The sequence below is a fragment of the Lissotriton helveticus genome, chromosome 10 (genome assembly GCF_964261635.1).
Source record: "Lissotriton helveticus chromosome 10, aLisHel1.1, whole genome shotgun sequence".
In the NCBI taxonomy this organism is placed as follows: domain Eukaryota; kingdom Metazoa; phylum Chordata; class Amphibia; order Caudata; family Salamandridae; genus Lissotriton; species Lissotriton helveticus.
In genome coordinates, this window is record NC_136071.1 from 204,062,219 (window position 1) to 204,350,576 (window position 288,358).

The following is a 288,358-nucleotide window of genomic DNA, read 5'->3' on the forward strand; positions in this document are numbered from 1 at the left end:
GCATGGCCCCTCCCAGCAGCTGCTCTGCAGGATCCCAGACCTGCTGCCACTCGCCCTATGGGCCGTCCAGCCAGGCCTCGAAGCAAGGAACCAAGGGGGTCCCGGGAGAAGGGCCCCCGACCGGAGTCAATCTCATCACTGAGGGCCATCTCTCGCAGTTTCACAGTCAACTCTGCCATTCATCCAAGGGAAGGCTTCCCCCCCATGCAAGATCTCAGTGGGATGCACCGCTTCGGACAGCACACAGATGTTGCTAGACAACACTTCACTGCAGGCCGCTGCAACTGTATATTGCCATCATCTTACCCTCTCAGCGACTGCGCAAGCCCTAGAGGCTTTCTCGTTCAGTACACCACTCGTCAATCAAAATGGCACTGACAAGCCACCTCCTTTAGAGAGCCCGCTATACACTCCAGGTGACCACCATTACCTCCCACAAGCCGCAGGAAGAGTACCTCTAGCCTTATTGTATGGGGTCGGTGCCAGTGAGACACCGCAGGATGTTGCTGGATTTCACTGTTGCCCACAGGAGTGCCAGTAGAAAAGTCTACTTGGCCATCTTAGCAGGCCATGTCACCTTTAAAGTTAATAGTATATTATACTACACATACCCAGGGCCAAAACAATGAAATACTAGTGGGCAGGCAGCTTTCCTTATGCTACTCATTACTAGTCTGAATGCTTTTGTGCCAAGCTACCAGAGGCTGAAGCACAGGGTAATTTATTGACTATTGTGGTTCACCCTGACAAAGATTGTGGTTGTTGCTTGAGAAGGTTTTTACCCCTCTCAACCAATATCCCACTTTCTTATAATGGTGTATAGCGGTGAAATCTATTACTTTTATTTGTGTAGCATCACTCAGTGATTTTGTGTGACACTAAAATCCCATAGAAATTATTTGATACCATAGTCGTCCTTAACAATTCTCGTTGATTGGCAACTTTTACGTTTTTCAAATTCAGTTCCGTTTTAACCTGACCCTTTGAACCTTTAACTCAACATGCAAGCATTGCGTTTGTACTCAACACCTCAGAGAACACCACTATGGCTGAGCTCAATAGATTCTGCAGAGAGAGGAGGCTGCCAGTAACCAAGTGCCCCAAAAAGGAGCTCCAGAAGGACCGCAGGGCCTGGGTGGACCCTCGCCACTTAGTCTACAGCACAGGGGGAGGATAAGGAGAAAAGGAGGGGGTGAAAACATCCAGACCACAGCCGAGAGGGGGTGGCCCCCCCCGACCGAAGTAAGGTCCACTACCATATCCAGGGCAGCAGCGGCAGCATCATCATCATCATCTCTTCCCGCAACCTGTCCACAGAAGAGCTGGAGGACAATAGAGCTGAAAGTGAGTGAAGGCTGATGCTGACCAAGCTTAAAATGGAAGCAACTATGGAGGAGGCTGCTGTCCAGGGAGCCTTCGAAAAGAGATAGGCTGATGCTTACAGGTCCCTGGAAAAAAGGAAAATTGCTACTTTAAAGTGACCCTTAAAGAGGTGGACACAAAAGCAAGACAAGACTTTTAGTCCAACCGTAATGGTGGCACCAATACCCTAGTGGAGAAAGGAGGGTCCTCATCCCCAAATACCTGAGTCTTAACTTTGTTGAGGAGGATGATGATGATCTTGACAAGGGGTTTGAGGCTTATGAGGTTGCCTTGGAAATGCAAAGGATCACAGAGGATTGGGGAGCCAGCCTCTGGAGGCATTTTCCCAGTGAAAGGAGGGATGCAGATAGTGGATTTTATGGATCACTTCTGCGAGGCACTGAATGGCTGGGTGAAGGCGAGTGATGTAGGCGATTACGAGGAGCTGTACAATATGATTGGCAGAAAGCACATGTTCGGAAATTATTTTACAGAGCTGTAACAACACCTAGTGGATTGTGAGGTCTCTGACCCAGGGAGCTTGCTAAGGAGGCTGACCACTGGCTCAGCCTCGGGGTCCACAAAAAGCTATCATGGGGGTGGGGGGAATGGCATCTAAAACCATTCTCAGGGATAAGGATTTTCCAGTCCCAACCTGACCGGACGAAGTTTGGGTTCTCTAAAAAGAAGTCAGGAAAATTCAACCCCCATATGCTATAGGTACTGGCAAGTCAAGGGAGATGCTAGATACCCAAAGACAGCACAGTCCCCCACTGTTGGACAGACACCAAGGATGGCTAGTATGGCACTTAAGGAAGAAGCGGTTCTAGTTAGGCATGGTGGGTAGGGGGTTGTGCAGAGGTTACCCAAGTATTCATGGGTGAAAAGGAGATGATGCCAAATGTCTTCCAATACTTCCAAGTATATACAGTGGGTCACCATAAACCTGTAGGTGGAGGCTCTGAGGACCTTACTACCCTGGGAAACCTGGCTGGTTGCCAAGCAGATGATGGGCCATCCAGGGAGATGTTCTGTAGGGATCAAAAGGAGTGACCTATTCTAGAGGGCGCAAGACGGCAAACTGAGGCCCAGGCAACTGGTGACACTTCTGGAGTTCACCCACTTACAAGTTGCCCCAGGTTCAGAAACCTTAGGCTCACTATACAGGTCACTCTCCCAATATATCAGGTGATCTCCATAAGTGTCATCAGTTGCCTGGGCTCTGATGCAGTGCTTCTGAAAACAGGCCTCTGAGAACCTGGAAGTCAGCCAGGAGGTGATGAAGTGTGGAGATGACCAGTGGAGCCCAGGACCCTACAAGACAACTGGTCTGGGACTTATGAGGTGAAGAAGAGATAGCGTGAGGTCATCTACCTGGTGGACTTAAAGACTCCAAGGAACCCTTAAGGGTCCACCATGTTAATCGCCTCAACTAGAGTCCCGAAATCACCATGCTCCTGATAAGAGATTGGGTGGAAGTGGAGAGTGAACCTCTTACCGACTTATCTGAAAAGGTGCAGTATGGGTGCATGGAAACGCTCAACCTTTTCCCTACCCTCAAAACAGCAGAGAGACTGTTGCCACTTGTTGGGGCATTGTACCCATGATCTTAACACTGTGGACAGCTTGCTTTTGAAGAATAAAATTGACATGGTGTCTGACGAGGCGAGAGCCAGCATCTACGAGGAACTGTCTAAGATGCTGCAGTTCAGGGTGAATGAGCACGGCAATAGCCCGTGGTACAGCCCAGTGGTGCCGGCACCTAAAGCCACCCTAGGACTCTGGTTTTGCTTGGAGTATAAAACGCTCCATTCGGTCAGAAACACTGCAGCGCACTACATACACTGAGCAGATGAGCTAATAGATAAGTTGGAAGCTGCCAAGTACTTTTGATTTAACATCTAGGTACTGCCCTAACAGAGGGGGCTAAGAAGAGGTCTGCATTCTCCACCCCAAATGGTCACTTCCAATGTTGATGTTGGAGGGATCTTTGAGAACGCAGATATGCAAACTAATAGATCTGCTCTAGATTGGTGTCTTTTATCAATTTAGGACAAGGTGTAGCGAAGAGACAATGCACAATGGGTGTGTGGGTAGGGTATTTTCAATGATGAAGTGATCAGTTTAAGTGGGCCTGCTAGCCCGATCTGTGTCTAAATGTGAAAATTGCGTGTGTTGTAATTCGGATTAAACTCATTTTAGTGATCGATTCAGGATAGAGGGCAGAATAGGAGTTTTACTTTTTAAAGTGAATATATAAAAGCGTCCAATTTTGAAGGTGTAGTAGAGAGAAACTGAAAACAAATATTAAGAGAGTGGTATGGATTATTGAGAGTTGGGGTTGGCAAATTAGGCTCAATATATAGTACCTTAAACTGAGAACCGGAGCACTGTAGTATTAGCATCATTTTTCATTCTGGGGCACATTTCATTTGTTGCCATTTGAACATAAACCGAAAAAGGCGAGAGCTGGCCAGCATCCTTGTTTACTAGCCTGTTCTACAAGTACCTATCCAGGCTTGAACATCAAAACGTATTGTTTCTTTAAGTTTAGGGGGGGGGGGGTCAACAAAAGAAAGTACAAGCATGTCATGAAAAAACACTACAGCATAATTATGCTAACCAAACATGATCTTAAAAAATCATTACATTTTAAGAGGCAAACAGTTTAATGAGCAGCTCCTGCTGTAGAAACATGTTTAAAAGTGTTGAGAAATTAGCAGAAACATGATCGTACCAGTAATTATTGGTTACTGGAAACCGGATCTGTGATATAAATACACATTTTCATAAATGTTACAATTTTACCGTTATTTTTATCCAATGTGTCAATGGTTTACCTCCCCCTTTTTAAAGGTGTAACATTTTGTACTTGGTGGTAAAATTCAATTACTTTATGCTCTCATCTCACATACAGTTTCCGTGTTCCAAAATGTGACCCCTCCCATGAACATATCAGTTTACTTGAGAAGCTTGGCAGCCTTATTAAAAGGTGCCAGGTTTTCGCAAGACTTCATCCACTTTTGCACATTGGCGGGAAGGGCTGTGGAGCCATTGGTCTGATGGACAGCACACCAACCAACAATATCCGCCACGGTCAGCTCATTTCCCACCAGCCATGGGGATTTTCCCAGAGTGGAGTTCATTGCCCGCAAGACGGCCGCCTTTTCTTTATTGCTCCCCTCCTTCAGCTGGAAAATGACTGTGTCCACCCAACTATCAATCTGAGTTAAAGTGACAGCGCTGGACTCTGGGGCAAGCAGCGAGAACAGAAATCTAGCAATGTTCCCTTCACCTTCAACAGGGCACATGTTCTGAATGCTGAACTTCATCTGTGGTTTAGGGACTAGAAAAAAACAAAGAACCAAAGGTCAAATAAGATTTAGTATGTTTTTCTTTATACTGCTAGCCAAAATACTTCATTTCAGTTAGTTATTATATGATTGTTAAACACTGCTTTAGATCACCATGCTTGAATGTGGTTTAGTAAGCAGTTTCCAAGATTGCTTTCAGGGACACTGCAGAAATCAGATCACAGAATGTTTACAACATATCAATATATGCAAATGTGGTAAGAACGTGTATGCAATGCAAATGTATTCTTTATATGCCCATAGGGAAAAAAGGATCTTATGAATCAGGTTTGTGCAACGTCACCTGCAATTAACTGGTTACTAAGTAAGAAAACTGCACATGGTATGTCTTTGTCTAGGTATCTGAAGGCATAATCCTGTTGATTTACAAATTGAATTTGAAAGTAAATGGTTATATGGAAATGTTTAGATGGGGTGTTGTCTACTAAAATATGTGTACATAGTCCATGTTCAACCAAAAAAGGAACGGCCAGAAGGGCAAATCCCTCAACATAGAGCATCAAGATCAGACATTTGTATCTGCCAGGATGCTGCTGAAGTTCCCATCCTCAGGAAGGCAAATACACCATTATTATCAGTGACCAAAATGAGGCTTCGGGTACATTTCAACTGGCTCCTGGAGAACTGTAATCATAAACTAAGGAATTACTGTAAATCAAAAGTCATGATCTTTGTGGAAAATATCAAGTCCAATGTCCTGCAGCTGGAGTATGCAGATATCAGCATTCTAGGATAAACCGGGATAAATCTATCAATTGGAGGGCTTGTATACACCAACACAAATTCTAAAGCAGCTAGTACAGTTGTAGAAAACTAGAGCCAGGAATGCAGTTTGTATATTTAATAATGTAGGGTGCCAAATGGTTTATTTACATTTATGATGAAGCTTTATAATTAGATGTTGAGGTAGTGTGCTAGATGTAATAGGCAAACAGAAAAACTTTGGATGTTAAAAATAAAAATGAATATTTCCTACTTTGGAGAAGCCATGCCAACCCTTCCCCGACTCCCCAAAAAAGTGCCTCCAATAGAAACATCCAAAGTTTAAGACACACTTACCATCTTTCCAAATTAAAGTAAAACCAAGTTGGTATTCTTGACGGGAACGGTTATTGAGTTGCTCCCCAAAGCATTTTAGAAGTTCTTCTGGAACATTCTTTACAGATGAATGTGTGTGGACAGCTGTTAGCACCTTATAGCGCTGGCACAGCAGGCCATGCAGTACTAACAAAGAAAATGGTGGCAATGAAGGGTTTGCATTGATGACAATGTCTCGAAGAGCTCCATAATCCTACAAAAAATGAAAACTGTGTTTACAAATAATCTGGTTAACTAAACTATGTTATTACCATATTGTAGATTGACGTTTCACGATCATCTGAAAGAACTATTCATTTTTCTATGGGTAAACCAGCTTTCACACACCAAATTATTTTTCTTGAATTAGGAGGGATGTTATGTATCGCGTTCGGTGAAATTTTTATGTAGATGTTATAACATTTGAACAAGCTTAGGCACTGATAAAAAGCAAATCTCAAACACTTCTCAAAGCTATTGAAAATCCACCAAAACGTAGACCGGTTATGCAACAACAACAAAAAAAAACAAAAAAAAAAAAAAAGGTGCCCATCTTGTATTCTGACCTCACAGAATATACTTTTGAAGCAATCTTTTGGGAGCTCAATGTGGACTTCATATTGTATTCACACAGCGGCCACTACTGTAAGCCCTACTTTCAAACAGGGAAAAAAAGACTTAACAACCCCCCCCCCCCCCCCCCCAAGTAAGACGACTTTATAAGTGGAGGCTAAATGTTAGGTGGGATTCAAAATTCTAAAAGTCTCTTCAAGAACAGCCACTTCGAAAATCCTGACATAAAATATGACAAAGAAAATAAAACGATGAACTCACCTAATACTTGGAGTATTTGTCTGGACAGTAATACGCCTGACAAACATTTTTTTTCTCCAGTACTCTGGTTTAATTTAGCGAGCAAATCCTGATAATATGTTTGATAAAACCAATTTTTTGAAAATGAAACAATCCCTCCACTAAATTTAAACACATTAAAATTGTATTATTTTCTTAATGCCGAAGAACAAGTACAAAGACGTCAGATTAACTGGAAATTCTGAAACTACTTGCAAAGAGATTTTCCACTCTTTAAATAATGAAGGTAGCAACCAAACCGTAGGCAGCGGAGAGGCAATATATTTGATGTAAGTTGCTCTTACCTTTCCAAGTAATGCATCCAGGTCTGCAACAACTGCCTGTGGGGGAGCCTGTTCTTCCACCTTGATGATGCTAGTTATATCAAGGTCTGCATCTGGGGTGTGTATCATCTTGGAGAGACCATCTACTGCTGCTTTCAACTCATATAAGCGCTTTAAGATTTCCTCCTGACGGACCTCAAGTGCTTGAAGTGATGGATCTGCCACATCCTAAACAAAGACATTTTATTGCAACCAATTCTGTAACAGGACGCACTGTACAACGCACAAATGATACAATGATCTCATCAATACAAAAAAGCTTCCTAGAACTTACTTTTAACATTGTTGCACTTTCCAAGGACATTAAAATGTCAGCTCTAATATGGATCTTTACTAATTGATGGTACATTAAGGGAGGCATTTGCCTTAACCAAGCAAGGTGGAGAGACATCTACACTGAATGTTTGGTGGCGCTGCTGCTGTGTCCCGCATGTTAGTAAACTGGATCAGAACACAAACAGGATAATGTATTTGGTCCTTATCTGGAAACCTTCTGGATCCCCCTCCATTTCAGTACTGGGTGGCATAATGTGCAAGTTTTGTACATCTTTTAATATCTTCCACCATAGCTTTCAGATTTTCCTAGGAGTTAAGAGAGGCTGCACTTGCCGCTCAGCAGCGACTGTTGCACAAATAATGGTGTAACAGAATGGTTATGTACCTTAGAGTGTCGCTGTTAGTAGTATTGGCAGTGCTTCGAAGCAGGTTAAGTAAGGAACCAGTGAAGTGGTTTCAAGGTAATGCTAGTATGTATATTTTGATTCCTGCCCATGAGAAGTCAAGATGATTTTGTGCACTGGGCAGCCTATTCAAGGTTTTGGTACAGGGATATTAGTGCCACGAACACCAAAGTGATTCATCGAGGCAGAGAGACACTCTAAAGAAGTGCTAAAATTTAGATAAACAATGGCGTTTTCCTGATGTGAGATGAAAACAGAATCTGAAAGGGTGATAACAGTGGCTGTGTATGCTGGTGTTAGGTTAGATAATCAATTCCTTTTGACCAATGTACTTCCTTGCTGGGAGCCGTCGGGCTCAAACCGAGCACAGCTGGAGTTTATTACTTTAACGGGTAAGCTAACAAATGCGCACCATGTTTTACGGTCGAGCCTGGGCAGCGCATGTGTTGCTCTGCGAGGCATGCTGTAATGGAGAATGGACTTGAAGCTCTGTCCACTCTCCGCCCATATTTTACATTGGCTGGTGTCATTGTCCTTTGTAAATGCCGGCTTCGGATTCGTTAATAGGTTTGTTAGTCCCTCCTTAGTACCACCTTGTCTTCATTTGTAACCTCCTATGAGGACTTGCCTTTTCTCTTCTGTTACACGGTATGTCTTATTTAGTCTGTAAGCACTATTTTCTTTAATGAGTTTCTCCTACTGCAGGCACGACGTGCTTTCCTGCAACATTCAGTGGGTCATGCGCGCTTTTACTTTCCAAGCAGCCCAGAACAATGGCGGCCGCTTCTTTGAAATAAAATAGGTCTCGCTTTTACAAGAGTTTGAGCTATTGCCATTATAAATGACAAAGCATTTTATTTATGTTAAATATCAAGAGAGATAAAAGGCATTGTCATTTACAATGCCAATTGCTTAAACTCTCGCAAATGCGAGTCCTACTGCATTGCAAATGCTTGTTACACAAGTTTCAGAGAGAGAAACTGAGATCTGAAAGCATTTTCGTAGGCTCAGTGATGTCAGGTACATATATCTCTCTTAGCACAAATTCATAAATCAAGAACAAAACATAATATAAACTGCAATTTTAACATCTTACAAGGATTTAGCTCTACCTATCAGAATACAATATACTAATATTTGAATAAAGAAATATTAGCTTAAGAGTTGCAAGCTTATTCTGTGCAGTTTGCATGGAGACATGTGGAATTGCTGCTTTGGTCATTAAATGTCAACACATTAACCAGAATTGTACCTTATGACCTGCAAGTAACAATGATCTTTTCAACAAGCTCAGTAACCCATTTTCCTATTTTAAATAAAGCACAAATCTGTAACCTACACTTCACATACTATGAAGTGTACACATTAACACCGATATTTAATGATACATCAAAGATTTACCAGAGATTGCACCTCTACAGCAAGTGCATTAACTTGCAGTTAACAAACCACTACTATATGAAGAAAACTGACTGATACAAATGGATCTCAATCAGTCAATCGTCGGTCTTGTATAGCACAAAACTACTCAATGATTGTCCAGGCACAAGGTAGACTTGTAGACTATCAGTACTGAAACAAATTACTTAAATGTGCTTTCAAAGAGCCAGGTCTCTGCATCAGGTGTCCTAGCCCCAGTGTTTCCGGTGGGCATGTCTTGATGGGGCTCAGCACCAGAAAAGAAAACAAGAACTAGGCTTACCCCACGATAAAAGCCACTGACCAATTGGCTTTGCTAATTTTTATATTATCCTCAGATGGCCGCTAAGATGTCACACGTATTTATTATGGTCATCTAGTAATGGATTCTCTAATATTTTATGAAAACAAATTACAAGATACCTGGTCCACATGTATGGTGGCTATTCTGAGGAGGAGGAGAATGTGGACCATTAAGAGTACAGGCGGGAGGTCGATGGAAATTTTAGGGAGTTTTAGGATGGGACAAATAGATCAGGGCAGGGCCAGGAACTGGAAGAGGACCAGGTGGGGGAAACATGGAGAAAAGCGAAAAGGAGAGTGGACAAAAAGTGATGCACCAGAAGGAATAGGAGGAACCAGAGGAGAAGAAGCAGAAGAACCAGGAGGAGGACTGGTAAAAGGGAGACCAATGTGATTCTAGGTCACATATATAAGGACATGCCCCAGGTTACAGATGGCACACCGCTAACAAATTATTATGCTCTACGCTTCTTATGTCCCAATCCTTTTTAGTGACCCCACTCCAACCATTTAGTTGAGTTAAAACCGTGCTTATTCTCCTCAACCTTCTTAAAAAGCAGCATGCATCTGACCAGGACTTTAAGTGGGATAGAAAAACGTTGGGGTCCCTCAAAGGGGCGTGGCCAATGTAATTAAGCATGTGGCTTAAAAACACTAAACCTAAAAATCTGTGCAAAGCATAGTGTGCCGCCCTTCAGGTATTTTGCTGCTTCTATCATTGAATCCAGATATACAATACAACAAGTAATATACACCAACAAACCAGGACTATTGGTTTTGTCAATGGTTAGTTGCATACGATAAATCTGCAACAACTTCATTGTAAATAATATTGATAATGCCTCAGTTCTTGTGGGCGACATTGTGACATAGGGGCTAGAGTTGCCAACTTTAGTGTGGGGGGAAACAGGTTTGAGTGTCGGCTCAATATCCTGCGTTTCACAAAATGAATATGCCCTTGTGTAATGTAACTGGTGCTCATGTAAAGCGCTCCAATGCTTTAAAAAACAGTTCTGACATGATGAGACTGAAAATTTCAAGTCTTTGAAGTTACATCAAAAGCAGTGAACGGTGGAACTGCTGCAGAGTTAAGATTTGTTTTCCACCCTGAGAGTGAAGGAGAACAATGGAGAGCCAAATAAGGACCCGTCTCAGCATCTGCTTTTTAGAGCTGCCAGTGCAGGGCAAGAACAGGACCCAGCCCACTTAAGAGCCCTGCATGTAAATCAATTTACAAAACCCCGAAAAGGTCCCCGATTACATTTATTACTCATTGCGAATTTCAAGTACACACTTAGTCAGTCCCACCCTCTACAACATCCACATGGGCTCCCTCGCAACCATTGTCAGAAACCATGGGCTCAACATAGTCTCCTACACCAAGTAACCCAACATCACCAGGCACAACTTCCAAGAAGGGATGAAAGCCATCGCCACCTGGATGACGGACAGCTGCCGGAAACTCAACTCCGAGAAAACAGAAGTCCTCATCCTTGGCTCCACCCCCTCAGCATGGGCCGACACTTGATGGCCCACGCCCTTGGAAACCCCCCTACCCCATAAGACCACGCATGAAACCTCGGCATCATACTGGTCTCATCGCTCACCATGAACCACCTGATCAACACCGTATCCTCTGCCTGCTTCAACACCCTCCGCTTACTCCAGAAATCATTCAGATGGATTCCCTCCGAATCCACAAAAACAGTCACACACGCCCTCATTATTAGCAGACTGGACTACGGCAACGCCGGAATCAACAAAAAAACTCCTCAGTAAGCTCCAGAACGCTGCAGCCAGACTGATCCTGGACCTCTCCGGCTGCAAACATATCAACCAACACCTCTGTGACCTCCACGGGCTCCCCATCGAAAGAAGAACCTTCAAGCTCCTCATGCACGCATACAAGGCCCTCCAAAACATCAGACCAGCATACCTAAACAACTGCCTCTAATTCTACGTACCCAAGAGAAACCTCCGATCAGCCGACCTCTCTCTGGCCACCATGCCATGCATCTACAAGACCAGAAGAGGGGGGAAGGTCCTTCACCTACCTCGCAACAAAAACCTCGAACGACCTCCCCCTCCACCTAAGCCCTACACTGTTCCTGTTCAGGAGAGACCTCAAGACCTGGTTCTTCAGATGACTACAGCACCCTACAGAGCCTCCCCACCCTATATCGCCTTGGGACCCTCACGGGTGAGTAGCTGCATTATATAAACCCCTGATTGATTGTTAAAAAACTACACAAATGTAGACTGGCTAGCTCCGCTCCTTATGGTACATACCCCCAACTCCCCCACCCCCATAAACCCACCCTCCTTTCTACGGAACCCAGTTTATAAGTTTCTCGAGACAAACATTTCCATTTCCACCACTAATAACACAGGGCAATATTTAGTCTTTTGAAACCAGTGGGACTCCAATTCACAATCTTTGCAGTGATAATATAGAACGAGAAATCGCTTGACAACAGTGACCTCCAATACGCCACTGCCATGGAAGGTGAATTAAGGCACAATTCTTTCTAACGGGTAGTAGTGCTCTTGCTTCTCTAGGCTTTCAATGTCAACCATGTCGTTAAGGGAGGGGCACCTCCACACACTCAGCAACGATATATGGCATGTTCAGGAACACCTTAAGGCACAGACCTCGTAAGGAAGGCATTCAAAAGCTACTGCGCAACTGCGTGCGTGGCATGCTGGGGGTTCTGAAGATTTGCTACTTAGCTGTGGAGGGGATAATGCTGACACCGTGCGAATGCGGCATTATACGTTTACTGCATCTTGTGTTTAGGGAAGGTATCGCTGCACTCCTTCGACCCACTTCTCGTCAGCACCTACCGGCGGCTGGTGCTGCGGCTCCATTGTCTGGTGCAGGTTTGGCAGTCGATACATACAGGTGGGCAGTTCCACCTGCAGCTCCCCGCAGTACGGCTTCACCTGGTACATAGCTGCTTCCCAGCACCTAAAGGGTACAAAGTATTACACACTAGCTGCCGTGACCACGCCGCACGGGAACACAATTCGGGGAAAAGGGAGGAGCAGCTACCAACCAGTCCTCTTTCGGAGTTCAGTGGCCTATGAGAAAGAGCAGAGCGTGCGTTCCAAGCCTCGCCTTCGCGTTCCCCCGTGATGAAACGAAACTGAAAATTGTAGTATTTCCGTTACGTTGGATTTACTGTCCAGTCTTGTTCATCTGTGACTGCCGCATGCCCTTGATACGAAATCGCGCTTTGCATCAATGCGCACTCACGTATTCATATTGTCACTCCTCCGCTTGCCGAAAATATGGCAATGCTCTTGAAATTTTTTATAAATATTCGGAACTGTCGTTAAAATAGCAAATTATGAGGGCGTTTTTGTGCGTCGTTTCTGATTTTGAATATTCAATGGGTGCAGAATTACGGCTACTTCCGGGGGGCGTGACTCTGTCCCTTTTTTGTGTTTATATAATTTGCTCAATTTTAACCAATCGGCGAACTGTATGCACATGATAGAACCAATCAGTGTACGAGATAAGGGTCTGCTTGCAGATGACAGGCAGTGAGCGGCGCGTTCTCAAATTTAACACTCTTACGTTTTGATTGACGTTGATGATGGCAAAGGTAGTGGTATCGTGACGTCAACAAAGAACCGTTCTATAGCTCTACTGGCGGAGGGAACATTCTAACTGGAAGAAACAAAGTAATCCCCTTCTTTTAAACCATTTTCTTACTTCGTGTGTGGTCTGGGAGAGGCCCTTATTTCTGCAAAGTGACACAATGGAAGGACCAAGGTAAGCGTTCCACCCAGCCTGTTCAGCTAAAAGAATGATGATATCAAGTGGCCCTCTACTGATCAACTAAATTGACAACTTTTTGGAGGGGCGAACATTTTTAGGATGGTTGACGACCCTTTGAAGTGGTTGGGAAGCCTTTGACATAGCTAGTTAAAGTTATTCCACAATTTGTAACACCATTCACCCGGGAGTCAGTTGTGGCCGCTTCTTGAATAACGAAGGCACGAAGTGAAAAGGTAAATTGAGCATTTACTTGAGATTAATAGGTGACCACATCCTCCAGGCAACGCTACAGTGTCAACACGTTGACATAAAACAGCATCCAACCCTACAGCACTGGCGACAACTGCAATTACACCGTTCTGGCCACTGATGTAAGTTTTCAGGGCAGGCACACTAGGTAATAACTCCTTAATACTAAATAATACATTTTCTTGTTCCGGTCCCCAATTACATTTCTCTGTTGTCCTAAGCATTTTTTTAGAGGCTCCACAAGTGTAGCATATTCCATCACAAATCTTGAATAGTAATCACCGAGACCTAGGAATAATTTCAACCCCTCCTTATTTCAAGGCGCTGGTAGGGTTCCTAAAGCCTTGATAAGTTAACTCTTAGGTTTGACTTCTTCAGACATGCTACAGTGTCTCAAATATTCTACCCCACTGATCAAGAGCCTTGCATTTGTCTCTAGATACAGTCATGCCATGCTCAGATAAAATACTCTATACACGATCTAAAATAACATTGTGTTGCTCAACAGTTTTACCAAAAATGAGGATGTTATCCTGGAATGCAAGCACGCTGGAGTTTGAATAACCTGAACTTCAGCTTCTGGAAAACGCTTGCAGCTGATGCAAGACCAAACGGCAGATATTTATACCCATAAGGCGTGATGAAAGTGGTCAGAATTTGTGATTACGTTTTCAAGGACACTTGGTGATAAGAAATGTTGCTAAACACGTTTGCTCCTTCTAAAGTGGTTAAAAGCACATTGATCTTAAGTAGGGGATGATAATCCACCACAATGTTCTTGTTTAATGAACGCGTCAACACATAAAAAATGGATTTGTCCATTTTTCTTTTTTGCAATTACTACAGCGCTGACCCATTCAGCTGCATCAACAGGCTCAATAATATTATCTTTGCACAGCTGATCCAGATGTTTTCCTAAGTCATCCCTCACAGATAAAGGAACATCCCTTACTTTTTGTTTTACAGGAATTGCCCCATCTTTTAAAATGATTTAATGTTCAAACCCCTTCAGAGTACCAATGCACCCAGAGAACACTGTGGGATACTTAGCCAGGATTTGATCAATACTTTTCTGCTTACTCTCCACCAACATCACAGGAACAGTGGTACCTGGTCTTAACACAGTACCCAGTCTACCTTAATCTATCCACCCCATGATATCGCGACCATTAACAGCCATATACATTTTCTCTACCAGAACATTTTAGAATGCCCTAAAAAAAGCCAATTGTTTCAATCTCAGATTCACCCTATGTAATGGCTCTTATATCTGTTTTTTTTAAGAATGCAGGTATTCTAATTCGACTTGAACGAAGCTTCACATAACATAGTAAATGGTGGTCCTGGATCAACCACTATTTTCACATCCACATCCCCAAATCTAAGTGCACAGAAGGGTCTGTTGCGCTTAGCAATAATACCCTTATCCTGATCGCAACCCTCTACAATAACATCAAGTTGACCCACGTCCACAGATAACGTAGTAACAGTATTTATGCATTCATGCTCATGCAATTGATTGAGTTCAACTTCGGAGACACAATTGACCACTGCAGCATTACCACTTGTTGTGTATCGAAGAAACACACGGGATATCGATGCAGGTAAGTATGGTGGTTTATTATGGTAACGCAGCAAAGACGGACCCTAGCACTTGGCCAGTACAACAGCCCGCAGCAACTGCTCTCACAAACTGCCTCCCCATCCCATTCAAAACTCCAATATTCCATTCCAATGTAGCCCACGAGAACTTGAGGCACAACGTATCCTCGAGCTCTTGTTGTGCGGGAGCGCGAGCCAGCATAACACATCCCCTTTCGTTCAACAATGAAACAAAGAGCTGGGAACAAAAGGAGAGAAAGGCAAAAGAAGGAAGAACTAAAACATCGAAAGGAACAAGAGAAAGAATGAAAGAGAAACCACAGGTCAAAGAAAACAGTGAGATATAGACACAATGAATATTACAAAAACTCGTCAAGAAACAAAGTCCTGCAGATACATGGGTGGTCTACAAATCCTCCCAACGCAAGAAGTGGTACTCTTCTCACAATTGTCAAGGGTAGTGCCTCTACCACCCAGACACATTGGGGCGACAGGTTCATCTGTCAGAGCAGAAGCAAGTCGCCCTTGACCAAGAGGATCAAACTCAATATCATCCATAAAGAGATAACCGCCACACTCTCTCTCCTCTTCTCTTTCACACACTCCTCCTCTCTGATATAGAGCAACTCTGCGCCGATTCCCAACGTTCACCATTGTCCAAAACAACATAAAAAACAAAAGCACGCACAACCTTGTAGGGTCCTTTAAACTGAGACAGGCCCATAACAATGCGACCAGACTTGATCTTGACCCAATCACCAACCTTCACAGCACTCTTAGAGACTACATCAACCCTCAACTCAGAGTTGAAAGAACCATTATTGGATCCCCACTATTTTAGCCAAGCAGGCACTAACTTACTCCCAGGAGACCTACCTCTCGTGATCTCAAAAGGTGACTTAGAAGTAGCCTCTTGAGGGGTGGTATGATAAGCCCATCCTCGTCGCCAAATTGTTGTGTATCGAAGAAACACAGGATATTGATGCAGGTAAGTATGGTGGTTTATTCTGGTAATACAGCAAAGACGGACCCCAGCACTTGGCTGGTACAACAGCCCACACCAACCGCTCTCACCAACTGCCTCCCCAGCTCATTCAAAACCCGAACATTCCATTCCATTGTAGCCCACGAGGCACAAGGCGTCCTCAAACTCTCGTGGTGCGGGGAGCGCGAGCCAGTATAACACAACTCTTAAAAAATGTCATGAAATGCCCTTCCTTCTTGCACTTATTACATCTCTTCCCTTGTGCAGGACAACCAGGGCTATTACTCAAATTATTATATTATCCACATCAGTAATATGCATTAATTCTAATAAGTCTATTAGTTTTATGACTGTCTTGAATTTTTTTAAGATCACTCTCACTCTCAAAGATTCCGGTGGCACATCAGCTGCGTTGGCCAAAACTTTAACTGACAGTGCAGAACATTCAATGCCTTTAGCAGTTTTCACGGACTCCTCTAAAGAAGGATTGGTGCAACAAAGAAGGTGCTCCTGAACTTTTTTAGAGTAACAATTAAGTACAATTTGATCTCTAATATATCGCTCCTTATCATTCTTGAACTCACAAGAGCTAACCAAAATTTTCAAGGGAGCAACATATTGCTCAATACTTTCTTCTGAAGACTGCTTCCTAGAATAACTTTTTTTCAGCTTCCACACAAACATTCCAGTTACCCGCATCCCCAGAATTCTCCGCCGGTGGTGGAATTTCTGGCAGATTATCAAACATTTTTTGACCCTCCTTGCCCAAGCAGTTATATAAAATGGCTAATTTCCTAGCCAGACTGTAAGCTACACCATCAACAGTGACTATAAACTTACTAAAAACTCATATCCAGTGCTTCCACTTATGCTTTGGTTTACCGGGGCTGTCCAAAAAATGTGGCGACTGTTGTACATTACTACACCCAGATATACTTGAAATAATGCCACACAAAAGCTTATACAAAGTCACCCCTGAGTCAGTACAAAATGTTGACCAGAGCTATAGTTGCAGCGTAGATCCAATGAAGATACTGTCTAACACACCATACGATGTGCAAACAATGCTTTACTACACATTTCAAGCAAGAAACACTGTTGAAATTATTCTTATCTGTTAAATTCCAAGATGCACAGTCTCATGAACGACTCAGTTCCTCAACGGCGTATGGACTTGTGCGTGATGATGCGACGCGCAAATAGCAGTTAAAACAAAAATGCAATGCTGCAGCGTTAGATTCTTCCAATGCTGGTAAATTCCTCAAGTGCAGCACTGCCAATACGTTGGGGACACTTCCTTATTTCTGAAAGATCGCGGAACGCAGGGCGTGTGCGTAATGACATGTATGCCGTGACAATGGCGGAATACAGACGGCAATGTGAACTGAAGCTTGTCTGACGATGACGGAGTCTGAACAGGACAATCAACAGGCAGTAGCGTCACTGGCCTTACGTACTTTACGCCAATGGCTCCAACGGTAATTAATCACACAGCACTTTGAAGAAAAAATTAAAAATTAAGGAGAGAAAAAAAATAGAGACATTTTTTAGCTGAAGAAGATCTGGAACTCCCAAGGACCTAACGCTACAAACCAAGATCAGGCTTTTTAACACAAACTTAAAATCAGTCCTTCTTTATGGAGCAAAAATTTGAAGGACAACAGTGACCACCACCAACAATCTCCAGATCTTCACCAATACCTGTCTGAGGAAAATCCTCCAAATCAGCTGGCCAAACACCATCAGCAACTACAACATATGGCAGCAGGCCTTCCAGCTCCCTGCTCATGAAGAAATCATGAAAAGATACTGGCGCACTGGATAGGTCACAGCTTCCGCAAGCCTGCATCAAACACTACTGGCAAGCCCTGACCTTGGACCCTCAAGACAAAAGCAAAAGAGGAAGGCCAAGAAACATCTGGCGCAGAGGACCCGAGGATGACCGCAATGATGGGTTACACCTGGAGTCAGATTGAAAGAAAAGCCCAGGACAGAGATTGGCTGGAGGGTCCTGGTTGATCGCCTAAACCCCAGGATTGGTATTAGGCATAAGTAGGTAAGTCAAGAACTTATATGGAAATCCACTTGTTTAAAAAATTTAGTCATCACATATGTTATCAGGCGTCCAAAAAGCGAAAGGTATTTGGGCATCGGCACCGCCAGAATCAAAGTGTGTTTCCCAATTGTGAGGATTTGGGTGTATTAAATGATATGGCTGTGGGGTCTTCTCATGGAATACACTCACAAAAACTGTCTTGGGTCCAGTCAGGCTCATTTGTATCAACTTTAGCTCATGCCTGGGTAACTGGGTTTTAGCAGCAAGGCTTTACAAAGGAACTTAGCGTAAAGCATTTAACAGCACCAAACAACTAAATAAGAAAGCGACACAGCAAGAAAGAGGCACAGCAAAAATGTATACAAATAGTGTATTTTTGTGAATTTGAGAGTACTTGATAATTAAAATTCACTGGAGAGTTCCAGGGATATGAATTTTTAAACTATTAAATAACTTTTAGTTCAACCACAAACAAGCATTGGTCATCAAAAACGTTTGTAAACTTTTGAAAAGTTTGAAATAGTTTGTTCGACAACTCTGACCCAACGTGGGTGACCAGATCCGATAGGACTGAGGTCTAGGAGGACAGTAAGGTTACTTTAGACTGTTACCTGGCCACCAGAGCCTTTTCTTGTCCTGTTCCAGCCTTTAGGAAACAACCACTATAGACTACATTGGAGTGGTTCTGATGCTGGGAATGCCGGATGAAAAGATGCTCCTGGTGCTGTGCGGTCGATGGGGGTGAGTTGCAGGTGATCCCTCAGTCCACGGGTGCAGTGGGGTGACTTTGGCCACTGAACTTGGGTTCCCACGACGTCTTCTTTGCGACAGTAGAAGGCCAACTGACTGGGCTACCGATCTCGCAACACAGTGGTCACAACAAGTGTCCTTGTTGGGGGCTAGTGCCCCTCTTTGGCGCAGAGTCCAGACTTAGACAGCACTCCTGGGTCCAGCGTACTCTGGTGCAACTTTTGGACATCAAGGATCACTCACTTTGGGTACCTGGCAGTAGGTAGGGGCAAAACGTCCGTAGTGGCTACCAGCTTGCAGTTTGAGTTTCTTCAGCTCTTTTGTACCTGGAGCTTGTTGCAGTGGATAAGCCGTCTGATCCTTGGAGTCACTGCTCTGATCTGGGGCCGGGAATCAACTATTCCCCTGAGCCAGGAGCCACGAGCCACAGGCACAGTCTAAATGACAGTAGCCCAAAGTGCAGCAGGTGTAGTCTTTCTGACAGTGCAGCCTATCTTCATGCAGTTCCAAGGCAGCAGGGCAGTTCTTATTCGGTCTTTGTCCAAATCCAATGTGTACTAAGATCAAGGGTGCCTATTTTATCCTGGGAAAGTGCCCCGAGGGGACAATGCAGTCACTAGCCAGTGGGCTAGTAGGTCCCCTCCTCTGTGGTGACACAGTTCAGGTGATGTGTGGCATTTGGTAATCCCAGAGTGCAGTATTATTGCCACTCTTAAGACGTCAGGACCTTCTTTCGACTGTGAAGCGCTTGGTAGCTCACATCAGAGCTGTGGCTACCTAAGGGCTTCATGCCCATGAGAAAACCGGTTTGGGGATGGGGTTTCCCCGTCTGTCCCTGTCTCCAACAAGTCTACATGGACAAAAGGCAGCCTATTCGGGAGTGCTATCACCACCAGCCCATCAAATGCAACTCCCCTTTGAAGCTTACCTTTTGGGCTAACACCCTAGTGTCCTTCCTGAGGGAAATCGGTCACACCTCACTCTGTGGCAACTGCCTTTGTTCCTAAACCTTGGAGTCATTCACACGTTCCCTAGGTGGGCAGAAAGCTGTTTGTATGCCAGAGCCTGTGTGAGGCCACTGGACCCGCTGGGGCACAGAGTGGCAACTTTCTAAAATGTTATTAACTTTACTAGTGACATTAATTTTGACTTGGGCATTCAGTCTGATATAATGCCACGGTTAATTTGATACCTTATAGTACACAGGTAGGTAGTCCCATTCAGAAGGAAGCCAAGCTGGGATGCCATCCGATAACCCTGTGTTAGTCAATGGGGCTAGTTAATTTTTCCTCCACAAAATGATAATTTTAAGGATTTTGCAGCTAACACATATATGTAAACCCCTTTATCAATTGATAAGGGAGAACACATATATTACTCATGTATTCCCAAGTCTGGAAATTGTAATTGTGCTGCTAGTTTAGTATTTTGTATAATAGATTTTCACCTATGTACTATAGAACTGATTTATTCGTTTTATAATTCTTTGTTTCTTTGACCTTGATTATTCAGAAACCATTTGGCAGATGGAATGCTTTAATGACATTACATAAGCTTATTTGGCATTTTGTGTTTTTATTGTTGTTGAGAGGCTAGCTTGTATTATGTCCATTGCAATTTTTGCTCCCATAAAAATTACTCTACTTGAATCTTCAACCGTATGTATTTTGATGGACCTGTTTTAATATTTGTATTATTATTGAAATTAATACTTTAATGATATGCTGTTCTACTTATACATTTCTATTCTTTCTTTGTAAATCTTTATTTTGGCACACTGGCCATAAAAGATGCATAAAAACAACACTTCATAGCACATTCATAAAAGAAGAATAGATTATTTACATGCAGGTGGATGGGGTTTAGGGAAAATACAATAAAATTCATAAATTAGATAAGAAGGCAAAATCTAAAAACATTTTTATAAAATTAGTTTATACAGTTCCAGTAATTGGTATCGTAGGAGCAATTCATTATTATACAACCATTTAATGAATCGGAGGAAGCACGTCAAATATAAATACATGAATACAAGCCTAAACAACTAGAAGTCCAGACCTAATTTTTTGCGTACAAAGCTTGCTGCCAAAAGGAATCTACTGATACAAAAGACAACCACTTGTCTGGTGTCCGTTTTGATGATCCTATATGCTTCTTTGTACGAGCGTACACTTATGACATTACACAGTGGCTTAATCCACCGCTTCCTGGCTGATACGTACGCTACGCAAAAGAAGAGAATATGAATATCATCTTCTTTGGTACTAAACTGACAACACATGCATGTCTCACTATTTGTTGGTTCCACTGACTTAACCCATCTTGCTAGGGTTACATTAGTTTTCAACATTCCATACCTAAATTTCAAATAAAGGCTTTTGGCCAAAGGTGGTCTGACCTCATCTAAGAAATCCTCAAAGTATGGAAAATCCTTGTAAGCCAAAAAACTGTTTGTAATAGAACCCCTTGCGTGACTATTGGAGAGGTTGCATGTTATATAAGCCCAACATTTCATTTTTACCAGTTTCTTACAACACTGCGTCAGACATGAGGGCTCTTCCCAAAAATGTGACAGCCCAATTCTACAAAGCCATGTTCCGCACATGTTTCAACCATGCATTGGAATTATGCGAATCCAAACTCATTATTTCTGAAAGACCATCTTTGTAATCTCCGAGCTCTGGTGTACACCAGAGTCTCACCCAATATGAAAGTGGGTGTAGGATTGCATAATGGTCTGTGCGTTTCATGTTTAGGTCAAGCATTAAAGGTAGAAGTGGGGTGCGTTTAGGTAGTCTTAAAAGACTTCTATAAAAATTATTTTCGCTTTTCTGAAAAAGATTCCCAGCTGTTGGGCCCCAAATTTCTGCGCCATAAAGCGCTGCAGACTGGGCCTTAAACTTAAACACTTCTAGTGCTGGAGATACAGATTGACTAAGACTCCCCCCATGTTTTTTTAAAATAGGCAAAGTATTCTGAATTAAAAGTGTTTTGCTCTTCTCTGCTTGGGTTTTCCATGAATTCTTTGAATCAAGAGAAACACCCAAATAGGTACAATTTGACACTATTTCTAATTTCTGGTTGTTTAAAAAGAAGTTCCCCTTAAAAGTTTTATGCGGGTTTAAGGCCATATATTTGTTTTTTTTTCGCATTTATCTCTAGGCCTTTTTTATTACAGTATAGTTGGGATGAATTTAAAAGGGCTTGCAGACCTTTGGGTGTCTGTGAAATTAGGATTGTATCATCCGCAAATAAGAGTGCAGGGACCCTTTCTCCGTTCAGCTTGGGTGAATTGTTGCACTCCTCTAGGTGGGCTGGGATGTCATTAACAAACAATGAAAAGAGCGTGGGAGTCAGCACGCACCCTTGGCGGACTCCACGCATTATTTGAACAGGTTTTGACAATTCTCCATTTGGCCCCCAACGCACTCTTGCATAATTCTTTTCATGAAGTCTTATGATCTGTTGGAGTAAGCAGACAGGCAACCCCTGCAAGTACAGACAATCCCATAAACGATCACGCAAAACTAAATCAAAAACCGCCCTTAGGTCTACAAATGCCACATAAATATGCCCTTTCCGTAAAAAAAACATACTTCCAACAAAGGCAACAAAATCTAAAAACTTGATCAATCGTGCTTATACTACTCCTGAACCCAGCTTGGAACTTTGTAAGTATGGCATTCTTGTCCATCCAAGAATTCATACGTAATAAAATATGCCTGGCAAATATCTTTTGTAAAATATCCATTAAACTGATCGGACGATAGTTTGACGAGTCATTCCTATAGCCCTTTTTCAAAAATTAAAATGATTTCCGCACCCCTCCAGCTGTCAGGAAAACCTACACCAGTAACTAGAATATTAAAAAGCAGATTAATATAAGGTGCCCTGACATTAATCTCATGTTTATAAAGGTCGCCAGGGATTTTATCTAGACCTGGTGCCTTACCATTTTTAACTAGATTAATGGCTAACTCAGTTTCTTTTAAATCAAACTCTAAAGTGCAAGTGCAAGTGCAAGCTGTATACCAGGGGCGCTCCTTATCCCTTCCCTCCAAATGTTCTGGGGCTTTGTATAAGTGGGAAAAGTGATCAACCCAAGTCTGTTCATCAATAAACACGTCTTGAGCCGGTCTACCTGCATGATTCCCATTCGCACTAGTCTCCAAAATCCCACGTTATCCTTAGTCTTTGCTGCCACTAACATATTCTCCCAACATTCCTCATCCCAGTTTGATCTTGCTTTTGCCTGGGTCCTCTTATATTCCTTTCTTGTCGCCTTGATCACTTCTGGTACCTTACTTTTTATTGCCTCTATAAGTGAAGTCTTACTTAGACTGCAGTCTTTGTTATACCACGGCTGTGTGCCTGCAGAACTATTTTTCTTTTGGCGATTTTTTTTTTTAGGCATTTTAGTAACATAGGGTATTAATGATTTTAAAAAACTCATTATGGAGATCAATAAAAACATTATCCCCTACCGGTAAACTCAAGTAACTAGAGAATGTGGCAGCTAAAAGCGAATAGATATTTGCTAACACTTCTCCGTGGTCTAATATTTGAGCCCATTTGAGTGATCGTCTGTTATTACATAACAGTGGAGCGTCATTGTTAATATTATCTAAAGCTCAGTATTCCGTTTCGAAACTGCCGCTGGGGAATATGCTTTGGTCAATTAACAATTGGAGGGGACGATGGTCACTTTCGAACCTAGGCATAACCTCCAGGTCAATCAAATAAGGCCAGATATCAAAGGATGCTAAAATATAATCTATTCTGCTTTGAAAATTGTTTTTAGTTTTAAATGTATTTTATTGGAGTTGTCAATAAAAGAAATAGCAAACATTTTGACACATTGCAAAAGTTGGCAGTATGTAATGCTGGCGGGACAGACTAGCAAGTCTTCCCTAGTTGAGATATACATAGTAAAGCACATACGCCAGAGGTGATAAGCAATATCATGAAGGTAAGTATTATGCGGTGCAAGAAAGCAAAGTAGGATAAGGAGCAACCAACAACCCTTAAACAGCCCGAACCCCCCTTTCCCCCCCCCGCCACCCCGACCACCCCAACCAGTGTGCCATGCGTCCAAACAGAGTCTGCAGATCAGCTGAGAGAAGAGAACCTCAACGGTCCGGGGGATCACCCGGAAGTAGGTGTGGGATCCGTGAGGCGAAGAAGTCGGAGGTATTTAGGGCAGGTGACCTCATTAAATTCCTTGGACAAAAGGGACAGTAGTGGCGTCCATGGTTTCTGAAAAGCAGCGGAGGATTGTGTAAGTGTAGCGTGCATGCGTTCCATCCCCAGTGTGAACCAAAGTTTATGTAACCACCCTGTGTGAGTGGGTTTAGTCATCGAACCCCAGAGGGACAGGATGTGTTGTGTGGCTGCCTGCATAGCAATTCCCATCTGACGGCCCGTAGTGATTTCAGGGGGAATGTAAGTGCATTGGGGAGTCCCAGGATGGTATAGGCTGGGAAGCGCGGGACCTCAGTTGCAAAGGAGGAGTCAATATCATCCAGCACCGCCTCCCAGTAGCCACGGACCTCTCGACACTCCCAGAGGAGATGAGTTAAAGTGCCGCGTTCCCCACAATGTCTCCAACAGTATTCGCTACGTGATGGATTTCCCACATGAAGTCGGACTGGGGTGAGGTGCCAGTACATTGCTAGCTTCACAGCGGTCTCTCTCGCTGCCGTGTTGCGCGTGGTATGTGAGGCCCTATAGTATATTTCTTTCCACTCCTTCGAAGTTTGCGCTCTACCTATTTCAGTCTCCCATCGCCTCTGGCCCGGAGTTTTATCCGGGCTGGGTGTCGGCGATAGCATTTTATAAATGTCGGAAATAAGGCGTTTGTCTGAATCTTTGGTGAGAAGCCATCTCTCAAAGGGCGTCATTGGGCGACCCACCTTGTCGACAATAGCTGGATCTGTGAGCCAATGCCTAAGTTGAAAATATTGGAAAAGGTGGGGGTTCCTCAGATCATATCCCTGGGTAATATCTGATAGAGGAAGAAAGCCTCGTGTATCGAAAAGATGACCAGCCGAGCGGCATTCAGAAGCGCGCCATTGTGGAAACGTGCTTGGGGCATTGCCCGGAGGGAAGTCCGGGTTGTCAAAAATAGGGGTGAATGGGGAGGGGAATGTCGTCAGGCCTCTAGGAAGAGCGACTTTGTCCCAGACTTGCAATACGGTGCGAGTGATAGGCGAATTTCGGAGATATCGCGTGCGATGTTGTCTAGCGAGAAACGGAACTCTCCATAGCGGAGTCTGGGCCATTGCTCTGTCTTGGAAGAGCCACCGTTTTTCCGACTCCGGCCTGTGCCATTCTACCAGATAGCGAAGTTGAGCCGCTTGAAAGTATTGTGATAGATTAGGGACGCCCAGGCCTCCGTCATCCATGCTCCTGTACGACAGTGGTTTCCGGAGGCGTACGCTCCAGATAAATCGGTGGAGAACATCCTGCAGCTCGTTCAAAGCTCCAGGCGGAGGCATAGCAGGAAGAGTTTGGAATAAATATAGGATACGAGGTAAAATAGACATTTTCACCGCCGCCACCCTCCCCAGAAGTGTGAGTGGTTGTTTAGACCAGCGAGCGGTGTCTTTCCGGATTGCAGTGGTAAGGGATTCGTAATTGGTCTTAACTGTCAAGTCCGTGGAGGAGGCGAGGGAAATGCCTAGATAGGGAACGAGGGGGGCAATCTGGAGGCCACTCCCATGTGCCAAATCATGATTTTGAAGGTGTGCGTTCTTGCCCAGTGGCAACACCAGAGACTTGCCTCTGTTGATACGAAATCCCGAGACCGCCCCAAAGGAGTCAAGCTCCACCATAAAGGCGGGGATGGAACGAGCCGTGGAGTCGAGGGCCACTATGACATCGTCCGCGTATAGACTAATTGTGTGGGGTTCGTGCCCGAAGGAGATACCTCTAGTTGCGGGGTTATCCCGGACCTTCTGCGCCAAGGGTTCTATATATAAGGCGAACAGGAGGGGGGAAAGGGGGCATCCCTGTCTCGTGCCGCGTTGGATTTCGAACGATTCGGATCGCATACCGCCCAACCGGACCCTGGCATGCGGATGATGATAACAACATGCAATCCATGTCAGGAAGCGGTCCCCCAATCCAAAGTGCCGCAGAACTCGCTGCAAGTAGGTCCAGTCGACGCGATCGAATGCCTTCTCGGCATCGATAGCCAACAGTGCAGAGTCCGAGCCCTGAAAGTGGGATTTGTCAATTAAATGGAGTATTCGTTTAGTGTTATCACTACATTGTCTGTTGGGCACGAAGCCTAATTGGTCGGGCTCCAAGATCCCGGGAAGACAGGGGCCAAGACGTGCAGCCAAAATGCCAGTGAAGAGTTTGAGGTCGAGGTTTAATAGAGAGATAGGGCGGAAAGCAGAGCAGTGCGTGGGAGGCTTACCCGGCTTAGGGAGGACCACCACCTCAGCGGCCAGCATGTCCGGGGGGATGGCGCCAGCACCCTCAAAGGAATTAAAGAGTCTCATGAGTACCGGGGCCAGCAGGTGACTAAAGGACTTGTAAAATCCCGCCGAGAATCCGTCTGGCCCTGGGGATTTGAGTGGGCGCAAACGGGTTATGGCAGATAGCACCTCATCCAAGCGAATGGGGGCATCCAACGCGTCCGCGTTGGCTTTAGAGAGCTCAGTGACAGCCACAGAATCTAAATATGTGTCAATCATCTCAGGGGATGCATCCTCCGCCTCGTACAATGAGGCGTAGTAAGACCTGAACGCCTCTGCCACCTGAGTGTCGTCCGTGAGGACCGTACCGGTGTCATCCACCATCTACTAGCCTCTTGCGTAAGGCAAGAGGCTAGTAGGCGGTCCTCCGCACTCTGAGGTGCTACATAAGGATTTCGAGGTAAGGTCAGTTAGAACCTTGCTTTCAGCGCATTAGCTGCCGCGCCTTTTACTCATTATTTTTTAAAGTGTATTGCTGTGCTTTTATCCCGCGGCGCTTAAAGCCTACTTATCAGCGCTTTAACGCTCACCTTGTCAGCGCCTAATACTCTCTTGTTAGCGCTTCTGGCTAGAATTCCCTGAATAACTCTTATCTTGTCGGCGTCCGCAGGCCGGGGAAGTTTGGGAGGCTCACCTGCATTTAAGATTCATTTCCTCGCATTCGGCGAGGCCAGACAGTTTTAGTTGGGTCCGACATCTTGGGTTGGGTTGGGAGGCGAGGCACTCCGCGGCCATCTTGCGTAAGGCAAGAGGCTAGTAGGCGGTCCTCCGCTCAGCGTAATAGTACTTTAGGATGGATGGATCGACGCGCAGCGCTCGCGCGTAGCGGGCGCGTCGTAGGCGCGCCGGAGGTGCGCCAGAGGTAAGCCCGTTTGCGCCCGTTCGCGCAACGGACGCGCTTAGGGCCGCTACCTCTGGCCCCTCTGGCTCCCACCGTATCATCTATTCCCGGCCTGAACTACTTAGGCTCAGACCCTGCCAGAACGGGGCCAGACCACCAACTACCAAGCGAATCTCCTGTGGACTGCTTAATGTTAGATCTCTCTGTAAGCACCACACGGAAATCGCCTTCCTCATTGAGTCTGAAAATCTCGATGTCCTCTTTCTTACAGAAACGTGGACTCGGGAGGACTGTGAGGTGGAGCTGGGCCTAGCCTGTCCTTCAGGCTATAAAATCAGTCACACTCCTCGTCCGGTCAATCGAGGAGGAGGAATCGGACTTATCTACAAAGATTCGCTTACTCTCTCCCAGCTAAAGATTCGTGAGGTATCAGGTTTCGAGCTGATGGGCTTTACAGTTAAACAGCAGGAGCTGAAACTGTGCTCAGGTGTTCTTTGTTATCGTCCCCCAGGACCAGCACCAACCATAGCTCTTCTTATTGACTTGATCTACGAACTATCCAGTTCCCACTCCAAGTTACTGATTCTTGGTGATTTTAATCTGTGGGCCGGCGGCTCAAGGGATAATGTATTTTTTTCCCTCAGCCAAGCCTGCATGGATATTAAGATGGAACAGCTGGTGAATGCCACCACGCATCGTAAGGGTCATATCCTGGACTTAATATTCGCGGATCCATTATGGGTCTCGATAGAGGATATTAAGTGCCAGTATTGGACAGACCACTTCTTGATCATGTTTTCTCTTTGGCTGGAGGACCACACCTCACGGGAGGCTGGACTACCCCAAGCCAAACTAGAGAGACCTTGGTCCCGAATTCTTAAAACCTCCCCTCTGCCGCACATTTTAGACAAGGACTTTAAGCTTGGCAATACAGCCGAGGAGAGCTACGCTCGCTTTTGCCATTCTATCTCGAGTTCACTGGACAAGCTGGCACCCCTTCGGAAGTCACGGGGTAGGGTGAACCGAGCTAGCCCTTGGTATACGAGCGAACTTCGTCAGCTCAAACTCGACTGCAAACGTGCAGAAAGGGCGTGGAGGAAACAATACTCAGATTCGGAGAAAATTGTGTTCCGGTCTGCCATACAAAATTACAAGGCTCAGATCAAGTTGGCTAAAGCGTCCTATCTTGAAGCCACCTTGACTCACGCCCCTAACAAGGCACAGGCCCTCTTTAAAATTGTCAGAGACCTTGCCCATCCCACGTGTGTGGCCAGTTCTGTCCCTTCATCGCAAGCTCTCTGTGATTCTATTGCCGAGGCCTTTGAGGAGAAAATCCGCAGAATCCTGGAGGGTCTGCAGGACCCAGTCAATTCTCCTACTGGTTCGGGAGCTCCGGAGGCGATGGCCAGTCGACCCCTGCAGGGGGTTTTTCACCCCTATTCAGAAGCTCCGGCCTCACCTGCCAGTCGACCCCGACCAGAGGATCAGGCTCACAACTTGGGAGCTCCGGCTACTGAGGCCAGTCGACCCCAGTTGAGTAGCTCTTCCATCTTCCCCGTGGATCAGGCCCTCAGTTTGGGTGCTCCGGCGATGGAGGCCAGTCGACCCCAGCTGAGCAGCTTCTCCTCGTCTTTCTCGGACCAGGCCCTCAGTCTGGGAGCTCCGGCAAGTGAGGCCAGTCGACCCCAGCTGAGTAGCTCTCCCCCGCCCCCCTCGGTCCGAGCCCTTAGTCTGGGAGCTCCGGCGACTAAGGCCAGTCGACCCCAGCTGAGTAGTTCTCCCCTGCCTCCTGCGGACCAGATTCTCAGTCTGGGAGCTCCGGCAAGAGAGGCCAGTCGACCCCGGCTGAGTAGTCTTCCCCTGCCCTCCTTGGACCAGGCTCTCAGCTTGGGAGCTCCGGCGACTGAGGCCAGTCGACCCCAGCTGAGTAGCTCTCCCCCGTCTTCCTTGGTCCGGGCCCTCAGTCTGGGAGCTCCGGCGCTTGAGGCCAGTCGACCCCGGCTGAGTAGTCTTCCCCTGCCCTCCTTGAACCAGGCTCTCAGCTTGGGAGCTCCGGCGACTGAGGCCAGTCGACCCCAACTGAGTAGCTTTCCTCTGCCTTCCTTGGAGGAGTTTAGCAGCCTAGCCCTTACGATCTCATCTGGTTCGCCTCTTGACCCTCTTCCGCCAAAACTTTGGAGGCTGTTTCAGGAGGAACTTTTCCAGCCTCTACACTCCATCTGTTGCCAGTCATTTGAAACAGGGACTGTACCGGGTTGTTGGAAGAAGGCAGTGGTATCTCCGCTTCTAAAAAAACCTACGCTGGACCCTGCCTGTCTCTCCAATTACCGGCCAATCTCTCTGCTTCCTTTTCCAGTTAAAATCATGGAAAAGTTGGTTACCCGCACTCTATCCGGCTTCCTGGAAGGAAACACCTGGCTGGATGAGACGCAATTTGGCTTCCGCCCAGCTCATGGGACGGAATCCGCGTTAGTGACTGTGTTAGACAATCTGCGGGCGCGAGTCGACAGTGGTCGGGCAGCCTTTTTGGTGCTGCTCGACATGTCGGCCGCGTTCGACACGGTCAGCCACCCAACCTTGATAGCGAGGCTGGAAGAGTGTGGAGTTAAAGACAAGGCTAGGGACTGGTTAATTTCCTACTTGGATAATCGTCAACAACGTGTGTCGCTCCCTCCCTTCAGCTCAGAGGAGCGGAGAGTAGGACAAGGAGTACCGCAGGGCTCAGCCATCAGCCCTATACTCTTTAATATTTACCTCCGCCCTCTAGTCCAGCTTATTAAATCTTTTGGGATCTCTGCATTTAATTATGCAGATGACACCCAGCTGGTCTTTTCTCTGGAGGGACAGGATGCGGTCCCACTGGAGACTTTCCACCGATGCATGCAGGCCACAGCGGACTGGCTCCGCTTGAACTCGTTACAGTTCAACGGTACTAAAACTGAGGTTCTGCATTGTTCCAGTGACCGTATCCCTAGGGACCTCCCTGACGACTTCTGGCCCCCGTCCTTCTCTGAGACGGTGTCAGCCACACACTCTGCGCGTAATCTGGGGGTCACTTTTGGGCCTAATTTACAGCTGGATCTGCACGTAAATAAGACCACGTCCACGTGCATGATGCTTATCCGGATGCTGCGTAAGGTCCTACCTCTTCTTCCTGAGCAAGCCAGATCCGAAGTAGTGCGGAGCACTATCTTAAGTCGACCCGATTACTGCAACGCACTACTATTGGATGCCCCTGTAACACTACTGGGCAAGCTCCAAAGGGTACAGAATTTGGCTGCCAAACTCGCTCTTTCCCGCCCCTATTACAGCTCGTCTACAGCAGCTCTACAGGAACTCCATTGGCTGCCGATTCACCTTCGCGTCCGCTACAAAGCCGCATGCATAGTGTTCAGAGCTATTCACGGCTTGGGACCAATCCCGCTGCGGAAAATGTTTTCTTGGTATCTTCCATCTCGAGCCTTACGCTCTTCGTCATCTAAGCTGTTAGTAGTTCCGCGCTTCCAGAGAGTGAGGATGGGTGGCCGATCATTTAGAGTAGCGGCGGCCAAACTCTGGAACTCTTTGCCACTATCCCTTAGGAGCCTTGAGTCTCTTCCAGCCTTTAGAAAGGCGTTGAAAACCTTCCTCTTCCCGAGGATAGGCTAGTTGCTGAAGTCGTTGTTAGATCAGGGTTCAAAGCGCCAGGATGCCCTTGGTGGTGACAGGCTGCGCTCTAGAAGTATACCACAATACAATACAATCCATGAGGCCAGAGATCTTGGTGCGTTGTGTTTTAGCTCTCAATGCGCTGGCCAATAAGCGGCCCGTCTTGTTACCGCCGATGTAGTAGGTATGCCGGAGGCGGAGCGCCGCAAATTTGGCTCGGTCCATATCCAGGCTAGCGAGTTGGGCTCTAGCTGCTTTCAGTTGCCTCCAGATGCGTGGAGCGCAGGTGCGACTGTGGACTCTCTCTAATTCTGCCACTTTCGCCGTGAGGTCTTCACGCTTGGCTTTCCGGTCCTTGGCTTCCGCAGCCGCTATGGCGATCAATGCGCCGCGGATGACGGATTTTAAGGCACCCCAGAGAGCTGTCATAGAGATCCCTGGTGTGTCGTTAGTGGCTAAGTAAGCAGTGATGCATTCCCGAATTCGTGTGGCGATTACCGGGCGCTGCAGTAGGCTCTCACGTAGGCGCCAGGAACCTCGGGGGCGGGGAGGCGCTCGAAGAAGGAGCGACACCTCCACCGCGTCGTGGTCTGAGAGAGCGGCAGGAGTTATATCAACTCCCCGAAGGGACCCGAGCAATTCCGCGGAACCCAGGAAATGGTCAATCCTAGCGTACGTGTGGTGAACATGGGAGTAAAAGGTGAAGCGTGATTCAGTCGGGTGCGTGGATCTCCACAGGTCTACCAGACCCCTTTCCCGCAGCCACCCAAGTCCTGTCGCCAAAATGGCGCCAGTATCGCCATACCTGTGTCCCGACCTGTCAGCGTGTGTGTCCATAACCAGGTTGAAGTCCCCCCCCCAGGAGTATAAGGGAGTTGGAAGAGCCCAGCGCCTCGGACGTTGCATTTTTCAGAAAAGTCTCCTGTCCAGTATTCGGGGCATAGAGCGAACCAACCGTGAGGTGTGTGTTTCCGATGCGGAAGGTGTATGCCAGCATCCGGCCCTTAATTTCCCCCGCCCTGCTCCCCACTTGGCCCCTAAAATGTTTAGAAAGGAGAATGGCTACCCCGGCGTGTTTTGTGGGTAATGAGGAGAAAAATTGTTGTGGGAAGGCATGTGAGCGCATTCTGTGCCAGTCTTTCTGCAATAGGTGAGTTTCTTGAAGCAGGCAGATATCAGCCTCAGAATTCTCCAGATAGGAAATGATCGCCCTTCTCTTAATAGGGTTGTTCAACCCTTTTACATTGAGTGTTATCACCTTTACCTTCGCATCACACATGACTGGAAAACCCCGGTAAGTAGCTTAGATACATTCTGGGTCGTCTGAAACGTACCACCGCCGCAGCACCTGGGTAACGACTCCTGAGGTGATATCGCAGGGTCCTCCACCCTCTAGAAATCCAACCCCAAACATGAGGTCCGGGTATACCGCTGAAAAGTCGATCAGCGAAACAGCAACATCGTAGTCGTGGCACACTGGTTCCCACCCTGGATCCCTCCCCGAAGTCCCCTAACCCCCCCCCCCCCCCCCCCCCCCCAACAACAACCCCAACAAACTGTGTGGAATCAACCAACATCCGACGTTCGAAGACAGGATAACATTCCCTCCGCCCCCCCCTCTGTCCCGTAGTAACCCAAAAAAGAAGAAAAGGAAAAATAGTCCCAGTCCTGTGATTCCGCACAGGGCCATGGTGACAGTTCTCGTGTGGGTCATCTCCAGTGGCGGCGTCTCCGGCCCCCCGCCCGCCCCCTCCCACCGCTGGTGCGAAGAACTGTGCTACATGCAATCTCCCCGGCCATGGGAGTACTTAATCTTCCGAGGGAGAGGTTTCCTTGGCTACCTCCGCCACTGCAGTGGCGCGTTCTTGCAGGATGATCGATGCATCAGGCTTCAGCCGGCTGGACGGTGATCGTTTGTAACTCACTGTGTGCCATTCACTCTTGGGTGACCCTTGGGAAGTTCGGGGAGTAGGCGCGTCGTCATCTTGATCCAGTCCCAATAGCGAGCAGGTGTCCTTGAGCGACCTCATTTGGTGCAACCGTCCGTTCCATTTGAATATGAGTCTGAATGGGTGGCCCCAAGAGTAGGGGGTCTCGTGTTGGCGTAGGAAGTCCGTTGCTACCTTAAATTCCTTGCGTTTTTGCAGGGTGGTGGCGGAGAGGTCCTGATACAGAGCTATGGGACGACCTCCATAATGAAGGGGCTGAGCTCGACGGGCCTCCCGAAGAATCCGTTCCTTTAATGGGAAATCTGGCAGAAAGGCCAGTATGTCTGGGGGGGGGCCGAAGCTCGTCGCGGTAGTCCAACCCGGTGTGCCCTGTCGATGCGAATGGGGAAATCCGCTGGCTCTCCCAAGATGGTTCTGAAGAGGGTTCGTAGGTACTCAGTGACGTCGGACCCTTCTTCTTTCTGAGGAACACCCCGGACCCGTATGTTATTTCTGCGGGAGCGGTTTTCAAGGTCCTCCGCGTGGGCCTGTAGGTCCAGCTGTTGGTCAGTGAGCCGCAGGAGCAGAGCTCTATAAGGGTTACCGCTACCCAGTCCCGCTCCGTGTTGAGGTGGTGGGGCTCCGGCACAAAGGCGTAGGACGTTTCAACGTCGGGGGTCTGGAGAACCAGTTGGGTACCCCCCAGGTCCAGATCTGATGCAGCGTGGGCCCAAGTCAGGGAGCGCCAGCTCTGTGTGAATTAATGAGGTGTCTCTGCCCTTTGGCCTGTCTGTAGGGGAGGGTCGGCAGGTCCCGGGAGCCCAAAATCAGCCCCCCATGCTGTTGTCCCCCCATCAGGGGCTCGATCGTGCCCCTCGAGACTCCTCACCTGTGGGCGACTGCAGGCTCCCGGCGGTGCTCTCTCACTCCGGGTCTGCTGTGGATTGTAGGGAGGCTGCAGAGGTCTGGGAGGCCACGACACCCCCAGGGGCCACTCCCGTCCGCTCTGGCGCCTGGCAGAGGTTGGTGCGGCAGGGGGTGCGCTGGAGCAGCTCGGCGCCCTCTCGAGGTCCGCCGCCTCGGTGTCCCAGAGGGCCGGTGTACAGGCCCGAAGCCGGGGCCTGTATTGCTGCGACCTCAGGTTCGGCGCCGTCCCCGCCGGCCGGGTGGCCCAGGCAACGGGCCGCAAGGAGCTCCCGTTTTCTGGCGGAGGCACCGCCCAACTGGATCCGCGGTCCGCACTTCCCTTCCGCTGTGCTTACCGCGGAGGCGCCCGCAGAGACGGCAGAAGGAGGCGCGTAGCCGTTCAGAGCTCCGGCATGGCCGCCATTACGGTGAGCAGGACGGGCGGCAGCACCGCTGTGCAATATGCGGGTGTGCGGCTCAGCCGAAGATCGGTGCCAGGTCGCTGCCTCCAGACGGCACCTCTCCCACCATCCACTCGTGTCGGCGCGGGGAGATGAGGCTGATTTCGCGGTGGTCAGGCAGGGAGCTCCGGAGACCCACGTCTGATCACGCCGCCATGTTGGACACGCCCCCCCTGAGAATTGTTTTTAACAAAAGTCGCAGCCTTTGGGGAATCAGACGGGAGACGACCATTACAAGCCCTTGGCTCATATGCGGTCACTCACCTTATTATTTGAACCGCTAAGGCAGTACAACGCACCGCCTCAGTGTTAGATAGGGATGGGATGTTATTAGCCCTATCCTCTTCATCAAAAACGTCGCCAAAACCCGCAATTGGCTCATAGTTACAGTTCAAATCCCCGCATATTAAAATACTCTGAGTCTCTCCCAGACTGTTTATGAAATTATCAATTTTTTCCAAGATCGGAGACTCCTTGGAGAGACTACAAGGTCTGTTGTATACATTAAATAGGAGGTGACATCTCCCGTCTTTCGTACTAACTTTCAACCCAAGTATGTCAGCTGAATCAATATTTAATGATGTAATACAAATTTCCAGGGATACCTTTACCCATATGGTAAGTCCCCCAGAGGGCCTGCCTCTAACTTAGGGTACTGCCTCTATATTGAAGGTCCTATATCCAACTCTATGCGGCATTTCCAAGGCCCATGTTTCCTGTAGAAAACAGATGTCACTGGAGTCTATATAGCTGCTCCATTCAGGATCACAAAGATTTTTCCACAGACCCGCTATGTTCCAGGATAATATTTTTATGTTTGATGGAATACAACCCAACCTTTCTACATTAGGTCCATCCAAATTTATCTTTTGAGAACCTTCCGTTGGAACAGTAGTTGCTCCTATTATTTCTACTGTAGCACCCAATATTAGGGGCGGATTATGTCTCACCTGAACATCAATATCTAATGCCTCCATGTTCACCAGCTGAGCAACTGTTTCAGATTGGGGATCATGTCTCGCCTGTACATCAGTATCTAGTACCTCCATGATCACCAACTGGGCAACTGTCTCGGGTTGGGAATCAGTAGGTTCATTACCCCCACATTTTACCCTACTTGCCTCATCGTCAGGAATTAAAGACATTGATGAGGTTAGTCAATCAACCATCTCCAGAGTTGGTAAATCCCAGAATCTATTGGAGATGTGAAGAGGCAATGGTGTTTCCACCCTTCTACCTACACCCTTGATAGTTGATCGATAAAAATACCCAAGTGGGAGAGCATGAATATTAGTGTTTACCTTCTGTGTTTCATCACATATTCTCAATAGGTGACGTACTGCATTAGGGCAATTAAAGTTTAAGACTATTCAGTCCCCTTCTATGTCCTTCCTTTGTTCACCAACCCAGCCTACCCTACGGACCATAATGATCTTGTTAGCTTTTTGCGGGCTAAATCCTTTAAACTTTTGTAACCAATCCACAGCTTTGTTCCTAAGTGAATGCCAGGATTCAGATTGATCTCTCTTTAGCGGGGGTACTCCTGTCAGAACTAAAACATATGGACATGCTGCTGGAGGTAATCTCAGATTGTCACTATTAGGGGTGACATTAGGATCACTAGACTAGGGTGTTCCTAGGCAAGTTGCTATTACTAGGAAAGTGCAAATTCCCAGGTACTTGATCCAACCTTCTATCACCTGAACTCGAGATGTTAGTTCGAGGTTCGTACTCATTTAAGGATCGAGTATTCACACTTGGGTCAGCCATTACAGACAAGGGAACTACCACTGGGTTTGCCAAAGCATGCATACCTATGGGCACTTCTTTATTTCTAGCTACACTCAAAGTTTTCTCCACAAAGGCTTTCGTACCTTCCTCGAAAACATCTCCAGATCCATTAGACCCAAATGTATACCTTTAATTTTATCGTCTAGGTCGTTCATTCTAGAAACCATAAGGTCATTTATTTGCTCCTGTATAGTCTTAAGGGTAGATTTAAAAATGTCAGCAACAACAGATTCCAGCAACTCAACTATATTATCGGCACCAATGGTAGGCGAGGAATAAGCCATCTCAGTTTGTGTGCCGAACGATCTACTTTTGTGTCTTAAATTGTCTCTTACTTCCGCCTGACTGGTCACTGGATTCTGTTTTACCCCCACGCCTCCCTTTTTAGGTCTCGGCTAGTAACGCGTGAAGCGCGTTCTCGCCAGAGAACTATAGTCGGCGTTTCAGCAGAAAAACGCGTCGAAGGGGAGACAAGAGCTGGCCGCGCGCCCAGCATTCCCTATGGCGGCGTCGGGTTCCGACGTGCGCCTTCGGATCGGGTCGCGCACGTGAGCTTCTACCGTAGACAGCTCACGTGACGTCGCGCGGCCCAATCCGAAGGCGCGCGTCAGAATCGGCTCTCGCAGTCCCGCCCCTTCTCGCCGGACATGTATCTATAGCGCCGAGATCTTGCGCGGGCGTCTGGGCGCTTTACGCACAGATTACGAGTTATGCTTGAGTCGCTCAGTCTATGCTTGCTCTCTCTCACCTTGCACTGCAGCTCCTCGCCTGTGTGCAGCTCCACCGCCCGGCAGACGCTCTCCCGCCCGTCCGGCTGCAGCAGCAGTTAGTTGGCGATGCGGGTGGGCCCCTGGTGGCAGCTCAGCTCGGTGCCCAGTGGGCACAGGGGGCTGGGCGGGGACGAGCCCAGGTAGCCGCTGCTGTCCGGCGAGGGGCACTCGGCGAGCTGGGGGCACTTGGCAGCGGTCTCGTCGCTCTCCAGCCTCTTGAGGCAGCGGGCACGGAGGCAGAGGCCCTGCTGCCTCCGCCGCGGGTGCTGGAGGGTCACAGACATCGAAGTGGAGGTCTTCCAGCCGCAGGGGAGGCGGGGGCTGTTAGGACGTAGTGGGCATTTACCGACACACCGACCGGCTTCAAGGCGCTGCTTCCTTCCACAAAGCAATGCCCAGGATTCACTTTTCCTAAAAGCAGGATCTGGAGAAAGCAAAGTCCTGCTCCCACAGGCAGAGCCAGCCACTCTCCGCCGCAGGGTGAGGAATCCTGTCCCACAGGCAGAGGCCAGGAGTGTGGGAATCCCTCTCCTTCACAGGCAGCGCTGCGGTCACTTGCAGTGCCAGGCTCCAGGGGGCATGGGCATTCCTCCCACCACAGCCAGAGCCCTCCTACTGCCGGCGTCAGGTGCAGGCACCAGCCCCCTCTGCACAGGATCCTGGTGCGCCCGGGGCAGAGCCGTGCTCTACTTCAAAGATTAGAGATACTAGTCTCATTGAACGTGTATCCAAGACAGATGTTTGCTTTGCAACTTGACCAGATCCTGGTTTCAATTTATAATTCCTCTAAATGCTTTTTTACTGCTCCTTGCGCGGCCAGTTCCAGGTGTTGTGCTGCTCTGGTGATGCACTCCTTTACTGCGCCGGCGTGTGTGCAGCGGAGGCTGGATCCCCTCGCTCTGCCCGTCATAGGCTTCCACACAAGCCCTCACTGGGGATTACACAGTGCTGGCTCAGCCCTCCTGTGACTCACACTACACTCCTCTTAGAACATCCACCGTGCTTTTCACAACACTCAAAGCCAAGGATTGTAGTTCATATCCACTAACAGCCTTGCCACCCCACAAAATAAGCCCCATGTAATCTTCAAGGCCAGAGTTTATACACCAGGCCAGAAGCAAACACTCCTGTACCACCCTCCAAGCCAAAGCTCCTAAAGCATCCATGCTGTCAGGGAACCTACGCCATCACAAGGCCCAGCAATCCCAGACTGTCCCAAAGACATTGCTTTTACACCATCCCAAGAGGCAGCACCCCAGACTGTCCCAAAGCCTGCGCTCTCACACTATCACAAGAGCCAGCATCCCAGACCATCCCAAAGCCTGTGCTGTCACACCATCACAAACCATGTGCTCTCACACCATCAAAAAACGTGTGGTCTTACACCATCCCAAAGCCTGCGCTCTCACACCATCACAAAACCTGTGCTCTCACACCATCACAAGAGCCAGCAATTCCAGACTGTCCCAAAGCCTGCGCTCTCACACTACCACAAGAGCCAGCATCCCAGACCATCCCAAAGCCTGTGCTGTCACACCATCACAAAACATGTGCTCTCACACCATCACAAAACGTGTGCTCTCACACATCCCAAAGCCTGCGCTCTCACACCATCACAAAACCTGTGCTCTCACACCATCACAAGAGCCATCAATCCCAGACTGTCCCAAAGCCTGCGCTCTCACACCATCACAAGAGCCACCAAACGCCTGCACACTCACACAATCCCAAAGCCTGCGCTCTCGCAACATGACAAAACCTGCACTCTCACACCATCACAAAAGCCAGCAAGGCCAGACCGCTCCAAAGCCTGCGCTCTCACACCATCACAAGAGCCAGCAATCCCAGACTGTCCCAAAGCCTGCGCTCTCACACCATCCCAAAACCTGCACTCTCACACCATCACATAACCTGCGCTCTCACACCATCACAAAATGCATATAAGTACAACCGTAACTTACAATATTATTATAGTATAATATTATTGCCAACATTGCTTAATATTTTGCAACAGCTATCTTGCAAATCATCTTTATACACCAATACACACTTTGCTAAAAATTTAAAGCAACACATTGCCATATACAATGCCAATAACTCAAACTTTAATGCTGCGAGACCTATTGCATTGCAAATGCTTGTTGTTATATGTCCTTTTTTTAGGTCTCGCCTCTCAATGTGCATGCGCATTGAGCGGCGCGAGACTATAGGGGCTTAAACAGACTTTACCTAGACTGGCGATTTGGTGCTGTGCCCGTGCGCTTTTAGGTCAATGCGCAAGCGCAAGCAAGCGCATTGACCTAAAATGCGCGTGCACAGCATCAAATCGCCAGCCATCTGTTCCCCAGCAGCTCTTCCCGCTCAGCCCCACAAGCTTCCCCCAGCGTGCGCTCTGCCTCAGCCGCGCTCCTCCCTGCTGCGGCCGTATCGCATTTCTCCTCCCCCCTCCCCACAGCAATGCCCTCCGTCTTGTAATTTGCTTTTGTAATTTGCTCACTTTCTCCTCCCTGCTGCGGCCGTATCGCATTTCTCATTCCCCCCTCCCCACAGCAATGCCCTCCGTCTTGTAATTTGCTTTTGTAATTTGCTCACTTTTAATGTTCTCATGTATCAGTTTTGTTCCTATTGTGAACAGCTCTGCCATCTTACGGTAAAGTCCCAGCTATATAAAAATGCACAAACAAATAAATAAGTAAATAAGGGTAAAACGTTCCTGCTGCGCCCACCCTTTTAATGTATTCTCTTTCCTGCGACAACTCCCCCCTTCCTCCTGTGCGCCGCTGACCTTCCCCCTCCATTCCCCTTCCTTTATCACTACCTTATTGCAATACGCCACCCCCTCACTTGTGCACTTTCTGCACCTATCCCTTTTCTATGTCCTTCTAAACAATCGAACTTCCGACCTCCCTCATCCACCCAAGTTAAAAAGCCAACTCCGCCCCATTCAAAACTTTAATCTTTTGACCCTCTGTCCTTAATTAGCCCCCAGCATATCGACTACAGCAAAAAATAACTCCACCATCACTAACTAGCACTTACTCTTCAACTTCATCAATTAGTACAGCATCCTACGCACACTGGTGGCCATACGCTAGATCCGTTCTTTACGAACTTGTCCAAGGCCACAGTTACAGCTGTTACTCCGCTCGGCTGGACGGACCATTCTTTGGTGGTCATTGAGGTCCTCGTGCCGGGAACTTCGTCACCTGCGTCGGCAAGGATGGTCTCTGCACGACATTGGAGTAAATTGAGACTCGAGGACTTTCATAGAGTCCTCGCTGCAGTGCCGCTGGGACCGCTGGAGGATGCAGATGTTGGCTATGACCGGTTCTGCTCGTGGGTTACCACGGCTCTGGATTCCCTGATTCCTATTTCTACTAGGAAAATTAGTTTGCGGGAGTCCAGCCCCTGGTACGATAGTGCACTACGTGCACTCAAGGGCAGTTGTAGGCGAGCAGAGAGGGAATGGCGGAAGGTATATGACAGTGGTAGGAAGATTATCTACCTTGCGGCCGTAAAAACTTACCATCGTGCTATATGTAAGGCCCGGGCAGCGTTCTACGCTGCGGAATTTGGCAACAGCCCTAATCCAGCTAAAACCATCTTTAAGGTGGTAAAAGATCTGGCTGTGAAGCGGGCCTCGGCAATTACTCCAAGTTCTACGGCACACTGCGAGGCTCTTTCCCTGTTCTTTCTGGAAAAGGTTCAGAACATCTACCTAACATTCCCTGAGGTCAGGCCACCGGTAGGTACCCCAGATTATATGGCTGGTGATTCCATGCTGTCTGTGGTGCCTCCGTTAACAACTAAGGGCTTTGACACTCTGGCCCAGCGGGTGAAATCCGGGTCGCCCGTTGATCCGCTTAAGCCTGCCCTTTTCAGAGACCAGCTTTTCATGGGTCGTACTTCGATCCTTTCTCTGTTGAACATCTCACTAGCCTCAGGCATGGTCCCCGCCAGCTGGAAGCGGGCTGTGGTTTCGCCTATTTTAAAGAAACCCTCTTTGGACCCGGAAAAGCCGGAAAGTTATCGGCCCATTTCCCTGCTCCCTTGGCCGACCAAAGTGTTGGAGGCCCATGTGAATAAGACTCTTTCCGACCACCTCTCCCGTCTGAACATCTTAGATCCCACCCAGAACGGTTTCCGTGCTGGACATAGCACAGAGACCGCCCTTCTCACCATGGCTGAACATCTTCGCACAGTGATGGATGGAGGACAGACGGCGGCGCTGGTATTACTCGATCTGAGCGCCGCGTTTGATACTGTCTCCCATCCAATCCTGTTGCAGCGCCTGGTGGAGATAGGAGTGTGTGGGTCTGCCCTCCAGTGGTTTCGGTCTTTCCTCGAGGATCGTTTCTTCAGCGTTGCAGTGCCACCGTTCCAGTCCAAATTCCATCCACTGAAGCAGGGAGTACCGCAGGGATCCTCGCTGAGCCCCACGTTGTTCAACCTTTACGTGAGACCGCTGGCTGAGGTTGTCAGGCAATGGGGTATGACCATGGTGTCATATGCCGATGACACTCAGCTAGCGGTTACGATCAGCGGGGATGTAGACCTGGATGCTCCCAAGTTTCAGAGTGGTCTTAGGGCGGTGGCAAGCTGGATGGAGACCAACTGCCTCCAGCTCAACGCGAAGAAAACCGAGGTTATGATCGTCGGCAGACGGGCGGACCTCTGGGGAGATAGGTGGTGGCCTCCAGAGCTTGGGCCGGCTCCCCTCCCGGTGACGGAACTAAAGAACCTGGGAGTGTGGATGGATCCCACTCTCAGCTTTGAGGGGCACACAAAGAAAACGGCGGCGTGCTGTTTTGGAATCCTCCGATCCTTGCGCCCAATTCTCAAGTTCTTTGATTCACGCACCCGACAGTTAGTTATACAGGCGACTGTTATATCATGCTTGGACTATGCCAGCTCGCTTCTGGCGGGTGCTAACCAGGCCGAACTTACCCGACTTCAGCGGGTGCAGAATGCCGCTGCAAGGGCTATCGTGGGTCTCCCCCGTTCCTGCCCTGTCTCTAGTACCTTGAAAGCTCTACACTGGCTGCCAGTTAGAGCCAGAATCCAATTTAAGGTACTCTGTTTAGCTTTTAAAATCTTAAAAGGTACGGCTCCTCAAACTCTACTGGACCTCCTGACCTGGTACGTCCCCACTCGGCACCTGAGATCTATGGGTCAAGCTCTCACCATTATCCCTAGATACAAGTTGTGCCGTGTTGGAGGCCGGTCTTTCCGGGTTAAAGCGGCCGAACTGTGGAATTCCCTTCCGGTGGGGATTCGGCTGTCGGAGGATCTTTTGTCCTTCCGTAGGGCGATTAAAACTTTCCTTTTTTAAATAAAAACCTGTCTGGATTTCTTTAGCTGTTGTGTTTCTGTGGTTGTTGCGTGGTACCTTGCCGTGCGCCGGGACGCCCCTTAGCTGGGGCAGCTGTGCGCAGTACAAATCCACGTAACATAACATAACATAACAAGCCACCCCCACCCACCATACCATTTAAAGCTCTTGCACACCACAAACAAATTACATTCACGACAAATTACCTCATAAAAATAGAAGGCCCCTGCTGCGCCCCTTAATACAATCTCAATTTTGCACCAACAACTCCTCCGTCCTCATGTGCGCCGCTGACCTCCCCCTCCTCCCATTTCCCTACCTCCATTAACAACCGCATTCCAATACGCCACCCCTTCCCCCACTTGTGCACTTCCTGCATCTATCTCCTTTCCGTCTCCTCCCAAACAATGAGATCTCCCACGTCCCTCACCAACCCAAATTACAAAGCCAACTCCGCTCCATTTAAAACTTAAAGCCCTTGACCTTATGTCCTTAATTACGGGAAAAAACTTCACATTCACCAACCATCACCTACAAGCCACCTCCACCCACCATACCATGTAAAGAGCACTAACATTACAAACAAATTAAAAGATCGCTTTTTTTATTACTTGTCACACGAGGCCGGAAACGAACAGCAGACGCTACACTCCTTTTAGAAACTACGCGGTTTACTATGTGGGAATTTCCAGCTGCGCTACGTACATACGCTACATAAGATAACGTAGCAATGGCATTGGCTGAGGGACATGTCACTCACAAAAGGAACACAAAGCTGATCTTATACAGTCATGTTCACTAAAGTGCCTCATTTCACTTTAAAGAAACACTAATGCACAGGCCACTTAAAAGTAGCTTCAGTTTCACCTTTAATACGTGTTGCACATATTTACATTTCTACTGCCCTTTCACTGTAAACAGATTTTTAGTGCTCTACTCTCTCCTGTAGGCAACTACCTCTTTACCTTTAAGCTGTAGAGGCGTGTATTAATTGCAGGTTTGTTTGGCTTTAAAATTACAAATGCTATAGGTGTCACATTCGCGAAAGTTATAACTATTGGCATTGTAAATGACAAAGCTATCAATTTAGCTATTTTAAAAACCAACACCTAAATAAAATAATTGTCATTTACAAGACCAATAGCTCCAACTTTTCTAATGCGAGACCTATTGCATTTCCAATGCTTGTTTTGCAGCAAGGGTTTTGCTTTAATTTTTTCCTGAGTCCCTTTGCGAGCCCAACTCTGCCTAGTCACCATCGGCGGTGACAAAGCTACCTCAGAATCTGACTGGGATCTATCTGAAATCCGGGTGGAGACCACTGTTGTCATATCTGGTGAAGGCACAGGAGATGAAATATGCACACATGGTAATTGTGGTGTGTTTATAGAGGCTAGTGGGCTAATGGCTTGATAAGAAGCTAAAGCTGACGGATCCAAGGAAAGCCTTTTTTCCACGAGTGCAATCTCACGGCTAATAAGCGATTCTGCATGATGGAAAAAACCATCCAAGGTTCCAGTTAAGCATTTCTGTTTGTTCATTTTAATGCCCAAATATTCAATAGCAACTCAATATTTATCTATCTAACTGTGCTAGGATAATCGCCAAATTCTACTGTGAATAGCAGGAGATAACGGAAACTAAGCCACAACAACTGGAACCCAGCTGTTATTAGGGATAATAGACAAAGAGCAACAAGAATCCCTGGTTAACCACAAGTGCTCATTCAAATCAACTCAACAGAAAAGGAACAATACAATCCCACAGGCCCGGCCACTCATAGAACAAATGTCCAAACCTAGTACTAGTACTAATAATAATATAGCAGAGTCAATAGCATATAACAGCCAGTGTTCCAAACCTAATCCTTAATATCACAGATGCCTAGGACAAGAGCCAAGGGAGGTGGCCCGGCCCAGCCTCGTCCGGCCCCAGACGGCCACAGACGGTCCCGCCCTTGTCCCGGGCTTAGCCTGGCGCGGCCCGGGTGCGCTTTCGCGACGCGGGGGCTGCCCTCTGCTTAAAGCGCCTCCGGGCGCGGAAATGGCGGTGGCGTCTTCCGCCGCTAAGGAGCTTGGGGGATGTAGTCCCCCTCCGCACTGCGGCCGCGAGGATGTGGAGTTGCGGCGGCGGGAGGGAGACCAAGACGTCTGGTGGCAAGGCAGGGAGCAAAGGTAAGTTCAAAAATGCCCCCTCGATAGGTTAGTATAGCGGATGATTATATTCACTGTTGCTATTCCGGTTCCTCCGTTCTGTCTAAAACATGTAACTGGGTGATAGGTAGACAAGAGACGAGCCACGGTGGGTACTGCTCTGATATATGGCGTCCATATCCTGATTGATGTAAACTGTTGCTGATGATTATCCATATTGATGCCCTTATGTTTTGCTGTTTGCTTCGTGGCCCGCTATGGGAACTCGGATATCCATAGACTGCAATTGATCCTGCTATACTCCTTATTATAAAATTAACCTTCTTTGATCCTGCTCGATGGCCGTACTTAACCTTTCCAGACTGAACTGATTGCTTCTATATTGTTGGCTGATTCCGTGGAACATCCTTCCGGAGTCATTGGCCACTCATACTGTGTTGTGGCCGGCCTGACTGGTTGTAGGCCCGTATTTGTATATTTCTTACTGCATAATAAAAGTTTTCACAAAAAAAAAAAAATGCCCCCTCGAGTGTCCTGAAAGCGCCCGCTCCACCGGCGCTGCGGTCTGCTTAAAGCGCCTCCGGGCGCGGAAATGGCGGTGGCGTCTTCCGCCGCTAAGGAGCCTGGGGGATGTAGTCCCCCTCCGTACTGCGACCGCGAGGATGTGGAGTTGCGGCGGTGGGAGGGAGACCAGAACGACCGGTGGCAAGGCAGGGAGCAAAGGTAAGTTCAAAAATGCCCCCTCGAGTGTCCTGAAAGCGCATTTTGCAGCTAACATATATATATATATATATAAACCCCTAAATCAATTGATAAGGGAGAACACATGTATTACTCATGTATTCCCAAGTCTGGAAATTGTAATTGTGCTGCTAGTTTAGTATTTTGTTTAATAGATTTTCACCTATGTACTATAGAACTGATTTATTCGTTTTATAATTCTTTGTTTCTTTGACCTTGATTATTCTGAAACCATTTGGCAGATGGAATGTTTTAATGACATTACATAAGCTTATTTGGCATTTTGTGTTTTTATTGTTGTTGAGAGGCTAGCTTGTATTATGTCCATTGCAATTTTTGCTCCCATAAAAATTACTCTACTTGAATCTTCAACCGTATGTATTTTTTAATCAATACTGGTAACCTTGATGGACCTGTTTTAATATTTGTATTATTATTGAAATTAATACTTTAATGCTATGCTGTTTTACTTATAAATTTCTATTCACATCTATTCACTTTTGCTTTGATGGTTGTTTGGGTCAAATAAAGTATTTTTGATGATGATGATGCTGACGACGATCGCTTAACAATATGCAGCTCTTTGCCATAGGGCTTTTTGGGCCTTCCTTAGAGGAGACTTACATATATTATAAATGGAAATGGTAACTTTGTCGTTAGCTTAAATGGCAAAGTTGAACTAGCTGTGTAAACTGTGCCCTTCCAGTCTGCAATGGCAGGCTGGGAGTCATTTTTTTTATCGCACTCTGGGTGGCACAAACAGTGCTGCAGCCGTGGATGGGTGCTCCATCTTACATGCCCTGGATACCATATACTAGGGACCTATAAGTAAGACAGCACTTTCCAATTGCTTACGTCCAATTTAACATAACTTTTGTAATGGGACAGAACACTAGCACTGAGGTCTGGACAGCAGGCCTCAGTCCAGTCTCAAAGTAAAAAAAAAACAGCAGCTAGTAGTCCAAATGGGGGCAAAAAGCTGTGGGGAAAACTGGAAAAGGCCAGTTTCCTTACACTAACTAAGGCAATCAATATATATATTACATCTCTTCGTTGCCTTATTGATGTGTGTCCAGAGGGGTTCATTGCTAGATTGGAAAATACGAGAACCGGATTGAAAAATAAGAACACCGTAGATATAGGTCTACTATGTAAAAACCTCTATTTCCCATTTTAAAGGCAGACAGGTAGTATCTGGGTCTTCTAGCAATTACGTTTACATCCAGCATTCTAGCTAAACTCCTCACCCTCATCTGTGATTGATGAGAGTGCCTGATCAGGCCCAATCAATATATATGGTAATGTCATCCATGAAAAGTGTGACTGTATTTCCGCCCTTTTCTAATCGTCTGGTAGGTGGAGAGATTTTTTGGCAGACATTGAACAATCCGAGGAAGGCTCAGGTAGATTGCACATATCACTATAGAGAGAGGGGGTATGCCAGCTCAGGTCCCTACTCATTTGGAATTGTTGGAATTGCTTCCGATTCAAATGTGTGCATAGTACTATATATAATTCCTTATAAATTCGGGAAACCCATCTTAGTCCGATGCATTATGGACATCTGAAAATATTGTTTGGCGAGTGTTGGAGCTCATCCACCAATTCTAAGAAACCTACATCTATATTGATATGAATTGCGGTGCTGTGGCCTGGAATAAAAATATGCTGCTACCTGGAAACAATCTGGTGTAGTTTAGTATTAACCAGATTTGGTATGATTTTGGCATACAGGAGTATTATTGTGCAATTAAATTGTATAAAAAAAGGAATATTTTATGATAGTTTTGAGGAATAAAACCATTCACCAGTTATGATGGATGTGTTGGTGGGCCTCTGCATTAGGTCAAATGCAACTGTGCTCAAGGTATCAGTTAGCACTTTATATAGCTCAGCTGGAATAGAATCTAGCTGGTTCGGCATTTGTGAGTGCCAGGCAACTTCTAGTTCCTCCTCCAAAGTTACTCTGAGCTCAAGAGCAGAAGCTTTGACAGCTGAGGTACCCCGTAGTTTGGTTTAGGCCAGATAGTGGTGAACTGATCTCCCAGGCTTCCCAAGCCATCTGCTGAACTGAGGTTTGTGTGATACGATGCAACCCTACTCGAGCAGCTATACCTCATAGCTTTATTTTTTAAATTCTTGTGTTTCATTTTCCACATCATATGCACCTTGTATGAGCCTTAACATTTATCAGTTGCTAAAGCACTTGTATATGATTAGGATCAACATTGTGACTTGCTCCCAAATTGCATAAGGAAGTTATACATTTATGACTTGCTTACAAGTGAATCTTGTTCCTACGTGTCACGTACCCAACAGTGCAGCCTCAAGTAAAAGCTTAGGCTGCATGCCAGGCCATGGCAATCACAGCTTTGAAGATAATTCCTTTTATTTGTTGTTATTAAACCAAAGTTATGATACAAATGAGATCAAAGCCTTTTTGAAAGTCCAATGATGGCCGCCCTGTCCACTGACCATGTCAAAGGAGCATCATCAGGAGTGACCATGGAATGTATCACATCTGACCCTACCCAATACATTTGGAGAATCGCAGTCAGATTGCGAGTAGAGTGGACTTGCAAATACAAATAACAATCGTATATTGTCAACATCTTCATTAGATGAAGAAGGAGCCTTACACACTTTTTAGAATAAATGGATCAGAGTCTATTTATGTAGTTAAGCTTATAATCCATTTAAAGGTTTAATCATCAGAAAGGTTGTAGAGCTCTTCCCAACCTGCAATTTCCTTTGTGATGTATTTGGTCCTTTATATAGAATGAATGACGTAACCTTTTTTGCCTGAGTGTAGACCTGTCACCCCAAGCATCTTGTAAGGATCAATGAAATGTCCATGAGAGGCTAATCAGTGCTATTCGACCCCAGCCAGGTTTCCGACCTGACTAGAGATGGCCCAAAGAGGACCCACCGTAGAAAATAGCCCACAATCTTTATATGAAATACAGGTCTTTGGCGGCAAAAAAGGTCTGGGCCTCATACTGGTAATGATATCTGAGATATCTAAAACTGACTGCCACTTGCCTGCAATGTTGAAACTGTTATCTGTACTTGGAAAAATTTGAAATGTTTCCAGACTAGCAATTAGCATTCTGGTATGTTTTTTGTCTCCTTTCTTACTAGTCACTCTGCTACCCCAACTGCCCCCAACCCGGCTCCTTGCAGAGGAACCGCCCCCAAACAGCTGCCACTAACAGCCCTTAGAAATCTGCCCTGGGCCCCACTCTTGACCTCTCTGTAATCCTCATTACTACCGAAAGTCTACAATTCATCTTAAAACCCATCACTCAACAAATGGGAGAACAACTAATTACAAAATTAAAGGTACCTCCACCCAACGTGCAAGATTAGGCTAGATAGCTGTAAACTCCCAGCAAGTACTGTTACTACATATTTACTAAAACTAAATGGAGACCAAAAAGAAGACCAAGTGGTGCATAAAAGACGAATGGAGTTTTCAGTCAGCACCAAAGTAGGAATGGGCCATTTGGGCCTCATTTGTCGAAACCAGGATAGCATTGTCCATTCCTTCAGAGTAGCAAAACAATAGCTATATTTTTTATAGGCAATTTCAGCTTAGATGTCTCCAGTAAAAATAAGTGGTCCAAGTTTCCAGTGGTGAGTAACTGTACCTTTTGCAAAATCACATCTTGCATAAGGAATGATCCTTGCAAACTGCCGGTCTGTTAGGTAAGTAACAAAATAAATGCCAATACTGCTCGATTATTTTCTCATAAAGTTGAGCACCACGTTCTCACCTTAATAGACCACTCTTTCAGTTTTGAAATGTATCTCAGAATTGTCTTTTATTTATTTTAAAGATTTTTTTTAGAGTTTTCTCTCTTAGTTTATAACATCCGACATTAATATATCAAAAAAAGAGGAAATAAGTCTACCTATTTATACTAATTACAATTAGGAGGAAAGACTCCAATGATTAAGATACATTTGTGAATATGTACACGGGGGTGTCAGGGAGGATGTGCACACAATGCAAAAGAAAACAAACGTTGATTCAACACTCATTCATCAGAATCGTACGACGTCTTTGTATCAGCATACATACAAAAATGAAAAACATAAGTTAAGGTTGGTGTGGGGGGGAAAAGCTTGGTGATGTGTAAGAAACAATGGGAAAGATAAAATCCCTGAATCCTAAATTATTTCCCAATCCAGGGTTTTAAGAAAAATAATGAGTACTTTTTCTTATGATCACCAAAGGTGATTAGGCCATCTTCTACTTTATATTTACAACCATGATTGCCCTAACGATATTGGGAGGGATATTATTTGAAGACACAAAACAAGATTTAACACAACAAGATCAACAACAACAAGGTCGACGCGTTTCGAATCCCTTGAATTCGTGGGATTCTCTTCAGGACCATAACAGATTTTATCTGGAAAACATAAAAATCAGAGGAACATTCAGTCAGTGACAGCAGGCAAATGACTCTCAACTTCAACATTCAAACCAGTACACACTCATGCAGTACCTGTAGGGCTTTCTTGGATTCTTGTATGTGGTTGAACTGTGGGCAAAAAATGAATGTATCTCTGTCAGAATTGGGTTCTGGAGTTATTGTTCCAATAAAAGGCATTTAAGGTGGTTTTAACTCACTTTGATGGAGCAGGTGTGCTGTATGTCCTATCGATCGATCTGATATCCAAACTCAGCTTGGTTGTACGAGGCTTCTTCTCTTCTCTTTTGTTTATTTGCTGTTGGGGGAAATGCTTATTTAGTTGTTGTGCTCAAAGATAATCTCTAGCGGCCATGGCCAAAAATCAGCAAAACACAAGAAGGTGCAGATCGAGATTTAATTTAATTGATCATAATGTCGTTTTTCGGTTTTACGGTTCTTTAAAATAAATAAAAGACAATTCTGAGATACATTTCAAGACTGAAAGAGTGGTCTATTAAGGTGAGAACGTGGTGCTCAACTTTATTGTTCTTTGAGAAAATAATCGAGCAGTATTGGCATTTGTTTCGTTACTTATGAATGTGGCGTAGCCTTACTGCGCTTAAGCCAAACCCTTCTTTGTTCAGGTCTGTTAGGTAAAGCATTATCCTGAAATTGTTCATATAGCAAAACATTTCCAGCATAGCTAGACAATGCCAGGTTTTGTCTCAAAATGTGAGAAAAGTAAAGTGATAGCGAGAAAAAAAGGCCAAGTTCCAAAATCAACTGTTTCCATGAGGAAAATCTAGATGAAACAACAATACAATGAAAGTCTTTAGGAATTTTCCCTTTACCCTTTCCTGCAGGCCGTGGCACAGAGATTATTCCTGTGTTGCTACCAACTGGTAGCTGCCTCCTGAAATTGGAAATGCCTGTTTTTAGCTGTAACTTTCTACTTGATAGAAACTACTTTGATATCAGTAATTCTAGTTTCTTTTGCGCCGAGTCTGTCAGTGCACTTTTTGGGCAATTGGTTTTGAGAGCTTTTTGTGTATTATAAGTAGCCCATTTGGTCCCAGTAAATTTAGCTGTCTCTCTTCACAATGCAATCAAAGCAAAGGAGTCCGTTGCTTTCATTGGCCCATTAATTTTGTGTAAAGGCTTGTAGCGTAGTGCAACTTTCAAGAGTAAGGTAGGCGGGGGCACATAAATTTAACTGTGTTTTTGCCCATGCTGCTTTGAATCTCAGTAATTATTAATTGAGGTGTACCTGTGCTCTGGTGCTGTCCTTTCACTCAGTGGTGTGGAGACTGACCTTTCAGCATGTGGCAGAATGACTGAAAAATATTTCCCAGTGTTGGGGATATGGTATGAAAATCAACTGGGAAGACAGGTTGACAAACAGACTTCTGTGTTCTAAAATTGCTACATTCTGTTGCTTGACACGAAGTTGCTGAGGTAACACCACATTAAAATAAAATTGGAGAAATGACAAATGCCTACACACAAATCGACTAACTCCAAGGACCTGTGCCTTCACTGATATTAGCAACAGGTATACTGAAAGCCATAGAATAAAACACATTAGGTTACCAGTTGGTCCCAGTGAAGAACATGTCTTCTGAAGACAAGGCAAATCTAGGTTAATCTAACATCATATTAAAATACGGTTTGTTTGAATTGTTTGATAAATTTGTTGAAAGACTTGGTTGTGAACAATATTTATGGAAAACCGTTTAGACTTTTTACTCAGAAACTATTAAGGGAACTAATTTATTTATCTGCTTTATTTTAGTACAGAGCTTGCTAAAGCGATTAAGCCTATTGATCGTAAATCAGTCCATCAGATCTGCTCTGGACAAGTTGTACTCAATGTTGGCACTGCAGTGAAAGAACTGGTGGAGAACAGTTTAGATGCTGGCGCCACTAGTATTGGTAAGTTTGAACCTTTCACGTATTTCCGTTTTAATCATATTCATGCTGTTCCCAAGTGCTGTGCTTTTAATATCAAATAATATATAAAATCATAAAGACGTTTATTAAAGATTGAATCAGTTAAATATATTTCTAAAGTTTTCTTGGACCCAAGATTAAGGCGTCCTGGCATAAATGTGTTAATTATTCTCAGGATAAACCGATTTAAAGACATTTGAGGAGCCAGGTTATGAGATTCTTAGGAAACAGAGTAGTATATGCCAGCCCTATAAGAAGAAGGCAGGGGCCAAGCCTTGATGGTGAGACCTGAAAAGGAATGTCTCTGCTGCTGGACAGTATGCACCTGGAGGTTTACCAGAAGGTTAACTACAGAAGAGCAGTGCCTTTGATTACCAGGGTATTGGCGGAACTGATGTTGGATAAAAACGAAAAACACTGTTAGGAATAGCCACATGATACAGAAAAAGAGAGAGCTTGTCCACAGAAAACCAGAAAAGGGAGACCAATTTGGAGGAGTTGTAGACCTCCTTTTGTTGTACTAAGGCAGACGGCTGAGTTTTGAGCGAGTTGTAATGTCAGAAGAAGATACTGAGATAGACCAAAAAATAAGTAATTGCTTAAATCCACGTAGAATACAATAATTGTGTGAACAACTCAACCGTTTTAGGACAAAAGGGAAGAAGAGGTAGACTTTCCCAAGAACTTTGAGAAGGTAAAAGCAGATAGACCTCATTTTAAGAATGAAGAATTAAAGAATTATTTCAAATGTGAAAAAATGGCAACCAAATTACAAGTTGTGTGAACTGGTTTGTTAAGTGCGGACTCTTGGCCTCCATCATCAATGCAGGGGTTATGGAGGCTACCAAAGAAAATTACATCCTTATTAGAATTCAGCTTTAATGAACTGACGTGTATCTACCTAATAATAGGTACTATGAAGTCTTTGGAGCTCTTTTGAAGATTGAACTTGTATTCATCAAGCTTAATAATAGGCTGAGCATCATTGGCATATGCAAAGAATGTCAACCACAGAAGCATGTGAGAGCAGCAAACGGGCATGGATAAATTGAACATATAGGATAAAGGGCAGATTACTGCAGACTTCACAGTTGATGGTGTTAAATTCTGATTCTCCTGGAGTAAGAGAAATAGCATAGGAGCTGTTGGTGAGGGGTGAGCCTTGCCAATCTAGTGCACAGTCTGTCATTCCAGCCCCCGCAGAAGACACCTGAGGAGGGTGGAATGGGAAACCATGTAAAAGGCCACAGAAAGAATGCAAAAGCTCCTCCTACTTGCACTGTGAGATGAGAAGATCGTTCATGCAGGTCCTAGAATGGCCTGTGTGGCATGAGATTCTCTAATACTAAACTGAGCCCCGCCCAGTATCTGATGGCCCTCGATGAAAGAAGTAAGGTAGTCATTAACAGTACTCTCAGTTATCTTAGTGGGAAAAGGTAGAAGGAAGATAGGGCTACAGTATAGTAGAATTGGTTATTTTGTTCTTTAGAATGGGTTTCCTTGCTATCTGAGCTTTCCCTTGAGGGAATGATTGGTTACAAAGTTTATTAAAAGTCAGGATAATAGTATTGTTATTAACCCTAATTTTCCATGTAGGTCGCAGACCTAAAGGGGAGTCTCGGTGGATATAACACAATTGGCCTTGATGCCAGATGGAATAGCAACATAAAAGTGCATAAGGAGAAGCTGAGCATCAGTATAAACAGGGGCTGAATTTGAAACAGTAATACAAGACTTGCCAAAATAGGCATTGGACAAAAAACTGCAGTGATCTGGAATGTTTGTAGAACAGTATCAAGTTTGTGTTGCATATAGTCCAATAAGTCAGAGCACAGATATAATGAAGGGGTATAATGTTATGTCCTGATGCAGGATTGTAGGTTAATCTCAACAACTTTGAACACTTCTTACTTAATTGGATGCCAGGCTAATGTGCTTTTGATAAAACATGGCTCTAGCTTTGTGCGTGAATGTTCTGTACAGGTTTGTGTAATGCTTTTTCATAGGATTGTTAGATTTAAAAAACAAACAATTTAATTGATTTTTTTCTAATCAAGTTTACAATTTGTACATCGTTGCCAACAGATCATAACATAACAGGTGTATTTGTAAAGCGCACGATTACCAGAATGAGTGCAGGCGCTGAATAACAGATGTTTATTGTTACCCAACTCAATGGTACTCATTTTATCGACCTCAAATGGATGAAAGGCTGAGTGGACCTGCCGGGATTTGAACCTGTGACCATGAGGTCGAACACAGGCCCCTGCAGTGGTTGCTTTAGTCCACTGAGCCATCGGACCAGGCTCATCAATATTTGCAATGTAATTTGTGGATTAACTCATTACATTGATATTTCATATTAATGTCAATGTATGCTTTCTAGTGCAGTACTCCAGATATCTGATAATCATAATTGTACCTAGCATAAACAGTGAACTAAACGGTGGTTTACACACTTAACTCCTCCCTTTTTTTTGTATTTTTAAAGTTTGTATATAGCGCAAACTAGACCAGAAGCTATCGGGTATTAGAGCACTTTACATTAGCACCAGTTTCGTTACATAAGGACACATTAATTTTTGTTAGGCATGGGGAGATTAAATGATTTGCCCAGAATCACAGGATGTTGGGCGTCGTTGCCCAGACTCGAACCTGGTTCCCCAGCTTCGAGGATGGCCGCTCTAGCCGTAAGGCTACATCCACTCCCCAACTCCCTACTTTCTTGAAGCTAATGCCAGAGGTGGGGCGTGGGGAAACTAAACCCTACCAATAAGATAAAACGAGAGGAGAGTACCTAAGGTCCTCCAACAATAATCACAGTGGCTCTGGCAAGTCTATTGTCATTCACATCAGGTGGTGACGATCATTGACCCCAGCTGTTCCCTAGCATTATTGAGGTCTTCCAAGTTCCTAAGTGACCTTCTGATTACTTCATATGTTTGGGCCAGGCCTCTCCAGTTATCTGTGTGGATGCTCTACGCGATCATTGCTTGTATCCTTCATTCAGCCTGTAAGGGTTAATAATTCTTCATCACTATTGAGACCAAAAGGCACTCATGTTCTCATCTTCATGGCAAAGAGAGGGTCCTAGAGCACACACAAACCATAACCAACAGAGATGAAATGTATCCAGTGGCACAGCATTTTGCCTCTACACTTCTTCTATATAGACCAAGTTCCAATAACAGAAAGAGGAGGAGATAAAGTGAGGGCCTTTAGAAACTTGAAATCGAAATATATCATCAGGATGAGAACACGAGTGCCTTTTGGCTCGATAGCGATGAAGAAATATGGACCCATATAGGCTGAATGTAGGATACAAGCAACAGTCGCATAGAGTGAATCATTCATCTATTGCAGTAAGGACAACTAACTTTTACAGATTAGTCCTCACAAATAGATCATAGAGCACGTAGTCACTTTCGTAGGTACACATAAGCATTGTTATGAAAATGAGAATGGATCTTTTAGTAGTACATATATCAGTATAGAGAAGCGATCTATCCAAGCACTTTCTATAATATTTTTATTATATTTGGGATAAGGCACAATAGGGTAAATTAGAGCACACAGTCTCTTTATTTGATGTTTTCTAGCACTGCCACTTTCAAGAGTCTCTAGACAGACTAGGTGTGTGGTGTAATATGTACTGGTGCAGAAATGTATCATTTTGCAACAGCAGCCTTATAACAGTCTGAATTAGCACTAGGTCACTTTCTTAAAAGCCCATTCAGGGCATTATATCGGTGCAACATGTGGATGGAGTAAGGCAACTCTACGTTGGTTTTACATATATTAACCCCTACCGCGTTTTCCCGCTGTGCGCTGAAAAAAAAAATGGCTTGTTTATGACAAAGCCAGCTCGTCATCCGCGCAGCGCAGGTAACGCTGATGACGAGCTGGCTTTGTCATCAGCGCCGAAGGGGTTAACATATTTATTCACCTCACAGCTCAGAAGGTTTTAAGAGGTTCTTTAAGAGGAAAAAGGGTTGTATAGTCTGAAGATATAACCATCACAATAAGACATAGTATTTTATCAATGACTCAATGTTTGAGGAGGAATCCATATAGGCCTATACAGGGCAAGATGACCAATATCGTGAATGTATTAATCTATATATTTTTAAATGAATATATTTTTATTACAATGTAGGATTTCTGTATAATGAATTATATTATTGTGAAGTAAATAATGCTCAATGATCATATAATACTAACCAATAGGAATCTGAAATAGTTAAAACCTTTTGAATGTAAGATGAGAAAGATATCTGGTAAAGCAAGAAAAATACTCGTTATAAAATAGCCACGCCAGTGACACACGTAGGATATTGAATAACAATGGAGTCCTTTGTTTGTGGCGATCACATCTTTGCTGTCAAGTTTGATTGGTTTGAATAAAAGCGTGCACTACAGTAAAGACGCTGACATTGACAAAGGCCTGTGAGGCTGAAATGGGTATTGTCCGTTTGCTGGTGGTTTTAGAATAAATAATTTTGCAACAAGGCTCTCGGGTACGCAACGATTCCTTTGGGAGGTTGTAAAAATTGAGCGCGGAATTGCCTCTGCGAATAGCAGCACCCGGCACACTAGAGAGTCTACTTGGTGACCTTGGAAACTGATATATATATATTTCGTTTTGGGAGAAGGGTGAGGGCGGAGGGTTTACATGGTCGCAGTAGCCACTGTATAGTTATAGTTAGGGTTAGCAGAGATAGGAATTCCTTGAATTTTTGCTCGCTAATGACTTTGCCCACGTTTGAGGACTCACCGTGAAACTGTGCAGACCTGTAACTATTTCTACATTGACAGACAATGTAACGTTTTGCATTGACTTGTAAAGGCGGAGCAAAGAAAGAAGGGGTTGGGGGTCCCAAAACGCATTTTTCCCCAATGCATTTTCAATGTATTTGTTTATGCAAAATTATGAAACTATCTCAGTACATGGAGATGGCCAGTCATTAAGGGCCATATGTATAAAGCTGTTTTGCGATCGCAAAACACTGCGAATCGCAAAAAAATGGTGTTTGAGATCGCAGAACAGAGAATCCCTATGTATAAGAGCCATCCTGAGTGCAAAATTGCTAATCGCAAAATTAGCGATTAGCAATTTTGTGAGGCATAGATTCTGAGAATATTTTTGCGGACGTGCAATCTGCGACACACCAATTGCGAAAAATCACACAATTTATAAGTACTTAAATTGCGAATTTGCAAAATGAGATGCATGAAAAAATCGCAATTTGCAATTTCACTAAATTCGCAATTTTGCTAATCTCAATTACCACCAAGTCTGAGCAGGTGGTAACCAGGTGCAACCTATTTAAAGAGGCCCACAATGCCACAGGGCCTTTCCACAATGGCTGGGCTGTATGTGATAGCCAGGAGGCTGCAAATCAGAGCTGCTGCACAGAGAAGGAGATCCCAGAAAAGGATCTTCAGAGCGCGCATTACCCTGTTCCAGCGGACTGTGGAGGAGATCCATGTGAACTACAGGCTGGACGAAGACAGCATCCTGGACCTAATAGCAGAGCTCAAACCCATACTAGAACACCCCACATGCAGGACACACACCATCCCCACCTATGTACAGCTCTAGTGCTCACTGCACTTACTGGCATCAGGGAGTTTTCAGGGGGTGATTGCCACAGCAGGTGGGGTCTCCCAGAATGCACTGTTGCGCTTTTTCCACGCTTTCCTTGATGAAGTGGTACAGAGGCTGCATCACCATATCCAATTCCCCAGCACACAACAGGCACTAGACCAGACCAAGCAGGAGTTCTACCAGATAGAAAAATTCCCCCACATAATTGGCTGCATAGACGGAACCCATTTCACTATTTTCCCCCTCACAGAATGAGTATGTGTTCAGGAATCGCAAGTCCTACCATTCCCTGAACATACAGGTAGTGTGCAATGCATCACTGACATAGTTGCGAAATACCCAGGCAGCACCCGCGACTCATTCATCTTTCGCCACATTGGTATTCACCAACGACTCACAAATGGAGAGTTTGGTGAGGGCTACCTACTAGGTAAATGCATTGGTCACAAGGACACACCAGTAAAGCACAGCAGTGGCAGGACAGTGTTTAACCTGATTCTTCTCACTCTGCAGGTGACAGTGCGTATGCTGTCCGTGACTTCATCCTGACTCCCTACCTGAATCCAGCTACCGCTGGGGAACTGAGGTACAACAGTACCCACACAGTCACCCGCTGTTCCAATGAGAAGACATTTGAATACTCAAGAGTCATTTCCGCTGCCTACATAAGAGTGGAGGGGAACTACAGTACAGTCCCGAGACATGTTGCAAAATCGTGATCCCGTGTGCCATGCTACACATCATCACCACCAGGAAAGACACCCCAGTGGAGGTCACAGATTCAGACTCATCAGATGAGGAGGGACCAGCTCCAAGTTGCAGGCCAGCCGGTGGTGTTGGTGCGGCTGCCGGCCGCCAGAGGCAAGATGAGATCAAACAGAACTATTTCTAAGTGAGTAATGATGACACAATGCTACAGATTGGTGCATAACTGTGTTTTTATTTCTTTCAGCGCAGGAAAGTTTCCGTCGCAAAGCCTGATGTGCACACTATGCAAGTAAAATGTTCTTGCACATGTTAAACACACAGTGCAAGTCTTTTTCACAAACATGAGTCAGTGTGCAATGGGTTACCTCACCCATTGCCATGTGCCACTCATGGCTCTTCAACGTGTGCGTGCACCGCTCATTGCCCCTCGCTCAGGGCGCCCACTGCCCTCCCCTGAGGCATCGGTTGCTCTCGCCAGACTCACACTATGACGTCTGTCCTGTGGGATGGGTGAAGTGATGCTGGTCCTGCTAGATTGCCCATCATCCTCCAGTGAGCTGAGGGGTCCTGTGCCACCAGTGGCTGCTACCCGCAGCTGGTCCACCGCACATGTGACTTGTACCAGGCCTTGGCTACATCCTGGCTGCAGTGTGCCATCTTTTGCTGACACTGCGACGTGCCTGCACTGATGTGGCAGTGGACAGCCGGTTTACAGCCTTTGTGTACATGTCCAGGCGAGTGTGGAGGAGCTGACTCTCCCTGCGCCTAGCTGCACGGTCTCTCCGCATCTCTGTGCACAGTGCCTCCAGGGCACCCGTCATGCCCATGAAGCCCACCCCCATTTGGCGCTATATTGATTTTATTGCCTTTGCTTGCAGGCGCTGTACCGCTAGCATGCTGCCTTCAAGCCCTGCAAAGACTGTGCCTTCGTCTACGGCAGCTGTGCTGGTGGACGGGCGTGCCCTGCGCCTGGATGACATTCCTGGAGTGGGACGGGCATGGGACTGTGCTATATGAATTGAGGGACGCTGGTCCTAGACTTGCTGATCCTCCACACTTCGGTCCAGTGGATCTACCTCCAGTGGTGGCAGTGGTGATACTACGAGGCGCCGTCTGCATGTCACCGGGATTACTTGGCTGCCTTCCTCCTGCTCCTCTTGCCCTGACTGTTCTTCGGTGTGGGATGCATCCTCTCCTTCTGCCATGGGGTCCAGTGTTTCTGGTGGTGCTCTGAATGTAAATGTACACTTTAATTTGGTGTCCTGCCTCACATTGATTATGCAATAAATGTTTCATTTTAGAGTTGCATGGGGTCCTATCTGTCTGTATTTTGCCTTTCCTGATACACACATTCTGATTGTACCATGCTGGGTGTCACTAATCCACTGTTTGGTGTGGTGCATGTGACTACATCTCCCATAATGCATTGATGTGTGTGCTTGTGTGCATGCACTGGAGTTGCATTCGTGTTTGGTGCCTAGGTCTTTCCTGGGTGTGTGGGTGAGGTAGTGATGTATCAGGGGAGTGATAGCATGCTTCTTACCTTGTCTGGTGTTTTGGGGTTCGGAGCTGTCCAGGTCAGCCACGCCACTCACACTCTCCGGCAGCAGGGTGCCCTCAACCAACACCTCCAAAGGAGTTGAATCAGTAGCAGCGGACGTCCCACCACCGGTCTTTCTTGCCTCAGCCAGCCTTGCAGCCACCTTTACTTTGTATCTCTGGCGCATATCATACCACTGTTTCCTGAGGTCTTCTACGCTGCGGTGGGTTACGCCTATGGAGTTCACGTTCTCCTGTATGTCTGCCCAGATTTTCCTTTTGCGTGCCTCTGGCACACGCAGTGATTGTTTGTCAAACAGGAGCTCATGGCTCACCACCATTTCTTGTATGAGCACCTCCTGCTCCCTTTCACTAAACCTGTTTTCTTTTCCTGGCATTCTCCACCTGCTGCTTGTCCTGTGTGTCCATGCCTCCTCACTCAGAAGCAGTGCACAAGTGTCTCAGCTCTCCTCCCAGCCTCTCACTCTGCTTCTGGCAATCAGTTGCAGCATGGACAGTCACACTTCCTGGTTGTGATGTCATCAAGCTGCACCTGAATTTACGATTAGCAGATTTGTAATTCCTTATTTGCGATTTCGCAATTAAGGAATCGCAATTTAGGTATTCACATTAATTTTCTGCTAATTTTTGGGAATCGCTAAATATTAGCAAACTTTTATTTACATCCGGTTTTGCGATTCTCAAAATGCGTTTCGCAGAAAATTGCAATTTGAGAATCGCAAATTCTGGTTTTGATACATATGACCCTATATGATTGGATAATGACTGCCTTTACAAATGTTATAGGCAGCCATGTTGTTTTATCACATTTTGGCTGTATTCTGGGTTAGGGGCCTAGATCTAAACAAGGATTAGGTTTTATATTTTTCCATACCTATTACCACTTTACCGAAGTGGTAATAGTTAGGAAAATGTATTTATGAGTTACTATGGGTTAGATGTAGGTAAACTACATTTACAGATTCTAAAATACCGAATTTTACCGATTGGGTATTTTAGAATCGGTAAATGCTATGTAGGTAATTAATCGGTAAGTATTACCGAATCGGTATTCCATAAAAGGGGGGAAACATTCAAAGGTGGCAGGGTGTCACTTTGACACCCTGTTGCACCCCTGAATAGTGCATGGGAGCACATGTGACACACATACATGCCCTAAGGGCATGTATGTCTGCCACATGGCACTGTTATTAAATGTAAAAAAATTCTTTTTTTTAGCGTTTTCGAAATGTACCACCTACTTTTAGTTGGTGGTAAATAACGAATCCTGAAATGGGAAAATCACTCATTAAAGTGCTCCCTACATTGTGGATTTGGTAATTTATCAATCGGTATTTTAAGTAATCGGTAATTTACTGATTCCTTAATTACCGATTCGGTAAATTACCGAATCCTTAAATAGAGCCCCTACATCTGAAAAGCCTAATTCCGGTCGGTAACGGACGAAATTCGCTAATTTCAGCCGTTACCGACCGCAATTAGGCTTCCTACATCTGGCCCTATATCTTTTAAAAACAATTTACGGATTACCACAGTACCATCTAGGATGTACAGCTGTACTTAAATAAATTAATAAATATGTAAAATATGAAAACCACTATAATACTCTATTTCACAAAAATAGTGTGCTGCAATGTATTTGCAATTTTTTACATATTTGATTCTTTAAGAAAACTCAATGCAGTGCCGTGGTAGTGCCTACAAATAGCGGGGCTACTTAAAAAAATAAACATTTATGAAAAAAGGGCACTTGCAAGTTACTAGCTCTGTACTCCCTAAATTGTTTAAAATATATAAATACACTGCCCTACCTATTACCACTTTAATAAAGTGGTAGTAAGTAGGGAATATCAATAAAACCTACTTACCCATATTTCATGCCCTAACCCAGAGCACAGCTAAAACTAAGAATATGGCTGCCTTTTTAATTTTGCAAAAAAATCATATACTGCTGTGTCATCTGCATGTCCTACTTTTGTAGGGAGCTGGATTCTTGTTGCAGTACACCCCCCCCCCCACACACACACACATTTTGCCTGGTATTTGATGCAACTTTGACTAAAGAGTACTGGGGTTCCAAAACTGTACAATTGTTCCCTCAATTGGTAAGACCTTTAGCATCCTCTGTAAGTCCCTAGTAAATGGTACTCCTGGAACCTAGGGCCTGAGGTACTAAAGAGGGTCCCTAAGGGCCGCAGCATGAATTGTGCCACTCTAAGGGACCCCTTACCAAGCTCATGCAATGGCTGCCATTGCAGGCTGCGTGTCTTGGTGCAGACAAATGTGAAAACACGACATGTCACACATCCCTGTGTGCCATGTACCCTAAAACTGCATGTAATATTTGTAAGTCATCCCTACAGCAAGCCTGACTGCACGAAAGCAGGGTTGCTGAGTATTCCATGTGAGGGAATACCTGCATGAGCAGATATGCCCATGTGCTGGTCAGTCCTATTACTGCCAGTACAAGTGACCAGGAAAGACATTTTAAAACCTGTGCTGGACATTGGCGAAAACAAGTTCCCCAGATACATGATGGCTTCACTAAAGATTGGGAATTTTGGTATCATACATCTCATATTAATGACCCATACTGATTCCAGTGATGGGTTTACCAATACATGCACCCAAAGGGCACCTTAGAGGTGCTTCCTGAAAACCTACCAGCCTCTGGTGTGCTCCCTGACTGGTTTCTGCCAGCCTGCCACCCGAGACACTGTTCTAACCTCCTAGGGTGAGAGCGGGTTGCTCGCAGGAGACCCAGAACAAAAGCCTGTCCGGGAAGAGGGTGTCACATCCCCTCCCACAGGATGACCTGCTGATTAGCCTTCCTAAGACGGCAAAGTTCAAAGAGCTGCCACCTTTGAAATGCAATTCTGGCTCCCTCACAGGAAAGGAAGCCGACCCCCTTTGTCCAGGGCCCCCTTGGCACATCAACAGGTGGGAAAATCAACGAGTTAGGTAGGCATGCCATCATCAGGCTAGTACTACCCCTTAGGTGAGCTAAACTGAGGTGTACAGTACTTTTCAGAAGTAGCCATCTTTGTAACGGCATGCTTAGGAGTTCTGGGACAGGGTTATGCCCACTTTCCAAAGAAATGGTCATATAGGGGACATAGTTACCCCAAGGGTCGGTAGCCCATTGGCTACTATCCTACACTCCCCTAAAACCCCTAAATTGAGTATTTAGGGGAACCCCTGGCGCCAGAAGAGCAGATCCTGAAGAAAGATGACGGATGAGAAGATTCACACGGCAAGAACAGACCCAGGTACTGACTTTGGACCAACCCTGCGGGGCAACTGCTGACTTCGCCTATTGCACCAAAAGTTGGCTTGTCCTGCAGCTGCTGAGTCCCCAAAACCCGGGAGACCTCACAGTCTTTGCCCAGGAACCAAGTCATCCTGAGGGACAGCAGAACTGTCCCCTCCATCCTGCAGACAACAAAAGAAGGATCAAGAGGACTCCGGCCCACTAAAACCCAACGCCGCCAAGCACCACTGCACCCGAGCCCCCCAGCCCGTGGCGAAGTGGACCAATGGTGTCAGTGTGGTCCTCAAGCCCTCAAGGTACCGAGTTCACTGTGGAGTGATTCCTTGTGAACTTCACGATTTCACCTGCAGCCTCTGTTAGCAGGCCCTCTCACCCCAAAGACTTTCTGTACCCGGATGCCCCGTCCCAAGGAGAAGAGGACCAAAGGTGTCCCCACGTCCCCCAGCATTACAAGAACCAAAGCCACTTGATGGTTTCACTAGGCTGGTCTATCAGTACCCTCCTGCAGCCTCTTCCTATGGCGACCGTTCTCCATAGGATAACATTGAGCACCCATGCTGTTTGCACCTTGCATCCAGCTGCCCTAGTGCCGCTGGTGGTGTTCTGCTAGTGCTGCCTTGGACCTTGCCCACCACTCACCTTAACTCCTGGAGAAGGGTCCCGTAAGTCGCTGACAGGAACTAGTAAACCGTATATGATTTTTCTCCCATAGGTTAACTTTGCAGAACTCACCAGGGTGAGACCCGGTAAAATACCGGGACCAAATGGTCTACCGGCAGAATTTTTTTAAATGGGATCAGACCTACTGACCCCACATCTCCTATCTCTTTTTAAAAGCGCGATTGAAGAGGAGACCCTCCCGCCTGATCTGCACAGAGCAATCATTGTTCCTATACATAAAACTGGGAAGCCGCCGATGGAATGTGCTTCATACCGTCCCATTTCACTCCTGAACACGGAGGCGAAGATCCTAGCAATGGTACTGTCCCTACGCATGAGAAAAGTCATTACTGACCTGATAGACAAAGACCAAACAGGTTTTATGCTCGGAAGGGTGACCCGGATGAACCTGCGCCGAACCCACAATTGGATGATGGAGGCACTATCCCGCGCACAACCCCATCTCCTACTCTCCCTAGACGCGGAAGAGGCGTTTGACGCGGTCCACTGGCCTTTTCTTGAGGCTACTCTAATTAGATTCGAATTTGGGCCATTGTATCAGATCTGGGTGCGCTTACTGTACACGGCGCCGGTGGCACGAGTGAGGGTGAACGGTCGGCTGTCCCGCGAATTCCCAATACAGAGAGGCACCCGGCAGGGGTGCCCACTCTCCCCGCTCCTACTCGCTCTCACAATAGAAATAATAGCATGTGTGGTACGACAACGTCCAGATGTACGAGGGTTTAGACTGTCAGCGGCAGAGGTAAAAATTTCCCTGTACGCTGACGACATACTATGTTACCGACCCTGAAACTACCCTCCCCATCCTTTTTGAGGCACTGAACACATACGGCACGTATTCAGGATACTCCATCAATTGGCACAAATCGGTCATATTCAGTCCCAAGACGGGGTACGATTGGCCATCCCTACCCCACACTCTGCAGGTAGCGACCCATGGTTTTTGGTACTTGGGGATCTATTTAACACCGGACAAGCAGCGGTCCTATAAGGAAAATATACACCGTATCCTCCTAGCCTTTGAAGAAGATGCCCAACGCTGGAGGACACTTCCCCTCACTATACTAGGCCGAGCGGCCATGTTCAAAATGGTCACGCTCCCAAAATTTCTGTATGCTCTCCAAAATGAGTATTTCCCCCTCGCGCAACAAGTGTTCCAAGCGATTAACGCGGAACTAAGATCTCTGCTGTGGTTAGGTAAACAGCCCAGAATTGCCCTCGCTACGCTATGCCGTAATCAGTATAATGGGGGAATATCGCTCCCAGACATTGAGGCATACTACAGAGCAACGCACCTCACCCCGATATCAGACTGGCTTCATGCGGAAGCAACTCACCCCACTTATAGGCTAGAACGCTATAAAATGGGAAATCACATTCCTCTTTATTACCTGTATGGGGGAAAGACACACACGGGATTGCCTCCGGCCACCCGGACGACTATTGCACTGTGGCACAGTGCACACAAGACCATGGGTTGGTTCCGCACACCCACGAGACAGACCACACTATGGCACTGCACATGGCTATGTGAAATACATAAGCTACAGGGCTTTCAAGCGTGGGACAACCTGGGCATATCTACTCTGGGGGATGTAATGACGGCCAACTCCTTCAAAACGTTTCAAACACTGTGAGCAGATTTCGGACTTAGCGCCACACAACACTATAGGTATCTGCAACTAAAACATGCGTGGAAGGCGAAAGGCCCCTTCCCCTCCCCACTACAAGACTATGCGTCACTAGAGAGACGGCTGTTGCAGGACCACCTACAAGAACAAGCAGTGTCCTACACCTACAGAACTTTGATTAATAATGCCCCAGACCGTCTGACAAAACTGAGGGAGACATGGGAAAGTCATCTGGGGCCCTTCGACACTATGGACTGGGAATTGGCACTTATGCATCCCCGGGAAGTGGCAATCAAGTCCAGATTAAGACTAATACAATATAAAATCCTACATAGGATCTACTACGATAGGGCCAGATTGCACAGGATGGGTAGAGCGAGCGACCCGTGTTGCCTGCGATGTGGCCATGACCTAGGAGACTTTTATCATACTATATGGGGCTGCCCCCTTATTCAGGTATATTGGGAGAAAGTGACGTTGGAATTGGGAAAGGTGCTGAACGAGACCCTACCACTAGACCCAAAATGTATCCTCCTGGGCATACCAGGAGATGTAGATCTAAGCCGTCCTCACTTCATCTTCGCAGCCCTGGCCCTGGTTGTAGTTAAAAGGGACATCGCCAGGAAGTGGGGGTCTGCACAGGGACCACAAATAGAGGAGTGGAAGACGGGGATGGACCTATACATGGCAGCGTAGAGGGTCACATATAAAGCTAGGGGTTGTCCCAAGAAATTTAAAAAAGTATGGGGAAATTGGAGAACATATTATGGCATAGATGGGGGAGGTAGATCAACGATCCCAGATAGATGGACATGCACCGTTAGGCTGAGGCACAGCGTAGAGGCACATCCCACTAACCAACGAGAGGGCTTGAGGGACCAAGACAAAACTGATGTACGAAATGAAGCGGGCTGGGGTCTTGCTGGGCAGACACTCCGTGTAATTCCTGCTGTACGAAATGGGTCTGATGGCGATGTAATGTATTCCGCGCAATTGATTGACTTTATTGCATACCTTGATTGTTTATGGTTGGTTTTACACTGTGCAGAAAAAATAAATAAAAATATTTTTGGAGAAAAAAAAACATTGCAGAACTCTGACTTTTTGAATTTAAAATAATTCATATTAAAAAACATACTTACCTGAATGATTTTCTTCTGATGCCTAAACATATATAAAGATATTTGCTATTTTTATAAATTGGTGTGGATCTCCTTTAGTCGTGTGTCCCATATTATTGACCATTGTGTGTATTTTCAGATGTCTCGCACTCCTCTGAGTTAAGCCCAAGGCTGCTCGACCACATTGCCCCCTAATACAGCACTTTGGGAGTGCCATAGCAAGCCCCAGTTCACTCATAAGGGAACCCCTGAAACTTTACACAATATATCTCATTTTAATATATCATATAAAGATCCAGCCTCCTACAGCGGTATACGGTGGCACAATGTATCACTAAGGGACAGATTTATCATACTGTTGCGTTACCCTTGCCTCACGCTTGCCTCATGCTTAGTAAATTTGGAGAAACGCAAGGCAGTGCAAGTCGCTGCCATGCATTAGTCTCCACATTATATTCTGCGTTCCTGCAAAATGTTGTGTACATCCATTTAACTATTTTCACACTGTCACTTAAAAATAGTCTGCGATACGATGCACCACCAGTCATAACTTAAATTTATAATTTACACCCCACCTTCAATTTACTATAAGTCGTGCGCCTCTTTACATAGTGTTGTCATCTCACTATCCACACTACATCAACTACAACTCGCCACTGTACCATGCACTGTCTTCTCAGAAATGATGTCATAGGTGTTGTTATAAATGCTATAATTTTACATGCTGTAAGACAAGTAATACGTATACAAAAGAGGGCAACCCAATATTCCCACGGAACTGGGTATCTTCAATAGCAAAAAACAAATAGTTCCAGTAGGACTTATTTCAAATTATTCAGTAATTTATATAACCGTCAATAGATAATGAACATAATTCAAAAACAACGGGAGATTGTAAGTTCATCTGTGTATTATTTTCTATATAATGATGTAAGATGTATACAAAAATTATATATCCTATTTGATCAGCATAGGTGAACATCCATATGACAATTCATATACGGCAACTAACACAAAGAAACTGTTGCTTTAGTTAAGTATATATCAACAGTAAAGAATGACACTTTTGCAGAATATATGGACAATATGTACAAATGATGCCATATGTACATTATTTACAACTATATACATCTTCATAATACATAGCTTGATGTTGTTTTACGCAATAGAGTGTCAATTCGTCGATGTTTCGGTCTCACACATAGTAAATCATCGAGACCATCCTCAGGACAACAGTTGCACCATGAATAATATGTCAACACCTTTAATGACCTCCTGTGTTCTTATTAACAACCAGGGGGGGGAGTTCCAGAGTATCAAGCTGTGTTTTTATCGGCAAAGTCAATTGGCCACTGTGGAATTTTCAAGGAAAACAAAGCTCCGACGTGGTCCACCACTCGCTTCAAACACTCGACTGTTTGAAGCGAGTGGTGGACCACGTCGGAGCTTTGTTGTCCTGAGGATGGTCTCGATGATTTACTATGTGTGAGACCGAAACATCGACGAATTGACACTCTATTGCGTAAAACAACATCAAGCTATGTACTATGAAGATGTATATAGTTGTAAATAATGTACATATGGCATAATTTGTACATATTGTCCATATATTCTGCAAAAGTGTCATTCTTTACTGTTGATATATACTTAACTAAAGCAACAGTTTCTTTGTGTTAGTTGCCGTATATGAATTGTCATATGGATGTTCACCTATGCTGATCAAATAGGATATATAATTTTTGTATATATCTTACATCATTATATAGAAAATAATACACAGATGAACTTACAATCTCCTGTTGTTTTTGAATTATGTTCATTATCTATTGACGGTTATATAAATTACTGAATAATTTGAAATAAGTCCTACTGGAACTATTTGTTTTTTGCTATGTAAGACAAGTAATAGGCATTGGTATAACCAGTGGATGGAGAAGATGCAAGGTATGGTTAAAGTAGTCTGGTGAGTGCCCTTTACATAACTTGAACTAGTTTGAAAAGTACTTATTCTCTGTCATCGTATGCAGGATATATGTGGTTTAGTAAATAGGCAAAGATGCTGACAGGCTTCCTTGTGGTAGGGCAGCGATATTGGAGAACAAAACATTTATAATTAATATCTGTGTACTTGTTAGTTGAATATAACATTCACCACCCTCTGCTGATGTACTAATAGAATACAACATGCATGCAACTTTGAGGCATCAGTTGAATTGTTTTTATGATCTGTATAAATAATGTCTTTTTTTCAACATATTAGAAATGCAACTTTGAGGCATCAGTTGAATTGTTTTTATGATCTGTATAAATAATGTCTTTTTTTCAACATATTAGAAATAAAGCTTAAAGAACATGGTGCTGAGCTAATCGAGGTTTCCGATAATGGCTCCGGGTTAGAAGAAGAAAATTTTGAAGGCCTAAGTAAGTGGTAATGTTACTGCCTTTGTTTCTTTTCTTCTGATTTTTGAGAATTGTATGCACAAACTACATTTAACATAGTATTCAGCACACATCAACAACCATGTTTTGGCTAGTCAGGGTGCATTAATTCAACAGTAACATCGATGGAAGAGCTACTCGGGGGGGCTGTTTGGTGTGTATCTGTGGTGAATGGTGCATTATATCTTCATTTACCATCCCCTTTGCTTGTCATGTTTCGGAGGTTATTTGTTAAATAATGACATGATCTAAGGATAATTACCACAAATTAGCACCCATACTCTCTAAGGGAACACTAACATCTTTGTAGCTGCGATTTTACATAGATTTGCTGGGGGGTTGTTTGTGGTGACCTCCAAGACCAGATATATTCTCCTTTATCCTTTGATGCAATACATATCTGCTCCCCACCGGCTTCACCAAAATGAAAATCTGTAAACACAATGATAGACTTTAGATGAAGTAACATTTCAGACTTTTAGAATGTATAGTGCTAAACACAGTCCTAAACCTATTATATGAACGTCTTCTGCTTTGCCACATTCAAAAAACATATAGTTTGTAAAATTAGATTCAGCATTAAATAGCTTTCTTACAGTTCACCAGGCAAATGAAAACCCTTAAACTGACGGTCCATTGTCCAATTGGAGTTTAGGCACATAATGTAAACCTAGGCGTCTGAGACACCTTCTGAATAAGCCACCTCTATATCCTACTGCTGTTGAAATGGTTGACTTGTTTTTGCTTTGGCACCTGGTGTTGATAAATATTTTTTGTACTCTTTCTTCCAGCCCTCAAGCATTATACTTCCAAGTTACAAGATTTTTCTGATCTAGCACACGTGGAAACATTTGGGTTTCGAGGTGAAGCACTAAGCTCGTTATGTGCTTTAAGGTACTCAATTTAACATTGATTTAGAGGAATGGCCATTAGCAGAACTGCCTGTTATTTTGAAAATGTGTCATGTGTAGGATTACCAAGATGGGAATTTGTTGTTTTATTTGTTGGCTATATTTACACAAATGGCAGATGACGTAGGTCAAGATCATGTAGCAAGGTTATCAAATGTAACAATTACACTACTCCTTCCTCCGGGGGCCAAAACCACGTCTGTCTTTAAAGCGCCAGTGATGTTAAAGCAATTAATACGGTCATCATTAGGACAAAGGTTCATGGACTCCTCAGGAGTGAGAGGGAAATAGGGTCCAAAAGAATCTAAATACATTTGAAGGCCAGTCAAAACAGAAGTGGGGTAGGTGGGGATTTGAGATCTGACTTACGGAGTACTTTGCAGTACAGTTTGGTAACTAATGGACTGCGAGAGCGATACATCACTGCATAGCGACCCAAACAATAGAAATTTGGAAAATAATGTTCTATAATTTGTCTGCTTATTTTGTTAAATCCATCATGAGTTAATCCCATTGTTGCTTAGCCATGATTTGTGCGTCCCAGACTCTGTCGGCTGCCCCCTTAAATGAGCGTTTCGCTCACGGTCTACTGTTGTCCCTGGCACTATCAATACTACAAAATTCACACACCTCAATTAATTAAACTCTGGGTTTTGTCTGTTGAAAAAGTAAAAAAGTTGAGGAAAATGGTAATATTGTAATTGGTCTATCTAAGTTCACAATCGCAGTATGAAAAAACTATTGTCCGCTTCCCTCGTTCCCCGTCAGGCTAATGAGAGCCAAGAACTGTCTGAAACCTGCTAATGAACACTGTCCTCTGGCACACCTCTTTGTATATCCCTTGGTAAACACCTATACGTTACAGACTCCCCAAGCTCTTTATAAAATACTATCTATCCTCTCAACATTCTACTCCTCGCCCTGACCTAGTATATAAGGATTTACAATGGCTGTAGTCCTTTGAAAACCAATTTCTCTAGAAACTGCCTTGAAACTCATGCATGCTTTCTTTCTTTTCCCCTGGCTTGTGCAGCCATCGGACTACCAAGTGCTATCAAAGGCTAGAGGGCTGCTTTTCACTACTAACTAGGAATCTACTTGCTTAGTATCCAATACAACGTTGGCCTCTTAAGCCTCCTTTACTTTATAGATTGACATGGAACAGCAGGTAAGAAGTAGCTCAATGAGTGGTGGAGTCAAGGTACAGTAGAACATCGTCTCAATTGTAGTAAAAATGTGAATATCCAAATGGTGTTTTGAGACCACAACACTTTAATAAAACCCTAAAATCTAAATCGGTTTACTATTGGAGTCAGAATCGACAAAAATCACACAAAACACTTTGAAATGTTAACGGAGCACAATACTGTGGAAAAACCATGACCTATTGGCTATAAATCATATACTCTGTTCACCTTAAGTAAATTATTGCAATTAACAGAACAATTCTGAAAGTTTAAATATTTACTATTCACGATCACTAATCAGTCGCGTTAACTACCCTCTAAAAGGGAGGATGTCCGTCTTGTGCCCGAACTAAGCTACTTTGCTTCTTGTTAGCAAACATTTGCTCTCTACCATCCTACAGACTGTAAACAAGTTGAAACAATAAAAATAGTGGCAATCAACAATGCAGTGTAGAAGTAACCTGAAAAGCAAAGGAACAGTGTCCCGGAGTTCAGTCAAATTAGTTAGTGTCAAAGTGAAGGGAAACCTATCTCACAGTTTACGGTTCAATTGTGTTGGCCCCTTAAAAATTGGATATTTCATGAATTGGCTGCTCCAGAAGCTTTGGGGCTCATCACTGGGCAAATATTATAATGAGGGAAGGTCACCCTTGACTGTTGTAGGACCTTCTACAAGAGGAACAACCCCACAGGCACAAGAGCTCCTTCTAAACCGCTCAAGATTCAGGAGTGCTGGAGAGTTGCCAACTCAGCAAATTCAAATGAAGAACAAAGTAATAGAAGTATGTGCAGAAAGTTACAGTGCTCAACAGGCGTCATCACTTAAATTACAATGGTATGTGTAGGTTTATCAGGCAGTTCTCGTTTCTCTGTCAAGTGGTAGAGTGCCTTAAGGCGCTTTGTCCATGTTTCTGGACTCTTGCTGCATGAGGTATATCTTTCCTGCAAAGTCGATTTCAGGACAACGCTTCCTTCAGGCTTGTTTCTAGCCAGGAAGATACAGGCAGTACTTGGCTTCATCTTCTGAAAGTGTCTACATTGGCAGGGTTATTGTGGGTCTGGTTTCACAGTGATGTTCAAACACTGATGGGATGGTACAGTGTATATATAAGTCCTGGCAGTTAGACATAGGCTCACGGTCTCAATGTCTGTGCTTTCACAAAAATTCAAAGTCCAACCAGCCAGGTAGGGGGCAGAGATTCCCCCTTCAAATTGGTTTCTGATAGGGGCTCCTTCTGCCCTCTCCCCAAATTGCATTGTGGTAGCCACTGACTACATGATTACATAAATATTTCCGATCATCTCATGGTAACCCTGCCAGCAGGTGCACCTCTAGTGCATGTGAAGCGTCCGCTGTGCCCACACGTTCTCCTGTTCAGGATCAATATTGCAAAAAATCCTGCACATAATGTCCTTACTCTTTTCTTAACACCCAAGAAGTCACATTCTTCCCAAAGCCACATGACTTCTTTTACGTGGGAAAGCCAGAAAGCATCTGCAATGGGTGCAGTTATTTCATGTCAATAACCTATAAATCTTTCCACCAGCCAGGGTCAATACAGAGCACCGTATGGTGGCTACATGGTAGGGAGGCAGGTGCCGGGTCTCCATATCGCATGGCAAACAAAAGGGTGCTAGTGAGGTACAGCACATCTGCATTTTGAAGGTTCCTACCAAAATAGGAGCCACAAACTCTTCCGGAAAGGAAAAGTGCAAGGGAATCTGGGGAGTGGGGGGTGGTAGGGTTGACACAGGAGCAGCAATGTTCTTGAACTTGTCCTTATTCATTTTCTTAATTCTTCCTACTTTTAACTGTAATGAACTGAGGCTATTGCTTCAAAAAAAACCTTTATGGCCATACTATTTAAAGCAATTCCACCTCAATGGATTTTATACATTTCTCTGTTTAGATTACAATAGTGCTACTCATTGAATTTTCATTGAATTTGAAGAATCGACTGAGCCCAACCATCCTTTCATTGTAAGTTATTTTCAGGACTACTTGAACCAGGCAACATGCAGAAAAAAATTAAAAGTCTGAATTCACACTATTTAGCTGAGACTGCTATTTTATCTATTCAGGGCTGCAGTCAGCTGGGTCTTAATCAACAGGATCCAGTAATGCTACCAATGCTAGGCCAGTTACCAGCTTGTCATACCATTGACTACTACCAGGGGTTGAGAGTAATGCATGTCATTATTTGACTTGGCTCATAAACGGAATGTACACAAAGAATAGAAGATGGTCAATTCTTTTTTGTAGGGCAGTTTGATTTTGTCACCTTCCTGCATTATTTAACTCTTGGGGACTCATTTTGCCTCATACCATTTACATTGACTGTTGCCATATTTAAAAAAAAAGATTTTAAGGATCAGGTTCGCTTACTATGCTTCATAGAACTAAAATAAAGCGTGGCTTTGGTCAAATATTGTCCTCTTCTTTTTCCTCATGCAACGCGGAATGGATCAGAGCAATCACACAAAACTTGTTTTGGGGGAAATTGGTTCTCACAGTGTTCAAGATGTGTGATCATGGACACAGATGCAACATTTGTTGGAATTGGTAGATGTTGATGGCCAGGGTCCCAACCTTGATCTGATAAGGGAGCTGATAAAGCAAGTTACACCATTAGAAAGTGCTATTACTGTAAAAAGTAGGAAAGATAATTTGAAGAAAAAGATAGACAAAATGAAATTGCCCCGATTTTATGAACAGGCTTCCCGAGGAGGGTAATGCTTTGTTCGGGGGATTAATAGAGGATAGTGCTGTGGCACAGTAAAAAAGAATAGGCTGTGTCAAGGCTGGATAGTTGTGTGAAGAAGGCAGATTTATAGACTCTATATTATAAACAAAACATAGATTATGGATTGTTCTTGAGCTACAGTAAAGTGGGAACAACTACTTGGAACTATTGGCCAGGCATTTATTTCCTAGAGTTTAAACTTCTATGATCTCTGGAGTTAAGAAGATCAAAATGTAGGCACAAAGGTCTTTAGGTAGAGTAAATAAATGCATTCAAGGCTTTTCAATTTTACAACAACTAACTTGAATCAAGAGTTAGAATTGTACTCCAAGATGTAACCCCTAATCTACAAAACAGATAATAAAATAAATTTTCCCTAAACCATCTTTTCCTAATCTGCATTTGTAAGAGAAAATCCTCTTATCCAGTCTGGAAAGGGTGCTGACAGTTGAATCTCGCCCCAGCTTCCATCATATTGGAATTTCCCACCAAGACTAATTTTTTCCAGGTCCTGTTAGCTTTCTCGTAGTTGACTTCTTCTCTACACGATCACTGCACTGTCTGAGGCAAGAACTTCGATTACCCTTGCCACTTATTTTAGCGTTGTACATGGCACTAAAATGACCCCCCAATGTAAGGAGTTTCACAAGTAATTATGATTTTATCAACCTTTAAAACAAATTATTGCCATCATCTTACTTATAGGGAATGATTGAGGGATTCTAAAAGTATATATTTCGAGAACATGTGAATTTCAGTCGGGTAATGCAGTACTTTTCGCACCAAAGTCCTGATGTTTTGCAATATTTGATTATTACAAGGTTTTAATCATAACTGCTTACAAATAATGCATTACAAAGCTGCTTTCTTCTGAACTACCAAGGACCTGTCAGGCCACTGAATCAACTTTGTCGAGGAAATTGGTAGATGTTAATAATCAAACCAATTATTTATTTTCATTCAGTGCTTTCTATAGCAGTCTTTGTCATTTTATAGTACCAGGTCACCAAAGGTAACAAAGTTCTTTATTTTTTTTCAGTGACCTTACAGTCTGCACGTGCCACAAATCTGCACAGATTGGAACACGTTTGGTTTTCGATCACAATGGGAAAATTGTCCAGAAGGTTCCTTACCCTCGCCAGCAAGGCACCACTGTCAGCGTGCAGCAACTGTTTTATACTCTGCCAGTGCGGCATCGAGAATTCTTGCGAAATATCAAAAAGGTTGTTATTTAAGACTATTGAAATTAAAGGGAAACAAAGAACTGATTGCGGGGGCATGTTGCTCCCTCTGATAACCGGGCCTACATATTGATTCTTGCCCTCACACACTGAGACTTTGACCTGTAGTCTGTGCATTACACAGTGGGCACAGTTGATATGGGGAATGAGAAACCTCTTTGTGGGTGGTCACAAGATCCTCAGAGGCTTGTCACCTTGGGAGACAGGCACTGTTTTGAAGATTTTTCCGTTTCATCTTTCACTTTCCTTTGGCTCAAGACAACTAACTGGCTTGTTGGACAGTTACCTCACAACAGTGCCCACACCTTTGTTGTCAAATGGCCATGCATAAATGGGCAAATCTCAGGCTACTGCCATTCATTTTCAAAACAGCTAGCATTTCACTTTTCCAGAAATATTGTCTCAACCTGGAACACAGTCCTTAGATCTTTTAATTGGGGGACTCCTGTTTCTTCTACTAGATATGTAAGTGGTGATACTGGTAAGCTAATCCTTTCTTCACTGAACAGCAATAAAAGAGCGACCTTTGACTCTGCTCGCAGGCAGGTCGCTCCCCACGCCACCACACGGACGCCAGCTGCCTTGTGTCCTGCTTCCTGCCACCCGCTGGATCCCGCCGTTTCCCGATCCTTTCCCGCTGCTGTGTCCCTGCGGCCCCGCCCCCTGCTCCTCATTGGCCGCCACGCTCCTGCCTCCCAGCTGCTCCTCCCTTTCTATCCCCCTCTTATGGAAGCCACGCAGCGGACGCGCCAAATGCAAGCCCTTCTGCGCCCATCCGTGCCTGGACCGCACCCAATGCCAGAACCCCTGGACCCCGCGAACACCACAACACCAGACTCCGCATTGACGCCAGCACCCTCCACGCACTCAACGCCGGCCGAAACCACACCTGCTTCCAAGCCGCCCCGAAACGGACTCTCAAACCTTTCTCCCGCCACACCTGCAGCGCCAGCTGCAACAGAACCACCAAACCCCCAAGGACTGGACCCAACCACCTCCGCTGCATACTCCTCAACACCCGCTCCGCATGCAGACATGCCGTCGAGCTCTGGGATCTGCTCGACACCTCCGCCCCAGACGTGGCCTTCCTGACTGAGACCTGGTGGAATGACTCCTCGGCACCCGACATCCCCATAGCCATAGCCATCCCGGACGGCTACAAGGTCACCTGCAGGGATCGCGCCAACGGAATCGGAGGAGGATTCGCCATCGTCCACAAGTCCACCTCAAGGTCGCCACCCACGCAGACGACACCCACAACACCGCCAAACACCTGCCCTTCCGGATCCACATCGACCCCAACACCATCCTCAGAGGAACACTTATCTACACACCACCTGGATCCCGAGCCCAATTCATCGACTCCATCGCCGACCTCACCAGCAGCCACGCACTCGCCTCCATGGACTACATCCTCCTCGGGGACCTGAATTTCCACCTGGGGAACAACGACGACGCCAACTCCACCACCCTGATCGACAACCTCGACCTCAGACAACTCATCACCGCACCCACCCACGCCGCTGGCCACACGCTGGACCCCATCTTCTCCACAGGCAACCACGTCGCCTTCAACCACACCACCGAACTCCACTGGACCGACCACCACTGCATCCATTTCACCTTTAACAAACCAACCACGAACCACCGCACCCAACAGCTACCTCGCCGCTGCTGGAGCAAAGTCACTGAACACCTCGCCCAAAGCCCACCCACCGACCCTACCAACCCAGACATCGCAGCCCGCAACCTCAGATAGTGGATCAAGGACTGTGCCAACACCCTCGCCCCACTCAAGAAACCCTCCAACAACCACGCCTGCAAGAGAGCCACCTGGTTCACCGACGAGCTGCAGGCCTCCAAACGCGCATGCCGGAAACTGCAGTAGATATGGCTCCACGAATGCACTCCGGACAACCACGCAGCCCACAAGGACGCCACCCGCAGACATCACCACCTTATCAGATTAGCCAAGAGATCCTCCTTCAAACACCGCCTGGACAACAACACACACGACAGCAAAGAGCTCTTCAGCATCGTAAAGGAACTCTCTAACCCCAGCGCCAATGCCAACGGTGTTCCGCCCTCACAAGAACTGTGTGACTCACTAGCCATTTTCTTCCACCGCAAAATCGCTGACATCCATAACAGCTTCAACACCATGACCGTCCCGACTACGCCAGACCCCACCTCCCCTGTCAACACCACCAGCACCATCCACCTGACCTCCTGGTCCAACGTCAACGACGACGAGACACGCAAGGTCATGAACTCCATCCACTCTGGATCTCCATCAGACCCGTGCCCACACCACGTATTCAACAAAGCCGACTACGGAAGGTCATCAACATCTCCTTCGAAGCAGCGACATTCCCGGAAAGCTGCAAACACGCCGAAATCAACGCCCTCCTCAAGAAGCCCAAGGCGGACCCCAAGGACCTCAAGAACTTCCGGCCCATCTCCCTGCTTCCGTTCCCGGCGAAGGTCATCGAGAAATTCGTCAACATGCAACTGGCCCGCCACCTGGAAGACAACAACATCTTAGACCCGTCCCAGTCCGGATTCAGATGCAACCACAGCACAGAGACAGTCTTCATCGGCGCCACAGATGACATCAGGCGCCAACTAGACAACGGCGAAACATCAGCCCTCATCCTCCTGGACCTGTCAGCCGCCTTCGACACGGTCTGCCATTTCACTCTAAAGACACGCCTCCTAGAAGCCGGAATCCAAGAGAAGGCCCTTGACTGGACCACGTCCTTCCTCTCCTGCAGAACCCAGAGCATCCGCCTCCCGCCCTTCCGATCCGAGGCCACCGACATCATCTGCGGCGTCCCCCAGGGCTCATCCCTCAGCCCGATGCTGTTCAACGTCTACATGGCCCCCCTCGCACAAGTGGCCCGCTAGCACGACCTCAACATCATCTCCTACGCTGACGACACCCAGCTCATCCTCTCCCTCACCAAGGACCCGCACACCGCCGAAACCAACCTCCACGAGGGAATGAAGGCCGTCGCCGAATGGATGAGGAACAGCAGTCTGAAGCTGAACTCTGACAAGACGGAGGTACTCCTCCTCGGACCCGCCTGAGACAACTCCTGGAGGCCGACCACACTGGGAACAGCACCGACACCCACCGACCATGCACGCAACCTGGGATTCATCCTAGACTCCTCCCTCTCCATGTCTAAACAGGTCGGCGCCGTCTCCTCCTCCTGCTACAACACCCTCCGCATGCTCCGCAGGATCTACAAGTGGATCCCGACCGAAACAAGAAGAACGGTGACACAGGCCCTCGTCAGCCGCAGACTGGACTACGGCAACGCACTCTACGCAGGAATCCCAGCCAAACACCCACGACGACTACGACGCATCCAAAACGCCTCCGCCCGACTGATCGTCAATGTTCCCCGCCGCAGCCACATCACCCCCACTTGTGAGACCTACACTGGCTCCCCGTCGACAAGAGGATCACCTTCAAGCTCCTCTCCCACGCACACAAAGCACTCCACAACGCCGGACCAGCCTACCTTAACGCCAACTCCGCCCCGCCAGCCTCGCCCTCGCCACTGTCCCCAGCATTCAACGAACAACCTCTGGTGGCAGATCCTTCTCCTGTCTCGCCGCCAAGACCTGGAACACCCTCCCTACCCACCTACGGCAGACCCAGGACCTGCTCACCTTCAGAAGACTCCTCAAGACAGGGCTCTTCGAGCAGTAGCGGCACCCCCTCAGCGCCTTGAGACCCTCACGGGTAAGTAGCGCGCTTTACAAGTACTTTGATTTGATTGATTGATTGATTGATAAAAGAATCCTCATGCTGCGGTAATGTGCATCCAAGAAACACAACCAGATGAGCAAACCTTGTGATGTGTTAGTATGCTGTTGGAAAGATGCGCCTAGAGTAGATAAAAATTCTGAAGTGATGTTTATGACTTTGATATACGTTACGTACAGGATATAGCTTATTTTATAGCTCCTGAATATCTTTCTGCGTGATGGGCGGTCTGTATATATCTTTGAAAACAATTCTACAGTGCCTCATGTTTTAATTATCCACTGTTTAGGCTGTTTACGTGCACATTTCTTTCTCAGAAATTCAACAATACAAAGAGCTACGATTGAAAGAAAATGTAGGTAGCTGGGTCTTGTAATGGAAAGCCGAAGATGTAATCGGCTAATTTAATAGGTTAGTATATGCCGAACCCACAATGGACTTTTGACACTCTTTGTTCTCTTTCACTCATGTTGAGGCTCACGTTTTCTCTTCCCAGTTTACACGTAAATGAGTTCTTTAATAACTCACTGCATTTTTCATCTTTCCTGTCTTCCCCATTAGCCTTGACTTTGATTATGTAGACAGCACATGATGTGTCATACTGGGTGTGGATGGTATATATTTATTTTTATAGTTCAATATAGCTCTTACTAGGATGCTGAAGGACCGGAGCGCTGAATGTGACTGGCAAGTTTTTGTCCTATACATAGCTAGAAGATTTCGATAATAAAGGTTTGAAGTAAGGGTATACAAGGGAGCTGGGATGTTTACGTAAACTATACAGGTGACCTCACAGCGATAAAATATCAAGCAAGTGTTGGAGCTGGAGGAAAGTTTGCTGAAGAGCTGAAAGGAGTTAAGGACATGGAGAGTTAATATAAAGTGGAGAGTTTGGGTGAGAGGGTTATAACACATACCAGAACCTGAAAGCCGGAGTTACAATATCACCAAGAAAGCCATGCACAGTTTTAAGTCTGTAATACCTTCAGGATTGATCATTCGAGGTGTGGCAGTATTTGAAAGTGGGGCAATCGGGCGAATGTTGTCAGTACCACCGTAAGATGGTAGAGGTAACCATACAATGTTATGGAGACCTACAATCTACAATGGCGTATATGTAAACAGCTAGCAGGGAGTTGGAAGGAGGGGAAGAAGTTTGGAGGAGATGTACCTGAGTGGCACTAGTGGTAATTGGGAGTAGGTATCCTGAGAAGGCAAAAAAAGAGGATATATGAGGATATATGTTTAGGAATCACGCTGCCGGTCTACACCATAATTGGCGGTACTGCCACCTGAATGGCTTACTTGAGACAGACTTTAAACCCATTGATTGTGATATTCTCTGTACTAGTTTCTGTTCTCCAGTGGGATAGAGTGGCTTTGTTTTTGAATATAAGGAATTGCTTGAAGAGCGGCTCATGAACTCTTTTCAGAAACTGATGCAGTAGGGGAAGCATCTTGCAATTTATAGTAGCTAAGTGGATTTCCAAATCTTTAGTGCAGCACCTAAGAAAGAATGCCTCAGTTTTGCTACGTGTTGAATTTGGGTGAGTTATGGATTGAATATCATGATACAAAAATATTGTGTACATGATATCAAACACCTAAATATCATGAAAGTAAGTATATGTTTACTATAGGTAGCTGCATATATATGTACCCAGTGATTTACATGTCTTCAAGGTATGTGGACGTGGCATTAAGAATTGTACATTTATAAATACCTACATATACTTACCTTTGCAATGTTTTGATTCCTGATATTTAGGCCACGTTGTTTTTGTATCACAATATTTCTGTCCTCAGTATTCAGTCAGCACCCGAGGGAGCTTCAGATGCTGACATTTATTAATTGAGATGTCTTGGCTGCCTTCAGGGAATATTAACTGGTCGGCTAGATATTTTGTAGAGTCATGAGGGTAGGCTTTATGAGCCAAACATAACTTCAATAATGTGGAGGCTGTTGGTTTGCATACTGCTGCTAGTTCTACAGGTTTATTGGTCTTGTCCTGTTTCTGGGAGTTAAAAGGGTCTTATTGCACAGCAATGTGGCTCTCAGTTGTATTTTCCAAGAAGAGCCTGTGATGAGGCGGGAGCAGGTCTGGTCAGAGGGATAATGGAATCATTTGGCGTTTTTTGCCAGTATGAGACTAAGCCACCTTCAGGTTTTTAAATAATTCTCCTTGCATAATTTGGAGCCAGGGTGGGCTAGACTTTGAAAAGTGATTTGGCCTGTCGCTTGTGTGCAGTGATCAGTTTTAGAGTATTCATCATAGACCCCACTCATTGAAGCACAACTCGATTTTCAATATGTCTCCAAAAAATATGAATTTGAAGTATATATATGTAATAAATTGAAGTAAAACATCTGAATTTTACCATAAACATTTTGACAAAAAAGAAAATTAGATATCTAAACCAATGGTGACGACTTTAAACGTTCTTTCTAAGCAGTTAGGAGCAGGTGATAATCATGGAAGTAATGAGCAGAGTTTTAACATCTGCAGTTTTGTAAACATGAAATTCATGGATCCTGAAGATGATCTTGGCGTGCTCCAACATAATGACAGCAGCAGAAAGACATCTCTTGTCCCGGTGCCACTGCAGCAAAACACAGATTGTTGCACTGGCATGGGTTTGAGCTTCGGTTCTATTGAAAACTTGAAAGATAACATTCCACACTTTTGATATGAGAGACCATTCATCAGGAATGATGAAGGGTCACCAAGAACAAATATATTCTGCTTGCCAAAGGCATCTAACACCATGGCAATGCATTTATTCTAATTGCTGCATTATTTTCCTCAAATGAGATTAATAGTGGTCTAATAGTCCTTTCAGTGGTAGCAGACAACTAACCTCCATTTTTATCGTTGCCTGCATGTTCTTCAGCAGCCTTCTGTTAACTGTTTCAAAGTAGTCCTTCACTTAAAGTGGCTTGTGTTTCCCTTACCGACTTTTAAGTTATTTTATTACAGTAAGACATTTCTGAGAAGTTAGACGAACCTGGTTGTGGGACGCATTATGAGTTGGAGCGATTTCTTTATGCTCTGCTACAACCATTTAATTACAAATAGTTTGGGCCTGTTTGAGTCTAGTAACCCTCAGTGCCTCTAAAAAAACATCTATATTCACTTCTCTTTGTTTCATAACGTTTTTATTACGTAATGTAGAGGATTATCATAAGTCCTGAAAACAATGTTTTGGGTGTGACTATATAACTATTAAATGAATCATTAATGTTACTTTCTTTGCATCTTTAGTATCCAGAATGATTGATCACAACAAATATTGCAACAGTCTTGGTCACACCGGCAAGCAACTGGAATACTGTAGGACAATTTGCAAAGCTGTAAACTCACAATTGTGGCAGATTTTGTATTTGTCATTTTCTTACAAATGGAGGTCAGAATTTTGACAAAGCAATAAGAAAGCAGAAGCGGTCTTGCAGTGCTACAATAGTTAGGGAGGTGGTTAGACCGGAAGGACCCAGTGACCTTTTTCTGCCTTTTACTCTACCCTAGTTTGATAAACAGGCTGTGTCTAGTGATGTCAAACTGAGTGTTCTCCCTTCTTTTCTAAACAGGAGTATGGCAGAATGGTACAAATCTTGCAAGCCTACTGCATTATTTCAGACGGTGTTCGGATAAACTGTACAAACCAAGTTGGACAAGGCAAGAGAAACCCAGTGGTGTGTTCCAGTGGAAATTCTAGTGGTATGAAGGAAAACATTGGAGCTGTATTCGGACAAAAACAGGTAACCATTTTCAACACTGAGAGATGGGACACCATAATTTAAATGTTTTTATTTTCAAATAAAGTTCCAGATGTTAATAAGTATGAATTTATATTGATATATCTTAGTGTGAGGTTGTGTTATTTATCCTACATAGACTAAATATTTTTGGACTTTTGCGATTTTTACTTTTTACCTGAACAGTCATATATTTTTATGTATTTTCTGTTATTGAATTACTTGTTTTTAACTATGTTGACTTACTCTGGCTATGTGCTGTTATCGGGTGCAGTCACCATGTGGGTGCACACTGTTTAAAATAAGACACTGCACGGACATGGTTTCAACAACGTGCTGATAACCTTGATCTGTTAAATCACCCTTGATTTACATATGTTCCCGGCTTAATAAATGTCAAATCAGATAACAGCTGCTTGTTGAGAACAACAAGTACTTTAATTGTTGAAACTCAATTTTAAAAAGTGGAAAAGAAAGAATATCTTCCTAGACATCAGACTGGATCAGAAAACATTTTCCCCAGCAGTAGATCTCCAGCTTCACCAGGTGATCCATGCAGGTTCAGACGTGACTCTGCCCTCCACACATGATGACACTGGTGTATAGTAGGCATGGTGATTTTGGTTGCTGTTTTTCCAGCCTCAATTTTGTATTCAATAGCTCTTACAGTCCTTCCTCAACAAAAGTTCTTCAGCTTTAACGTCAACTAGGTCAAATATTTACCCCGAAGGTTTCAGGGCTCAACCACTGTTGTAAGAGCCTTAATTTGATGTCTCAATTGGATCAACACAATATTCACCTGTAGTGTCTTTGCTTCATCGATGATTCTATGGAATGGAACTCATGTTCCCTGATGCACTAGAAGGGTAATAGGAAACCGGGTCCTTGGGTCCAGAGTGAGGATGTAGCCTTGCGGCTAGATCGATCGACCTCGAAGCTGGGGAACCGGGTTTGATTCTCTGCAACGACGCTCAACATCCTGTGATTCTGGGCAAATCACGTAATCTCCTTGTGCCTAACAAAAACAAATGTGTCCTCATGTAACGAAACTGGTGCTCATGTAAAGCGCTCTGATGCCCGATGTCTCGGGTCTAGTTCGCACTATATAAAATGCTAACAAAAAAGGTATTTTTCGGCAAGGCCTGCAGCTAAGTCTCCTGGTAGGAAATGATCTACCAAGAGGTCTTACCACAAAAACCCTGCAATAAGAAGGAGAAATCTTCTTCCTGTGTAAGTGATCCCACTCCGTGCACCAGACAGTCATGACACTGTTCCCTGAGACATGCCTCTCCATTGTCCTCGGAGCTGATTTCAAAGATGCAGAAGATCCAGCCTTATTACACTGCTCCGCCTGGCCATTTTGGATGTCTTTAGGTCTGTTTCAGTAGCCTGTGGCCTACTTCCCAAGAGGGAACACCCTCCTCTGGGCTTTGCAACTTCTACCTCCAATAGCTCCTGGCCCCATGCCTCAAGCCTCAGCACCTAGTCACAAATCGCAGACCATGGTGCCATTCCTGTGCATCTAGTGTTCATGACGCTCGTTCCAGGCCGAAAATAGCACCTCACTCTGTCTTAATATCGCACGCACCCTCAAAATTACTGAAATAGTCTGGGTGGCTAAAGACCAGGTCAGAACTTGCCTTAATGAACAGTCCCTTACTGGGGACCAGAAATGTGCACAGATGCAGAAGTTGGGATCTGACTCTGAAGCCATAATCTTGCCTTATTGAGATTATAATGGTAAGGAGGACGATGATTCGGAGGCTGACTATTTACCTACTCCTCCTTACTCTGATGTTGGTTTTTATCTTGACTTACAAAATACTAGTCATTTGAATACCTCTCCAGAACAAGACATCACTTACCCCTCGAAGCACCCTGCAGAGAAAGTCTCTTACTTTAGCACTCTCGTGCATAAAGGTTCGGAAACTATGGAACTGACTTTGCCCTCTGAGGAGCCAAAGCCTATCATTTTGCCAGAAATCTTGCTACCTGTTTTTTCATTTGCGGAACCCTTGCTTCCATTTAATAAGGTGCTACTGAAATCTGTTTTTGCTGTCTTGTAAACCGAGTTCTCAGGCCCAGCAGCAGACTACAGACAAATTGACATATGCCAAAAGCGTCCTCACGGTGACCCAAAATTCACATCTGCCAGTGCGTCTCTAAAGATTCTGATGGTTCAGGCTTCATCCTCCAAATTGAACCCCATCCATTCTCTAAGGCCCCTGAAGAAGGTGAGTCTAAATGACTGTACTACATGGGCTAGAAGGTTTTTGCTTCCGGCAGTCTCACTTTCTGTACATTAAATACCACATGCATACTAAGTGCATGCCTTGTGGGAATTGGCCAGTTGGCAGTTTTTAAACCTACCGGAACACATGAATTAAATAGTTTGCTAATTTAATCAGTACTGGCTTGTATGCTTCATAGCAGATGCTGTTGTGCTGTTTGGATTCAGCGGATACTGTGGCCAGGTCCATGTGCATCACTGCCACACTAAGCCACCTTGTGTAGATGCATTTCACAGGCGCTTCAGCAAATGTCCAGGTCACGCTGATGGACATGTCTCCATGGCAGGCAGATTTCTGGAGTGAAGGCCAACACTTCAAGAGTAGCTGGGAATACAGCTCCATCATTGGACCTGGTCTTACCACATCACAGAACTTCCGGGGCTATGCCAGAGCCCAGCAGTCCTGGAAGAGGAAATCATCTCAACTGGTGCAGACACCGCAGAAAACGTACCACTCCTTTTGGAGCATTAATGGATTTAAGGGTCGCCAGCAGGAGACCCAGTTCCTTTTCTTTGGTCTGCTACCTCAAAACCACTCTAATTTCCCTCCCCACAATTTACACCACCATGTTCTGTGGGATGGACCCCATCTACATTTTCTGTCAACGGGCTGCCGATCACGGCAGACCGCTCTGTGATCCTCAGGGACTGCTCAGTATCCTTCCTGCCCTTTCCTCCAACTATACTCCTTCTGATCGGGCATGCTGCCCAGCACATACACCAAGTCTGGAGACCACGGTCCTTGCCCTGCTGACTCAAGTCCATAGAGAGGGTGGCTCTGGGCACCTACTTCCCTTTGTCCCCATTAAGGACAGAGGTTGGAGGTGGACAAAACTCAATAGAATGCAATTTTGGAGCTTCATTCCTGCGGCCAGCTTGTCATGGTGAAGGTGAAGAAGTGCATGGGAGCTTGGGGTAGATTATTTGACGTCCTAATGCCTCGGGCGACCACATCCTTGGCCCGTGCTATGCCAGCAAATCGCACAGTCTGCCAAGCAGGTTATGAGAGAAGAGCTTCTGGCAGCCCGCTCTGTTGATACTGTTTTTAATTTCTCTCCTTGTTTCCTCTGTTCTAGAAGCCTTATATTTTCGGTGTCCACCCTCCCAGTCTTTTGAAAGGCACTCCTGATGACACCTTGAAGCTATAATTCTCTGACTCTTCTTTTTCTGCCCCTACTCATTAATATGTTTCCTCTAGTGTTATGAGACTGCACTGCCTTTAGACGTTGCAGTTTATTAGACAAAAGTATTACACATCATTAAAATAAACAATCTTTGAAATGTGTTCCATCTTTTATCCACTTGTACGGTGCCATATTTTTTGCCTTTCAACACACCACATTACATTATAATCTGACATAAAATTTTGCCTTTAAGTCTCATCAATTGTTTTTAAACTTCTGTATTGTTTGTATTCTGATCTCTTTCCTTTGTACATTCTGATACACAATGTAACGCAAATACTTATTTCAGTTGCAGAGCTTGATTCCCTTTGTCCAGCTGCCCCCCAGTGAAGCGGTTTGTGAAGAGTATGGTCTGAATCACACTGCTCTCCCACACAACCTCTACACGTAAGTAGTTTCAGGAATTTATGTTACGAAACAAACTACCTCCTACAGTGCTACAGAGCACAATTGGATCTAAAAAAGAAAGTAGAAAAAATCCCTCTTTGAATTGCAATTTATTGCATTATTATAATAAAGTTCATAAATGTATGCACCCTGTCAGTGTTAAAGCAATCAAATTGAAACAATTCATCACAATTGATGCACATTATTGCAAATATCTATTAAAATTTCCATGTTGAACAATACACTTGGGGAAAACGGAGAGAAGAATAAAAGTAATAGTAAATTAACACATAAGCAACAATACAACTTAAATAATTAATCAACAAGCTTCTCTTTCTGTAGAATTATGTCTCGGATTTAACTAACATTTTACATATTAGAAATAGTGGAGCACAAGGAGGAGGGGGTAAATAGGAGTAAACATTTATATCAGCGGGAAGCGCTTTGGAAACGCTGATTAGGCAGGCTTCAATTTGGAAGACTCTGTGATTGTTTAGAACTTAATTGCTTTTTATATGGGCAGCAGCATGAACTACAACGTGCTGGGCAAGTGGACTGGGAGTGATTTCATCTGCTATACAGACCCCCATGAATGTGACCACTGCATTTGCCATGAGAATCCATGACAATTGTTTGTTTAATTGTTAAGAACATTTGGGTGTATTAATGTTTCATGAGTGCTTAGATGGTAACTGAGATGTATATTGTATAGTCAGTCTATTGGTTTATTAATTTGAGCACATAGACACCCCATGGCATTGAGCAGATATTTCTGCTAAAACAGAAAAGTGAGACAAACAAGAGGGGGAGAAAATAACAGAACAAGTAAGTTTTAATTACTTTATTAAAAGGCAAGTGATTCTGATTCCTTCATAGAATAACCGGCAGGAAATTTCATAATCTGGGCATTGTTTGCCTGTTAGGTCTACTCTGGGTTCAAGTGGGCCTGTCAAGTCCAGGATTGGTAGCCAGTTCAGCCTTTGCTTTGCTTGAGAGACATTGTTGTATTTCTTCAGTCCAACTTCATTCCTTTCCGCAAAGTGTGCATTAGGTTGACGTATACCTCTGTGAATGGATGCATAAGTGACTCAGTGGGTTTGTGAGTGGATGCATGAGTATCCGAGTGGGTCTGTTAGTGCGTACATGAGTCTCTGAGTGGGTCTGTGAGTGCATGCATGTTTCTCTGAGTGGGGCTGTGAGTGGGTGAGTGGGTCTGTGAGCGGGTGCATTAGTGACTGTGCCGGTCTGTAAGTGGGTGTATTAGTGTCTGAGTGGGTCCGCGAGTGGGTGCGTGAGTCTGTGAGTTGGTCTTTGAGTAGGCGCGTGAGTCTCTGAGTGGGTACGTGAGTCTCTGAGTTTCTATTTAACTCTGTGAGTGCATGCTTTAGTGTATGAGTGACTGTATATATATTTTTTTATGTATTTCGGCAATGTTCGTGACCCCACCACAAATTACACATGGGGGGGGGATGCACTGAGCACCGCGACTCCTCGGGTGTGGGGAAAACAAACTGTTTACAGTGTTTTTGTAACTCATAAGGGGTGCTCCACAAACCCCTACAATACAGCCATTAGGTCAGGGTACCACCACCCGGACCTCTTCTTTGCTTTTGACTCTTCATTTTCATCCCCTGGGGTAGACTCCCGCTCAACAAAATGGCCGGCGCAACTTTCTAGATAGGTTGCGGGCAGCCAATCCCAGTACAACTCGTGGCCCGTGGGCGCGCGTACCTCCGCATGAACATCGCGGATCCTCCGTGTCCCTCTATATACAAATAGATTTTTCTCTTAAATTCTTAAAAACTACGGAACGGATTTACGGCAATTTACAAAAAGGTCACTTGGTAAACCAACACCTACCTTTCTGCCAAATTTAGTGTAATCCTGTTCAGCAGTACGGCTGCAGCCGTGTCTAAAATCTCAATGGGAATTAACATGGGGAAAATGCATTTTGGGACCCCTAACCCATTTTTCTTGGGTCCCGTTTGATGGATCACCCTGAAACTTTCAACACAGCAGCTGAACTGAGCGTCATACTAATTTTGAACAATTTGTGATGATTCGTCAAACGGCGCCAAAGTTATTGACAAAAACAAAAAAATGCTAGTTTCCTGTGGAAACTAGGTATTAAGATTTCCATAATTTGGGCATTGCTTGCCTGATAGATCTTACAGGCATTGATGTAGAACGGTGATATTCGGTATAACAACTGATTATGAAAATTATTCTCCTTAGAGTAATTGTGCTTGAATGTGTTTCATGTGGAGATCCTGAAAATCTGACATGTTTCAAGCATTCATGGATCACCTTTGGAAAGCAATGCATGTGGGGTCTCTGGATTGTCGTCTTCATCACTTAGCTCCTCATCATTAACAAACGGAGGTCTTATAAGAAGTTAAGATTGGTCCTACACCCTGCAAAGATATAGATTGCTCACCATCTTCATAGCCCCTCTATTTTATCAAAGTTATAGGACAGGAGTGGGAAATCTGTTTGAAAGCCTAATGAAGTTCATATGAAAGAATAATTGTATTTCTTTGCTGATGTCCTCTGGTACTTGACTATCGGTGTTTATGTTCAATAGCATTACAGGTTTTATTTCCCGCTGTGATCATGGAGTTGGACGGAGTGCAACAGACAGGCAGTTTTTCTTCATCAATCAACGCCCATGTGACCCAGCAAAGGTAATTGCTTACACCAAGGTTGAATCTTTATCTTGTGGGTGACTCATGCTCTTTGTATAGGGTAATGACCATGATATTCCTCGAGACATGATTATGAGCCAGTTGAAGTTCTGCACTGTTTATTTACCCAGCAAAAATGGCAAGTGGTGCAGCAGAAATTACTTAAGATCATGTTTGTTTACAGAGTGCAAAATAAGTCAGCATTTCATTCACTTAAAAAAGTACCAAGCCCGGGGCAGAGCGACGACCCTGCTATAAATGTACATTTGAATAGGAGTGAAGACTTGGAAGAACTAAGTCTGATTGTTAAACATACCGGGCTGTCTGAGCAGTTCATAAAGACAGGGAAATGCATCAGTCCTCTAACTTGTTGTTTCAATAAGTCTTCAAAATTAATTGAACTTTAGAAGCTTGCTCAGTACTCCATGTAAACACCTGTTTGGCCTCAATCCAGTTCCTGCAGCAGACATACTGGTTGCCAGGTTAGTTGGCTTATTTCAGTAGCAAGCTGAGTAATGGATTCAGCGCACAGTCTGGGCCTCCTTCGTCATTCACGTTGTGTGAAGGTAATCCTTTTCAGTGCTAAGGCTGAGACCTCACAGGAATACAGCTTTCAGATATTCACATAGAAATAGCTAATTGGGCTTACACGCTTCTAGTGGTGTATGCAGAACTTACCTTCGTAACTTCTTTTAGTGTATGGACAACTCTTTAATCTCTTTAAGTTAGGGAGTCTAAAAACTGAGGACTCTATTATTCATCATTTGTGACTGTTGTAGAATACATTATTATTGAAATAGTTACCTTTCAGCCTTGTCTAGAACAGTTCCTTTCATTTGGGGGACACAGCTTGAATGGGTGACAACTGTCTCATGATAATTCCCTTTACAACATTCATTAATTCTATAATTTACTATGCGTGTTGCTATCACATGGTTTCTTCTTAAAAGCACACTGGTATGGTGCTTCAAATGTCTGACATTACCATGTGTGTCTTTCACTGTTCCTCTTCTTTCTGCTTAGGTTTCTAAGCTGGTAAATGAAGTCTACCACATGTACAACAGACATCAGTATCCATTTATCGTACTCAACATCTGTGTTAATTCAGGTAAGGAATTTACGAAATTTCTGTAGCTCACATTAGATAATGTTACCCTTAAGTAACTCTAAGGATATAAAAAGAACAATGCAGGCTACATTTAAGTATTTTTTATCAAACAGAGTAGTTTGGTAAAGAGTAAGTAAACATTGATAGATATATATATATATAACATTTTTCTATTTGGAGACGAAATATACAAACAATGCAATGGAACTGCAATGGCCTTTTCTTGTAGCCCTAGCTATGCCTGCCTCACCATGGGATGGTGGGAAAGAGAAGTGGCGTGGAAGATAACGAATAAAAAATATGTGACTAAAATAGTCCAATGGACAAGATTTATTGATGATTTATTCATCATATGGAAAGGTACTTCATCGGAATTCCAGGAATATTTCAACATACTGAATACAAGTATGGAAAACATCAAATTCACTTATCAGATGAACAAAAGTGAAGCTATCTTTCTGGATCTAAGAATATACGTAAAGGACAACAAATTGGAGACCACTCTACATCGTAAATCAACATCCACAAACGCCACTCTGCAAGCTGACAGCTTCCACCAAAAATCGCTGATTGAGAGTATCCCGTATGGGGAATTTCTGCGGATACGCAGAATATGCAGCGAAGAAAATGAATGGTTGAAAAATAGCAAAGATTCAATACAAAGACTCCAAAATCGAAAATATAGTGCCAGCACTGTGGGTAATTGCTGGAAAAGAGCGAATGAAAAAGCCAGAAAAGACTGTCTAATGGTGAAACCAAAAGAAATAACGCATCCACAGGAAATAAGATTCATAACAGACTACACTCAAAATTACCAGGAAATAAACTCAATCCTGAAAAAGAATTGGAAAATCCTAAAATTAGATTGCAGCATTGGTACTTTGGTGGGGGATCACCCTACAATAACATATCGTCGTGCTACAAACTTAAAGGATCGGCTTATACAAAGCCATTTCAACCCTGAAAACAAAAACAGTGACTGGTTGAAAACAAAGGGATTTGTAAAATGCTATAATTGCAAGACGTGCCAAATAGCAAAGCCAACATCTGAGGTCCAAATGGCAAACAATAAAATGTGGAAAATTGAGAAACTAATCACTTGCAAGAGCCGATATGTGGTGTACGTGGTTGAATGCCCCTGTAAGAAAAAATACATAGGGAGCACAACATGTGAATTAAAGAAAAGGATTCTTGAACATACACGTGCAACCACCAATAAAGACAAAAATAATGCCATTGCCAATCATATGGAAACAAGCCATAACGGGGACTGGAAACTACTAAAGTTCTATGGCATTGACCAAGTATCAGAGAACAAACGGGGAGGAAATCTGGAAAGAATACTACGTCAAAAAGAATCCCGACACATTTTAAACTTCAGGACTATGACCCCGTTTGGGCTGAATCAGTCCGAAGAATTATATGTGCATATCAAATAATCCAAGACTCAATAGAGACATATAAGAGTATGATAATAACAATTGCATAAATTAAAAAAATATGTATTAATAGGATAAAATAAGATAATGCACGATGTAACACACTGAGATACCAAAAATAGTTATGTGTCGGATGGTTTTGTTGCCAATCGCAGAAAAAATCCCCTAAAGTGTATGGTGGAATACACAACAGACTATGAAAACCAATTTTGACTACAAGTCCCATAAGCCCAAGGGGTGTGTGGATCACATGTCAGGAAGTGATGTAATGCTTTTGGTTTTTCAAACATGTTGTATGCAAGCAACTGAAAAGTATTGGTAATGCCGTGATCAAGCAGCGGCTGCTGCGAAACACGTCGGCGCTTTGTTTTGCTGTCTGGTTTGGAGCATAACAATGGAATACCACATGAAATAAATTTTGAAACTGAACATCCTTGGTGAGTGCGACCCTCTCTGCTTTGGGAAACTAAAGCTTCTTTGGCAATATATATATATATATATATATATATATATATATATATATATATATTTTCCTGTGGAAGGTAAACGCCGAAACGCGTAGACTGTCCCCTGTATGCAATGGTGATATGAAATAAATTGTCTAAAAAGCCCCTGGAGTGCTGCCTTTTGCTTCTCGAACTACACTGGATTTTGGAATGCTGAGGATGGTACAGAGCAGTTTAACACAGATATATATATATATATATATATATATATATATATATATATATATATATATATATATATATATATATATATATATATATATATATATATATATATATTAGGGGAATCACGGCACAATCACTGCTATATTATTCAGTAGAACTCAGTCTACCAACATACACTTGTTACTCACGCCCACTGGGCGGAACATTCAAAAACAGTGCAGCTGCGCTGAGAAATCTGCTGCCGTGCCTCAAAGATGCCAGTGCCACTGAACAAGGGAGATTGCTCCCGAAACGTGTGTGGACAATGAGGGCTTAAGAGAAAGCTGGTGGTTGCGAGCTACTGCATCTTTGTAAAATCTCCAATAAATGGTATGAAGTGTGAAGGCACCTCATTCCTGAGAGCAAGTTTCGTTTGGATATATTGCGTTCAGCTCGGACCACGAGGCGCCCTGCGGCAGAAGAGCTGATCCGCAGCATGAGAGAAGAAGAGATGCTCCTGGAACTCTGTGTCAAGTTGGAGGTTGAAATGACAAGGCTGTAAGTGGGTTGCAAGCACCAGTGCCCACTGTGGTTTTAATGAAAGTAGGGGGACTCACGGCGCAATCACTGCGATATTATTCAGTAGAACGCAGTCTACCAACATGCACTTGTTACTCATGCCCACTGGGCGGAATATTAAAAAACAGCGCAGCTGCCCTGAGAAATCTGCTGCTGTGCCCCAAAGATACCTGTGCCAGTGAACAAGGGAGACTGCTCCCAAAACGCATGTGGACAATGAAGGCTTCAGAGAAAGCTGGTGGTTGCGAGCCACTGCATCTTTGTGAAATCTCCAATAATTGGTATGAAGCACGAAGTGTGAAGGCACCTCATTGCTGAGACCAAGTTTCGTTTGGAGATATATATAGATATATATATATATATGTATATATATATATATATATATATATATATATATATATATGTGTGTGTGTGTGTAATACGAGGAAAATAATATTGTATGTCTTAATAGTTGAACTATACAACGTCAACCGTAACCATATAATTCCTAAGATAAGCGATCTTTTGAACCAGTGCTTATGTTGATCGGTCATTCATTAGAACCCCCTGTACATGAATTTCTTGCAGTTTTCCATGTTCTCTGGAATTTCTTTAGCAGTCATTAAATACTATGTTGAACTGAACATATCAGGAGTAGAGACTGAAGAAAGGTTATTCAAGTAATAAGAGAGCAGGAGTATTTGAAACTGTTTTGTGAGCAGTTTGAAGTTGTATATTTGTAATCATTATGATTCTGATTAGAATTTCTTCCACCAACCTGAAATTGGAGAACAGCCAATGAACACGTTATGGAATCCAGCATTCACTTTACTACATCTTTGTGCATCTTTTTTTATGTAGTATGTAGAATTTTAACGGGGACCAAAAAAAATCTTTAAATCTGAATGTTTAGAAGTTGTCGGGGAAACTGATCGTTTTCTATATAGGATACTAATTAGAAGGCAGAATGTATAGACACTTTCAAATTTGTTTCCCAGTCCTTCAAAATCCTTTCAAAACAGCATTTATTTTCTGTAGTATGTGATGAAAAGTGGGTATACGTAATTCCAAATCTCTTTCTTAGCAAGGTTGAGTTTCTCCTTCAGCTTAGAGAATAGCAGCATCTTGTTATTTACCCGGGCTTGTAGTAGATGGTCCCTTTTGACTACTGAAATAACTTAGCCTGAAGTGTGACATCAGGGTTTTACAAAATTATGGATCTTTAATGCAGATATAGGTAACTTTTTTTGTCATTCCATCCTGGTGGATTTGACAGTAATTAACTCTTCTTTTTTCATGTTTAACACTGAGAAAAAGCAGCACTTTCAAGCTAAAATTTGAATTTAGAGCTGCTCTATGTATAGCCAGATTGGATTTCTGTAGTCCTGGTTTGATAGAAATGCCTATATTACTTAAAAATAACTTTGCTGTTGTAGTTTAATATGGGTGAATCCAGCCCCTACTTTTCAAGTGGGGACCTTTAATATTTTAATCCAAATTTTAGACTTTTTATCCTGATCCCAATAGAATTTCCTACACATTATTTCACATTTGCAGTGTAACTGCATATGGGGAGACTGATAGAACTTAGAGTAGTTTAGCTAGAAGGTATATTTTACCTGTGCTCAATTATGCCCATAGAGGTAATCCTAGTTTAATCTATTAGAGAGTTATTCTTTGGGTTGGATTTTGGATTTATTTAACCTTAGGTTAACTTTGAGGTACTACGCTTTCAACATTATTCCCAAATAAATAGAGAAAAATGGACTTGTACCAGTTGATAAAGAAGCCAGAAAAGGACCAAAAAGTCACTATAGTGCTAGGAACAATTGGTACTGAAGTTTTAGTGATGTCCATGCTAACAATATATCATCAGCACATAAATTACCTTTGACAAGCATCATAAAACTGGAAAAGTAAGATCATCTTTTGTAGCGTCTAAAATAAATAGTCCAACTGACGCTATCAAAAGTCTCCTGTTGCCCTATCTGAGCCTCTTGATTTGCCCAATAGTAAACTAGTGATCAGCTACCTATTGCTATAATGTCAGAAGGTCCAGTCATGTGGTGTGTGCTATATACGTGCTGTCAACTTGCCAGTTGTAACTATATACTTCAAGCGTGTCTGGTTGTTATGTATTAATATATGAATACATTGTTGTAACTACACTTCTCAAATTGTAGGAAGTCCTCATTAACATAGAGATATGCCTTTAACATGTACATTCAGTGTTAATATTAAACATTAAAATATTCTATCTTTAAATGTTGGGGTACCTTCATTCTATGCGTAGTTTGTTGCAGAATTATAACCTGCATCAAAATCGAAACAGATTAATTCTGAGGAGTAAGTCTGAGATTAATTGCAAATCACGTTTAACTTTGCAAGACAAGGAGACTTATGTATAAGTACTAATGACAATAACTAGTTTCCTTTCCAATGGATTTTTTTCAGAGTGTGTTGACATAAACGTCACCCCAGACAAGCGGCAGATTTTACTGCAGGAGGAGAAGCTCTTGCTTGCCATATTAAAGACGTCCTTATTAGGAATGTTAAGTGGTGATGTGAACAAGCTGAATATCAACCAGAAGCTGCTAGATGTTGGAGGTAATGCATTTCAGAGGCAGATGGTGAAGGTATTTCAAATTGTAATCCAGTTCATGTTATTTTTCTTCTTCTTGTAAGAAGATGACATATAAGATTGATGACTAACGAACACGGAGCAAGCTAGCTAAAGATGTACTATTCTTGTATTACTGTTTATGAACAAGTGAAAGATGTCTTAACATTTTACAAGATAAAAAGAATAAAATGCCGTACATTCATTTTATTTAAGATTCCATATAAAGCGCCTTTCTAGCCAGTGTTGGCAGTGCACATTGACATAAACAGGTCTGCCTGTACATCTGAGAATTTAGGAGAAACCTAATTCATTTATTGCAAAGTAAACATTTGAGCAAGGAAGAAAGAACATGAGTAATATGGGAGAAAATAATGAAACAGGAACAAGAGAAAAGCTAGGAAGATGCAGACTGAAGGATATCCAAGGGGAGTGATTAAGTGTTGTTTGAAGAGAAATTACTTTGCTAAAAAACCATTTGGTGTTTATCGGGCCTTATTTTCCTCTCCCTGCCTTCACTCAAATGTAATAGATGGTATTTATGAACAGAATGGAAACAATATCAAATGCTACTCAACTTATTTTAAATTAATTTACTTTGCTCAGATTGCTGCATCTTTTTATATTTTATTTCTTTTCCTTTTAACAATTAATTCCAATCACTAAATCGTGGTAATGAAGGGGGCTGTAGTCCTGCTTTTAAAACGAAGCCATTACCATCTCCAAACAGGATTGTAATAGATCACTTAGCCTTCATAACAAATGCCTGCTTGAAATTTTACCCTATTTCTGCCTGCCCCAGTGGACCACTAATGAAAACACCAAGCGTTGTATTTGTATATGCAAAGCAAAATTCTATTCTTGTGCAAGGATGCTTGAATTCCTCTGATTTTTTTTAATTACAGAACAGTTCAACTTATTAACCCCATAGTCTTTTGCAGTATACCATATGTAATAATGTCTCATGAATGGCGCAATCGTCATCGGGTTAGACCTGAACAAACCTTGTATAATCTGTTATTGTTTTGTTTCAGGTAACTTCAGAAAGTCACTCCCTGAAGCCCCAGATACCAATGATTCAGAATGTGGCAGTGCTACTTTAACGCAAAATCCAAGTCGCGATGAAAAGACAGCAATGAGTTTATCCAGGTTGAGAGAGGCTTTTTCTCTCCATCAAACAAAAGAGGGGAGCCCCCAAGGTAATAAAAGTAAGAAACTGGGCCATGAGTCCCCAGGTCAAAGAACGCTTCAGTCCTTTTTTGGTACTGTGAACTCAGTAAGCCGACAGAAGTCTAATAGCAATGGAGTATGCACCGAGACTGCAGACTGTAACACTGGCACGTTTACTAGACACAAACTGAAGTCCAAAGATAACTATGACTCTGGTCATGAAAGCGCCCCTGCAGAGTGTGACACTAGCTTCAGCACTCCAGATGTGTGTAGCCGGTTCAGTACTCCAGATGTTCGCAGCCACTTCAGCAGTGAAAGTGACACAGGCTCCCCAGAGGAAGGCGCTTCCTCTGCCAAAAATTGTGATTCAAGCAGAACTTTGAACACTGTTCACAACCATGACAGTACTCCAGAGTCTAGTGTTGGATATTCTGTTGCGAGCGGTACATTGGATGAGCCAGCTGTGAGAGCAGAGTATGGGGGGTCTATCAGTGCCAAGCGATCTAAAATAGACCAGGTTGAGGCCTGCGCGGTGCTCGTACAAGAATTGGGAAATTCATCCACAAGCACGACAGAGGCACAGGCTGATGTACCTGTGGATATTGTAAGAAAGACAGTCCCACTTAGGTTTTCTATGAACTCTCTCTCAGAGAGGGTGAAAAGGCTCCAGGAGCAGAAGCAAGCATCAGATTCACTGAAATACAGAAGATTCCGAGCTAAGATAAACCCCTCTACAAACCAAGACGCAGAAGACGAATTAAGAAAAGAAATCAGGTACTGTTGACTTAGATATCTCTAAATGTGTATTAACCATGTTGGCAACTTATTCGCTTTGAGATTATATATACATTTATTACAAGTGCTGTGCTTTAGCCTCTCAGAAAAGACAAACATGGGAAATAGGTACCATAAACACGTCCGAGAAGCAGAGGGATGGCTGGATTCACTCCTAACCCTCTTCGTCTTCATTTTTGATGTTATAGATGTTACTATTGTGTTATAATTAACAAAAATCATTGAAATTTATATTTTCTTCAAACAAATTTATCTAATGAGTCGAATGTTTTAACATCAATAATCGTTCATCTCAAAACCATCCTGCGAGGGTGTTCTGTGTGTATTTTTGATTGGTTTTATTGAAAGGGCTAGCGTTTGTATGTCAATTCCTGACAGATCATCCTTCTTGCAAACTAATGGCTGATACAATCAAAACAAATGCTAAGTAGATGTGTTACCAAGAGTAGTATGCTGGATCGGGCCACTAGATCTCAGTAACTTTAATAATAATGTGTTTTACTTATGGCACACAACCACATTTTTTTGGTTTCCAATTACTGTAAAATTAGCAGTTGTTTCTTTTACCCAATATGCTGGCTTCCAATTTACCTACCAGCGGTCCCTAGGCTATAAGTATTATAACTTTCTCTTTCAGTTCAGATTAAATCCAATGTTGCCTATGGTTTCGGCGTTTGCAACAGTGAACATGAAAGATCATCATAACTTCACACAATAAAGATGGCAAGTAATTGTGCATTAGGAACAGTTTATCAATACATTTCAGTCTAAATTCGAATAAACTTTGGCTTTGGTTCTACACAGTGATGATGACGTACAAGCACTTATAGAGTTCTTCCATTTGTAACTCACTCCAAGGCCAACCAGCCTTGCACCGAAACTTCTGTTTGGTCACCTCATGCAACCAGTGCACTAAAACCTGACATGTTTCAAGCTGGTAGCCTCTGAGAGTGTTTCTGCAGAGTATGCAAGTTAATTTTAATACATGTAGGTTTACCCATTGTATTCTCAGAAGTAGAATCGCATTGTGCTCCAATAGCTGCCAGTAAGTAGGAGCCTAATTTTTTTATTGCAAGGAGCATATCTCTCCGTTACCTTGTGCAAATAAGTAGATCTATGCAGAACTCAGTTTTTCATACAAGGTACTCTGTATTTCCAGTCCCATTGAAGTCTTTAACAAGATAAGTATATTTTACAATAAGTTTCAGTCCAGTAAGCAGTGCTGCCAAAGTTAAAGAGTGTCTAACAAACATTGCCTTCTCTGGCCTTTCCCCCGCCACGGGTCGTGCACCATTCTGTCAGTTTTAATTGTTCTAGAAATTTGGGATGAGTGCCTCCGGTTTCCATTAAGAGATAGAAGGTTATTTGTTGGAAATGCCCTGCAATCGCAGTAGTACTATTGCACTGCAGCTCCGATGCCTATGCCTTTTGGCAAGGTGGACACAGCTTTGAGACAAATCAAATCTTAGACAGAAAGAGATTAAACCCTTTTGCATTCTCTTTCATTGAAAGGTATTTGCTAAGAGTGGTTGACAGACTATATGCTCAACAAATAAATGCCCTACGGCCTTGTGCTCTCATTCAGAGGGGATGCGGACTAGCAGTAGGACTTGGACAGACTCCCTTAAGTAAAGACTCACTTGCATATGGTTGATTCCTCACTTTTAGGGCACAAATGAAACAAATCAAAATTGTCGTTCGGATTTGATTCAGCCATTTGCACAAATGACTTTTTAGATTTCTGCGTGAGTTGCTGTAAAATGTTTGGTTACGCACAGACTGGGGGCCCGACCTGGCTATACCTTGGGGGCTCTGCCTATCATTGACGAGCTATACCAAGGTGTCTGGGGTTGCTTGATTTCCTGTACATAGGGAACATGACCTAGAGGTTAGGTTGTAGCTGTCTCTGTTAGGGCCAGGACAGATCGGATTTGCATAACGTTGATCCTTGCCTGCAATGGCACAGCTGAGCTAAAAAAAAACTGTGTATGGAAAGTACCTATAGAAAATACGAGATGTTGTTATTGAAAAGTTTTCACTGCTTTGCTGTTTACCATCTTCCCAGAAAATGGCTTTACCCGTATTTGTTTATTTATTTTGAAGGTTTTATATTAGATAAGTGAACAATATTGGGCACTGTATAACAGGGGCACTGTGTCCAATAAAGGTAAACCTACATTTGTTCCATCAAAGGTCTCATATTACAGGAAAAGAAGTTGAATATTTTCTTCTAAAACGAGCATACTGCCCAATTTGGTGTCTTAAGATGTGTCAGTGAGTGTTTCCGGAAAGCAAATCCTTTAAAACCCTAAGGATCTATAAATAAACAACAACATATTTTGAAAATGTGCCTTTACGTAACAAACTGCTTTATTTCTCTCAGTTTGTTCAGTACACTTGAATAAATATTGATCTCTAGAGAGAACTCAGATTTTAGGAGGAGTGGGCATGGGCAAAAACGTACTGCTAAACATGAAGTTGACAAAGTGTAGACTGTAGTCAAATTTTTTTTTTTTTTTTTTTAGTGAAGTGGTTTTGAAGAGTTAAAGAAAACCTAACATGTTCCTGTGACTGAAAGACCCATTGTGAGTTTGGATGCGTTCCCTATGCTCTGCCATACAGTAAGAACTGTAGGCATTAATGATGGTTGTTTGAAAGCACCAGGACTTTCATAGCTCAGGCACATCCTGAAGTTCGTAGCAGGGCATCAGACGAAGGTGTTCCTCCTTCTGTTCGGTGTTGGCTCCATGAGTAGTCAAAAATAATAGTCTGCGATGATAGCCAGTTAGGAAGAGGTGAGATCATGCAGGGGTGTGATGGCAAGGTAGGGGGGCAATTAGAACTGTAAATGAGTGAGCAGTGTGTCTATTAGGGTTTTATATGGTCCTGTACAGCCCTCTTGGGAGAGGTTGGTGACTATGAACAATGTGATGGTGTGTATAATGGCAAGATATATATTTGGTTGAATAGGCCTGAAACAGAATGTGTGTTTTCTTGGCTTCTGTGGATTGATTTTAGTAACTCTAAGAGAGCCGGGAACCCTTTGAGAGGACAGGTCTCTGGAGAGCAAGCTTCCTCAACCTTGTTGAACAAGGGTATTCTTAGTAGAGTGGATACATTTCAAGGGCTTTCTTGAAGTACCTTTGGAGTTAATGGGAATGAATTTGCTCTTTGACACGAAATAGGTTTTGGCCATTACATGATCTCAACAGCACAAGAGAACAGTTGTTATGTGATGGTATGAATGCTGGAACCATGTCGGCTTTCTCTTAAGTTAGAAGATTGTCAATTGTTAAAATTGCCTTCAAACCTGGACTCTTAAATATGGATTGTCCAGTTTCATGTGCATTTCTCAATCACACTATTTTTTTAAACTATATCAAAGCTTGCTGCATTAAATACCTTTTTATAGAATAGGGGAAAATTCATTTGAACAGTTCCCCTATGAGATTTGTGATAATTTGCCGAAATAACTTGGAACTGGTCAGTATGATTGGACGTTCATTGTGACGGGTGAGAATGGGACGGAACATGACATTTACTGAAGACTGCTTTTAGAGAACGCTTGCTCCATTCAACATGCATTGTGAGGGTTGTCACAAGCTGTACAGTCTGTTAATGCAGAATATTTGTAACAAGAGAGTTATCCTTCACTGTGAGTGACAAGATGATACAAGGACATATATCAGTAACAATGTAGGCATTTCGTCAGGCATGTATATTATATCAGAATAGTAAAAATCTGAATTCCTATTTTTTTATCTGTATGTTTCTGCCACACAACCACTCCTGTACTTGAGGTTCACATCTGTCTCTTACGTGCATATTCCATCTTTCCCACATGATAATCCCACCTCTCAATCCAGAGTATTCCAATCTTTTCTTTGTCTCAGTAAGGTTACAATGTCTTACACTTTTCGAGCCAAGGAATGTCTCACATCCCAAAAACACACAACCAATTTAAGATCCTCTCCAAATCCTTGCTTTCATTTAGTTCCTTGAGAGGCATTCTATTTGCATACTAGAGGCTGGAAGTGTGTAAGAAAGGGAAAGGAAAAGTAATGTCATGTATGTTTTTCTTTTAACAGTAAAGACATGTTTGCAAAAATGGAAATCATTGGCCAATTTAATTTGGGGTTTATCATAACCAAGCTGAACTCTGACCTCTTCATAATTGACCAGCATGCTACAGATGAGAAATATAACTTTGAAATGTTACAGCAAAAGACTGTTCTCCAAGGGCAGAGGTTGATAGCGTAAGTATTCTTAAACACATTTAATTGGCATGTAACAAAGGGATGTTTCCGGATAATCCCACCATTTTGAGAAGTAAAATCTGCACTAACTAGCTGCTAGTATCAATTTTGTTTCTGTATGTCTTTCGCGTGTTTTAGCTGTAATGTTACTTAGATTAAAAGAAATTGAGACTGTTGTAATGATGCATGCCATTCTATGTCTGTTCTTCAGTTGTTTTTTTAAATCATCTGTATGGCTAGATAGTGAAACTGACTTGGTACGCACAGTTTGTTTCTAGGGAAACCCAACTTGAAGGTGAAATTTGAGACTGCTCTTTTTTTTAATGTAGATAGTTCTTGTGAAATGCCCTAGAATGCAGATATGTAAACTACACAGAACAGGATGTATATATTCCTGCTTGGCCTGCTGTGATCTATTCCAAGTGTCATATAAGGTACTTACATGTTTGTAAATCTAAAGACTCCTGCTACTAGGTGCCAAAAAGTTGGAAGCCAATGGCTGGGTGAAGTACCAGGTGGAATCCTGCTGGTTTAATTTGTTCACTTTTGAGACCAGATCAGAAGGTTGAGCAGCTGATGTGATCTGTAGGAGTCCCACTTTGGACACAGCAAACAGAGGGGCGGGCTCAAAAATGGGAAAAAAACAACAGTACATTGACGCTAAACAAGAGGAAAAGTGACTCCGCATCAGAAACACTACACAAACTGCACTGACTACCAGTAAAGGAAAGGAGTATTTTTAAGGCACTGTCTATTACTCATCGGGCAGAAAATGGCACAGGACCTATAGCTCTTGAGCAAATGTTTAAGCTATATAAACCCTCTAAAACACTAAGGTCTAACCAGGCTGCTCTTCTTGTCTACTCCCTCCTTTAAAAACAAAGAGTAGGAGGTAGAACCTTCCAGATTCAATGTGCACAACTCTGGAATGAACTTCTTCTCTCCCTCAGAACCAAAACAAATCTTATGAGTTTCAGAAAGAACATGAAAACCTAGCTCTACCCATGGAAATAGGTAATTGAGAGAAAGGGTATTCCATTTCCAACAAACAACGATTCCTCTTCTCTTCTGTTAATTTACCAGAGCCAAGAAGCCCGATGGTTGGAAGTCACGCTTTACAAATTCATAATAATAATAATTTAAGAATACTTCTAAGGCTCCTAAGACTCCAGACATGTACATCATAATTTCAGCACAGTAAAATATGTGGAAGTCCTTGACTTTTTGTTATGAAGTGTTATGGCCTTTCCCTAAATTTAGAACGCCCAAAAAGGGATTATCTGAAGGAGTGCCTGTAGCCCTATTTGTAAACAAAACTATACGATAACCAAGAAAAAGTGTCCCACCTGTAATACCCTCTAAACACTGGTATAAGATACATTTTACAGGCACATTGGACAGACCAGTACAATTGCAAGACTCAGCTGGAAGTTTTTGTCAAGTTTACTTGTTTTCTTTCTTTCTTTTATTTTTTATTTTAAGTAAAATGTTTCCAAATCAGCCAATTAAGACATTTCTTGAATGCAAGAAAATCCGTGTCCTGAACTTAAGTTTACAATTGCCGGGAAGCAGCTTCTTCCCTGCCTGTCGTTAGTTCCTTTAAAAGCTGTTTTTGACAACATGTTTTAAAACTCTATAGAAACTTCAAGTTTGTCACATTTTATGTCACATGACACGGAACTTTGAGGTAAAGTGAAAATGTTAATCTATTTTGCAGGCCTCAGACTCTGAATTTAACTGCTGTGAATGAAACCGTCTTAGTTGAAAACATTGAAATATTTAGGAAAAATGGATTTGATTTCCTCTTAGATGACAATGGTAAGTGCTAAACAAACATGACCTGAGTAATGCCATAAGAAATCTTTTAAATGTGTTGTGTACGACATTTGGACCAGGACTGGATGAACTACTTTGACAGTATTGTATTTTTTTGTGAACATTTTTTAACCACCTTGTTGTTTTCTAGGTCTTACCACTTCCTTGTTTTGTTAGGTGACATCAAATTAATGGACGTTTCTCTTCCTGCCACCTTTTAGCATTGATTTCTAAATGTGCGTGCACACACACAGTTAGCCATTTCGGAATCACAAATATCATAAGATAGCCGTTGGTGCATTACACGCTTGTACACGGAGGAAAACACCTTCAAATGTTTTTTACCTTCAAGTATGGCAAGAGCCATTCTAAGATGGATCACTCATACTTGCACATGTGCATGGGTGCGCTTGGTGCAGGCAGCCAATAGTGAATGGTTTTCGATTATTTACCCAATAATGGGTGCCCACAGCAGTGGCCATGTACAATGTGGTGAACTGTTTGCTGCAAGTAGCCAGGTAACAGTGGCTGCGGAAATGCTGAGCACTCACAGAAATAAAAAATATATAAACAAAATTAAAATTGATAAAAGGTAACAATTATTTTAAAAAGAAGCAAGACGTTTGCCCACTTGTCCTTGCATTGAGGGAGTCCTATTCTTTGTTGTTGGAATTGCACATTGCGCATAGGCAAAATTGTGTCAGTCACAAGCCAGATGTGAAGCCCGCTGACCAGTTGCCCTACAGTCTAGGCTGTGGTGGGTGGTAGCAAAATTTGAACAACAGTTTGACAGATTAATCAGTGAATGAATACTGCAGATGAATAGCTTGTACTTAAATGTATATTAAAGCGGTCTCGAAGTCCAGACCAAAAATTACCAGAGGAAAGATTTCTCCAGCTACGCAGGTAGAATAAAGAACGTTGTTCCGGACATTAGATTTGCACCTTGACTCCTACAATCAGAAAATAACTGAATAGACATCTCATCACAGAATATTAAAACATCGAAAGCATGTTCTAGGACTTTCTTAGATGAGATTTACAAACTCTTTCTACGAGGCTTTTCGTATCACTATATGTCTCCTCCCACCCTGTACAGTTGCATGCTTTTTAAATATCAGTATATTCATACATTACTACCAAACAGACACATTAACAGCCCTAAGGTCTGAAGTCTCCCTTCCCTCTGGAAAGTGTACCCTAACACTAATGTTAAAATGTTTTTGACAATACCCAAATGCTTGTGTAAGGCTAGTACCGCTATCTTCTCTAATTTCATGATGGCTTGAGTGCCCACAAATACATTCAGTATAGTTCAGAGAATGGTTCAAATATCAAAGGCAGATATAAAATCACACAAGCATATACTAACTCTTTAGTTTATTTTATTGCATTTGAAAATTGTTATACCTTATTAAACTTTTTGGATGCTGATTTACTGACGCCATTATGAGGTAGAAACAGATAAATACAGAACTATTATAAAAAATTAATACGTTTATTTTTGCACTGTAATTTATTTTATTTTTTCAGAATTGGAGTCGAGGATTGTGCTGCATTTTCTTCACTTTTATTTACTGCAACCATGTAAAGATATATAAATAGGACTTCATTTCCCATGAACCATTGGGAAACAAATCAAATGAAACAGTACATCCAATCTACAGCCAGGGATCCTCTTGATAGTCCCTTGTCACCCTTGCTGCATCCTTTTTCTTTGCTGTTGCAGCAGCCTGAGCTGAGTGCCTCCGGCCTGTGGGCAACATTTATTCAGGATTTTGCTGCTTTGTTAATGCTTTTAATGTTTTACTGCTTTGGTGTGCATAATGCCTGTTTACTTTGAAGCATGGCCTCGGAAACTCATTGAGGGTTCTCCGTGGCACATCTTTCTTCCAAGCGCTCACTGAAGCCTGAGGGGCATATGCGGAGCGGTCTTCAGACTGCCAGAGGGTGCCACACATTGTTTTTCTCACAGTTCAGTGTCTCTGTTCCCCGACCGGTCCGCTCACTTATGACTTCAAACGAGCAGGGCGGTCGGCCAGGAACCCCAGGAATTAGTCTGGAATACATTTTGCCTGATCGCGTGGAGTATAACGCCCTGCTGGAGTTTGTCATTTTTATAAGAATAAGAGTTCATGCTCCTAGTGCATACGGTGGGACACTGACTCACGTGAACTTTTTGACCCAAATCAAACAAGGTGGGTGAGTGGTGTACCAGGCTTTGACCCCTGATTGGCCCTGTGGGCTTCTAAACTAAATTGGGAGACCCCCAAATTTCGATTTGCCCATATAATGAGTTGGGAGATCCCCAGGTTTCTATTTACTCAACATTATGAGTGACAACGAGGAGAATTATATGGAGGAGGACAGTAGTAGATATCTCCCCTTTGACGATAACTTATGCAAGGTTATCGATGCCTCTATCCTTAAGGCAGTAGCGCACCTGGAGCAGAAACAAACAAAATCCCTCTTCGAATGAGTAGAAAGTACGCAAAATGAATATATAAGTAAATTCTGTAAAACCATCTGCAATTCAGATCATGTGCTATAGGTACTTTGTACAGGGAAACATGACAAAAATATAGGTACCCACAACTTATTCCTTTTGGAAAAAAAACACTTTTCACATATCAGTCGCTGCAATATGTTACAAATAGACTCAAAAACTAAAATATATATTAAGCTATATATAACAATAACAAATGCATATTTTAAAATTGAAAATAGATCCAGAGGGGAACCCGCACCATCTGGTACTGGATGGATTTTATAGCATGGAGGATTACAGGGAGTGCTGTAATCCCAGGACTTTCACAACAGGCTGCATCCCTACTGTCCAAAGCCTGGGCCCACAGCACAGTTAAACACTACAGATCTACTTGGTTTCGATGGATGTGCTGGTGTTACCAGAAACACTTGGATCCTTTGGGGACAGATGTTGTCTATATAATGAATGTCCTCGCTTCTTTGGCCTTGGATGGTATACAGTTCAGTCAGTACCTTCAGATCAGCGATTTCGACGGTCTTTCCGCAAACGTTTTAGGGGTATTCGATTGTCTCTCTCTCCAAAGCCCTGGTACTCTACCCTGTGAGACGTCAACAAGTTCCTAAACCTTTTTCCCTCTTGGCAATCTTACAAATACCTCTCCAGGAAAGAGATGTCAGACAAATTCGCTACCCTACTATGTCTGGTATCCTGTACACGGGTTTCGGATGTCAGAGCTCTGGATCTAACCATTTGAGTATTCAACCTGGAGGGAGTTACTTTCTTATTTCAAGGAGGACAAAATGTAATTCACATATTATATCCTACCCTTCCTTTGCCGAATCCACCAAACTATCAGTCCTGACAGAGAATGAAAAGTCTCTTACCTCTTGTAACGGAAAGTTTCAATTCAATGAAAGATACGGAGTCGAGGATTATCTTGCATATTTCTTTAGGAACAGACTCATCTAAACAAAACTGATGAATGATACTAGTCGGCCTCTGTTGCATGAAGAAAGAGGAGCCGGCAAGAGTGATAAGGGACTATCAAGAGTTCCTGACTCCCGATTGGATGAACTGTTTTGTTTGACTTTCCCAGTGGTTCATGGGAAATGACGTCCCGTTTATATATCTTGACATGACTGCTGTAAATATAAGTGAAGAATGTACAGCATAATTCTTGCCTCCATGTCCTTAATTGAATCTAAACATTCCGTTATGGTAGCTAGGACATTTTTAATTCAGGACTTAAGTGACAAATTTAGGAAGGTGTGTTACTCTAAAATCTACAGATTGTTTTGTTTGTTACTGTTTAGACTCCTCCTGACCAGTGACTATTTAAAAGGAAAAATTGATTTTACTCTGATGTTTTGTTTGTGATTTTATAGGCTTTAAATAAACTTGCTAATTGTGATTGTTTTAAATATTTTTTTCACTCTCATTATAATGTGTTCAATGTTTTGTTCTTTTAGCACCTGTTACAGAGAGAGTCAAGTTAATTTCTTTGCCAACCAGCAAAAACTGGACATTTGGCCCAAAAGATATTGAAGAACTGATCTTCATGTTGAGCGATTGCCCTGGTGTCATGTGTAGACCATCAAGGGTCAGGGAAATGTTTGCCTCGAGAGCTTGTCGGAAATCTGTAAGTAATAATGTTGTCGCAAAAAGGCACCAGTTGAACATTTCCCTCAGTTATACTTACTCCTTGCTACATTCCCCATTTGTTCCCTCTATTTTACTCACCCAATCAACCATTTCACTGCTATTGCCAGAGGAATAAGCACTGTTTATCTTTGCTTAATGTTATCAATTATATGAGGCTAAAAAATACATGTAGAGTTTGTTTTTCAGTAATAACATATGCATTATAATTTACAAAAAATAAGGACATACAAATAAAATGAAAAACATTTTAGAATTCAGAAACATGAAAATTGATTAATTCTAAAATCAGTTGTAAAATTTAAAGATTATGGTCCAACTGAACACATATTCTTTATTGGCAACCCTAACTTTGACCAAACAATGGCTTGAGGACTTTGGGTATCTAGTATCATATGTTTAAGACATGTGATTATGACCCTTTTGCAAGGGTGCCAACGCGTGTCACATATTGGAGGGACTAAAATAATTAGTTTAGTGATAAAATAAGTTATATATGTATATATATTCACTGAAAAAACCATAGGTTTCACACCTGTTATAGTTAGCTGGAAGTTTTACTCGCATAAAACCATTGAAATTCCCACGTTATAGTTAGTTGGACTCACTATAACTTGCGCGTGCAATGCACTGCTGATGACGTCACATATTACATCACTCATGACATGGTCAGTGACATCACTCATGACATCACTGATGACACCATCCTTGTGACAGAGTGACAGACCTCCTTTCACTGTAATGTAACCCTTGAAACACATATTCAAAAATAGAAACTAAAATTTAAAAAAAAATGGAGATACCCATACCAGTTACAACAACCAATTCAGTAATTCCACCATCTATATACACATCCACTCATTCACCAACAGTTCTATGTAGTCACTCATACATATACTCACTCATCATATATAGTGATACACCTATATATCCTGTTACACAACGACAGTCATCCAAAAGATACTCTCACACATACTCACACATGCAAATAAACTATTAAACATCCATTTATTTGCATATACAGCTATACACACACTACCACTTTACTTCTAAGGAAACTTACACATACTTACTCTCTTAAACAATCACTTATAGAAACACATACTTATTTAAACAGGAACTCTTACAATCCCTCACTCTCACATATACTCACTTATATACATCAATATTCACATATACTAGATTAAAACATATATAGTTACTGATAAAGACACGAGTGAGACAGTCATTCACTCACTAACATACACATATACAGACTCATCCACCCATACAGTCCTGCACATATGCTGTATTCAAAACACATACAAACAGTCAGTCATTCATGCATCTATGTGCTAAGTAATACCCCCACCAAACCATACAAACACTTATACTGATACTAAGAAAAACATCTAAAAACCCATATACATACACATGTAGCTACTCACCAACCCATGCAGCCACTTATACACAAAGTGAAACATTAATACATATATTTAAATATTTAAACATTACTCACTAATATTTATTTTTCAGAAAGACACACATTCACTGGATGGTGTCATCAGTGATGTCATGAGTGATGTCACTGACCATGTTATGAGTGATGTAATATGTGACGTCATCAGCAGTGCATTGCACGCGCAAGTTATAGTGAGTCCAACTAACTATAACGTGGGAATTTCAATGGTTTTATGCGAGTAAAACTTCCAGCTAACTATAACAGGTGTGAAACCTATGGTTTTTTCAGTGAATTAAATAGGTTTTTTAAATGCTAATTCCTAACTATAACTGGTGTGAAACCTATGGTTTTTTCAGTGAATTTCATAGGTTTTTTTAATAGCAAAAAAAAAAAGTAAAAAATGTTATAACGAATTTTATATTGTATAATTATTTATTAATTTTTTGGGGGGTTTTTTGTTGCCCCGGGGCGCGTACCGGTGAACGCACGGGTAAGTGCAATGATGCGGCGCGCCCCGGGACGCGTACCGGTGAGCGTCCCGTTAGCGCTATTCCCGCGAACGAAAACAACATCGTGACGTTTCGCGTAACCGCGTGATGCGTCATATGACGCCCTGCGTAAGCGCACCCGGAAGCACGCGAGCGCATACGATCGCGCAACGTCCTGACGCGCTTACGCTATGTGCCCCCGGGCGCATTCCAGAGCTCGTAGCGTAAGCGTAACAAGTCATATGACCTTGAAATAACTCTTTTCATTGGTTCCTAACTTTTTTTTTTTTACAAAGACTAAAATCCCCACCCATTTCCTTCACTTCTTGTTTCACTTTTGTGAGTGCAAGACCTGCTTTTGGCACCTGTGTCATATTTACTTCTATTATCATGGCTGCAAGAGCATCCAGCAGCAGTGATGAGACTGAGGATTTCATTGATGAGGAGGTTCCTGAACGAACTGTGAAGGAACATTTCATTTGGAAATTTTTCAAAATTCCAGAGGGGGAGAAGAAGGTAAATGCTCCAAAGGTGGAGTGTAAAATATGCCACACCATCTTATCGAGAGGAAATCCCAGAAAAAAATACAGCTTCGGGAACAGGACGATGATACGCCACGTGTCAAGGAAACATCCCCAGATCTATGCACGGGAGAGTGTCAGGGCTCTGGCACGAGAGGCTCCCAGGGATGGTGGCTCTACTTCTACCGGTGGAGCAACACCTTCTGTGCGTCGGCGTGAGCAGGAGATGATACCAAATATTCAGCCTGCTTTTAATCAGGCTATATTAAAATGCCGAAAATGTGACCATCTTCTTTGCTATGGGGAGCAAAGTGTCACACTCATGGTTCGAGCTCTCGAGAACCACCGCTGCCATCCCCAGGCCTAATTTTTATTTATTTTTTGGCTCCTGTTGAGCTGTTTCCAGTTCCCTGTTTTTGTTAAAAAAAAGAAGAAAAACAAAAGTTCTTTTCAGAGCTACCTCCAATTCTCATCAAAGAGATGTGTTCTTAAAAAAAATGAAAAAGAACTACCTCCAATGTATTAAAAAATGCTACATTTGTAAAGAAGTCTGTCATTGTTTTTTCTCCAGGCTACCCTCCCCGGTACGCGCACCGGGGCGCGTACCGGGCGCTCCTCTCGCGAAAATCGATTTTTTTAAATTTATTTTTTATGCGGCGGGGCCCTTTTATGACCCCCACATCAAACCTAGGGGGTCAGGGGGGGTCTACCCTGCCCCTTTTCGGTTATTTCCCCCTTTGTTTTTGCCACCTCTTGTGTCTCGATCCTACCGAGACACAAGATGGCGGCCGCTCCGGTCTGTTTGGAATGTTGACAGACACCCGTGAACCAATCAGCTTTCCGTGCGCAAGTCGCGTGGCGCGCCCGGAGCGCGTACCGGGGCGCGCTTACAGATATATATATATTTTTGAACCTAAATTACTCAAAATCCTCTGGAGCACATATCTTGAGACATAGCAAAGGCACATCGGGCTACCAGTCCCTACAATTTTGGCAAGTTTGGTGAAAATCCATTCAGCCGTTCGAGCTAAAAGTGAGTCCGACCGCCCTATGGAAATTAACATGGGGAAAACACGTTTGGGACCCCCCTTTTATCTCGGCCCCCGCTTGACGAAACCCCCCCAAACTTTCAAGGAAGGACCGGAGCGCCGCGAGGCAAAGTTGAGGAAAATTTCAGGCAGATTCCTCAACCGGCGCCAAAGTTATTCCCAATAGAATGTTGCGATTTCCCTATGGAAAACAATCCTAACTATAACTACCTACTGGCGACCGCAAGTAGGTAATATATATATATATATATATATATATATATATATATATTATACAATCAAGTGAAAGGAACTTTCAGAAATTGCAATCCTGTATTGAATCATTCTTTACTGCAAGGGATGTTAAACATGTTTAGGTTCAAAATAGCATAGTGAGTAGAAAGCAAGTGATTCTTCAGGCTGGTTTTGAATAATTTGAACTGAGGGGCATGTGTATCTTAGTTCGAAATAGGTTACAATTGTTGGAGATGGCGTGATTCGTGGTGGAATTAAATTTGGAAGATGGAGGCATAAAGAGGCCTTTCCTCTGGAATCTTTAGTTCGTCCAGTTGTGCTTGTTTTAGTAACTAGAAGTTTCAGGATACCCATCTGTAGTGCTTTGTAGAATAATCCATACTGTCTTCTATGGCCTTCATGCCTCCAAAGTCAGTCAGTTCAGTGGAGTAAGTACAGGGGTGACATGCTAAAATTTCTCTAACCTGGAGACAAGACCGGTAGTTGAGTGCAGTTTTTTTTTATATTGGTCTAAATCAGGTTTTTGGGTGATCCGAGTTTAGGTGGGGTTGATGTTTTTCTCCTCTATTAGAGGTCAAATGTGTCTGATGTTGAGAGGGTGAGGTAAACTCCACTGCGGAGTGAGGCATTGGTGCACTTTAGCCAGAGAGGTGTCAGGGCATCACAGTGTTTCCTAGTTATGGATGGAAGGATGATATCAATGAGTACTGGGTCAGCCTTGTCTCCGTGATGACGTTTTCATTATTCTGTCAACTGATGGGATCAAAGACGTAACCTTTGGCAAAGATGCTACTAGAATGAAAGGTGGGCAACTTTCATCCATGATGGGGTGATTGATAGTCTTTTCCTAAAAGCAGTGATTTTGTTTGAAAAATAGCTGGTGAATCCTTCACACCTGGATTCATCAAGCTGGCGAGAGGGAGCATTTCACAGTTTTTAATACTGTTAAAAGCTCTTTAGGTGGGTTCTGAGCTTAATTTAGTCTATTTTTTAAATTGTATCTATAGCTTTAAATAGCAATTTTTTGGGGTTGTGTTTGTGTAGTATGAAGGTGTGAAAGATGCTTCCACCATGTTACTTCAGATGCTGACAAGATTTACCTTTGCGTGTTGACTTGGCAAAATTACAAGTGGATATTGGTTCTCACTGTTTTTAATGAGTCAGGTTGTAGTTGTAGTCTTGAATGAGAAAGGCAGGCTCTGTTCTTGGCGTCATCTTAGCATTTAGGGATACAACCCAGTCCTTCAAAGCCCCGGGATCTATATTCTTTTTTTTTTCCATAACACAGTTTATTTTTTTACCCATGAACAACCATAGACAAACAACCACACAGTTATATCTGCTGCACCAATATATTCTTAAGATTTCTATTAGTTTTCAGGATTTTCTAGGTGATCAGTTAAGCACAATAGTGCACTGAAGAAGAAACCGTAGAAGCAATTGATCTGAACAGACCATTGACACAGGGTGTAGTGTTTGTACCGTTTCATGTCTGGTAATAATGGGGTCAGAGATGGTTCTTAATGTGTGCATGAGATGCTGATTGTACGACAAGTTTGTTGTAATTTAGAAAGTCTCTAAGTTGGGCACTGTTTTATTACCTTTGTTCCACTGTAGTTTAGAGTCATGAACTAAAATGCTGTCAAGGGGTAGGAGGCATGAGTAGCCATGAATTGGATATGGTCATCCCTAAAGGTATCTTCTTTCAACAAAGGTCGGTGGATGATGATCATTCTGATGTGACCCTTTTGGTGGGGATGTTGACAGTCAGGCATTCAACAGATTAGAAAGAGTGAGTTGTCATTGCAAAAGTATTCCTTAATTCAAGTGAACTTTAAGGAAACTTGTATTAACAAGCACAGTGTGAAGTCTAAACATGATGGGACCACAGCAGTAACTGACCCATTTAGAACCACCACAATCATTTTATCATTCAGGTCAGAGCTGCCTTGTGACCATAGCAAAACTAGATATTAATAAAATAAAACATGAAAGAACTAGTTGTTCTTTGTAGATGAAAGCAACCCCCTCTCCAATCTTTTCAGATCTGTCATTGCATGAAATACAGTAAACATGCAAGAATAGAGTATCAGTTTTAGCCTGGGATGGTGATGTGACCCAAGTACACTTGAGAAAAGATGGTCAAGGTCTCTATTATGTATCAAGATGAAGAGCACAGCTTTAGTAACTATTGCAGAGCTGCAATTTATAGTACTTCTTAGTAATTATGTGTGATTTTGGTAGATCATTGGTGATGCTGATGGCCTTGAGGTTGCTGTGGTAGACTGATCCCAGTAGGACTTTGTGTCGTCACCCCTTTGTATTGCTTGGATCTGAAGCTGACACTGGGAAGTGTTGCAGGACTCGGAGACATACCTATGCTTTAGACCTGGCACCATTGGAGTGGGTCTCCCTTCCATTTTTTGCTGTTGCCTCATGTGTTTTTGCTGGTGTTAGATGCTTTGGGCACTGTGCCACTGCTGTCCAGTGCCACAGTGCAGGTGCTCCCTACTATAAATTGATGTATTGATTAGTGGTTCCATGATTGGATATTTGGTTTACTTGTCAGACCCTAGTACAGTGCACTGAGTGTGCCCAGGGCGTGTAAATCCAAATGCTGCTAGTGGGCTTGCAGCACTGGTTGTGCCACCCACAGAAGCGGCCTTGTAAAATGGGTCTAATGTCTGCCATTGCAGAGCCTGCGTGCAGTCTGGTACTGTCATGCTGACTGGGCAAGTGCACCCACTTGCCAGTCCCTAAACCTTCCCTTGACTTCATATTAGTCACCCCTATGGTAGGCCCACGGGCAGGGTGCATTGTAAGTACAAGGTAGGACAAGCCCTGATGTGTGTGGCCTGTCCTAATAGTGAATTACAGCCATTTTCGTTTTTCACTATTGCAAGGCTACCTGTTCTCCATAGGCCAGAATGGGCTGCTAGATTATTACATGTTTATAATCCTGGCTGACTCAGAGAACATGGTAGAAATTCGAGTTTAGTATGCCTGGACTCAGAATAATAAAATACATCTTTTAGTGAAGTTTATTTTAAAATTCTGTGTTTGCAAATACCACTTTTAGAAAGTAGGTATTTGCTTGCCTAACCATTTGAGCCTTCCTTTGCGAGGTTGCGTATTCCTTCGTCTGGTTTTGTGAGTGACAGGGCTGGGGGATTCCAAGAGACAGGCTGGGGCACCCGGTGGTGAATAGGGAGATCTGCATCTAGATGGGAGGGATGAGTTGCACCTGGGGCCTGAATAGGGCTGGGCCTTCCCTCTACAATGCTGACTCAACCTCCTGTCGTGCGTCTGATGTCTCTGCCCTGCACACTGAAAAGAAGAGAAGGAAGACTGTCAACAAAGTGCTCCAGGACTGTACTTGCCTTCCACAATGCTGGCTCCACCTCCTGTAGGGCGTCTGATGTGCCTGCCCTGCGCTGTGAAAGGAGAGGCGAAGTCTGGTAAACAGAGTGCTTCAGAACTGGCTTGAACTGGGCACAGGCCCCTCTCCCCTCAGAGAACAAAGGATTTTAAAGGGTATAAGTATTGGGACCCCGATCCCATGAAATTAGATCACTTCTGGACCTACAAGACAAAACCTCTGCTGAGGAGAAGGAACCTGAAGAAACTAAGGAGAGACTATTCCCAAGCTGAAGTGCTGCTTGGGGGATTGGCCTGCAGTGGTTGCCTGACTGCCAAAGAGAGGAGAAAGAACTTTGGGGACTTTACTTTCAACTTGTGCAAAGATCTCCAAGGGCTTGGAAGAGAGCTTGCCCCCTGACCGAAGTCCCAGGACCAGTGGACATCACCAGCCTTTGTGGATTGCTGCTGGAAACGATGTTTCAGTGGCTACAGAGGCAGGGAGCTGTGACTGACTCTCACGACCGGCTCGATGTCCTGTAGGCAACGCACCGAACAACGTACGCCTCGAACAACACAAGCTCTGAGCTCACCGACTCTGTCCTGACGTCGTCACCGAGCCGTTGCTTGCACCACGACTGGTGGACACCGCGACGTGCAACGCCTCGCTACACCGACTCGTACTGGTCTGACCGACGCGGTCCCTGCTGCTGACTCCGAGTCCTGTGACCGCACCGGAGTTGGGCACTGCCTCGCACGCTTCGCGACGCACCGCCTGACTCGCCCCGCTGTCCGGACTGATCCTCGCAAGTTGCAAGCACCTCATCGAAGCACCGTCTCGCCCTGCAACGCACGCCTTGGATTCACCGACTCTGTCAACGGGCCACTACCTGCATTGAGGGACAACGCGTCCTGCAACGCTTTCTTTTCTGCACCGCGACGAACACCGGAACCAGCTCGCACATCCGCGCCGGCCGCCTCAAGTAAAAGGTACTGTGACTGAGCCTGTCGACATTTGAGTGGGCCCATACCGACGCGGTCCGCTGGATTTATTAGACTCTGTGTTATCTCAACAACGCTGTAGCCCATCCAGGCTACCGAATCGCACAGAACCTTGAATTAAGCCTTTTAGGTTTAAAGTATTTTTTATTAGAAAGGTACAGCGGCAAAAGCAAACAATTATACAAAGGGTTAGTGCTTACATCAGGGGGCGTCTCGGGAATATTGTTCGTGTGTCCCAGCCTCGGAAGGCCACCCTAGTATCCGGCCCCGGGCGTGGAGATGTGCAAAAGAGTTCCAGGAACAATTCCCCAGCCGGTCGTACCCTTCTTTGAATGAACATTTCCCCCCAACGACCCTTCCCCCCCCCCCCTCCACCCTGTCCAGCGTTGTGTAATAAAAAAAAAAACAGGTTTTGGCTCGTTCATCCTCTCCCTCCTCAACAGCGCTCGTATGGTTACACTCACTCCCCCCCCAATCGGATAGCCCATTACAATGGTGGCGTAAGCCTCATGAGTCTAAGGTATCTCGGGCATGTAATTTCTTTGAATTCCGTAGCTAGCAGTGCATGAAAAGGCTGCCACAGCTCCTCAAAGCTGTCCACTTCCCCAGCTAGTGTGAGTGAGAGCTTTTCCATCCCCAGAACATACCACAGCCTGTGTAGCCAACCCGTTAGAGAAGGAGTGGTCGGCGTGCGCCAGTGTATTAGGATATTCTGAACAGCTGAGCCCAGCATGATTGCGATCTGCCTCCCCCTTCGAGATTTCAATGGGTACATTAAGCCATTGGGGAGGCCTAGCAAGGTGTAAGCAGGAAATCGGGGCAGTTCAATCTCAAAGCATGTATCTATCTCATCAATTACCTCCGACCAGTATGCCTGTATTATAGGACAGTCCCACAGGATATGTGTTAGTGTGCCCACCTGCCCACAATTGCGCCAGCATCCGTCATCTATCAGTCGGTTCATCTCGTGTAGTCGTTCCGGAGTGCGGTACCAATAAGTGGAGACCTTTGTGAAGGTTTCAGTGAGACCTACATGGTAAGCTGAATTTTTATACAACACAATATGGGCAGTGGACCACTTTAACACCTTCAAAGCACCAACTCAAATATCACCAATATTTGTATAAACTTAATTTTTCAAATGGCGTGCAAGTTTCAAATACTCCCTGCCTTGAGAGTATATCCCAAATCCTTGGGAAAAATCAATTTGATACCAAACTTTGAAATGCACTGCCAACAAATTTAGATCTCCACCATGTGTGGTTGATAAAGTCTATAGGCAAGGATTTTTCAAAATGAAGGACGCTGTATTCGTGGATATCAAAAAGTTCAAAGTTCCTTTAATAAACCATTGTGGTACCAGCCAACGCGTTTCGTTCCGTCAAGCGGAACTTCTTCAGGGCTGTGAAACAAAAATATATATAAGACATACAGAACGACCCTTGTGAATTACTGTAACAAAATGAAAATAAAACACACGTGAGAAAATATACATCAAACATTAGACATTACATATACCCAAAAGAGACACAAGTTAAAAACCTCATTTACACATAAAATTGCAGCTTTCTTAACGTGCATTATTTTAACTATTTCTTTAGGTTCTTATGCTGCATGATCGGTATGTTTCAAGATTTCATTATGAGAAAAGGAAACCTAATATGTTAGGTCCTATATTGATAAAGGGCAAGTCCAAGACATTTTTGCATTTTGTTTTCAATTATTGTAGACAGCGTCATTGTTATTATGATTGTTCAAATCTGAGCATACAACTATGATCATAACTTCGCACCAATCAAATACATTTCCAGACAAGTTCTGTCAATTTCCAAAGGCAAAGATCTCTTTCTGACCATATGGTCCCATAATACCATTCCAAAAGTCCCCATCCTCAATGTAAGGCTGTTTCTAGGGGACAACCCTATTGAGCAATGACCCCTTGTCTCAACCACCATTGAAAGCCAGCCTCGGCCATACAAAAAAGCAGCAATTCCCTCCATAGGTATATCTCATAACCACATAGCACAGCACATGAAAAAACTTTCCGTCAACAAAGACATGCAATCCTCCTACCGCAATTAAAGTTGAGATGAGATGCAAATCCGTTAACCCGGTGCCGGTAAATAATGAACAAAGTAGGTCCAAAATCAAGGATTTTCGTTTCATTCGTTTTTTGGTTTAATTCGTTCTTTCGCAGACAGACAATTTATTGCCAATTATTTTAGAATTTCTATTGATGATATATAGCATATACCTAAAAAACGTTATAAAATAAAAGTCCATGAGAGGGGGAGTTTAAGTCCCATCCTTTCCTACATTCACACATGTTCAGTAGGAATACATTACATAAATCACAAATTCAAATATGTGATAAAGTTGTTTGTACCTTATGATTTCAGCGGATATATTTCTTAGAGAGTATTCCTATTTCTTCATCACAATTTTCGATATGCTTGGTATTTTCAATTTTCATGGGGCACTAGCCTAAAAAATATATACATATCACAATGTAACAATTTTCGTTGCAGTCTGTGTTTGTGCTACACATTGTTATCCTTTCTCTCTATGTGCGAGTAACACTCACGTTAGATATTAGCAACATAAGTCACATACCTTGAATCCCACAACGTGCACGTCATGCACCGTTAAATAGTCAAACTTCTAAATCCTCAGTTGACTCTTAGTTCCCAATCATTTAGAGGCAGTAACCTGAAAAAGTCGATGTGGGTATAAGTATTCATATACCACAAAATAAATGTTACTCGCAAGGCAAGTCCAAAGTGGTGTTCATTTTTCAGAGTACACCATCACTTTAAGCTCGACATGGTTAGACCGAAAACGACCACCCATGTCGACCCAAGGGAACGCACTATTCCAACGTGACATGTATATTATCCCCTTCCTTCGTAACACCAAACACGGCACAATTATGTCCTAGACCAATAAAGCGGTCTCCGGTGCCATTGAGCAAACCAACCAAGGTGTATAGCCATATACTAGGGACCCGCTACTTTACGGGATTACTGCCGCGACAAAGTTTGTTTGATTGGCATATCCCAGGTACAGTAATTATATGTAAAAATCTTACCTATTAGGGTCGAAATATAGAACCCCCGGTTGGCGTCTCAAAAGTCCGCGCGCCAAATCCTTTCCGGCAAGACTCCAGAGGCACCTTCACTTTGATAGGTTTAAAGGTACCCAATCCCAGGCCACGTGTGGTAGACGGTAGTTCGCACAGCGCTCACCACTATCGTTTTGCCTAAAGTCGGCGCCATTTTAAGCTAGTCAAAAACTAGGCTTATATTGGTTCTGTTGCATGTTTTCGGCCTGGATATATTATCGAAAAAATTCTCGAGAACTTACACAAGTGACCACATAAGTGTCTGAGATTTATTACAATAAATTTTAACATTTATAATGCGAAATGATAATTACTGCTGATTACGATAAATCGAGAAACACTAATTGTGGTATAGAGAAATTCACAGAATAATATTATATTCCTAATATAATGGTTATGATAAACCTACTCCATAATCGTATTTGGGGGTGAGTAATTATAATCTACGCATCTAATAGTCATATGTGCTGTTTAGTAATGAGAGATTATTGCTGCTAATCGATAGAAACCGGGCTGATGACATGATGGCCGTAGACAAGGAGCCCCAACAAGCTTAAACAAAGACATCACTGGTACTGAGACACAGATATGTGCATTAAATCTTCACAAGGCCACATAAGTCATGCTTCGCTAATTTACATTCATGTATTTGTTTATATCGAGCCATATGTCACTTAAAGATATGTCACTTAAAGATAAAAATAAAAATGAACAAAAGATGAAACACAACACCTGATAGATGAAAGTGGGTACAAGAACAATCCAGAACCCAATTATTCAAACAGGAGAGGACCGAAATTTGGTATTCACAAGTTTGCCACGGTCATATTAGCAAATTCGCACTTACATCCTAGTTTATTGCAAATAATGGTGCATCTCCCCTTCTGTATTGTGTCCCATTTCCACACATCTTAAGCGATATATCCAAGCTGCTTCTCTTTGTCTTAGGGTAAGTTCACGGTTAACCCCCCTCGGATGTGGTGGTATGTGATCAATGCCCTGAAACCATATTGTTTTGTTATCTTGGTGATGTTCTTGCATATGATAGGACATTGGATACCTCAAGTCATAATTTTTTACAGCTCGGGTGTGTTCTTGGATCCTTAGTTTTAATGGTCGCACCGTGCTACCAACATATATTTTTTCACATGCGCACCCAATAACATAAATTACATGGCTCGTGTTGCAATTTATATAGTGTCTTATTTCATATTCTTTACCAGTGTTGTATTTGAACTTCCTTGTTCGGTTTCTGCCAAGGGGGCAAATATTGCACCCTCCACAGGTGTAAAAACCTTTTGGTTTGGTCTGCATCCATGTACTCGTTTTATTCCTAGTGGGATAACTGGGGCACAAAATATTCCGCAAGGTCTTACCTCTCCTAAAGGTGACTCTTGGTGTGTCACTGATATTTTCTTTAAGGTTGGGGACCTCACCCAGTAATTTCCAGTGTTTTCTCAAAACTTTGAACACCTTCGTGCTGTTTTGTGTATATTGGGTGATGAAAGCTATACTCTGTTTATTCATCTTATCTTTTTTCTTAGCTTTCTTAATTAGAGTGTTACTACGTGTTACAGTCAGGATTCTCTTTTCTGCTTTTTCTAAGATCTTTTTATTGTACCCTCTGTTCGCAAATCTACTCTTGCTATCTCGTATAGCGTCCTGGAAGTTATTTTCTTTACTGCAATTACGCCTAATGCGCACCATCTCTCCATAGGGAATATTGCGAATGGTAGAACTAGGGTGCGCACTTGACGCATGCAGTATGCTATTGCACGACGTGCTTTTTCGGTACAAATTACTTTGTATTATGTTGTCCTCTACATAAAAAAGTATGTCCAGGAATTCTATTTGGTTGTGGTCTGATTTGATTGTCAATTGTATATTGTAAGGATTATCGTTCAAATAATTGAAGTAATCCAATAGTTGTAATTCACTCCCTTTCCATAGCATTATGATGTCGTCGATATACCTCCCCCAGAAGATAATCATATCCATCCAGGGGGAGGCATATTTACCCCAAGCGTGTTCACGTTCCCACCACCCCATAAAAAGCCCCGCGTATGAAGGAGCAAATTTGCTCCCCATCGCGGTGCCCCTTATTTGGTGGTACCAGGTGTCCTTGTTCAGAAAGAAGTTTCTCGACAATATCAATTCTGTCATCTCAATGAGCATTTCATTATGGTCCATATGATCTGCTGTCCTTAGAGCTAAAAAGGACGAGAGTGCTCTGATCCCAAAATGTTGCGGTATGCATGTGTACAATCCCGTCACATCGAGTGTGACGAACATTAGGTCTGTAGACCATTCTAAGCCGTCAAATTTCTTCAATATGTCCCCAGAATCCTGTATGTAGGACGGTAAATTGGCCACTAAAGGCTGTAAAAACCCATCCACGTATTGCGAGAGGCGTTCGGTTGGAGAATTTATCCCAGATATAATGGGACGTCCTGGGGGGAAGGGGCCTCCTTTGTGTATTTTCGGTAATACATAAATACACGGAGCCATTGGATGTACAACCTTGAGGTAACGGCACTCTTCTTCAGATAAGAGACCAACCTCGCCCCAATCCTGTATCCGATTGTTAATGTGGGTGACAAGGGAGGGAATGGGGTTGCAGGGTATTCTTTTATAACAGGTGACATCGCTTAGTTGCCTGGCGATTTCACCCTCGTAGTCAACAGTATTCATTACAACAACATTCCCTCCCTTGTCAGCTTCCTTGATTGTGATGCTGTTATCTTGGGCCAATCCATCAAGTGCCAATCTCTCTTTCTTTGTTAAGTTATAATGTTTATTCGAGTATTTGTTAGGTAACTCAACCATTTTGTGGAAGTCCTGTGAGACTCTTTCGTTAAACAAGTCAATATTTTTGTGGGTGTTCGTGGGAATATATTTAGAACGAACCTTCAGCCCACTATCAATAGTTATATCCTCCTCGATATTCAAATTGGAGCGAATTTCTTGCAATGATGGATTGTCACCAGTCTCTATAGATAGCAAAAATTGAGCATTCTGAAGATCAGAAATAGTAGTGGTACAAGATGGTATAGTGCTCAAATCACAAACAGGAGTTCTAGTATTGTTTTTAAAGTGATCTTTTAATTTTAATAGTCGTGTAAATTTGAACAAATCCACCATCAATAAGGTAGGGTCCCCCACCTGCGATGGACAAAAGCTTAGACCTTTCTTTAAGATGTTTGTCTCCACATCTGAAAGTTTGCGGTCTGACAAGTTTACGATAGACAGGGCGTTATCAGTAGGACTTGTGGGATCAGTATTGGGGTCTTTTTCAAAAATGGAGGAGGTAGGAGTGCCTAGGTTGTCTTGGATCTGGTGTCCATTGGGTGGACCGTACCCCCCTTTGCTGTGTTGTTTTTCCACCTCTTCCCCCCCCCTCCTGGTTTTGGGTCCGGGTTGGTATTTTGTACCTTTTTCCCTTTGCGGATACGTTCCATCTCCAATAAAAAATTATGTCTTGGAGATACTGCCTGACATGCCCCACCATCCTTGGAGGATAAACTATCCATGGAGGAAACCGAGCTGCTACTGCCACTCCTTGATTCCTCTCTAGGGCGTTTGCCATCCCCTCCTTGTTTCAGATTATCAAATTTGTGGGCAAACGTATAAATACGCCCTGTCTTGTAATCGTTGTCGTCGCGCTTTATTTTACGAAGTTTTTTGTCGCGTAAATAAACCTGGTAGCGACATATGACATCATCAAAGACTTCATAATTCTTTTTTATGCTGTCTTTCAGACTAGATGTATATTTTGTATGGCCGAGGCTGGCTTTCAATGGTGGTTGAGACAAGGGGTCATTGCTCAATAGGGTTGTCCCCTAGAAACAGCCTTACATTGAGGATGGGGACTTTTGGAATGGTATTATGGGACCATATGGTCAGAAAGAGATCTTTGCCTTTGGAAATTGACAGAACTTGTCTGGAAATGTATTTGATTGGTGCGAAGTTATGATCATAGTTGTATGCTCAGATTTGAACAATCATAATAACAATGACGCTGTCTACAATAATTGAAAACAAAATGCAAAAATGTCTTGGACTTGCCCTTTATCAATATAGGACCTAACATATTAGGTTTCCTTTTCTCATAATGAAATCTTGAAACATACCGATCATGCAGCATAAGAACCTAAAGAAATAGTTAAAATAATGCACGTTAAGAAAGCTGCAATTTTATGTGTAAATGAGGTTTTTAACTTGTGTCTCTTTTGGGTATATGTAATGTCTAATGTTTGATGTATATTTTCTCACGTGTGTTTTATTTTCATTTTGTTACAGTAATTCACAAGGGTCGTTCTGTATGTCTTATATATATTTTTGTTTCACAGCCCTGAAGAAGTTCCGCTTGACGGAACGAAACGCGTTGGCTGGTACCACAATGGTTTATTAAAGGAACTTTGAACTTTTTGATATCCACGAATACAGCGTCCTTCATTTTGAAAAATCCTTGCCTATAGACTTTATCAACCACACATGGTGGAGATCTAAATTTGTTGGCAGTGCATGGTAAGCTGAATGTCTAGCCCGGTACGAGATTTGTTCCCATTCCTTGTGGCTAAGCGTCCTCCCTAATTCTCTGTTCCAACGTTCCCTACCAGGAATATGGAAATGGGTGGATGGAAGCTGTAGCATCTTATATAGGTCGGTTATGAGTTTTGTGTCTGAAGTGCGTGTCACCAGCCATTTTTCATACGGCAACAGTTTCCTGTCCGCCGATTCTCTGACCCGTGGTTGCAGAGCCCAGTGTCTAACCTGCCAGTATCTCATGCGATCTGTTTCGTCCATCTGGAAACTGTCTTTAAAGCTCTGAAAGGGGACAATTCCCTCTTCCGCGTACATGTGAAAAAGTGCTGTACAGCCCTTCTCCCGCCAACGCGAGAAGCCCCCAGGTTCTGTCCCCGGTGTAAAGTCAGGATTGTCCACAATAGGTGTGAACGGGGATGGGAATGTGGTGAGATCGTATGTACGATTGGTAGTATCCCACACCCTCAGCGGTACCCGCGTGATATAAGAGGCATAGAGATTCGAGGGGCGGTGGGACCGGCGGAGAAACGGTATTTCCTGTAAGGGGCGCCCAGCTACCGCCTGATCTTGGAAGAGCCAGTGTTTGTCTGACTCCCGTCTACTCCATTCCACCAAGAACCGCAATTGGGATGCTTGAAAGTATTTGCGTATGTCAGGGACCCCCAGTCCCCCAGACTCCGGCGTCAGAGTAGTAATGGCACGGCGCATTCGGGGTTTGCGGCCCTGCCACACAAAGCGGGACACTTCAGTTTGCATCTGCTGAATCCATCCTCTAGGGGGCTGTAAGGGCAGTGCTCGAAATAAGTACAGAATTTGGGGTAAGACTGTCATTTTAATTGCTGCAACCCGGCCCAGCCAGGATATCGTCCCTTTGTTCCATCTCCTCATTTCTTCCCTAACTTTCTTAATCATCGCCTCATAGTTGATGGAAACCATCGCCTGCAATGTACGTGCCAGCGCAATCCCCAAGTATTGCACTTGGTCCCGCGACCAACGCAGAGGAAAAAGCCCCTGTAGTTCGCGTCTCGTTGTGGGAGTGAGGGAGACATCTAGAGCTGTGGACTTCGCCACGTTCATCCTAAAACCTGCTACACCCTCAAAGGCCTTGAGTTCAGCCATACTTGCGGGCAAAGCCTGCCTCGGGTTCTCCAGCGTGAAAATGACATCGTCTGCGTAAAGGCTGATCGTGTGAGTATAACCGCCCATTCGTACTCCGGTCACGTCAGGGTTCTGTCGCACTTGTTGAGCAAAGGGCTCCATGTAGAGCGCGAAGAGGAGAGGAGAGAGGGGACATCCCTGTCTCGTTCCGCGTTCAATATTGAAGCGCCCCGAATCGCAGCCGTTCACCCGCACCACTGCAGATGGGAATTTATAGCAGTTAAACACCATGCGTCGAAATCTCTCCCCTATTCCCAGCCGTGCCATCACTCGCTCGAGGTAGGGCCAACGCACCCGATCAAACGCCTTCTCAGCGTCGACCGAAAGCATCATCCTCTCCCCCGGAATACGCGAGGCCTTTTCCAAAACGTGCACTATTCTTTTAGTGTTATCCACAGTCTGTCTGCAAGGCACAAAGCCAGATTGGTCCGGCTCAATCAAGCCGGGGAGGTATTGCGCCAATCGTGCTGCTAAGATCCCCGTGTAAATTTTTAGATCCACATTTAGGAGGGAGATCGGTCTATACGAGCCGCATTGGGTCCTATCCTTCCCCGGTTTGGGTATGACCAACACCGTTGCCTGCAAGAGGTCTGGAGGAATAGCCCCCGGGTCAGAGAAGGAGTTAAATAACTTAGTCAAGATAGGTGCTAGCGTCGAGCTAAACGTTCTATAGAAGAGGGTAGAGTAACCATCCGGGCCTGGGGCCTTTCCATGTTTAAGTCTGGAAATCGCCGCAACCACTTCCTCAATCCGTATCTCTCTCTCCAAGTAGTTAGCTTGTTCTGGGGCCAGGGACGGGAGGGATACCGAGGCCAAGTAAGCCTCCGGCGCCTCTATCTGCGCATCCTCCACCGCATACAGTGCAGCGTAAAACCGGCGGAAGGCATCAGCAACGTCAGCGTCATCTGTAATCCGTTCCCCTGCCTCTCCCTGCAATTCTTTCACCTGACGACACTGGTGTACCGCTCTAAGTTTGGCCGCCAGCAGTCGGCCACATCGATCTCCCCCTGTATAATATGCATGTTTTAAACGCAACGCGGCATATTCAGCCCTATCTAAATCTATTGATGACAAGAGTTTCCTGGCCGCCTTCAGCTGCCTCCAAACTCTGGGAGCCCCTGTCCTGCGGTGCACCTGTTCAAGTTCCCTGACCTTCTGCGTGAGCTCGTCCCGTTTTAGTTTCCTATCCCTATTGTCCGCCGCCGAAATCGCTATAAATTCTCCCCGTAGCACTGCCTTGAGAGCACCCCATTGAGTCGACAGTAGGGTATCGGAGTTAGAATTATGCAGTTGAAAGTCCTTCACCGTGTCAATTATTCACTGCACCACCGTTTTTTTATGTAGGAGCGTGTCCCGAAGCCGCCAAACCCCTCGCCTAGCAGAACTCGATGGGAGAAGAAAAGATCCCGAGACCGGCGCGTGGTCTGAAAGACTGATAACCCCTATTTCTGAAGCGGTGGCCATGTCGCGGACCGGGCCCGAGACTAGCAAGTGGTCCAACCTGGCGTATGTTTTGTGTGCATGTGAGTAGTAAGAGAAGTCTCTATCTGACGGGTGAAGCCCTCGCCAGAGGTCGTGCATGTCCAAGTCCATTAACTGTGTTTTTACCGCATGTGATAGTTCCCCAGTCTGTGGGTGTCTCTGCGCTGATCTGTCCGTGGAGGAGTCAAAGACCATGTTAATGTCCCCCCCCCAGTATTATGTGCCTATCTGGTGAGGCTGTAATGTCATCTAGTGCAGTGCGAAGGAATCTATCTTGCTGCTCGTTCGGACCGTAAATCGTTCCTGTCGTGAACAGTTGGGTTCCCAGCTTGAATCGGTAGGCCAGAAGTTGTCCTTTTTGCTCAGTAAGTTTGTGCAACACCTCTCCCTGAAAGGATTTGGATAAGAGGATAGCCACCCCGGCCGTTTTGGTTGTGTTGGAAGAGAAGAACTGTGTGGGGAAATGGCGGGACCGCAATCTGTGACAGTCCCCAGCCAGCAGGTGGGTTTCTTGAAGCAGACAGACGTCTGCTTGTGAGCCTTCCAATAAAGACAGAATCGCTCTCCTCTTTGTGGGATTATTCAGCCCCTTAACATTTAGGGTCAATACCTTCAGTACTGCCATCAAGTGTCGGGGTTACCTCCTTTGCTCATTAAATCTGAAGTGTGTGGCCTCGACAAGACATTCAACTTAGCTTGTGCGCCGAGACAGATATATGTGCATGCTCCTAAAACACTGGACAGGGTAGCCCCGAACCTCCCCCCCCCCTCAACATCCCCCTACCCAACTCCCAAAGTCCCCCTCCCCCCCAACACCTCCTCTTCCCCATTCTCTCAACCCACTACCCAACCCCGGAACCCGTCTTCCCCCCCCCCCCCCCAAACTCCCAACAACTTTTGAAAGTAGTCCCAGACAAGTCTGCGAAGACCAGTCCGTGGTGTGTTACCTTAGTGGACGTCCAGCCACACGTGTCTGAACCGTCGCTCCCACCCCCCCACCCCAAGCCAGCAGTAACAGCAATGCCAAGGTAAACTCCCCCCGGAGCACTTTCAAGCAGTCAGGGAGACTTCCCCCGGTCCTCCCAGGCCCTCGGCAGCTGTCCAGACCGCGTCCTCCATTTCAGCTCGGATGGTCGGAGACCTCGGCCTCCGGGATGTTCCTTGCGACCTCCTCCGCGCGACTCTATGCCATCCTCCATTAGTCGTGCGTCTTCTTCGCGGTGAGGGAGATTCCCCTTCCTCTGTGGTGATCCCCAATACTTCGCAGGTGTCTTCCAGGGACCGCAATTGATGGGTCTCTCCCTGCCACTTAAAGATAATACGGAAAGGGTGACCCCAGGAGTAAGGTGTTTCGTGTTGCCTGAGGAAGTCTGTCACTATCTTAAATGCCTTACGCCTCTGAAGCGTGATTGAGGAGAGGTCCTGGTACAGTGCCACGGGGTGACCGCGGAATGTGAATGAGCGCTCCTTCCGCGCCTCCGCCATTATTCTTTCCTTCAGCGGGAAGTCCGGGAGGAACGCCAGAATGTCCGGCGGGGGGCCATTCGCTCGTCTAGTGGGTCCCACCCTGTGCGCTCTGTCAATCCTGATAGGAAAGTCCGCCCCTTCCTCCAGCACAGCACGAAAGAGTTCCTGCAGGTACTTGACTATATCTGGGTTCTCCTCCGAAGATGGCACACCTCGGACCCGTATGTTGTTTCTGCGTGACCTGTTCTCCAAATCTTCAGTATGTAATTGGAGGTCCAGTTGTTGTTCCCTGAGAGTCAACACCTCCTGCTGCAGCAGAGTGATTTCCTCGTCCTGTCGGTGCGTGGAGCTCTCAACTGTGGCCACCCTCTCGCCCAAGCCGTCCACGTCCCAGCGCATTTCTCGCACCTCCCCTGCCACTTCCTGTTTCAGGGCCTGGAAGTCTTCCCTAAGTGTGCCAAAGAGAGATTCCAAAAATGATCTTGTGACCGGGGGTTCTGTTGAAGCACCAGAGTGCGACCCCCCCGCCGCTCCAGGTGAGGAGGGGGCCTTATCTCCTTTGTTTTGAGATCTGCTGAGCATCTCCGGTAGCGTGCCGCCGGTGCGTTTGCCACCCCTCTTACCGGCCATGTCGCTGGCTCTTCAACAGTCCTGATTGCCTGTTGCTGCCTATGATCCTCCTGGTCGGCTCCACTCCAGGCTACTGCTCCCAGACCGGGGCGAATGCCGGGCCACGCCACCCCCAAAGGTCGGAAATGATCCGCTCACCTGCCGCACTCCGGGCCGAGGCGGGAAGCCTATGTCTGTATTTCTGTTAGTGCCCCAAGCTCTGTGGCTCTAGGGCGATCAGTAGAGCAGAGTCAAGAGTGCTGCTCCGGTCTCCGGGTCTAGGCTCCGGCCGGGTCCCAGGGTCAAGGCCAGAACCTCACCAGCAGTCTTCTCCTTAGCCTCAGTGGGTCCCCTGCCGTTCTCCGGCTCCGCTCAGCGCCAGGGATTGTCTGTAGTGAAGATTGGGTGAAGGCTGCAGCACGGGGCTATGTAACCCCCTTACCGATTGTTCCGGTATGCCTGTGGCGGTGAGAGCTGTGTCGGAGGGGCTCCCTCTACTCCGCCGCAGGCCCCGTCCTGTCCCATGCGCGGCTTAGCTCCGTCGGGTTCCCGCTGATGAAGCTGCACAAACGTAACTGGTACCGGAGGCAGAGGGCGCCTCCGGTCGGCCAGGCACAGAGGGACTCCTCGCTCCAGCCGGTGTGCGTATGGCCCGCGGCGCTTCGGTCTGCCGTTCTTAGCCGCCCGCAAGGCCCGAAGAGGGTTCCCAAGCCGGGGACTCGCGTAGTTCCGACGCCGACTGAGCCGGTGTCCCAGGGCGAGGCAATCTCTGGGCTCCGGCAATCGGACCTGCTACCTCTGGCTCCTCGCTCGTCCCTCCGCTTGTACCTCCGACCTTATGTTGGTGAGCGGTCGCTCCGATTCGCCCCTCCGTCGCCTGAGCCGTGCACTTTCGGCAATTCCGGGTGCGAGCACCGGCCTCAGCTCACCGCCATCTTGTTCCCCGGGGGGTGGGGTGGGAGCTCTACGGACACTGCTCGGCGCCGGGTACCTGCTGCCGGGTCACCGGTTCGCCGCCACCGACCCGCACCTTTCGATGTCGCTGGCCGGACCACCGCTCTCCTGCTGCCTCGCCAATTGCTGCCCCTTCCGAACCAAGGAGCTGCGTCGGCTCCGGTCGGCACCAATCAAGTACTCCCGTCCTCCGACCTCAGCGAGTGTGTATTCCACGGGGCTCAACCGGTGTGGCCGACAGGACGCTGCTACCCCCGCCGTCTCAGCTCCATTGCGCGGCTCCGGGGGGAAGAGTTAGCGCAAAGTAGGGCTTGGGGCCTAGGAAGGGAACAGGAGCTCCGGAACACACGTCCTTCTACTCCGCCATCTTGGCCACGCCCCTGAATTAAGCCTTTTAACCAGAACAATGGGAATCTAAAAAGTACTGTGGATTCTTTTTTTCGTTTATTGGTCTTGTGGTAACTATATAAAATATACTTATTTTTTATATAAAACCGTGTGTGGTGTCCATTTGTAGTGTTGTCACTGGGTTACTGTATGCGATCACAAATGCTTAACTTGCAACGCCTCTGAGATAAAGCCTTGCTCCTCGTGCCAAGCTACCAAGGGGGTGGGCAGGAGTTATTTAGGAGTGTAATCCCCTTATCCTGATTAGAGGAGAGGGTCCCTATTTGTCACAAGTACCTACCTGTGCCAACTAGAGACCCCCAATTCTAACACTATGTTACCTGAGAAGTTCTATTTGTCAGGTTTGAAACTCCTTATGGGAGACCTAGATAATGGGTTGATAGAAGGTGTTTGACCATTTGTGAGAGTGGTGTGTTCCATCTTATATCATTGAGGGAAACATTTGGAATCCTGTTGTTCATAGTAGGATGAGGTGCGTTTAGATGTTTGCTCTTGCGTGAACTGCAAGATCAGTGGACAGTGCTTACTTAGTAAGTTGTCAAAGTCAGATTTAAGGAGTTTTCAGATTAGAGAAGTTCTTGTGGGTATTTGAGCAATTAATTATGATGGAAATATTGGCTCTACAGGGATCGCGACTGCCACAAATGACTTTGTATTAAGTTTGTTTGGAATATCTAAAGAGGAGTTCATATGATAGGCTGTAGGAGGGTGGTCTCTGAGAAGGATGTATGATTGAACAACTACTGCCGAAACCATGAATTCCTTAAACACGAAGGCTAAACAACGAGCAATGCCAAACAACTACATTGTTAATGAGTTCCTAAACCACGAAAAATATTTAAATTTCTCACACCCCCATTTTCCTTATTGGCTGAGGTCAGTGTATTCCCACAGACGCTGTGCCCCCGACGTTGCTACCAAGCTGGCAGGATGAAAGCTGGCTGCATCCCTGCGCTCCTCAGAGCCCTCCTGACTGGTGGCTGCAGTGCTAAGTGAATCATGCCAGGGGTCGGTCTACTGGTGAAGTACACGGCTCTAAGCTGAGGGGCGCCTAGACAAATGTCTCAGGACACGGCGGGGCGATGGGGCTGTACACAGAAAGCAGAGACATAGGGAAACACGGTGCTCCATATTTCTGTATATGAGGCTGTATGATAAACTGGAGAGATGTCAACAATTGAGCGATAAGGGATGAGCAGAACAGAATGTAAGTGCAGATAACAAGAATACCGCACAGCAACAGACAGTATTAGAAGCTTGGGTAAAGTGCTGCATTGTATATACAGCGATACCAAAGGGGATGATGGGCGGAGCGTTTGAGCAAATCAAACCGGTCCCAGGATGCTTGGTTCCGGTCCAGGGAAGACATGGCTTGGCAGTTCGGGCTGGACTGTTCCCATGAGGCACAGGGTCAGACGGATTTGCATATGGCCATGTCTGAACTGGGGTGGTGGATGAGCTAAAGAATGGTGATGGATTAAACCCAGATCAGTTGACTGGGGGTGAGTGTTTAATTTGCTCAAGCGCTCCGTCCATCATCCCCTTTGGTATCGTTTTGTTCGCCCTAAGATGGTAGGGTATGCCCAGACGTGGGTCCCTTGCTCACTGGATTCAAGATAGCCTGGCTGATGAGGATTATGAATCTGAAACCGGTCCCAGGATGCTTGTTTCTGGTCCAGGAAAGACATGGCTTGGCAGTTCGGGCTGGACTATTCCCATGAGGCACAGGGTCAGACTGATTTGCAAATGGCCATGTCTGAACTGGGGTGGTGGAGTGAGCTAAAGAATGGTGATGGATTAAACCCAGATCAGATGACTGGCGGGGAGTGTTTGATTTGCTCAAACGCTCCTTCCATCATCCCCTTTGGTATCGCTTTGTTCGCCCTAAGTTGGCAGGGTATGCCCAGAAGTGGGTCCCTTGCTCACTCTACCATTGGAATCAAGATAGGCTGGCTGATGAGGATTATGAATCTGAAACCGGTCCCAGGATCCTTGTTTCCGGTCCAGGGAAGACATGGCTTGGCAGTTCGGGCTGGACTGTTCCCATGAGGCACAGGGTCAGACTGATTTGCACATGGTCATGTCTGAACTGGAGTGGTGGAGTGAGCTAAAGAATGGTGATGGATTAAACCCAGATCAGTTGACTGGGGGTGAGTGTTTGATTTGCTCAAACGCTCCGTCCATCATCCCCTTTGGTATCGCATTGTATATACATCCACTCCCAAGCGACATCGCACATGGGTTGCGGGCTATGGGTTGCTAAAGACAGTTCCATAGCTCAGGAGGCCGGTGCATAGAGACCATGGGGACCCATTCCCAGATATTAGGCGCTGTTGTGTAAAGTTTGATAGTTGCATTGTGCGTATTTCCCTTTCAGCGTGGTTTACAGCACAGAGTGGGGAAGGTGGGCATCTGTCCAGCATCCCATCGATAGATGTAGTACATAGATCCATCTATAACTTGATTGTTCTGTGTGTGTGTATAAGGGCTGTGCAATCATGTCTTGCTGACCTGCTTTAGAAGTTATCTCTATTTTCTATTTTTGTATTTTCTTCATAGGTACTCGTATAAAAATGCATTTTCTGTATACAGTGCAATGTGAAACTGAAATCTATTTTTCAAAAGCACCTGTCTTTGTAAGTTTTCAGTATTGACAGTTGTGTCCAAATGCGCAGCAATTTACAGATTTGGCCGGTCAGTAATCTCTGGAGGTGAGCGCGCAGCCTTTTGTTCAAGGAAATGCCCAGCATAAGGCACAAGTGGCACTGGTGTTCTGTATGTCCCAAACAGACATCCATACCCATAAACAGTACTTCCGCCCCATTGGCGTAGGTGGTACCCTTTAGTTCGAAATAATAAACCTAACGCGTTTGGATAAAATCTGTATACCTGGAGGGCGGTATTGAGGCATTAGCATAGGGGAGGACATGATAATCCTAGAGCAGCAATTCAAACAGGTGAGTACTCTGATGCCAGAAATATATTATAGGACCACACAAATGACTATTATTATATAAATAAGCGCCGTATTTTAAGTGATGCCGGTCTACTCGTAAAGTACACCGCTCTAAGCTGAGGGGCGCCTAGACAAATGTCTCAGAACAGGGCGGGGCGATGGGGCTGTACACAGAAAGCAGAGACATAGGGAAACACGGTGCTCCATACTTCTGTATATAGGGCTGTATGATAAACTGGAGAGATGTCAACAATGGAGCGATAAGGGACGAGCAGAACAGAAGGAGTCATGTCAGAGGGGGTGCAGACGTGGTTTTCGTGGTTTATGTAAGTCGTTGTGAACGATGTCGTTGTAAAGGATGTCGTGGTTAACTGATTGGTCGTTGTTCGGGATTCGTGTTTCAGGTAATTCGTCATTTAAACTGCGTTGTTTAGGATGCTTCCCCTCTGAGAATGATATGCACATATTCAGGTTCACTTTGGTGATTTAGCAAGTACATCTAGCTAAATGAAATCCATTTGATGGGATATGTAGTTGTAACTAAGCTAATGGTTTTGGGATTGTAGATCTATCTGATATGTTAAGAAGTTATTGTGGAAGATGTGCTCAGAGTGACAGGATAATCTGAGGGTATTATTTGAAGAGGTCATGGAGAGGTTCAACATGAATATTTAAGGTGTTCTGTTGAAGATGGTTGTGATTATGCTCAAGTGTTTCTCAATGGGTTTTGCAGTTGGTTATTCCCCCTGCACTGATATTTTTAGATCTTCCAAGCTGAGAGTGAACTGCCGTCGGGGACTTGGCCATAAATATGATAAGCCGTGGCACCTCTGGAGAGTATTTGCCTTAATCATCTGTCCCACATGATTTATGACCTCTTTTACCATCTATCCTAATCAGAGTTAGAGTCCAGAGTCCCATATGTTTTAAAGTTATCTATTAATTGTCTCCAAGCCACCACAGCTTGAGGGGCTTTCTCATCAGTGCAGCAAATACAAATATGATGTTTCTTAGCAGTTCCCCATTCTATGCTCGGTACCCTACTTCTCATCCAACATACAGTGTAAATTGTAGGAATTTTTAAGACATCGTGCGTCCTCTAGGCTTCTTTATTATCCCCAGCAAGCATGCCGCAGGTGTCTGAGGAATTTCAATCCCTTTGATCTTCCCTATTCTCTGAAACACTTCCCTACAGAAATTCAGAACTTCAGCACAATGCCAATACAGGTGAAGAAAACCGGTGTCATCCTCTTCACAACAAACACATCTCGTTGGCTTATTAGGATCTATCCTGTGCGGCCCAATGGTAATTATGTGGGTACGATGCAAGTAATTAAAGTGCAGCAATTTGAATCTGTGATTACAGGACACCCTCTGCATCAAGCCGCACACAAGTTCCCAATCCTTATCCTCAATTGGATCACCCAGATCCCCTCCGATGTTAGGGAGGTTTAGTGGTATCCTCCTTAAGTGCCCTATTAAAGAGTGTGATTAGATGTTTACCCTCCCCCATCTATTCAGACCTCCTAACGTATGAGAGACAGGTGGCACAGCCAGGTATGTATTCAAATGTTCCTGACCGTGTTCTCCAACTTTGCGTTTTGCAGCAACTGCCCACGCCCCATCCGGAAGGTGTCCTGTGCATCTTGAAATTTAGGGAACAATTTCCCTGGGAAAGATCACTCGCTTGGTGGCATTCCCCCTCTTTCCACCTTACCAAGGACATAGCCCGTTCTGTGGCCCGGAAAGGTTCAAGATCCCAGATGTACAGTTCTCTGTCAAAGGGAGCCCTACATAATAACTTGTTGACTGCCTGTTCCCAGACCCTATCTGTGTACTGCACCAAATAGGGGACCGATTCATCCATTGACCATCCTGTACGCAGACGCAGTAAGGTGCGCTCACCAGTCAAACCCCCCCAGTATTCACTTCTCCCGTTTGTCGGCCTCAATTAACTATCAAGCTGCATGCTCGAGGTGTGCCGCATAATAATAAAGGTGCATGTCCGGCAGCTCCAGACCTCCCTCCTCCATGCCTCTTTTTAATACCGATAAAGCAACGAGGCCGTGCCTGCCAGCCCATAACAATGCAATCAGGAAACTATCAAGGCACTGAAAGAAGCCCCTCCTAAGAGGAACAATGAATTATGGATAAGATATAAACAGCTGGAAGAAAGCGTATCTTTGAAATGGTCGTCCCCCAATTACTGACAAAGGCAGCCTCTTCCACAAGGCTATAGACCCAGCTAAACCCCTCAGCACTCTCTGTATGTGTGCAACCCGTAGCCCCAAATAGCGTAATCCTGTTCTCTCCCAATGGATCCCGATATCAGGTAATTGCTCAGGCATAAGGTCTTATTAAAATTGACTCACAGACCAGAGACACAACCAAACTCCATTATAAATTCAAGCAAGCACGTAACCAATTCCACGGGCGTGTGAAGATCGATCAAAGCATCATCTGCATATAATGAAACAATGTTTTTTTATGGGAGTTTTATACAGCGTGAACTCGACCCAAAGGTATCAGAGCACTTTATATGAGCACCAGTTGCGTTACAAATGGACCCATTCATTTTGTTAGGCACAGGGATATTAAGTGATTGCCCAGAATCACAGGATGTTGAGCGTCCCTGCCCAGACTCAAACCCGCTTCCCCAGCTTCGATGTGGACTGCTTTAGCATATCCGCCCACCTGTATGCCCCAAAGTCTCTAGTTCCCTGCGCAATAATATCGCCTGGAGCTCCCCAGCCAAGGCAAACGAGTGGTGAGAGAGGACAACCCTGCCTGGTGCCTCTCCAGACCACCCATGCCTTAGAAAGTTCACCACCTACCTGCAGTCACCTCACAGGCAATCTATATAATAGTCGTGTCTAACCCAGGAACACTGGACAAAATCCCATCGCCGTGAGCACTGCCTTAAGATAAGGCCAGCGAACAGTATCGAAGGCCTTCTCTCGGTCTATTGGCAATGAGGCCATATCGCGGTCACTGCCATCGATTTCATGCAAGACATGCGCCAGTCTCCGGAGATTATGGGCCAAACTATAAGTTGGCATAAAGCTGCATTGATACTCGTGTACCAAGCCAGTCACCACCTCACGCAACCAGTTTGCGAGTATTTCCCATTTTCATTGAAATGTTGCAGCTTTTCTAAATTCAATTTAGACCACGCATTGTCCATATTGTATTCAGTTTGATTCATCTGCACTGCTCCCACAAATCAATCTGAGGGTACTAATTTAATTTTTAGCCTCCAATTTAAAATTCCTTCAGATTTACAGTACTTTTAAAAAACGTTAATTGTAACACATCAGCTTCTTTATTTATGTACACTTTATTACTCTGTTAATATTCTTTAATTTTCTAAGTTGTCACAGACCCTGGAGGAGGCTTCTTGGACCCACAAGAGTCCCCGGGATACAAGTTTGGGCACCACGGCTCTAGCTCACTGTAGTGGGATAGTGCTTAGGTGTGAAGGCAATATGACAAATAATAAAACTGTGCTCTGATTTGTTGAGAATGCAACACTTTTGATGATACCATGATTATTTAGCAGTTTGTATGATCTAATATGCGAAAAGAAGTATATAATAAACTTGTGGATCTGAGCAATAAGACATATTTTTTTCTGTGCTACTAGGAAAGCTGTCTATTTCTCTGTTGATTTTGCTACTCACTTGGAACTTAGAAAAAAAACGATTTTGGACTACTCTGTAAAGCAATTTGATGAGAGCCTTCATGGCAACTAATTTATGCTGACTTCATAGCATATCTTTTTTAATTTCGTAATAAATCTTTTACATTTATTTCTCTGATATAGAACTCAGTTATTGAGGTGACCCTTACTTGATTTACTGGGGACACATTGCCTTATGAAATGGAGATTTAACACCGTCTCTGATTGATCAACCTGTGGACTAGTTGAAGTACATTTTGGGGTGTTCAAATCTATGGGTTCACCACGTCCACAATGAAAGCAACCACAAGGTCTGTCAGTAGACCATCTATTATTCTATTGTAAAGGAACAGAGTCTTAGATTAGGGCTCTATGGTAAACCACACACTATCAGTTGTTGTGAAATTATATTTTTTTTATGAAGCCCGGTTTTAAACATCCATTGTTTGTCATTTGTATTATATGTTGCTTTTGGTTATGTTTAAAGTGCCAAACCTACCCCTTAAGTAATGTGTGTTGTAGAACCAAATACCTAGGAAGTCAGAACTTAATCATTGAATATTTCTCTGCTTCTTCATAAAGGTGATGATTGGAACAGCACTGAATGCCAATGAGATGAAGAACTTGGTTACTCACATGGGGGAGATTGAACATCCATGGAACTGCCCCCATGGTCGACCAACGATGAGACATGTTGCTAATTTAGACATGATAGCTCAAGAATAACTAGCCCTTGTGTATTTTATAGTAATCATTTCAATATTAAGGAAAGGTTACGGTTCACATTTTTTTCCTAATGGAAAGGAATATGTTTTTAGTGCTTATAATAAGCAATACATGCTTTATTTTTAAGAAGTCATGTTTTGTAACCTGGATTTAAAATATATGCAAACATAAACATTACTGAAGCAGCAATCCCAAAGTTTTATTGTATATTCATTATAAGAGATGGGCCGCTGTTGGTTTATATGGTCAATCACTTTAACGTTTTCAGCAGTCCATCTTTCTTTGTTGTTCATATATACCAGCAATGCAGAAATAAACATTTCCTCTGAACATTACACATTTTAAGAAATATTAAAATTCAAGACAAATGTGCATTCTTACTGTAAGTTTATGACTGTAATTTAATGGTAGAAATGTGCAAGGCTTTTAAAACAACAAATTTTATTTATTTTGTCCATTTATTTTATACCCAAAAATAATGTTCGTTTTTCTTTGACGCTATTACTTCCTTTAATGACAAAAGGTTTTGATCCGATAACACTTTATTAAATGGAATCTTGAAAAATGTTGCAATGTGTGATGGTTATAAGGATTTGCTATGGCTATAACATTTGCAGCTGTATGATAACTTATGGTCAACTGGCTATATTGTGATAACCACTGTCCAAACTATTTATAACTCAGCTGAAAAGGTCTTTTTGATCAGAAATATCCCCACAGAGTTGCACCTACTAAGTAAATGAAAACGAATACAGACAACCAGATTATCTCTTAAAAATACAAGTTTACTGCATTTACTTTAAAGAAGTTTATTTCATTGTACGTTAAATAAATTGACCCAGGCTTGTTTCAGGCAAAACATTGTAGTCTGTTTTCTTTGTGATCCAGTTTTATAAAAATGAAATATGGTCACCCCAGGTGTGTGCTGGAATTAATTTTTGTTACAATGTTTTTACCCAGAAGTCTGCTTGTTTTAGGGTTACAAGTGTAACTGCAACAAATGATGGACGGAAGGCTGAATGGTTCAAGCATTCTCCCCAGTCAAGAGATCTGGGTTAAATCCATTGTTCTTTTGCCCACTACGCCACCCCAGTGTGGACCCAGCCATATGCAAATCAGTCTTGACCCTGTGCCTCATGGGAACAGTCCAGACCAAACTGCCAAGCCAGTTCCTCCCTGGACCGGAAACCAGCATCCTGGAACCGGTTTCGGGGTATGTCCCCCTTCATCAGCCAGGCTAGCTTGAATCCAGTGGCACAGTGAGCAAGGGACCCACGTCTTGGCATACCAGTCCCACTTAGGGCGAAAAGTGTAACTGCAACAAATGATGGACGGAATGCTGAATGATTCAAGCATTCTCCCCCAGTCAAGAGATCTGGGTTAAATCCATTGTTCATTTGCCCACTACGCCACCCCAGTTTGGACCCAGCTATATGCAAATCAGTCTTGATCCTGTGCCTCATGGGAACAGTCAAGACCGAACTGCCAAGCCAGGTCCTCCCTGGTCAGTCAATCATTTTTTGCAGTCCAATGTTTTAGGGTTACATCATATATCAAAGTGTTTTCAGTTCTAAAGGCTCGTTCATCTTAAAGGAATTGGGGCCAAAGAATTGGGACTAAAGTCCAGCAGTAAGTCCATAATCCTTTCAATAAAACATATTAAAAATGTATATTTGTCATAGCTTCTGATGGCAGTGCTTCTGCTTTGTGGCGCTGTAAATAAGAGATGAGCACATTGCCCTACACATTATAACTCCTTGTAGCTACCTCCACAAGATGAAAGTTCTTATCAGGCAATGGAGATCAAGCTTGTGATCTGAAGGTAGATTTTTCAAGCAGGTTTATTAACTACCCCTGTATTCAAGCAATCTGTGAATATGACACGGAAGGAGGATAGCATTTACGGCTTCTATGCCCTCTTGTAAGGTGCAATATTGCTTATGTAGTGGGCTTCTTCATGTTTCCATCCTAAAGAACAAGCTACTTAACTTTGATGACACCTTTTCTGGTAGAGACTCTTTCTTACCGCAGATTCCTCACCTCTGAATATTCCCCAGGCATCAGACTGGATCCAGAAAATCTTCAGTAGTACCTCTGCGTATCTAGTTGGTGTTATCGGGAACTTCGCTCCCACCCCGGAATTGATGTATGTGGGCCTATACAGGTGCCATCCCGGAGCGCTGACATCCGTTTCGGTTGTGACTATTTCCACACTAAAAACGCAGACCCACGTCAGAATGATTTTTGACCAGTGTGCAGAGTCTAGCGGGATCTTTTAGGGGAAGAGTTCAGTGCACAGAATGAAGAGGATGTGAGGGTCAGTGAGGAACCAGTGGTTAGATAGTCTCTACCAGAAAAAGCGTTAACGAAGGGAAGTAACATGTTTTTCTGATAAAGATGTCTACACGTAGATTGCTTAGATTGGATACCCAAACAATACCACCCTGTAGGTGGGTCTGCGAACTGGCTAAACCAAAACATCTTGGATGACTGAATGGGCAAAATGCCCATCTCGATGGACCCGACAGTCCAGGCAGTAGTTTTTCATGAACGTGTAGAGTGACACCCACGTAGAAGCCTGACAGATGTCCAGGACAGACACTCCGCGTGGTAAGGCAGTAGTAGCGTCCTCTGCTCTGGTGCTATGAGCCTGCAAGCTTTCAGGGGGCTACTTAGCTTGTGCATAGCAGATTTTGATGCAGAATATAATCCATCAACAGATGGTCCGTTTCTGCACCGCCTTTCCCTTTTTTGCTTAAGCGAACCCAGTGAAGAGCTGATCATCCACCCGGAGTTCTTTGGTGCGGTCGATGTAAAAGGAGAGAGTTATTTTTTTGGTCCAAAGAATGGAGTCTCTTCTGTCCTTGGAAGTATGAGGTGGAGCGAAAAATGTTAGCACTATGATGCTTTGAGCAACATGGAAAGGGATCACCACCTTCGACAGAAAGGAAAGACGACTCAATAACCAGTGTCTCAGAGTAGAAGCTGGTGCGTGGGGGGCTTGATTTGAAAGAGCTTGAAGCTCGCTAACCCGCCTGGCCCGATGTATATGCCGCTAAGAAAACTGTCTTTAGTGTCAGAAGTCTCAAAGGGCAGGTGTGCATAAGTTCAAATGAAGATAACGAGTGTGCATGTCCGGGTGCCAGACCCTACCCTGATGCTGTGACAGGAGATCCTCCCGAAAGCATGGTGTAATCCGACGACAGATGTTCATTCCCAGGAGTTATAGATATTACACCATCCGTGCCCAGTCCGGAGCCACTAGGATAACTTAGGCCCAGTCAGTTCTGAGAACTCAAGATAGGGGAGGTATCAGCGGAAAAGGGTACAGGAGTCCCGAGTTCCATTCTAAACAGAATGTGTCTCAGAACGAGAGCGGCTTTGGAAACTCCCAAATGCTGACATTGTGCTTTCTTGGCAGTGATGAATAGATTGAGTCATGGTTCTCACCATTCTGTGAAGAATATTTGCACCACCTCCAAGTGCAGACGCCATTCGGGGTCTCCAAGTCATCAATGGCTGGGTTTGTCCGCTTTGACCTTCAATGAGCCCTGCAGGTGTTGTACAATCAGGAAAATGTCCTGACTTTTCAGCCTTGTCCAGAGGTGGAGGGCCTCTTAGCACAGGGTCCACAACCCCACCCACCCTTCTTGTTTCAGTACTACATTCGTTGACCACGAACACCTGGACGTGCCTTCCCTTACTAGATGGTAGGAATGCTTTCGACGCCAAACGGATGGCTCCTCTCCAGAAGGGTGATGTGGAGGCGTGCCTCCACAGGAGACCAATGTCTTCTGATCGCCACCTCCCCCAAATGGCCACTCTATCCCAGAAGTGATGCATCTGTCACCACCTTCAACTCTGGGTGAGGAAGGGAGAGAGGTCTGCTGGTGGCCCAATCATGGTTATCCACCATGCAGGTCTTTTGCAATCTCCTTTGAAATCCAAACCAAGTTGAAGAGATTCCCCTAATGCTGTGCCCACTGGGGCTTCAGATTCCACTGCAGAGCCCGCATGTGCCACCTGGCGTACTTCACTAGCAGGATGCAGAAGGCCATTGTCCGAATGTCCTCAAGTCTCTGTTCCAGCTGAAAAGCGTGGAACTGTACCATGTCCAGAATGACTCCAGTGAAGGAGAGGATCTGAGGAGCCAGATGTGACTTTGACACGTTGATATTGAACCCCAACGAATGGAAGAAGTTTGCCATAGTCTGGGGTTGGGTGACTACTGCCAGTGGCGAGCCTGCCTTCAGCAGCCAGTTATCTAGGTAGGGGAAGACTGTAACTCCTAACCTCTGAAGTTGTTCTGCAACCACCACCATCACTTTCATGAAAAAACCTGAGGGGCACTGGTGAGGCCAAAATGCAGAACAGCAAACTAAAAATGCTCCTGGCCCACTGTGAACCGCAGGCAACGCCTGTGGGTCTGCTGGACGGGAATGGGGAAATGTGTGTCCTGGAGATCCAAAGCTACCATCTAGACTCTGGGATTCAGGGCACACAAGACCTGAGCCAGAGTAGGAATTCTGAATTTCTCATTTTGTAGGAAGGCTTTCAGAGGGTGAAGATCTAGAATAGGGCAGAGGCCTATGTCCTATTTAGCACCAGAAAGAAGCAGCAATAGCTAATACGACCTACTTCTGATGCTGGTACCATCTCAATGGCTCTTTTTGCCAAAAGAGCCTCCACTTCCTGGAGAGGTGGTCCTCTGTCAGCCGATCTGAGAACTGTTGGGAAGGTGGTGGTGTTCCCAGAAACGGCACAGTGTAACACAGTTGGACTATTTGAAGGACCCACTTGTCTGATCTTATTGTTTGCCTTTGTGGCAGGTGGTGCCTGATCCTTCCCCCTACAGGGTAACCATGCTATGTTGAGGGAACGCTAAAGGGGCTTCAATGCTGTGGTAGCTGAGGCATGTGGGATTGGACAGTGCTCAGGCTTTGAGTCCCACGTCCTCTGTGGGAACTGCATCCACAAAAGTGCTGAGAAGCCTGATGACCTTGGGGTGCGCTTGATATTACAGATGCAGCTGGGGAGCCCTTAGTGTAGTCACAGAAGGGTCAAAAGGAGGAGTGTGATTGACACAGGGCCAGGGAGTTTCCCAACAGCCTGGCAGTAACCCGACTCTCCTTAAAGCGCTTGAGCGATGTATTGGCATTGTCGCCAAACAGGTGGGAGCTATCAAAAGGCATGTCTATCAGTGCCGAGTTGACATCCCCTGACAAGCCAGTTGATCTCAACTAGGTGTGGTGACGGAATGCCACCATGGATGCGATGGCCCTGCTATTGAGTCGGTGGTGTCCAAACCAAACCAAACTGTGAACTTAGCTGCATCCCGGACATCAAGTATGGCCTGGTTCAGTATGGCACGGGCAGCATTTGTCCCACAAGGTGTGGGAGTACTGGCCTTAGAGGCATGTGGTTTTCACTTACCGCAATGCTAGACTGGTAGAAGATAAAATTCTCTTCCTAAGGGTATTCAACCTCTTGGATTCTCTGTCCGTTGAGTGGTAGAAAACTTGCTTGGGTTGACTTTGTCGGCCGAGTCCTGCACCACCTGGCTTTAAGGGGTGGGGTGATGAGTGGGGAAAGTCGGGTCCCCAGGTGCAGAGCAGTGGCAATGGGCAATTATCCTGTGGACCAGAACACCTGCACAAGGATTGGCCCAAATCATTAGAAGGATGTCTATTAGGGCTTTATTTAATGCAAGCAGGGGCTCTCTAGGAGAGCATAGGACATCCCCAGTTGGAGCTCCTCCATCAAGACGTTGGTCTTAACTGCGACCCAGGGAAGCTGCAGGTAGAGGTCCTAGTCTGCCCTCCTTGTCACCATTGTGAAGGATGTGACGTTGTCTGTAGAAGGTCCTGGAGGCAAGACTAGGTTATCATCTGGTGACTTGGCCAGTCCACTGGCATCTCCCTGCTCCTCATACCAGTTATCTTAATGGTAGGGCTGGCCCAGGTCATAGGTTGGATCATGGAACCCACAGCCCAAGGTCCAGGTTTGCACTAGTTCTGTCAAAGGTCAAAAGCAACGTGCCCAAACTGGACATTTGGGGTCCAACTTGCAATGATGTTAATGTTGAACTGGTTCCACATTGCCAGTTGGCGCTGGCAACGCCGGGAGGGGTTGCTCCGGTGGGAATCTTTGTTTCGAGGCAGAAGTTAGTCCAGATCTTGAGGCAGACCCAGAGGATCCAGTTAGCATTGGGGGTGGGCCCACCGGCGGTATCCCAACTAGGACTCCTCTGCTCTGTGGTGACCGAAGGTGCACCAGAGAGAGAAGGAGGCCCAGAGATGGAGTGCAGGCACCATAGAACGCCCTATGATGAGCATGAGTCGATCCAGGTCCAAGGAATTACGTGAAGAGCTGAGTGAACCTGGCCTCCGGCTCTGCGATTGGAGTGTGGGAGCGGGGCCTAGAAGCACGTGGTTGAGAGAGGGAAGGCAAAGAACTCCTAAACTTCTTTTCATGCTTCTTTGACTCACTCAACTTGAAAGATGACTACTTCGACTTTGTAGACCACAACTCTTGAGACCGACTACATGACCAGGCCCCAGATCTCAGAATCGTAAACAATGTAGTGCATTCTTGTGCACTACATTGTTTACTACATTGAACGATTCATGCGCTCCGGTCGTTGAACTGGCAATTCCACGAGGGTTTAAGATCACTAGAGCAGATCGCCCCAGTGGTAGAGGGGGAGGGATCGCAGTGATCTACAGAGAGCATTGGACCCTTGTATGTGAACCCCTGGAAGGCTTTAATGAAGCAGAACTCCTGCACTTCAGCCTTGCTTTTAACTCACACTGGACATTAGGTGGCTCGCTAGTGTACCGCCCTCCAGGCTATATTGGCAACTTCATTGGGGATCTTGAAGAAGCCATCATACCCCACACACTTCAGTTTGCAAATTATCTCCTTTTGGGGGATTTTAACATCCATATGGATATTGCGGATTGCAGTGAGGCAATTAGATTTGGTGAAACCCTATCAATGGCCCATCTTAAACAATGGGTGGAGACCCCAACGCATGCGGGTGGCCATGTCCTTGATCTAGTCTGTTCTAATTTTGACATCATTATGGAGCGGCCAGAATCTATGACCTGGACCGACCATGAACTGATTAGATTTTCCTGGACATTGGGTACCGACTCTGGATTAATGCCAACTCAGTCCCAGGCCCATCAGCAACGTATTAATGTTGCATCCCTTTCCGATTTTCTCTCTGGCTGCCAGCCGATGCCGACTATTGAAATCAATGCAGCGGTTGACGCTTTTAACACCTGGATGGCTAGCGGCTCAGCAGTTTCTTTGCAGAATAAACGAGTCTGCCGACCTCGCTTCTCGCCTTCCCAGCCCTGGTTTACCCATGGGCTACGGGAGCAGAAGTTGAAGTGTAAGAAACTGGAGAGGATTTGGAGGCTTGACTATTTGCCTGAGGCGAAGAAGCGGCTGCGCTGCTCCCAAAAGGAGTACTACAATGAAATCAAGGTGGCCAAAAGTAATTACTATGCTGGACGCATTGAAAAAGCCAGCAATAATAGTAAAGAAATTTTTGCCAGAGTTTTCTCTCTCCTAGAGCCGCGCTACCCACACTACCTTCTTCCAATCAATGGTGCGAGGAACTTTCAAATTTCTTCTCCGAAAAGATTTTGAAAATCCAGCAGGATCTCCAAACTGCCTTGAACAAGTCCCAGACATCCACTTCACTGCCTATATTGAAAGCTGTTTCGACGAAAGGTTTGTTTACTTCCTTCTCCCCAGCTTCTGAAATGGATGTTCTACCAATTCTGTCTGCCCTTAAATCCGGATCGCCCTCTGACCCCTGCCCTGCTAGAGTTCTGGGAGGAGTGTCGTCTATAGTCTGCCAGGAGGTAACTAGGATTGTCAACTTATCTCTTTGCTCGGCCTCTGTGCCTCTGAGTTGGAAGCAAGCTAAGCTCCTCCCGTTATTGAAAAAGTCCGGCCTGGACCCGGCTGTGCCCTCTAGCTATCGGCCCATATCTCTTCTGCCAGCGTTGGCTAAAACATGTGAAAAGATTGTTTTTAGACAACTTGAAGGGTTTATTGAGTCTTCTCACGCGCTCCATCCTGCCCAATCGGGGTTTAGAGCGGCCTATAGCACTGAAACAGCATTAATTGAGGTTTCAGAGGCTATTCGGGAGTGCCTGGATGGAGGCGGCAGGGCGGTTCTGATTTTACTAGACCTCTCTGCCGCCTTCGATACGGTGCCCCATTCGATGCTTCTGGCCAGATTGGGTGCTATCGGTATTTCAGGCTGTGCTTTGGGCTGGTTGACCTCATTTTTGAAAGATAGATCACAGCAAGTGTGGGTCCCCCCCTATGCATCCAAGGCTAAGGAACTATCCACAGGAGTTCCGCAGGGGTCTACCTTAAGCCCCTTACTTTTTAATGTTTATGTGACCCCTTTGGTCTACCTAGCTGAGCAGCTGGGTGCCAAAATAATGGCTTATGCTGACGATACCCAGCTGCTCTTCACTTGGCCAAAAAATCATTTAGACCCCTTGACCGTTCAGAGCTGCTTGTCGCAGGTTTTTCGTTGGTTGGCATTGGCCCAACTTAAATGTAATGAGGGGAAGACGGAGATCCTCCTCTATGGATCTTTTCCGGATAATTTCAGGGAACAAATCTGGCCCTCCGATCTACCCTGTCCGCACTCAACAGGTGACCCGGTAAAGAACCTAGGTGTCTGGTTCGGACAGGATTTAAAGTTCGGGGAGTATATTAAGAAACTAACCGGTACCTGTTATGCCACTCTAAAGGCCCTCAGAAGGTTTTTCCCCCTCATTCCTGGCGAAGCTAGAGAGACTGTGCTAAGAGCGTTGATCTTATCACGCTTAGATTATGCAAATGCACTCTTCAGTGGCCTACCAGACTATATGGTCCGTCGACTCCAGGTTATTCAAAACTCGGCAGTCAGACTGATGTTCCAATTACCCAGGAGATCCAGTGTTCGTGAACATCTGCGCAGCCTTCATTGGTTGCCTATTGCCAATCGAATTCTGTTCAAAATTCTGGTCCTGGCTTATCGTGCTATCCACCAGCAGGGCCCAGTATATTTACGGAATAGATTTGTTCTTTATGCTCCTAAACGGGCTCTCCGCTCTGCTAACCTTTGTCAGATGGTCCAGCCTAAGTTTAAGCTTGCAAGAACAGGAGGCAAATCCATCTCTGTTAAGGATGCCAGAGCATGGAATGTTCTCCCTTTGGCCCTTCGCACTGCTCCCTCACTTTCGCAGTTCAAGAAGGGACTCAAAACATATTTGTTTAATATTACTCTGTAATCTCTCTCTTTGTTGTGTTAGCTGCCCCGCCTTTTTCTCACGTACTCACCGCGCCAGGATACTCCTGAGTAATAGAGCGCGCAATAAAAGGCTTTATAACATAACATAACATATAACATTGTGCAGCGCCACCATAAGCTTTATCGCTGGCTTCCATGTTGCCTTTGGGTGCGTCGACAGACAGTTGGCGCAGGCCTTGGAGTGGTGGGCCAACCCCAGACACCAAAGCTGGATCTGTCTGTGACATGCCTCACAACATTTGAAACCCCTTGGTATGTTAGGGCACATTTCACTAGAATTGTGGGAGCAATAGCTCAAAAAAAGGTTGACACAAGGTTGAAAAAGTTGGTCAAAAAGTGACTGAGGTATCTCTAGATCCCCCACTGTTAGAGCGGAAAGAAAGGAACTGATGTTTGTGCGCTGGACTGGCACCTATGTACGCACCTCGCATGTTAGTTTCGATGTAGACTGTGTGGCTCTAGAGCCACTGACGCCACCTACCAGCACGCAGAGGTGCTACTCAAGATTTCCTTGATCCAGTCTGATGCCTGGGGAATATTCTAAGGTGAGAAATCTGTGGTAAGAGGTTGTATCAAAAATTTCTGTGGGTTTTCTAAACCAATAAATGTGATTTCTGTAGTAGGGGATCTCTGTGTATAGTCATAATCTAGTGAATAGTCCCGCCCATGTGCATGGACCCCGGCAATCAAAAATAATCTCTTAAATTGTCAGAAAATTGCAGAACTGCAAAGACACTTAAGAGAAAATTTAAAGACAAATAATGCAGCCTATATCCACAGGCTACACTGTCCAGTACTTCAACTAGAAATTCCACCAAAAATCTACAAACAGCAAAGCCTGTCCAGATTCCCTTGTTTTTACTGCAAAACCCCTCAGAAATGTTAGAGAGGAAGACCTGGACAGACAAGCCCCATAGGCTGCCATTATGTGGCTTAAATAGGATACTGTGCCTTTAAGAGAACCTTCCAGAACCTTCTCTCAGTATCCCAGAATGCATAGCAGGTCCAACTTACTTTCAGTTCTTTTTTCCGGCTCCTGCTTACAGGACCCTGTGCATTGAGCTCTCCCCTTTTCAGGGGTTTATTGGAGTTTTTGACACTTTTTGATTTTAAAAGTGTTCTGCTTTGATTCTTGGTGTTTCCTGTTCACTTCTGTGTGTTTGTCCAGGCTTTTAGGGATCTAAAATGCCTGCCTTATTCGACAAGTGCCCAGCATGTGGAAGGAAGAAGGCCAAGACTGATCCACACGACGTCTGCATTATTTGCCTCCCTGATGAGCATGTCCCTGAAGGTTGTGACATCTGCCAGGCCTTTTCTACAAGGACCCTGAGGGAAAGACTGAAGATTAGGCTCCAAGGCCTGGAGGAGAGGCGTCTGCAGGCTGCAGGTGGGTCTGGGCAGGCTGGGAAGGCTCCCTCTGCCCCTGCTGAGGCCTCTGGGGGGCTCCCCAGAGGCAGGAAGACCAGCAAAAGATCCCGGTCTCCGTCGACGTCGATAGCATCGACGACGACGTCGAGAGGGATGACGACGGTGTGTTCCCCTTCTCCCCGGGGCTCCGGGTCGAGACAGCATGGGAAATCGACGTCGAGAGGCCTGGCCAGGCCGCCGTCGATGTCACCGCCGTCGGAGTCGTCGACGTCATCATCGTCGTCGACGTCGAGGCATCGCAGTCGACGAAGACACCGGCGCTCGCCGTCGAAGCGACACCGCCGGTCCCCGTCGACATGTTCGACGTCGAGGGGACCCTCGGCGTCGAGGACAGTGAGGAAGCGGTCTTCGAGAAAGAAGAGTCGACGCTCGCCGTCGAGGTCTGGCCGCTCGTCGTCGAGGGGGCGACGATCGGCGTCGAGGAAGAAGCGCTCGACGTCGAGGAGGCGGCGTTCGACGCCGGAGCCTAGAGATAGCCGTTCCACTCATGGGAAACGCTCGACGTCGAGCAGGAAGAGATCAGCGTCTCCTGGGGTCTCAACATCCTCTAAGAGGCGCAAGAAGGATTCTGGCGCCAGAAGTCACGCCGGATCTGGTGGCGGACGTCGGAGGCGTCGCTCACGCTCGGGAGGGTCTGGCTCACAGGCCCCCTCCTCGAAGAAGTCATCGGGCACGAGGTACTCGGTGGTATATACGCCACCAAGGCCTGTGACCCCTCCTCCTCTGCCGAAGGAGGCTCCTCCGGCTAAGCCGCCTCTCCCCTCCCTGCCTCCGCCGTCTACTGAGGGGCGGCCTCTGCCGCCAGTTCCTCCTCATAGGCCGCCGAGGTCAGTGTCCCTGCCTCTGCTTCCGACACCTCCTAAGGGTACGCCTACCCCGAAGCCCCGGGACAAACCACGGATGACGCCTCCACGGAAACCGGTGGAGCGCCCACGTGCTGGGAGGTCACGCTCCCGCTCCGGGCGAAGGGAACGTTCGCGTCATAGATCTTCAACGCGATCTAGACGGCGCCACCGGAGACACAGGTCTCGTTCACGGACCAGGTCGTCTGGGACCAGGGACTACTCCCCGACCTTGTCAGATTCGCCGGACACGCGGGTCTCACCGGTCGACGATCTGGTGTCCTTCCAGGACGTGCTGTTACGGGGTGCAGCGAAACTGGGCATTACTTTGACAGTGCCCACTCCGAAGACCTCGGTCATCTTTGAGACGCTCCATCAGAAGCACTTGTCTCGGCCATTACTGCCACTGGTGCCGGGCCTGGAGGAACCGGCCCTGGATCTTTTCCTTACTCCTGCGGTGACTAAGGCGGCGCCTTCCAGACTGCAGAAGAAGTACCGGGCTCCCGACTCGGACCCAGCCTTTCTGCGGCTGGAGCCCCCTCCAGACTCGGTGATTGTGACGGCGGCGCGCAAACAACATGCCACCACGCCTTCCTCCACTGTTCCGCCAGACAAGGAATCTAGGTGGTTGGATTCCTCTGGGAGACGAGTTTGTGGGACTTCGGCGACCTCCATGAAGGCGGCTAGTGCCACGGCCTTGCTGGGTCGGTACGACAGAGCCCTCTGGGAATCTCTTCAACAATTTGTGGAACTTCTTCCGCGGGACAAGCGGGAAGACTTCCAGGAGGTGCTTAACGAGGGGATGTTGGTGGCGAATCAGGTCATCAGCGCTGCAGCCGACTCCTCTCTTCTGGCGGCGCATGGTTTCTGCCACGGAATTAACCAGCGACGACATGCCTGGCTCCGCCTTACGTCTCTGAAACCGGACGCTCAGCAGAGGGTTGCCAATCTGCCATTCTCTGGCGAAACCCTGTTCGGGAAGCACGCTGACGACGAAATGGCCCGCATGAAGGCGGAGGCTGAGACGCTCACAGCGGTGGGTTTGGAGAAGCCCAAGGAGACCAAGCAGACGTACCGTCCGTTCCAACGCCGGTTCGGTGGTCAAGGTAGAGGGCGTGGCCAGTCTTCTGGACAACAGCAGCAACAACAACAGCAGCAGTTCAGAAGACCATTCCAGAAACGCCAGAGGGGCAGAGGCGGCCATCAGTCGGCACCAGCGACTAAGGGCCAGGCCGGGTCTAGGCCCTGAGCACTTACTTCCCCGTCAACTGTTACCCGCTCCGGTGGGGGGAAGCATTCAATCTTTTCTGGCAGAGTGGAGAAAAATTACTCAGGACAAGTGGGTGCTGAATATTGTTTGCAATGGATACAGTCTTCGGTTCACCAGCCCTCCTCCATCGATCCCTCCGGTCAGCTCGCAGTATCAGCTGCGCGAGCTCCAGGCGGAGGCCGATATCCTGTTAAGGAAAAGGGCGATAGAAGACGTACCTCTGTCTCAAAGAGGAAGAGGTCTGTACTCCCGCTTCTTTCTGGTTCGCAAAAAGGACAAGAACGAGTTCAGGCCCATTCTGGATTTGCGACAAGCAAACAAATGGATTCGCGAGAAAAGTTTTGCATGCTGTCGTTGCATCAGATTTATCCTCAGCTGCAACGGGGAGACTGGCTGTGTGCCATCGACCTCCAGGATGCATACTTCCATGTGCCCATTGCACACAAACACAGGAAGTTCCTGCGGTTCCAAGTCGGCGCCAATCACTATCAATACACAGTACTGCCATTCGGACTGAAGTCTGCGCCGAGAACATTCTCAAAGTGCATGGCGGTGGTAGCAGCACACCTGAGGAAGAACAAGGTGTTTGTCTACCCTTACCTGGACGACTGGTTGATCAAGGCCTCCTCCTTCGCGGAAGCGCAAGCACACTTCCAGAAGACGTGCGTTCTCTTGAACAAGCTGGGGTTGCACATCAACATGTCCAAGTCGGTTCCGACTCCAGTCCAGTGCATTCAGTACTTGGGAGCCTCCATCGATACGCTGTCAGCAAGCGTGTCTCCTTTGGAGGAGCGACGATTATCACTACTTCGGAAGGCTCGGGCTCTCATGTCCGCTCCATCCACGATAGTGAGGACGGTGTCTTCTCTGCTGGGATCGATGGCCTCCTGTATCTTCCTGACGCCACATGCACGGCTGCACATGAGACCGTTGCAAGAGTGCTTGGAGGATCAGTGGGATCAGAGGAGAGGATCTTGGGACGACAAGATACGCCTATCTCTGCATGCTCTTCAGTCTCTGAAGTGGTGGTGTTCAGCGGAGAATCTCCTCAGAGGGGTTCCCTTCCACAAGGACATTCCTGCTCAGGTTATCGTGACGGATGCTTCTCTCCAGGGCTGGGGAGCGCATTCTGGAGACCTACAGATTCAAGGGACGTGGTCTCCGGCGGAGTCCACGTACCACATTAATTTCCTGAAACTCAGAGCTGTTCACTTGGCACTGAAGGCCTTTCACCCGTCCTTCAGACCGACTCTCTCCTTGTGCAGACGGACAATACAACCACAATGTATTACCTCAACAAGCAGGGAGGATCGAGGTCACGCACCCTGTCGCAGGAGGCGCAGGCGATCTGGCGCTGGCTTCTGGCTCGAGGACTTACGATAACGGCTACCCATCTGCCAGGTGTGCAGAATGTTCAGGCAGACGCGCTGAGCAGACTGATTCAGGAAAACCACGAATGGGTCATAAACGACGAAGTACTAGGAGAAGTCTTCGCAAGGTGGGGGACTCCAGACGTAGATCTGTTTGCCACCGCAGAAAACAGCAAATGCCGAGACTTCGCCTCCAGGTACTACCAGCCGGGGACGCTGGGGAATGCGTTATGGATCAACTGGTCGAACAGCTTTCTGTACGCTTTTCCACCCATTCCCCTGATTCCGACGGTTCTCATCAAGCTGTCCCAGTCCAGGGCGCGGATGATACTGATTGCCCCGGAATGGCCCAGACAGTGGTGGTTCACGGACCTGCTTCACCGGTCTCTCCTTCCTCACATTCGGCTGCCGTGCAGGCCGGACCTTCTCACGAAGTTCGGGGGGCTGATGTTGCACCCCAACCTCTCGTCTTTGAGTTTGGCAGCATGGCTCCTGAGTTAGTGCAATATGGTCATCTGAATCTCCCTGCAGATTGCATGGACATACTGAAGGAGTCTAAGAGACCTTCCCCTAGGACTTCCTATGCTTACAAGTGGAAGAGATTTTGTATCTGGTGCAAGTCTAAGAACTATGATCCGACGACTTGTAAAGAAGATGTCATCCTTCCTTATCTTCTACAGTTGGCGCAGTCTGGCCTTAATGTCCATTCTATTAAGGTTCATCTTGCTGCTTTGACTGCCTACAGGAAATGCCCTTCGCAGACTTCCTTCTTCCAGATCCCTGTGATCAAAGATTTTTTGCAAGGCTTGAAGAAAGTGTTCCCTCCTGTCAGGCTTCCTTCGCCTTCATGGGAATTGAATGTGGTGCTGTCCAGGTTGATGAAGGAGCCTTTTGAACCTATTCATAAGGCTTCGTTGCAGCACCTGTCCTGGAAGGCGGCGTTCCTCGTGGCCATTACATCGGCCCGCAGGGTGAGTGAAATTCAGGCGTTGTGTTGCCAAGAACCTTATACTGTATTTCATGCTGCTAAGGTTGTTATGCGTACTCACCCTAAATTTCTTCCCAAGGTTATTTCTGATTTTCATGTCAACCAGACCATAACTTTGCCTACGTTTTTTCAGAATCCTTCATCTCCAGCGGAAAGGTCGTTACATTCCCTGGATGTTAGGAGGGTATTGAAGTTTTATCTGGATAAGACCAAAGATATTCGTAGGTCTGACCAATTGTTTATCAATTATGGCTCTGTCAGGACGGGTCTTGCGACCTCTAAGCAGTCTATCTCTAGGTGGATTGTGTCCTGCATACAGCTATGTTACCAAAAAGCTAATAAGACCTTAGGAGGTAAGCCTAAGGCTCATTCCACCAGGGGCAAAGCTGCCACAACAGCTTTGCTCCGTAATGTTCCGATTGCAGAAATCTGCAAGGCGGCCACTTGGAAGTCGGTTCATACCTTTGCTAAGCATTACTGCCTGGATACTGATGCCAGGGCAGACGCTCAGGTTGGGCAGGCTTCGCTGCGAAATCTGTTCGCACAATAGTGGCGTTAATTCTCTTTTCTCCACCGCCGCTTTGGTGTGGGGATGGGCTTGCCATTCTATTCACTAGATTATGACTATACACAGAGATCCCCTACTACAGAAGGAGTAGTTTCTGTCCTGTAACTCCAGTTCTGTAGTAGGGGTATCTCTGTTATAGTCATAAGCGCCCTCCCGCCTCCCCGGTGGAGAGAAATGTTCCTTAAGGAATGCGACAGGTCTGGCGTTTTACGCCTTCAAAAAGAACTGAAAGTAAGTTGGACCTGCTATGCATTCTGGGATACTGAGAGAAGGTTCTGGAAGGTTCTCTTAAAGGCACAGTATCCTATTTAAGCCACATAATGGCAGCCTATGGGGCTTGTCTGTCCAGGTCTTCCTCTCTATCATTTCTGAGGGGTTTTGCAGTAAAAACAAGGGAATCTGGACAGGCTTTGCTGTTTGTGGATTTTTGGTGGAATTTCTAGTTGAAGTACTGGACAGTGTAGCCTGTGGATATAGGCTGCATTATTTGTCTTTAAATTTTCTCTTAAGTGTCTTTGCAGTTCTGCAATTTTCTGACAATTTAAGAGATTATTTTTGATTGCCGGGGTCCACGCACATGGGCGGGACTATTCACTAGATTATGACTATAACAGAGATACCCCTACTACAGAACTGGAGTTACAGGACAGAAACTACTCCTTATTCTATAATAGGTAAGGTGTATTCTATGGGGGTGTTTGACATCTGATCAAGTGAATGTGTAGAACAGTAGCGTTCAGTACAAGATTGGTGCCAGCCAGGGCTGGACTGGCCATAGCGGGCACCGAGCAATCCCCCGGTACGCCGGATGGGTGGGGGCTGGTTTTGGGCTGTTTTTGTTACAGGGCCATTTTTGCAGCATAGCTGCAAAATCGGCCCTGTACCAAAATCGGCCGAAAAACGGCCCCGGCAAAGAGCTCGGCGGCACCACCAACTCCCCCCCTCAACCCCGAGTGGGCGGGGTGGGGGTCGGCCGAGCACTTTGCCAGGGCCGGTTGTGGTTCCTAGTCCGGCCCTGGTGCGAGCTAGATGAAGGGTTCTTGAACCCTTTGCAGAACAAATCACTTTCGAAATTGAGGAAAGCTGAAAGTCAATTTCATTTCAGTCATTGGCCTCTGCCTGTGATATTCGACGCTAGTGGGTTATAGATGATATGCATATTTTTTTGTGAATTTCCCCCAGTCCCCAGACTGCAGCTGGATATTTTTCTCAGCATTGGTGCCATGCACCTGTAGGTGGCATTGTGTGGCTTTGCATCTTCTCTGAGATTAACAGTGGCTAGAAAAGTACAAATGTATGAGGCACTATGTAAATGCTTTCTGTTTGCCTTTAATAAGGGTGACTAGAGAGGCTTGAATGACAATACCCAAAAAAGGTGATAGGTTAGACCTCTGTGATAATGCCGGCACCATTGTGGGGTTTGCTGTAGCTTACAACTATTAGAAAAGGCATACATCTGTCAAGATGTAGTACATTTGAGAAATGGGAAAACTTTGTGGAAGAACTCTTCCCTCGAAGTGGAAAAAGTATGTGGGCAGTTCACAAGGATTTTAAGGTCAGCGCCATGCATACATTCCTCTGTCTCTCTGTTAGACTTGACATATTTTGAAGTGTTTCCCCTGTCTTTTTGCTTTATGACCTCCTGGTTTTGACTTTGTTTTTGCGGGTTTAGTGTCTCTGCACACTTTCTGACTGCTGTTCAGTGTTAAAGTGCAATATCTGCTGTAGTAAACTGTGTTATGGATTGGTGTTTCCATGATTGGCACATTGGATTTACTGGTAAGTCCCTAGTAAAGTGCACTGAGAGTGCCAGGACCTGTAAATCCAATGCTGCTAGTGAGCTTGCAGCACGGGTTGTGCCACCCAAAGAAGTAGCCGGTAAAAAGGTAACTCAGACCTGCCACAGCAGAGTCTGTGCACAGTTTGTAACTGCCATGTTGACCTGGCAAGTGCACCCACTTGCCAGGCCCTAAACCTTCCCTTTTCTACATGTTAGTCAGCCCTACGGTAAGCCTAAGGTACCCGTGGGCAGGGTGCAGTGAATGTGAAAGGTAGGACATGCCCTGATGTGTGTGGCATATCCTGATTGTGAATTATTGTCACTTTCGTTTTTCACTATTGCAAGGCTTCCTGTTCCCATAGGACAGAGTGGGAAGTTTGTTTATAACATCTTATATTAACAAACAGGGAGGGTGAGGATCTAAGGGACAGTTTAACGACCCAAACAATGCTACTATCCCTAAGATCAGTTACTCCAACAAAGAATAGCAAGGGGTCAGTGTAAATGCAAGCTAAGTTAAATACCTATAAGGTGAAATAAAGAGAAAGGGAATGGAACCGATAATGTGTTAAAGAAAATCACACAACATCTCTTATCTCTGTGGAGAGATTCCCATCAGTCACCACTCGGATCCGCCCTTCATCATCTGGGATCCTTCACTCACAGAGGTAAATCATGAGACCCACTATGGACTGGCAGATGGTGAGAGCCTAATCCTACATGTGGTACCCAGTGTGAGGAGAACACATGATGTATAGTGTGGTGACTGGAAGCAGTGCAAAAAAGTGGGGTGCAAAGTGAAGTTGTGAAAAAACTGTAAAATTAGGTAAAGAGGAGAAAAAATGTTTATTAGGGTTCTCTTCGATCCTAAAATAAAAAAGAGTGCGTAGTGGTCTAAACAAATAACCACTAATGAAGATGGAAGGTCGACATGTTTCTGCAGGCTTATTAGATCCACGTGGTATCTAGCTGCTTCGTCAGGACCATTATCGCTACTGCTTATATGAAAATAGTGAAAAAAGAAGATAGATAAAATATCACCTGAGATTTAGTGATACCATCCTTCTCCTGACTTGATAGTTCAAAGTAGGATGTAAATCCATCGCCGTCAAAACACACATATAGGAAAAAGACAAATGAATGCAAACCACTGTATTGAAACAAGTCTTTCTAACACTACGTGATCTCATTAGGGGCGGATGTGTGGTATTTTTATATGAACGTCCTACACATCCGCCAACAGCACAGATATTCTAGCTGCTCACTTACCAATTTGGCAGGAGAGAAAAGTCCCACCTCACCTGGCTACAGCACAGGTAAAACAGGGCACCGCTCTGAATAGCGAAAAAAAGATGAACAAGGAGTTAGGACACACAAGGTGTCAATCCATTCAAACACAGCCAATAAGTTCAGAAAACAATTCCAAGATGTACACTGTTCGATGTTTGGTGCTACCACTATCTATCAGAAGATAATAATGTGCAAAGGAATCATATTGGCGGGCACTGAAGTGTATGGGTTCGCCTGCATCAACTCAGTGAAACCCTATTACGTATCTCTCAAGAGATGTTAACGCACCACAAGCACACAGATTGAATTTTAGTAGGTAGCGTATATGTCACACATAACCACATTTATGTATTGCGCCTGTCAATTCATAGCATACTGGAACCACTCTGTAAGGTCAGAGAAGACAGACAGGCGAGTATTATCTGGGCATAAGTAGCGTTAATGTGATATATAGCCATATTACAGCCTTCCGCCTGTCAATTCATGTTGTATCAGAACCACTCTTTGAGACAGACAGGCGAGTATCACCTGGTCATAGACAATCGGTATTTACACACGCATCTCTCATACCCTCTTCAAAACGTCTGGGAAAAGCTCTTAGACACACTAGATTATGTCAGTCGTGCCAGCGCTTACCTCTCCGTCGGTACTTCAACAACCTCAGTAGTGTCTTGTCCCCTTTTGTTAGCGAATAGAAAGTGTAACCTTATTTTTCTGAAGAATTTGTTCATCTCGATGTTAGTGAGGAAGGGGTCAGCGGTGTTGGTAGTGACAAACCCAAGACCTCTATTCAATACTTGTTCTTCAGTTTCCGTCAGAATATGGGAGCTAAGATTGATTACGAGGGAGGCCCCGCTGATGTCCCTGGTATTTCTTGGGGGATCTTCTTCCCATTCCTCAGGTCCATCGTCTGTGGAGGTAGGTTCCATTGTACCTGTCCCTGTTGTTGAGATCTGCGTCTGCCTCTCGGTCTCCCTTGGCCATAGCCTAAAAAAGGCTGTTGAGTGTATTCTGGATAGAAATGTTGAGGGCCAAATGATCCCCCTGGCGGTGGAAAAGTGGGGGTGCCCCACGGCATAGGTTGCCACCAAGGTGGAGGTGGTGGGCCGTAGGTTTGTTGATTAATAGCCCATCTATACATTGATTCTCCACTCCATAGGGCATCTACCTCTGCTTATTTCTGGTCAACACACAGAAGCCCCATGAAAGAATATACTTGTATGCTAAAACTGACAAGACAATATATAATTAGACATACACTTCAGAGAGATCTCTCTCTGGGAGCACTCTCCCCCTTCTGTCCATCTTCTGCATAAATGGACAAATAGACACAGTATTTAGTAATCTCTGCGCAGGGAATTGCCTTGCCCATTAGTAAACATGTACCGAATGACTTTATTCTTATATTGAATTAAGGTAGAGATATTTGAACTTGGAGATCTGCTTCTCTCCCTAGTGAATACCAGTGCATAATCCAAATCAGTCTTCGGGCGCTCGAGGAAGCGGAAATATTCTTTTCGCTCTTAATTGTAATTATTAACATCTTTAGAAGACAGGATACATAGTAATTCTGCTCGTAATGCCCTACACAATCTATAGGCTGATCACGCTTTACTAATGGGTGAATAGTGTCTCGAATGAGTAGTTTTACTAATAAACTACCGCTCCCATGATTCTGTGCGCGTCGCGTCTGATTGACATCATTCGGGCGCCTAAGGACTCAGACAGACCGGAAATATAATGAGTGCTTTGGCGCTGCGTCGGTACCTCCCACGACAACCCAGAGGGACGCCTGGGGTACCGACGGAGAGGTAAGCGCTGGCACGACTGACATAATCTAGTGTGTCTAAGAGCTCTTCCCAGACGTTTTGAAGAGGGTATGAGAGATGCGTGTGTAAATACCGATTGTCTATGACCAGGTGATACTCGCCTGTCTGTCTCAAAGAGTGGTTCTGATACAACATGAATTGACAGGCGGAAGGCTGTAATATGGCTATATATCACATTAACGCTACTTATGCCCAGATAATACTCGCCTGTCTGTCTTCTCTGACCTTACAGAGTGGTTCCAGTATGCCATGAATTGACAGGCGCAATACATAAATGTGGTTATGTGTGACATATACGCTACCTACTAAAATTCAATCTGTGTGCTTGTGGTGCGTTAACATCTCTTGGGAGATACGTAATAGGGTTTCACTGAGTTGATGCAGGCGAACCCATACACTTCAGTGCCCGCCAATATGATTCCTTTGCACATTATTATCTTCTGATAGATAGTGGTGGCACCAAACATCGAACAGTGCACATCTTGGAATTGTTTTCTGAACTTATTGGCTGTGTTTGAATGGATTGACACCTGGTGTGTCCTAACTCCTTGTTCATCTTTTTTTCGCTATTCAGAGCGGTGCCCTGTTTTACCTGCGCTGTAGCCAGGTGAGGTGGGACTTTTCTCTCCTGCCAAATTGGTAAGTGAGCAGCTAGAATATCTGTGCTGTTGGCGGATGTGTAGGATGTTCATATAAAAGTACCACACATCCGCCCCTAATGAGATCACGTAGTGTTAGAAAGACTTGTTTCAATACAGTGGTTTGCATTCATTTGTCTATGCACTTTGTTTCTTTTTCCTATATGTGTGTTTTGACGGCGATGGATTTACATCCTACTTTGAACTATCAAGTCAGGAGAAGGATGGTATCACTAAATCTCAGGTGATATTTTATCTATCTTCTTTTTTCACTATTTTCATATAAGCAGTAGCGATAATGGTCCTGACGAAGCAGCTAGATACCACGTGGATCTAATAAGCCTGCAGAAACATGTCGACCTTCCATCTTCATTAGTGGTTATTTGTTTAGACCACTACGCACTCTTTTTTATTTTAGGATCGAAGAGAACCCTAATAAACATTTTTTCTCCTCTTTACCTAATTTTACAGTTTTTTCACAACTTCACTTTGCACCCCACTTTTTTGCACTGCTTCCAGTCACCACATTATACATCATGTGTTCTCCTCACACTGGGTACCACATGTAGGATTAGGCTCTCACCATCTGCCAGTCCACAGTGGGTCTCATGATTTACCTCTGTGAGTGAAGGATCCCAGATGATGAAGGGCGGATCCGAGTGGTGACTGATGGGAATCTCTCCACAGAGATAAGAGATCTGTTGTGTGATTTTCTTTAACACATTATCGGTTCCATTCCCTTTCCCTTTATTTCACCTTATAGGTATTTAACTTAGCTTGCATTTACACTGACCCCTTGCTATTCTTTGTTGGTATAACATCTTATAAACATCACTGGCCCTGGGAAATAGGTAGAGAAATAAAGTTTAGTATGCCTGAACTCTGAATCTAAAGATGCATCTTTTAGTGAAGGTGTTTTTTACATCCTATGTGTGAAAATACCAGCCATCCAGTAGGCCTCTGCTGGGTTTGTTGATTGACTGTCTAGGTTTTGGATGATGGGCTGGAGAGAAGCAGTGGCTCCAGAAGTCTGATGAGTCATTGCAGGGCTGAATAGACCTGGGCTGCATTTAGAGTAGGGGGAGGAGATTTCCTTTCACTTGAATGGGCCTGGTCTGCCTCTGACAATGCCATTTCCACCCCCTGCCAGGATGCTACACCAAAGAGGACAGAACTGGTTCTGGCTGGGCACAGACACTCTCTGCCTGAGAGGACAAAGGCTTTTGGGCTATAAAAAAGTGGGGCCCAAACCAATGAATTTTTTAACTCTTTTGGACCAAGGAGACTGCCAAGAAGAAGAGCTGGAGAAACTGTGAGGAGGAACTACCACTATGCTGTGTGCTTTGCTGTGTTGGCCTGCAGTGGCTGCTTCTGTCTTGGGCAGTGAAAGGACTGGACTGAACTTTCTGCAATCTACTTTTGAGAGTTTCTCCAAGGGCTTGAGGTAGAGCTTACCCCCTGTTCAAAGATGTCTCAGGAACAGCAAAGACTTCCAGTTCTTCTGCCCCCTGCACTGGGGACTGTGTGTTTTGTTCTGTAACAGAATAAAAAGCAACACGCCGCCGTCTACGACGCCGCTGCCAACTCCGTGTCCTGAAGGCACCGCAGAGGGCACCGCCGCAACCCTGCACCGCGACCCTGTTCTCACCGACACCATCTGATGCCGCCATTGAGCCTATGCCCCCACCTAGACCTGAGGGCATTGTACGCTCCACCGCTGCACTTCGCATCACAGCACCTGACACCTGCCGATGCCAGCGCTCCTGACTCCAACTGCGAGGGGTTCGATCTGCAATGCGTGTGACTTCGAGGGCCTGACGACTCCTGCACCGATGCCTGTGGATGCCGTACTTTCGAAAGCTCAATGAGAGGTCGCCGACGCCCTGAATTTGTAAAGGTACGGTTTTGCAGGTCTACCCGACACTGTAGCTGGCCCGCTACGCCGCTGTCAGCCAGAACTGGTTGGATTTGTTTGTTCACAACGCCGTGATAGCCCCGGATGGAGCTATCGACTTCAAGGAACTGTATTTCAAGGTTATTGTTGATAACTGATGATTTCTAACTACTGTATTATGGATTTTTATTGTTTTTGGTCTTGTCTTAAGTATATAAAAATATTGGAACTGGTGTGGCGTCCTTTTGTAGTGCTTACACTGTATTACTGTTGGTTATGTGCAAATGCTTTACACACTGGCTCTAGAATAAGCCTGACTCCTCGTAGCAAGCTACCAAGGGGTGAGCAGGGGTTATTTAAGTAGTGTAGCTCCCTTGTCCTGACTAGGAAGTAGGGTCCCCACTTGGACAAAGGTGCAAGCCCTTGCCAACTAGATACCCCCATTTCTAACACTCTCCTATACTGGTTAAATGTAAACTTAAAAGAAACCTGTCCAAAAATTGACCTGCTCTGAGGCCTTATTCATCCATATGATGTGGCGATGCCTGCATATCGTAACTGTGTCATTGAGCTGCAGATGGCCTGACAGAAGAGCCCCCATCAGGGTAAAACTGTTTTTGAGTTGCTTGCTCTCTGGTTTAGGAAGGAACTGGTCTGGAAGTTTGGGCAGACTGTTCCTATTGGGGCAGGGTCAAAGCTGATTTGTATATGGCTGCACACAAACTAAGGTGCCATGGTGTGCAAAATAAAGCTGGATTGGGATGTGGCCCTCAGTGATTACCAGAGGTTGAGATTAATTCAAGCATTTCATCCATCATTTTTTTTATATACTTTAATGTGTTAGCCGAAGTGGGGCGGGTATGCCCAGACGTGGGTCTCCGTGCACCTTGTGTAACTGGAACTTCTCTGATGATCCCTAACTAGGGTGAAACCAGTCCTGGAATGCATATATTCCAGTTCAGGGAAATACCGACCTCACAGTTCGGGCTGGACGGTTCCCATTGGAACATTGTCAAGACTGATATGGCTGGGTCCAACCTGAGGTGGCATGGGATGTGGCAAGAGTGATTACCAGTGGCTGAAATTAATTCAAGCATTCCATCCATTTTTTGGTTGCAAACAGATTTTTATTATTTTGTAATATATCAATCAGTGGTAGTACCAATACAACGTTGTATAGGCAATCTAAATCCAAGTACAGCTAATTGCAGAGTTACACACCATTCTCAGGTTGACATTTCACATGAAGGTGTTATTCCTGTACAAGCTTAAGAAAGAAAAGAAATTAATGGTACAGCTAGAATGGCCTAGAGTCTCCAGGTCTGTAGCACTCAGTACCTTATTAAGTTGGTAGTCACCATCACATTGTTCTGCTCCTCAATTAACTTCTTAACAAACCAAGAGAAGACACCCCCCTCCCCAAAAAAGCTCCACCCTCCCCCAGGCATGTCGCTTATTCACCGGATGTCTTGCATTATAATGCTGGTCAGATCAACACCGCGCCAGGGTCTCTAATCTCGGCACTGCACAGACCAAGAGCTTTACTTGGCATTCTGCACTCACAAGCAGTAGTCCGGGTCACCCAGTAAACCACTTTCTCAGTCGCCCACGTCAGGGCCCTCGACGTCAGGGGGTACGTTGTTGTCTTCGCTCGGCTGTTTCAGTATCTCCACTAATGCCACCCAAGCCTTTGCTGCCTCCAGTGCCTTTTCGCTGCCAGTTCTCTGGGCCATCTGTAGTCTAAAGATCCCTTCACAGTCAGCCCGTTTTATAAGTTCCCTCGTCCATCACAGTACATTAGGGACATGTTTCGCCTTCCAGTGGCTTGTATGTTCCCTTTTGGCCAGCACCAACTCCAAGTCTATAAACCTGCTAGTGACCTTGTTCCTGGCAGTGTGGGAGAACCAGTGCAGGAGACAGCACCCCGGTGTCAACCCTATGTTGTGCTGTGTCGTGTCCACCAATCTAGTCATCACCTTATTCTAGAACCCTCCCAGATGCGGGCAAGCATGTGTAAAAACCCTGAATTCTCCAGGTTGCACCTCGGGCAAGCGGACTGTGCCCCAAAATACTCAGAACTCTTACGCAGGGTAGGGTACGCGCTGTGAAGTACAAAGAAGTGAATTAGCTGGAAAACGCGCATTCCTAGAGCTTTTCCAGGCTCTCTCCTCTAGTTCCCCCATTGTTTCTCAGCTATGGACTCGCCCAAGTCTGCCTTCCATTTGAGACGCAGGACTGTCGGAGGTTGTAATGTCTCTTGAGTGAGTCGTCGGTAAAAGCAGGTGACCGCTTTAATTGTGCCAGCGGGCATTACTATATGCTAACAACCCAGGGAGGTCTGAGGTTCTGCCAGACCCTCCTGCCAATGCTTTCGGATAGCTGCTGCCAGGGCAGCATGTAGAAGGAAGTCTCCTCCTGGGAGGTCGTATCGTTCTAATAGATCTTTAAAAGGGAGCAGAGTATTATCTGCATATAAATCTCAGATAATAGTGATCCCCGCCTCTCCCCATGCCCGTTGTCTATGCCAGTCCCCACTATGGGGTAGTGCCTCGCAGACCAGTAACGAAATCTCTGGTGCATAAGGGTGTTTTATCTGACCGATTCCAACACCGGCGCGCTGCTCGTAAGTCTGAGGGAACCGCCCTATCCCTCAGGGGGAGGCGCAGCAACACGCGGGAAAGGAGCTGCAAACTTCAAGCATTCCATCCATCACCTTATTTTTTGATATCCTAATTGTGACAGGTATGCCCAGAAGTGGGTCCCATGAGCTCTGTGCCACTGGAACCAAGCTATACTTAGCCGCTGAGCCCTAGCTAGGGTGAAACTGGTCCTGGGTTGCACTTGTTCTGCTTCAGGGAGGACTAGGTTTGCCAGTTTGGTTTGGACTGTTCCCATTTGACCTGGCTCAAGACTGATTTGGACATAGCTGGGTCAAAACTGAAGTGGCGTGGTGTGCAAAATAACAATACCAGTGGCTGAGATTAATTCAAGCATTCCACCTATCACTTTTTTTTGGGTTACCTCAGAATTTGTCACCCATTGGTCCCAATAGTGTTGCACGGACCACAGGCCTTAGTGCACAAAAGGGAATTGGGCCCTAGAGCTGATTGAATAGTAACACAAAGCAATAATCAGAATACAGTTGGTCCTGTAGAGAGCCACCTGGCAGCTCTACCATATCACTCCCTGGGCGGGGGCGGGGCCCCAGGAGATAAATAAAGGGCGTAAGGTCGCTCGGGCCTTCGCCGGCACAATAAGACAAAAGTCTCTTTTGTGCAGTACTGCGCAGTCAAGGGCTAGCCCTCATGCAGCAGCCTACCTAGCCTGTTACAGGTCCTTTGGGCCAATGGGCTCAGGTGCCGCACCTGCTGCATCTATGATAGCTAGGCCGGATTCATCTACCTACCTTTTGGATCTTAGTCTTTTCGATCTGCATTGTTTTATCATTTAGCAGATATCAATTCCTATGATGTCACTGATGCCAAAGTTGGTTTGATATCACTTCCTCTAATCCCATAACATTTGCTAAATCCTTCTCACGCCTACGAATTTTCACAACTGAAGAGTTCTGTTAAAAAAACATGTCTTAGTAATTAAAATGTTACTTTTGTGCATATACCTCCAAGCATTTGTATTTGGCTTCGCCAGCGTGTCCTACAGCGGCTTTGACAGGGTTTCAGTTGACATACCAAGGCACCGGCGGCTACTCCTTTTATAAAAACGCAAGTGAAAGCTACCTCACACGTTTTGTCTCTCCGATTACTAAAACTGTGTAGACATGCGAGGGTTTTCCCTCTTTTACGTTGTTGGATTAAGTCGTACCTAACACGGCAGGTCCTAGGGCGGTGCACAACGTGCGCTTGCGATCTAGATGGTTTTGTTGCGAGTTGTTTTGGGAAAAGTTGATTTATTAAGGCAGCCGCTAGCACTTTTTTTTAACGTGGTAACTTTTTCTCCCTTCCTTTGACAAGTGCGGCGTCAATAAGGTGCTTAAAATACCATTTGCGAATCGCGATTTAACCAAAATATAAATAATCCACGCCTTCCAGAATGTGTAAGTAGCTTTTCTTTTCGCTCAGTGCTGTTACGTCATCATCCTGCGTCGCAGTTGCTCATGGCAACCGTTTCCAACGCAACGCCTGGGCTCAACGACGCTGGATGCTGTAAGTAGACCTCACTCATTCCTCTGCGCTTTTCTATGTGGCCGCGGGTATCACCGAGCTCTTTTTGTAGGGTCTCTGAAACCATGAGTTTACTTTAAAGCTTTTGTTTATCGTGATAAGTTCATGTGCTAATAATAACACGAGGCATGCAGCGGAATCTAGACCGCAGGCATGCATAGGTGATCTGAGGCCAGGCGTGTGCTTGAGTCTGAAGTCATAGGTTCAGGTGCCCACATAGTATTTACATACGTACTCCCAAGTTCTGAATGTAAGTCTGCAGGACTTTCAATTCTTGTACGTTTGTTTCAGCTAACTCTAATAAGGACTTGGTAACTCATTGTTCCTAGCATGGCAAGTGTTGTTTACTAAAGACGTATGTGATATACATGACAAGGGCATTTTGCAGCAGTGCGAATAGCAAGTATGAGGCAAGCACAGGAGTCAGTCAGACTTTAATCGGCTTTTGCAAAAAAAACATAAAAGTCCATTTAAATTAAGCAATAAAAATACATCTTTTAACATCTGTTATCAGTACATCTACCACATAACAGTCAGTTGTGCTCTCTAATAGAGGTGGGCGAGCCAACAAAGTAATAGGGAAGTCTGAGCCAGAGGCGAGCCACCTTGACTTGGCTCTAAGAGCCCGTGCTCGAGCCGAGCCTTGAAAATATTTGGCATGTAAATCATGTAACAAATTTCATACTACAATATTAATGCCCACAAACATCTATTCGAGTGTGAATATTGTTTCGTTCTTCTACACTCTTCACTTTGTAATTTCGTACCATTGTAATATGTTGATCATATTTACACATGCCTCTTGTTACTATTAGTAATGTGTTTGATTCAATCCTGTATCTGTTTATACTGGATAACCATAATAAACAGCATTTAAAAAAGTTATAATAGAAAAGATATCCTTAGGATCAAAAGCGTAATTCTTTAGTATGCTTAAGTGTTTCGCCTTAATTAATCGTTTGGGGAGTATTTATTAAAAGTGAGCATGTTTCAACATGACCTGATAAACATTCCTGCCCTTGCCCTGATGACAATGCTATTAGTGAACTGAGAGGCACTTCAGCTGTCATATATACCCTATACGTCGCCTTGATTCTTATTATATTGATGGAGAACATTGCCGTCTATTAATTCACATGCAAGGGAGGTTTTTGTACAGCCTCTTCCCTTACCCACGTATTGGAAGGTGCCCTCATATGTGATCACAAACAAAAAGGAGGTTTGATGAAATAAAGAATCTGCCCAGGATCACACCGTTTGGTCAAAGAGGAGGCCAGGGTTAATCTCTAACATTTTTTTTTGGCAGAGTTTTATACAGCGCGAACTAGACTCGAACCGAATCAGGTATCAGAGCGCTTTACATAGCACCAGTTACGTTACATGAGGACGGACAATCATTCATTTTAGGCACGGGGAGATTAAGTGATTTGCCCAGAATCACAGGAGGTTTTTGGCGTCGTTACTGAGACTCGAACCCAGATCCGAGGTCGAGCGCCCTAGCCTTTGATATTTCAGTTTCACACTCTGCAGTGAATCCACTGGATCGATATCGCTTTCTGATATCTAAAGTAAATGCGTTGTCTTTAGTTTTTGGCGTATGACGGAGTTTGGGTGACAGAGCATTATTACATAGTGCTAACCATCCTGAAGGACATAAGAGCGCTTCAGACACAGTCTACATTACACATTGTTTTTCTGCACCGGGTGATTTGCTGGGATTCACAGGATAGGAGCTGAGAACAGGATTCAAAACTAGTTTACCATGTTGCATAGTTGACAGCTGTAGCCACTAAACCACATCGCCTCCCATGAAAGCTCGGCTGGGTTTGGGCTCCAGGTTCTTAGAGGACCTCGAGCTGAGCCAGAGCCAGGCAACTTGCGCGACCTTTCAGCGGCTTGTTCACCTCCACTAATAGACAACCCACTGACATGTCTGTGCACGAAAGTTGAAATCGGAAGGAAGCCTTAGGGACCCTGACCAGGTTAAGAAGCCTGTGCTCCAAAGGATGAGCAAAGAACAAATGGTGACCGGTCCTTGCTTTAACAGGCCTACATTTGAAGGATAAAGCACTCACTACAGTCATACTTAGTCCACACTTTTAAAGTCATTCCAAGTGCTCTGGAACTTTTCAAACGTGTATGGTACTATTTGAGTGCCAAGTTTGTTCGTTCATTCACTAGTTCTTTCTAAGCAAATCTACTACACCTTCAATGGAAAAGCTTGGTCCTTCTCATCAGGACTGTGTTACTAGTATTAAGGTAGCACTAGTACTCCAAGACTACATCTACTACTATAAATATGCATGTAATTAAAAGACACTGACATTTGCACTTGGCTGACCTTTTTTTTTAACATGAAATACTCAGGGGGAAATTTACCAAATCTCCATGCAACGCAGCGCAGCTTCCCACAAGGCTGCGCTGCGTGGTGCAACAGGGAAGGAGCAGGAGAGCCCCATATTTTTAAAGATATGGCTCTCTCCTCCCCTTTGCCTTGCGCCGATGCTGATTACAGCTGCTGTGCACCATGCACCACCTCAGCATCATAGCGCTAGGGTGTGTGTGTGTGTGAGTCTAGCATAGGTTTTGTACAGGAAGGGTGGATGGATGGATGGGTTTTTATATAGCGCAATATCACCGCCAGGTCTCAAAGCGCTTTGCATTGGGAACCCGTCCTGGTTTTTCCCTGTGAGATAGCCCCTACTGGGTATCCCCAAGGTGAAAGCCAGGCATCCCGCCGCGGGGGGCCGTAGTGGAGATTAAGCAAGCTATTGCCCAGAGTTGCAGAGTGTGAACCTGTGATTCGAGTAGGCACCGAAGCGAGAATTACCGAGTCCGTGGACATTTTGGGCTCAAGACCCTGCCGGGAATTGAACCCTGGTCCCGGGTCTGATCTCAGCGTCCGGGTCTGCCTCCTCTAACCAGTGAGCCACACTTCTCCACTTCCTGTATAAAATACTATGCCTAGACAGGAGGGAACGCCTTTTCCACTTTGTATGCGTGCTGCACAGTGCACGCAAAGTCGGAAAAGGAAGTAGAAATGAAAGCATTTCTCCTTCCTTGTGCCTAGTTTAAAAGGGCGCAGTTTTCTCACGCTAAACCCAATCTACTGTGTTTAGTAAATTGGGTTTAGCGTGAGAAACCATGGGTGGTTTAATGGAAATGCCCATGCATCACCTGTGGCACGCCCCATGGTGCAAAGTAATGCGAAGTAGCACTGTGCGCTGCTTCGCATTACTTTTACGTTATTTCTAGCACTTAACAAGTTTAGCGCTGGAAAGTCAGGAAAAAAAATGTTTGCACCATTTTGCATCCTTTTGTGACGCAAACACGGCACAAAATCTCAGTAAATCTCCCCCTCAGATCTAGTACTTTTCAGCAAGCTCTGGTGCTTCTTGGCAGAACTTGCTTTATCTTTAATGAGACAGTACTGTAACTACTAGATAGAACTGTTATTCTTGTGATGAGGCAGTGGAGGCACTTCTCTCCAAGACTACTATAGTTTTAATCAGAAGGTGCTGGCACTTCTCAGCAGGAATGCAGCCCTTTTAATTGGACAGCACTGCCAATTCTCTTTAGTATTGCCATACATTTAATGGGACAGCACTGTTGTTTCCCAGCTAGACTGGGACATCTGGAACAGCGCCTCCATACCTAAGCACTGTGCCACCCTGCTCACGTGAGGAGACTGCTCAAAACCGCGTGGATGACCGAATACTCTGTCATATTCCACCTACAAACTCTTCCAACCTCACATGCTTTTTTTTCTTATATTTCTTTTATTGATTTTTTTCAAGCAAAGAACAATACAGTTCAGTAGCAATCCCTTCCCCCATCCTCGACAACTCTTCACTCCCCACAAATCCAGAGCGAGAGGCGAGTCCTCACAGACATAGGGGGAGATTTTCAAACCTTGTGCGCTGGTTTTGCGCCACAAAAGTGACGCTAACCAGCGCAAATCTTTTGTTGCTGCTATTTCTTTTCTGTTTTGCGCGGAAAGCACCATCAAAGTAGTACAAAGCAGTGTGTAGCACTGCTTTGTGTTACTATGTGCCGAGGGGGCGTTACATGGGTGGTACATTCCTATGCAACCACCTATGCCTTTTGACGCAAAACCATATTTACAAACATTTGTTAATATGGTTTTGCGCCAAAAGGTAATGCCCCTTCAAAGCAGGTGCTAACAGGAGAAATGCTTTTCATTCTCTGTGCTTTTCTGACTTTGCATGCGTGCTGCACTGGGCAGCACATATACAAAATGGGAAAGCTTTGCATCGTGTCTAGCTTAGTATTTTGTACTGGAAGGGTACCCTTCCTGTACAAAACCCATGCACACTCATGCACACACCCTAGCGCTGCAGCGCTAAGATGTGTGCAAGGCGCACAGCAGCTGACATCAGCGCCGACGCAAGGGAAAGGGGAGGAGAGAACCATATCTCTGAAGATATGGCGCTCTCCTGCTCCCTCCCTGTCAGGCAACCCAGCGCAGCCTCACAAAGGGCTGTGCTGCATTGTGTGACTTTTTTGTAAATCTCCCCCCTAGTTCGCTAAAAAAACAGTACACGACACACAGGCAACGTAAATAGGTGGTATACAATACACATAGAGGCACTAACGCCAAGCCATCACAAACTCCAGGACATATTCACATATCAGTCCTCTTCAGGATCCATCTCATGTTCAACGACAGGTTCCTCAAGTTCCTGCTGCAGACGAACCGTCACCAGATCCAATTACATTCTACCCACTTTGTCTTCCCTGCTGTACACAAATCTATGCTCACCCACATTCCCCTCTTACCCATCTCTCTAGTTCCCACAGCATTTCTTTCCTAGTGGGTGGTCAGTTGGTCATCCATCTTAATGCTATGTATTTCTCCCCTACAGCTAGTCCTAGTTCCAGCATATTTAGTTGTTGAGATCGAGTCACCAGGCATGAAAGACCTAGCTGAATCGTTGGCAAGAGCAGCAGCTCAGTCAGAACCCCTTTACCTGGATTATTTCATTCCAAAAAGCTAACTTGTCCACCACATATGAATATAGGTCCCAGTAGTCTATCTTCTTCTGAGGCAGTGCTCCTATTTAGTCAAATCCAATCTGTGTAGTTACTTGAGCATGATGTAATCCCTGTGCACACACTTGTAATGAATCAACTTCAAACATGCATTAGGAGTCACTCTTCTGCAATTGCCTAACGCAGAGGTCCGTTCACGCTCACTCAGCTTCTCACCCACATAGCCTTCACGTTGTGTTTTCAGTGTCATAATGAAAGTGGCTGTGACCAGTGAGAGCAGGCATATAGGTGTGTAATAAGTTTAGGCTCTCCCCTTATGTTCAGTAATGTCTGATTCAAGACATGCGTCTAGGGTTTCTCCGGGGACCCCTTGCAGGTCTTCAGGAAGGCTGCCAACAGACCAGCATACATGAGAAAACAGTTACATGGGTAATCCCGTCTAGTGCAGAAGTCCACATAACCCACCATTCTACCATCTTTATATAAATCCCCCAGGCATTGTGGGGCATTTCCCTCACCCCTGCGTCTGAGGATCGCAGGAATCCTGGGACTAATCCCAGTACGTAAACACAAAAGAAGCTGCTCCCAACTAAATGTCCGAAGGTGCTCTAAATCTTGACTGTGAGTGCTGACATGTCACAAAAAGTGAAGGACTGTCCTCACACACCACCATGTGTCACGCTGCATCATCGGCAGTCCTCGCCCTCTAGAAACTCGGTTTGGTAGAGGGCGGGCCTTCACCTGGAGATAGGGAAGCACTTCTAAAACTAAGTGGGGGCCCATGACAAGTGAGTGGAGTTTTAAAAACCATAACACTTACCAAATTATATTTAATAGAGGAGGTAGCTATATGGTGTTAAAATAATGTGGGCGGTGAACATGGGGATATTATTGTCCCCTCACTGTAGTGATTGTGGTCAACATGTTTCTGCCAATAGGGTCTGCAGCATTCATCAGGACCAAGAGAGGGCTCCGTTCTTACCAAGGTTGTGGTGAGAAAATGCCACTCGGTGGAATGACCTTTGCCACACTCCACCGGAGAAAAGGACTCTCATCAAGCACTTGAGTAATACCCTACATGCCCCATGGAAGGAGAATGGAGGAGAGACCCCTGTTGTCAAACTTGCCTCAAGGTGCTTCTCTTGTGGGTGGACCTAGCAGTATCCAAGACGGAGATGCCAGCACTCACAGTCAAGATTTAGAGTACCTTCGGTCATTTTGTTGGGAGCAGCTTCTTTTGTGTTTACATTTCGTGTTTGAGGCTAGCTTGCTCCTAGTGTCCTGCGCCTCTAATTCCCTCCCCCTGGATCGCCATGGGGTTAGTGTGCTTTCACTGATCCCAGTACACCAGGAAACCAGCTGTTGCATGTATATATACTCTTCATTTTCCCACCTTGTTATATGCTACCAAATATGTAATAATGTACACATTTGTTCTGGCAGAGTCACCCTACTCTGATGTGACGCCAGAGGCAGCAGCAAGAGCCTCCGGGCTGGGTTCGGTGAGCCAGCATTCTGGCAACAGGATCAGCGTTCCATCCCTGGAACCATTATACTGTGTGCTGGAGATGAACCACCCAGTAGTAGACCCAGATATTTGGAGCCTATAGCCCTCCGTTGTCCCATGGAAGCTATAGGACCTCCAGGCTGATCTGTACCCTTCCATGTTCCCAGACCAACAACCTAAGTAACTCATCTAGTATGCGAAAGTATGATTCTTTAATATGCATTGGCATGTGCTGTAGCACATATAGTGCTTGAGGTAGCATGATAATTTTCCTTATGGCTGGCTATATGTCCCATGAGGGACATTGGGAATTGCAACCATTTTTGCACACTTCTTTCTAGGCCATCCAGAACTGCACCAGACACCTCAGGGTATTTGTCGCGCTTTATAAATCATTCATCATCATCATCATCACCACCCACATTCGAGGCGTAGTGCTCTGACATGTCTAAACTGAGATAAACCACCAGATACTCGACTGCTGTTGATTGCAGTTTTATATTAGGTAAGTTGGCATTCGTGGGCACAGCCACTCGTATTGGGCGGAGTACCAACTTATTGGCGTTCAGCTGCAACCTTGAGCATCAGTGTGCTGTGTACCGTGGCCCATGTGTCTATTGGGTTCCTTAGTGTCAGCAGAATGTCATTAGCATATAGCGAGATGATCTCTCATTTTCCTCCCACCATGATCCCAGCATCCTCGTGCCTAAGACGTATACGTTGAGCCAACGGCTCAGTAATCATGGCAAATATCACCGGCAAGAGGTGGCACCCATAACTGGTCTTCCTCTTTCCGAGATTTTGTGGCCCACCTTCACTCTCGCCCTGCTGTCTGTATATAGCAATTTCACCCATCTCAGGTAATCTACACCCAAGGCGTACAGATGGAGCACAAGGTGCATAAACCTTCTGTTGATCGTGTTGAAGGCCTTCCGTGTATCCAACTGCCCATCGCACAGGGCTCCTCCCCCATCATACCCTGTTCCCAGGGCACCAGTCCTAAAAAGAGAAGTGGGGGGACGCTGTCACCGGAAGTGGCGTCACGACAGGAAGTGACGTCATGAAAGGTGCTCTCCGATCTCGTCCCAGAGGGGCCAAAGAGTGAAGTCCACCTGTTTGACAGGAGGGACGGCGTCCACCCGGTAAAATAAGTGGGGGGACGCCGTCCACCCACGTGGTACCCAGAGCCCTGCCTGTTCCATTATAAGAAATGCCTTCTGGATGTTAGTGGCGGTGGTACGGCCGCCCACAAACCCAGATTGATCCATATGTATGACTCAGTCTGCAACTTTTGAGAGCCTTTGTGCCAGAATTTTCCCTAAACGTTTTGCACCTACATTTATCATCGATAAAGGGCGGTAAGCTTGCTTGTCTGTGGGGTCTCTGCCTGGCTTATTCAGGACTACAATATCAGCCTTCCTTAACATGCTGGTAGCACGCCCATCTTAAAGGTCTCTGTGTACATTGCCAGTAGCGGGACCCACAACAAGTCCACGTATGTCTGGTAAAACTCAACACTAAGCTCATCAGTACCTGGCATCTTTCCTGTGTTCATATGTTTTATGGCCTATCTTATATCCTTTTCATCAAGTGTTTCGTTCAGTATAGCTCTTGCGTCCTCATCTATTTTAGGGAGGTGTGCCTCGTCCAAAATGGCTGCTATGCCTGTCTCCTCATCCTGACTTGCTTGTGCATAGAGTGTTGTGTTAAATTCTGCAATTCGGGCCTGGTTATTCTCTTGTTTAATCAGGGTCACCCTATTCACATCTTTAACAGACACTACAACATTCCCGCCCTTCTCTCTGTTAAATAGCCAAGTCAAGAGTCGACCAGGGTGGTCTCCCTGTTCATGTTGCATTTCTGTGTGCAGTTTGTAATCATGCTTCCCAGAGTGTTCCGGGCATCATCTAGTTCCCCCTGCAATCCGTGTCATGTTGCCCATACCCCAGCACTGTGCAGTACTTGCTTACTAATATCCGCTATCTGTTGTTCCAATTTCGTAACTGTGGTCCCCAGGGATTTCCGTACCCCATAGGTCATGGCCATGCATTTACCCCACACTATCACTTTGAATGCCTCCCAGAGCACACCAGCCGATGTCACTGTGTTGATGGCACAGAACTCCTGCCCCTCCTCCCTAATTTCTTCCCAGAACACCTGATCTAACAATGCCCTGGGTTCTATACGTCCCTATGGCACTGGTGCCACATAGGCCTGGCCTTGCAATTCCACCTCAATTCCACCCCAAGCTGCGCATGGTCCGATAAGGTTCAGTTCAAGTACTGGGTGATGCAGAATTGCGCAATTTGTACTGGGTGGGTGAATACATAATCTATCCGAGAAAAGATCCTGTGTGGAGGAGAATAAAAAGAGTAACTCCTTGTTGTACCATGCTGTGTCCTCCATAGTTCCAGGAGATTGTGTGTGTCCATACCCTCCAGTAGTGCCTTAGAGGATCTTCAAGTGGTCTAGAATTAGGCCTGTAACTGTCTAGGCATCTATTGAGCACATAATTGCTCTCGCCCAACTATATAATATCGTAGTGAGTGTATGGTGTGAATAGTTGTGCCACTACCTCAAAGAAATCAGGTGTGTCTACTTTTGGAGCATACATGTTTAGAAGTACAGTGGGTTTACCACCTATATCCCCCACTACACCCACATATCGGTCACCTGCTGCCTTCAGCTCCGTGTCCACCTTAAGGGGAACACTAGCATTCTTCCATATCAATACTCTTACGTGATGAAGAGATAAACCCAGAATACCATAGCCTATCCCCATTTGCTTAGTACTTTCTCATGTTCCGGTGGTAGCAGGTGGGTTTCCTGTAATATCACTATCCATGCATGGTGTTTCCTCACATAGGACCAGAGTCTTTGCCTTTTGATAGGGTTGTGTATCCCCTTAACATTCCAGGATTTCAGTGTCACCCCCGATGTGTGTAGTGTGTGCATCACTTGCATGTCATGGCCTGACCGTGCCAACATGTCACTCCTGTGCTTATAGCCCAAGCCCCTCTCTCCAGTAGTCGTGAACAACTCCCCCCCCCCCCATCGAAACTGAGTACCTGTGTTACCCCTCCCTCACCTCACCCGTGTGGCCCACTCCAACTCGGCCTCCACAAATGACATACTTGTGTCATCCCATCCCCCCCACAAACAACAATCAAGCTTCCCTCTCCAAGCCCGCTGCCACCACGGTCCCTGATAATAGGGGGCTCCAGTAGTTGTGCCCCTAGGGTTCACTCACACACTGGAGAGTGGAAGTGTACTTGTATTCCTCCTCAGTCACAACCAACTTGCCTAACATTCTCAATCCACTGTGAAGCACCTCCCCTCGGGCTTAAACAAACTAGTATTGGTTACCCCCCCCACTCTGTTGTCATTAACCTGTGTCCGTAGGTGCGCAGTCCCCTTCAGATTACCAGTCAATGATTCTCGATGAACTGGATAGCGTCCTTAGCAGGATCAAACAAGTGTCTGTTCCCCTATAGATCCACTCATAGGCGTACCGGCAGCAGAAGTGCGTAGACCAGACGTCGGTCCCTCAATTTCCACTTCACCTCTATGAATAACCCCTGCCTCTTTTGGGTTGCTATACCGTAGTCTAGGTTGAAGGCGGTCTGGTTCCCTTGACCTCCACATTGTCCTGTTGAGGTGTCGCTGCTAATATGGCCATCTTATATTTGTATTGCTGAATTTGGGCTATCAGCATGCGTGGTGGGGATACTGGTTTGGACTTGCAGCCCAGGGTTCTATGGGCCCTGTCCACGAGCAACTACCCCTCGCCCCCCAACCTGGGCAACACTGTGGGCGCCCAAGATTCTAGAAACTGTTCCACTGCGGTGGTCTCCATCCCTTCAGGCAAGCCAAGTATGTGCACAATGTTGCACCAAGACCGGTGTTCCAAATCAGCCAGTTTGGCCTCCTGAGCCTGCAGACACCTCTACTGACCAGCTAGCTGGCCAGTATGTGCCCCCAGTGTCTCATCTGCACCATCAGTTCTAGTTCCCAAGTCTGCCACATGCTCCCTCATCTTGTCCATATATTGGTGTATTGTGGCCACCCCATCTATTTTCTCTGTGACGGCCTTGTTGCCAACCAGGATCAGAATTCGATATCCAGATTCGATGGGGGTGTGGGGTCCCCCAGGTTAGGCTCTATGCCATTCTAGCCAGTCACTCTTCGATAGGGTGGAGTGTCTCAGAGGCAGTGCCTGGGCCCCCTGTAGGTTTTGTTGGTATCTGCAGCCGGCAGTGGGCTGCTATTGGGTCTTGGGCCCGGGACGAATTGGGCTGGCCCTTGCGATGTATACCTCGAGCAGGTAGGGCACACCGCGTGCTGTACTGTGTGTGGGTATTACAGCAGGGGGCACTACAGGAGGAACTACCCCAGTGATCGATCTGGCCCCAGAGTTTCATATGCTGTTTCAGACTGCTATGTGCATCCAATGGGAGCAGGCCAATCCTGGGCAAAGGATTATATCGGAGTATCAGCCCCTTGGTTCCTCACAGAAGGGCCCTCCTTGTGGAGGACCCAGCAAGAGCCTCTCCGCTCATTTAGAGGAGCTTAAAGAAAAGGGGCCATTAGCCGCAAATCCTGTCAATAGTTAATGGTGTGTACCCTCACGCTTCAGTTGGGGTCTGTGGCGCTACCCTGCTATTCCTGCAGACCTCCCAATACCGTATGATGCCTCCTATTATCCTTCTATCACGTGTATGCGTGTGGCAGGGGGAGGATCAGTGTCGCCCCATCCTTCACTCCTCCTCGGCATTGCGGTAGCCCCGACAGGCACCTCTCATGAGGCCCCACAGTATAATGTGCGGCTGATCCTCTGTCTCCGCAGCTTCCCCTCCAGCTCTTTTGTGTCACAGGCACCAATTTAGGCCATCACAACCATGCCCTGGGCCGCCCCCGCAGAGCCACAGTGCCCCTTTACTGTTGTCCCCTGAGTGGAGGGGTCACTTCTTCGGGCTCCGATCAGCCCTTTATTGCTACAGGTGGGACCCAGGGGGCGTCCCAGTTTTGGCAGTTGTTGCAGCTAAAGAGAGGCCAATCAATCAGGAGTTTGTAAAGCGTGGCTACTCACCCGTGAAGGTCTCAAGGCGCTAGGGGGGGTGGGGGGGGGCTGCTAATCCATCTGGGCGTGGAGGTTCAGCCGAAGAGCCAGGTCTTGAGATCCTTCCCGAGTTGGTTCAGCGACGGGAATTACCTGAGGTGGAGGGGCATGGTGTTCCAGGTCTTGGCGGTGAGGAATGAGAAGGATCTTCCTGGTCTAGTGAATCCGTGGGACAGTGGCCAGGGCAAGTTGGCCGGAGCCTTGGTTCAGATATGCTGGTCCTGCATTGTGGAGAGCTTTGTAGGCATGTGTGAGGAGCTTTAAGGTGATTCACTTGTTGACTGGGAGCCAGTGGAGTTGTCAGGGGTGCTGTGTTATGTGGTCGTGGATCAGTCTGGCTGTGGTGCTTTGTACGTTCTGAAGTGGTATGCGGACAGAATATCGAGTTGGAAATGTCGATCTGCACAAATATCAAGTTGAAAATATCGTGACACAGAAATATCGACCGCAAGAATATCGTGGTCAAGAATATCGTGTTTAAGATAAGAAATATAGTTTTTTTTAAATATCGAACTCATTAATATCATTTGCAAAAATGTAGTTAATAATATCGTTTTTTAGTTAGTGTTATGTATTTTAGTTTGTATTTTAAATGTATGTGCTCTATTTTTTTGTATTTGTATTGTATTAAAAAATATATATTTGTTAAAGGTTTTGTAGTTATTCATTTTATTTTAATTACATTTTGCGTTTTAATTCCTTAGTGTGCTGTGGGTTTATAGGGAAATAGCGTGGGAAGTAATTTAATTAATAATACATTAAATGTTAATTTTTATTTATTAGTATTTATTCAATTTAGATTTTATAGTGTTAATTGTGGGAATTAACTTATTAATTCATAATTGCCTGTTCATTTTTATTAATCAATGGGTAAATATGTTAATTGTGTCATTTATTTAGGAGCGGGTTGTGAGTTTATAGGGGAATAGGGTGGGAAGTAATTTAATTGTAATAAAATTATTATGATCTTTTATTAATTAATATTTATAAAAGTAATGTGTTATATTGTTAACTGTGGGAATTAATTTATTATTAATTATCTATTAATTGGTTGTTAATTATTATGAATTAATTGGTAATTATGTTAATTGTGTCATTTTTTTAGGAGCGGGTTGTGGGTTGATAGGGGACTAGATTGGGAAGTAATTTAATTTTAACCCTTTTGGTGCGTCGGACGACCCCCGGCCATCCGACGTCACGGTGGGCATGTGCGGAGGACGGCTGGGGGCCGTCCGAATCATGCCCACCCTTTATTTCACCCACACCGCTGCAAAATTCGCGCCACTGTAAACGGGTTAATACATATATTAATATTTTTTTATATAAAATTTATTTGATTTGATTTTATAGTGTTAATTGTGGGAATTCATTTATTATTCATTATTTATAATTTGCTTGTTAATTGTTAATTAATCAATTGTTAATTCATTATGTTAATCGTGTCATTTTTTTAGAAATTGGTAGGGGGTTTATAGGGGAATAGGGTGGTAGGTAATGTATTTATAATTAATTAATTATTTGTTAATTAATGCTAATTAATTAATTAGAATTTAAATATGGCAATTGTGTAATTAATTTGCATGAGTTCTGGGGTTTATAGTGTTAAATGGTGGGAAGTAATTTTTTTAAAATTAATTAATGATTTGTGGTTAATTGATATACATTTATTAATGTAAAATTAGTTATGGAAATTGTGGAATTATTGTTAGGTGTGTGTTGTGGTGTTTATTGAGGTAGAGGGTGGAAAGTAATTTAGTTCAAATTAATAATTACTTGATCATTAATAATCATTTATGACTTGATAAATATTTTTGGTAATTCTTTATTTTTATTTTGTTTGTGGATTTTGGTTCTATAGGGGTAACGTGTGGTTAGTACATACATTTTAATCTTTTTAATTAATAATATTTGTTTAATTGATCATTAATTGTGTTAATTAAGGAGGTACACTTTTCTTTTTAATTTAGATGTGTGTTGTAAATTGTGTGGTATAGGGTAGGAAAAATACTAAATGTATGTAATAATTAATGTTTTGGATTATCAATAATTTCTGTTACAAAATAGTTATTTGTTTGTAAATTAATTTACAAATTATAAAAATGTATCTTTGTATGTAATGTTTAGATTTTTTAATCATATGTTTCTATCTTTTGTAATTTTGTATATGTTTGTTTTTGTTTTTATTATCTTTTGTATTGTAGTTGATATTTTGTTTGTTTTTAAATTTGAATTGTCTTCAGTGGGAATAGTAATTTGTACCCCTCCGCTATCCAACACTTTTCCTACTGCTGCATTTATAGGAGCGCGAATAGTAATTTAAACCCCTCTGCTATCCAACACTTTCCCTACTGTTGCACTCACTGAAGTGGGAATAGTAATTTTTTCCCCTCCGCTATCCAACACATTCCCTACTGTTGCACTTGCTGGAGTGGGAATAGTAATTTATTCCCCTCCGCTATCCAACACTTTCCCTACTGTTGCACTAGCTGGAGTGGGAATAGTAATTTTTACTCCTCCGCTATCCAACATATTCCTTATTGTTGCTCTTGCTGGAATGGGAATAGTAATTTGTTCCGCTCCGCTATCCAAAACTTCCTCTACTGTTGCACTCGTTGGAGTCGGAATAGTAATTTTTACCCCTCCGCTATCGAACACTTTCCCTACTGTTGCACTCGCTGAAGTGGGAATAGTAATTGTTTTTCCCTTCGCTATCCAACACTTTCCCTACTGTTGCACTCACTGGAGTAGGAATAGTAAATTATTCCCCTCCGCTATCCAACACTTTCCCTACTATTGCATTCACTGGAGTGGGAATAGTAATTTTTACCTCTCCGCTATCCAACACATTCCCTACTGTTGCACTCGCTGGAGTTGGAATAGTACATTTTAACCCTTTGATATCCAACACTTTCTCTACTGTTGCACTTGCTGGAGTGGGAATCGTAATTTTTACCTATCTGCTATCCAACACTTTCCCTACTGTTGCACTCGCTGGAGTGGGAATAGTAATTTTTACCCCTTCACTCTCCAACACTTTCTCTACTAAATGTAAATATTAATTAATTAAATATATTAATTTATAATATAATTTTATTTATTTATAAATTTTTATGTTACTGGTGTATGTATTTATATATTTATTTATAATTGTTTACATATTTATGGCATTTTAAAATTGATGAAAATTATTATTTAATAATTGTTTTTAAGTAAATATGGGCCAGATGTAGGTAATTTTATTTTACCACCTCTTAAATACCGAATCATACCGATTCGGTATTTAAGAAGTGGTAAAATAGAAGTACCGAGATGTAGGTAAATACAGATGTGCATTTACCGAATCGGTAAAATTCGGTATTTACCGATTCGGTAAATACCGACCGGTAATGCCCATTCATTCCTATGGGCTTTGAAGCCCATAGGAATGAATGGGCATTACCGAATCGGTAATTACCGAATCGGTAAATACCGAATTTCACAAGGGTGCAGGGGGTGTCACTTTGACACCCTCTAGCACCCCCAAAACGGGTTTGGGTGCCATGTGGCAGGCATACCTGCCCTAAGGGCAGGTCTGCCTGTCATATGGCACAGGTGTCAACAAGGGGGGGGGTGTGGCACACTGCTGGGTAAACACAAATTTTCAACTTCTGGTAGCTCAGGTGCTGACCGGTTTGCTCCCTCTGGCCTTAGGGGAGTTCTCAATAACAAGTTGTAGCTGTCAGGCTTGACAGGTTAGCCAGTCGCACTCTTTTGGGGAAATCAATCCCTGATATTCATACAGTTCAAACGCAATATGTAATCATAACAGTATACCATCATAAACTGTTGGTTTCACAAGTTTATTCTTCTGTTTCAATGATTAAGTCACTTTTCTCAGGTTAAGCTGTTACGTCACAGCTGTGTATCAATTCATCGTTTTCCAATAAACATTTATCCACAAAGTCAACTTGAACCCAATGCATTTCGTGCCTGTTTAGCACTTCATCAGGGGAAATACATTTCTGCGGGGTAAAATCAAATATAAGGTATAATCAATGGCGGGGAGCAGGCCACAGTATGGATATTAAAGCTATGTGCTCGGGGGGTGTCGGGGATGTATTTACAAGCATTTTATCGCGTGGTAAGGTTCTAAGAAAAACGTGGTGAAAATTAAGTACATGCCCCAAGTGTTGTTAGGAACAGCCGAAAAGGTGGACGAGTTTTAAGCTGAATCAACTTGGTGAAGACGACATTAAAGTGCTATAGGTGCCGGAAACGTGGGTGTCATTTTTCGGATCAATGCGGTAAAACGTCACGACGACGTGAATATATACATCGGGTGCAGGAAAGTGCTCAAAGTTTGTTAAAAACAAAAGAAACATGCAATACGGGTTTGTAAACGCTATGTGTTACTCACCGAACATTCAAACGAGTAAGACGCGTCGCTGCTCAACTATCGAAAACGATTCTACTTGCGCATGCGTGCTAAGCGCGTTATATGAGAGTGTTCTCTTTCCCGGAGGAAATGTGAGGAAATATTCGTGTGTGTAAAATGAAAGAGTAACTAGCGAATGTATATACGGAGAAAGGATGAACGGTCGGTGCAAAGTGTAATAAAATTAATAAAACAAAATTGGAGGGTACGAAGATTAGAGCCATCTACATCGCGGCCATCTTGGAAAGGTACATAATGTATAAACAGACATATAAAACCACATTGAATTAAACATTCATAGTGCCTATAACTAATTCCAACTTAATAATGTACGTTAAACATGAAACTTTATTGTTTAAGGCAAATTATATGTGTATCTGACGCATGATTTCAGATGAAAAAATGTAATATCCATAAAGTTCATGATATATTGGAGCCTGAGGTAACTGAACAATTTACAAGAAGCTGCTAAGTTCAAGCCGTTCGTTTAACCCCGTGGGGTTGCAGGAATTCAGTTTTTTAATCCAAAAAATTTCCCTTTAGAGCAATCTTTTTTTGTTATCACAGCCTTGCTTTATAGGAACACACTCCAAAACCAGAAAACGAATCTGACTGATGTTGTGACAATTAGAAATGTAATGGGCGGCTACTGGAGCCTTGGTGGTTCTGTTTCTAATTGTACTTTTATGCTCTGTCAGGCGAGTCTTAATCTTTCTCTCTGTCTTCCCCACATAAGTGGTGAGTAACACATAGCGTTTACAAACCCGTATTGCATGTTTCTTTTGTTTTTAACAAACTTTGAGCACTTTCCTGCACCCGATGTATATATTCACGTCGTCGTGACGTTTTACCGCATTGATCCGAAAAATGACACCCACGTTTCCGGCACCTATAGCACTTTAATGTCGTCTTCACCAAGTTGATTCAGCTTAAAACTCGTCCACCTTTTCGGCTGTTCCTAACAACACTTGTGGCATGTACTTAATTTTCACCACGTTTTTCTTAGAACCTTACCACGCGATAAAATGCTTGTAAATACATCCCCGACACCCCCCGAGCACATAGCTTTAATATCCATACTGTGGCCTGCTCCCCGCCATTGATTATACCTTATATTTGATTTTACCCCGCAGAAATGTATTTCCCCTGATGAAGTGCTAAACAGGCACGAAATGCATTGGGTTCAAGTTGACTTTGTGGATAAATGTTTATTGGAAAACGATGAATTGATACACAGCTGTGACGTAACAGCTTAACCTGAGAAAAGTGACTTAATCATTGAAACAGAAGAATAAACTTGTGAAACCAACAGTTTATGATGGTATACTGTTATGATTACATATTGCGTTTGAACTGTATGAATATCAGGGATTGATTTCCCCAAAAGAGTGCGACTGGCTAACCTGTCAAGCCTGACAGCTACAACTTGATATGGCACAGGTGTGCATGCACACCGGAATCGGTATTTTACCATCAAATAGAATTTGATGGTAAAATACCGATTTTGTAATGCTTGTGGGACTCCGAAGAGTCCCACCTACATATCAATTTTACCGAATCGGTGAAAATACCGACTCGGTATTTTACAGAATTGGTAAATTTACCGATCGGTAAATTTACCGATTCTGTAAAATACAAGGCCCTACATCTCAAATTGCATTTACCGGTCGGTAACGGTCGAATTCGGCCGTTACCGACCGGTAAATGCCTACCTACATCTGGCCCTATATATTACATTTTACATATGTATGTTTACATTTTTTTAAATTAAATTTATTACTTATAATTGTTAAAATGTACAAGTAAATCTAAATAAATCTTTTAAAAGTTAAATTTATTATTTAATGTATTTTACATTTTTTTATCCATATAATAAAAATGATATTTTGTACATTGATATTTTTTACAATATTTTTTTAAAAATATTTTTGTACTTCCATTATAAATATAAGAGGTCGATATTTTTGACAACGATATTTATGTCCCGATATTTGTGTAAGTCGATATTGTGGTGGTCGATATTCTTTCAGTGATCCCTTCTGAAGTTTCCTGAGCTGTTTGTGGGTGACGTTGGCGTAGAGTGCATTGCGGTAGTCAAGTCTACTGGTGATCAGTGCGTGGGTGACCGTCCTTCTGGATTCTGTGGGGATCGATCTGAAAGTCTTTCAAAGCAGACAGAGTGTGTCAAAGCAGGATGAGGCAACGTCGTAGATCTGGTGGTTCATTGTGAGCGAGGAGTCCAGTATGATGCCGGGGTTACGTGCGTGGTCCGTTGGGGTGGGAGGGGTTCCCAGTGCGGCGGGCCACCAGGAGTCATCCCAGGCTGAGCAGGTGGGTTCCAGGATGAGTACTTTGGTCTTATCCGAGTTAAACTTGAGGTCATCCTCTCAGGGGGCCATCTTGGCCCCTCCCCCTTCCAACCTCAAATGCTTGCAGCAAATCCAAAAAACCTGTGCTCCAACAACACCCATACACATCTGAATCAAATACATAAATGAATGAAGGTTCCCTAAGGTACCAATGGCTAATCATTTGGTAGTTTACCAAGGCCCAGGCTTAAGGGGTCATTAGGATGGCGGGCGGACTTAGTCCGCCCGCCATCCTACCTGCTATTGGGACCGCCCGCCATAAGGGCGGGGGTCCCATGGGGGGGAATTAGGATGCCCCTGCCACTGTGGAGGGCGCATCCTGCATTTTTAGCATTATGGCGGCGGTTCTCTCAGCACCGCCCGCCACAATGCTAAAAATGCACGTATGCATTTGCATAAACAAAGCGGCAGGCACCGCGCAGTGCCTGCCGCTTTGTTTATGCAAATGCAGGGGGGTACCACAGGAACCCCCCGTTTGAACCCCCCACCTCTCCTTCACTCTGGGGGCCCGCAGGGGCCCCCAAAGTGAAGACCACATGAAGGCATCTAAAAAAGCCCATGCTAATATGGCTGGCGTTGTCTATTAGACACCGTTACCGTATTAGTCCTTGCGACCAGGGCGGAAAAGCGGCGGACGGTCTTTCTGTCCGCCGCGGTCCCCCCCGCCATACTAATATGGCGGGGGTTCATTTAGGTGAGGATGGCGGGCGGATTGCAATCCGTCCACCATCCTAATGGGCCCCTTAATCTTTAAGGAGGTGATTGGGATTCCAGACTCAACATAAAACAATTCACATCATCACAAGAACTAAGAATGAGTGTACTCTCTACTTTAAAAAATGCTGAAAAAATAACAGCATGTTTCTATAATTTATTGACCTAGAAAAAGCTTCAATAGTACCCTCACCAGAAAAAATAGGATCACTATTTTAGGGTATTAATTCACAATTTCCATTGAGGACTATAGCAGTAGAAAAATGTCTCACAGTAGATTTTCTAATTTAAGGTATTTAGCAGGTAAAGACGCCAGGGGGGCCAGCTACCTAAAACCAGAGGTGGACGAGTGTGGCAAGCTGGTTTAGAACTCTTGTGCTGGACGAAAGTTATTTCAAGTGGGAGGTGGGCGCAGGGGATGCCTGAAGAAATATCAGTACACTGGATGGGCCAAGCAGGCTCTATCGTTGTCTTTGACCTTGTACAGCGCACCATTGTGTTTTGGGGACGTTTGTACAATAAACAAATTCCACGTATATGGGCAAACAAGCATATACATGCATATATAAAAGCATAAAGGTGCATTATGGTATACTGTCTCAATCAGTAGACTTTTGGCCAGGTCACAAACTTGAAGTTGCTCATGTCCTTTTAGATGATCCATAGGCGATAGCAAATGTTGCCCAGTGCCATGGTTTTACTAGATTCATCCGGGGTATTTGATACTATCAACCTTCACAGTCCACTTAAGAGATCTTGAAAAATTGCTTTTCTGAAAGGTGCTTCACAATAGATTAACTTTATTTGTAACTGTCGGAACCCAATAGATCGGATCATTTTTCAAAACTCGTTTTCCATTGTGTGGGATACAACAGAGAGTACAGGGTTGTCATTTCTTGTAATTGATCTACATCAGATTACAGATATAAGATCTCATTGGCCTAGATCATTCAGGTAATTGGATTATGAGAAGATATCATTGTTCTTAAATGAGGAGGATGCCCTTGTAGATACCCCCACTGTCATCTTATTTGCAGTAGACCATGAATTAGTTCATTCTGAATTCTATAATAATGAGTTTGTTGAAGGCCTCGTCTTTGGTTGAACATCTGTAACGTTTCTCTAACGAGGGGCTGATCTTCCCCAGTAAACGCAGACAAAGATCTGGGGTTGATCATGACCTATTCATTGGCATCCAAATTCAATGAGGGGTATGTTCAGGTGTTTTCCATCTAAAACTAGGTGCTTCATATCATCCCTGTAGTTTTTGTATTGTAATGTAGTGGGTAATATTATTTTTCTTTACAAACCACCATTGTTGTAACCCTCAATATCGTTTGTCTACATTTTAACCATACAGCCCCAGCTGGAAAACTGGAACTTGAAAACTGGAACCATGTTCTGAAAATTCCAGTTTCATGTTGTACCCATGATAAAAAAAACTATCCTGTGAAAATGTATTTTGTTCTGCTGAATACAATAATATAAGGACTTCTCGTGCCAGATCTTGTTCCATCCCGCAAAGGCCTACAAGCCGGTCACTTTGAGTAGTATCTTTCTCTCTTGCTCTCCCACTTTCTCAAAGTTGTGGTTCGACTCTCTTTTGGGCTGCACTGAGGGCACTCGTAACACATGCACCACAGAAAAAGACAATTTAAATTGAGAGCAGTGGAAAGAAACAAAGGAACCTGCTGGCCTCCAGGACGATGAGTGACTGTAGACGAGCAGTGGCTGCAGAAGAGAAAAGATGACACCAAGAGCTCTGATATCAGAATGAGATCTGGCTGTGAGGTGAGAGATGGTAGGAATGCTAGATATACAGTAAGAGACAGAGCCATGACACAGTCGGAAAGGCTCAATGACCAATCAGGAAGTCTTTGTACTGTTTGTTCCAGCAGATAAAGCAATGCCCTGCTTGTCTTAGTTGTCTCTGCACTTCTCTGTTTCAGTAACTAGAGCTCTGCATTTCCTGCCTCATTAGCTGGAGGATGGCACTGTTTGTTCCAGTAGCTTGACCCCTGTACTGCACATGGGGTCCTCAATGGCAGCATGTAAAGACATAAACTGCAAAATCATATTTTCCAAAAAAGCTGCACCACCAAATTCTTGACCTTGCATTGGCACTGTCAGGCAAAAAAGGTCAGCCTGCCCCTAATGCCACTATCATGCACTTCACCTAAGCTAAGGCTGAAGTTAGACTACTAAATGAACCCAGTCTTACATTTTGTGGGAACGTGAGTATGGTTGGATTTCAGTACAAAATAAAGATCAATATTGTTGTAGGGACATATTTATGTAAGGTCACAATTTTGGTAGCCTATTTTTGTGTTTCTGCAAGAGATTTGCAGTTTCACCTGTAATCATACATATTTCACACCGGATACTTAGTGAAACAGTGCATAACTCCGGCTACAGAGATGAAGTTACGGTTGCCACCTTTATAAAAATGAAAAAGAAAATATTGGCCATTTGTACACGTTTTGGTATTCTGGAAGGGAAAATAGCTGGTAGATGAAAATTCATTTGTATAAAATTCTCAATCTGCTTTTAGAACATGGCAATTATCCTTAGCCATTAAGAAATAATTTTGGTGGCTCTCAAATAATTGTAAATGATTTTTTCATGAGTCAGCTGTGGTAGATTTCTATTTAAAAAGGGGAAAAAACGGAACTTCACTGCTTTTCCAATGTTTTACTGGTATGGACATAAAGGTACAGGCTCGGTCCGTAAAATACAGTCAAGATGCCACCATAGAGATCACCATGCAGGATCTGTAGCTAGTTGTACTGCACTGTTTTTCTCAGTGCATTAGCTCAGTAGACAGAGCACAGCACTGTTTGTCTCAGTAGCAAGAACTAGTGACGTGTGAGTTTTTTGGATCTGTAGTATGTCGAAGTGAATTTCAAATAATTCTGCAAAACTGGGAAAACATAGCCCACAAATCGAGAATTGACTGATGTGGCAGTTTGGGGTATTTTTGTGTGTTTCTCATCAGCGAAATGAGTTCCTGGGAGAACCAGGTAGACCACCAGAACTGTCACTTTCTTGGCTCATTTTTAGGTCTTGCCTACAGCGCACATGCACTGTCAGTGAAAGCTATTGTCCTGGAAAAAATTTCTTAAAGGGGGCCTAAAGCCCTCCGCTTACTTACGTTTACATATCATTGGTTGGTTCCCCATCACTCTTGTTTCCTTGCTTCCATTTGGTCAGTTGCTCCTCCTGGCATCAGGCTTCCTCCTGGGCTTCGAAGTCTTCAGGTCTTCGTCCATGCTGTGGATCAGGGACAAAGTATTGCTTCTTGTGACCAGTGTCCTTTCACTGGCCAGCAGGTACTCTTTTTTTGTGTAATGCCATGAATTTTGAGAGTGCATGCTCTGCAGTCCCTCTTCTTCATCCCTGTCCTCCTCCTGCTCCAAAAGTTACTTCCACCAACCATCCCGCCCAATATGTCTCCCTCCAATCAACCGTGTACTATTTTATTTTACATGTTGTACAGCATCGCGGGCTACTGTGCCACATGACTTAAAGGTAAAAAAAAGGGCAATGACATGGTCAACGCTGGCCACGTCATAGTGCTTTTCTGTTTTTTGTTTTACTTTAAGCCATGTAGCCCATCAGCTCAACTGCTTTGAAACATTTAACCTACTGGATTTGCCTATGCTTGTTTTTACAGTTCTTGTGGGTCTTCCTGGACCTCCCTTTGCCAGGGAGAAGCACAAACACTGTTCAAACTTAGATATACACCCATTTTTCAGGTTAAGCTGTGGAAAGAATTTGGGTAGTTTTGGTAGTCCAATTTCGTTTCTCAGGTGAATTTTTAAGAATGGACAGATTATGCTTATTTTCCATTACGTTAAATAGCTTCCGCACGAATCAGAAGGGGAGGCAAAGGGAAGTTATAGTCCATTTGGCTTCCATGTAATAGTATCAAAATCAAGAGGGAGAATGGACCACTTGTACCTGTGTAACAAGGATCAATTGGTTTGCGAATGTTCCTAAGAAAACCCTCATTCACATACACAAGTTGTGGGCGGTATATCTTGGTTCTCCGTCTGTCAATAACGTGACAGCATCATCATTGGGTTTTTATCATAGGTATGCTGACCTCCACCTGGAGGAAGACCAACTGGTATTGCAGTAGTGTCCAGGAATGAAAAAGGTGGGTGCAGTGCTCGTGTTATGTGAGTTAAAATTCCCTACGCCACCATTTAAGAGGATTCTTTAATGGTATGGTGGTGTGGAAAAAGTGTGCTAGATTGGTAACTTGATCTACATACGCAACTAAACCATTTTTACTTTTTTCACACCACCATACCATTAAAGAATCCTCTTAAATGGTGGCGTAGGGAATTTTAACTTCTATTTGAAAATACTTTCATGTCAGTTGTGTGTAGGTAATATCATGCAATAATATTTAAAGTGTGTTGTGCTCTCATAAGACCCCTTGAAGCATCCTGTTCGAATAAATGAACATTTTTTAATTCGGCCAACATTCCTCTTCTTACCAGCCTTTGGGCCACGTAAACAAACTTATATTAATAATTCAATCTTGAAAGGATAAATGGATCAATGTTTTTTTTCTGCAGATCATCAAGTCTTGTTGAAGGAAACCTAAATGCTTGGTTGAGGTGTATCAGCACACTGAAGAAGTGAGTAGCCATGGCAAGAGATAAGAAGAAAACAGATTCAAAGAAATCACCAAAGCATGCGCATACGCCTCTGACTTCGGAACCGAAAGTTGACGAGGGTGATTTGAAGGGGTCACAATTAGGGGTGACCTTAAGCTTTATATTAGAAGAATTGTCTGCTTCAGTATTGCCAGAGATTGTGGAAGAGCCACCAAAGCAGGAAGAAGAGCCTCCTAACCAAGTTCCTCCCACAGCCGAATATTACGAAGAACCAATCCTCACCCAACTTATTGTTGAAAGGTAATAATCTGAAATAAATATCACATATTGTGGGAATGTTTGTGTTTGTTTACCACTTACCCCTGGGTGTCTTATTGCAGATGTAAAATATCATGAGGAAAATACATATTGTCTTTGCTTTAGGAGTAGAACAACTTTTGACTATTAAAATAACACTTCTTTACAACTTTCCCGCCTACAGTGTCAGCCTAACTGAGCACACTGATTAATAAAAACAAAAAAAGAATTTGTAAACCAAAACCCTTACATAGGTTAAGTTCATGTTGTGTCAAATTATTTTGCTTCATGATCACAATACCTGGCAAACACTGAAGGCATATCGTACTAAGTATAGTGCTGTAAGTTCACTGTGATTCCAAGTCCCTGTCAATCACAGAAGGCAAATACAACCACAAGCTCACTGAATTGTGAAGTACTGGACAAATCCAGAAGTCAGATATTTCCATCCTCAATGCCTCCATCGGCTCATCCACATCCCAGGATTCCTGGAAAAATACCACCATCATGCCCCTACTCAGGAAAGCATCTGCTGACCCAGGCATGCTTTCCAATTACAGGCCCATCTCCCTCCTGCCATACCGAGCAAAGGTCTTGGAAAACCTACTGACACCTCAGCAACTACCTCAGTAACCACCAGCTCCACAACGCCACGCAGTCCGGATTAAGACCCAACCACAATACAAAAACAGCACTCAGTGCCCCTAAAGATGACATCCGCATGGTCTTTGACAGAGGGGACATGGCAGCCCTAATTCTTCTGCATGTCTCTGCAGCATTTGACATGGTCTTAGACCCCATCCTCTTCAGGTGCCAGCACGATACTGGCATCCAGCTCTCCGTTGGATCTGCTCCTTCTTAAAAAATAGAATAGAAGCTGTCAGCCTGGGACCTTACTCCTTGGAAGCCCGCAAACCTATCTGCGTAGTGCCTTAAGGCTTGTCGCTCAATTCCACCCTCTTCAACGCATACAAGATACCTCTGGCCAACATCATCAGCACACATCATATTAACGGCCTCTCCTATGCAGATGACACAAAACTTCTAGTCTTCCTTTTGGTCACAACACCGATAACAAGAAATAAGTTCACCGCCTGCATGACTGAAGTCGCTAACTGGATGAAAGCCAACTGTCTCAAGCTCAACACTGACAAGATAGAAGTAATAATCTTCAGCAGGAACACCTCATCAGGAGACACAACCTGATGACCGGCTGAACTTGGATCAGCACCCACAGCCAAAACCCATGCCAGGAGCCTTGGAATAATCATCAACAGCAAACCAGATAAGACTCCACAAGTCAGCGCTGTCAATGCTCCCTGAAAATGCTGAGGAAGATCTTCAAATAGCTCCCAAACAACACTATAAAAACTGTCACTCATGCCATAGTCACCAGGAAGTTGGACTATGAGAACACCCTCTTCGACAGAATCACCAAGAAACCACCCAGAACTCGGCACTCACTTTTGTCAACCTACCGTACAGGACCCACATCACACTACACCTCAAGGAACCACACTGGCTCCTGATAAACAAATGTGCTCAATTCAAACTCTTTCCACACACACATTCGAGGCATTGCACAACTCTGGCCCCACCTACCTAACAGCTGTATCTCCTTCCACCAACCAACAAGACACCTCCACTTTACAGGACACCTACTCGTACACATCCCAGGGATATACATAATCAAATCAGGAGGACGGGCATTCTCCTAGATCGCTCCTAAAGTGTGGAACGAGCTCACACTCCACATCAGATCCTCCTCCTCACGTCTTGAACTCTGCAAGCAGCTGAAAACCTAGCTTTTCAATTAACCAACCTACCATAGGCATAGCTGGGCACACACACCTGCTCAGCACCAGGATCCCCTGCTGGTGATAGTGCACTTTACAAATACACATAACATAACATAACTGCAAAGAAGGGCCACGTTCCCTTTAAACTATGATTGCGACATACACAACCAGTAGAGACTTGTGATCCAAAGGTAAAGCACCAGTAAGGATTCCAAGAATTAAGAAGGCTAGAATAGGTTGCCGATACTTTAGTTTCCTGGCAGCTAAACATTGGATTACACTGCCAGCTGAAATAAGAACAGAGCCCGTCGAAATGGCTTTCCGCAGGAAATTGAAGACATGGCTTTTTCCTACCACCTAGTCAGCATACTATGCCAGGACCTTGGTGTAGTACTGAATTCTATTGGACCTGCAACCCCTACTGTTCGTTAATTTTTGGCTACTAGCGCAGGGACACATCGGCGGTGTAACCATGCGCTGTATAAGTGGATAAAATAAAAATAAATAAACAAACCAGATACCACAACAAGTTCACTGAATTGCCAAGTATCCGACAAACACATTAGCCAGATTCTACCACAATCTCATTGAATTGTCAAGTACCTGATGAAAACACAAGTCGGGTACTACTACAAGCTCTCTTAGTTTCCAACTACCTGACAAACTCTGAATCCAGATATTAACATAAGCTCAATTAATTGCCAAAAACTGAACAAATAAGGGAGCTAGATACTGACGTATGCTCACTGATTTGCCAAGTACATGGAAAACTGGTCAAGTATAGTGCCTGATTTCTGCCAGAAAGTAGAACATTTACAATGCTCAGTCATAGTTCAATTGTTGTCTTCGGTTGATAACTCTGAGGAATGGGGTGACTCACTGGTCACATCAAGAGTGTACCCTTCTTGCTTGGTGGTTGTACAGGCAGTTGGCTTGTTCAGGGAGTTGGGGGACTCTGAAACTTCCTAAGGGCATGGAGGCAACACCTTATGGCACTGCTGCTGGAGCCGAGATAAGGTTGGAGTCAGTGGCATACTGCTAAATGATGGGGCCCTTATGCAGAACGTAATTAGTGGCCCCTGAGTCTCCCATCACACAGATGTTTGTTGCCCTTGTGCTGATTAAGGGTCCCCTGGCTGGAGTTGCCTGATGCTCTTGCATGAGGGTGGCAGCCGCTCAGTCACGAATTGTGCTGTGCTGGAAAAGAGCACAGAAGCATGGAGACCTAAAGTCCCTTGCGGTTGCAGCATAAGTTCAGAGGATTAGGCTTGCATCAGCCGACCAGGCAGGCAGGGAGGACGCAGTCACCCAGGTCATCAACTTTTAGTAGCATGTAGTTGAGTGGCACTTCAGGGGTTGCTCAGATATATGGATCTTGCTTAGACAAAAAGTATTTTGCGCGCTTTGTGTTACCTTGGTTGGGTTTGTAGTGGTACACATCTCTGTTGGCAGTACTAGATGATTTGATGGTCTTACTGGGTTCAAAGCGGTGAGCTGGACCTCAAGACCTGAAGCACTACCAAGTCAAAAAGTGATTGTTGAATAAACCTAAGGGGGCTGATTTTCTTCATAACAACTGGCAAATTGTTTTCATGAGCCTTTAATTACTTCAGCGAGTCACTTAGGGTGTTGGATGTTACAATGTATCAAGTTATGACATATTCATTGTCTGTCCTAGCTTCTCATGGCTTCCACGGATGGCTGAACAACTCATCAGGTTAGCGACCCAGTGGCTAAGGGCCAGATTTGCCAGACGGGTTAGTCTGTTACAAACTTGATAGATATTCTGTCCGTCTTATTGTATTTATCCTATGGGACTTGTAATAATGCAGATGGGATATCTGTCACTTTGTGATGGGACCATCCATCCTCTAGACACTTAGGGGGTCATTAGGATGGCGCGCGGACTTTGCCCGCCCACCATCCTCATGGTGATTGGGACCGCCCGCCATAAGTGCGGGGGTCCCGTGGGGGGTATTAGGATGTGCCCACCACAGTGGCGGGCACATCCTGCATTGTTAGCATTGTGGCGGGTGGTGCTCTCAGCACCACCGCCACAATGCTAACAATGCATTAATGCATTTGCATAGACAAAGCGGCAGGCAACACGCAGTGCCTGCCGCTTTGTCTATGCAAATGCAGGTGGGTACCACAGGTACCCCCGTGTGCACCCCCCACCTCTCTTTAACTCTGGGGGCCCACAGGGGGCCCCCAGAGTGAAGACTGCATGCCGCCGCAGAAAGGCATCTAAAGCAGCCCATCATAATATGGCTGGCAGTGTCTATTAGACACCGCCACCATATTAAACCTTTTCCGTCCCCCGGTCGCCTTGTGACCGGGGCGGAAAAGCGGCGGATGGACATCCGTCCGCCGCGGTCCCCCCCGCCATACGAATATGGCGGGCGGATTGCCCTCGCCCGCCATCCTAATGGGCCCCTAAATGTGGTCCCAAGTGTCAGCAAACGGTCCCAAACATCAAGAAAAGAAACCAAACAGCTAGCCACCCAAAGAAAAAAAATACTGTACACTAGTCCAAACAGTATGTTAGTTTGGTAGTGCTGATTGGCAGGTCTTGAACCTCACTAATTGGGTTACCTGTGATTTGGTAGTCAATGTCCATTCTTGAAAACTGTTACAGGGAATTACAATTAGGGGGTTACCGACCTCACCCCTAGTCTAGTGCTGTAATGAGCTGGCACTCCAAGTAAGTTCCTTGGGGATCCCGTACATTAGGGGCCATCTCTTCAAAGTGACAGATTAGAGTCAACAATGTATTTCTCATGGGCAGCCCTGGCACCTGATCACGCACTGGAGCCACAAGCTCCCATGTTGGGACCAGGGTACTGGGTTTGGATCTAACCATGAGAGCGAACAGAACCATCTCTGGCACTGTTATCATTAGAGACACTGTTGAAGCAGTTTCAGAATCAGAGCAACCCTCCATAATTAACACAATATTCTATAAACTAGGATGAAGAAGGAAAACAGCTGTGTCTCCCATGCCTGAAAACTAGCTATTAAGGAATCTTCTGGGTTCAAGGATCACCCGGTGTGATGCAGGATGCATTTTGAATTGTTCCTGGCCAGCTGGGGCTTAAAGTTATATTTATTTATGGGTGGTCTACTCTCAGAAGACCACCTCCATGCAAACTAGTGCAGTCTCCATTTTGTTCATAAACTATCATCAAAGTAGGGTTTTGGCCAAAACAACAAACACCAGGATCATGTTACTGGTAGGTACTTAAGTCACCTGGTGCAGAGAAATCTCCTTGAAGTCCAGTTGAATTACAGCTACTGGCTGAATGGGATAATGCTTTCCCCGCTCTGGGAAACTGTTGGGACTCTAAGCCAAAGCACATGTGTGGGGCCAGATGTGAACCTTCTCCTAACCAGTGCCCAGTCCATCTTCTGATGCTGTTTTGGACATCAGAGGGGTACAAACTAGTATAGACTGGTCAAAAGTATGTAAATAGATACTGTTAAACCACACACAGTACAACACAAGCAGGGGAAGAGGAGGTCAGGTACAGGTGCAGGCAGAACGTTTCTAGTAGGAAATCTGGCCTATATTTCAGTTGCCCACCAGATGCCTTCTGCAAATTGGTGGAGGGTCTGACTGAAAGAATAACATTCTGGCACTTCAACCTGAAAAGGTCTGACTACTCTTCTCTGATGATTTCCAAAAGGCACTAGACATTCTCATTCAATGGACATGAGTGTCTTGTCGACTTTCCAGTGACGGTGCTGAGAGGGTTTCAGTTCTTGATGTCATCAATTATTATGTAGAAAAAGTGACCTAATCTATTTTACTGAAAAAAACATCACAGATTATTTGAGATGGTTTGGCCTAGTATAACCTCGTATTGATCCTGGTATAGTGTCCTGGTTAGGACCAAGAAGAGTCTGTTAGCCATAAATTGGTTAGTATCTTCGCATTAAGGTCAAGCATGACAGGAGCCATAATATGTTGCAGTCTTTTTGTATCTTTTCCAGCCTTAGGGAGCATCAACACCATACCCCCTCGATGGGAGGCCGGAACAATCCCACTCTCTTTTGAAATGCAGAAACAGCCAAAGCAGTTGGTGGGCACTATACAAGTTTTAAGTGTGATAGAATGCAGCTGAAAGAGAATCAGGGCCTGGCCTTTACTCTTTATTCTTTGTTTCGGTAGTGGTGGTCATCTTGTTTAGCATGTTAAGCCATTTGTAATATTGTGTTTATTTGATCCTTTGCTCAATATGTACATCCGGGTATACAGGGTTTCTCGTATCATGATAAAGTTAATATATGGCATCTGACTGTGCCAAGTTTATCTAGCTTTGTGGTTGGTGTCCCTCCTACATTTTAGTTGATATTTTCTGTTTTGTGTACTGTGGCTTCACATGCCTGGTAGTCCCATCTATACCATAATTTGCAGACTGAATATTATGCTTTATGGTCCACCAGTGGAGTGCCAAATTCTAGGGTGAGATCATGTAATATCCTCCCATGGGCTCTTTAACTTTACTGTTTCTGCAAATCATGAAATAGATATAGATACTCTTCATATCATTGCCTTAAAGGCATCCCATTATCAGTGTCATTTTGTTCTTGCAGTGTATAACTATTATGTTGTATATCGTTCCCGTAAATGCAGCTTCCTGATGTGTTCCCACAATGAGGCTCTGCTTCACAGTGGATTAGTAATAAAAGATCCTTTAGTATCTGGAAAAAGCACCGTGTCCGGAAGAAAATCAATCTATACAATTTGATCCATCATAGGGATAGTATGGTGAAGAACATTCCATTGGTTGATTCTCTCCTGGATTTAGCACTTCCTGTAAATGTCAGAGGATTTTCCATTCTGAAACAACTCCAAAACTGGTACTAAGTCTCTATGGGCCTGATGTATGAAACGCTAATTGCAAAGTACTGGTCTCAGATTATGACCTGTATTTTTGTGACGAGTGTATAATTTTGTGAACTGAACTAATAGGTTGGTTCACATCATTACTGTTGTATTTCTATCTAGGACCCTAATTCGATATTCCTAATTTATGCCCTTGTATGGCTATAATAAATAATATCCTTATAAAGGCATAGAAATCATATCCATATTTAGTCGTAGCCCATGCAGTCCAAATTAAGCAAGGTTACTTCCCCAGACTCCTAGAAAGTACAACGCGTTCTTTAAACAAAGCAAACCTAAAGCAACCTGGGAAATCCCCATGTTTCTGTTTTGATTTGTCCTAGAACTCCTGCGAGCACTGAAAGAACGGCCAGTTCTTAGTGACATCTGTATTGACGTCTTATGTCCAACCTTACGTCAAACCCGGCACCTTTCAGGTATAAATATACCAACGTTGCCTTAGCAAACACACAGTGGTTTGGAGCAGGGCGGCTATCTACTTGCCCGAGAGCCCAGCTGATGCGAGAGCCCACGGATGCCGCCCCTCCCCTTTGACGCACTGAGAGAGACGCTGTCTTTTTCTCCAGCCGAGAAAATCCAGCTCCGGTGTTTCCAGCCGCCCTTGCGGGTTGCTGGGATATCGAGTCCTGAGAGAGAGATACCAGACCTCCTGCTTTCTATTACCCAGCTACGGAGCTGACTAAACCCTTGAGAGAATTCTTGATTCAGATTCCTTGGCAAAACCCAACTTAACTTAAACTACTACTTACTTACTCCTTCCCACGTATTAGGCTTAAGTCAGGTACACCGGGGTAGGCGTAGATTAGAAGCACCAGTTGAGTACGTTAGTCAATGTATTTATGTATGTATATATTTTATCCATTTTAAAGTATCATATGGCTAAGAAACCATATCAATGCTTTTACAGTATTATTTCATAATACTCTGTTTACTGTACGCACTTTACTTTATGTTAAGTATTGCAATTGTGGCAATTCATTTCTCTTGCATGAGAAAGAAGACTGCTCAATAAATAACACCTTTTATTGAAAACGCCCGTCTCTCTATTTCTCTGCACTCTGGTGAAACGAAGTATGCACGATTGACTGAGTAAAATAGCTGTCTATTGTTTTCACACGACTCTAGAGATACACTCTTATTCTGAGGGAGCAAAGTTGTCATGTTTATGGTTGTCAGAAGCTAATCCCTTCTTGTCTATCCAGGGAAGTTAAACTCCTCCTTGTTTACTCGAGAACGTTTCTAGTGACCTCTGAGCTAGCTGGCAAAACTAATTAGGTCTAATATAGTCAGTAGAGACCTAGTCGACCTCAGTCCTACGTCTACACTGCTGTTTATATTATTCCAATGCGCAGAGCCTATTGGGAATATAGGAACTACACTACATGGCGCCCAACGTTTGGTAAGGCGATAATCTAACGCAAGACACTAGAGTAACTCAGTTGTGCTTTTTCACACAGAACCCTTTTCCCGTAAAAACTCCAAAAGACGTCTGGAGTGGGTAAAAGGTTAAAATCCGCCGGAACTTAGTAGGAAGAGATTCCTATGTATAGTTTTTGATTTAGTCAACGTTGAAGGATACAGTGTTCCAAAATATTGTGCACCTAATCTTTGTTTCCCTTGAAACTTGATCTGCAACAAAAAACTTTCTGTAAGTAAAAATGACGTAAAGTGACGAAGAAAGGGAGGCATCTAGAATAGCAGCTCAACTCCTAGCGGATGACACAAGTCTCCAAGAAAATGACCCGAATGGTATAATCATTCCGGTAAATGTAAGGAAAACTATAACTCTTAAACTTATAGAAAATGGACTAACACCAAGAGGTGGTACAGTCATATTCGTGGTAGAGGCCCATGAATATCGGCAGACAGAGGTATTTTACTCATGGATAAACTTTCCAGCAGCAAACGCTGTAACACACGAATTCCACTATTACAAAATAGAGGAACCTCCGGATGAATACACTCCTTTCGAGTACGTTGAAATCCCACTAAATTGCCAAGAGCACCTGCTCTGGTTTAAAGGCGCCCTAAAACATCAAAATCACATCACCAGGATCGGTCCACTAGGTAGACCAGGAGCAACATGGCCGGTTCTAGCCAGCTACACACCACATCCAGACATTGATAAAATGTCAGACCGAGAGCTGTTAGCTCAACTAAAACTGTTAATTAAAATACACAGACAATTGGTCCAATATGTCATGAGGACTTCAACAGTCCAACCGGCAATAAAAATTCCAGACACCACCCCTCACCAGGGGAACACAAATAAAATCACACCACAAAATATACAATCAGCCATTGGCAACGTACCTACAAAACGGGAACAAATTCCATTCTGGTTAGCTCAGAAAATCACTCAAATAGAGGCAGTATTTCCTGATACTATGCCTACTGAGGAACACAGAATTCTGACTATCTGTGTTCCAATGGGGATCGCACCACATGTGGAGGACTGTGACACTTGAGGCACAGTCTTTGCTTCGATTTACACAAAAACACATGGTGTTCCGTCTATGGTTATACCAGATGTGCTAAGACAGATTCAAAATTAATACGGTCCAGAACCTGCTTTAACTCTGGGTATGAAATTACTGAAAGACTTCAAGCAGGTCTCGGCTCTATTGTTAGCCAACATAAAGGGAGAAGCAGCCAGACGCCAAAAATTGAAAGAAACAGATATAGCAGAACAACCATTTGTCAGTCAATCACTTTTATTCGATTTTTAAAAATCACAAAAAGACACAGGATACAGATCATAGAAAAAACAATAAAGTGCAACAATAGTAAAATATGTACAAAATGTGTCGTATATAAAATCAACATATTTCATAAATTCATTTAAGATAATATATGTAAACGAGTATTACATCGATAAAAAGTTTACCGTAGAAAATAATTATTTCACCTAATCTTAAGAATTTAAAACACCAAAGTTTGCTAAAATATTTCATTGAAAATTTGTCCTTGTATTCCTTTGTTACGCCTTTTGTTTATACGAACTCCTGCCAGTAAAAGGTTTGCTACATAGAAAGTTATTCGTGCACTATGCAAAAGTTGCAAAAATAAGAGTGCTGGCCTGACCTGTAAAAAGCCAGCCTCTCGAAGAATCGGTAGGAGGTATTTTTTCCTAATTAGTGCATAATGATCGCAAAACATAATGAAGTGTAGGGTGTCCTGAGATGAAAAGTGATCACAATCACAAGGACTTGCGTTGTCAGGAGTTTCCCATCTAGCGTAGGTGCCTAACAAAAAGTGTATCAAATTTAAACGAAATCTAGTTAAAAGAAAACGGTGGAATGGTTTATTAACAAAGACAAGGTAGGGTTCTGGGCCTGGGACAGTAATGAGGGCATAATTTCTTCTAACAGTCGGTTTTTTAAACTCTCTTTCCTCCCGCTCTGCCATAAAAGAGTTTATCAATGATGTTTTTATCATCATGATATCCTCTTTTTTTATGCTATCAGGGGAATAAAAAAGATCTGTGCGTCCCACGTATGATAACATAGATTTTACATAGGCCAGCCATGGGATTTTTGGGCACCATCCATGGCCAAGCAGTCTTTGAGGATCTGGTGGTTTAGGGAGATTTCCTCATTTAGCCAAGTTTTTAGCCAGGAGATAACAGGGGCAGATTTTATTTGATCTGTGACGACCCCAATGCCTAGCTCTGAATGAGTGGTAAAGGTGGGAGTGGACTGGGGGACGGAAAGTAGTGATCTGAGAAATCTATTTTCCGCCTTCTGAATATTGTCTGGGTTTATATATCCCCAGATTGAGGCTCCATAGGTGGCGATTGCCAAGCATTTGGCTTTATACACCTTGAGAATGGCTTCCATTGGTCGTGACCCCATTCTTTTAGCGAAGCTCAAAAGGGCTGCAGCGGATCTAGTAACTGCATTTGTTTTAGACTTGTGTTGGGCGCCCCAGGTTCCTTTATCATTAATGGTCACGCCCAAATAGCTAAAGGAGGAGACCCTAAGTACTTCTTTTCCTAAGCAGCTGAAGGTTATAGGTTTCTTTTTCCTGCCCTTGAGTCCCACAATCATGACCTGGGATTTTTGTGTATTTATTTTCAGATCTAACGAGGTCATGAAATCCCCAAACGAGGCAAATAATTTATTAAGGGCCACGCCCGTTCGGGCCAGTAGGACTGCGTCATCCGCGTACAGGAGGACCGGGATATTAGTCTCTCCTGCACGCGGGACGTCAACTACCATGGTGGAGAGCACTGGCTCAAGTGCATTTATATATAAAGTAAAAAGGAGAGGGGCAAGGATGCACCCTTGCCTCACCCCTCTCTGAGATTTAAAAAGTTCAGTGCATCTTCATTCTTGAGTGACGCGAACAGAGGCCTCTAATCCTTGATGAAGGTCTGCCAAGAAACCCACCAACGATCGCTCCATTCCCATTTCCAAAAGGACTCCCCACAGCCTTGACCTGTTGAACAACCATTTGAACTTGTCAGAATCATAGAAAAATCCTATGAAGAACTAGGTAGAGATAGTTTGGGTGGGAAACCAGTAAAACCCCAACTAACTGAAAATCCTGAAAAAACATTTATTATAAATAATCTAAATACTCCAAAAAAGAGTTGGGATGGAAATAAACAATCCACTCCCAAAGAAAAACGATTCCAGTCCAGGGGAAGGTCTCCTCAACGGAGAGAGAGATCTCCAGAACCAGGTGACAAGTCTCCCCAGAGGGAGCCCTCTGAGAAAAGATACAACCTAAGAAATAGGGATAAGTTGAGAAAACCTGGGGGAAACGGTACCAATAGCTTACAAATCACACTTGTACACACAAGCTGAAATGAAAATCAGTTCAACTGAAATTTTTTTAACCGCGGTTCAAACGGCTGTAGCAAAAGAAAGAGCCCAAGCCCAAGGCAGAAGGATAACTGTTTTAACAGCAGAATCAGCCCTTGAGGCATTAACAAGCCCACGCAATTTGACTGCCGAGGCATTAGATCCAAAATGGATACAATGGGAAAATTCTCTTGCTGCAGAAGACGTGAAATACTATTTTGACCCGAAAATGAAAAAAATAGAAAATCTAGAATATGAAGAAGAATATCCTCTGTCAATCGAAATTCTGCCTCTCGAACAATACACATGTGTAATCTACATGGACAGATTTGCACAACACTACGATGTAGAGAAAATATCCTTCAACGCAGCGAGCGCGATTGTTAAAGGTCGCTGGCGCTTTGGTAAATTCAGACCATTAATTACCAAAACTGAATCACTCAGAAACTGTTCAACTCAGCGAGCTGAAATAGGATCTTTAAAGATGGCGCTTGAAAATGCCGATCGCGAATTCCCCACACTAATAGTGTGCGATTCGCATTACTGCGTCAAATCTTACAACAATGACTTGCAGAACCGGGTTCAAAACGACTACAAAGATGACACAGGTGCCACAATAAAGCATAAAAAGCTTTGGGAACAAGTAGTTCTTTTACAGAAAGAACTACAAAAGACTCATGTGATACATACACTGAGTCATCAACGTGATGCCGTTCACGTTGCAGGGAATTCATTGGCTCTCGGAGCCACAGCGGAAGCAGCTCAACCGGCTTCCGTAGCCACAAAAAAGCGCTCAGAAAAATACATACACGGGGAAACCATGCTGGCGGTAAAAGCGTCTTCAAAAGGCGACTATGCAGCATTACCTGTGAACTATCCACTCAATAATACATATATAATTAATGCAAACTCCGTTCCTTTTGCTCAAATCCCTGGAGTGGGGGATAGAGTAATTCCAAACATGAACAGGAGAGTCTTATTAATAGCAGACGCACACATGGGTGAAGGTCTAAGGCACCAAGAGATCTTGAAATCTCTTAAAGAATTACAATCAGAATACTGGTGGCCGGGGATGAGCCTGCAACATTACAAATTTGCAATGGGCTGTCCAAACTGCAACAGAGATCGCAGTCGTGAACCGACCGGGGTATTGCCAGGACCCTTCTTTTAGAAAGCACAAGGCTATCTATATGCAGAAATCCAGTAGGAGAAATGCGTCCCATTAATGTTTAAGACTAGATTCACTTAAAATAGAGACCCCAGCGCTCGGCTGACGGCAGAACTGTTATAAAAGATTTGCGAGTCTTTATCGGCACATACGCAATTGGCATGCTACATTCTGACCAGGGTCCTGCATTTAGCTCTAGGGCGTACAAGGAGGCCATTGCCAGCATGGGCATTGCATTGCGGTACTCTTGTCCCTTCCATCCTGAGGGAAATGCGGTAGTGGAAAGAAAAAACCGGGACATAAAGCAATCTATAACGGCGAGGGTATTAGGTTTGGGTGATGGGTGGGTCATTCATTTAACAAGTGTCCAACGTAGTCTTAATAATCTGCCAAGAAATTCTCTAAATGGTCTCAGTCCGTACGAACTATTGTTCGGTACTAGAATGTATATTCAGGATCCTGATAGTCACACTTCAGTGGTAGAAGAAAAATGCTTTGACATCAAAGACCGTTTGGCTGTTTTACAGGACTTAAATGAAACAAGAAGGAACCTGAGCAACATAAAGTTAAAACAACAGCCAACAGCCACTGAAGAAAAACCACCTGTCCCAGCAAGACCTGTCTGGATTCCAAAGATTGGGGATCTAGTCAGAGAAAAGATCGCGGTTAAGAAGGAATGTGGGCCTTCTTACAGAAAAGAAGTACCTGTCTTAGCTGTCAGCGGAACAAGATCAGTTGTACTACCGCCCCTTGCTGGTAAAAAGGAGAACCGAGTTGTATCCATCGACCTGGTAAAACCACAGTCATGTGGCCAATAATAAGTAGTAGGCCCAGTGGACTCCCAAGAAATAGCAGAATACCAAAATTTGCTACAAACCAAGAGGTTCAAACTGAGAGACTAATCACATTTGATAAACCTGCAGTGAATAAAAAAGGACTATGCAACAAAGCCATGGAACTTGTGCCTCTTGAAACCCAAATTGCAACAGTTCGTCAAGAAACACCAGTCTACAACGATGTAGCCTGAGACTATGCTAATGAAACAAAGAAAAATAAAAAAACAAATGACAATCCGGAAGCAATTCCAACAATTGACAGAACTGCATCTGGCTACTTCATCAATTTCGATGACTTTTCTGATGATCCAAGTGAACATGAAGAAACGCTAGCAACAAAAACTTTCAAAGACAAAGTAACTGAACTCTTTCATCAACTCAAAGAAACCTATCTGATTTCTCCATGGATTGAATTTTGGATTGTGTTAGGTGTACTTTTCCTCCTGCTTTGGCTCATCATGGTTCTTTGTTTGGGAAAATTCATTGAAGGAAAATACAGTACAATGGACACAGCCAGTCAGAACATCAACTTGGTCCTAAAACCTCACAAGTCATCTCACATCGAGAAAAGAGAACTAAATTGATTTATTCTGAAGCATTTTATGAAAAAATTACTACATTTGGTTTTGAATTGTGGAAAAACAACATTGAAACAAAAACGATCTGGGGCACAAAAGAATGGCAGGTACAAGGCCTTAGAAGCATTATTTAGAGCCTGCATGATCCCAGAACAAATAATATTCTTGAATGACACTATTCAACAGACCACCTGTCTTGGCCTAGCCAAGATAAAAGACTTAAATAAACCGTCTATTCCAAAGCCCATACCTGATAGTAATAGCACTACAGATGTGGAGATAGACGTATCCCATATTTTACACCAAAACAGAACACATCCTGATTGGAAAAAATGGTTGATCTGGCCCACAGACACAAATAACTGTCAATTTAGATTCCTGAACAAACTACGGGGGTTTAAACAGAATAGGCCAGACCCTAGATACTCCCAGAGACAACATCCAGGGGTAATTACAACATACAGTGTAGGGAAACTATGCCTCGAATGGCTACAGAAATCCACACTGGCTGAAATTAAGCAACACTTGACTTTACTTAAAGACGGTGCTGACTTGCGTGATTTCATATTGGGACCACGCAAACAGCGTCAAAAACGTTTCATAGCGGCCGGTATATACGCTGCGTACAACGAAGCTTGGAAAGTAATGCAAATTGAGACAGCAGAAAAAGTACGAGAAATTGATCGTATTAATTTGGAAAAATCACTTTCTGTTGTGGAGAATGGGTTAACGACTCTGTCCTCCAGAATATATTCACTGGACAGCATTGTATCATCTGCTATCGATATAATAGAGCAGGACTTACTAATGTTACAACATGGTCAGTCCCAATTACGTTCTATTGTACAGCTTGGCTGGACGTTGCAAAATCTGCGTTCAGGCTACGTGCCATGGCGTTTAATCAATGTAACGTCATTATTCTCCATCTTTAACCTTACTGATAAACAAATCAGTTTGGCACAAAAAGGAGCAGACTATACGATTCTGAGCTTTGAAAAACTTGAGAGATTACCATTGACAATGTCAGAAAGACCAGTCATTGAATGGATAATACACGGAATTATTACAATTCCGATAACAACTTTCCAGTTTAAATATTGCCAAGAGTGGGGGGAGGAGCCAAGCTCGCAAGCGTAATGGTCGCCTTGTAGCTCGGCTCCGTCAGCCCTCTGGCCTGACTCGCATATCCTGTTGTATATCCTGCCCAGAGACGACACAATTTCGAAGAAATAGCAACGCAACGTTTCGCTCTAACTCACCGTTTGGCCTGGAGACTTCGGCGTGCTGCGGTTCCGAAGTTGTGCCCCCCGAAGGGACCTGGGCCTTCGTGGTGTTGAGACCGGGACCTCGCCTATCGGATCCGGCCTGGCGCTGTGGTGACCGTCGGCCCCGGCCGAGAGACTGCGCCACTGGTGAGAGCCGTTGTGGGAACATCCCGGTGACCCTGATCCAGGCCCGCCTTGACGGCCGTGGGGCTGGTGCGGAACGCGGTGCTCCGTGGACTGATCGTGTGAAGGGGTCCCCCCGCCGCTGCTCCGTCCATCGACCCTGGACCCTCGTCCTCGGACTCTGTTCGAGTGGAGCGCCAGCGATATTGCAGACGGCCCCTCGCCTTGGGCGAATCTCCTTTTTTCACCGAGGCTGCCATTGCTGGGACCCCCCGGAAATCTGTAAAGGCCCGCATTTGTGAACTGTTTCGAGCATCGCGGAGGGTGGTGAGGAGGCTGAATTCACAAAATGGCTACCGACGACCTGTGCTGTGGGTCTCCTCGTGATGACGGGCTTGAGTTGCTGGACGGCTCGGGGGCCTGGACGTGTGTGCGTGAGCCTACGATTGGAGACGTTCTTGATGCCTTATGATCCTTACGCGCGGCCCTGGCCCCCGGTGCTCCGGGAGACTCGATTCGTTCTACCGCCATCTTGGATGAACGCTCCTTCATGGTCCCCTCTTGTCTCAGTGATGCCACCGCCTCGCCTCCCCCGGTCGCTACGAGAGTTACTGTCGCTATCCATCGACGGATTTGCTGGCCGGTGGATTTGGAACCTCCTGCTCTTCGATGTTTGGAGTTTGGGGACTTGGATGTCGTGCGGGGATCCGATCCTCCCCGGGTGCCTGAGAACAATGGTGGACCGCTGCCTGTTTTTGCCTTGATGAGGTCGTGTTTCTGTTTTGCAGGGAAATCCCCGCTTTTCCTGACGGCAAGACTGAACTCCTGTCTATTATTGCCCTAGTTGTTATTGCTGAGACATTTGAACTGCCTATTTGAACTTTTGCCCACTTGCTTATTGATTGCCCTCCCTGGCCTACGTTTTGCTCGTATTCTCTTTCAATTGTGTGCTTGCCTCGCATCGTGTTGCTTATTTCACACTGTCCTGTGGTGGGTGGTAACTGTGGTTAGAAAAGGGATGGGGTGAGATGCACGGCTCCCAGTGGTTTATTGACGTACAGATCTGTGGCGAAGTTGCTCATATTTTTAGTGCTGTGGGAGACCCCCCTGTACGTTTTTTGGCGCTCGAGATTGTGTCGTTCTGGTTCACATATAATATGTTCGTATGGTTGGGTGGAGAGCGGTGGCCGACCGTATTTGTTTCTGCTCTTTTGCTCCTCCCTCCCATTTATTTCTTTTGTCTTGATGTCCTTTTTTTGTCTTTATATTCTTCTTTTCTCTTGTCTCTACTATATTTCGGGTTCTGGTTTAGGGCGACAGGCGCGCTGTTTGGAGGGTAGGCCATAGCCTTCTGCAGGGGTGCTGGGTGGGATGGGTGGGTTGGGTCTTATTTGATGTTTTATTTTCCTTAGTTCTATGGCCCTTTTGTATCTCTTTATTGGAGTGCCGCGTCTGTCCTTGCCTTCCGTGGTATGTTTGGGGTGGGGTCTGTAATGTCGCTGTTCTTCTTTTTGTAGTTCTGCTGCTTTCCATTGCGACTCCCATGCCCTCCTCGTCGTTGATATTATCGCTCTTTTATGTGTTCTTTGCTACGGGACGCTTGTTTAGGCGCGGCATTCTTTTCTTTCAGTCTGTGTTTTCCTTTCCCTCTCTTCTTTCCTCTTTCCCCCCCCCTCCCTCCCTTTTTCCTTCTCTCCCAAGGTTAGTATGACGGGTTAGTCTGGGTGTTGTAGCTATTCCGGCCCCCTTTGTTCTGTTTCCGATGTGCTACTGGGTGGTGGGAAACAAAGTCGTTCTTACTTATATACTGACTTGTGTTCACGGTCCTGTTTTTTTATTCTGATATATACAGTGCTGACATTCCTGCACGGCTGCCCTTTAGCCCTTTTGTTACCAATAGTTTGATTTGGGAATCCGGATTCTTTTATATTGTCGTCCTGCCTGTCATGCTCCTTCTCGCCCTATTATAAAAAATAACCTTCATTGCTCCTGTTTGCTGGCCGTTTGGATCCTTTCTCCTCCCCCTTTTTTAAGATTGTATTGCTTACGTTCCTCTATGATTGATTCTGTAACTTAATTCTGGACTTCTTGACTGCTTTCACGTGTTGTGGCCGGCCAGTTTGGTTGTAGGCCCAGATTTGTATATCCTGTCTATACCAATAAAGGTTTACAAAAAAATATATATATATATTGCCAAGAGTATATACCAGCGGGCCAGTATGAAAGGTTGGGTAAAGGATACATCAAGTCAACATGGAAATTACCTTATACACACAAATATTATAATGAAAAGAAAAAGGAGATATTTCTTAGTGGTAACAATTGTAAAAAATCACTAAGCGGTACACTTCTGTGTCAAGGTATTAACTTGCATGGAGCCTGTGAAGGGTCTTCGAATAACCTTTCATGTCACCTGCACAACACTCCTGCGAAAAAGATAGAGCCATTCGTTAGACAGCTTTTCAACGGCAGTTACGTTCTAATAAATGACCACAGCTGTTGTGGCATGGTGCCATTAAAGGCCTATCTCGTGAGCGTTAGTTCCATGGTCACTTGCTGTATGCAAGTATTGTATCCAAACAGCACTCCAGACATGGAGGCGGCAATATGGCCTTATTTGAATATCTCTTCTATTCGAATTGATACTTTAAGCAGAATGAAATCCGTTCTTTTACAAACAACTGTGCCTTTGACCTCGTCTAAAGAAACGTATGATCTGCAAGTTGCAAGGACAACGGCAGAGATACATTCCTTATTATCAACCAATTGCCCCGTGCATTTCGTAGAAATGTTGAGCCAAATGTTAAACATGTCAGATACCAGTGGCATCGCACATGTATTTAAGACAATTTTTTCGGGACTGTTAACACCCTTTGAAACAGTTCTGGGCATCTTTTCCAATTTTGTCCATTCTGTCTTTGGCGGCCTACCTCTACTTTTGGGACTCGTAGCAGGAATTTTATTTTTGATTCTTCTGCTCCGATAGACAAGACTCCAGCAACGATGGAAGAAACGATCCTAACAATACGCTACCGGGACCGCATAACTAAAGTCCTTGGATTAGCCCGGCTAAGAGATCTGAATATGACATGGTTTCTTTCATTCAGACCAATCTGGCAAGATTGCATCTTACCTGTGCTTCGATGTATGCTATGCTGAGAAGAATGCGTGTTGGACGTCTGTCTTACACTACCAATGGATACAGATACCTTGCTAGGTCCGGTAACGGCTCATGCATCGTGTTGTCCCCAGCGGCTACCTATTCTGATGACGGCATTCGTTGAGACTTCACCACTACGAGCATGTGGCAGTGGAGTACGAGATGAGAGCAGCATCAAACAGGTACAACGTTCTGTGAGCATTGCTGATCCTGACATCGATGATAGCAATCATTCTCACACATGCACTGTTTCGGCATTTTCAAACTTGGTAGAACTTTCACCTGATGTCGTAGACCAATTTTTTGCGAGTCTGTCTGAAATTATGTTCTCCCCTGAACAGAAAGAATAACTTTTAAAGCAACAAGCACACAGCGTTCCCTGAACTCTGAATTCGGCCTTCAGCTTTGATAAACAAAAGCTACTGAAAACATTTGGAACTATTTTTTCCCCTGAAAGCGAAATTATTTTTTTTCCACTTCCAAAATATTTACCCTCTTCTGGCACAGAGTACTCTGCTTAAAGTAGAACTATTCTTAGAGAACAGAGCTTCTATTTTAGGAACTCTAGAGACAATATTTTACCTCAGCCTCTAGCACATGTACAGCACTTGTATAATTATGTGATGGAATGGTCTCGACCTTCTCTTCTGTATTAAGAGCCATTTCATGTGTAATTCATTCAGCTGATATATATATGCATTTTTAACTGAATGATACCACTGCTTGAAAAGCGTACAGTAACAATACTCATTTTCGTGTATTTCCCATACACCATTTCAAATGCGAATTATGTATTTTGGGGTGGGTTGGAAAACACATGCACCATTATATGTTTACTATTGCTTAGTTTTAGTAATGAGGGACATTAGATCGTGGAGTGGGTGTTGTATTTCTATCTAGGACCCTAATTCGATATTCCTAATGTATGCCCTTGTATGGCTATAATAAATAATATCCTTATAAAGGCATAGAAATCATATCCATATTTAGTCGTAGCCCATGAAGTGCAATTTTTTTTTTTTTTTTTTAAACTTTTTTATTGAATGTAAAGAACGAGAAAACAGGAAAACAAGGCAGTCCAGTACAGCATGTCATCATGTGGTTATGCGGGGGGGGTACAAACGTAAAGCTAACAGTATCGCATTCAAAATATACTGTGGGATGGGGGGGAAGAGAAGGAGAACAGAAACAATCAATATATCTATACTTCTGCGGAGGAAACATCAGGTTGGGAGGAAGACAAGTCGGTATCAAATTCCGAAAGGGGGGGGGTACATATATCTCCACGATACGCGTTCCATTGAGTCCAAATCTTCCCCCACTTGCCAGGTCTGCCCCGGGAGACATACACAGTCTTTTCACGAAACATGGACCAGTCCATGTTCTGTTGCCATGCCAGAACCGTAGGAGGCCTCTGAGCGCCCCAAAGCTGGGCAATGTCACGCTTGGCTATCATGTTACCCAGTGTCACCCATCGAAGCTGCGCTTGGGTACAATCATTCGGTTCCCAAACATTCAACAAGCATCTCCGCGCTTCAGGCTTCAACAGCACACCCATAACCTCACTCATTACATCATGCACGCGATTCCAATAGTGTAGTACAGCAGGGCATTCCCAAATGATATGTAGGAACGTGGCCACCATACCGCAACCACGTCTGCACAATCCATCCGCCGAGAATCCCATGCGCACCAGACGCGGACCAGTCACATATACCCTATGAAGAATTTTGAGCTGGACAAATCGAAGGCGTGCCGGAATAGCTACCTCCTTAGGAGAAGAGAGCGCAGCCTGCCAGTCCTCATCATCCAGCTCCAGACCATCACTAGTCCACAACTCCCGAAGGCTATCCAATAGATCAATCCTAATATTGATTAACTTTTTATAAATGAAGGAGATCGTGCTATCAGGGACATGCCCATCCAGTATCCGATCCTCAAGCGGGGACGCTTCCGGAGCATCCGAGCCCAGGGGGAAAACAGACAGGACCGCATGTCGGACCTGCGCATATCTAAAAGATTCTCTATCATTCAGCCCATATTCAGCTTTCATTTCATCAAACGACTTGACCCTACCCTTGATCCATACATCATCAACCTTGCTGATCCCAATCAGGTCCCATCGATCAAACCCCTTCGACCGCCAGAGGGAGCCGAGTTTATCCGAGGCATAAAGCGGCGTGGCACGGGTCAACTTATCAGCCCAGCCTGTAGCAGACGTGGCCCGATGCCACACCTGCACGACTGTTTTAGTGGGCCCCGTAAGTGACCCGACGGTCAACTTCGCATACAGAGCCCTGTTGTAGTCACCACCGGGCAACAACCATTTATCCATCGCAAAGGCCGGATTTGGCGAAGGAGTGTAGGTGCCATGATTGATGGCCCCCAGCTGAGAGGCCCAGTAGTAGCGACGGATGTCAGGGAGAGCGATGCCGCCATCGTACCACGGGAGTGTAAGCTTCGAAAGGGCAATGCGAGACCGGCCCCCCGTAGCAACTGCCTCTGGAGGCCCTCAATCTCCCGAAAATAGCTAGCCGGTACAACATCGAGCGTATTCTGAAGCGCATAGAGAAATCGGGGGAGCGACATCATCTTAAACAACGCTGCTCGTCCCAGAGGAGAGAGAGGAAGCCGACTCCACGTTCCAACATCCGCACGGAGGCGCTGGAGGGGGGGCAGCAAATTGCGTTTATATCGAAGTGCGGGGTCCAAGGTAATAAAGATCCCCAGATACCTAAAACCCTCCAGCGCCACCGAGATGGGACAGCCACGTGGCAAAAGTGGAGCGTCACCGGAAAGAACATAAATACAGGATTTTGACCAGTTGATAACTAGACCGGAATTTTTATGAAAGGAAGTCAAAACATCAAAAAGGACGATTAACGACTTACGAGGTGACGTAAGGTACAAGAGTATATCGTCTGCGTACAGAGATATCCGATCCTCAAAGTCCGGGGACCATCTAATTCCCCTCAAGGACGGTTCCCACCTCAACAAGGCCGCCAGTGGTTCCAGAGCTAGGGCAAACAAGAGCGGGGACAAAGGACAACCCTGGCGTGTCCCCCTACCAAGAGCAAAGGGGGTCGAGGCCCGCCCATTCACCACCACCCTGGCTAAGGGGTCAGCATAGAGCAATTGCACCCAGCGAATAAAGGCGGGTCCAAAACCGAATTTACTGAGGACCGCCCAAAGATAAGGCCACTCGATCGTGTCAAACGCCATGGTGGCGTCCAAGGACGCCAAGATGGCCGGCTCCCGCAGAGTCCCCGCTCTCGCGAGGACTCCATGCAGTCGCCGAAGGTTAAGTGCCGTGTTTCGGTGCGGTATAAAGCCGGACTGGTCCGGGTGAACCAGATCGCCTACAACTGACACCAGACGATTAGCAAGGACTTTGGCTAGGATCTTAGGTTCAGCATTGATCAGGGAAATAGGTCTAAAGGATTCACAGCGGTCACGCGGCTTACCCTTCTTATGGATAACTACTATGGAGGCCAGTCTCTGGTCAGGAGGAAGAAACCCCTCTTCCAGTGACTCCAAGAACATCGATCGGAGATACGGCGCCAGTACATCCGGACAAAGCTTATAAAGTTCAATGGGGAGCCCATTCGGGCCCGCAGCCCGCCCCGATCGAATCGAGCGGATAGCGGTCGCAATCTCATCCGCAGTGGGCGGAGCTTCCAACAGATCCCTCTCTTGATCAGACAGGCATGGGAGCGAGATATGACGTAGAAGCAAGTGGGAGTCCCGCTCCGGCCGATCGGACACCGAGGAGTACACCCCCCGAAAATAGTCAGCAAAGCGCGTCACGATTCCAGCTGGATCAGTGACATCCACACCATTTTCATCCACCACAACGGGAACTACTCGACTCGCGCATTCTCTCCTATCCAACCAAGCCAGCAATTTCCCAGCCTTATCACCCACATCATACAGCCGTCCCTGCCGTTCACAACCCATCTCTTTCGCAGCATCAGTCACCAGCGCTCTATATTCAAGCTGTTTCAGGTTTAGAAGGTGCAGCTTCTCAGGGGAGACCCCAGAATCCAACTCCCCTTCAAGGGCGGAAATGTCAGACTCAAGACGGACAACCTCCTCTCGCCTACATCTCTTAACATGGCCAATCGATGAGAGGGCCTGGCCTCGAATTACAGTTTTGTATGCTTCCCATAGAGAAACAGAAGAAGTCACTGAACCAACGTTGTCAGTAAAGTAGTGATTGATCGCTGCAAGGAGTTCCTTCCTGATCTTAGGATCACGGAGGTACCACGGATTAATCGGGGCGATACGACCCTCCGAGCCCAGATGTGCGTTCACAACCAACCACAACGGGGAATGATCCGAGATACCTCTGGCTAGATGTTTAACCTCCCCTATAAGGGAAGCCTGAGAGGAGGGCATCAGTACATAATCAAGTCTCGAAAGGCTACCGTGGGCCCCAAAGTGGAAGGTATACTGGCGTTGCCCAGGATGATGTAAACGCCAGCAATCAGCCAGCCCCAGCGCCTCCAGGAAGTCCCCCAACCAGGATTGAGATTGTGCGATAACACGGGGAGGGTAACGGTCAAATGTCCCAGACACTACCGAATTAAAATCCCCCCCAACCACCAGCAAACCTTCGGGGACCCCCAGAATCACTCTTCCCAGATCGGCATAAGTCGTAGTTTGGAGGCCCGGAGGTATATAGACCGAAAACATAGTGAGCACCTTCCCCTCCCAGCGCCCAACAATGGCGGCGTACCGCCCTCTATCATCAAGTATAATATCGTCTACAGCGAGAGGGAGGGAGGTCCGAACCATAATACCCACCCCCCTGGAGCCAGAAGTGAAACCTGAGTGTGCAATGAGATGATAGCCACGCCTATTCAGTGCATGGCACGTGTTGCCGAGCGGTTTGCGTCTCCTGAAGCAAAACCACATCCGGAGACCAGCGTCGCAGCATCTGCAAAACCACCCCCCTCTTAATTCTATCACCCAACCCATTGACGTTCCAACACAGTATACGTAGTCCCCTATCCCCCGTCCCACAGGCCACCCCAAGGCCCCCCCCACCCCCAACGCAACACGTAAATAATGAAGATCATCAGTACAGTGCCTTGAAGAAAACAGAGAAACAAAAATCGAAACCCCTCAACCCCCCAAAACATCATCATACCCCCCACCCCGCACCCCTGCGTAAGACTCAAGAGCCACCCCAACTTGCAGTGTGCCTGTCGCCCTAATATACAACTAATCTACAAAAAGAACCCCAGAGGAGGAAGAATCACCCGACCCCCGCCCACACCCCGTTCTGACAACACAATAGCAAACAATAGTTGCGTAGCATCAAACCACTGCCGAAAGTCAACATGGCGGCCCGGGAGCCGAGTTCGCTCCTCATTCCTGCTCTACCGGGCCGTCCCCCGCACCACCGGAGTGATCAGGACGGTCAAATTGTTCTCGAGGGGGCAGTGAGTCCAGCCAGTCGCTGGCTGCTCCAGGATGATCAAAGAAAAATGTCCTATCATTGTAGACCACACGCAGGCGAGCCGGGAAAAGCATGGCATATTTCATGTCTCTGTCCCGCAGTCTCCTCTTCACCCCCTGAAATCCAAGGCGCTGCTTCTGGACCTGCTGGGTGAAGTCCGGGTAGAAGTTAACCGAAGCATTCTCATAAGCCGTAGGGCCCGATGTGCGGGAAGCCTGGAGGATCACGTCTCTGTCACGAAAGTTAAAGATCCGTGCAATGATGGGCCGCGGGGGAGCTCCAAGCTTAGGCGGGCCACCCGGGATACGGTGGGCCCGTTCTACTGCAAAAAACTTGCTAAGGCCTTTGGGCGCTAAGTGATTCAGGACAAGGTCCTCCACTAGTAGATCCACCGATGACGAGTCCGTCGTCTCCGGTACCCCGACCAGTCGGACGTTGTTCCGTCGAGCGCGGCCTTCAAAATCATCCAGGCGTCGAGAGAGGTAGTCACGGGCGGACCTCAGGTTACCGACTTCAGTCTGTAATTCGGAGAAGTCGGTAATAAGGCTAGATGTCTTCAGATCTAGGGATTTGACCTTCTCGTTAGTCTTCGCAAGGTCCGCCCTGACCAGGGTGACATCTATGGCAACTGTGTCCAGCTTATGGGTCAGGGCCTCGTATTGCTGTCCTAGCGTGGCCCTCATCCCATTAATGGCGCCCATGACGTCTTTCAACGACAGATCTCCATCCAACAGGGAGTCGTCCCCAAGGTTGGCAGGGGGTTTGCTCGGTCCACCCGGAGAGCCCTTAGTGAGGGTGTATCGATCCATGACGTTGGACTGCACAGAGCCTCCTCGAGCTGCCGGTCTGGTCTTGCGTCTTTCTCCCTCGGGCTTGGTGGCCATTTTGGGTTGTGCGTCCCGAGGGGTACTCTGAGACCTAGTGAAAATGGCTACACTCGAAGTGCCCTCAGCAAGTCGGAGAATCGGTAAAGGCCAGCCACCAGTCAAGAAGCAGGGGGAACCAGGATCGCCAAGCGCCTGCGGGCCATGTGAGAGGATCAAATCACCTTGGCGACCGAGGCAGAGTCCATGAGGTGGAGGCACCGGAACCGAAACCGAAAGTTGGAGACCGGGCAGGGGAGAGTCACACATGCCGTTGTTATTCAATTACCACACGGCTGGCAGGGAAAGCAAGCCCGGGGCAGTACCATGGAGCAGGCCAAAAATGGTCAAAAGTCCATATTTCCGGCTCCCGGGAGCCTAGACGAACTGCGGAAACGAGGAAATGATCAGCAGGGTCACGACCACAAAAGCCCGTCGTCCAAATCAGGATAAGGTGCAGGATAATCGGTGGAGGTGGCGAGGGTCCGGGAGCTCTGAGCTCACGCGACAATCTTGGGTGCGCGCTAAGCTCCTCCTGACCATGCAGTCCAAATTAAGCAAGGCTACTTCCCCAGACTCCTAGAAAGTACAACGCGTTCTTTAAACAAAGCAAACCTCCAGCAACCTGGGAAATCCCCATGCTTCTGTTTTGATTTGTCCTAGTACTCCTGCGAGCACTGAAAGAACGGCCAGTTCTTAGTGACATCTTTATTGACGTCTTATGTCCAACCTTACGTCAAACCCGGCACCTTTCAGGTATAAATATACCAACGTTGCCTTAAGCAAACACACAGTGGTTTGGAGCAGAGCGGCTATCTACTTGCCCGAGAGCCCAGCTGATGCGAGAGCCGCCCCTCCCCTTTGACACACTGAGAGAGACGCTGTCTTTTTCTCCAGCCGAGAAAATCCAGCTCCGGTGTTTCCAGCCGCCCTTGCGGGTTGCTGGGATATCGAATCCTGAGAGAGAGATACCAGACCTCCTCCTTTCTATTACCCAGGTATGGAGCTGACTAAACCCTTGAGAGAATTCTTGATTCAGATTCCTTGGCAAAACACAACTTAACTTAAACTACTACTTATTTACTCCTTCCCACGTATTAGGCTTAGGTCAGGTACACCGGGGTAGGCGTAGATTAGAAGCACCAGTTGAGTACGTTAGTCAATGTATTTATGTATGTATATATTTTATCCATTTTAAAGTATCATATGGCTAAGAAACCATATCAATGCTTTTACAGTATTATTTCATAATACTCCTTTTACTCTACGCACTTTACTTTATGTTAAGTATTGCAATTGTGGCAATTCATTTCTCTTGCATGAGAAAGAAGACTGCTCAATAAATAACACCTTTTATTGAAAACGCCCGTCTCTCTATTTCTCTGCACTCTGGTGAAACTAAGTATGCACGATTACCCGAGTAAAATAGCTGTCTATTGTTTTCACACGACTCTAGAGATACACTCTTATTCTGAGGGAGCAAAGTTGCCATGTTTATGGTTGTCAGAAGCTAATCCCTTCTTGTCTGTCCAGGGAAGTTAAACTCCTCCTTGTTTACTCGAGAAAGTTTCTAGTGACCTCTGAGCTAGCTGGCAAAACTAATTAAGTCTAATATAGTCAGTAGAGACCTAGTCGACCTCAGTCCTACGTCTACACTGCTGTTTATATTATTACAATGCGCAGAGCCTATTTGGAATATAGGAACTACACTACATTACTAAGTGTATTTGGTTGCAATATGATTCCTTATCAATATTCATGAGGTAAATTGCAAATTGCGACTGATTATGATTGGTGGCATCACAGTATGGGGGCCATCCTGGGGTCAGCAGATCACCGTGTCTGAGAGCACTTTTTTTTTTTTAATGCACCCTGTTTTCCTTGAAGGGAACCGGACTGCATTTAAAGGGTAACGTTTAAAACTTTCTAAAAGTTTATTTGAAAGTAAATAGTGGTCCCCTGGTCCACTGGTGACTCTACAACAAACTATTTTTTTTATATTCACTCATGGGGAAAGAATCCAATGGGGACTCCTTCCCTTTTGCGAATGGTTTACCACCCATTGTTGCAAGTTGGTAAAATTTCAATGTTATGCAATCAGGTTCAAAACATTGGTGAATTTCATAACTAATCACTATTTGGAAAGGACTCCTTAAACATGCCCCTTCCAAATAGTAATTTGTTACGCCCTTCTTGAGCCATTTTGTGATTCGGTAACCTGTTACATGGTTGTTCCTGTTGAGGCTGCCATCACTTCTGGGAAAATACCTGGATAGTAATGATTCTGACTGTCCATCCCTATCTGACATTTCTGAATGGATTTGACACTAACTTCTGATCCATATCGCCAGACCCAATAGTACACTGAGAACGATGACATTTAAACCGGCCCAATTGGTTAACTTACTATTTTCCTTTATATTCAGAGGTTTTTCCTGTGGCATAAAAATGTAATAGATTCTCATTTCCGCATACGCTGCTATCTTGTGATTTTTAGGATTGTATCGATTTTTTATTTTGAATAAAGTTACAACATGTTCATTCGCCTACATCCAACGGCCGGTGATGAGAAAAGGAAAGTGAGAAAGTGGAGGAAGAAACCAAAGTCAAGTATCAGACATTCAAAATAGACAGATTAACGAAATCATACTCGTGCATATGATATCTCTATTAACTCATGTTCCCCTCCCACTATGCAGAAGTATTATGGGTCGGGCTTTGTACCTTCCATAAGGATTAGTACCCTCAAGTATATTGGGCAGGAGAGCCCCCTAAAAGTGGTAAACAAGTATTTCAAGCAGGGACCACACATTTTCTAAATTTTGGTAGAGTATGGTCTATAACTGCTGTCAACTTCTCTCGTGATTTCTAGAGTGGGTACTCATGCCTAAGGTATTCCCTGATTGGTAATTCGTAAAGTTCTGCCAACACAGTTATGATCCCAGTATAACCCATCAGTCTTCTGCCCTCCTAGAATTTTCAGTTTGTCATCATCCATCTTGCATTTGCAACCGCCGATAAAGGACCGTAGAACCTTTAGAAAATCAGACCCACAGTGGGCGTCCTAGACCAGTTATTCTCCATTCTTTATTTCACCACTGCATTCTGCTACATGTTTTTGTTAAAGGTTACCACCCTTCTTTGCACTCTGTCACTGCCCCATGTCTGTTAAGATGGTTGATTAATCAATGAAATGCTCAGTTGGAGTGCGATCAATTGGCTCTTTTAATGTGGTGGGTTTTTATCTTGACTTCAGGTCTTTCATTCCCAGTTTGAATAACGTTTATATATCACAAACCTATGCGCACAGGTGTAAAGAACATACTTCAAATAGCTACTTTTATAGAAAAACTTTGATGGAATTGTAGACCCTTGTGGCACCACACATTTAATAAGCATTCCTTCAGTGTCTCAATATCTAGACCAATGGTACAGATGTTAGCATTGTCGCTCAAGCTGCACAGAACATCTCATTTTTAGGGTATGGATACAAATAGCTTAAGCTGTTTGGCAATACTGTGATGTCACCACTACACACAATACAAAACACACAATACAATATGTCATTCAGAAAGGCACTTGCGTGGCATTTTTACTGTAATTCAAGAGAAATAGCCAGCCCCTTCTGTAATACATGACTGACTCTGGTTTTTATAGTTGCTGAAACCCTGAACTGCAAATCTGACACAAGAAAATCTAGACAGTATCTATCTAACATTATGTATGTTTTTTATGAATAGATATAATTTAATACATCAAAACAGGGATGTATTGGAACAGATTACTACCGGGGTACCAAAATATTCATAGTTAAACAGGGAACCAAGGTATAACACCTAGTATTGAAAACACAAAGTAACACCACATGAGTTCCTTAGTTTAAAACAATATAGCTAGAATTACTTTTTAGATATGGCATGTTTAAGTTGTACCTAGAAAATTGTTGTGCCTTGTCAATTGGATTTAGCAATTGGGGACTGGTAGCCAGCTCGCCATCTGCATATATCACGCTGGTATCCTTCGGAATAATATAACTGTATTAATAATAGTCTCTCAGTCATTGAAACTAAATCATAACAAAAGAAAAATCAAAGTTGATCTATGGCTTCATGCTTATGCTCAGAAATGAATGTGTGTAGGAAAAAAGGTAAATTGCTAAAAGGGACACAGCTAATTTGTGCTAATGAGAGTCTGTGCAGACTTTTCAGTTGACCCATTGCTGCGACAGCAACTGCTAATCAACTAGAGATTCGGAGGCAGATTTACAGATTCTCACGGAGAGCGGTGCCAGAAGCCGCAAATGCTGAGCAGCATGAGAAGTGGCGAGCAGGAGAGAGCCATAGTTACAGAAATATGGCACTCTCCTCACCTCTCCTTAACGCCGGTGCAGAAATATGCTGCCGTGCGCCACAGACACACCTTTGCACTATAGTGAATCTAGGACAGGTTTTGTCCTGACACTACCAGTACAAAACACCATGCTTAGACTAACTTGAAGCCTTTTCTCACTTTGTATGTGTGCTGTACAGTTCAGCACACATACAAAGTCGTAAAAGATAAGAGATATGAAAGCATTTCTCCTTCATAGCACCTATTTAAAATGGGCTCTATTTTCTCACACTAAATCCTGTCTACTTTTTTAAGAAAATAGGGCTTAGCTTCAGAAACCTTGTGTGGTTGCATGGCACCACCCATGGTACACCTCCTTGGTGCTAAGTAATGCGCTACTTTAGAGGGATTTTCCAGCACTAAACCAGTTTAGCACTAGAAAGTAAATTAGTAAAAAAATATTTATCGTCAATTTGTATCACCTTTGTGACACAAATACAACACTAAAACTTAGTAAATTTACAGCTTCATATTTGTCTTTAGCCATTTATTTCTCCTAGTCAAAAAACAAATAAAGGTGCCAGAAGAACTCTATGAGACAGCCGGTGTGATGAAATCTAAACGACCTCGGTTCCATGTCCTTCAAGCTCACTGTTTACTTGTAGGTGTGTGTCTCTATCCGGGTATGGACTAGAATACTCGTAAACGTTACTCTTGCGCGAGGTCAATGCTTATCTCATTCCTAGTGGTCGAGGCAAGTACAGGCTTAGTGATTGGAGGTGAAATTCATAAGTCACATCCTTGCAGTTTGTTTTCAATTCCCTCTTCTGCAAAACCGGAGAACCAGCATGAGATAAGGAATTTCTTGTGATTCTCTGACAGTCCACTCACAGGGCTAAAGACTTAACCTCTACTAGGACCTCCAAAGAACTCAGGAAATACATTCTATATGTAAGATATAAAGGGGCAGGCAAAATGGTGTATACTCATTTCTGATTTCAAAAAATTCCACTGTTCTAAATTTTTCACACGTAATCTGATAGGTATGCAGTTCCTGTAGGAAAGGGGATGGATAACTGTATTATCTTCATGTCATGTTTATAATGTTCCCTTTTACCTGGCCCCTCGCTGCTCAGCCAGTGTGAGTGTTCTGTATGGAATGTTGGTGTGATGGACATGAGTGGAAGGCTTGGGTGCCTGGTGTGAGTGTTGACAGTTGGAAGATGGGCTGAGCAGCTAGCAGGCTGCTCCTGGTGAGGCTGTTACCACAGATCTTATGGACTTAATAAATATCCTTCAAAGACACTACTTGGCTACGTCTACTATGTCACCTCTACGCATGGGACCATACCACTACAATAACATATAGAGGAGTCCTAACAAGTCAAGTTGTTCATGGAACCATTGGGATGGTTCCTTTTTGGAATTAGAGTCCTCGCACACCCTGACAGAGTGTCATTCATCATCATAAGGCCTGTGCTCCTCATCGAGCCAGCGCTGCAGTATTCGATGGGCACCTTTAGCGGTGATTTTTTCCTAAACCTACACCTCCAGTACACATCTACACTTAGGGCCCTACATAGGTACTTCACAAACGGCTTTGGAAAAAAAGTCTCCGCAAAAGAGCCCCCTAGATGTATGCTGGCCCTTAATGCGCTCTTGGTCTCGCCGCTCCCTTGTTGTAATGGCTAAATCTTTCACAAACACCGTCTTTTGTTTAGTAAATTGTTTTTTGTCAGAAAAACACTAGCTCTCACCAATTCAAGATGTATTTATCCTTAACTACATCACTAAAGTTGATCCCACTTTCTGAACCCTACTAGATCTTTTGTAGAAGATCTATTTTATATTCAGGGTTGTCTTTTGGTTTGTAGCTCAGTTTGTGCATATTAGTAAAGCTGAGAACCTGACCTTCCATAGGTTGAACACTTTTTTATGGTTACAACTCTAACGCAAGCCAGGGTAAAGCTCTTTTTTACTTAATCTCTGAGTAATAGCTAAGCTATGGCCCACTTACTTTGTGGCTTTTTAGCTGCGAGGGATTGAAGGTCCTTTTCCGCGTTTGTCTTCAATCGTTGACATAAGCGGTGGGTGATAGATTCTCAATTGATGAAAATAATATTTCCTTTCCTTGCTGTCGAAGTTTGATGAAGCACTTATAATGTATATAATTGCGGTCTGTCGCACCAAATTCAAAAATAAGATGAAACAGTTTCCTGCAGTGCCTTATGCTTTGAGCCCACCAACCCAGCCATATGAGATCAGGTTTCCTATCCTGGGTTTACAAGCCTGCATGGCTGGCATCACCTTGGTAATTGCTTCACCCCTGCAGTTGTGGATTTTGTCTTTCAATCTATCATATGGCGAGGCCTTGCCCAACTGTTATTCTCTGCAAAATTCATACTCAAATATGTGTAGGATTATATTTTATTACAGGAGATTTAGGGCCAGATGTAGGTAATTCTATTTTACCGACTCATAAATACCGAATTTTACCGATTCGGTATTTATGAATCGGTAAAATAGAAGTACCGAGATGTAGGTAAATCCAGATGTGGATTTACCGAATCTTTAAAAGTCGGTATTTACCGATTCGGTAAATACCGACCGGTAATGCTCCATTCATTCCTATGGGCTTTGAAGCCCATAGGAATGAATGGGGCATTACCGGTCGGTATTTACCGAATCGGTAAATACCGATTTTGACAAGGGTGCAGGGGGTGTCACTTTGACACCCTCTAGCACCCCCAAAAAAGGTACGGGGGCCATGTGGCAGGCATAACTGCCCTAAGGGCAGGTCTGCCTGTCATATGGCACAGGTGTGCATGCACACATGTGCATGCACACCTCAATCGGTATTTCACCATCAAATTGAATTCGATGGTAAAATACCGATTTCTTAGGCCTTGTGGGACTCATAAGAGTCCCACCTACATATCAATTTTACCGATTCTGTAAAAATACCGGTCGGTAAATTTACCGACCGGTATATTTACAGAATCGGTAAAATTACCGATTTGCCCCGTTTCTGTCCTCCTACATCTCGGTAGCCAAATACCGGTCGGTAACGGCCGAATTCGGCCGTTACCGACCGGTATTTGGCTACCTACATCTGGCCCTTAATGTTCCTCAATATTTGCAATAATGACATTAAAATGTTTTTTTTTAATTAGTTCTGTTGACAATTTGATGTTCTGTGAAGGGGTTTACGCTACAATGTCGTAGCTGGAAAGGCGTATTTTATTAATTATTTACCGTATTTGTGTAGCATAGAGCTACCCAACTTGACTAACAAGCGACAGAACCCACCAATCACAGAACACGCATTACTGGGTGAAGAATGGCAACAGTCGATTAGGAAATGTGCTTTCTAGGAGATCCTGGAAGTGTGATCGGAACGTACATGTTTACAAGCTTCGCAAATGAAAAGAAATTGGGACAAAGACTAAGAAAATGATGCTTTATTGACTAGTTTTAGCTCTCATGAAATGCAACTGCTTAATGCAGACCCATCTAATATATGCTGGTGCAGAGTTTTCCCGACTCTTTGGAGTTTTTCGATGCAAACATTGGTTCCCAAGCATATGAACTGGGCTTGGACAATGTTTTTGGAATCATGTATGCTTTCTTTTGTCTTATTTAGACTTCATCCATAGATCCTTTCTGTCCCCACTCACTGTATAGCCCTCAAGCACACATACTGGTCAATCCCCTTTGGTAGCCCCCTTAAGCTTAAACTAGATCCAGCCAGATCTAACCTGTCTTGGTGCGTGTGGGGTTGCAATAGGACCAGAGGATGCAATGTGTCACACTTACCTTCGTTCATACCCACTGAACACATTTGCAAGTGAACCTATTAAGGCTTCTAATAGGCACTCTTCTCGGTTCTATACCACACTTTCCTGAATAATTCCTTCCAGCATGTCCATGAAAAACTTAATTACTCCATCAGTATCAGCCATGTTTGTTACTGTCTCTGAGAGTTCTCGTACAATCTTGAATGGTTCAGTCAACCTCTACCAAATCCAGGATCCATCAAACCATCAGTTTCCATTTGTACCAAGATCCAGGAAACATTCTCCTCTGGATTTTGAACTCATTGTCCTTGTTTACGAAAATAGGGAGGCACCGAAGCACCGAGTGAATGCACACTGCTCATTCAATACAGCAACAGAGAATTCTCTGTGGCGACTGTGTGTGTGGGATCAATACTCTGGATGTGTGACTGATGGGGGTTGCCAAATAGACCAGCGGTCTTTATCATGTAACAGACTGGAATATCAGTACTCTTTCAGACGGGCAAAATTAGAATGCTTCCTGTCAGTTCCAGTAGCTGCATAAGCTCAAACCTACCAATAAGCGTTGTCAGCAAGAGTGATTGATGGAGCACTGATTTCTAGTATGCCTGTTTTACATTTGTCTTCTACTCTGACTCTAGTGAAAGCAGATTTTAACGATCCATGTGAAATAAACTTCAACCATAACTGTCAATGTGATTTAGTCTTCAACGAGCAATTGGCACATTGTTCACCTTCTAAGATGAAGATCAAAAGCACAGTTTAGGTTGTCAAACCTGCGTTCAGGCATCAACAAGTTCAGCACTATAGTGGTCTTCTGTATCAGCAGACAGGCAGTCCCATGCCAGTATATTCTGTCGGTAAGGTGTTGGCAGCCTACCACCCTTGTCGCCAGCAATGAATTATCAGATGCAAATGTGAATACATCGTACAGTATTGGAAATTATGAGCCCGCACCAAAAGAAGAGAAAGCTATCCTCGATCCACCCAGCAACCGGCAATACCAGGTCCAAAACCAACCACTCCAGTTCTACAGTAGGTGGGGTAACATATACAGGGTTCTACGCATCTTCCGAGGCAATTCGGGGGCTTTACTCCTGGCGTTCCGAGCCTCTTGCGATGCTAGTTTTAGCTCTTATACAGTAATGGATAGCAACACTCTACAGATCTATTTCTGACTGTTGCTGCCGCTGGGAGCTGGTGTTAATATTTATACCTTTGCCTGCTTTGCAAAAACCCACGCCTTGCCGGACCCGCTCCGCGGGTCCCGCTGCGCCCTTCTGGACTCCGGACTTCTGGGGCTAGAGGACCGAGTGATTTTAACCGTCCTGAGGCACCGGCAGGGCTGCGAGCAGTACTGCAGGGACTCAATATCCCAAGAGTCCCTGCCTGTCATACCTGTGGCTGCTCTCCCTGCCGGTAACGCCCCCGCCCCTTCTTAACAGCGCTGGAGGAAGTCTGCTGCGGGATCTATTTCTGACTGTTGCTGCCGCTGGGAGCTGGTGTTAATATTTATACCTTTGCCTGCTTTGCAAAAACCCACGCCTTGCCGGACCCGCTCCGCGGGTCCCGCTGCGCCCTTCTGGACTCCGGACTTCTGGGGCTAGAGGACCGAGTGATTTTAACCGTCCTGAGGCACCGGCAGGGCTGCGAGCAGTACTGCAGGGACTCAATATCCCAAGAGTCCCTGCCTGTCACACCTGTGGCTGCTCTCCCTGCCGGTAACGCCTCCATCCCTAGCTCTACATAGGAGTCAGCGGATCCCTCAGCGCGGTAGCGCGCGGGAGCGCCCTTGGCTAAGCCCGGGCAAAGGGCGGGCCGTCTGTGGCCGTCATAGGCCGGAGCAGGCTGGGCTGGGCCCTTTCTCTTGCGTTAGATACCCGAGTTCCGGCTTCTTTATTTGATATAGCACCTTATATCCCACCACCACATTTTAGCAGATATGCCCTCTCCAGCAAGGGAGGGTACCCCCATGAAGCAGGGAGGGGTCAAAAATAGGACCCTAGATAATTACTTTCCCAGGGCTGCGGGAGATGTGGATAAGGAGAGCACTTTAAACCGGCTCAGGGTAGAGCGAAGACGCTCCATAGACAATTTGAAGCACAGGCCCCTTGGCGACAACCCTATCTCACTCAGTGAAGAGCTGACCACCACAGACGATGTCCCTCTCTTGCTGAGGGATTGTACCAACACCCCACTAGTCCCACCTACGAGCCCATCCCCAACCAGTAGCCCAGGCCCAAGTGGGGTGGCCATTGATTTAATTTCCCAATCCCCCCCAGCTCCGAAAGCTAGGAAAGCCAAACCTAAGCCAGCCGCTGTACAAGGAGCACATGGGCCCCCCCCAAATAAACGTAGGAGGAGGTCGAGGGGTGCCCAGGGTAAAAACAAATCAAAAATCCCTCATTCTGAATTTGGGAGGACATCTAAACTCCCCCCACTGACCGTGAGATTAGTGGAGGAAGTTAACCCCAAACCCACTGTTCAGACTGTTATTGCTCCCGCCCTAATAAAAGATACAGAAATTAATATTGCTAATGTCCCCATTTCTGTTGTCCCGCTAGGTAACCTGGAATTCCTACTCAGGTCGTTACTACTACCAATTAGCGAGAGTATTAAAAAGGTCGAGATTAGACTCACTATCCTGGAGGCAACAATAAGTAGTATGAATAGTGCGGTTAGCCTCCAGGGAAGATCTTCGGAGTCCACTCCCACCCCTTTGGTTCCCCAGCAGCCCTCAACTAGCGGAGGGATCCCAGTCCCACCACAGGCTGTGCATACTAAGGCTCCCTCACAACCCCTAAGGACTAACTCTGTACCAACCAAGTCACTTAATTCCAATAGGACGGCCTCACCGGCAGACCCTGTCGCTCTAACACAATCTGCAGACAGGGTTGCTCCAGCACCTCTGATGAAGCCCCCCCCTAGGCCGCGTAGGCCTAATTTACCCCCAGAGGCAAACGATTACATGGTAGTCATGGCGGGTGTTCCTTCACTTGAAACGGGGGAAGTTGAGGATTTTTGCTCCCTAAAAAGCAGGGTAATTAAGTGGTTAAATGTGAATAGACCCCTCCCGGTATATCTAAATAATGAAATCATAATGGTTAGAAGGGTGCCCTGGGTGGGGAGAACACATAAATCCATAATAGGGGATTGTATATTGGTGAGCTGCAGGGATGCTGGAACTGTTTCTCACATATGTCAAGGACAGAATAGATCTCGGGAATCAACCATTCAAACCCTTCACGTGTCTTTCTTTTTTCCTCCTATCCCCGCCCCTGTACACCCGCCTCACACTAATGATAACTGGATGAGGGTTGGTCGGAGGGGAAGACATCATGAATTTAACCCCAGGCCACTATTTAGCCGCCCAGAGCCATCCTTCCACACTTTCAACCGGTTCAATTGTCTGGACGGCCTCGAGGGGGTTGATTGACAAACGGATAGGGTCTCCCCAGGAGTTGGGGAAGAAGGGGCCTGGGCAGATGAGTTGGAGCTGCAAAGCTCCCGGGTACATCAAACGTCAACTATCGGGGTTGGGAAGCCCGTGTTAGAGGGATCTAGGTCAAAAATCAAAAGAGGACTAGCTAAGTTACAAGAGAAAGGGACTCAATGGAGTACGTGTGTCGGCAAACCAGTAGGTTTTTTCAAAAAGCCCTCACCCACCAACCTAGTTGGTGGCATGCTTCATCATCGGGCCCACCACAGTGACACCTAATGTGTCCCGGGTGTGCTTCAACGCCAGATTACTGCGGAGCTGGTATACTTGCTGAGTGTGCAGTGTAGTGAGTGAGATGGTGAAAGTTAAAAACCATACAGTAGGTCCCAGTACCCGAGGGTAAAACAATATTTTAATTTTACTGGGCCCCTGTTGGTTATTTAAAAGGCAGACGGACGTGTTGGAGTATGGATTATGACCTCCAGCGTCCTGTGTGGTCTACATGTTTCAGCCTGGCCTTTTTTAATTTGAAACAGGCTTTCCTCAGGACCAAGTGAGTATATGTGAAAGGTGTAAATTAAATAAAATAAACTAAATTATAGTGGTTGTGTTATTATTTTATTTTATTTTTTTCTATGTGTAGCACTCTCTAAGGTGCTGTATGGGTGAGAGGGGGATTCCCTCTCGCTTTGCTACACATAACATAAAGAGGACAGACAGACGTACAAAGTAGAGTCACATTAGCATGATTTTGCAAGTTAAGCATCATTCAGCCGTCCATAGTGATCGAACTATGTTTGGCTAAAGTGTGGTCATGTCAGTGACAAGACCTGTGTGGTTTTTATCTAGAAGCCGGTTGTAGTGGTGGGCTAAAAACGAGTTTTCCTCCTTGGACCTATCGTCCTTCTGCGGCGCCCGAATGAGAGAGGAGGGCTTTGCCGATCGCGTTTAAATAGCTTCGTTTATCATTTTCACCTGTGTAAGTGTAGAGATAAAGGACGCCGCAGAAGGACGATAGGTCCAAGGAGGAACCAGACCGGCAATTCCGTGAGTAAATGGACTGCGCACTACAGCAACTACTGGGGTAAGGTGTTGAGGTCTTTTTCCCTACAGGTCGGATACAATTCAAAACTGTCAAAACCTTCTTTCAGGGTCTTTTTCTCTGCCAGGTGACCCAAGGAAGCTTTGTACAGAAAAAAGACTGTGTGAGGATTATGTTATTTTACTTACCTGAACCTCACATTGAAAAAAAACTCGTTTTTAGCCCACCACTACAACCGGCTTCTAGATAAAAACCACACAGGTCTTGTCACTGACATGACCACACTTTAGCCAAACATAGTTCGATCACTCACCTTATAAGACGGCTGAATGATGCTTAACTTGCAAAATCATGCTAATGTGACTCTACTTTGTACGTCTGTCTGTCCTCTTTATGTTATGTGTAGCAAAGCGAGAGGGAATCCCCCTCTCACCCATACAGCACCTTAGAGAGTGCTACACATAACACAACCACTATAATTTATTTTATTTTATTTAATTTACACCTTTCACATATATTCACTTGGTCCTGAGGAAAGCCTGTTTCAAATTAAAAAAGGCCAGGCTGAAACATGTAGACCACACAGGACTCTGGAGGTCATAATCCATACTCCAACACGTCCGTCTGCCTTTTAAATAACCAACAGGGGCCCAGTAAAATTAAAATATTGTTTTACCCTCGGGTACTGGGACCTACTGTATGGTTTTTTAACTTTCACCATCTCACTCACTACACTGCACACTCAGCAAGTATACCAGCTCCGCAGTAATCTGGCGTTGACACATTAGGTGTCACTGTGGTGGGCCCGATGATGAAGCATGCCACCAACTAGGTTGGTGGGTGAGGGCTTTTTGAAAAAACCTACTGGTTTGCCGACACACGTACTCCATTGAGTCCCTTTCTCTTGTAACTTAGCTAGTCCTCTTTTGATTTTTGACATATAATAACGGGGATTCGGACTAGCTTACCTAGTCCTCTCTCTCTCCTTTGATTTAATAATAAGAGGGATCTAGGGTCATAGATACTGAATGCATAGGCGGGAGACATGGGCCGGATAAGCAAGGGTCAGAAATTGAGATACAAATGGGGTCTCAAGGGGGAACAGAGCAGAGTGGGGAAGTATTGAGAATGATTTCCTGGAATATAGCAGGTCTGGCAGCCAAATTTAGTAATAAAGAGTGGCTTGATTACATTAGAAAATTCCATGTAATCAGCCTGCAGGAGACATGGGCCCCGGAGAACAATTTTCATCTGCAGGGGTATAAGTGTTTCTTTGTACCCGCACAAAAATCTTGATCAGGGAGAGCCATGGGAGGACTATCGATTTATATAGATTTAGACCTCCCGGGTAGTTGGTCTTCTCCAGATTGGAATTCTCAAGGGATACAAGCAGTTCGGTTCACCGGGAAGGGGCTAAGATTCACTGTTTTTAATATTTATAACAATGAGATCACGGGAGACCACACTTCATGTGCAGCGGAATTAGATTATAGGCTAGGTCAAGAAATAACAGTCCATACAAAGGGGCAGCCAAATGCGCTGTTGGTAATGGGAGATTTTAACTGCCATCTCTGTCCGGCATTGGTCACAACAAATACAGATTGGTCCCAATGCCCTATGGAGAAGGGGCCGCATTTCACCCATACGTCGACAGGGTCAGCTTTTGGCATGCTCCGGCTCAAGTATGACCTGGAGCATACTATTAATATGATAGGCACACAGAAGGATGGCACACTCCCACCTACATTTAAGGGCAGAGGATGCTCATCCATTATAGATTATATTTTGGTCTCAAGATCCCTGCAAAATAAGTTAACTAGTGTAGGGATAGAATGGAACAGTTTTAGTGACCATAACCCTCTTGTATTGGAGATGATGTACAGAGCAGGCTCAAAAAGTAGAGACCATTGCACAATTGTGGAGAGGGTAACAGATCAAGGCAGGAGATTAAAGTGGGCCAAGATAGATGGGGAAAAGTTCTACAAGGCCCTTGTGGATGCTGGCATAGCCGCTATTAATGACTGTTTAGACATAGAAGTCCACGGATCAAGGCTACTGGAAGCATTTGGGCAGATTGCCAATCTAGTCGATGGCTTGTTAAAAACTAGTGCACCCATAAAGAACTTTGGCAACCCTCGATGGTTTGATAAAGACTGCTCAAAAGCATTGAGGGAGCTCAAAAGCAGCCTTAAACTCAAACCAAGGGATCCCCAAAAAATTAAGGCATGCAGGGAGAAATATAGGAAAGAGACCAAGAGGAGGAAACTCGCTCTGCAGGGTGAAGCATGGGCAGACTTAAGAGAAGCAGGGGAACGGAAGGATTTAGCGGGTTTTTGGAGAATTATCAACAAACCCACTTTTCAGGAAAACGATACCCTGAGATAGGGTCTAATATCCTTCCAGAACAGTGGGTTACTCACTTCAGGGGCCTGTATAACCATGAGTTAGGCACCCCTGTAAAGCCACCTGAAATACCCACTCATGTCCCACTGGTCATATTCACTATTAAGGAGATTACTGCTGGGATAGAGGGTCTGACTAGAAACAAAGCCCCTGGCCCTGACGGAATCCCTCCCGACCTGTTTCTGAGTAGCATAGAACTTTGGGCCCCTTTAATGACCAGGGTTATAAATACAGCTATCACCTGTGGCTTGCCACCGTCCTGGTCCAAAGCTATAATTGTGCCGATTTTCAAGAAAGGCAAAAGGGACGACCCTAAGTGCTATCGTCCTATATCCCTGATTGACGTATCGGCTAAACTTTTGGGTAGGGCAATCCTCAATAGACTGTCCGAGTGGACCGATGAAAATAATATCTTCTCGGACACCCAATATGGATTTAGGACAGGGAGGTCTACCAGCGATCAATGCCTGAACCTTTATATGCTGACTGCCAAATATACCCGGGCCAGTGATGAATCGATTTATATGGGATTCATGGATTTGGCAGCGGCATTTGATCACGTCAACAGGGAGAAACTGTGGGACATGATGTCCCACATGGGGATAGAGAGTGGTCTAATTAACATACTCAGAGAATTGCATAGTGATACCACGGCCAGGGTTCGTTTTAACTGGGAGGGGGGGTTGACCGATTCTTTTCCCTGCATGAGTGGAGTCCGGCAAGGCTGTATTCTTGCCCCTTTTTTGTTCTCCCTTTATATTAATAATTTGGAGCAGTTTCTGTTAGGTTTAAAGACAGATTGCCTAAGGGTGGGGTCGCGTCATATCCCTGTTCTGCTCTATGCAGATGACGCGGTCCTGATCGCATGCACGCCAAGGAGCTTACAAATCTTGATTGATGGATTTGTTAAGTTCATGGGTTCCCTAGATCTCTCTGTTAACCTGGGTAAATCCTATGTGCTCCTGGTGGGTAAAAAAACTCCCTCTAAATTTATTTACACAATAGGAAGTCACATAGTAGAAGAGGTTAAAACGTTTCCTTACCTAGGTGTAACCTTCGATGGCACCTTACAGTTTAACTCCCTGGTGGAGGAGCGTTGCCGCAAAATGATCGCCTCTAATGGGGCAATAGCAAGTTACGGCAGGAGGTTAGGTAGATGGAGCCCGGAACAGGTGATGAACCTGTACAGCTCCGTATCATGCTCTAAAGTCATCTATGGGGCAGAAGTATGGGGCTTTGTTAACACCACAAGAATCCAAAGGGAGGAAGACAAATATCTAAAATCCATCCTGAGAGTACCCCCAAGTACTGCTGGCTTCATAGTTCACAGGGAATTAGGGAGGCCATACCTAGATGATTTGGTAAAACTCAGGCCAATAGTGGCCTGGTTAAAAATCTGGGTCAATCCTGATGCGTCTCTAAGCAGAGAAATTTTATCCGATTGTTTAGAGAGGGACAATTGCATGCAAATTCCCTGGCTCATTTATGTAAAGAATACCCTAGAGGAACTAGGCTTGGGGAATCTTTTCACTAACCCTGCAACAATTGTAGCCCAGCATAAGATGCTAGTTAAGAAACATTTTCTAGAGCTGAAATGTCAACGCAGAGCTGAGGCTGAAGGGAATAAAAAAACAGTGAGGGCCCATAACCTGGTGAAGAGCGTTGAGGGAATGGAGCCATATTTGTACCTTATGCACAATGTACAGGATAGATTTTTGATGTGCCGTCTTAGATTGAACCTACTCCCATTTGTACTGGCATCACCAGCAGGGTTTGCAACATCAATTGAACAGAAGGGATCCTGCGGCTGCGACAATAGGTCTCCGCAGGATTCCCTTCACTTTGTTTTACTCTGCCCTTTTTTTATAATGCCCTGGCGCAGATTTCTTGTAAAAGTTTTAAAACAAGCTAAACTGGAACATGCCAGGGAGGCATTAGTCTTTTTACAAAAAGCATCGGACCCGTTTACACTGTGTTGTATAATGAATTTTATCAAGGTAGCGGTCCGTTTAAGGCTAACTAGGGGTGATGAATGAGGTGTTTCCGATTTTATTGCCCACAAAGTCTTATACTCTCTCCCCGTTAGTGTCCCATGTTAACTTTTATACTTTTGTATCAGGATCTTGAAAATGTTTAATGACTTTTTATTCATGTAATTATGTATGTGCTTTTATGATGATTTTTAATCACCGAATAAAGATTCCTGACTGACTGACTGGATAGCAACACGGGCCAATATAAATTTAAATCCAGTTGATTGTACAGCGTTTGGACTCTAAAGGATCTCACCTTCATGGAGAGGACACTGCAGAAAATGGTTAATCACCGGAGTTAAACAAAGGAGAACCATTAGACATTCTTTGTTCATATAAGGAACACAATAATAGACTGTGCAGTATCTTCAACTCTCATGGTAGACCCATCAGCACATTATAGGTCATGACCAGTTATATTGCAATTCATCAAGCCATGGTGAAAACTCCAGTGTTGATTGAAACTTCACTGTTGCGTTGATTAAAAAGAATAAAATCAGCTGTCAAATGAGCACTGTGCCGAATGATGCCTAAACACTGAAATCCAGTAACATGAAAACAATGGTTAAAGCCCAGAACAGCCGTCACGTGCAAGGTACTACTGTACCTAGACTTTGACGCCCAATTAAGGTATTTCATCAACAAATACGTACTGTCTTGTGTTTAGTCAGGATTGCTTTTATTTTTGCATTTCATTTGTTTTTAGGTATGAAGGAGAGAAGGTCCATGGGTTATATGAAGGTGAAGGCATTGCATACTTTCAGGGTGGCAACATTTACAAGGTAAGTTACTGTTGTGTCCATGTGTACTGTTTTGAGGCTAACATTAGAATACATTGGATACAATGCTGCAGAAAGCAAAAATGAAGGTCCCATCGCTTGAAATGTGGTTGACACAGTTTTGCCTTGGGCCCAGCCTAATTGCATTGCACTTGGCTTAACCACTTGGATGCTAAGGTCCCTGATAATCCTCCATTAAATTTCCATTGAAATCAATGGAAACTCCATGACGAGTTACCCTTGTCATTAGCATTCAAGTGGATAATGTATTCGGACCACGGTATTAGCTAATGTGTGGCCTCAGGTGAAGGGTTGGCATAAACTACCACTTTGTGCAATAGACCGCCTGGGCAACCACACACACATTTAGGGCCTGATTCACAAAACCGACCCATACACTGACCTACCAGGCACTGCCTGATTGCCCATTAAGGTAGTCCAACCCCAGTTTCAACCTCTAAACTCAACACAGAAGCACGTGTTACATCTATAACTTAAGGTACTATCTACTGAGAATCACTGGAAACAAGATAAACCTGCCCCACAAAATAGATCAAAGACCATCATCGAAACCATATTCCATATCGGAATGTCTTACTGACCAGGTTACCCAAGAAAACACTTGTTCTCCTTAAAGCTTTCTTACTCTCTGCTACCTGCTAATCTCTGGAATCAATTATTTGAAAATATGCCACTTCTGACAAGATGAAACCATTGCCCTTTGACGCATGTAGAAGATATAAGGCAGACTGTACCACGTGTGAGGCAATGCGCCTAATATATCCTTAACAGCTGGCAAATAATAAAATAACCTTTTTGGAAGGAACAGAACACCTAGAACCAAATCTCTTATTTGAATGAAAATTAAGCGTATATATAGGACCCCAACCACACCCGCTCTTATGCTTATTACGTTACGTGATGAGTGACTTTTATAAAATTACAAGTGTATTTTATTACTCATGCCTTGTATAGCTCCAATATTTGTTGCTTAATGTACTGCTGTCCACTTTTGATGTGTTATATTTTATTGTGTCTGCTTTGTATGAGAGTCCAAAGTGCCCTCAACACTTTGGCCTAGAATGCACTATGCAAAAGATATATATAATTAAATAGAGCCCGATAGCACGGCTCAGAGGGCCTGATTTACAAAGCTAAACCTAAACTTTTATGTAGGTTTAAGATTTTTTCCTATCTACAAAGGTATTTTATGAGTAGTATTTTTAAAATGTGGTGTCTCCACACTCATGGCAGAGACCCCATATAAAATGATATGACATCTGTAAAGATACTACTCAGAAAATACCTTTGTGAATAGGAACAAATCTTGGTATAGTCTGCCTTATAGGTGCGGCAAGCGTCAAAGGATAATCCTTTAATCTTGTCAGAATTGGGATAAATATTTTCAAATGATGGATTCCCAAGATTAGCAGGGCAGCAGAAAGTAAACAAGCTTTTTTGGAAAACAAGTGTTTTCTTGAGAAGCCCAGTCAGTAAAGTTGGTATCATGGACAGACCATTCAATTGGCTCTCCTTCTTGGAGAATTATTCCTTTCAGGTTCAAGATCAGTCCTGCCTCTCAACCAATCTCCCGTCCTGCTGTGGAGTGCCTCAGGGCTCCTCCCTGAGCCCTACTCTGTTCAATCTCTATCTACATCCCCTTGCTGACATTGTGCAATCCTATGGGTCGTCATTGGTTTCCTGTGCCGATGACACCCAATTGGTTGTGTCAATCTTCCCTGACTCTAGCTTAGGCCATCTCTGACTCCTTGTCTTCAGGAAGTAGCCAGCTGGATGGCTGGGTCCAAATTAAAACTCAATGAAGACAAAACAGAAGTCATGTTGCTGCTTAACAATCTCAGCAACCAGACTGTCTGAGCTAACTGCCCACTCCCAAAAACTCAATAAAGAGCCTTGGGATTTGGCTTTACCCTGGTCCTACTATGGACCATGAAGCCAAACAACTTGTTGCCTGCTGATACGGCATCCTGAGACTATTGCAGAAGGTCCTAAACCTACTGCCTTCCACCACCAGAAGAGTGATCATTCAGGCCCTTGTGCTTTCCCAACTTGATAACTGGAATGCCCTGGTTTTGGGCTCATCTCTTTATGTTGTCAGGAGACTGTATATTGTGCAGAATGCTGCAGCACGTCTTTTGACAAACATTCTGAAACACCAATCGGCCACCAAGGCTCTGAGAGATCTACAGTGGCTTTTCTGTGACTGATCTTCCTTGTCAGTTCTATCTTGCTCCCTTCAGTGTCTGTGGCAGCGCTGGGAGGCCTTTGGGAAGCCATGTGCTATATAAGAGCTCAAGAATAGAAAAGAAAGGTGAGTGAATCAAGTCACAAGATAATTTTCAGTGGCTCTTCAGTCTTTGAGTTATAGTTGCAGGTTATTCTCATTTTTACAATCTTGCGTGCCTTTGCCAAATGGCAGCTTTCTCCTGTCCTGCGTCTAAACCAAACGTTCTAGGAGGTTGAAACACTTTTTTCATTAAGCGTTATTTCAGAGCTTTAAACTTCATTTAACTTTCCCAATGCATGTCATTAGTAACCTAATTTACAAAAAAGTTATTTTAATGTTAAATACTTAAAAATGTGTATACTTATGTATTTTCAGTATTTTTGGCCACAAGATTCTTGTCATTGATATTATTTTACTTTACATAGTAAGTATGAAACTTCTGCATTTTTGCCCTGTTCTCTTTTTGTATTGCAATATTTTTAACCTTGATATTATGTCATAGAAGCATGTATTTTTTAACAATTTTTTCAGGGTCCTAGCACCTGCTAGGCTGCTCATTTTTCATTTATAAGCTCATTCACACTTATTTTTTTTAATCTACCTTTCTAGAGTGGTCATCTGCCATGTTTGAACAATAAAGTAAAAAAATCTAAATGTCCGCCAGTGCATTACAATGCCTATGTGCATTGGTACATACCCATTTGTGAGTGCCTGTGTGTCCGCTCACTTGCCAGCCACCTTGTAACGTTTTTTTTTTTTGCCACTGCACAATGGTCCGTATGTGCACTTATGTGTGTATATGCGTCATGATACAGGAGCACTAATGCAAACAAGCACTGGCAAAACTAATAGATCGCATTGACATTTTAAGGTGAGGCCAATTGGTTTTAGCCAATGCTTGATTATCATATGCAATAATCTGTATGGTTTTCCATCATTGCATTCTTTAAGATCTCACATATTTCACGATATCTCCCAAAAAGTTTGAAAATTGCTTTGCCTGCTAACACATTAGGTGCCAGAGACCCAAGCAAGTCTTCACCTCTTGTGAATCGTGGCCCATCACTAGGCACCGTTCAGCGGTGTAGTAAATAGCACATTATACTCTGACCACCCGTATGCTTATTATGCAGTTACTACCACCATGTATACTTCGACTGAGGCCACGTGATTATTGAAATCTGACTGCATTGTCCACATATCTCTTCGCAGCCCTAATCGCCTGGTGTCAAGTGGTACCAGATGATTTAGGAGCGCAAACTCAGTTCTTCTCGAAGCTCTTCCCCTCAGAAAGAAAATGACATTCCCTAGGAATGTGCCCAAATTATGGCATTCCATTTCACCAGTGATCAGGACTTTTCCCTTTTTCTAGTTATTGAAAAAGTATCTGAAAGATCTAGTTTTCTAGTGCCACTTTCACCTCTGATCTGTTTTACAGGTTTTCATGTCTTGTTCTGTAGGTTCAGTTGGTTGAAGTTCTGCAGTTGTACAGCGTATTGGTATTTAACTTGGGCTGGTCTGCATGTTTCTCTGCCCATGCTGTGCATTCCACACCTTCAATTATTGTAACTGTTTTGTATGTATTTTTTGCTTTGCATTGCTTCCTTTAGATTGTGCACCTGATACTTCACAGTTTATGGTGATCTTTTTGTGCATTCTGATCATACACAAAAAACTCTGTCACCAAAGGGGTTTTATGAGTATTTTTGAAAACTACACATAAATAAGTAAATTAATCTGATAAAAACACAAGTTTATATGAGAGTTAAGATTACAATTAGTACAAATAAAAGGAATTGGAAAAGAATCTCAAAAGTAGTAAATGGAATGTATTATGGTGTGTTTTTTTTTAAAGGCAACATCTTAAACATTGTGAATGTTTGTGTTAAGGTGTCAAAACAGCAAGATAAATAAAAAAAATCTTAACTCACCCAGAAGAACGTGTTGTGCTGTTAGAGTATGTTTTTTGTCGCTGTATTAGTTGACAGTTAATTGGACACAGCCATTCATCCTGTTGCATGTCATTCCTATTTGGGGTTCGAACACTGGTTTGCACATTTAATGTTCGTGTTTTATTTTTGAGGGGATGTTTGCTGAAGGAATCATGCATGGAAGGGGAACCTACACGTGGAATGATGGAGTGACGTATGAGGTGACGTATTTTTTTATTGTACATTGTACAGACCCGGAGCCCAACTCTCCACCTAGCAGTAGGGTCTTGCTCCACACATAATCCGTAGAAAGACGTATGTAAACAAAACCCTACAGTAACAACAGAAGTGGGCGTTGCAACCCAGAGATTTTTTTTTTGCTGTTGCCTCTTTGTGTGTTCCAGTGTTTGCTTAAGCCACTCTATTCTACTTCACTCCCCCCCCCCCCCTCCGTCTTGCCTCGCCACTCCACTACCGGGAAATGTTATTTTATGTAGCTAGCCTGAAAGAAAAGTCATGGTTTTATCAGGGCACAGGTGAAGAATTTACTTTTTTATCATTTCTTTACAACTGACAGCAGCAAACTCTGAAAGCTGCCTTTTTCAGAAACATTAGGAAAAACAGACATTTTTCCAATGAAACCACATGAAAGCATTCCACCCATCGCAATTATATCCCCTCTACAACAACCTTTATTCTATGATATTATGTCCCTGCTGCCCTCCCCGCCTGTATTCCATGTGCTTAATCTCCATAGTTTATGTTAGAAGTTTTTCCTTTTCGGCCTGATACAAAAAGGTAGCTGTCAGAAAGGTAATCAAGTAGCACAGCATAGTTGTTGATTAATATACCTATACAAAAAAGAAAAGAATAGAAACAGACAATCAACTTTACTCTGTATACCTATCTGATGTGTGTGTTGGGTTGGTATTTCTTTTGATGCCTGTACTGCAATTGTTACCTTCCTTTCCCTCCAATTGTAAAGCGCTCTGGTATCTTTTTGGATCATGTTCGCGCTATATAAAGCTATATAAATGAATGAGTAAATAAATAGGAAAGGTAACACAACACACCAAGCTGATCAAGGAAGACACCACAAATGCACCAAAGGGTACATTACGCTGGCGTCTGTCTGTCCCCCCTTCTCAACTGCCTGCACCACAGGCAGGAATATAAAGACTTCACTAAAATAGTGCTATATCTTTAATATTTTACCAGGTGGCCCACCGCCAAACCCCCTCCCTCACGCACCAGCCCCACCAATTATCTGCAGCTTAGAACAGACCACATTTCCTGGTGTATTCCGATGGACCTATGTCTAGTGAATATTGTTATCTTACACATTAGGAGGTGGCCTGTATTTTTTGAGAGCGATATGTTACCATAATAGTCCAATTTTTCGTACAATGTATTTTTTATTTTTGCAGGGGGACTTTTATCTGAACGTGCCAATGGGCCACGGCGTTTACACATGGCCCGACGGCAGTAAATACGAGGGAGAGGTAAAAAGTGGCATTCGACATGGATTTGGCATGTACAAATGTGGTACTGGACCAGTTTCATATGTTGGACAATGGAGTGAGGGGAAAAGAGATGGGAAGGTAAGTACAACATTCATAAGGTTGCTCTTCTATCAATAATATGGTGATTGAATGAATGCAGAGCTAGACGTTTTCTTGTGCTGTAACAAAGTTTCCATCTATATGGGTGTAAATAGTTCACCTTTCTCTTTTGGAGCAGGGCTTTAAGTGGGCCGGGTCTTGCCGGGGCTCAGCACCGGCAGTTCTAATAAACAGGTGCTGAGACGGGCCTCTATCGGGCTCTCCATTTTTGCCCTCACCCTCAGGGTGGAAGAAAAAAATCTTACCTCTGCAGCAGTACCACCTTCACTTCCTTTGATGTAACTTCAAAGAGACTCATTATTGTTCTTTTACAGTCTCCTCATTTCTGAACTGAAGCATTTACGATATGCTATTCAACAACGCCATCATTGTTGCTTATTTATCTTACCCAACTAACAACCATTGACAAAACCCTGGCTTGTTGTAGATGAAATGTCACTTGTATTATATATCTGGATGCAGTGACAGGAGCAGCAAAAACGATGCTAAACACACATTTTCAGTTTCCGTGTTTTTAAGCCACACCCTAAATTACACCAGCCACACCCTTTAGAGGGAACCCCCCCCCCCGGCCCCCAGTTTTTACATCGTAAAGCCCTGCTTTGGAGTAACTGTGTTATAGTTGGGAGACACATACTTCTGCGATAGAACTGTAGGGAGAGTAAAGTTGGTCAACAGTGGGTAATGGAAGTTTGTACCTCTGTGGGGAACTTCTGTTCAGTACATGGTATTGTCAGCAACAGCTTGAAGGCGTCACATACACATGCAATGTAGGGGGTCAGGGTTTGAGATGACCTTGATCAGTTTTGGGGACTTCCATGGAACATCAACGCCCTAAGTAATAACATTAAATATCAGACTGTGTTGCAGTTGGCAAAGAATCACTCCCTGGATGGTCTTGCAAGAGATCCACCTGTGGTCGGGCGAGGCACTGATGTGGGCTCTCAAGAACTCACTGGTCCTGAAGGCTTGATATGCCTGGAGCCTGAAGTGGAGTTGCAGCTCTTTACAAGAAAGGATTTCCATTCATAACCCAACCCATTTGGTGTATTAAAAATGGAAGGCCCTTAACGGTGCAGGGGTATTAAATGGAAGGACATGAGTGATCCTAAGTGTATATGTGCCACCACCAATGATTGCTCATATGTTTAATGCCCTTTGAAGACTACTCACAACTGCCCAGCTTGACCACAGTCATGGAAATTGACGAGGAGCGATCAGTACCGGTAAGTGCGGTGGGGCCTTGATTCGACAGACGACGATGAGGGAAAATTAGTTATTTATTTAATTTCCCCTCCTCCCCGTCTGTCAAATCCCCCTTCCCCCCACTCGGCCTCACCGCGCCTACCTGCAAGGGCCGCTCCTGGAATTGACTGTCATGGATCAGTAATGTGCGATTTGGATAGACGAAGCAGGGGACCATATGACCTCAAAAAGGCTCATTGTTGTAGGAATTTGCAACATGACTTGGGCATAGAGACATTGTAGCTGACTTACTGCAGGAATAACATTCACCTATTTTGGCTGCACATCATTCCTTTTCTAGTTCCGATTACTTCTTCGTTATCATTAACTTATATGTAGCTTAATTTCAATATCATGCACAATTTATTTAATAGAAAATGTTAACCGAGTAACTGGTTTAATCCGGAAGCCATACTACCAGGCTGAAGTCCAAAGCACCTGTCATCATTGTTTGTTTTCTGCATTTTTCAGACTCTCTAGTTCGTGGTGATGTTGTGGTTGCAACAGATGTGCCTAAATGTATTATTTTCAAATGTCCTGCAAACGTTAGAGATGGTTGCAAATCTGAAGTGGTCTGGCCTATACATTTATGACCATTTTTGGATATATGTTGGCCATAGCAACATAGTCTCGCATTCGAACCTGATGTTAGGTATAACTATTACAATTATAGTTTTTGTCAGTAATGCATGAGGCTACTTGCACAAGACATTTTAGGAGGTCCAAATGCTTATGCCATTGAAACAAAATTGCCCTAATACCTACTGTTTTGTGATCATATTTTTTCTTATTCGTGCCACAAAATGTGGTCAGTCCATAATTTTGAAATTTCATGAAAATTTTGAGAAAGAGGGTCTAATTTAAAAAATAATTTCCTCAAATATGCTTATTATAGGGTTTAAAATAGAATGGGAAAATGTGGTAGTGAGAAGGCAGTGGTGATGAAAGTCATAGCTAGAGACTTTCTAAACGCTTTGGCTCAACAATGTTTTTTATCTTCAGGGTACAATTTATTATTCTGAAGATGGAACGTCTTGGTATGAAGGAAATTGGGTGAAAAATTTCAAAAGTGGTTGGGGAGTCAGATGGTATGTATAATCTACTTTATTTTTTCATTGCAGTTGAGATGATCGTTAAATTGATTGCATTAACCAGATATGATACTTTGTAGTTCTCAGTGACCTAGCCAGAAAAATCCTTATATAATGTGTCTATGGTTTCACATTATAGGTGTGTTTTGTTCCTTTAACAAGGTAAAAAGACCTGACATTAACACTTCATGCATTTATATCACAGAACGCCTGTCCCCTCTGGGCACTGGCATTGTGCTAAATAAAGGAGAGCTATTATAGCCCACTGCAAAGGGCTATACCAAGGAAGAGGGCCTTCAACATCTAGTATAGCCCGAGGCAGAAGAGCTATAAGGCTATTAGAACAGTTAACCCACTGAGGGTAGAATGTAGTAAATTAAAAAGAGAGAAAAAGAAACACAAACACCGGAATGTCGGCGCAGGAGGCTTATACCAGTTATTAAGCCCTGAGCTACTCGAGTGTCTTCAATGAAGCTCTCAACATTCCAGTGTTCTAATAAAACATTGGCTCCACCATCTGTAAGAAATTGTTAAATTCAAGATGGATGGTAAAGAATTCCAACCTCCTCAAGTACAACTATCTCCCAGCAGTTATGTGACCACAAGGCTGTCTTTAACTGACAGATTACAATCATGATTGTACATTTTCATTTGAAGTGGTCAAGTGTATTGCGTTTAGATATTTCTCACCTTTTGAAGACAGGTCTTTTTACTCCATGTTTCCTTAATCCACTGTCATGATGCTGGGAATTGAAGGTGTGTGGGGTGCCTTGGGCTTCTACTGATATCATTTAGCCAAAGTGTGTCATTGTCATTACTTAAATCTAGTTAGATGTGATGGTATCCTAATAAATAAATATGTTGTGCCACTTCATCCAACAGCTTCAGTTTATTTTTCTGTGCCCAGCTGCCAAGCTCAGGAGTGCGCTGGGGCCCATGGCCCATGGTCGCACAAGTTTGCATTTTATTTGGGTCTTTATATCTTTTCCAATGTCAGGATGAACAAAGGTTCTTTGAGTGTAAGAAATTAGGTTACTGGCTGAGGGGGGTGAAACCCTACTCTAGCAGCAACCACAATCCTTGTCAGGGCGAAGCACAAGCTAACCCCAAATTAATCTGTGCTCAAAACCTCTGGGCAGGTTGGCACAGAGCAGTCAGGCTTAACTTAGAGGCAATGCATAAAGTATTTATGCAGCACTTCAAACAGAAATTAAGTGATAACACAACACAGGAAAACTCCAACACCAATTAGGAACGATAGAGCAAACTGTAATACATTTTTTGACACCAAAACAAGCTAAATGCAATCAGTAGAACTGGATATATGCAATTTGAAAGATTTAAGAGAAAATAGCGCCAACAGCCTTTGAGAAAGTCACAAGTTCAGGCCGGCCACTATGGAGCATGGGTCCGGATACAGGGACCAGGTTAGTCCAGCTGAAAAGTTAACTTTTCAGTCCAGCGCAAAGAGTGGTGGGGGCCGCTATGAGCAGGGAAGCATCATGGACAGTCGTCGATGTGAGGGCGAAGATCAGGCCTGGTGTTGCAGGCAGTCATTGCTGTAGTACGAAGATTGTGTTGACATCGCAAACGGTCAGGTTGGAGCTTCGCGTGGTTCTCTACATGAGCGGTCAATGCTATAGCACAAAGAGTTGGGTTGACAGAACTTCGCTTTGGCAGACAGTGCAAGTGACAATGTTTTGGCACCAATAAGTCCCTACACAGTTGTGAAGAGCCCAAAAACTTCAATACAACTCCACTGAGGACACATCAAGGTTCCAGGACCTCAGGGGCACCACTTGGGGGTCAGGGGATGGCTCCGGCTGCATCTGGGTGCTGGTTCAGATGATTGGGAGCCTGTTATATCCCCGTGGCTCTGAACAGGAGGCCAGCAGGCTAGCCTTTGGAGTCACTCTGGGAGTCCTGGTTTCAGGTACAGGTCCAATCCATCTGACTCAGGCAGGAAGGCAGCAGGGCAGTAATCTGGCAAGGCATTAATCCAGCTAGGCAGTAGTCCAGCCGGGCATCAGTCCAGCAGAGTGGCAGTCCTTTCAGCAGAACAACAGTCCGTCTTCCTGGCAGAGTCTCCACAGGCCCATAGGTGTACTAAAGAGTTGGTGTCTGAGGTGCAATATTTATACCAGGTGCCTCCTTTGAAGTGATACAATCTTCTAAATCTTTTCATTTGAAGTTCAGAGGTTTCCTGCCTCCTTTGTCCTGGCTCCAGACTAACTGCAGGGGGTATGCTGCCCTTTGTGTGGAGGCAGGAGAGCCTATTCAAGTGTAAGTAGAGCTGTGCCCAGCTCCGCCCTCTCATCCAGCCAGTGATGTCCCATACAGGCACCCCTAAGCCCTCTATTGTGGGTGGCTGTCTATGGGAATACACAAAGCCCCGCTGTGAGCTACATCAAATCACGCGACCCAGAGACTGTCTGCAGGGACTACATTTCTAAGGCAGGAAAATGCCAATTTTGTAAAAGTGCATTTTCAGAATTGTAATTTCAAATCCAACTTCACCATTAGAGATGATTTTCCATTACAATTCCTAAGACACCAAAGATGAACTGGTTACCTTTTACCATGAAGTTACATCATATTAAATGTAATAAGGTAGCTCCAATGTTATCCTATGGGACAGGTAGGCCTTGCAGTAGTGAAAAACGAATTTGACAGTTTTTCACTAACAGGACATGTAAAACTCAAACTTGCATGATCTACTTTTTAAATACATTACACCCTGCCCTGTGGGGAGTTTCGGCCTACCCTAGGAGGGGCTTATATGTATTAAAAATGACGGTTTAGGGGGGGCGTGGCTAGCAGCCAACGATGGCGGCCGCAGCTTAGGGAGGCTCCCACAGAGAGGCGGCATCTCACATTAATCCGCAGTTACCATCCGCCAAATTTATCATTCTGTTAGGGCGGACCGGGTCTGGTATCCGTGCGGCACCTACCGAGGCTGTTCTGAGGCAGCGGCAGCCCGACGGTCGACTCCCGGGACAGACGTGAGGAGGGGCCTGCTGTCCTTCTCAAAGCAGCGGTGTGGCAGACACTCTAATCCGGGCGGAAGTGGTCCGGTGACGGGTGCCGTGGACCGGAAGTATCGGACCTCCGACCGGCTTGCCGACGCACCGCCGTGGGGTTCCCGCACTGCCTGAGCGGACTGGCCGATGGTTCTAAGACCGGGCGCTGCCACGAGAGACGTGTGCACAGACCCACGGAAGAGGACGCCGCGTGTGTGGATCGGGAAGAATCCATCCGGACCGACGGGGATCACCAGCGAGCTCTGTAGGCCTCCGGGGATACACACTGCGTGCCGGCGAATCGTGAGTGTTTGGACCCCCCCCTTTTTTCCCGTGACTGGGACTGGGACTATACACGGCAGCCTGAGCAATTACCACATGGAGCTGGAAGATACGCTCCGGCCCTATTGCTCGCCGGCGCGGCAGATAGCACCGGGGGCTCTCATTACACCCAGCCCTTACCCTCTGTTTCCTCATTAGGCTCGGAGGTTTGCTACGATGGGACTTTGTTCGGAGACAGTAGAAAGGGATTAAAGGTGTGCGACACACGAGAGGGGCGGGAGTGACACCCCGATTGATATAAACTTAAACGAGGTCCTAACAGAGCCTGCCCCACCAATAACTAAGGGACCGGACAACAGGTGTACGCGAGGGGGGACCTCTGTCGCACGTCACGAAGTGACCGCGGGGTCCACGACGCAGACACCACTCAGGAGTCACGAGTGGGATCCCTTCCCGGATCAGGTGTCGAGCCCCTGTTGGTGATTAGCGCAGTCACTGGCCGTACAGCATGGGGAACAGGGGCCCCAGGCACACCACCACACAGGGTAAACTCAACAAATTCGCCTATGATAGGCAGACTCCACCTCAAGAACAACGCAAACCTGTGGGGAAGATGCCGGACACCGAAGGAACAAAGAAGGCCACGCTGGACGACGTGATGGCAGCATTGGCGCAGGTACAGGAAACGGTGGGGGCGACAGCGACTGAAGTCACCTTAATACGTGCAGACCTCCAGAAGATGAACGAAAGGGTAAAGCAAGTCGAAGTAGTAACCAAATCCCTAGTGGAGGATGTTCCAGAACTAAAAATCAAGATGGGCAAGCTACAAGCGGACAACAAGATACTTAGAGACAAGCTGGACGATCAGGAAGGGCGCTCACGGAGGAATAACGTCCGCATCTTGGGAGTGCCGGAATCTGAAACTACTGGAGCGATGGACCTGTATGTGGAGGACATGATCAAAACTCAGCTCCAGCCCAAATGCCTGTCACATTTCTTCTCAGTGGAGAGGGCGCATAGAGTGCCAGGGCGGAAGCCGAAGACCGGAGGCCCACCGAGACCGATACTGGCAAGACTTTTTAACTTTAGGGATAGGGACGCCATCCTTCAGGCGGCCAGAGTGGCCCCAGCCATTCAGATTCAGAATTCCAGAGTGTCCTTTTTCCCTGACTACACAGCGGAGGTCTCACGGAGGAGAAGAACATTCCTTGAAGTAAAAAAAACATTGAGAGAAAAAGAGTTGCCTTATTCAATGCTGTTCCCAGCCCGGCTCCGAGTGGTGGCAGACAAAAAGGTCTGGTTCTTCGATTCACCGGATGCGGCAAGAGACTGGCTCGAGGGCTGGCGCACTATGGACCAGCCTCGGAGAACTAACAGACAGACTCACGGACGCCGAGATGACAGCCGGACAGGGTCGCAGACATCGGGCAGAGGGGGAGCGGGACGATCCCCGACCCAGGAATTCACGGAGGCTGATGGAGAATGACCCGGGCTTTGGAAGGACAATTAAGGTCGCTGTCTCTTGTCTTTAGATATAGAATCTTACAGTTACGGGCGGACGCTGGCCTGGTTAGCCCCGGATGTGAGCAGGGATGCCGCCTGCTCGGGGAGACGCTCTCCCCCTTACACGCAAGTACTCTGGTTATGGGAGGGGTTAAGCACTCTGCTCAGTTGAAGAGGCGGGCAGTTGGAAGTCCGTTAAGCAGGGAGGCAGGGAGGGGGGGTATGGGGGGGGACTGTTTTGATGTGGTTTGGAACACACAGGTTTGGTCGAGGGAAATTATGTTGCACATGGTCGATTTAAATATGTTTGAACATTCACGAAGCAGGTCTAACTCCTCGGTGAGGATCCTCTGCAATTTACTGAAGGGCTGTATAGATAGCTTTTGTGCTCGGTGTCAGGTTGTTTACACCAACACCTTCATACTCACGAATGGCGGACGAAACACCACTCACTGCGAATGGGGATGACCCGGGCCCGCGAGACCGGTCCCTGAAAGTACTGACATGGAATGTGCGAGGGTTGGGTGATAAGGTGAAAAGGGGTCTAGTGCTTACCGCGCTAAAACGGCAGAAACCCACGATAGCACTGTTACAAGGGACGCACTTAACAGGGGGGGCTTCCAAAGCATTAGATAGGAAAGGGTATAAAATGGTAATACACTCTGACTTTACCTCAGGATCCAGGGGAACAGGTATCCTAATCCAAAAGTCCTCCAAGTTCATTCCATTGCAAACTAGGGCTGATGATCTAGGCTGTTTCGCGGCGATGCAGGGACAGTGGGAGGGTAGGCTCCTTAATTTGGTTTCCGTCTACATCCCCCCCGCACTCCACTCAGTGCAGCTGCCGAAACTGGCAGACTTTTTGCTGACCCTCCCCGAGGGGGACGTTATTCTTGGGGGAGACTTCAATGCCATCATCGACACACAATTAGATAGATTCCCGGCGACACCTTCTGCAGGGGGGCCCTCTCGCTTCCAGCGCTTTTTGACTGCTATGGGCCTAATTGATATATGGAGACATACACACCCTCACGCTAAACAATATACCTTTCACTCTGCAGTACACGGCAGCATGTCGAGAATTGACCACTTCCTGACCCTAGGACACGGCATCCAACACATTGACACCGTGGAAATTCACCCCAGGGGCATCTCGGACCACTCCCCGGTCACTCTGACGATATCCACACATGAGAAGGCACGTACACGAGTTTATCCCATACACGCCACATACCTCAGAATTCCTCAAGTCCGCAAGGCACTCAAGAAGATGACGGCACTGTACTTCACTGAAAACACGGGTTCAGTACGCTCCTCAGAAACTGTTTGGGAGGCATACAAGACGGTACTAAGGGGCCAAGCCACGAACTCAATTACGGGCTATAAGCGGGAAGAAGCGCGAGAGCTGACCAAATTGGAATTGACACTACAGGAACTGACATTAACACACAAAATGCACCCTACCCCGACCTCGCAACACACACTTGATATCCAACAGCAGCTTTACACAGACCATTTATGGACCCAGGTTAAGGGGCATATAGCGGACACTCAGAATAGGATTTACGAGGTTGGGGATAAGGCGGGCAAGATGCTGGCATGGCTCGATAAGAAAGGAGGCAGCTCTAGAGGAATCCAACAAGTGAGGGATGGCGGGGGAGTGTTACACACGAAGCCGGAACGAATAGTGGAAACGCTCGCGACCCACTATGAAGGGGTCTATACCCTGAGCACTTAATAACACCTGAGATGGCAAGAGAGGCTCTAGAACATATAGAGGTCCAGACGCTATCTGCGGAGGCGGCAACGGACTTAGACACAGACATCACTGAAGATGAGATTCAGCGGGCTATAAATGCCTTGAACCCGGGCAAGGCGCTAGGTCCGAATGGCATACCTATTGAATGGTACCAAGCGGCATCGGAAAACCTAAGTACGCATCTATTTGCGATATTCAAGGAATGTTTAGAGAAGGGAGTACTTCCACCAGATCAGAGATTAGCCACGATCGTCGCTATCCCCAAGCCGGGGAAACCGCCGGAGGAATGCTCCTCATACCGGCCCATGTCGTTGCTTAACGCGGAAACCAAAATCCTCGCCAAACTCTTGGCGACTAGGATTCTGCCACATCTGCCTGACCTCATACATCCGGACCAGTCCGGCTTTATGCCACACAGAAACACAGCGCTAAATCTGCGTAGATTACATGGGGCACTGGCTAGGGCAGACTCGTTATCTACACCAGCGGTAATTCTGACCCTGGATGCCAGAATGGCCTTTGACCTCGTAGAATGGAACTACTTGTTTGAGGTCCTGACTCGTCTGGGGTTCGGCCCCAAGTTCATCGCTTGGATTAAGTTGCTATATGCAGACCCGGTAGCGCAGGTGGTAGCAAATGGCCATATCTCCCGAACGTTCCGTCTGGGGAGAGGCACCCGACAGGGTTGTCCCCTCTCACCGTTGCTCTTTGCGCTATCCCTCGAACCTCTAGCCACGTTAATAAGGACCTCCCCGCTACTGACGGGACTACGTTGGGAGGAGGGCTGGGAGGACCGGCTTTCCCTCTACGCAGATGACATGCTAGTTTACTTGACTAACCCGGAACAAGGGATACCAGCACTCCTGCATCTCTGTGACAGCCATGGTACAGTATCGGGGTATGCGCTGAACTGGAACAAGTCTGAGATGCATGTCCTGAAGGGCCCGGCTCCAGCGTTACCGATGGACTGCCCCCTAAGGACTGCGGGATCCTCCTTCAAATACTTAGGTATTCATGTTACGAAGGATCCAGCAGAATTTATAGATAAAAACCTGGGACCTCCTATGGCGCGACTCAAACAGGATGTTAAGTTCTGGGCTGGACTGCCCCTAACGCTGCTGGGGAGGGCAGCATTATACAAAATGATGTCCTTGCCCCGGTTTTTGTATGTCCTTGAAAATGCTCCCTACCCGGTGACCCCGAGATTTTTTCAGAAAGTCGCAGCATTGGTTTCGACCCTTTTATGGGGGAACCTCCCGGCACGCATTGCGCAACCCAAGCTACATAGGGGCTGGTATGATGGCGGAATTGCGTTGCCTAATTTGAAATTGTATTATTGGGCGGCGCAACTGAAGCCTATCAACCTTTGGTTGCATACTCCGCAAACTGAACCGGCATTCCGAGCGGACAGGGCACAACTGGGTGCGGTTGGTCTGCTGGCCCCGTTATACGACCGTCGCACACTTAACACATTGGTGGGTCCCACTAGACTGACTGCGACGCTGTGGCATACGGCGACAGCGGCACTAGGCTGGAAGGGGAAACTGACCAAACTTACTCCACTGTGGGACTCCCGAGCTCTAGGTAACATGAGAAACAGCAAAGGTTTTTCACATTGGGATACTATAGGGATATCCACGGTGGGGGACCTCTGGGAAAGGGGAGGTGTGATACCTTTCGATAGGTTGAGGGCGTTATACGACATGGGAGAGAGGGAATTGTACAGGTACATACAGATCAAACATGCGATGCTCGCGGTCGTACCCCCTGACGAGGAATTGCCAGAATCCTCCCCGCTCGAGTACCGCCTCCTCACAGAGTTTATGACCGACCGTGCGACATCACTTACATACCGTAAACTACTTAACAACATGCCGGACCCAATGACCCTATTGAAAGAGAAATGGGAGGGTGACACGTGTGAGTTGGACGAACAGGCATGGAACGAAGCGATGGCATCGCCCAAGGAAGTAGGCATCTCCGCAAGACTGAGACTAGTGCAATTAAAAGTTTTACACAGGATATACTACACTAGGACACTGCTACACCGCATTAATAGAGCACAACACCCTTTCTGCTTGCGTGGGTGCGGGGAGGAGGGCACCTTTTACCACACTATTTGGGACTGCCCTCTCATCTAAGAGTTCTGGAAGCAAATACTGCGTACGCTGTCACAAGCGATGGAGATCTCTTTACTGCCTGAACCACGTAGGTGCCTGTTAAATATATGGGAACCCACTGATTTGTCCAGACACGGTCGGACTTGTGTCACAGTGGGCTTGATAATAGCGAAACGAGACATAGCACAGAAATGGGGGGCGGCGGACGTGCCAACTAAGACACAATGGTGCCTCCACATGGACAGAGTTATGGTGACGGAGAGAGCGGTTTACTCTGGCAGGGCGTGTCCAGGGAAATGGCATAAAATCTGGACCAAATGGAATGAATACAGAGGGGAGATTTGTGATCCCCTACCAGTAGATGATCAGGACTTGTCAGATGAAGAGGGGGACAAGGTGTAACACACATTTGGGACATAGTGGGGAAAGGGGTATACGAAATTAGACACACCATGATACTATAGGAGGGGGTCGAGGGTTGGTAAGTGAGGAGCCTAGAGGGTAACGTCCGAGGGACCCTAACCAATGCCACGAATTGGTGCTAATGTGTAGTGTAGTTCCTATTATCCCAATAGGCTCTGCGCATTGGAATAATATCTTCAATAGTATAGACCTAGGGCAGAGGTTAACTAGGTCTTCTACCGACGATATTAGACTTAAAGGTTTGTGTTTGCCAGCTATCTCAGAGTTCACTAGAAACTTTCTCGAATAGACAAGGAGGATTTTAACCTCCCTGGATAGACAAGAAGGGATTTAGTTTCTGACAACCATAGAACATGCCAACTTTGCTCTCCCCTAATCAAGAGTGTATCTCTAGAGTCGTGTGAAAACAATAGACAACTTATTTTACTCAGTCAGTATGTGCATTCTTAGTTTCACCAGTTTGTAGATAAATAAGAGATGGGCGTGGTTCAATAAAAGATGTTATTTATTGATCAGTCTCTTTTCTCATACAAGAGAAATGAATCGCTATTATTGCAATACTTGTAGTTAAGTAAAGTGCATACAGTAGAGACAGAATTATAAAATAATACTGTAAAAGCATGGATATGGTTTCTGAGCCATATGATACTTTAAAATGGATAAAATAGATACATACATATATACATTTGACTAATCGTACTCAACTGGTGCTTCTAACCACGCCTACCCCAATGTACCTGACCTAAGCCTAATACGTGGGCGGGAGTAGATAAGTAGCAGTTTAAGTTAAGTTTGTTTTGCCAAGGGACTGATTTGAGAATTCTCTGCAAGGGGTTATTCAGTTCTGTACCTGAGATCTAGAATGATGGAGGGCTGGTATCTCTTATCCCAGGTCTTGATATTCCAGCTGCCTGCGAGGGCTGCATGGAAGCGCCGGAGCTGGATTTCTCGGCAGGAGAAAGGCAGTGTCTCGTTCTCAGCGCGTCAGGAAGGCGGGGCAGCGTCTGTGGGCTTCGCTCTCTGCTGGGCTCCTCAGCACGTCTCGCTGCTCCGATCTCGTCACCACCGCATGTGTTTGCTTAAGGCAATGTTGGTAATATTTATACCTGAAAGGTGCCGAGATTGACGTAAGGATGGACATATATACGTCAATAAGGATGTCATATGAACGGGCTCGTTCGCACATTCTTTTGCTGAAGTTCTCGGTGAAATCAAAACAATGGTTATGGGAATTTCCCAGGTCGCTGTAGGTTTGATTTGTTTTGAGAACTCCGTATGCCTTATCAGGGGAGGAATATCGCTTGTCTAATTAGATGGCATGCGTTATGACCTAATCAGATAACGCGCTTCTGTGCCGTGGTGTGGCTTAATCAGATAATGGTTTTTGCACCGTTGGATGGCTGCTAGTTAATTATTAACCAAACCAGGGTCAGGAATAGGGGAATCGATACAGTACCTATAGGAATACATCACACCCACTCCACGTAGACTATGTCCATATTTACAAATCTAGGCATAGTGAAACCAATAGCGTTTGTGTATACCGTACCACCCCAAAATACAATCATATGTATTCAGAAAATTGGAATTATAAAATATATGAAACACAATCACATGTACTATCACGTGTACTATATGCACAAGCAGTCTAATAATGCTAAACATATAATGCATATTTTTAAATTCAGCATGAATAAATGCGAAAACCACACATGAAATGGCTCTTAATACAGAAAAAAGAATGCGAGACCATTTCATCACAATCATAAAGTTATGTATAATAGTGCTAGAGGATAGCGAATGTCTCGTGACTACCTAAAATAGAAATTTAGTTCTCTAAGAATAATGTCTACTTTAAGCAGAAGATAAGTGTCCCAAAAATCGTAAATATTTTGGAATTGGGGAAAAAATGCTTGCAGTCTGAAAAAAATGATGAGAACATTTTTCATATCGCTTTTCTTTAAAAAGTTGAAGGCCAAATTCAGGATGTGGGGAACTCCGAGTGCTAGTTTGCTCAAAGTTATTCCTGCTGCTCTGGTGAAAACATCATATCATTTAGACTGTTGAAAAAACTGTCAACAGCTTCTTGCGTAAGTTCCACTAATTCGGAAAAAGTAGTTACCATGCATTCATGAGCCTGAGCATGATTGCCTCCATTGATGTTTTGATCAGCATAGCTGACTGAAGGTCGTACCTGATTGATGCTGCTTTCATCTTGTACTTCACTACCCCTCAATCGTAGTGGTGAAGACTCCACGAATGCCGTCATCAGGATTGGTAGCCGCTGGGGACAGCACAATGCATGAGCCGTTACCGGACCCAACAAGGTATCTGCGTCCATTGGCACATCCGATTGTAGTGCCAGACAGGTGTCCAACACGCATTCTTTGCCGCATAGCAAGCACCTTAATACAGGCATAACACAACTTTGCCACATTGGTCTAAATGAAAGAAACCAGGTCATGTTCAGGTCTCTAAGCCGGGATAGTCCAAGGATTTTAGTTACCCGGTCCCGGTAGCCAATGGCTAGGATCATTTCTTCCCTTGTCGCAGGTGTTTTGTCTGTGACATGGTTTGCCATAGCGAAATAACAGGATCAAAAATAGAATACCCGCTACTAGTCCTAAAAGGAGAGGAAGTCCGCCAAAATTGGAATGGACAAAGTCTGGAAAAATACCCAGGATGGCTTTGAATGGAGTTAAAGCACCCGAAAACACTGCTTTAAATACACTGGAGATACCAGTGGTATCAGAAATATTTAAGATTTCGTTCAGTATTTCTGCGAAATGTATGGGGGAATTAGTTGATAATAATGAATGAATCTCTTCTGTTGTCCTTGCAACTTGGAGATCATACGTTTCTTTTGATGACGTGAGCCTTGTCGGCGTCTGTAGGAGCACAGTCTTCATTCTGCTTAAAGTATCTATTCGAATAGAAGCAATTTTCAAATCGGGCCATAACCTTGCCTCCCTGTCTGGAGAATCGCTGGGGAACAATACATGTTCACAGCACATGACCTTCCTAGTCACAGTTATGAGATAAGGTTTTCCGGGCAGCAAACTACAACATCTGCGATCTACTATTAGAATGTAACTCCCGTTCGAGAGTCTCCTAAAGAATGGTTCTATTCGTGTTGCAGGTGTGCCTAGCTGGTAACATGAAAGGTTATTTGAAGTCCCTTCACAGGCTCCGTGCAAACTAATACCCTGACACAGAAGTGTACCACTTAGTGATCTTGCACAATTATCGCCACTGAGAAACACTTTGTGGCCTTTATTACTTACACATTCGTGTGTATAGGGCAAGTTCCATATTGACTTAATGTATCCTTTACCCAACCTTTCATACTGGCCTGCCTGTATATATTTTTGGCAGAATTGAAACTGGAAAGTAGTTATCGGAATATTTATTATTCCATGTATTATCCATTCAATGACAGGTCGTTCTGACATTGTCAATGGTAATCTCTCAAGTTTTTCAATGCTCAGAATTGTATAGTCAGCACCCTTCTGTGCCAAACTGATTTGTTTATCAGTGAGGTTAAAGATATTAAATAATGACGTTGTGTTGATTAAACGCCAGGGCACATAGCCAGAATGCAGATTTTGTAACGTCCAGCCAAGCTGTACAATAGAACGCAATTGGGACTGACCGTGTTGTAACATCAGTAAGTCTTGCGATATTATATCGATTGCTGAAGACACAATGCTGTCCAGAGAATATATTCTGGAGGACAGAGTCATTAACCCATTGTCCACCACAGAAAGTGATTTTTCCAAATTAATACGGTCAATTTCCCGTATTTTTTCTGCTGTCTCAATTTGAGTTACTTTCCAAACTTCGTTATAAGCTGCATATATAGAGGCTGCTATGAAACGTTTTTGACGCTGTTTGCGTGGTCCCTATATGAAATCACGCAAGTCAGCACCTTCTGTAAGTAAAGTTAGGTGTTGCTTAATTTCAGCCAGTGTGGACGTTTGTAGCCATTGAAGGCAGAGCTTGCCCACGCTGTAGGTGGTTACTATCCCTGGATGTTGTCTTTGGGAATATCTAGGGTCTGGCCTAGTCAATGTGAACCCCTGTATTTTGTTCAGGAATCTGTCTTGACAGTTATTTGTATCTGTGGGCCAGATCAACCATTTTTTCCATTCAGGATCTGTTCTGTTTTGGTTTAAAATATGGTTTACGTCTATCTCAACATCTTTAGAGCTATTACTGTACACTGTTGGCTTTGGAATAGACGGTTTGTTCAAATCTTTGATTTTGGCTAAGCCAAGACAGGTAGTTTGTTGAATAGTGTCGTTCAAAAATATAATTTGTTCTGGGATCATGCAGGCTCTAAACAATGATTCTATACCTTGTACTTGCCAATCTCTTGTACCCCAAACAGTTTTTGCTTCAATATTATTGTTCCAGAAATCAAACCCAAATGTATTCATTTGTTCAAAGAATGAATCGGAATATATCAATTTTGTGTTTGTAAGCATGGTCTTCATACCTGTCTTATTTGACAATTTGAAATAAAATGTTTCTGCATTACTTGTGTTAAACCCTGAAAAGTATGAATATTTATCATAAAATGTTTTCGAGCTATCTTTTGGAGGAGTAGCACAATGTTCCCATTGGTTATAATTCAAAACATTTCTAGGTTGTGCAGATTTATGTAGATAATGGTTACCATAGTGGTTATAGCAGAACATCTGATCATAATTAGACGAACCCTGCAAATAATCATGTTCTGTGAATTTAGCAGACATCACAAGATCAGACATCATATCATTAATACTTTCAAAGTCCCAATCATCAGCAAATGAGCTCGGTTTTACAAAGTCACTCAATGAGATCTTGAATTGGTGTGGATACTTCAGGATTTCAACCGGACCATAGATTTCATAATCAGTTTTGTCCCATGCTACACCGCCTGGTATAGGATTGGCTGTGAAGTTCACTGAAGAAAGTTCTCTTTTCTCGATGTGTGAAGATGTGTGTGGTTTAAGGACCAAGTTGATTTTCTGGCTTACTGTGTCCATTTTAGCATATTTTCCTTCAATGAAATGTCCCAAGCATAGTACTAAGATGAGCCAAAAAATGAGGATAAATGCACCGAAGGCCACCCGAAATTCAATCCATGGAGAAATCAGATAGGTTTCTTTCAGCTGTTGAAAAAGTTCCTTAGCTTTGTCTTTAAAAGTTTTTGCTGATGGCTGTTTCTTTGCTTCACTCAGGTCTTTAGATGAATCATCGAAGTTGATGAAGTAGCCGGATGCTGTTCTGTCAATTGTTCCAATTGCTTTTGGATTTTGCTTTGTTTCATTGGCAAAGTCTGCAGTTACATCATCATAGGTTGTTGTTTCTTGATGAAAAGTTTTAATTTGGGTTTTAAGAGGTTCAAGTTCCATTGCTTTGTTGCATAGTCCTTGTTGATTCACTGTAGATTTTCCAAAGGTGATCAGTCTTCCAGTTTGAGCCTCTGTATTCGTAGCAAACATTGGTGTTCTGCTACTTCTTGGGAGTCCACTTGGCCTACTGTTTGTTATCGGCCACATGATTGTGGTTTTACCAGGTCGATGGATATGACTCGGTTCTCCTTTTTACCAGCAAAGGGCGGTAGTACTACTGATCTTGTCCCGTTGATAGACAAGACAGGAACTGCTTTTCTGTAAGAAGGCCCAAATTCCTTCTTTACCGCGATCTTTTCTCTGACTAGATCCCCGACTTTTGGAATCCAGACAGGCCTTGCTGGGACAGGTGGTTTCTCTTCAGTGGTTGTTGGCTGTTGTTTCAGCTTTATGTTGCTCAGGTCTTTTCTTGTCTCATTTAAGTCCTGTAAAATAGCCAAACGATCTTTGATATCAAAGCTTTTGTCTTTAACCACTGAAGTCTGACTATCAAGATCTTGGATCATCATTCTAGTCCCGAACAATAGTTTGTACGGACTGAACCCTTTCAGAGAATTCCTTGGCAGGTTATTGAGACTACGTTGGACACTTATTAAATGTTTGACCCACCCAGCTCCCGAACCTAATACCTTTTCCGTTATAGATTGCTTTATGTCTTGTTTTTTTCTTTACACCATCCCGTATCCCTCAGGAAGGAAGTGAGAAGAGTCCCGCTATGCAATGCTCATTTGGCCATGCTTCCCCATCAGCTTGAGGGCTAAAAGGAATACATTAGTCAAAACGTAGCATGCTCCTAGCGTATATGCCATTATAGACTTGCAAATCCTTTTATAACAGTCCAGACGTCAGCCGAGCGCTGGGGTCTACATTATAAGTGAAAATTAGTCTTTTTATGTTAATATAGCGCTTTTTTCATGATGGGTGCTTTCTTATTGTTGTTGTTTATCTGGAGTGAAATGCCATGGCAATAGTCCTCCCCGCTCGACACTTCGATCTCTATTGCAGTCTGGGCAGTTTATTACAAAAATGTGATGATGCAGGCTCATGCCTGGCCACCAGTACACTGATTGTAATTCTTCCAGAGAATCTTTTTGCTTAAGGTGTCTGAGACCCTCACCCATATGTGCGTCTGCTATTAACAAGCCTCTCCTGTCCGTGTTTGGAATTACTCTATCCCCCACTCCAGGGATTCGAGCAAAAGGGACTGAGTTTGCATCGATTATGTATGTATAATTGAGTGGATAATTGATCGGTAACGCTGAGCAGTCGCCTTTTGATGACGTTTTCACCGCCAGCACAGTTTCACCGTCAACGTGTTTTACTGTACGCTTTTTTGTAGCTACGGAAGCCGGTTTAGTTGCTCCCGCTGTGGCTGTCTCAGCCAATGAATTCCCTGCAACGTGAACGCCATCACGCTGATGACTCAGTGAATGTATCACGTGAGTTTTAGGTAGTTCTTTCTTTAAAAGAACTATTTGTTCCCAAAGTGCTTTCTGCTTTATTGTGGCACCTGTGTCATCTTTGTAACCGTTTTGAATCCATTTCTTCAAATCGTTATTGTATGTTTTGACGCAGTAATACGAATCGCACACAATAAGTGTCAGGAATTCGCGATCGGCATTATCTAGCGCCATTTTTAATGAAATTATTTCAGTTTGTTGTTCTGAATTATTTTCCACTGAGTGCGTTTTTGTAAGTAGAGGTCTTAATTTACCTCCACGCCACACTTCTTTCACAATTTCGCATGTGGCGTTGTAAGCCAGCTCTCCCCAAACTGAGGGTTGAGCATACCCGTCTGTATATATTACACAGGCGTACTGTCGTAAAGGCAGAATGTCGATTGGCAGAGGGTATTCTCTCTCATATTCTAGATATTTTAATTCTTTCATTTCTGGGTCAAAATAGTATTTTACTTTGTCTGTAGCAACAGAATTTACCCATTGTATCCATTCTGGATTTAGTGCAGTTGTCGGTAAATTACATGGTGTTGTTAATGCCTCAAAAGCTGATTCTGCTGTTCTGACTGTAACCTGTCTACCGTCTGCTTGGTATTTTGCTTTTACTACAGCTGTTTGAACCGCATGAACAATATTTTCTTTAATGCTGAACCTTTTTTCAGCTTCTGTGTACAAATGTGATTTGTATGCTATTGGTACCTTCTCTCCCTCATTAGAGGTCAGGTATGTGAATCCGCATCTTCCTGGGATGACTCGAATCACAAGGTTGCGTGTGTTGTCACGTGTTTGTAGTTTTGTTTTAACTAACATATCTGTTTGTAACAATCTCAAAATTTCTGTGTGTTTTTGAGTCCAATTGATTCTTTTAAAATCTGGTTTTATTAGATCATAGAGAGGTTTAATTCTCTCTGCATAATTTATAATGTAAGTTCTTCCGAAGTTTAGGAAGCCTAGAATTGATTGTAAGTTTTTCAGTGTTCTAGGTGCTTGGATTACAGCACATTTCTCTAGGAAATTGTCAGCCAGGCTTTTGCCTTCACTTGATAGTTCATATCCTAAAAACAGGACTGTTAGATGGGCAATTCTTGACTTTTTAAAGTTGAATTTGCAACCCTCTGCTGCGAACCCAAGTATTATGGTGTTCACTCTCTTCAAGTGAGTATCCAAGTCATCATCTGTTAGATAGATGTCGTCGACATAAGATAATGCCTCGTCATCATATGTTTGTAGTAATTCTGTTACTCTCGCTGAGAATAATCCTGGGCTGTTCTTGAACCCCTGGGGCAAACGACAGAAATTCTTTTGCGTGCCATTTATTGAGAACGCCGTCAAATATCTGCTCTCTGGTGCTATATTTTGACAAAAGAATCCATTAGAAATGTCTAATGTGGTTTTGTATTTTTTGCGCACTATGTTATTCATTAGTGCAGCACTATGCGAGTTTTGTACTGCAAATGTTTTGCAACATGAGTTAAGGTGTCTGTAGTCCAAAACAAGACGATATGAATTGGCTGGCTTGGAGACAGGAAACAAAGGATTATTCATTTGTGAGGTGCAAGTTTCAATCACCCCCTGGTATTCAAGTTGATCTAGGATCTCTTTTACCTGTTTTTTAGCTTCTTGCTTAATCGGGTACTGCCTCTGTGCAGTAGGTTGTGATTTTAACTGGATTTTGTGAGGAGGAGAGTCCTCATCCCATCCCACATGATTTTTATATAAGGCAGGGGCTTGAGCTACTGCCCACTTTCTTGCAAGTGTATATTTTTTATGAATTGGAATATGGTTTGAGAAGGCAGGCATAATTATTTCTTCGCCATGTGGGCACTCCCTGACAAACTCTGGAGGCCAGTCTCGTTCAGCTAGAAGGATGTCATAGCCCTTGGACAGATTATCCCAAAATAGTCCCCTTATTTTTCTAGTCTTATCCCCTTCTATACGCAATGTTATTTCATATATTTTATGAGGTTTGCTAACTCTGGTATCTGCAGTTTCCACCTGAATGTATTCATTCGTGTCCACTGTCTCCAGATGATTCATAAGGACTTTGCGAGCTATGCTCACTTCTGCTGCGCTGTCTAGCATTGTCTGAGCCCATTCTCCGTTTTTCAGCTGTGTCCTCAGTATTCTCGGCATTGTTGATTACTTTAATACTGGCTACCTTCTTTTTTGGAAATTGTAATTTTTTATTCAGATGAGCAGGTTCTCTGTCTTTGGACTTGACGTGCTCTTCCCTTTGTTCTGATCGTCCTCTTCTTTCCGATTTCTGCGAGGAAGTCTGAAAAGATTGAGAGGGACGTGTATCAATATCTTGATATCTATCAGGTTTCTTTATATTATCCCTATTTCTAAGGTTGTATTTTTTCACAGAGGGCTCCCTTTGGGGAGACTTGCGTCCTTGGTCGGGAGATCTTTCTCTCCGCCGAGGAGACCTTCCTCTGGACTGGAATCTTTTTTCGTTAGGATTGGATTGTTTATTTCCATCCCAGCTCTTTTTTTGAGTGTTTAAATTATTTTTTATAAATACTTTTTCAGGACTTTCAACTAGTTGGGGTTTCACTGGTATTCCACCCAAACTATCTCTTCCTAGTTCTTCATAGGATTTTTCTATGATTCTGGCAATTTCAGATGGTTGGTCTGCTATATTTGTCTCTTTTAACCTCTGGCGAATCGCCACATTTGCTGCTTCTCCCTTTATGTTGGCTAATAATATTGCAGAGACCTGCTTGAAGTCTTTCAGTAATTTCATACCGAGAGTTAAAGCGGGTTCTGGACCGTATTCATCTTGAATCTGTTTTAGCACATCTGGTATTACTGACATGGATGGTACACCATGTGTTTTTGTGTAAATAGAAGCAAAGACTGTTCCCCAAGTGTCACAGTCCTCCACATGTGGTGCGATTCCCATTGGAAGACAGATAGTCAGAATCCTATGTTTCTCAACAGGGGTGGTATCTGGAAACACTGCCTCTATTTGAGTTATTTTTTGTGCTAGCCAGAAAGGAATTTGTTCCCGTTTTGCGGGTACCTTACCTAGACAGGACTGTATGTTCTGTGGTGTAATTTTATTTGTGTTCCCCTGGTGACTGGTCAACTGTGGAGTTTTAATTGCTGGTTGGATTGTTGAAGTCCGCATTACATATTGGACTAATTGTCTATGTATTTTTATTAATTGTTTTAGCTGTGCTAAAAGTTCTGGTGCAGACATTTCTTCAATGTCTGGATGTGGTGTGTATCCGGCTAGGACCGGCCACGTTGCTCCTGGTCTACCTAGTGGACCGAGCCTGGTGATGTGATTATTATGTTTTAGGGCGCCATTAAACAAGAGCAGGTGCTCTTGGAATTTGAGTGGTATTTCCACCTCCTCGAAAGGAGTGTACTCATTAGGAGGTTCCTCTATTTTGTAATAGTGGAAGTCCTTTGTTACAGCGTTTGCTGCTGGAAAGTTTATCCATGAATAGAATACCTCTGTCTGACGATATTCATGTGCCTCAATTACGAATATGACTGTACCACCTCTTGGTGTCAGTCCATTTTCTATAAGCTTTAGGGTTATAGATTTCCTTATGTTGACCGGGATGAGTATTATATCCGGGTCATTTTGCTGCAGAGTATCATCTGCTTCTAGGAGTTCAGCTGCTAGTCTAACTGTCTCCCTTTCTTCTTCACTTTCTGCCATTTTACTGACAGGAAGGTTATTCTGTTTGTTTGCAGATCAGGAGTCTATGGAAACAAAGATTAGATGCACAATATTTTGGAACAGTGTATCCTTCAACGTTGAGTAAACCATGAACCATACATAGGAGTCTCCTCCTGCGAGGTTTGGCGGATATGACCTTTCACCCACTCCAGACGTCTTTGGAGTATTATGGGAAAAAAGGGGTTCTGTGTGAAAAAGCACGACTGAGTTACTCTAATGTCTTGCGTTAGTTTTATCGCCTATCCAAACCGTTGGGCGCCATGTAGTGTAGTTCCTATTATCCCAATAGGCTCTGCGCATTGGAATAATATCTTCAATAGTATAGACCTAGGGCAGAGGTTAACTAGGTCTTCTACCGACGATATTAGACTTAAAGGTTTGTGTTTGCCAGCTATCTCAGAGTTCACTAGTAACTTTCTCGAATAGACAAGGAGGATTTTAACCTCCCTGGATAGACAAGAAGGGATTTAGTTTCTGACAACCATAGAACATGACAACTTTGCTCTCCCCTAATCAAGAGTGTATCTCTAGAGTCGTGTGAAAACAATAGACAACTTATTTTACTCAGTCAATACGTGCATTCTTAGTTTCACCAGTTTGTAGAGAAATAAGAGATGGGTGTGGTTCAATAAAAGATGTTATTTATTGATCAGTCTCTTTTCTCATACAAGAGAAATGAATCGCTATTATTGCAATACTTGTAGTTAAGTAAAGTGCATACAGTAGAGACAGAATTATAAAATAATACTGTAAAAGCATGGATATGGTTTCTGAGCCATATGATACTTTAAAATGGATAAAATAGATACATACATATATACATTTGACTAATCGTACTCAACTGGTGCTTCTAACCACGCCTACCCCAATGTACCTGACCTAAGCCTAATACGTGGGCGGGAGTAGATAAGTAGCAGTTTAAGTTAAGTTTGTTTTGCCAAGGGACTGATTCGAGAATTCTCTGCAAGGGGTTATTCAGTTCTGTACCTGAGATCTAGAATGATGGAGGGCTGGTATCTCTTATCCCAGGTCTTGATATTCCAGCTGCCTGCGAGGGCTGCATGGAAGCGCCGGAGCTGGATTTCTCGGCAGGAGAAAGGCAGTATCTCGTTCTCAGCGCGTCAGGAAGGCGGGGCAGCGTCTGTGGGCTTCGCTCTCTGCTGGGCTCCTCAGCACGTCTCGCTGCTCCGATCTCGTCACCACCGCATGTGTTTGCTTAAGGCAATGCCGGTAATATTTATACCTGAAAGGTGCCGAGATTGACGTAAGGATGGACATATATACGTCAATAAGGATGTCATATGAACGGGCTCGTTCGCACATTCTTTTGCTGAAGTTCTCGGTGAAATCAAAACAATGGTTATGGGAATTTCCCAGGTCGCTGTAGGTTTGATTTGTTTTGAGAACTCCGTATGCCTTATCAGGGGCTGGAGGAATATCGCTTGTCTAATTAGATGGCATGCGTTATGACCTAATCAGATAACGCGCTTCTGTGCCGTGGTGTGGCTTAATCAGATAACGGTTTTTGCACCGTTGGATGGCTGCTAGTTAATTATTAACCAAACCAGGGTCAGGAATAGGGGAATCGATACAGTACCTATAGGAATACATCACAAATGGGGGGATGGAGGGACCAGAGGGTGGGAATCCGGGGGAAAGGACTCTGCACTTAGTGGATGCGACCGAATAGACAGAATGTCAGACCATAATGTGATTCCTCGAGTTTTTGTTATGTGCTGTTGTTGTTTAAAAAGAGAAAACCAAGAACATATACTGATAGGCAAAATAATGCGTATAATGTACCTTTTTACATGTAGTGGTTAAGGCGGTGATGCGTTAAGTGTCTTGCTGAACCCAGTTTGCTTTCACCGCATATCGACGACAGAATTGTGATGGCGGCCGGCCCTATGGGTTGTAGGCCTAAGGCTGTGTATCATGAAGGTGCAATAAAAATTTTTGGCAAAAAACAGTAGAAAAAAATAGTTAAAACCTCTGTAAACAGTTTAAAAAACAATAAAGCTACCTTTGCCTGCTCAAAAAAAAAAAAAAAAAAAAAATGACGGTTTAGCGTGGCTAGCAGCCAACGATGGCGGCCGCAGCTTAGGAGAGCTCCCGTAGTGAGGCGGCATCCCCCATTAATCCGCTACATAAATCCGCTGAATTTACCGTTCTGCCGGGGCGGACTGGCTTGGGCGACCGGGCGGCATTCACTGAAGCAGTTTGGAGGCGGCGGCTGCTCTGTGGCCGGTTTGCACCGAGAGTGAGGGGAGGGGCCTGCTGTCCTCCTCGGAGCAGCGAAGTAATCGGCGTACGCTACCCGGGCGGAAGTGGGACTCCGGCGGGAGTCAGACACCGGAAGTGCCGGACGTCCGTCCGCAACGCCTGCGACGACCGGAGCGGCCGCCACAGCCAGCGGACAGACCGGCGGGGGACGATTACAGAAGGTGTGGTCAAGGGCAGCCAGTACAGATATCCGCGGGTGGAGCCGCGGCTGGAGGCGGAGCCGCCATCTTGGGCCACAGCGCGATCCTGAGCGTGGCGGCCTCAGGAGTCAGACGCAAGAGGGCTGCCCAGGTATAGCTGCAGCGACGAGGAGGAGGTACTCGGGGGTGTGGGGGACAGACAGTGATTCCAACTAACCCCTCGGGAATAATCTTGGCGGGGTGCGAGTAACTCCGAGCTGTGCACCGCGAGGGGTGACAAGCTCCCCCCACTCCTGCCTCCTCGTCCCATTGCTGATGGACTGCCTGCCCCTACGAAGTGGAGTTCAGGGGCTAGCTCTGGGGCAGTGATACGCACACGCGCTGGGAAGCGCCTGCAGCAGACACTGGGCACCATATTTCCGCTAGCCGCTTATTGGGGACTCAGCGCGAGGGACACACGCTGTAACGAGACCCAGGAGTGGAGGCGTAAAGCGCACGCCACCGCATGTCCTGCTTGAAGTGGCCGGGGATGTCACCCCTGTTGCCGAAAGACCACACAATAGCCTGAACAGACCGGTGTCGCACCTGGCTGGTGCAAGGGGCAACCTACGTCACACACGGTGTGGTGCGCCACGGTTCCCGCACAGGACTCACGAGTGCTGCTCCTCCATTGGCCAGGTGGCACACCCCGGCTGGTCTACTTGCACGAACGCAGGTGGGTCAGCATGTCGAATAGAGGCCCCAGACACGGCTCAACGCAGGCTAAGCTGGACAAATTCGCCTTCGAAAAGCAAACTCCCCCCCCAACAACAGAGCAAGCCAACGGGGAAGATGACGGACTCGGAAGGGACGAGGAAGGCTACCCTGGAAGATGTTCTAGCAGCATTGGCTCGGGTACAGGAAACAGTAGGGACAACGGCGACCGACGTCACTCTGATACGTGCGGACCTCCAAAAGATGACTGAGAGGGTCAAACAAGTTGAGGTAGTGGCCAAGTCCCTGGTCGAGGATGTATCGGAGCTACAAATTGCAATGGGTAAACTACAAACGGATAATAAACTACTTAAAGAAAAGCTGGACGACCAGGAAGGACGCTCCCGGAGGAACAACGTCCGGATTCTAGGGGTGCCGGAATCGGACACCACGGGCGCGATGGACCTCTATGTGGAGGATCTGATAAAGAACCAGCTTCAGCCTAAAGGACTTTCACATTTCTTTTCGGTGGAAAGGGCACACAGGGTGCCAGGGGGAAAGCCGAGGACTGGAGGCCCACCACGACCGATACTAGCACGGCTTTTCAACTTTAGAGATCGGGACGCCATTCTACAGGCAGCCAGAGTTGCTCCAGCCATCCAGATTCAGAATTCCAGGGTGTCCTTCTTCCCAGATTACACAGCTGAGGTCTCGAGGAGAAGGAGAACTTTTTTTGAGATTAAGAAAACGCTGAGGGAAAAAGAACTGCCTAATTCCATGCTCTTCCCAGCCCGGCTCCGAGTAGTGGCTGACAAAAAGGTGTGGTTCTTCGATTCCCCAGATGCGGCACGAGACTGGCTGGAAGGCTGGCATTCTACGGACCGACCCCGAAAAGCTCGCAGAGCAAATCATGGACGCCGAGACGGAAGTCAGACGGGGTCGCAATCATCTGACAGAGGAGGAGCAGGTGGCTCGCCGACCCTTGGCCTCACGGAGACCGGTGGAGCAGAATGACCGAGTATGGTCCGGGCGAGCGCGATCGCTGTCTCCTGTCAAAAGACCTGAAAGTTCTACGGCTGCAGTTGGACGCTGGCCTGATTTGCCCCGGTGGCGAGCAGGGATGCCGCCTGCTCGGGGAGATACTCTCCCCCCTACGCGCAAGTACTCTGGTTTTGGGATGGGATCAGCACTCTGCTCAGTTGGGGAGGCGGGCAGTTGGAAGTCCGTTAAGCAGGGAGGGGGGGGGGGGACATTTTGAAGTTGTTTGGAATGCACAGGTTTGGTCGAGGAAAATTGTGATGTACATGGGCGATTTAGCTATGCTTGGTTATCCACGCAGTGGGTCTAGCTCCTCTATGAGGATCCCATGCAGTTTGACATATGGCTGTACAGATGGCTTTAGTGCTATGTCTCTGGTCGATTGCTCTTTCCTTTTCATACCCTTGAATGGCGGAAGACACACCACTCATTGACCCGGGCCCGCGTGACCTGTCCCTGAAAATACTGACGTGGAATGTGCGAGGGCTGGGTGATAAGGTGAAGAGGGGGCTAGTGCTTACTGCGCTGAAAAGGCTGAAACCCGCAATAGCACTACTGCAGGAAACACACTTAACAGGGGGGGCTTCCAAAGCACTAGATAGGAAAGGATATAAAATGGCGATACACTCCGAATTCACATCCGGATCTAGGGGAACGGGTATCCTACTCCACAAGTCCTCCAGGTTCATTCCCTTGCAAACTAAGACTGACGACCTGTGATGCTTCGCTGCGTTGCAGGGACAATGGGAGGGTTGACTCCTTAATTTGGTTTCTGTGTATATCCCCCGCGCGCTCCACTCTGTACAGCTGCCAAAACTAGCAGACTTTTTATTGACCCTTCCTGAGGGGGATGTTATTCTGGGGGGAGACTTTAATGCCATCATAGACACTCAGTTGGATAGGTTCCCGGTGACGCCTCCTACAGGGGGGCCCTCCCGCTTCCAGCGCTTTCTGACGGCTATTGGCCTGATCGATATATGGAGACACGCCCACCATCAGACTAAACAGTACACCTTTCACTCTGCAGTGCATGGCAGCATGTCCAGAATTGACTACCTCCTGGCGCTGGGAAATGGCATCCAACATGTAGACACCATAGAAATTCACCCTAGGGGCATCTCGGACCACTCCCCGATCACGCTGATGATATCCACACGAGAGACGGCACGCAAACGGGTCTACCCCATACACGCCTCGTACCTCAAGATTCCCCAAGTCCGCAAGGCACTCAAAAAGATGACGACACTATATTTCACTGAAAACACAGGTTCAGTAAGCTCCTCAGAAACCATATGGGAGGCGTACAAGACAGTGTTAAGGGGCCAAGCTATGAACTCAATCACAGGCTACAAACGGGTACAAGCTCAAGAACTGACCACATTGGAATTAACACTACGGGAATTGACAACAGCACATGAATTGAACCCCACTCCGACCTCGTTACACACACTTAACCTCCAACAACAGCTTTACACAGACCATTTACGGATCCAGGTTAAGGGACATATAGCTGACACCCAGAATAGGGTATACGAGGTTGGGGACAAGGCGGCTAAAATACTGGCGTGGCTCGATAAGAAAGGGGGAAGCTCTAGAGGAATCCAACAAGTGAGGGATAGCCAGGGGGTGTTACACACGAACCCGGAACGAATAGTAGAGGCGCTGGCGACCCACTTTAGAGGGGTCTACACCCCTGAGCGAGTAATAACACCTGAGACGGCCAGAGCAGCCTTGGAGCGTATCGAGGTCCAGGCACTATCCTCGGAGGCGGCTGCGGACTTAGACGCGGACATCACTGAGGATGAGATCCGACGGGCTATAAATGCTTTAAACCCGGGAAAAGCGCTCGGACCGAACGGCATACCTATAGAATGGTATCAATCGGCATCGGAGAGCCTCAGTACGCATCTACTAGCAATGTTCACGGAGTGTTTAGGGAAAGGTATACTGCCACCAGATCAGAGATTGGCCACGATTGTAGCTATCCCCAAGCCGGGGAAACCGCCGGAAGAATGCTCCTCATATCGGCCCATCTCACTGCTTAATGCAGAAACCAAAATCCTCGCCAAGCTATTGGCGACCAGAATTCTGCCGCATCTGCCTGACCTCATACATCCGGATCAATCCGGTTTTATGCCACATAGAAATACAGCGCTGAATCTGCGCAGACTGCATGGGGCACTGGCTAGGGCGGACTCGTTATCAACGCAAGCGGTGATCTTGACCCTGGATGCCAAGATGGCCTTTGACCTCGTAGAGTGGAATTACTTGTTCGAGGTCCTGTCTCGTTTGGGATTCGGACCCAAATTCATTGCTTGGATTAAGTTGCTCTATACAGACCCAGAAGCACAGGAATGGCCATATCTCAAGTTCATTCCCTCTAGGGAGAGGCACTCGACAGGGTTGCCCCCTGTCGCCGTTGCTCTTTGCAATTTCCCTGGAACCTCTTCCCACTTTAATACGGACATCCCCGCTACTGACGGGGATACGCTGGGAAGAGGGCTGGGAAGACCGGCTCTCCCTCTATGCCGATGACATGCTAGTCTACTTAACGAACCCCGAACAGGGGATACCAGCGCTCCTACAACTCTGTGACGAACATGGTGCAGTGTCTGGCTATACGTTAAATTGGAACAAATCAGAGATGTATGTCCTTAAGGGTCCGACTCCAGCACTATCGTTGGACTGCCCCCTAAGGGCGGCTGGATCCTCCTTTAAATACTTAGGTATTCATGTCACGAAGGATCCAGCGGAATTTATGGATAAAAACCTGGGACCTACTATGGCACGACTCAAACAAGATGTTCAGTTTTGGGCGGGATTGCCCCTGACGCTACTGGGGAGAGCGGCATTATACAAAATGATGTCCCTCCCCCGATTTTTATATATACTTGAAAATACTCCCTACCCGGTGACTCCGAGACTCTTTCAGAAAATTGCAGCATTGGTGTCGACCCTGCTATGGGGGAACCTTCCGGCCCGCATTGCGCAGACCAAGCTACATAGGGGCTGGTATGATGGCGGAATTGCACTGCCTAATCTGAAATTGTATTATTGGGCAGCGCTACTAAAACCCATCAACCATTGGTTGCATACTCCACAAAATGAACCGGCGTTTCGAGCAGACAGGGCTCAATTGGGTACGGTTAGTCTACTGGCTCCGTTGTATGACAGGAATAAACTGCGCAAATTGGTGGGGCCCACTAAACTGACAGCAACGCTGTGGCATACGGCAACGCCTGCGCTGGGATGGAAGGGGAGGCTGACCAAAATGACTCCACTGTGGGACTCTCGAGCCCTGGGTAACATGAGGAACAGCAGGGGTTTCTCACACTGGGATACTATAGGGATATCCACGGTGGGGGACCTCTGGGACAGGGGAGTCGTGATACCTTTTGATAGGTTGAGGGAGTTATATGACATGGGAGAGAGAGAACTGTACAGATACATACAGATACAACATGCATTACTCGCAGTCATACCCCCCGACACCGAATTGCCGGAATCCTCCCCGCTCGAAGACCGCCTTCTCACGGAGTTTATGGCCGACCGTGAGACTTCACTTATATACCGTAAACTACTTAATAACCTACCGGACCCATTGGCCCTACTGAAAGAGAAATGGGAGGGTGACACCTGTGAAATGGACGAACAGGAATGGAACGAGGCGATGGCGTCGCCCAAGGAAGTAGGCATCTCCGCAAGACTGAGGCTAGTGCAATTGAAAGTGTTACATAGGACATACTACACTAGGACAATGTTACACCGCATTACTAGAGCACAACACCCTTACTGCCTGCGTGGGTGCGGGGAGGAGGGGACATTTTACCACACTATATGGGACTGCCCTCTCATCCAAGAGTTCTGGAGGCAAATAATGCGCACGATGTCACAAGCGCTGGATATCTCATTGTTGCCCGAACCACGAAGGTGCCTCCTAAACGTATGGGAACCTACTGACTTATCCAGGCATGGTCGTCTTTGGGTCACGGTGGGCTTGATTGTAGCGAAACGAGACATAGCACAGAAGTGGGGAGCGACAGACGTACCAACGAAGTCACAATGGTGCCTTAACATGGACAGAGTCATGGTGACAGAAAGAGCAGTGTACTCTGGCAGAGCGTGCCCGGGGAAGTGGAACAAAATCTGGACTGGGTGGAACGAGTATAGAGGTGAAATTTGTGATCCCTTGCCAGTAGATGAACAGGACTTATCGGATGAAGAGGGGGAAGAGGTGTAGAACACATCCTGAAACAAAGGGGCGAGGGGCCACGGGCACTAGCTACACCAAAACACTGTAAGGTGGGTTCGAGGGTTGGTAAGTAGGGGACCTGGAGAACCGTGTCCGAGGAAGCCCGACTAATCCCACGAACAAGTTTTAATGGGGGGATGATGGGACCAGGCGTAGGGACTCTGGGGAGGGGCCTTTATACAATTAGTTGATGCGACTTTCTGAACGAACTGCTTGACCACAATGTGATTCCTCGAATTGTTTGTGTTGTTGTTGTTTAAAAATAGAAAACCAAGAACATGTACTACCGATCGAAACATTAACAGTACTGTACCTTTTAATTGTTGCAATTGCGTGACGATACATTAACCGACTTGCTGATCCCAGTCTGATTTCACAGCATATTGCTAGCAAGAATGTGATGGCGGCCGGCCCGGTGGGTTGTAGGCCAACAGCTGTGTGAACTTGAAGGTGCAATAAAAGTTTTTGGATTTAAAAAAAAAAAAATGGAAAAAAAAATGACGGTTTAAGGCTGGCCAAAGGTATATTTTGAATGCTGAAATGGCAGTTTGAAACTGCACATACAGGCTGCAGTGGCCCACTAGTAGCATTTAATTGAAAGGCTCTGGGTGCATATAGTACCACTTTACTAGGGATTTATAAGTAAATTAGATATGCCAATTGGGTATAAACCAATTTTACCCTGTTTTTTAGCAGAGCACAAGCATTTAGCACTGGTAAACAGCTGTAAAGTGCACAGAGTCCTAAGATCAACAAAAACGAATTCAGCAAAACAAACGGAGGGTGTTGGAAAGTCATCCTGTGCCCTGGGCACCCCCCTAACCTTTTGCTGACTGGTACTGGTGGAAACTGACTCTGACTGACCCTGGGCTCTGCCTAACCAGGCCAAGGGCCAGTGCTATGCTGAAAGAGACATTTAGAATACAGTGAAACACCTACATACACTAGGGTACACTATGGGTGGGGTACCCCTGTGATTGGCATAACTTACTCTATAAGGCCCTAGTACAGAATAGGGCAGGGGGGTGGAAACTACCTCTCAGCCCCTAGTATAAAATAAGGCATGACAGTTTAGAGGCCAGCAGCCCTTTCTGCACTTACATGTGTGCACTGCCGAAGCCTGTGGTCAGTTTAAAAGTGGCTCTGTGTTGCAGGACTGCTTTTAAAAAGTAAATAGTGTCCAAATTCGACTTTGGTGTTTTGGGCACTTAAAATGGATAACCTACAATGTTTGGGCATATTAGGTACCTCCAGGGTCTCCCCTAGGTGTCCCAGGGGTGGAGGGTCAGGTATCTATAAGGAGGACCCTTATAGAAAAAGTTTTATATGGCCTAGGTTAGGTGAAATTACACATTTCACTCCCCACATTGTGATAAAGTGCCGTACAAAATCGACTTTAGTGCTAGGAGCACTGTTGAGGGAGGATCTGCAATATTTCTACATATTCAGAACCCCTATTGTCTCCCCTATACGTTCCAGTGGTGAGGACCCTGTAGATATAGGCTGAGTACTTACAAAATACGTTTTTATAAGCCCTGGTGCTGGAAAAATGGCCCAAGTCATTTTCCCAATTGCAAATCCCCTGCCACATAGGTTAAAATGGCTAGAAGTTATTAACTAATAACTCTTGATAGGAGAAGGCTAAAAATACCATTCAAAGACTTCCCAGAATGGTATTAATAAATTCAACAGTATGATATTGTTGAATTTCTCCAAAAATGTACAGACAAGAAGTTAAAGACTTTTTTGTGTGTAAGCCTAGATTCTTCCAGAGATCTGTCCTGATTGGTCAGAGATAAGTGGATAAGCCAGCCTTTTTTGAAGAGGTGATAAAGAGCACCTGGGGTTGACCAGCTCTGCTGGGAGGGCAGGGTTCTGTTACACAGGAATGCCAGAGCAGGGGGGTGAGTTGTAAACCATGGACTTCAAGGGAAGGGTAAGAGTCCAGTGTCATTTTCAGATGCAATGGGGAAAGGACTATAGAGATTAGCCATCCTAGGGGTATGTTTAGCCAGCTCTTCTCTCCCTGCTGGAAAATCGGCCATTATGAATTTGGAAGAATTGGTGCACTCAGGGACAAAACAGTGCCTTCACTCTGCAGGAAGAGGTCATACCTTGGGGATGTACCCTACACCCCACCCCATTGGACAGGAGTGACCTCCTGCTTGACCCAGAGAAAATGGAATAAGTATCTGAGAAGGACAGAGCCTCTCAGATCTGCTGCTTGAAACTTAAGAAAGCAAGACGGGCCATGCTGAGAAGTTGGATGTGCATTTCCTAAGGCCTGCACTCTGAAGATTGCACCTTCTGCACCATCTGAAACTACAACCTGTGGACTACCTTGCTGTAAAAGGACTAAAGAGTGGACCTCCTGCAAGCTAGAGGTTAACGGAGCTCACCTGGAACATCACCACCAAGAATCCTCAACCTGGAGCACGACCAGCGGATTTGTAAGGGTTTTTTCCAAGTGGATTGTCGGAACTGAAGTCCTTAATTTTCAAGGACCATCTTGGAGCTTCAAGATCCTTGGAGTGAGTTTGGAACACTTTGGGACCCTTTGGGTGAACTTCAGGAAGAAGTTCCAGAAGTTTGAAGAACTTTGGAGCAACTTTGGAAAAAAGCTCCATAAGTGGACCGCCTGCCTTCAACCGCGAGTCGGCCTGCCGTCCAGGTTCGTCCCTCTGAAAAGCTCCGTAGGTCCTACTTCCTGAGTTTGACTGGGAGTAGGCGAAATCCGAGGCCAGCGAACCCTTACTAATCTGGCCTGGTGAAGTGCATCGAGGGACCCCGCAAGAAAAAGCACCAGAAAAGTTTCTAAGTCCGAAGGTAAAAACTGTGACTGAGACCTAACGCGGGGTAGCCTATCCATCGGGGTCGGCCTGAAACTTTGACTTTGACCCGGTCTATCACAACCAGATGTCCCAATAAAGCGCTATAGGTTTCTATGTGCTAGATAATGCTAAATCTTTGAAAATTCATATCTCCAGTTCCCTACATTGGATTGCGGTCGTTTTGGTGTCATTTTATAGATTACAACATTTCCTATGTTTATAAATTGGTGTTGGATTTTTATTGTGCAATTTTTTCTTAGTTATTTACTGATTTGTGTTTTTAAATGCTTCACATACCTGTATTTGAAGTTAAGCCTGCCTGCTCCAAGCCAAGCTACCAAGGGTTGAGCATAGGAATAATTTATAAGACCTATTCTGAGCCCTATACGGTGTTAGTGGCCCTAATGCCAGTGGCAGATATACATTTCCCCCTACTAATAATCCACTTTCCAACAGAGGGTAAAGGCGAAACATTTGGAGGTGACCCCGTAGAAAGGGCCAGGTTCAACATTGCGGTTCAAGAATTGCAGCAAGTTCAGGAAGGCTATGCTGAACTGACTCTGATGCTGTGTGAGGTATTTCGAGGTACATCATGACAGGTAGAAATTAGAAAGTTAGCTCAGGCATGTTTTGCACCCCAGAAACTAGAGGAGATCTTGAGATTGGCAATAAACCTGTTCCCTCCAATCAAGCACCAATACTTTCATTGGATTGTTTTGTCTGGGCTGGCATAAAAAAAATCACAGGAAGAATAAATCTAAGTCTTCCAGGCAAAGGGAGCTCACTGAGTAAGAGAGGAGGACACTGTCTGGTACGCAGAACATTTATGAACAGATGATGTCAGATATGGAGTCGTTTGGCATGAGGGTCAGTGAACAGTTGTGTAGCCCGGATTCACTTGAGAGAACTGTGGACCCCTCAATTCAGTTGGCGATTACTATGGATCATTTTGAATTCTTTGGAAATGTGATCTTGTCTGTTCTGCTCCAATTGAAACAGTCGCTAGTATCTTCCTCCGCCTCTGTCATCCCCATTCCATGGCGCAGATCTAGGAAAACAGTGCTGTAGATGTTTAATACCTTTGTGATGATGCTTAGACTCACCATTGGTACACTCATGGAAAACTTTTAGGCACATAACAAATCCTAGCGCTGAAGACAGTGCATCAGGGACTTGGTTTCCCTTCACATCCACTGGTTTCTTTGTTATATTTGCTGACCCCCATGCAGCCCTCTTCAGCTCCCAAGCCAAAAAACAGGTTCAGAAAATGGTATAAAACACAATAACGGAGAACAAGGGGAGGTTTTTAGGTCATCTGCGGTCCAGAGGAAACCTTTTTGATAATCTTTTTGCTACATGTATACCAGTGGGGGAAGGTTCCCTTTTAACAATTGTATGACAACACATGACCATACAAGTTCGTGCTTTCTTTCTTGGAAATGAACACCCAAATATAAAGATGCTTTCTGCTTAAAACATGCGCTGCAGCTCTTGCCCTTCCTTACCAATATTGTTGGTGCCACTAGACACAACACCAAAATTTACGAAAAGGTGAGACAGAGATAGTGGAGCAGTAGTTAGGTAAAAGCAGGGATAAGGCGAATGGGACAACCAGTGCTTATTTATTTTCTAATTGCTGTTTCAGCACGAGAAAGCATATTAAATAGACCAGGGATAACTTAGAAGCTGTGCAGAAAAATATACCCAACCTTTTCATGTCTGAGTTATTATAACATTGCTTCTCAGGACTTGAAAAAGAGATGATGTCATTTTGTTAAGCATTCAACCTTCAGCATTCATCATTCAACATAGCGATTGTTGTCCAATGGGTCGCTAATGCGTAGGAAACCTGGTACAAATTTAAAACGAAACACGCAAAAGGTGATTGGAGGAATGCTCGCAACATGTCTAATCACTGACAATTGTTTGGGGTAACATTCCAACACATTGTTTGTTTGCCCAGCATGCAACCTCTGTTTTGGACCCAGTCATATGCAAATAAGTTTTGACCCTTCGCAAATTGGATCAGTCCAACCCGAACTCTCAGGTCAGGTCCTCCCTAAACTGGAATTCTAGAATCCCAAGATCAGGTTCATCATTATTGGGGCTTTTCAGTCAAGCGTTACTTGGATCCAGTGGCACAGTGAGCAAGGGACCTACATCTGGGCATAGCTTGACTATTTAGGAAGATGATGGGAGGAATGCTTCTAATAAATCGCTTGAGATAACATTCCAACCAATGGTAGTTTTGCTCACCATGCCACCTCAGTTATGAACCCAGGGATATGCAAATCAGTCTTGATGCTGTCTCCAGTAAGAACAGTCCAGGCCAAACTGCCTGCCGAGGTCCTCCCTGAATAGGAATCTACGCAACCCAAAACCAATTTCATCCTGCTTGGGGCTCTTCAGTCGGGTGTCGCTTGGCTACAGTGACACAGTGAGCAAGGAGACCCATACAGGCAAACTCTTGACCAATTAGGGTGTTAGAGAGGAGCTGGCTTGGCAGTTCGGGCTGGACAGAGACACATTTGCATATGGTTGGGTGGAATCTGAGGTGCCATGGTGGCAAAAGAAAAAGGGGTTGTAATGCTACCCCACGCGATTGCTGGTGGTTAGACTTATTACAAGTATTCTCCAAACACCATTTGTGTGTTTGTCAGATTTAGAATACAAACGGAAGGCTTTATTGTGTTTGAGTTTATTGTGAAGTATTCAAAACCGAAAAAGTAGACACGTTTCATTTCTAGTACCAACACTATATTGAACGAACATCTTAATTCATGTTAAAATTGTTTATCACGTTCTGAGTTTCATAGCTACAAAGGGTACCCTCCACAGAGGCACCATATCGGTGTACATTTTGACTTTGGTTGTGCAACATGGACATCTGGATAATTTATGTATTTACACGGCTTCTAAAGCAATAGAAAAAGATACTTAATTACATTCCACCCTCAAGCAAGGATTTACTGATTGGAATACATATCTGTTGCCATCACCCAACTGTTAGCAGATTTACAGGGGACATCAAACATGGTATAAATATCGGACCTCTGCTAATACCCATTGCGGGTCCTTTTCTCCACCATTTGTAACACTTTTCCGCATGCGCACTCCACCCCACCATCCCTTCCCGCTAAGTCACTGTGAGACTGAGGAAATGCATGGCGCACTGTAGCTCTTTATTACATGGGCAGTTTTTGGTAGTATGTCTTCACACATTACTTTTATAACCACTAAGGCTACCAACATGGAGATTTCTTTCCCACTGTAAATATATTATATTTTAGATTTTATGCAAAATGACCAGGCAAGTTGAACGCTAATAAACAAATAAACCAGACATTGTATGGCATGTCCAGCCCTTGCTTTTTAAATAGCAAATCCTGCTTTGATAATTTACATCCATTTGTGCCCCCTCTTGAATGGTTGCAGGATCCTGCTGGTAAAAATATGGATACCACAATTGACCAGGAGCTCTTTGGCTGATTGTATTAAACTTGGTGTCTCCAACCTTTTCTGTAATGAGAGCTACTTATTTTAAATGAAAATCATCCCGAGCGACTAATATTTTTAGTGTGATATTAGTGATCACATCATGCAAGATTACATTAGTGGACACTCTATGCAAGATTACCCACAGTGATCATCTCAGTACATCAAGCAGCATTACCATCAGTAAGGTGAAAAAGGTTTTATCAACTTCGACTGCCTCTACATGGTTAATATATGACAACCATAGCTGCAATGCCCCTGTCACCAAGGTAATAATACCAGTCATAAATCTACCCAATTCCTCATGAATGATCACCAGTGGATTAGCAGGGGAGTGGGGCAGTCACAAGTTATGGGGACGGCGAGTTCCCCCCACTCTTACCTGCCGTCTTGGGAAAGCAATCATCAGCAACCCACGGGCGGCCAAAGGTCTAGCTGCTCCACTATTGATCACTCTAATATCAGCTTTAAATATACTAATTCAAATTCAAAATCATCTTTATTCGGTTTTCAGAGAAGACCATAAAAGAACAATAAAAACATTTAAAAGCATTTTAAGACACATTAAGACGTAATAAAAAAAATGTATTAATTTTACAAATTGATTGCATTCATAAAAGTCACTCAATATTAAGATTGGGACGGTGATTGATAATTTTACAAATTGATTGCATTCATAATAGTCACTCAATATTAAGATTGGGACGGTGATTGATACAGAATTTAAAAAAAGAAACAATTGATTTGGCATATATTTAATTTTCCAGCATTTGCAAGGCTAGAAAGGCTGGACGGCATGGCATGTTCGGAGACCCATAAACTTTACTATTGGAATTATCCAGTGGGTGCGCGGGCCCGCAAAGAATTTGCAAAAGAATACTGTATGAATATTACTTTGGATGGAAACAGAATCACTGGGACAGGGTAAAATATACTAATTATATGTTGGAAATCCGACCATTTTTCTCTAAACATCAGGTTATTAGTTCTGAAAATACACAATATTTCATCCCAAAAACACACTTTACAATTGTGAGAATCATATATTAATTTAACCAAGCAAAAGCTTCTAATTTAGTAGGTTGGGCTGCGCACAGGAGAGCTAAATAAAGTTAGCTGGAGAGCTAGTGGTAGTTCACAAGCTACTTGTTGGAGATGCCTGTTTAAGGCAACTATAGCCAGGGTTCAGTCCCACTCATTTTTTTCCTGTGTCCAATTTGCATGTGATGATTGTCTGTGTAAATTCGAATGCCTGTCTGCATGGTAGTTCTAAGCCGCTGAAATAAACAATCAAAATAGAACTTTGGTTGAAAATAGTTGTTTTGCATTTGGTTGGATCAAATATGAATCTTCCAATCTGTTTACAATGTGTTTCTTTCTTTTAGCTATAAGAGTGGAAACATCTATGAAGGCCAATGGAAAAACAACATTCGCCATGGAGAGGGAAAGATGAGGTGGCTCACAACTAACGAAGAGTATACTGGCACCTGGGTCCGGGGAATTCAGGTACCTGAACAGCTAATGAAATAAATGTTTTAAATCCTAGGTGACACTGAGATACATGTGATCACTGCATCATCAAGACTGCTCATGGTTGCATAAATGAGTAAAATTATTAAGTATTCAGTCAGCCATCCAGACTATTTTCTAAGGGCTCCATGCAGTTACCATTGGGATCACAGTCAATGGCCTGAGCAGGACATAGCTCGATAGCTCTCTTGAAGAAAGAGTAAATCAATGACAGTGTGTCATCTGAACAAGCATGCATGGGCATGGACACGATCCATTATGGTTTGCAGTTCATCCAGTTTGGGCAATGGCAGTCGCGGCAAGCATGGCTCGCGGGTGGGGGTGCAGGTGCGGGGGGCCGCTCGGGCAGGAGGGGTTCCGGGGGAGGTTGTACCGGGGGTTTTAATAAAAAAAAATATGAATAATTTAAACTTACCTTTAGGCTAGGCCCCACGTCTTCTCAGCTCCTGCTCTCCTGCCTCTGACAGGAGCAGGAAGCAGGCAGCCAGGCTACCTCCCCATAGCCAATCACAACGCTGCAAGCAGCGTTGTGATTGGTTGGGACGGCCCCCAGCCAGGAGCTTATACAGTGGGCATGTTCTCCATACAGGCTGCATTGCAGCCTGTACGGAGAAGGGAAAAGTGCATATGACTGTTTTGGGTGGCCCGAGAGGGCCGATCAAACAGTCTTCCGCACTCAGGAGTGGGCACACCACTCCTCCCCTGCCCTGCTTGAAGAGCAGAGCAGCCCCGCCCACCCGTAACGCAAACATAAAATGGTAATAACTAAAAGTTATTACCATTTAATGTTTCTGCTTCTCGCACTTCGAGAAAGTAGTGGAGCGAAGCTCCTCCGCCATAGAAGAGTAGCCGTCCCTGGGCAATGGGCCCTCGGGATATCGCAAATGCTTAACTCCTTCGTGCTCATGACGAGCTCAGCTCGTCATGAGGGCGGTTGCGCTGTGCTCATGACGATCTGAGCTCGTCATGACACCCGCGGCGCTCACACGCGGGGCTAATTCCCCCGCTGTGCTGAGCGTTCCAAAAAACGGGCGTGGTCATGACGAGCTCAGCTCGTCATGAGCACAGCGCCACCATGCAGCGTGATGAGCCGAGCTCGTCACAAGCAGCGTGGCGATGCGCGCGCCCCCCCCCCTCTCCCCAGTGCTGCGGGGGAATTAGCCCCGCGGCGAAGGTGTTAACCAAGCAAACTGAGAAAGCTGTCATTCACCTCCTGAGGTGCAGTGTGACCTACCCACACTGGATGTGAGCCCATTCCAGTCCATGGCATGCTCGAAGTTTTATTTCCTTAATTAGTTCAGTGTTCCGGTGGTCATGTGTGAGAGAGGAATTGGCTTCTCAATGTCAGTAAAATAGCATAGATTGAACAACATCCTCTTTGTCAGCTTTTGGGAAGGAAGGACATATCTCCCAGAATGTCACCTAAGTTGTCAATCGAACCAGTAAGGATATGTGCCCCCTCAACACTGAATAGATGTACAGTCACCACCATGACATATGTTAATGCCCTTGTGGAAGTTTTATGGGTGAAATGGTAGACCTCGAAATGATAACTGAAATTCCTGACTAGAAACAATAGCCCATGGCTATCCAAAATGAGTCAGCAAGCAAGATTGTACACAGTTCCCCTGGGGTTAGACAGGTAATAGGGTCTCTCTCCTATTTAGCTGACAGTCAGCTAGAAGGTGTGAAGTGCCAGATGATCAGCAAGTTCCTTGACGGAACTAAGGAAGCCTCACACAACTGATGAGCTGGATGACATGTCTCATTCAGCCTACTTGTGATGTTGTTTATATCATCGGCTTCCTGCTCCTGCGTCGGGCCGGCGCTGCAATGCCCGACGGGTAACAACGAGTGTCACTCTTTGGCGGAGGTCTTTTGTTCCTTGCCGTGATAAGTAGAAACTTGTGAGGCTTAAAAAGTGAGGTAGTGAGCAAAAAGGTGGATAAGTTTAAAAAAAGTTGGATAGTCCACAGGGAAGTCTTTATTCAGGTGGCTAGCCACTTTATTAAAAAGTGTAAGGAGGGGTACTGAGGACCAACGTAACTATTGGTGTGGCCTCATATCGACCCTCCACTTGGTCAACATGTTTCATGCCCAGCGGGGCAATTCTTCAGGACCGAAAAAAGTGCTCATATAAACCTAATGTGCCCCACAGGGTGAGCTACAGGCTATTAATGATGCAACCTGTTAGGTCTAGGTCTAAGGCTGGCGAGGGCCACTGCATCACCGTCAGACCTAAGGGAACAGTAAACATCACAATTGCTACATTGTCGTTAGTGATTATACCGTTGGCAGGCAAAGCTGTGACTTCACCCCAAAAGTCAAACAAGCACCCAGTTGTACATGTTAAACTAGGTGTCTATGAGAGAGAACAAATGGAGTGCAACGTGGTGAGGGGAGAGAGACCATTATTACATGTAACCGGACATGGACCCGGGGTATTCAGGGCATGTGTGAGTACTACTCGTAGCAAGGGTGGTCAGTTGTTTAACTAAACAATACAGCCACTGGAAATAAGAGACAGTATTCAAATACAATTAGAACGCCACTCAGCCACAGGGAGGGGGGGCAGGCACACTGAGGGATGGTTACAATATCAGGTGTTAAACATACCCTTAGGAGGCAATTGGCAGTCTGCGCGGCTAGTTCCTGTGGGGACTGCGCTAGGGATCTAGCCCTAAGGAAGGAAAAAGGAAGAAAGCGTTTCAACGTCGGGTCAACACAGGAGGATGTGATCACGGATGTTGGCCAGATCATGTAGGGTGACAGCGGTCGCCCCGCCTCGTCAGGCTATCAAGTGCCAGGGTGATGTGGGGAAACGGCGGTCTGAATGAAACCGCTTGCCAACACCAGAGAAGGTGATGTCCAAAGGAGGTATACCAATGGTTGTAAACTAGCAAGGAATAAGACTTGGGGGGGCGGCTAAAAATTAGCTGAAACCGTAGCTTAGACAGTCTGGCGGAGCGGGGCGCCCTACGTGAACTCTGGCCTGGGTGCCGTCATGATGGAGCGGCGGCCAGTAAGTAATCAATGTTGCAGGCTTACCTTCGCGGCGGGAGATTCGCGCCGATAGCACCTACCCCCACACCGTCGGCGTGTGATTCACGCAGAACAGCCGGTCAGGAGTACACAGCACATCCGCCATTATGAAGACGGCGTTCGAGTGCGAGATGGGGGCGGGGTGCGGGGTCGGGGCGGTGCCGCGATGACAGCGACGCCGGGAGCGCCAATCAGAGGTCGCTTCACGGTGCTCACGGAGAAGTTAGTTTGTTTACCATCGCCGGTCAATGTTTGGGAAGCGCTCGGATGGACGTACAAGGGGGGGGAAAGGAGGGGAAGAGGAGGCAAGAGCGAGGTGACACAGAGTGGCTCTCCTGGTCCAGCGCGACTGTGCTGGAACGGGTACTCAAAGTGAGAATCCCAATGGTCAAACGCAACCAGTGTGGTCACTGTCATTGTTCGTTAACAAGCACCCTGCTCAATAGTCAATGAGGGGGCTGAACCGCCCGGGTGCAGTCCGCCAGTGATGTAAGGACTGCTAACAGACTCAGACGGACAACGGCCCAGTGGGTGGCTTAACAAGGCTGGAGTGGACAGAGTGACCCCAGACAGGTGGCTCAAGACTGGGCGGGTAAGGGGATAGCTCTGGGGTAGTGTCCTGCTGCAGTGTCCATGGGACTCAAAAACCTATGGATTCAGTGAATAGTGTAATGGCCATGTTAATGTTAATGTTAGGAAAGGCAGGGTACTAGAAACACCTAGGGTTTGAGGTGTTTCTACATGCGTTGGACTCGTGCAAGGCTTTGGTGTGTCAGTATTCACGAGGAAGGAAGACCAGTCTCAGAGGCACTACGCGAGTTAGTAGTGATCGGGAAGCCCAATCATCTTGCTAGTTGGTTCCACGGGATGGAATCGTTCAGGCCACAAGTGTCCAATTGAAGACGGTGTACCCATCTTTGTTCTAGTCTATATAGTGCTTGTTGGTTGATGGATGGATGACATTCCAAGACTGTCCATTGAAGGTTGTCTGCCCTGTGTCCTGCTTCTTTGCAGTGATCATAGAGTCTGGTGTGTGTCTTCATACAGCGAATGTTACTGTTATGCTCAATGATCCGTGTTTTCACAGTTCGCATAGTCATGCCTATGTACTTCAGCCCACAGGGACATATGAGCATGTATATACAGCGGCTACTGTTACAATTAGTGTGTTTGTTCATGTGCCAGGTGAACGTTGCTGTCAGCTTGATATCTTTGCTTTGTATGGTTTGTGGACAGACGATGCCGCTACCGCACCTGTAGTGCCCGACCACCGGTGGCAGGTCCCACAAGGGGTTCTCACGGTGGGTGCTTGACTTCTTGGGTCGAGTGTGGGTCAGGGTGTCCTTGAGGTTAGCAGTTCTTTTAAAAGCAAAGCGTGGGCGGGGGATATCCAGCCCAGCGGAGTTCAGAGTGCCCCAGTGTGAGTTGATTGTTTTCTTGATAAAGGTGGAGTTCCTGGTGTATGTTGTTACGCAGGTGATGACATCACTTGTGGGCTTAGGGTTTGACTCCAGCAGAGCTTCTCTGTTGTTGTTACGTGCCCTTTTAAAGGATAGATTCAACAGTCTGGTTGGATAGCCCTTGTCCTGGAGTTTGTGTTGGAGGGTAGATGATTCACGTGCAAAATCAGTCAGTGATGTACAATTTCTTCGAATTCGGAGAAATTGCCCGAAAGGGAGATTGTCCCTCAAGGCTCGAGTGTGATGGCTCTGGTAAGGGAGGAGACTGTTCCTGTCGGTTTCTTTCCTATAGAGAGTCGTAGTAATCTCTGAAGGCTCCAGCCTGATCGTGAGATCCAGGAAGGGGAGAGAAATGGCGGAAATGGTACCCATGAATTTAAGGTACGGGTTCTGCAGGTTAATCCAGGAGCAAAATGCCTCACAGCTCGTCCTGTCCCCTTTCCATAGGATCAAGATGTCGTCGATATAGCGACGCCAGAGGGAAAGATGTTCGAGAAAGGGATTGGTTGCTGCAGGGTAGATGACCTGTTCCTCAAAGGAAGCCATGTAAAGGCAAGCCAGGCTCGGCGCGAAGGTAGAACCCATGGAAGTACCACGGATCTGATGGTATAATTGCGATTCATACCTGAAGAAATTTTCCGTCAGGGCTATACTCGCAAGGGCCATGATGAAAGAGTTCAAAATGAGTCCACAGGGATCATAGTCTTGACAGGTTTTCAGGCAAACAGCATGATAATCTTACATTCAATGACTTTATATTTAACTAGTTTATATAGACAGTGTTTATCCTGTTATTGTGGCACGAATCTGGCTCTCACTAACCGATGATGGACGTTCTTGACTTAAGAACTCCATGTGAAAAAGGTACACTTTCATATTATTTCTTGGCCAAGAAACAATCTCATAGCTTCAGCAGTCAGTCCATGAAATATCTATATATCTTCATTTCTGTCTCTTATAAGGATGAGTTTTTTTATTTCAGCCACAGAATTGGGCAGCAACATCTTTCTTGTTTGCTGTAATGATAATAACTTGTTTTTCTGTAGGATTTTCAGATTAGAAAGTACATTGAATCGAATAATTTTCTTTAGTTTGCCGCTGAGAAGACATCTACAACCAAAACAAATCTACTTTTGTTAACTATGGGAACTTCGTTTATATTATATGGATGTTCTTTGTGGTGGCCTGAAACACAATAAGGGCTGTGTGATAAGAATACCTAAATCCAGAGTATTAATACAACATGTAGTTAAGGAGCATTCTTAGATTAGCAGATATGCACATCTAGTGTGGCTTCAAGTGGATGACAGTTAGTGTTGAGCCAGCACAAACATTATCCGATGTCTAAAGTCCTTATTGCATTTTCTATGCTACTATACTACTTTTGAATGCAAATATATAACTAGAGGAAGACTGTGGTGGCCATTACTACATGGGCCTTTTGCTTCCACCAACCCTGCTATTGTTACCCATGAAAGTAGTAGTATCAGAAACAGATAGTAAACAGTCCCCTAAGAGCCATGTTTACTTTCTGTAGTTTCCATTGTTTGCTCTTCTCCTAGACCCTCGGCAGAAAGCAAGAGTTTGCTAAGTGCCAAATGGCAGGAAAGCTGTCAACCCTTTGATGTCATTGGGTGTTAAAGAGAGTGTGATGTCACTTCTGCTACCCTTAACATTTTTGTGAATTGACGACCATGAAATGTAGTATTTACCTTATGGCGGTGGACAACTATAAGTAGCGTACAGTGCTCAAACACCATCTATTTCTCTGTTCTAGACTGGCTTTGGTACCCACACATGGTTTCTGAAGAGAGTCCCTGGAACTCAGTACCCTTTGAGAAATGAATATATAGGCAAGTTCGTCAACGGAGCTCGTCATGGACACGGGAGGTTTCTCTACGCCAGTGGTGCTATATATGATGGCGAATGGGTGTGCAACAAAAAACATGGTTTGGTAAGTCCTGACAAATACAAACCACATTCATTTGAAAAGTGAAGAAAATAAGTCATGCTCTGGTTAATTCAAGTTCCTTTATCTTTCTTTTCTGATTTACACCTGCATGAATGATGCCCTTTTGCTTCCAATTAAATCTAAGGGGCGAAAGGGTATTTGGGAGTAGTAATGGCTTCTTGATGGTAAACATACTACTTTTATGATTCTATGTTTATATTTGACTTTTCATAAATAATGTATTCATGGTTTCTACAAACCAAATAAATACAAACAGTGGGTACACAGTGGGCTTCATGCTTTGTATGCATATTAAAAAGGTACTGATTTCTGCAACGTCTTCTCTTCTTTAGAAAGACATTTGTCTAACTCAAATATATTTTCTGCTACACCACTAATCAAACGTGAATATCACAAAGGCATACTCAGAACACAGTGATGATCCTGGATATTCTAGTCCCACCCAATTATGACATAATCAGACTGAATAGAGTTGGAAAATCTGGGGGGTGGGGGGGTTTAGCATGCATTTACTGCTCCATGCTCACCCTGAAACACTCTCAAAGAGTGCAATTGCCCGCCTGATAATAATTAGGCATTTAAATTTGGAGCAATAACAAGATGTTATGCTAACTCTGCAGGAACTACCGCCCCTCAGGAAACAACCTACTTTTTATTGACCAGATAATGGAGACCATCTCCTCTAACTCAGTTAAGCACACCAACTTCCGCTGGGATTTCCACTTATGTTGGAATGACTCTAACAACCTAATACGGAACACTTTCAAGGCCTTCTTCAAGAACCTCAACCTTACCCAGTCATGCAATGGCCCAACACACTATAGAGGCTTCACCCGAGGATATGGAACAACAATACCATTGACTTGAATCCATAACCCCCAGTGATTGGTCAGACCACTAACTAATCTCCTTCCGCATCCCGGAGAAGGTATTAATTAGAAAGGGCCAACCTCTTAAACCCAGACAATAGTCCAGAGACACTAACCCGTCCCATCAAACCTCTACTATCAAGAACACCCTTCTGCCTCCCACAAGCATGACGAATGTCAATGATCTTGCTGAACACAACATAAGCTCCATGGCAAACATACTGAATTCTATTGCTCATAAACAGCTAAAAAGAATACTGAGCCAACACTCCAAACCCTGGTTCAACAGCAGCCTTCATGAGGAAAGACACAACTTAAGGCTTGCTGGAAGATCATGGAGAAGCTCTCCCTCCATTGCACACCTCCAGCACCTGAGGTTGATAAGAAGCTCCTACAATTAACATATCCAAAGTTCAAAAACAGACTACTTTAGGGCACAACTAGACAATGCCAAAAACAGACCCAGGAACTATTTGAAATCATCAAACAACAAACAGTTTGCAACCCCAACCAACACTCAGCTGGCACCAAATCCTTGCAAAGTGACTGGGAGTTCTCCCTCATTTAATTGGAAAGACAAGGAGGATTGAATCTGATCTGCATCGTGCCTCACAGCCTCTGCCAACCTAGGTCCAGCCTAGGCTCCTACCTAAACAGCACCAGGTCAGTTCCCCTCCTTTTGGCTACACTAGTAAAAACAATGACACCTGGAGTACTTTTAAAATCCCAGATGAAGTTGCTATACTTAAAATATAAAAAATAATAAACCACCTCCAACCATTTCAAGGATCCCATACCCACCAAGTTAATCAAACAGCTGAGCCCGTCCATACTTCCTCTCTGGACAAAGATTGTCAATGTATCTCTCTCAGGGACTGTTTCCTGACTGCTTAAAGGTAGGACAGGTCACCCCTATTAAAAAAAAACAAATACGGACCAGACTAACCTCAATAATTACTGCCCAATCACCAACATCCCAGCACTAGCAAAGTTTTTAGAGAAATCCATACACCTACAACTCTGCAACCACATTGAGCAATTTAAACTCCTTGATCATCACCAATCTGGATTCAGAACTTGCCATAGCACTGAAATGGCTCTAACACACATTGTCGATGACACCCTGGGATGCTAGACCAGAATGAACTCTGCTTACTTATTCTACTTGATCTCTCCTCTGCTTTTGATTCGGTCAATCATCATAATATGAGTGACTTTCTTGAGAAGAGGATGGGACTATTTGGCCCCATCTTAAACTGGTTTGCCTCCTTCCTTCATAATAGAGCACACAGAATCAAAGTCAATCATGGCCTATCTGACACCACACCAGTCACGATTGGATGCCTCAAGGATACACAGTCTCACCCACCTTACTCGAATTGCTTATGCAACTTCCTAATGAACGTCTGAAGATCTCACACATTCACTAACACATGTACGCAGATGATACACAAATGTATCTGAAAATTTCCTTACCCGAAGATGTCAAACTGCTCAACTGCACCTTTCTGAAAACACAACAATGGCTGACCCCCAATCACCTCATGCTTAACACTCTAAAAACTGAATTCCTACTGATCACCCCTCACAATCACTCTGCCCCCCTAGAAGAATGACTCAACTCACTGCTCTTAACTGCGTCCCACATGTGATCGGTTCCACTAGATCTCTAGGTATAACACTGGACAAATACCTGAATATGCAAGAACATATCAGTGCCACCACCGGGGGAGGCAATTACCAACTAAATTTACTGAGGGAAATCAAACCTTTATTACCCCCTGCTGACTTTCAGTTAGCTGTCCAAGACTTGGTCATCTCCCGTTTAGATAATAGAAGGGCTATTCGGACAGACCTACCCAAAGTAAGACTGGCCCCAAGACGGGCCTCATTAAATTCAGCTGCTAGGCTCATCACAGGATCCAGGAAATTCTACCATTTTACCCCCAATCTCAACCATCTAAAATGGCTCCCATTTGAAGCTAGAATCCAGTTGAAGATAGTTTGCATGAGTCATAATGCCATCTACCACAACACACCTGTCTACATGGCTTAAAAACTTGAACTGTTGGGTGGCAGTTCCTCCTCAGGAGGCTCTAACTCCCTGCTGCTGAAGCCACAGATGTTCAACAAAAAGAAGACTTACAACCGCTCCTTCTCTGGTCCGGCTCCAAGAATATGGAACGCACTGCTCTCAGAAATTAGGACAAACCCCTCCTCTACATTCTTCAAAAAAGAAATACGAAAGCTTCTATTAAATGGATTCTATCACTAGTTATCTTTAGTCACTCACCTTGTTCTATGTCACATGAACTTACATGAATCATTGATCCACCAAGCTGATGTGGTTTACTGTATCTGTGTTTTGCATTGGTCCCTACATTTCCTCCTTGCATTTTACCATTTATGTATGACCTGGATGCAATGTGTACAGCGCTCTGATACCCGAAAGGGTCGTGTTCACACTGCATGAAACTCTGCAAGTAAATAAAATTAATTAAGTAAAAACTTGACAAGCACACAACACAGCTAGAAGTGCCCTATGAGGTTACTTCCAATAATACTTGCCTACAAATTAAACCACACATACAACAGAATACATAAGACAGAGCACTCCTCATATATTCAACAATGCCTTGATTAAAGAGGGAACATATGGACCTCGGTGGTTAAGACTGACAAAGCACTCCATGGGAAAAATGCACCTTTAATCATCCTCATCCACCACCTTGACCAATGTGCAGCACACTTTGTTAAAGCACTGTATACAATTCAAACTGTTCTCCAACTAGCTGTGGTATTGGTTAGTCATGAGATCAATCAATCAAGTGGTTTTTAGATCTAAGATGCGAATTCTCTTAGAAAACTGACTTAATTAACTTAATTTAGAAATTTGATTACATTGAAATTAAACTCCATCTATGCCAGGCTGGGATGGGAGGGCCTTAAGCAGTTCACTTCCACAAATGAGTCAATAGGTTCCGTAATGGAGTAAATGTATAAATACTAAACATGGCTCCCTAAGAGTTCACAGTACTAACAGGGATTTAACTAAATTATGTTTAATTATATTCCCCCTTTACTAAATGTAAGTTAATTATGAGCCAAAAGGACACTGGACTGAGCCAGAGTTATTGAAAACCGAGGAGACAGTGAACTCAGTGTACAGTACTAGACAGCTATGGGGTAGTGGCTTAAGTGTGACTCAGTATGGAATTAAAAGGACAATTTCATGAAGGTGAGCTGCAGGGCAACTGCAAAAAAATTGGATTAGCTCATTACAGGAAATCTAAAAGGGTAACGTCCAGAATGTGAGTTACTGGAAAATGTATAGCACACCACAAGGAATGCTTCTGGGATATCTATGATGATGCTCTATGGTGATGCTACACTCAATGTAAATGACAAGGGAGCAGAAAAACATCTGTTATATTATGTGTAATTGTATAGTGGGCTAATCACCCATGAAGGTATCTAGGCACATTTGCATGTGACGGGCAGCTGTCTCCTGGTGAGGCTAATCGATGAGCCAGGTCTTCAGCTTCTTGTGGAACTTGTGAAGCGATGAAGAGTCTCTGATGTGAGGAGGGTCGTTCATGACTTAGGGAAATATATGAGAAGGTGCGGCCTCTGGCTATGGTTTTGCAGACGAGGGGTGTGCGTGCCATTGAGAGTCTGGCTGTGCGGAGTTGCCTGGTAGTTGTTCAACAGGGTATGCGGCTCTTGAGGTATCTGGGCTGGTGTTATGTAGTGCTTTGAATGTGTGTGTGAGCAGTTTGAATTGGATTCTTTTGTGGATTGTGAGCCAGTGCAGTTCTCTGAGGTATGGAGTAATGTGGGTGTGATGAGATAGTTTGAGTATGAGTCTTGCTGCGTTTTGGTCTTGAGCCATTTCAGGAGTTTCTTTGTGATTCCTACCTTGAGTGTGTTGCCGTAATCGACTTGCCGTTGATCAGGGCCTGTGTGACCGTCTTACTGGTGTTCTCATGAAGCCATTTGAAGATGTATTGTAGCATCTTAAAGATGTTGAAGCAGGTGGAGGTCATTGTATTTATTTGGGCTGTCATGTCGAGGTTGTTCAGGATGATTCTGAGATTTCTTATGTCTGTGGTGGGTGAGGGTCCTAGGTTAATAGGCTACCTTATTGAGTCCCAGGCAGAGATTTTCATTTTGAAGATCACCACTTCAGTTTTGTCAGTGTTCAGTTTGAGACAGTTGGTTTTCATCCATGCGGCTACCGCTGTTATGCATGTTATGAAGTTGTTTTTTGTAGTGGGGGTCTTGTCTGACAGGGAGACGATCAGTTTGTTATCGTCTGTGTAGGAGAGTATGCTGATGTTGTGGGATCTGATTAGGTCTGCTAGTGGAGTCATGCAGATGTTGAATAAGGTAGAGCTAAGAGATGATGATGGGGGACTCGACATATGGGGTTCTTTGCCTTTGATGGGTAGGGTGGCAGGCACTTTTCTCATGCATACAATGATTTATGTACCAATGTGAGCACAGTAAATGTGATTCAGGCTGACACCAGAGGCCATCCATAAGTCAGCAATGGGATTCTTGAGTGGAACACTGCCTGTGCAAAGCATTCTGCAACACATAAGGGTTTGGTGATAATGTTTTTGGTGCTATTTGTAAGAAGTGAATTAGATAGACCATGTTTATTCTAATTATGAACCTTGCGGTCTCAGTCCTCTTCAGCTCAGCCAGACAGGCATGTGCTTTTCGCAGGAACCTAAGATGGTTGTTGGATGGGAAAACTATAGCACTGCTGCGGCTGTCCATTGACTCATTGGACACAAATGGGATTCATAGTGTTGTGGTTTTGTTTTTTGGGCAGATCTTGGTGTCTCCAACTCTAAACTTATTATACCTGTCTTGTTCTCTTTTTAGAGTAGCGCCTTTGCCTACCAGAAGGAACGACCCTTTGACTTTGTTCAGGCTTAAAAAATTGTCATCCAGCCAGCCCTCAACTTGAATTTATTCAATAAAGTACTCCAGATTGGCATGCGGTCATTGGACAGATATAATACTATGTGTGTCTGTCAGTCACTGGAGAACTAAGAGTCACCAGCATTAATGTGTGTCACTAGGGGGGACTATGAGGACACTGGGGCAGATTTAGTCAACTGCACCAGAAGCATTGACAGCAGTCCCATTAGTCCATACAGCATGAGCTATGCTGTGTGTTACTAGGAAAGGAAGGGGGCAGTGTGTGAGCTCAGTGTGTGCTACGGGGAATTGTGAGTGGCCTAGACTAAATGTGGTTTAGTGGGGAAGTAAGAGGGCCCTAAGGTTAATTGGCACTGGGGAATCAGGGGGGTAGCAGCCTGAGGGAGACTCTCACCACTTAAATCCACCCCTTCGGTGTTCACATTATCAGGGGTGCCAATTACTCCAGGGGTGCCAAGTTAATTGCTGTTCTTAGTGGAACCCTTAGGTTTCACTGCGAAATGGGGAATTACCAGATGGAACAGTCATTCTGGGTCTCGTTTACCCAGTAATTTTCCATTCCTTTATGCGCCCCCACCCCCAAACGTTTTCAGATGTTTTGAACAGCTGAAAGATCTGGGGAAATAAGACAGGTTTGCTGTGTTTCCGAGGACCTCCTAATGTTCGATGGGTCAAAAAACAGGTTAGCGACCATATTGGAAATCTCACTCTCTCGTAATGAGGCATTATGCGTGTGTTACTGTAAAAACAAGGTGACAGTGTATGAATGCAATGCGTTAATTGTGAACAAAGATGACCATGTACTAATTATGTGTTACTGGAGAACTAGATGACCCTGGACTAATGCTTGTTACTGGGGAACTAAGATGACCCTGGGCTAATTGTGTGTCTCAGGGAAACTATTATGACCCTGGACTAAATGTATGTTTATGGGGAACTGTGATGACCCTGGACTAAATGTGTGCTACTGGGAACTAAGATGAGTCTGGACTACTTGTGTGTTACTGAGGAAATAAAAGGATCTTCAACTAAATGGGTGTTACTGGGGAACTGTGTGCTTGAGACCCAAGGCGTATTTAATTAATGGGGAATTAAGAAGTCACCCGCTGGCTTAATGTCAAAAGGGTAGCAGGCATGCACTGGGCTGAGTCATTGAGGAACTAAGCGAAAGGTAGGCTAAATGTGAGTTACTGTTCAAGTAAGAGGACACTGTACAAGAGACATTCTAACACATAGCCCCTGGTCTGCCAACTATAATAACATTCTCACAGTTTAGAGGTGGAAGAGGGGCTTTGGAGTAGTCAGAGCCTGGATAGGGGGTGGGACCTAGAGCCATTTGGTGTCTGTCAGTGCATGGTTGGCATCTGAGGCGCTGAAAAGGGGGCGTGGGCAACTGTTGGAGAGACTCCCTAACCTGGGGGGAAAAACAAAAAGCTCAGAAGCTGTTGCTGATGTTTTAATGGGTTGTAGTTGCTAAACATCCCCCATATACACTAGTTGTGCAAAATGTCCACAAAAGAGAGGGAAACCCACTCTCTGCAAAG

The 288,358-nt window shown here is 44.9% G+C and overlaps 3 protein-coding genes across 5 annotated transcripts in view; 2 read left to right on the forward strand and 1 right to left on the reverse strand.

Moving 5' to 3' along the window:
• Window positions 1-4,012: 4,012 nt before the first annotated feature.
• AIMP2 (aminoacyl tRNA synthetase complex interacting multifunctional protein 2) lies at window positions 4,013-12,491 on the reverse strand. Its single transcript, XM_078665147.1, has 4 exons — window positions 12,256-12,491; window positions 6,971-7,177; window positions 5,796-6,027; window positions 4,013-4,708 (listed from the first exon to the last, which is right to left on the reverse strand). Exons 1-4 carry the CDS (start codon window positions 12,361-12,363, stop codon window positions 4,323-4,325), a joined length of 933 nt encoding a protein of 310 aa, XP_078521273.1. The 5' UTR covers window positions 12,364-12,491; the 3' UTR covers window positions 4,013-4,322.
• Window positions 12,492-12,910: 419 nt separating this feature from the next.
• PMS2 (PMS1 homolog 2, mismatch repair system component) lies at window positions 12,911-137,056 on the forward strand. Its single transcript, XM_078665148.1, has 15 exons — window positions 12,911-13,189; window positions 51,106-51,245; window positions 68,178-68,264; window positions 69,074-69,176; window positions 74,164-74,347; window positions 81,730-81,900; window positions 85,661-85,758; window positions 88,343-88,442; window positions 89,466-89,550; window positions 94,652-94,804; window positions 95,852-96,761; window positions 100,871-101,038; window positions 102,756-102,856; window positions 106,811-106,980; window positions 136,054-137,056. Exons 1-15 carry the CDS (start codon window positions 13,176-13,178, stop codon window positions 136,195-136,197), a joined length of 2,628 nt encoding a protein of 875 aa, XP_078521274.1. The 5' UTR covers window positions 12,911-13,175; the 3' UTR covers window positions 136,198-137,056.
• A 26,482-nt stretch (window positions 137,057-163,538) lies between these two features.
• The window catches only part of RSPH10B (radial spoke head 10 homolog B), a 517,038-nt gene continuing 392,218 nt past the window's right edge, over window positions 163,539-288,358 (forward strand). For all 3 annotated transcript variants that reach the window (XM_078665151.1, XM_078665153.1, XM_078665152.1), the window contains exons 1-8: window positions 163,539-163,585; window positions 187,326-187,667; window positions 230,387-230,462; window positions 234,791-234,859; window positions 236,066-236,239; window positions 238,508-238,593; window positions 274,374-274,494; window positions 280,798-280,974. In XM_078665151.1, the coding sequence (XP_078521277.1) occupies window positions 187,399-187,667; window positions 230,387-230,462; window positions 234,791-234,859; window positions 236,066-236,239; window positions 238,508-238,593; window positions 274,374-274,494; window positions 280,798-280,974 (972 nt within the window). In that variant the 5' untranslated portion in view covers window positions 163,539-163,585; window positions 187,326-187,398. The remainder of the gene's footprint in view (window positions 163,586-187,325; window positions 187,668-230,386; window positions 230,463-234,790; window positions 234,860-236,065; window positions 236,240-238,507; window positions 238,594-274,373; window positions 274,495-280,797; window positions 280,975-288,358) is intronic.

Coding starts and splice junctions, on each gene's coding strand:
- PMS2 (XM_078665148.1), top strand. Junction 69,177..74,163: donor AGCTCGTTATGTGCTTTAAG/GTACTCAATTTA, acceptor ATTTTTTTTCAG/TGACCTTACAGTCTGCACGT. Junction 101,039..102,755: donor CAAGGGCAGAGGTTGATAGC/GTAAGTATTCTT, acceptor TCTATTTTGCAG/GCCTCAGACTCTGAATTTAA.
- AIMP2 (XM_078665147.1), bottom strand. CDS start 12,363: ATGTACCAGGTGAAGCCGTACTGCGGGGAGCTGCAGGTGGAACTGCCC. Junction 6,028..6,970: donor TGGATGCATTACTTGGAAAG/GTAAGAGCAACT, acceptor CATTTTTTGTAG/GATTATGGAGCTCTTCGAGA. Junction 4,709..5,795: donor TACTTTAATTTGGAAAGATG/GTAAGTGTGTCT, acceptor GTTTTTTTCTAG/TCCCTAAACCACAGATGAAG.